At 39.1% G+C, this 288,358-nt stretch overlaps 7 protein-coding genes and 1 long non-coding RNA gene across 20 annotated transcripts in view; 5 read left to right on the top strand and 3 right to left on the bottom strand.

Annotated features, from left to right (window-relative positions):
* LOC148648848 (anterior gradient protein 3-like) overlaps positions 1 to 6,008 on the top strand; it is an 8,973-nt gene extending 2,965 nt beyond the window's left edge. Inside the window, exons 4-8 of the mRNA XM_088606868.1 lie at positions 409 to 461; positions 894 to 970; positions 2,937 to 3,000; positions 3,384 to 3,467; positions 5,159 to 6,008. Coding sequence (XP_088462994.1) covers positions 409 to 461; positions 894 to 970; positions 2,937 to 3,000; positions 3,384 to 3,467; positions 5,159 to 5,208 — 328 coding nt within the window. The 3' untranslated portion in view covers positions 5,209 to 6,008. The remainder of the gene's footprint in view (positions 1 to 408; positions 462 to 893; positions 971 to 2,936; positions 3,001 to 3,383; positions 3,468 to 5,158) is intronic.
* A 2,527-nt stretch (positions 6,009 to 8,535) lies between these two features.
* Positions 8,536 to 16,575, top strand: LOC148648849 (serine/threonine-protein kinase pim-3-like). 6 transcript variants are annotated; one of them, XM_088606869.1, is made up of 7 exons: positions 8,536 to 8,620; positions 10,541 to 11,152; positions 11,983 to 12,077; positions 13,000 to 13,050; positions 14,539 to 14,911; positions 15,948 to 16,124; positions 16,386 to 16,575. In XM_088606869.1, the coding sequence occupies exons 1-7, from the start codon at positions 8,575 to 8,577 to the stop codon at positions 16,487 to 16,489; spliced, it is 1,458 nt and encodes a 485-aa protein (XP_088462995.1). In that variant the 5' UTR covers positions 8,536 to 8,574; the 3' UTR covers positions 16,490 to 16,575. The 6 variants fall into 6 exon arrangements, with proteins under 6 accessions (XP_088462995.1, XP_088462998.1, XP_088463001.1 ...); XM_088606872.1 differs by having other exon boundaries at positions 15,948 to 16,045; XM_088606875.1 differs by having other exon boundaries at positions 15,948 to 16,017.
* A 6,921-nt stretch (positions 16,576 to 23,496) lies between these two features.
* On the top strand, positions 23,497 to 33,731 carry LOC148648850 (uncharacterized). Its single transcript, XM_088606876.1, has 5 exons — positions 23,497 to 23,690; positions 24,640 to 25,280; positions 26,551 to 26,626; positions 31,216 to 31,323; positions 32,748 to 33,731. Exons 1-5 carry the CDS (start codon positions 23,635 to 23,637, stop codon positions 33,259 to 33,261), a joined length of 1,395 nt encoding a protein of 464 aa, XP_088463002.1. The 5' UTR covers positions 23,497 to 23,634; the 3' UTR covers positions 33,262 to 33,731.
* A 2,210-nt stretch (positions 33,732 to 35,941) lies between these two features.
* Positions 35,942 to 44,595, bottom strand: bzw1a (basic leucine zipper and W2 domains 1a). Its single transcript, XM_088606877.1, has 12 exons — positions 44,440 to 44,595; positions 43,260 to 43,333; positions 42,984 to 43,160; positions 42,576 to 42,670; positions 42,087 to 42,152; positions 41,261 to 41,396; positions 39,541 to 39,650; positions 38,518 to 38,688; positions 38,149 to 38,295; positions 37,587 to 37,725; positions 37,214 to 37,336; positions 35,942 to 36,764 (listed from the first exon to the last, which is right to left on the bottom strand). Exons 2-12 carry the CDS (start codon positions 43,321 to 43,323, stop codon positions 36,733 to 36,735), a joined length of 1,260 nt encoding a protein of 419 aa, XP_088463003.1. The 5' UTR covers positions 43,324 to 43,333; positions 44,440 to 44,595; the 3' UTR covers positions 35,942 to 36,732.
* Positions 44,596 to 52,029: 7,434 nt separating this feature from the next.
* Positions 52,030 to 104,558, top strand: aox5 (aldehyde oxidase 5). 2 transcript variants are annotated; one of them, XM_088606880.1, is made up of 35 exons: positions 52,030 to 52,141; positions 54,989 to 55,046; positions 58,427 to 58,523; positions 60,572 to 60,680; positions 61,168 to 61,294; positions 62,772 to 62,833; positions 63,095 to 63,178; positions 64,530 to 64,610; positions 66,627 to 66,771; positions 70,625 to 70,717; positions 71,285 to 71,436; positions 73,123 to 73,216; positions 76,040 to 76,149; positions 76,585 to 76,769; positions 80,233 to 80,427; positions 82,025 to 82,118; positions 82,268 to 82,437; positions 84,025 to 84,151; positions 85,662 to 85,784; positions 86,423 to 86,519; positions 87,416 to 87,540; positions 89,092 to 89,225; positions 92,365 to 92,452; positions 92,538 to 92,624; positions 92,798 to 92,989; positions 93,566 to 93,793; positions 94,182 to 94,277; positions 96,871 to 96,999; positions 98,077 to 98,151; positions 98,715 to 98,767; positions 98,948 to 99,062; positions 99,177 to 99,242; positions 100,868 to 101,005; positions 101,680 to 101,847; positions 104,321 to 104,558. In XM_088606880.1, the coding sequence occupies exons 1-35, from the start codon at positions 52,091 to 52,093 to the stop codon at positions 104,369 to 104,371; spliced, it is 3,999 nt and encodes a 1,332-aa protein (XP_088463006.1). In that variant the 5' UTR covers positions 52,030 to 52,090; the 3' UTR covers positions 104,372 to 104,558. The 2 variants fall into 2 exon arrangements, with proteins under 2 accessions (XP_088463006.1, XP_088463005.1); XM_088606879.1 differs by having other exon boundaries at positions 80,233 to 80,395; positions 82,025 to 82,114; positions 100,868 to 101,056.
* Positions 104,559 to 107,612: 3,054 nt separating this feature from the next.
* LOC148648853 (ADP-ribosylhydrolase ARH1-like) lies at positions 107,613 to 112,469 on the top strand. Of its 6 annotated transcripts, none has more exons than XM_088606886.1 (5): positions 107,613 to 107,765; positions 109,004 to 109,135; positions 110,034 to 110,355; positions 110,861 to 111,221; positions 111,950 to 112,469. In XM_088606886.1, exons 2-5 carry the CDS (start codon positions 109,043 to 109,045, stop codon positions 112,353 to 112,355), a joined length of 1,182 nt encoding a protein of 393 aa, XP_088463012.1. In that variant the 5' UTR covers positions 107,613 to 107,765; positions 109,004 to 109,042; the 3' UTR covers positions 112,356 to 112,469. The 6 variants fall into 6 exon arrangements, with proteins under 6 accessions (XP_088463012.1, XP_088463010.1, XP_088463015.1 ...); XM_088606884.1 differs by having other exon boundaries at positions 107,615 to 107,765; positions 108,799 to 109,135; XM_088606889.1 differs by having other exon boundaries at positions 107,626 to 107,765; positions 108,990 to 109,135.
* A 1,241-nt stretch (positions 112,470 to 113,710) lies between these two features.
* Positions 113,711 to 177,989, bottom strand: aox6 (aldehyde oxidase 6). Of its 2 annotated transcripts, XM_088606883.1 has the most exons (36): positions 177,916 to 177,989; positions 177,006 to 177,076; positions 176,275 to 176,332; positions 174,222 to 174,318; positions 172,296 to 172,404; positions 170,798 to 170,924; positions 168,503 to 168,564; positions 167,497 to 167,574; positions 164,246 to 164,326; positions 163,264 to 163,408; positions 162,010 to 162,102; positions 158,072 to 158,223; positions 156,000 to 156,093; positions 154,619 to 154,728; positions 153,468 to 153,652; positions 152,166 to 152,328; positions 145,704 to 145,793; positions 145,032 to 145,201; positions 143,401 to 143,527; positions 143,028 to 143,150; positions 140,636 to 140,732; positions 140,281 to 140,405; positions 136,075 to 136,208; positions 131,948 to 132,035; positions 129,882 to 129,968; positions 129,057 to 129,248; positions 126,674 to 126,901; positions 125,852 to 125,947; positions 124,002 to 124,130; positions 122,426 to 122,500; positions 122,010 to 122,062; positions 121,033 to 121,147; positions 120,803 to 120,868; positions 119,013 to 119,201; positions 116,513 to 116,680; positions 113,711 to 115,086 (listed from the first exon to the last, which is right to left on the bottom strand). In XM_088606883.1, the coding sequence occupies exons 2-36, from the start codon at positions 177,060 to 177,062 to the stop codon at positions 115,039 to 115,041; spliced, it is 4,011 nt and encodes a 1,336-aa protein (XP_088463009.1). In that variant the 5' UTR covers positions 177,063 to 177,076; positions 177,916 to 177,989; the 3' UTR covers positions 113,711 to 115,038. The 2 variants fall into 2 exon arrangements, with proteins under 2 accessions (XP_088463009.1, XP_088463007.1); XM_088606881.1 differs by lacking the exon at positions 177,916 to 177,989 and having other exon boundaries at positions 177,006 to 177,316.
* A 74,591-nt stretch (positions 177,990 to 252,580) lies between these two features.
* Positions 252,581 to 254,495, bottom strand: LOC148648855 (uncharacterized). Its single transcript, XR_015926441.1, has 2 exons — positions 253,659 to 254,495; positions 252,581 to 253,220 (listed from the first exon to the last, which is right to left on the bottom strand). It is a non-coding gene; the product is annotated as an uncharacterized LOC148648855 (long non-coding RNA).
* Between the last annotated feature and the right edge of the window lie 33,863 nt (positions 254,496 to 288,358).

The raw sequence follows: 288,358 nt of genomic DNA on the forward strand, positions 1-288,358 counted from the left end.
CCATTATTTGAATCCTTACAGGAGAGTAATGTTGTTGGGAAGAGTTAAGAAATAGATCAATTGAGTAATGACTGAATACTGAAGTTTCTCTTTCCACACGTCCAGGGCGTACCCTGCCTTGCGCCTGTTGCTTGCCTGGATAGGCTCTGGCTCCTCTCTAACTCTGAATTGGAGGAGGTGGTTAGAAAATGGATAGAATGGATAATTCCACATTAAAGCCCAGTGCAATATAAATTATATGTAGTTTTACTTTGTAGAGTGGTAACTCATCAGTAATTACAAATTTGTAAAACAGCTTACAGTAGTACTGCACAGAAATCAACACTAAAAATACCCGTCTTTGAAACCTCAATCAAGGGCAGCTCTGTTTAGAAATGAACAACGTATCCTTTTCTTCACTTTAAACAGTCAAAAACCTCTTATGGTGATTCACCATTTAGAAGATTGCCCTGTGAGCAAAGGTAGGTTCATTTTATGAGAACCAGTATTGCATCCCACCCATAAAAGAGCTGATTTCAAGAGAAAGTCTCTTTTTTTCAAAATTAATTTTATTAAAATGCTTAGCCTCTTGAAAGAAGAAGATAAATATGATAAAGTATTTAAAGTGTCTCAATAATATAATGCCAAACATGTTTTCAACATACAGTAGACATGTTTATAGAAAGAGCATTTGAAACTCTTGCTTAACTCTTTCTGAAGTGCACATCCATATCATCAGAAAATTACAGGTTTTAGAACAGAAACATCTGTGCATTAATGCAAACAGAAAAACACTAATGTTTTTTTAACCATTGGTAAAACGTTATTTTTGGTTGTGTCCAAACTGTTCATTTTAAACCCCAATAGTGCCTAACTGTGTAATATATGTTCATACATTTTTTTTACTTACCCAGCTTTAAAAACAGTGTTTTCTGCCAATAAAGAAATCCAGAGAATGGCAAAGGAAAACTTTATCATGTTCAATCTGTTGGTAAGTCTGATATTTTTGCTTTAATTCCAATTTCTGTCATGTGGTCATTTATACAAAACGTAGATAAAACATTTGAGGACAAAACACTTGAGAATAGGAGGTACCTAAGGTACCTAATGTAGAGGACCCTATGCAGACGGTATAATCCAGAAGTAAGTGGAAATGGACACAGGGAGGAGACAATGAGGAGCTGGGCAGGATGACGAACAGGGGGGCATGACGACTGTGCACTGGTGCTTGGGGGGGGGGGGGGGGGGAGTGGCCATGGCAAACAAGTCCAGAGGAGTCCAGGGGGTAATCCAGGGAAAAGTCCAAAAGTCCAGAACCGGGTGATCCAAAAACTAGACAAGTGTCACGCCCTCTGCAGCCAGAGGGCGCTCCTTCTCTGTCCTGTCCCTAGTTTCCCGTCTGCTGTCCTTCCGGTCCCTCTCTTTCCCTTGGGCTTTATATTTCGGGGTCTTGCATTCTGTCCTCGCTCAGCATTGACGTTCGGATGTCCTGAGACCCGCCTAGCACCAGGGCGCCCCACGTCCGCTCCCTGAGGGCATAGGTTTCTATACGGCATTCCTGAACTCTTTGCACTGGGCCTTTTTCCCGTCTCACCGCTACGCATATGGGTCTTTTTCCGTTCTCCTGCTCCCCACGGTTAGTCCCTTTGGACGTCCGTGACAACAAGGCTTAAAACCGGAACGGGATCTAGTGCAGGAACGGGGAATAAAAACGGGTGAACGAGGCCTGGCGCTCCGAGCCCTGGACCCAGATGGTCAGGATGCAGTGGTGAAGCCTATGCCGTTGGGTCACTCCTGGACCCGCTGGTAGGCGGACATCCTGGTGTCCATCTTCCAATGCTGAGCCCAGAAGAGTGAGAGTGTCTGGCTTAAAATAGGAGGGGCGGGATAGGAGGCAGGTGCACATAATCAACTAAAATGTGAAAGATCCGGAGCGCCCTTAAGAGGAGAGATTACGATCGTGACATCTAAGGTAGGAAGTACATAAAACAGGTATTCCCCAACATTTTTGGAGTGCTAATAAATACCCAGCCAGCAGCTCAGGAAGTACTTTAAGAGCTGACATACAAAACTAATATATGGCTTGCAGGTGCCTGCCATTTTAAAATGTTACCAGACAGTTTTCCTAAGGTGGTAGTTGAAGAAGAAAAACAACCATTTTCACAATTTTTAAAACCTCACCTCTTAGTCCAATGGCTTTGCTGGGATAAAGATGCTGTCTTACTGATTTTTGATGAGCTTATTGCTGAGTATTTCTTGTGCTTAGAAACTGACAAGGTGCTGGGATATTCTGAACTCTCTTCTCTGAAATCCTTTAAAGTCTGAATTACTAGGTAAAGGGTTTCAGTTCCTCTGATCTAAGACAGAGGCAGCAGCAGCATTAACACCCCGGTGCCTGATCTTGTTTGATTTGAGAATCTAAGCAAGATTGTGCCTCTTCGGTACTGGGACCTCCATGGAAAACCATGTTGCACTTGGTGGTGTAGTGGTGTAGCAAGTGATCTCCATGAACCTTAATGTACAAATAAATACTCAAGTATGACCAGGAGCAGAACAGGAGCTGCACTTAAGTAGCAGATGAAGTGGGTTCCCTTCTACATTCAGTCTTTTGGGAGTAGTAAAGAGCTATATACAGTAAATGCAAATAGGCAGATTTTGTAGCTATTTTTTGTTAATTCTCCTAGCTTTTTTGCCCACATTTGATGAACACATTTGAAAGATGGAAATAAAGTAAATGTACCCTTACAAAAGAAGGCAATGTACTTTTTATGCTTTCATTTGATCAAATTGAGAGGGGTTGGATCCAGTCATATCGCATGTCAAAACAAAAAGCTTAAACGCTTTCCTGTGTGCTTGACTCACACGATGAGCAGCGACCTGCTGTCAAGCTTACATTTTTGACGTTCTGTTGCTCTAAAAAATGACATTTTCTTGTCTTCCTCCATTCACATCACCAGCATGAGACAGAAGACCCCAATCTTGCTCCTGACGGCTACTACGTGCCACGAATTATCTTTATCGGTAATGTTGTTTGGCCCCTTCTGGTGCATAGTTTTCACCACATCCTATACTGCGCAGCTATTATGCATAAGTGAATAGAGGATCAGATCTGAAAGAACACGCGATTATTCTGTATTGCTATGTTGTAAACCAGTTAAAGACATGTCATTGCCAGCAGCTACTGCTGCTCACTGCATTGTTGTGCATTTAATAAATAAACTTTGATTTATTAATTGGCAAATAAGGCACACATGTTTTTATATTAGTATGAAACACAACAAAAAGATCGATGCAGCACTGTCTATATGTAATTAGCATGCTGTATGAACACAAGACACTACCAGACTCTTACAACAGGATGTGACAACGCTGTTTAATTAATGTGCATCTCTCCAATTTTTTAGATCCATCTTTGACAGTTCGAACAGAAATCACTGGAAAAAGTAAGAAGTACAAGTATGCCTACTCACCTGAGGATATTCAAACCTGTAAGTACCATTTCCACCTTTAGAGGTTGTGATTATTCTCCAGGAATCTCCACCTGAGAAAACATAAAAAGAGAATTTGCGTGGCAATTCAAATTACCCTCATTCTGCGGGGTCAGTATAAGAGAGTAGCTCAAAAGTAAGAGCTTTAGACTACATACAGACTCAGAGAAAGTTGGGAAAGAGCTAGTGTTTTCAAACGGAGCGTACTGACGGCTTTGACCTCCAGGGAGGAAATGCTATGGAAACACATGGAGTGTGAAAAAGAAAAATGAGAGTTACAAATTTATGACAATGAAATTAATAGACTTGGTATGTCCCAAAGAATTGTGTGATTAGGCAGCCGAAAACCAAACAGGACTCAAGTGGATGCCAACATACAGGAACGTCAGGTCTTAACCAAACAGAACGCGTGCACAAAGCAAAAAGTATATGAACAAAGTAGAAAATGTTGGATTTGGTTTTGATTGTGCTTTTGATTTTAAGACAATCCTCCAGCAAACCCTTCACGCTATAGTTTTGAAAAGTTAAAACAAGATCATAATGGCTTATGTATCATAACGTAGCATAACAGGGAATTGTAGAATAGAGAACATTTAATTGAAGAAGTTCTTAATTTTTTATGATGAACTTGAAGAGAATTGGGAAAATTGCTCAATCTGTTGTGAATGTGTTCAATACAAAGCCCACACTATCTAGAAATGGTACTAGAATTGCTTACTGCGATGGCATGTTAAGGTATGTGAAAAGGTATAAGGTGTCTTGAGTCTTTGACCCATACTACTTGGAGGCCTCCTTTCTGAACTCATTTAATGGCAGAAATACAGACAAGGACCGATAACATTAGCCTGAAATATCTATATAAATATCTGAAAATCTTTACCAAGGATCACGAAAAACCTCCACATGCGCAAATACATCATCAGCACAAAGTGATAAACAGTGTTGAAGACGATTAATGGTGTAGCAATGCGGGGCTGGGTGAGAAGTGGTAAAAGTGGACACCTCGTCTGAGGGGGCGTAGGCACCGGTGTGAGGTTAGCGAGAACCGAAAGAAAACGAAACAAAATGGAAAAATGGACCGTTATGCAAAGTGGTACAATCTGCTTGTACAATATGGAGAAGAAGAGGCACATTACGGGAGGCATGACGCCCTTTGACAATGTGGTCTCATCATGGTGAACCTGCTTCTTCATATAGACCTGCAAGCAGCACACAAACAGGTACCCGAGCAGATCAACAAGATGACCTAATAGCTTGCACAAAGTGTAGCCATCTCAATCTTCAGCATACGAGAACTTCTGTCTGAAAAGAGCCTTCCACAAGAACAATTGACTGGAGCCAAAAATGCAATAATTCCCAAGAGGGATGCCTTTTATGTCAGGTGTTTCACACATGCTCAGGCCCGGAACCCCTTCCCTTTGGTCAGATAGACAGTCAGGTCAAGTATTCATCTGTAGTGTATAATTTTCTATAGAAAGTTTCCTTAGTTTCCATGTTTCTAAAACTGGAAACCTATGTAACATTTTCTTGAGTGGAACATCACAAAACAGAATATTTACAGTTGTTTGTTGGTTTTACACTGACATCTCTCAATTTTTCAGTGGACGTTTAATTGCCATGACATTTACCAGCAAGGAAGTGGCTTTTCGATAAAGTGGATGTACACTAATTTTCAATCTTTTTTTTTACAGTATATGACAACATGAAGAGGATGAGACTGTTACTCAACACTGAGCTCTAACAAGATGTCCCTGCAATCTTGGATATTCAAACATTCTGTGCTCTGAATAATTTAAAGGTGACAGTGGGCTGTAGGCCACAAATGTTTCATTTTGGACCATTTCCCATTCTTATTTATTTTTATTCACTTTCATTTAGATCCTTCATCAGGAATTCTCAGACATTACATAATCTTTCTGCTTAAAAGTGTTTACATATCGAAGAACCCTAAATTAATCTCTTAAACTACCGGCTCACAAAACGTGCTTCTGGGACTACCTGGGATAGTCTAACCCAAAGGTCTCAAGAAACAAAAGAAAAGCTTTTAGTCCAGTGATAGTAGAGATACTAATATACTGTATTCAGTCTGGTATAGTGCTATCCATAATTGGTGGTGTTGCCCTGCCCTGTAGATCTAGTATTTATAATCAGTAGCAGCATTACTTTCAATTTAATTTTATGTTGAAGTTTCAGGGGGCATATTTTTCTAAATGGGTCCCCCACTCTTAAATGGAGAACACCTTTTTTTACAACAAGTGTATTTTCCTGCTGTATGTTGGCCCTCCTGTATTGGTCTGAATTTAATTGTCTGTTATTTTTTTGTGCTAACTTACCTTAATATCCCACCAACTGTAATTACTAAATATGATGTATATAGGAAACATGCATTTTGAAAAAGAAACAAGAAAATTCATATTATAAATTATTGCCATAAAGTATTTCATCAGGGTGTGGATAGTACATTAATTTCAACTGCATAAAAGTAAAAAAAAAAAACAAATCTGTATGGTGTGATTAAATAAAAAGGATCTTGTATTGGAATTTTAGTATTCATTACAATATGGAACAAGAGTAAATGACCAAAAATGGGATTAAATGGGTTGAAATAAAAATATTTGTACAATTCTGTTTGATGTTAGACTGTTCGTTGTTGTACTGCCAGGGTGTTGCAAATTCCTTTTTTTTGTTGTGATGGAATCTACATTCCTGAATGCAAAGTTTGTGCTGAATGTCTCTGGGAGTTTTCCATAGGAGAAAGCCTCTTGGCTCAAAACCAGGCCATGATCTCAACTAAAATGGTCACTATTGAGTCAAACAAGTAACCAGGTGTGTAGTGTGAATATCAACATTTCCTGGACTACATAAGAGAGGTGAATCAAACTGTAAAGAAATGGAGGAGCAGAAAGAAATGTAAGTGTATAAATAAATAAGCAAAGTAGAGGTTCTGTTTGATAAGCTGTCTAGTTTCCATGAGGTAAAGACCTTTATATAAAACATACAAATTACCCAATGATGACAACCCTAGATGTCTGGATGGAGATAGGAATTATTATTCTTAACGAATATCTAAGATTGTATTTTGAGATTCATCAATATTTATACATTCAAACATTAGTACTAGTTATCTAAAGGATTTTTAAAAGTCCGCAGAAATGAGAAGGACACTTTGCCCAGCTAGATCTGTATCTTCATGTTAATCCTTGTTTTGACCAAAAGAAAACATTTTCAATCACTTTCTTAATGGGAATATATATTTTTTCCTTGCACGGCAGAACAAATTTGCATTAAAACGTTTCATTTATCTTTTGATCTGAAATCGAAAATTCATTAGTATACAGCAAATATGACATATTTCACTTCACTGTCTAAACACTTCTCACTCTGTCTGGTTTCCCTTCATTAGACAGTTTCCAGAGCGGCTATTTATTTTCTATAACCAGAATTGCACACAACATCGTAAATGAAGCTTTACTTATGGATTCTAAACAATCAATACCCCTGGATTTAAATATTTGTATTTGTCCTGGCAAAAGAGCAGTGGGAGCTTGGTGTATGTGTTTGGATTATTTTCATTTGTGCAATCTCTCAAATAAAAGCCAGGAGAACCAAATGGAAACCACATAAACTATATCTACAGTACTAACCTTTCCAGGCCACACCACTCCAGGATCTTCAGCTCCGAGTCTTTTTCCCTGGAATTGTAGCCCTGGATAAAACGTCTGCACATCATGTAAGGAAAAATAAAATTGTTTTGGGGCACTGATCTTAAATGCCAATACAAAGCCCTCGGAACATTTATACCTATAGTGAACAGCTAAGATAAGATCACTTTATTGGCCATATACAATTTCTTGCTTTAGGATCTTGTCTTTTGGCATATCCCAGCTTGCTCTCCATGAGACTCACAGGCACACAGACAGGGAGAGAGAAGCTTGGGGTCAGAGTGCAAGCCATTTATACAGTGACCCTGGAGCAGTTGGGGTTAAGGACCTTGCTGAGGGGCCCAATGGAGTAGGATTCCTCTGCTGGCCGTGGGATACAAACCAGCAACCTTCCAGCCACAGGAGCAGATCCTTAGCCACAGAGCCACCGCTCCGCTCAATCAGGTGAGTGCTTACCTCTGGAGCTGTGCTCAGCACAGCATCCAAACATTTTCATGATGAACGTGAAATGAATCTGTCAGACTAAAGTGAAACTCATCTGGAGAATGAATTTTTATGGTTTTGAAAGGCTCATAATATTTCTGTTGGTAGAATCCTTCTGTATGTAACAAGGTATTCTTTTTGAGGAAATCTTGGTAAATCTGTTGCCTTCTGACATGGAATTACAGTTTAAGAAAACATTACACAAAAACAGATTTTTTTTTAAAAAGAGGTGTTATTTGTAAATGCTACAATCTGTTATTACCTGTGTTCCAAGATTCTTCTGTTACACAGTCTCATTTTGGGTACATTAACATCAGAATATTACTGATAAGAGATTTAACTATACCAAACATGAATGCATGAGTATGTGGTGTTAGTCTCAAAGAATAAATCTGAAGTATTAATAATTATACCATTTATTAGCAAATGTGGAGTTCACATCACTAAAAAGTCAATTTCACCAGAGAAGCTAACTACAAAATTAACAGGCAGAACTACAAGGTTTCAAAAAGAAAAAATAAATCTGAAAATGCTAAAGTGATTCCTTAAAATATTTATGATATTTCCCTTTGATCAAAAGGAAACAAAAAAATATCTCAGAAAGTGCCAGACTTCAGGGTAATAGAGCAAGAATACTTTGCTTAACTGTTTGTCTGCTGTATACTGTAAAAGCAAATGTATTTGAAAGAATAGTTTTCAGTATTTGTATTATTTACTATTATCTCATTTGTTTTAGTGAGCAAAATGTATTTCTTACAATCTAAATCTTATGTAAGTTATGGCAACTACAGTCCCACAGTCAGACATACTGGTAGGTTAATAGCCCCACACAAGTGAGCCATTACATCATATCGTTGGGTTTGTGACATCATCAGTGTGGCGGCCATGATGTCAGAGCCTCAAAAGATGAAAAAAACTTCACCCTTTTCTTTACTTTATGAACACTGATATTTTTGGTGACTATGAATAATTGCAAGGACCACTTATTAGCATCAAATTCCCCTGAAGGTGAGAATTTCTTTGTTATTCCTAAACTAGAGTTAGAATATTATGATTCTTTGTGCTCTAGATCAATGAGGTTAACTCCTCTATGAATGGAGTTCAAGTCTCCTCATCCTACAGCCAGGGGGCTGCCCTTCAGGCAAGACGATTAAGCCAAAACTGAAATTATACTTAAATACTCAATACACATTCACTAAGCGTTAGATTCGAAAGTAGTCAGTACACCAGTAAACTGAACTCAGTTCTCCAAAGCACATGAAGTTTATCACTGCAATCAGTGCACTATGGACCAACAAGTTCTGCTGGATTACATACTGTAGATCATATTAAAAGAAAGAGAAAACATAATATATATAAGATGCCTGTCTTATTTAACAAGTGATATTATGTTCTTGCTTTCTTTCAAAAAGCACTTTTAAATTCAATAAATTTCACATAATTACATTATACAATTCTAATCCTAATGTTTGACATACAAGTAATTATGTGTATTTTGCTTGTGATATATAGTACTTTGCAAAAGTATTCAGTCACACAGTTTTCACATTTTGTTGCTTTAAGGCTTGCGGTCTTGATAGTAGTAACTTATTAGGTTGACAAAGAAACAAATAAGTAAAAGCAAAAGGAAGGATAGAAAAGTGGAAAAGTCATTGCACAAGCATTCAGACTCTTGATGTGGGTGTGCTCTGGCACATCTGAATTAACGTAGGTGCACAAAAACAATTAGTTGAGTAGCCGTTATCTGTGTGCAATAATAGTGGTTCAAATAATTTCAGAATAAATACACCTCTCTGTAAGGAAGTGAATATTCATACAAAAACTCAGGACCACAGAGCTTTCAAAACAAGTAAGGGATAAAGTTGTAGAAAGGCACAGATCCTTAGAAGGGTACAAAAACATTTCAAAGCCTTTTAATTTCTCTTTGAGCATGGTGAAGTTGATCATCAAGGAGCACAAGGCACACAGACACTGTGTAGATTTGTCTGTCTCTTAAAACCGAGCAGCCAGGCAGGGGGAAAACTGGTTAGACATGCAACTATGTGGCCAATGATTTTGAAATGAAATGGGAGAAAATGAGTCAACAATATTCCAGATGGCCTCTATGGTTGTCACGCCCTCTACATCTAGAGGGCGCTCCTTACTGTTCCTAGTTTTCCTGTGCTTTTCTTGTCCTTCCGGTGTGCCTTTGTGTGGGGCTATATATTTCCGGGTCACCCTTTGCTCCTGGCTCAGCATTGAGGGTTTGGATGTCTTGAGACCCGCCTAGTACCAGTACCTCATCCGTGGCCTGAGGGCATAGGTTTCTACATCATCCGACCCCCTGAGCCTGGGTTAACCCAGCAGCCATATCACTCTGCAACTCACAACTGGCAACCCACTGAAGCTAAGCAGGTGTGAGCCTGGTCAATACCTGGATGGGAGACCTCCTGGGAAAGCTAAGGATGCTGCTAGAAGAGGTGTTAGTGGGGCCAGCAGGGGGTGCTCACTCTGCGGTCTGTGTGGGTCTTAATGCCCCAGTATAGTGACGGGGACACTATTCTGTAAACAGGCGCCGTCCTTCAGATGAGACGTACAACCAAGGTCCTGACTCTCTGTGGTCATTAAAAGTCCCAGGGCATTTCTCTAAAAGAGTACTGGTGTAACCCCGGTGTCCTGGCCAAATTTCCCATTGACCCTTACCAATCATGGCCTCCTAATAATCCCCATCTATGAACTGGCTTCATTACTCTGCTCTCCTCCCCACTGATAGCTGATGTGTGGTGAGTGTTCTGGCGCACTATGGCTGCTGTTGCATCATCCAGGTGGGGCTTCACATTGGTGGTGGTGGAGGGGAGTTCCCATTACCTGTAAAGCGCTTTGAGTGGAGTGTCCAGAAAAGCGCTATATAAGTGTAAGGGATTATAAATTATTAATTATGGTTTTCAGAAGGAACCTCGGCCAGCACCTCCACAGTGTTGGGGAGTGATGGGATGGTCCATGAGGGAATAAGAAAGGAGGACAAAGGAGGGAAGAGGAAGAGGAAGAGAAGGTGCACCAGGAGCAACAATGTGAGAAGGCGAGGCAAAACAGGGAAAATCGATCCAACCAAGAGGGAGTCGGGCAGGGAGGGTGGAAGCCAGGGGGAAGAGGCGGAGGAAAGAAGCCAAAGAAGGAAAGCGAGATGGGGAGGGAGAGGCAAGCCAGAGAAGAGGTCCGTGAGTGAGAGCAGCGGAGTCAGGAGGAGTAGAGAGAGGGCGGCAGGGAAACCAAAAGCCAGGAGAAACAAACGGAGGAGATTTGACCCAATTTCTCACTCCGAATCGGAGACCTTTCCGGAAACTGAGGAAGCTCCGGCAAGTGGAGGGCAGGACCCATCATCTCCTCCCGTTAAAAGGAAAAGGAAAATGAGAGGAGCAGCAGCCCGTCGGTCAAGATCGACCTCAAAACACCCACTGGACACTGACTCACTGGACACTGACCCACTGGAGACCTCTGGTTGGTGTGAGGAACCAGAGATAGAGGGGGAGCAGACTACGGAGCTAAAGTCGCACTCTAAAGGTCTGAGATTTTCTGAATTTTCTGGTTTTTTTTTAACAAGGTGGTTAGAGAAACAAAGACTAGCGATCAGCTAGCTAGGCAGGGAGAAAATAAATCAAAGATTAAGTTCCAGGAATCAATCAATCAACCAACCAACCAACCAAATAACCAACCAATCAATTAATCAATCAGAAATATTGGGTCTTGATGATGTAATTGTTATAGACTGAGTGCAACACATAATGTTACTTGTTCTCAGAAATGCCTGATCCAGGCTGGGAGAGTTTTAAGTTATATATCATCTTATTTCAGGCAAAAACTCTCACAAGTTTGCTTCCTTATGATTCAATTGCTCTTCATATTTCAGAAGCATATTAGAAGATTTTAGTGCACAGGAAAAAAAAAAACATTGTAAAATATAAAAAAGTGATGTGTCTAAAGAAGCACGATTTTACTGGCTTACCAAAATAATTACGTGCAACCTGTTGTTTCCAAAGGACAATGAAACATGGTGGACAATGTCGTATGAAAGTGAGATTTAATCAAAGTGAGCAGACAGAGTGAGGGACTACCACTATTTGTTTAACTAAGGTCCTATTTTTCAAACAGGAACAGGTCTCACATTAGACAGAAAGACATAGTTATTTATAGTTTTATGTCAGTTCTATTCCCTTAGCCTTATATTTCACAAAGAGGATATTTTGGAAATTTAGATTTACATTTGTTAGGAGAAGCTAAAACCTTCAAACCATTTAAAATTTTGTTCAGTAACTACTGTACATTTTTCTTAAGAATGTTCATGGGACATGAGACATTTTCGTTTATACTCTGAGCAAACGTTTCTGTTTTAGAGGTGTTTCAAGAGCTTTACGAGAAAGGGGACTTAATAGGATACGGGGGATATGGTTGTGTCTATGCTGGAAACCGGAAAACTGATGGGATACCGGTAAGGATCCTCATTCTTCTCACGGTTCTGTTTAAAAAGTTTGTATTCAAGATTTTACTGTCGATTTAATCCATAAATGTGACAAAATGTGGCAAAATCTTGTTCTTGCTGCACCCCTGCTTGGCTTGAACTCAAGAAACCTACAGCTCCCTGACTTCTACAGTTCTCTTCCTTATGCTGCTCCCTCCTGCCTCCTCTTTCCTGTGTCTGCCTAGAGTCCCCGCCACCCTTTCTGTCTCTGATATGTTACTATGACTGTTAAAATATACACCAATATACATTGGCAAATCGTGGCCTCCTAATAATCCCCATCTATGAATTGGCTTCATCACTATGCTCTCCTCCCCACTGAGGTTCTGGTGCACTATGGCTGCTGTTGCATCATCCAGGTGGATGCTGCACATTGGTGGTGGTGGAGGGGAGTCCCCATTACCTGTAAAGTGCTTTGAGTGGAGTGTCCAGAAAAAGCGCTATATAAGTGTAAACAATTATTATTATTATCATCATCCTTCTGGACTCACTGCTTCTCTTTGCTACCTTTCTATTGGTGCATCCAGCTACCATCCTATTGGCTGCCTGCTTTTCCATTTGTTTTTCCTATAAAATACAGTAACTGCAAATTGCAGATGTTGCCAAAATACCATACTCTTTTATTGGTATAGTATATATAATCTCACAGTAGCTATAACGTCTTTTGGGTTATTTTCCTTTTATTTAAGTAATCCCATATTACTATAAGCTGACTAGGATAATGAATGTTCTGATTTAAAATTGTCATCATGAAGAATCAGGAAACAAAAAACTAAACTTACTGTTATTATATACCTGTTATTAAAGTGTTTTATGAAGAAAGCTAGCTTAATGTTGTTTTTTTGGTGCTTGTTTTTTTTTTCTTTCATAATGCCATTATGCCTTTGTCCAGGTAGCAGTTAAATGTGTCTATCGGAAAACAATAAAGAAGTGGGCAAATTTGGTGAGTATGTTTTGTGGTGTTCTTATAATATGTGGAGATGGTATGAAGCCAATGAAATGAGGGCTTAATGAAAATGTATTGTATAAATGTAATGCATAATGAAAAGATACTGCTGGACTTTCACATTTCCGTTCCATTCTAGTTTCACAAATGATAGCTTAATTAATCCATAGAACATCTACAGTATGCATGAGACAAGAAAGAACAGCACACAATTAAATATAGCTTTAATAACCTTACGTTTACAATTATTTCCAGATCCAGAATCGAAAATGCACACTGTTTAGCAAATCCTACTGTAGTCGCATAGTAATGAAACAAACTATAAGAACAGAACTTAGTTTAAAAAATAATAAAATATCTATGTTTTCCAATAGTTTATACGAAAAGAAAGTGCCTTCTATTTTTAATTCTTTATGATTAAATAAATCACAGAAAATGAGAGCACGAGTAAAGCATACGCTAAGAAAATGACAACACTTTGAAGAATACAATTGGCTAGTTCAGCCCAAGATACACTATAAGAGGTCTCCAGATGGTTGTTTCGAAGTGCCCAGTTTGTAGATCATTCTCCTACGTAGCCATATTACCCTGCAGCTCACAATTGGCAACCTACTGAAGCTCCTGGAAAAGACTAAGGTTGCTGCTGGAAGATGTGTTAGTGGGTTCAACAGGGGGCGCTCACCCTGCAGGTTGTGTGGGTCCTAATGCCCCAGTATAGTGACGGGGACACTATACTGTATAAAGGCGCCCTCCATGGGATGTGAGGTAAAACCCAGGTCCTGACTCTCTGTGGTCATTAAAAATCCCAGGGCATTTCTCGAAATGACTAGGGCCTGGCCAAATTTCTCATTGGCCCTTACCAATCATGGCCTCCTAATAATCCCCATCTATGAACTGGCTTCATCAATCTGTTCTCCTCCCCACTGATAGCTGGTGTGTAGTGAGTGTACTCGTGCACTGTGGCTGCTGTCGCATCATCCAGGTGGGGGCTTCACATTGGTGGTGGTGGAGGAGAGTCCCCATTACGTGTAAAGCCCTTTGAGTGGAGTGCCCAGAAAAGTGCTATATACATAAGAGGTGACTATAGATTGGTTTAGGGCTTTACTTCATTTACCAGGCCTTTGTATAACTACAGAGAAGTCATCAGACCAGCTTCAGGTCAATATTTTTGTCGCAATAGAAAGTTAATAACGATTGGTCCAGTACAAAGCATGGCGCTGACCGTCATTGGTCCATTACTAAGCAAAACATTGCTATATCTGCATTCACTTTTTTCCTTTGCATTGCTCACTTCGGTTAGAGTTCCTGTTTAAATCAACAGGCTTAATGATTTTTATGTGCTTGTTTGTTTAGTGTTTTTTTTTATGTGAATGGCCCTTTTTAATTAGCGTTTCCTTGCTGGCGATGAAGGGTGGCATATGTTATGGATTACTTGTGTGATGGCTCCTGGCCTGACGGGGCCTGCTGTCTTGTTCTCCACCTCAGCAGCAGGGCACCGTCCCCCTGGAGATTGTGCTCCATCAGCGGGTGTGTGCCCCCCCTGCCTGCGCCAGCGTGGTGATGCTGCTCGACTGGTTCAGGATGCCCGACCGCTTCCTGCTGGTCCTGGAGCGGCCCGAGCCCTGCCAGGACCTCTTCAACTTCCTGCAGGACGTGGGCGGTTTCCTGGAGGAGCCGCTGGCCCGGGACTTCCTGCGACAGGCCGTGGAGTCCCTGCAGCACTGCCTTTCCCGGGGGGTGGTCCATCGGGACCTCAAGCCCGAAAACCTCCTGGTGGAGGCCAGAACCCAGCGCCTGAAGCTCATCGACTTCGGCTCGGCAAGCCCTCTGCAGGACGGGCTGTATTCTGACCTGGCTGGTGAGGGGGGCAGGGAACACAAGAGCATCCTGGCAGCTCTATTGGGGAGTTTTGTATGGCAGGACTATCGGACACACGTGCGCTGTTTCTGTGACAGTCATTTCTAGACAGACATCTCTAAGATGTATGTTATGTAACTTGTTGCTGTTGTCGCTGTTCTGTGTTTTTGTTTTTGGTGTTTCCTTGATGTCTTTGTATCGGAGCATACAGGCAAATAAGCATTTCATTGCACTTGTATATATAACAATAAACTCCACTCTACTTTACTCTTCCAAAGCACATGATTATACTCACATACTATCCAGATTTGAAAACACTGTTTCACTCAGTTGCAATATTCTCACCTGATTGCTTTAGGATTGCCATTAGCGTAACATGTTGCAACACCAATAAAGCAGTATAACAAACCAAGCTTCATTATTCTGCTTTCAAAATTCCAGCACTGTGATCCTTTAGTACTGAGGCGTTTTTTTTCATCAGTATGAATTTTCAGTAATAAAAATCACTAGTAGCTGAGGAGCACAACCAAATATTGCTTATGCTGCAAGATAGCATGGCACTAATGTGCTCCCCTAGCTTGGCGAACACATTTAGCCATGCCCCTCGGACCACACCTATACCATCTACCTCATTATGATTTCTTATTAATGCACATCTCCAGTCATTGTTTACACGTCTGTATTGTTTACATTCAAACTGTTTACTTGTGTACTTGTACATTGTCACCTGTTTGTTTGTATATTGTCTTGATGCACTGTCTGCACTTTGTGTTTTTACACTTGTTTTAACCATTGAGAGACTTTCTGTAAGTAAGAATTCCATTGTACCAGTACATGTACCGGTCACATATGGCAATAAAGATCAAGTTCGACTTCAAGCTTACGAAAAAAATTGGTCACTCTAGATTATGACTTAGAAACAAAAGATATATAGGTACTGTATATCACCTTTTTTGGAATCAAAGTGTCTTTTTCACTGAATGAAAACTGCATTCAGTTCAAGGTAATTAAGTTTTTCTTGGCCTTTTCCTCTCTAGGTACTCTGCATTACTTTCCACCTGAAACAATCCTACGTGGAGAGTATCAGGCAATTCCTGCCACAGTCTGGTCGGTGGGAATTCTGCTCTTTCACATGGTATGGGGCGATGTGCCTTTCTCCGATGACAATGAAATTGTAAAAGGGACACTTCACTTCCCCAGAGATATCTCCAGAGGTGAGATGAGATACATTGTAAACATCGATGGATTTTCCGTCCAAATCTGCACGTTTAAATTGCGTTTATTACATATTTACAATATCTCCTCCGAATGTAAGAGAGAAAAACATACTATAATAAAAAACAAACAGAAGACATTCCTCCCTGAAATTCCACACAGTTCTTATTGAATGTTCTGTCACCTGGTTCATTCAGTAACATAGCATAGTCCACACTTCTCTGTAGACCTGAGTGTCCCCTTCATTTTCAACCTGACAGAATGCCGTAACCTGATTCGCCGCTGCTTGACTTCCTGCCCTAGCAACCGGCCTACGATGGAGGACATCCTGCTCCATCCCTGGATGAAGCAAATTGGAAAGTAACATTGGACAAGTCATACTCACGGCTTCCCTACACAGAATACTGTTTTGTTGGAGAATAAATACAAAAAACATGGTTTTAAGACTCATTTCATCTGGCTGAGTGTACTAGACCATTATTATTATATTTAGTATTGCAGTATATTGTGAAGGAAATTGGAGACTGGGATTAATTTAAAGCAGAGAAGTGCAGAGCCTTACATGGAGACATCAAAAACAAACTACAGATTTAAAGTGGGAAACATAAGGTTTGAAGAAGCTACTGTAATAACAGCCCAACTGCCGCTAGGTGCTATGAAAGGAACTGTCATCTGTAATTAGATAGACTGGGTGATAATTAATTAATGAGATTATTGATGGTGGTTAAGTCCACATTCTCACAGGGATGTAATTAATGGGAATGTTGTGGCTAATGCCAGCAGCCATATCACCCTGCAGCTCTCAACTGGCTATCTGCTAAAGCTCACCAGGTGTAAGCCTGGTCAGTACCTGGATGGGAGACCTCCTGGGAAGCTATGGTTACTGCTGGAAGTGGTGTAAGTGAGACCAGCGGGGGGTGCTCACCCTGCGGTCTGTATGGGTCCTAATGCCCTGGTATAGTGGCTTGGACACTATACTGTAGTGGGCTGAGATGTTAAACCAAGGTCCTAACTCTCAGTGGTCATTAAAGATCCCAGGACATTTCTCGATAAGAGTAGGGAGTTATCCCGGTGTCCAGGCCAAATTTCCCCCCTCAGCCTTTACCGTGGCCTCCAGATTGTCCCCATGTATGATTAGCTTGCACTTGCCCTTGTCCAAGGTGTACCTTAACTTGCGCTCATAGCTTGCCGGGTAGGCTCCGGCCTCCCGCAACTCTGTATATTATAAAGTAGTTTGGTAAATGACATGGCATGATATATTTTGGCTATAAAGGACTTTAAGGATGGTAGTTGCTGGTTGGGTGTTTGATAACTTACAGCAAGAGAGGCTGCTGAAGGGATGAGTTATAAAAATTGTTGCTATAAAGCCTTCCCCAGTGACCATTATTGTCCTTTGTGAGTTTTTATATGCATTATGGGGTCTGTCACAGAGTCAGCTCATTTACATCTTCTATACAACAGGAAGCAATAAAAAGCAAAGAGAATGTAGTTCACTTATACAGTTAAGTGTAATTTGTATTAAAGAATTCTGTAAAATTATTTAAAGAATTCTGTTAAATTAGGTTCTCTAATTTTGTCCCACAGTCCAAAAACATGCAGTTAGGTTAACTGGCTTCTAGGAAAATTGGCCCAGGTGAGAGTACAGTATATGTTCATGTCTGTGTATGCCCTCTAATTAACTTGAGTCCTATCCAGGGTGTTTCCTGCCTTGAGCCCATTGCTCTCTAGGATAAGCTCCAGCTCCCTGTGACCCTGAATTAGATAAAGTGGTTAGAAACTGGATGCATGGATTCTATTAGAAGAACATAGTACAGTAATAGAGATCATTTCGAATGTTTACAATTTTAGTCCTAATATAATAAAAACACTTTGGTTCAGTCCAGAAAAGAGCAACCAGATATATTTACTTATTTTAAGAAATACGGACTTAAGTGGAAAGTGCTTTTAAAACAATTTAAAGAGGTGACACCTCTGTACACAGAGGGTAATAATAATAATAATAATAATAATAATAATAATAAGATTAATAATAATTGCTTACACTTATATAGCGCTTTTCTGGACACTCCACTCAAAGCGCTTTACACGTAAAGGGGACTCCCCTCCACCACCACCAATGTGCAGCCCCCACCTGGATGATGCGACGGCAGCCATAGTGTGCCAGAATGCTCACCACACATCAGCTATCAGTGTAGAGGAGAGCAGAGTAAAGTAGTAGGGTAGTTGGAGTCTGTAATGATCTGTCCAACCACATTGTTGAAGGTGATACCTGACTTCTTTCAAAAAAATTGAATGAGCTCTTTTGGTGACATCCTAGAAACCTACCGTGACAGATGGTTTGGAGGGCCTCCTTTTTTCCACAACAATTCTTAGGTTATGATGAAAAACGATTGTAATGGCAACTAATGCTAAAACTGAACATGGCCTCTGAAGGCATAAGGACATTACGAGATTCATATCTGAAACATTTTTGCCATTCTTCATGGACCAAGAAAAAAGATCAGCAACCTCAGTTTCAAACAAAAATCAAATTACAGCTGTTATTCAACTCTTTCCACTAGGGGGAGCAATTTAACCTCAGACGTTCAATTTAACCTTTGAAGACGTTTAGGCAGGAACAGACTGGGACAATCTGCTGCTTAAAAACTGACATTTGTACATCAAGCAAGTTAAGACCAATATAAACCAATGAAATATAATACTGTATATTTCATTAAATATAAACCTGTTTTGATCTATCAAAATGGTACTGTATGATATGTTAAAGTTTGTATGGAAACAGCATTCTACCACTATAGATATATATTCTACCACTATAGATATTCTATATTCTACCACTATAAATATTGTTACAAATGGGGAGTTACGAAACTGGTGAAAATCAGGATTTGACTGAGCGGTTTAGTCAATCAGTGAAATAATTATTCATAACCCCCAACATGTACATGATTTCTAACAATATATCCGAGTGCCTGGTAGAACTAGAGGCATGCGAATTCTTTATTCTCTGGCACAGCTTTGTTGAGAGGAGTAATAATCCAGGCACACTTGGCTAAAGCAAATATTTATTACAGTAAACTACACAAGACACAAAACATACAACACACAAAGTTACATTAGATACAGTATTTACTGACACAGCGTTTTAGAGGCCTAACATTCTGGTCACCCAGAAAACCTCAGACTGCTACTAAGCACTAAAGTCTTAATGCCTACAGAGGCCACACAAATACAAAGCAACCTGCAGTTAAATTTCTCTCTCTGCACCCTGGATGGCACAAAATAAATGGGAGCCTATATCCCTATCCATAAAATGCACCCTAATCAGGAAAGATATTTCTAACTGAGGTATCTTTTACCCAGGAAACCCAAGTTCCCTAAAAAACAGAAAAGCACGCTCTCTCTTACAAGGTTAAAATAATAATAATAATACTTCCTTACACTTATATAGTGCTTTTCTGGACACTCCACTCAAAGCGCTTTACAGGTAATGGGGACTCTCTTCCACTACCACCACCAATGTGCAGCCCCACCTGGATTATGCGACGGAAGCCATAGTGCACCAGTACACTCACCACACACCAGCTATCAGTGTGGAGGAGAACAGAGTGATGAAGCCAGTTCATAGATGGGGATTAGGAGGAGGCCATGACTGGTAAAGGCCAATGGGAAATTTGGCCAGGACGCCGGGGTTACACCTTATATCCAGGGCTATTTCTTGACATTTATGCAGAAGACAGTGTCCTATGTTTTTTCAATGAATTTAATGTTTTAATTATGTCATCAATTTGTCTATTACTTTGACAAATTGAGAGAAATTCTGTAATTTGGTGTCTTTAGAATTCAAACAACTAAATACGCTGGCACTCACTCTTAGAATGGTATTTAGACAGTTGCTGCTTTATGACATCAGAACACTGTATTCACTGCTAGTAGATGAGTTTACTGAAATTTCAATGCATTTGCACTTGTGGAAAGTATTTTAGTTGCAGTACTGAAGAGATTAAGCAATTCATTCACCAATCTAGCAGAATCCACATGGCCGGGCGGAAGTGCAAATGTAATTAATTCAATTTGTGAAGGATAGCACAGCGGTCGAGTGGTTAGCATTAGTGTATCACAGCACTGGAATCCTGGATTCCATGCCTAGGGTACTGTCTGTGTGGAGTTTGTATGTTATCCCCATATTTGAGTGGGTTCACTCTCAGTGCTCTGGATTCCTCCCACAGGGACATACTGGCAGGTTAACTTCCTTCTGGGAAAACTGGCCCTTGTGAGAGTGTTTGCATGTCCTTGTCTGTGTGTGCCCTGTGATGGACTGGTGTCCTGTCCAGAGTGTACCCTGCCTTGTACCAGTTGTTTGCTGGGATAGACTCTGGCTCCCCCATGACCTTGACATGGATGAAGTGTGCCATTTGAAAATGGATGGATGATTTGGTGAAGAGTGTGCTCAACAAAGTCTATTATAACCAGATGACTGTCATGGGAGCTGGTTCTGATTCCCGTGAAGCGTGTTGTTAAAGACCCTATGCGTGACGGTATAATCCGGAAGAGTGTGGAGATGGACATCAGGGGAAGATACAGAAGGGTTAGGATGAGTTGACAGACAGGGGGCAGTGAGTGCAGTGATCCGGTGCATGGGAGGAAAATCGGAAGCAACCAAATTCAGGGAGGTCCAAAAGGGGTTGTCACGGCAGAGTCCATATTCCATAAACCGGGAGATCCATCTGGGACAAAGACAGTTAAAATCCCCGGGAAGCAGAACCAAGACCAGGAACACAGAAAACTAAAACCTAAACGGGACCAGGCTCTCCAAGCCCCGAACTCAGTAGGTCAGGGCGCCGGGGTGAAGGCCTATGCCCTCAGGCTACTCCAGGCCTGGTGACAGGCAGACCTTTCGGATGTCCTTTTTCTAATCCTGGGCCCGGAACAGTGGAGACGCTAGGCTTATAAAGCCAAAACACTCACAAGACACACTGGGAAATAATGGAACTGAACCAATAACAGAAATGGGTAGGAGCGTCCTCTAGAGGAGGAATGTGGAATGTAGCAATGACAAGGCCTGAGAGGAAAAGTTGTAGTGGGGCATGCCCAATAACAGCGAGTGGAAAATACATTACAGCAGTTGTAGGCTGGAATGTCTTTCCTTTACAACTGTGAAAATAGAGTGGATTTTTTCCACACATAACAAGGGGTCTATCCATAACAATTCCCACAAGCCCCAAGTCAATGAATTCTGTGATGACCAGTGCCATTTCATATTCAATATCCAGCAGTAACTCAAACATGCCAAGGTAAACATTAAGAGGAATGGCAAACATCTTCTGTACGTGGTGGTTCAGAAGTCTTTCCTTTTTGAAATGAGATGAATCGGCGATATAGGAATAAGTGGAGGCTAATTCCATGCTAAAAAACAGAAAGAAATGGAAAAAAAAGGTTTTGGCCGTTAAGCCTTCTTCAGGAGGGTAGAAAGAGATAGGGAAAGGAAATGTTTGTTCTGATACTGGTGAGGGTAGTGTTTTTCCCTGCAGATTCACAGGATATTATGTAACAAAATGGATGTCCAGAATCAGGGAGAAAAAGAAAATCACAGAATTCTTTACCGAACAAATGTATATTCCCAGAATATAAGAAATTAAGACAAGTAAGATTCACATACCTACCTAGTGTAACATCATTCCGATTCTGTACTCTATACTTTATTGCAAAAAATAGACATATTATATTAAGCTCCTTTACCATGACAAATAAATTATATAAAATATTTATCTATTGATCTTTATTACTATTGTTCTGTGTATTAACATGATCTTCACCTTTAGTCTAGAATTAGCAATAACAAACTTTATTATAATGATTGCTCCATAGGAACAGAATGGGGCTAAAAATGAAAGTGGAAAAATATTTCTAGTTATTTACAAGTGTACTTTTATCATTTGCATTACTATATTTTGCAATGAATGCCCATCTTTTAATAATTTCACAATTTTCTTTTTGCTGAGTACAACACTATTTTCTATCAATTCCTGATTGGCTTCTACAGTATATACAGTGCCTTGCAAAAGTATTCATACCCTTCCATTGGTATCCAATTTTGTTTAAAATACAAAATAATATATACATGTTATTTTAAATGTAATATTCTGTTCTAAAGCTGAATGCTCAAGTTAAAGGCTTCCAAGAGTAAGTCTCTATCAACTTTGGACACTGGCTTGATGTAATTTTTTTTTGCTCTTTCTTTTTGGTAGATTTGTTCACGCTCTATCAATTTGTTTGAGGACGGCTTATGGACAGCAGTTTTCAACTTTTTGTAGATTCTGAACAGGATTCAAGTCGGGACTTTGACTGGACCACTGAAGAACATTTTTTCGTCTTCTTAAGCCACTGCAGTGTGGCTCTGGGCATGTGGTTTTGATAGTTGCCCTGCCCCAATTTAAGTCTTTAGCAGACTGAAGTAGACTTTCTTCTAAGATTTGCCTGTACATCGTCCCATCCATTCCCCCCTCTTGACAAGCTACCCTGTCCCCGCTGACGAAAAGCATCACCATAACATGACTTTGTCACCGCCATGCTTGACACTGGGAATGGTATTAACGGGTGCATACAGAATAGTTGTAATGTTACACTTGTGAACATCTCTCCCTAGTTTCTTCCTTATCTGTGTGGTATGATGCCCCTCCTGTTTAATGTTGGTTCGGTTTTCCCTCCACCCTTCTCCTGATCTAAAAGGTTTCCTTCCTTGCTTTGAAAGCTCATAAGTGTTCTTACATGAAAATCAATCCCACAAGCACAGGCGTTGTATTCTGAAATTACCATAACCACCATTACTGTCAGAGGTAACACTGAAATAATTACGAGGGTTGTCAAGGTGATTTTGTACACAAAAGATCATTTATGTGTGCCACAGCAAGGGGACTGGATACTTAGGCAATCGTGACTTTTTACATTTTTTCGTGTTATCGGTTTTCTTTTTTTTTGTTGTCTTGAATTTGTGGAGCAGGTTGTGTATATAACAGCTATTGATTGCTACTTCAAATTGTGAACAAGCTTTAAAGCAAACAAAACACAAAAGCGTTTTGGACATCAATATTTATCGGAATATTTTAAGGTTTTACTGAAATACATTAAAACTAAAGGAATAATTTCTATGTCTATCATCGTGCCTTCACGAAATGAAATTCACATAAGCCCACGTACAGTATTTAAATGCCGCTACTACTTAGGAGAGCGCCTGCGCTCGCCTTTCTGCATCTGAAAGTCCCACCCCTCCTTGAGCGGAAATGCTGAAGAAAAAGGCACGGAATTAGATGGACCAGTGGACCAATCGGAGAATTAGTTGCCTCTTGATTGACGGCTGGTACAACGGCTGTGGCTCAATTCTCGCCCAAATCTCCGCTCTCACGATATCGAAGAGCTTTGATAAAAGCCGGGCTTTTCAGAAACGAAAACAACATCTTTGAAGAATGAAAAGTACTTAAATCATGTGAAACGGGCGACGGTGTCCTCAGCATGACATCTCACAGGCGGAAACGTTCGAGTATAGACGATGACGAATTTGAACAACTGTATGTACTTTTGATTCCTTTGTAGTTTTTTTTTATTAAACAAGCGGTTTTTTATTAAACCCACAGTAGCCAGTAAAGTAAGGCGCTACGCAGAAAAAAAAGGTTAAAAAGTGAAATTCCAGATATGGTACGACTGCGCTAAAACAATGCGATTTCGAAGCAGAGTCTATTCGCCTTGTGCATCTTTGCAACAATTCCAAGTTAGGAGTTTGTCCTATGAACGTCATACGATTTGCTGTATTTTGTAGGAGTCTCTTATCTAGCCAGTGACAATTTACAATAGGCTAGCTTTGTAGCTTTTTTTTCTATAGCAAATCGGTAAACCCTGTGATCCATGACGGCACTGAATCCGTGTCCGAACCGGGTGTCTTCAGGTCTGGTCAGGGTTGAGAGCTCAGTTCTGCACGCTATTCCCAGGCTACGGCGTGACGGAATAGTCGTGCTTTTGATCTATTTTGTTTGAAAAACAAAATAGACATTTGTGTCTAATATGGGGAAAGAATTTGAAAAATGGTAGTTTTGTGAGGATATGACGTTTACTGTACAATGTTGGCATTGTCTTTATCTTTTAGGGTTCGTGTGCCCTGTGCTCTGATAATGAAAGATAAAATCATAAGCTCGAGACACTTGCAAAAACTGCATACAATCTACATCAGGAATGAAGTGTGTATAATGCTGTGTGAATTATAAATTGTAAGCAGTTGATAATTCTGAGATTTAAAGGACACAATTAGTAACCACTGGGTATATGATATGGGTGAAAGTAGAAAATGTATGTGTGGATTTCCTAGATGTCCACCGTTTTGTGATTTATTAACATGGGGCTGCTCTAAGGCAAACGTAGTCCATAGTTAGGTGGGTGTCATTTTGCATAGCTGTCTTGGCACATTTAGAGCTACTGGGATCTTCTGTTTCGTAAGGTATTGTGAGTTTGATTTTGTTCCAGCAGGTATCAATCCATCTGTCAAAGTCAGACTGAAGACCACATCCCCACGCATCTCCTGACAAAGCAATCCAGTCCAATAAACGCAGGCAAGAAGCAGATCTTGGAGAAGGGTTATCCCTCTGGGCAGTCACTCAAAGCCACTCGCACGCTCCTGTGTAGTGACCGGTCGCCTGTGTGTTTGCAGAGGCCACAGTGGCAGGGTGGTGCCTCCTTGTGTTCCAGCAACAAGGAGGTAGAGGTGCCAAACGTCAACGAAACGCTGGCCAATAAGCGCCTGACCCCCCGTCCGCCGGACTGCGCAACCGACGCAGACGCCCTTCGCTTGCCAGATGGCCCGTTCTGTCCGACGAGAGACGGGGAGGCTGCCCGCAGCCCGTCGGAGGCCGAGGGCGAGCCTTCGCACGACGAAGTGAGCATCCTGGAGGACGACGACTTCGGGTTCCGGGCCGACGTGGTGCGCCTCCCGGAAGCGGGGGGGGGGAGCGAGGGCCACGACGATGACACCGCCGCCGCCGAGGATGGCTTGTCGTGGGCGTCCGGAGAGGAGTATGATGCCGCGAGACTCTGTGACGCCTGCGTGGCGCTCTTCCAGAAAATGCACTCCGCCAAGAAGACGAAGATGAAGAAGAAGAAGATTGACTATAGTAAGTTACATTTTGCTGCAGGGGAAGAGGCACGGTGACGAGAGTGCTCTGCTTTGCAAAGCAGTTATGATCGCAGTGAAGCGAGGTTCACATTGTAGCGCTCTCGGGTTCACGTGGGTTTGCGCCCTTGCCTCTGCCGCCTCAAGTCGGCCCCCCACCGTCGGGGACTCGAACCCGGGCCTTCGGCGTCACTCAACAGGGACCCAGCCAATTGAGCTAAAGGGAAATCTCCCATCAGCCTGACGACTGCGGTCCCTGCTATTCACAGGGAAGGGCGGTGACATCACCGCGCTGGTAAACCAGCTCTCACAACCTGCAATGGTGGCCGTATGCGTTACAGTATGTTCCACCCACATTCTCTGGAATTTGTTTTACCACTACATCCAAGATAATTCGTACTTTTTATAGTACAAAAATAACTTCCTGTCAAGTACACTTCCCCCGTTATCCAGGGGAAGGAATGTCTTGTATTAAATAGGCTTGATAACTGTGCAGTAGCATCATGGAGAACATCGGAGCAGACTGCAATTACTCTGTAACTGGTCACCTGGTTTTGTCATCATGCAGGGCATTGGCGCAGATGGTTCACTCATCATATTTGGATATTTTACTTTTTATTTTGAGAGTTGGCAGGGCTCTGGTTCTGGTGGAAGTTTCCTTGCAGTGGGGTGACAGTGAGGCACTCTTGTTGTGAAGTGGCCCCGCTGTCTGTAAAATCTGTTGGGTTTTATTTGATCATCCTGAAGGAGGCATCACTGGATAAGCTATATTTAAGGTCAGGAAGTCTTTGATAAGGCTTTTATATATTTATTTTTTTGTCGTCATTTTGCAACTTTTATGGCCACACATGTTTTGATCAGAGTAAACATGAAGACAGCCACTTCTGAGACTTTTATGCTAGATGGGGGTAGGGGAGGATAAATGAACTGTCAAAACCAAATCTACTGTAATATTCGCCTGAGAAAGTTGCTGGATTGTTAGATCAAGGGATTATCTTCAGTACAATTCACTGCCACTAGCTTTCAAAGTGAAACCATAATCCTATATTCATGACTGGACAAGCTGGTACAAGACAAAAACTGATGCAACAAGGTTATGATCAGATTTCCTGTGTGGACCTTTGACATGAGAGATTAACATCATATTAATGACATGGGATGCAAGGCAATCCCAAATTATCTTTAAAATACTATCTGAATATTCACTGTTGCGCTTCTGCATGTCTCTCTTTTGATGCAACATTTCTTTTTTTTTTAAAAACAACCTGCAGATCCCATGTCTTTGTCATGTGACCAGTGGATCCTGAAGAAAAGAAGGGTTTGTAGAACCAAACAAAGCAGCAGGGGGTAAGTGTTCTTACTGCAAATATGGACTTGATATTCGTCCCCTAATCAACAGCATTATTTGAATAGGAGTAGAATTCAGGGATGACATTGTTTTTGCTGTCTCAGACAAAAACGATGAAAAGATGCACATCAGTGACTACACAAATAAAAATACTAGCTCACAGTTCTGGTGTTATAATCCAGACTATGCAAATGACACCTGAAGAAGGCTCCATGGCCGAAACGTTGTGTTCTCTTTCTTCTTTTTTTCAGCATGGAATAAACCTATTACCTGTTCTTTTGCAGCCTACGCATGCTGACGCAGCGACCCACCTGAACTACTATGCAAATTCTTTTCTGCTCTATCATTAAATGACTGTCAGTGGGATTTTCCAAATGAAATGGCGCATGCTTGGCCACATACAGGCATGTCTGAGCGGGTGTGAATTGGCTAGTCTCTCCCTGATTTACTCTGTACCACCAATGAAGCAAAGTGGGGGGGTGCAGGTTCCTGACACCTGAGAGCCTACAGTGTTTCAATGAAAGAAACTGCTACTCCTGCTGACTCCTCTATAAGCACCCAAGTGTCGAATTTGGGTCCAGTGGGAGTGTTTGAATAGGTTCTAGTTCTTGGTTATGCGTGGTACTGGGGTACAAGTGATGAGATAAGCTGTTAAATTCCTGGCGATTAAAAACCGGGTCTGTGTAAAAACAGAACTGCGGCGATAGTGTAAAATGATTTCAGTATATTTTTTTGGTTGAGGTACTCTTAGCTAACAAAAAGCAGTATGGTTACCATCTACAAGGAGAAAGGAGACCCAATGGAGTGTAAAAACTATAGAGGAATAAAACTTCTGGAACATGGATTGAAAATCCTGGAAAAAATTCTGGACAAGAGACTCAGGAAGATAATCAGGATCCACAACTCACAATTTGGATTCTCAGCGGGGAAAAGCACAACAGATGCCATTTTTGTGATGAGACAGTTACAGGAGAAGACACTAGAGAAAGGGAAAAAGCTGTATGTGGCCTTTCTGGACTTGGAGAAGGCATATGACCGTGTGCCCAGAGAGGTGGTGTATTGGTGCTTGAGGAAGAAAGGAGTACCAGAAAGCATGGTGAAGTTAGTCCAAGCAACCTATAGAGATACAACTACAAAGATGATAACACAACAGGGAGAGACAAAAGAGTTTGAAATCACAGTTGGAGTACACCAAGGATCAGCACTAAGTCCTTTCCTTTTCATAAACATTATTGACACACTGACAGAGGAGGTAAGAACAGAAGTGCCTTGGGAACTCATCTTTGCTGATGATGTGGCACTGATGGCAGACTCAGAAGTAGAACTACAGGAGAAAGTGTTCAAATGGCAGAGGAGTCTGGAAAAGGGTGGACTGAAAATGAATGCAGAAAAATCTGAAATAATGGTAATGGAGAGAAGAGGAGATACTATGACCAATGTTGAGGAGACAAATGGAGGAAAACTGAAACAAGTTGATGACTTTAAATACCTTGGATCAAAACTGGTAAAGGGAGGAGAAACACTGGAGGCAGTAAAACAAAGAGTGAAAGCTGGATGGAACAAGTGGAGAGAAATAACTGGAATAATCTGTGACAGGAAAATTCCCAGAAAGTTAAAGTGCAAAATGTACAAGACTGTGATTAGACCTGTATTACTATATGGAGCTGAATGCTTGGCAGTTGGAAAGAGGGAAGAGAACTTGATGAGAAGAACTGAAATGAGGATGTTGAGATGGATTCTGCAGATTTCAATGAAGGATAAGATCAGAAATGAAGAAATCCGTAGACGATGTAGGGTGGTGGATGTGGTTGAGAAGATGCGAGAAGCGAGGTTACGGTGGTATGGACATATCATGAGGAGGGACGTTGAGGAAGTAACAAAGAGGGTAATGGAATTTGAGGTGGAAGGTAACAGAGGAAGAGGCAGGCCTAGAAAGAGATGGATAGATTGTGTGAGAAAAGATATGGAGGTATGTGAAGTGAGTGAGGAAGATGTGCTCGACAGAGACAAATGGAGAAGAGCAACCAAAGCAGCTGACCCCAGGACAGTCTGGGACTAAGGCTGTGAAAAAGAAGAAGAAGAAGACTCTTAGCTAATTCAAGGATAGCTGCACTCATAAAGTTCTTTGCAGTTTCTCTCGTGCTTTCTCTTCTGTGTTTTTGAAGTTGCTTTCACCTGAGTGCTGAAATTTTAGAAAGTTTCCCTTTAGGGATTCTGGGAGATGTTAGGCACCAAATGAAACGGAAGATGGGGGTTTCGTAGCTGGCATGTGCTGATATGAAATACCATCAGTACTGTGAAGGTGGGATACAGTGTGGCTCTCTTCTAGCCTGTTGACTCCACCCTCCTTGCATCCATCCATTTCTAATTGAATTATTGAATACAGGGGTTGCAAGGGAACTTGGGCCTATCCCGCCCAGCAAGGGACAGGTTCAAGATAGGATACACCCTGGATGGGTCGCTACACAAACGTTCTGGGGAAATTGCACCCAGGTCAGTTTCCCAGTATGTCTCTGGACTGTGGGAGAAAACTGGAGCAGTCAGAGAAAATCCATGTAGACACGCAGACTGCATACAGACAGCACCCCGGGAATTGAAATCAGTGCCCCAGTGCTGCCACGCAGCAATGCTAACCACTGTGCTACTTTAATGCCCCCCACCCTTCTTCAGAAGCTATATTATAGTGTTTATGGTATTTTTACTTTTTTTTTTTCCAGTGTGGTACTTTTGAGTAAGAGCCTTTTCCTGCATAGTACTTAAGTCTGTTTTCTATAATTACCGCCTTTGACTGCCAAGAAGGACAAAAAATTCAGATTGAAATGTTAGCCATTTCTATTGATATGTGTAAACTCTACTCACTCAGACGTGTTAGTCTAAAATAACATTGCGCACTCCGTATAAACGTTATGCTGAGGGTAAATACAAAGCAGCCAGATTGCCAGCCCATGACCAGTATTGACAGCTAACTTTCACACCTCATTCAGATTGGGCTGTCCGGCACTTCCTTATACTCTATTATGTGACTCGCACTTTACAGTTTCATTGTAATGAGATAACACTTGGGAAAAGAAGACAAAATATCCTTCTTTTCAAATAACTATAGTGTTTTTAAAAAAAGATTGTAAAGATTACAAATGAGGTGAGGCCTCGTAGCCTGTTTGGTAGCTAGTAGTTAACTTATCCAAGGATCACAATCATCCATTTCTTTATAGAAGCTAGGGACATAATTAGGCAGCTTGTTTCATACTCCCACAACCCTTTGGGTAAATAATCAAGAACAGGAGGTACTTCTTAGTGCACGCCTGTGTAGTTTCCACTTGTCCTTTGGTTCATGTTTCACTGTACATTCTGAAAGGTATGTTGTCAGAAATCAAGCAGATGTTATTTAGCGCAATTGTAACTGTTCATTTTCTTGTGTGTCATTTTTGACTTGTCATACCCTGGTGACAGGAATCATTTTTTGTCTTGACTTGGCACTTTTGGTCTCATTCTTCCATGGGTTTGTTTTTCGCAGTTTCAAAGTAGTAATATACTTACAGAATATTGTTGCAAAAATGATGAATATCGGAAAGTGACCAAGTGGTTTAGTCAATGGATAAATATTCATAACCCCCAAGTGATTTAGCTGAGCAGTTGGTATAATTTAAAGGCACGTAAAATCTTTCTCTGGTACAGTCTTGGTGAAAAGAGTAATAATTTAGGCACACTTGGTTAAACAAATATTAACAGTCACAATACAAACACTACACTGCACACAGCACACAAGTTACTATACTTACAGCATGTACAGACAAGGTGTTTCACAGGGCTAATCAGCCGCTCTCCCATGTGTTTGACTGTTAAATAATGCCTTAAGTGGTCAAAAAGCTATATCATCCTGCAACTCACAACTCGCAGCTCGCTGAAGCTCAGCAGGTGTGAGCCTGGCCAGTACCTGTATGGGAGACCTCCTGGGAAAGCTAAGATTGCTGCTGGAAGAGGTTTTATTGGGGCCAGTAGGGGGCGCTCAACCCGCGGTCTTTGTGGGTCCTAATACCCCAGTATAGTGACGGGGACACTATACTGGGGCATTAGAAAGGCGCTGTCTTTTGATGAGATGTAAAACTGACGTCCTGACTCTCCGTAGTCATGAAAAATCCCAGGGTGTTTCTCGTAAAGAGTAGGGGTGTTACCCCGGCATCCTGGCCAAATTTCCCCCCGGCCTTTAGCACTCATGGCCTCCTAATAATCCCCATCTCTGAATTGGCTTCATCACTCTGTTCTCCTCCCCAGTGATAGCTGGTGTATGGTGAGAGTACTGGTGCACTATGGCTGCCGTCGCATCATCCAGGTGGGGCTGAACATTGGTGCTGGTGAAGGGGAGTCCCCATTACCTGTAAAGCACTTTACATTGCTGTATGTACTATACATTTGTATCTTGTTTTAGTTATAAATGAAGTGGGTCCTGACTGACAGTGGGTGATTCTTATGGCATCTCAGTGGCAACATTTTTAGAATTGTCTCACTATGTAATTGGATGAAAGTACTGCAAATATATTTTTGTCACTTTTATTGGCATTGTAATCTAGCCTTTTCTTATTACTTTCAGAAAACTGTGGATTGCCATTAAAACTATTACAATGAATGCTAAGAACTGCGCATGTGAACCAAGAAAAACACCCAGTGCATGTTCCAGGCTTCATGTATTTTTACAAAGGTAGGTAAAAACATAAAACATTTCAAATGCAAAACCTTAATGGCATATGTATGAGAAAACTTACAGATGCCTAAAGATGCCTAAAGGGTGACTCCTAGGTTCCATTTCCAGTTGTTACAGTAATCGTAACTAATTTGGAAAAAATGGATAGGATTTGCCTTTCTATGTTAGAGTAAATGTTGTCTATCTTCATTAGTTGCATATGGCATGCATGAAATTCACTCCTCACATCAGTCACAAGATCCCATCGAACAAATATGCAGTGTCCTTCAACTAAGGTATTAAACATGGGATCCTTGTTATTGAGCATGAATGATTAACAAGCCTTTTGCACAGTTAATGCATTAGCATGTAAGCCTACATGACATGAGCTTAATGTCCTCCATTTTCAGTACCTACTTTAGAGGGTCACAGAAAAGCAGGGAAGCCTAACCCAAGGGGCACAGAGTTTAAGAAAGGACTACACTCTAAATGGGACGTTTGTCCTTTGCAGGTAGCAGACATGTTTATGGGGGCAATTAAGAGATGCTAATTATTTGTGACTGCATGACTTGGGATGGTGGGAGAAAATCAAGAAAGCCACAGCTGTGAGTTCCATATATAAGCCATTTTCAAACCCAGGACCTTGCAGTGTTACCCACTGAACCACATTGCTGCCTATTTAACAATATTTTTATTTGGTACCACTAATTTTGTTTTATACACCCAAAGGTTTTAGAATCATACATTATGAATCTGTATAGCTTTTTCACCTCAGTCCTTCAAGCAGCATGTTAGTGATAGTACAGAGTGCTGGTCAACTACTCAGAGGTCTAAATACTGTTGTAGCTATAGCCAAATGCAAAAATAAGATGTTTGTCAGAAATTACAGTTGTCTAATTAGAAGTGCTTACTTAGTACATTGTGCTATTGCTCAGAGATTGATTTTGGTGTCTGGGAAAAGAGGTGTCAAGTGAACACTTCTAGATGGATAACACTTTTTAAGAGTCTGGTTGATGCACCATTAACTGCTGCTGCAGTGAGTCAAAGTGAAACATTTAGAAGGGTTACATTTGTGTGAAAATACTACAGAAAACATATGCTAACACATTACTAACCCTACTGAACCTCATTAAAGCTTTACTTGGTTTATAAATGAGTGCAATGTTTAAAGGTCTTTGCTGTATTATAGTACTATTTTCTGCGGTTTGTTAGTTCTCCACTCCTGTGCTGTGGCAACCCACAGGGCCACTGCTCTGGAGACACCTCAGGAAGCCTTTGCTGTCCTTGAACCCACCGTATTTCTTCTGCCCTGACAAATTGACATAATTCAGGTTCAAACAAGGGATTTCAGAATTGCAAGACCCAGCCTGCGTGCTCCGCATTCAGTTCAATCTGGAGCCCAAATCCTTTTCTCCTCATTTAGACCCTTTTCTTTATTTCAGGAACTTATTAAAGTGCAAAAGTAAAGAGGCTCCTGTCCAGAACAGACATGGCAAAAAGAGGAGAGCTGAAGATTCAACCTTCAAACCACAAAAGAAAAATGGAAAGATGACCAAAACAGGCACAGGCAAAAAGAAAATGACGAAAAATGTTCTGGAAGGGAGCAGAATTATTTATAACGAGAGCATTCGGAAAGATAGGCCCTTTGTCCTGCAGAATAGCAATGAAGACCAAGACCCTAATTTTGATACCTTACTCGAAAAGACTGTTAGCCCAGGAGCCAGTGTGAAGACTGAACATAGCTGGACTAAGAGGCAGGACTGTTTCAGTGAAACACTGGGAAATAAGTCATGTAAGGTCAGTGGAAACAGTAGTATTCTTGACTTCCCTGACCCTTCGCGTCACTTCTCCTGGTTGCAGAAAGGTGGCTTTAAGTCAATGTTGGCCAAAATGGAAAACAGGCAGTCCACAGTGGTCAAAGAAAGTGATTCTTCTGCATCAGAAGGCATTTTTTAAGTACATGTTTGTAAACCATTTGTATTGAGAGGTAATGGTGGCTTTACGTCGTATATACATGTGTTATGTTTATTGTGCACGCACACTATATATGCAATATAGTAACTTGAGGCAGAACAAAATAATTCTAGGGCTCATCCTAACCTGTCTTGAGATACATGAACGAATTTTATAAGAATACTTTAGGCAATGTAAAGAAGTTCAGCTTATTGATCCGTTTAAAAACGAAGGGAACATTTTGTGTGAAATGCTCTTCTATTTTGGATTACCTAGAATTCAGGGGCTTCATTTATTTTTCCCGATTTAACATTTTATTTTGAGCAGAAGTGTTAAGTTTTCCTTTCTAACCAAAAATACTTTTGATTAATGCATTCTGAAGTTAAAATAAAAAATGGCAGGCTTCTAAAACCAGAGTTTGATGTATTTATACTGATACTTTTATGTTTAATTAAACTGCTCATGGAAACATTCTGGAAGGCTCGTGTATTTTACCGACATGATTGGGAGTGTACATCTCATTTAAATGTGATGACATTGAAATAGGATGTCAGACATCTTAAGTGAAACTTAAATTAGAATCTAATTCCTTGTACTTATAGAGAGCTTTTCTGGACACACCACTCAAAGCCCTTTACAGGTAATGGGGACTCCCCTCCTCCACCACCAATGTACTGCCCCACCTGGATGATATGTCGGCAGCCATAATGCACCAGTACACTCACCACACACCAGCTGTCAGTGGGGGGGGAGAACAGAGTGATGAAGCCAGTTCAGAGATGGGGATTATTAGGAGGCAATGATTGGTGAGGGCCATTGGGAAATTTGGCCAGGATGGCAGGGTAACACACCTACTCTTTATGACAGGAAAGTGCCCATTTACAGTATCATGTCCCCATCACTTTACTGGCACATTAGGACCCACACATTCTGCAGGGGTTTTGTGCAATGGACTCCGAGGACAGTAAAAAAAAATTAAAAAAAATCATGTCTGGGCGTGCGGTCAGTGGTGACCTGCCCAGATCAGTGCCCCCTAGTGCATGGTTTTATTTGCTATTTACCTATTAATGGTAATTTAATAGAATGCCTGAAATAATGCATACTATACAGCTGAAAAACAAATTAAAGCAGCCTTTGCATCCAAGCAGTATGAATACCTCATCTTTACATTTAAGTGACAATACCCAAAAAGGGTACCCATAAAGAACATTTTTAGTGCTGTTTTCCCACAGCAATAAACCGCTTGTTCTGTGTCTTGGAATCTCACGTGTTCTTTCTACCTCTCTTCCCGCTGTGCAGAGCTTCTACAGAACACTTCTGAAGTTATAAAATTCTCAGTGAAGTCACAAAGGACCATCTGTGTTTCATCAACTGCCACTGACATGGTTCACAATTTAAATGAAGGCGTAAAGTACAGTGGTTTTAAATTGACCCACCATTTACAGTCCCTTCCTGATTTTGCTACAATTTTGCAACAATTTTAAGTGCTACATTGTTCCCAATTGGCATAGTAGTTAGCATTACTGGGGTCCTGGGTTCACTCCTAGACCTGGGGTGCTGTGTGGAGTTTGTGTGAATTTCCTTCTGGTGCCTATTTTCTCCCTCAGTCCAAAACCAGACTGGAAATTTAATTGGCCCTGATTTGAGTGTGGGGCATTATTATGCTTATCCATCTGCCCTGCAACAGCCTGGCATCCCATCCAGGTTGTACTGCTGGGGTACGTTTCAGCTCTTCCCCCAACCCTGAATTACAAGAAGTGGTTTGAAAATGCATGGATGCATTATGCCTTCAAGATTAACATGTCTAACGCAATACAGGACATCTACTGGCACCTATTAAGACTGCCTATCAGTAACCAGTTTATTTTTATTAACTGCTTTTTCTATTGCACACATTTAGACTTCATCCAGGTTATCTTAAAGACTTGTGTGCAGTTTAGGCTTTTTAAAATAACTTACACATTGGTATCTCACATAAACCGTTGTAAGTGATGAGTTAGGGGTTAAAGCAAAACTTACTAAATCACATCTTAGTGCAGTTTTAGTCATAATTCCAATTCCTCAGGAAAAAAAAAAAACTTTCATTTTCTATAAATCTTTAAGAGGTGCTTTGAGGTTCACTCCCTATAAAATTTCATTAAACCAGGTTGGGAGCATACTTTTCATTCTATCCATTATCCATCTCTCCAGAGTCCTACAGAGAAACACCATTGATGTGCATTAGTTTTGTTTCAAAACTAAGACCCAGCTCGATAATACTTCTAATCATAAGTGAATGATTTTTTTTTTTAAGATCACAAAATTCATACTCTATATTTTTACCAATGAATGTTTTCCACAATTCTCAGGATACTGAATTACCCACTACCTGGAACCGCAACATGAATCAATCAGTTGCTTGAAAGAACTCGGCTCACAGACCACTCTGGCTATCAAACCCGTAGCACCACTCTTCTAGAGCTGTAGCCTAACAAGACATGCAAATTAAGTATTTCAAACCCCCAATAAACTAGCCTACCAATATCTATTTTACACAAAGTGCATAAGTAAAAAACAACCCACTAACTCAACTTCCATCCTTCAAGTAGTGTACCTGCCTCTTACCCAATGACAAATATCAAATGCTAGGTTGGCAATTAACAGTAGGGTCTAGCCCCACGATTAAAGATAAAACGCACACGCAGACCTTTAATTCATCTTTATTTTTTAAAAAAAGTCAATTTATATCAGGGTAAAGAAAAAGTAACCAATATTAAACCAAAGCTGGCACTGTATTTTACAGGAGATCCATATCAATTCAACTGTGGTACTTGCCAGGTACCGCCGCTTAATTCATTTTTTTGTACAATTTATTGAAAGTGAAAAGATTGAATGAAAAGTTGAATATAACCAAGATTCTTAAAAATCGTATGAAACATTCAGGGCTTCTTCCTTTGGCAAAAATAAAGACATCAAACAGGGCAAAAATCTGATTAAAGATAAAGAAGCATCTTCATACGTAAAAGACTATGCATCCATTTGTGGAGGTTGCTCTCATGTGCACCCTAGAAATGCCTTTTGATACCCAAATTTGTCCCAACTTCGTTTTAAAGCTGCACATGCTAGGGGGGACCCATTTAAGCTCAAGCTCAATGGAATGTCAGAACACATTAAATAAATCTGGATCTGGGTCAATTTTTCCTGATTCTCAACTGCAGCAGCTTACACTTCTGTCAATTTTACAGCGATTAGGGAAACGGATTCACAAAGATGCTAAATGAAGTGTAAACTTTATTTTGGATATAGAAAAAAAGGGAGTTAAAATGAACTGGTTGTTAAAGCCCTTCAATTACATCTAAACGTTACAGCTGAAAATTACAGGAGGTAGAATAGAAAAAAATAAAATAAGAACTAGAAAGACAAGCACTTCTGTAACAAAACATTCTACAGCTCCTGTTGCTACTTTATTTAAAACATGAGTCTTGGCTTGAGGTTTTAGTCACCTTCTTCCGTCTCCGACTCAGATTCTGGAAAAAAAAGAAAAAACATCGTGATCAATGCCCTCGAGACACTAATGTTCAGCTGTGCTAAGGAACTAGTCACCAAACCCCCCTGAAAGCAGACCACTGCCAGATTTTAGAGGTTTTGCGAGGAAATTCATTAGCCTTGGCTAATAAATGTTAGACTGTAACATTTGGTGGCATTTCAGATGTTCTCTGCAACTTAAATGCAAAATCAATCCAAAGTCGGTATCAATGTGACTTTTTGGTGTAGTAAATCAAACTTTCACTTTGTTCCTGATGACCTTAAGGCGTTTTCTAAGATCTGGGGGAGGATGGGGGTTGAATCTGCATTTGTTTTCAAAACTTTAGTTGAAAACCCTTCATCTGCCTGGTCAGTCCTACCCAACACACTGGTATATTCACCTGGACTCCAGCTGATCTTCATGGTAAGCAGCAATAACAAAAATGCATACCTTCCTCAGCGTTCTTGAGCCATTCAACGAACTTCTTCATCTGCTCCAGGAAAACGCTTTTTCCTTTAGCAACATGGGCATCCGTGTACCATTTCAGAATGGCTTCTTCGCTCAACACATCAGCTGCAAAAGGAAAAAAAGATGAAACCGCTCATCTTTACCTTAGCTGGCCCTAGCAAGGCAAGTTATGCAGAGGCTACAAAGACTTCTTTAAACCATTCTGGCACTTAGTCACCCAGGTTTCACCCTAGCAGAGAAACATCACCAAGAATAAAATGAGCCAATGGGAGGTCCAAGTATAGAAAGGCAGCAGTAACAGCCCCTCAGAACTGAAAATCTAAGCCTCTACAGTTTTTCATTAAACACGCAATACCTTTATAAAGAAGCACCACAATTTTCTGAAAGGCCTTCATGAAGTGAATGTTGTCATAACAGTACTCCTGAATCTTCAGCAGCAGTGTGAGCTCAGAGAGGCCTTGGGAGGTGAAGGCTTTGAGGAGAGGGCTGTATTGCTGAAACGAGAGGGGGAAGAAAAAACTGATACAGCAGGACCCCCACATTCAGATTCCACTGCCACAAGACATCAGCCCTCAAGCCTACATTTTCATTCTGCAGATACTGTATCCCATCAGTCTCCCCCTATTAAAATTAATGACTCTCCAGGCCAGGAAGTTAATCTTGCATACCTTCCAGAGGGTGTAGGGATACCAGCAGCAAATTGGCATGCACAAATGAACTGGAATTAAAATTCCAATGCCAAAGAAGAGCATTCAAGTTTGCGACCCATAATTCCTTCCCCGCAAAAGCAGCCATGTATCGGCAGTTGTAATAAAGCTATATCTGCACCTTGCAGCTAATGGGGTCATTTTGTCTAGAATCAGCAATAACGCGGCAACTTAAAAAGCAGGTCTCCCCAGCGTCCTGAAGACCATTACCTTCAAGTGTTTGATGGCTTGTTCAGTTACCAGCTCTTCCTTTTTGTTCCACTCCACAGAGCTCATCACACTTGTCCACACAATACCAATCATGGTCTGCTCCGAGATGTTGGTTTTCTTCATCTCCTCCCTGACATAAACAATAATCTAAAAATAATAATAAAAAAAGTTTACACATCACGACCCAAAAATACCATCTGTAAATTCCTCATCTGTTCTGAAACAGAACAGGAGGATAATGGCATAACTAAGCCAACTCTTTGCGATAACAGCCTGCAAAATAGTGCGCAAGTATTCTGGGACAAAAACTGAGGGGGTGGGGCTGAAGTTACATTACCATGCACTAGATTGTGAAAAGCTGCCACCTACATCTTTAAATGGATCACCACGCGACATCTGCTCCTGGAGCTCCTTCTGAAGCTCCTTTCGTGCCCCGATGGACTGCTGGTTGCGTGCAAAGTCCGACAGTTCCTTCAACCCTGCGTCGGTGAAGTACTTTGAGAAGTGCTCGCAGCTCCTCTTGTTGGCAGGAAACAACTCCTGTAACAGAAAGTTTATAAATGTCTAGGATTCCAACAGCTCAACTCCTCCATCATAAAGTGTCCCACAAAGTTCAAAGCCCATTATTACCATAGTCTGCTGAATAACATTATGTCCCTTGTTACAAAATAAAGCAGTTTTTATTACTAAAAGATCCCAACTCTGAAACTAAGAAAATTAAGGTACATGTGAATTAAACTGATCTTGGACTGCATTACACGACGAAGAAATTCGAATTGAAGACAGTTACTCGACACGAATGTAGCCTTTGTGGGATCCCCCTAAAAACAAAACTTATTGTAGTCTCAAGATAAACACGTTTCAAGATGTTACACTCGCAATCCCACAGGAAAGCTTTTGTTAACGAGACTGAATGTGTGCTTATGGAACAGTTCTGAGCAAACTGGGTCTTTAACTGTCATGCGGGTACAATAATGGAGCACCGTGCAATAACTAGAAAGCACACCTTGAAAATGGTTGACACTGATTCTATAAAAAGCTATGCCAGCACCCTTCCATACTTGTCTGTACAAAATGGTCTTACCCTGAATGGCAAAGTGCTGAGGTGGTCATCTCAAGGAGACAGTTCACAGAAAGCTCTAAGCCAGTCAGAAAATTAAAATGCTGACTACTGCTAGAAATACAAGTGTAATCTTGTCCATCTTGACACCTGATAATTGTTACCATGGTCATATTCATAATTTGTGGAGACATCCTCAAATGCCTTTATTTGTATTTGTAGATCATATCAGCATGGTATAGAAAGCTCAGTACCTTTTATCACAGTTCTGAAGATTATGAAATCACTACCGACTATATTCTTACCATCCTGAAGCTAGACTGATGACTTACCATGAGTCTGTTGTCCATACCAACTTTGCGCAGACTGCCTGCCACTGAATTAATGTCCTTCTCGTTGATCCACGATTTGAACAGTTTGACAGCAAATGCTGCAGACACGCCTGAAAAAAGCAAAACATTTGTGAGAAACTGCCATGTACTCCAGTAAGTCTGGGACTAAAGTCAGAGCTAGCCATTATAAATTAATACTTATTTACTAAAATTTCTTATAACATACAAAACTTCTCATCACAGTAAGTGAATCTTTTGGCCCACTTCATGTTTTTAATTAAAATACCACTACTGCAATTTACCATCATCTTTTCAACAGTTCTGCTTCCAAGATCACGTATTAACCTGCACATACAACACTATAAATCGGAGTGTAATTTAAACTTAAAGCCTCTGTAAAATCAAAAGGGTGGATCCAAGGGAACATGGAGATGCACATTGAAGCTATGAACTTATTAACCAACTAAATTAGCTTGTAGTTTGAACTGACACAGGACTGATCTAAAAATCTAAGGCAGGTCTACTCCTAGGAACTACTAAATAGGGGTATATCTACTGACCTGCTAAAATGGTCATTTAAAGCAGTAGTGCAACTCCAACCAGAAGCACAAGCAATAGGATGATATCAACTTAAAGTGCAGGTGCTTTATTCAGGAATCTCAGTAAAACAGATGCAACATGAAGAACACAGGCCCTATAAATACAAATTCCACATCGAAAGTGGAAAATCAAAAATCTCTCCCCACATTACACAAGACCTTGCGCATGTAAAAACCATAGACGCCCATAAAGAAATTTCAATTCCAGAATGGTTTACATTGGACAGGTAAAGAGCAATTAGTATAGCATGTTGCTCCTGTGGGTGAAGAATGCAAAGTAAAGGTAATGTAGTCTCCACCTGCATCCACTAAATCGCGGGATTAACTAGGCTTTCAAGCACCTGTGATCACCCCTCGTGCTTTTCACCGGAAATAGGAGTAACCTTTACTGCAAGATAAAGTTCATTGTAAGAGCACTTAGGCTTTTGTTTACAGAAAAGTTTCGGTTAATAAATGAATTCATTAGAAGGGCACAGATTTGTGTACTGTATATTTAAGATCACACTATATTAGATTTACTTAATTTCATTAAGCAGAATATAAGAGACCACATAACTGTACACATGTTGGTAAAGGGTAGCTTCTGACCTGCCTAACAATTCTTTTCCACAAGTAGGGGAGTGGGTGGAACGGGAAAAATCTTATCTTTTAATCTAAATTAAACTTCCAGGTTTTAATACACCTCCAAGGAAGTTGGGCGTTTTGTGCCCTTTTTTCTCCATTGTCATCTGGAACTCCATGTCTTCTGCTTTTAAGAGGCAGAAAAGATAACAGGGCTGGTATACCTAATTCAACGCTGAGCTAATACCATCACCATCCCGCTCGAGGATGGAGTTGAGGGAATCTTACACCTTTAGGAATTCAAGCTTGAAAGTTGAAGAAGCAAGTCCTGCTTCTGTCTGAATATCCAGTGTGGGGAAACGGGGTTCAGTTCGATCTCAGAAGTGGGTTTTCCCAGGTTTGTTAGGAAAACGTGCAACAAGAAGTAATTTAGCCTTTACAATAAGATTTCAATTAGTTCACACATTTGCTTGCATGGCAGCAATAAACCCTGCCAGGGCTTTTAAGTCTCCCAATTAAAAGTGCAGAAGAACACGCTATTTTGGCAGAAGGGACCTCACCTTCTTTGACAAGGTTCTCGTTGAAAAGACTGCTCAGAATGGAGGCGGACAAGTTTCCATTGCCCAGGAGGATACCCGTTATCATAGCCAGCTTGTTGCGCTCCGACTCGGTGAAACCCTTTAAAAACAGCAGCAGCTGCAGAGAAAAAACACGGGAGAACTTTTACAGAATGGCGTTCAAAGAACAGGTAACCTGATCTGCCGACACCAGTTACGCACGATCAGCAGATGGGAGTCAGATGCAGGAAGTGCAAGCAGGGGCTCAAGCCAAACCCATGTCCATTCTTAGGATTGTACAAATTCAGAGCTCAACTAAGCAAAACAGTGTCAGTTTTACCATGCACAGCTCTTCGTAGAACTGATTGAGGCAAAATAACCACTTTAGGTAGTGTTACCTTTCTGCAAAGTTAAAGAAATGATCCTTTGTATTAACATTATGATCTGGCACCTTCAGGGAAAAGACTTTCAAGGGCAAATTTTTTTACTGAGTGCCAATGACAGCTTCAATTTCAATATGTTCATAAACTCAAGAATCCAGCCTCCTGGACCATTTCAAAGACTAGCTGCGCTCTTTGTGTGCAATAAAAGGCATTAGCGACCTTTTTCTTTTGCTGCAGTCTCAACTGATCTGCTCACACAACAGGAACTTTACTTTAAAAAACAAAATCAGAACAAAAGCAGACCAAGTGCAACTCTGAAAGATCAGTCCTTATCTTACAAACCTTTTACTTGAACTAGACCATTGTCTCTACCTGTAAATAAAGTGTCCTCTACTACATGTAGAATACCTTAGGGATGGAAAGTATCAAGTCAAAGTAGGAATTACCTTCTTGATTTCCTCTTCAAACCCTTTCTCCAGGTACTTGTAACGCCGGATTAGTTTGTTAAAAACCTAGAAGAGAAAAGTTGAACTTGGTTATTTTAAAATCACCTCAGTAAGGATCTTGTATTCAAACCAAATACTGCAGTTAAGCCACCTTTGATGGCTTTTCATATGGGCTGGCTACTAAGCCCAAGACTTTCACTCTAAAAATCACAAGCTGGATTTTTTTTTTTTTAAGGTAAAGCTGGATTGTCTTCTACACCAAGCTAGCAATTAAGAGCCCACATTAACACAGGTAGTTGGCTGTATCAGCACACAAAAGAACAAGTGAAGGTTTATTCCATGCTAAAAAAAAGGAACGGTTTGTCTGTGGAGCCCTTTTCAGCTGTGAAGGTGCCTGAAGAAGGCTTCACAGCTGAAACATTGTGCCTTTTTCACATTAAAAGGAGTCCATGTGCTTTGTCCTCCAACCAGACCCAAAAGCTGGCTCACCTGAGCATAGGCCTGCATGGTCTCAAGGTCTTCCTGTGCCGTGAAGACACAGAACTCTGTGCGGGTCAGGTCATCGGACAGAGTACCACCTGGGGCTGCAACCCAATGAGAGAAATTCAGTGCCCTTTCTACGAAGAATACAATCCAACTTTAAGAAATGCAGGTGCTTCATTCCGGTTTATAAATTACAGCTTGAAAGATTCTAATAAAGCCCGACATTTTAAACAAACCAGTTTTACAGTTCTCTCGTAAAAGAGCAGACCAGCTGGCAATCAGAAACAGCCCTAAGAGCACATTCATTGCTATGCCTATTCATACAGATGGAGAGCAATCCAGGTTCATAAAATGAGAACCGTTATGGCCTTAGTATAACATTTCAACACAAAGGTTCAAATGTAAAAACCTTACCCAGCATTCCACCAGCCACCAGGATGTCAAAGAGTGTCTCTGCATAGCGACGATAGTCAAGTTTTGCACCAGAAGCATCAAGGAATTTAGCTACTGCTTCCAAATCGGTGCCAGTTTGATTCAGACCTTGAACAATACTTTCCTGAAACTGAGTAGGGTCAAACCTCTCCTTTTCATCTACGAAGACAAAAAAAAATGGGGGGGGGGGGGGGCAGATTAATAATGGAAATTACTGAAGGGATGTTTGTACAAACAGTAGAAAACACCACAACTCACCTCTTTTCCTAGTTTTAAAACGCTGGCCTGTTAGCGTTGGCTTTTGCTGCTTTTGATTATTCATAAAAGACACCCTGGGAAGGAAATAAAAACACAAAGAGGGGTTTATAGTTCACATCATAAGGTTCCTGGGTGTTAATACGTCACCACAAATAAAGACACGAGGTGTTGAGCTTAAACCTATATTTTATCCAAAAAGTTTAAAGCGAACTACGTTTCCCATCAAACTTTTCGCTTCCGGTCATGCTTCCACCCATTCTGGGGAAAAAAAAATCCCGGTCTAAGTGCCAGACTCTCCCGGTCTCCCTAATGCCCGGTACGCCTAACAATACAACTTGACTCCTCAATCCCCATCTCGGGTTTACCAAACTCGGGAACTAACGAGCCAAAAAAACCCTCCCCAACACATCCTTAATCCTAAAACCGGTCGCCCAGACATTTTCCCCATCATCCCGGCTGAGCAGGCTCAAGCGGAAGGCCGGCGATCGGCATTGTTTTCGACACATTGTCCTGATCCGCTCGCACCGGAGCTATTTTCTTCGGCGAGACAACAGTCAAGTCCCCCCCCAGATGAGATGCCGAGTCGCCCCCATCGCAGAAGCAACCGGCTTTCTCGTGGATCAAATCCTCCACCAGCTCTTTTTCGTCGATCACGGAGAATTAGCCCACGCACAACAAAAGAAACACGTCCACGCTGGATCCTTTCCTCTTTTCGGTATCAAGGGATTTAATGTTTAATGGGGGAAAACAAAAAAACACGAAAAGAAATGCCGATCCGACTTTTTTATGTTGATGTATTTCCCCGGTAAAGGCAATACCGTGATTACATTTTACGATAAACGAGGTAGAATTTGACACTAGGCCTAGGGATCTCCCACCCCCCAACAAAGGAGTTTATTTAAAAATACCGATGTAAAACGTCAACAAGTATTCCGGGCGAGTACGAAAACGAAGCGATCAACATAACATTATCGAAAAGGTCCTTTCGCCCAGGAGTCGGGTTACACGTTCAATATGAATTCCGCTGCCATAAATAAATTAGGCCGTGAAATCATCACATATCCCTACACAAACACGGGATAAAAATACGCGTCTTGAGCAGATAAAAGAGAACACCCGCTTCTACACCCTATCTTTAATAGTACGCCCTGTCATCCAAAGTTGGGTTGATTTAACTTACCGAAATTAATGCAGATCAAAAACAGTTAGAGAACCTGAAAAGACTGCGACACGATTCAAAAGCTCAACCCCAACAAAAAAAATCACCCAGAATAAATTAGACCTGTGTGCGGCGGCGCCAGCCTAATAACACTCGGACTGACGCACTCTGGCGGGGTTGTTCTCTTCTGTGGGAAATGAAAGCTTACAGAACTACATTCAATACACCTCCAAATAATTTATTGTTTCAATGTTAAAATTGTGTGTTTTAAATATTCTGTATTGTACATATTTCCCCAGAGAAATTATGCAACTTTATTATAAACTAAATAATTTATGACCTAGGGATCCCCCCTACTTTTGTCATACTTTCATTGCCCCCAGCGTCGTCTTTATTACGTCGAATACATTACATAACGTCAAGGGGGGTTACCAATCTGAATAATTTAAAGTCTCACCTAAAGATCGTGTTTGGGACTGCATAGAAACGCACAACATGGGTTACTTACTATTTATATTATATTCAACTTATATTTCCCATTTAAATGCATTTTTATCTGACATCGTTGCAATTCTTTTTACTTGGTACCCCCCGTTCCAACAAAAATGGGAATTGTCCACTTTTCTTGCTCCAACGCGTTCAAACCAGGCAGGGAACCGAATGACGAAGTGCTGTGGTTGTTGCCTGACGACTGACGAGCCTTGGGTGGAGTGTTGTTGTGCAGAAGTTCCATAGAATTTGTAAACTGGGAGTGACGCACGACGATTGCATAATAAGCGCACATAAATATCTACAACACCAAAACTGCACCCCGCAGTAAATCTGAACAATGGGGATTTTTTTAGCACGACAGAAGCGTTAGTAAACAATATACTGTAGCTGATAAGTGATTCACAAGGTTATTATCAAGAAACGTACAAGATTTCTTTATATCGGGATCACGGCCATTTTTGTTATACAGATGTGACACTTGCACAGATTATACTGATTAACTTCTGTTACCAACAGGCTGTCAACTGTCAAAGGTCATGGTCAGAAGCCTGTTTAGGCACTGTTGGAAGCAGTCCAAGCTGTACATTTGTGAGGCACGATTTACACCAGGTTGCTCGTGAACTTCTGGTCCAGTTACCTTGTAGAGCCTGGACAAATATGTGCCTGTTCACCAGTCTGTGCCCTAGGTGCTACATCCACATCCTCTCACCCCACAAGCGTTCAATGAGGCCCAAGTCAGGCAAGTAGGGTATCCACTGCACAACTGTCTCGGTGTTACTTGAGCAGCATGAGGATGTGGGCTGTCCTGCTGAAATGTTGTCATGTCAGGATGAGCTTTCAGGAACAGACTGCAAGTGAGATATCAGGATTAACAACAACAACAACAACAACAACAATAATAATAACAATCTTTATTTATAAAGCCATTACAAACTCAGTGACAATGTACATCATGATTAAAAAGTACAATAAAGAGTAAAAAAAATAAATAAACAAGAACAAACTTGTTGGTAAGTAGGCTATCAGACACAGGCTTTAGTAAAAAGGTATGAGTCTGAGGAGGGACTTTCCATAACACTGGAGCAACAACAGGAAAGGAATGAGATATAACCCTGGGTACAGTGCGCAAAGGAGCGGTCTCAGCTGAATGTAGCCTATGGGAGGAAATGTAAACACGGAGGAGGTCAAAGATGTATGAAGGAGCCAGATTATTTAAACCTTAAAAGTCAGTAATAGAAACTTGCACTGAATAAGTGACTTTTTAAGCAACCAATTTAGAGACTTAATTGTAAGAGTGACCAGAAGGGGACAATCATCCTGTGATATGTGTGAGTCCTAATGCCCCATTATAGTGATGGGGACACTATACTGTAAAAAGATGCTGTCTTTTGGATGAGAAGTAATACTGAGTAATAATAATTGCTTACACTTATATAGCGCTTTTCTGGACATTCCACTCAAAGCACTTTACAGGTAATGGGGATCCCCTCCACCACCAATGTGCAGTATCCACCTGGAGCCATAGTGCACCAGAACACTCACCACACATCAGCTATCAGCAACCTTAGTTTTTCCCAGGAGGTCACCCATCCAGGTACTGACCAGGCTCACACCTGCTTAGCTTCAGTGGGTTACCAGTTGTGAGTTGCAGGGTGATATGGCTGCTGGCTATATCATATGAGTAATTCCTGACTCTCTGTGGTCATTAAAAATCCCAGGGCGTTTCTCGAAAAGAGTAGGGGTGTTAACTCGGCATCCTGGCCAATTTTCCTCCTGGCCTTAACCAATCATGAGCTCCTAATAATTGGCTTCATCACTCTGTTGGTGATGTGGTGAGAATACTGGTGCACTGTGGCTGTCATTGCAGGTGGGGCAGCACATTGGTGGTGGTAGAGGGGAGTCCCCATTATCTGTAAAGCACTTTAAGTGGAGTGTCCAGAAAAGCACTGTATAAGTGTAAGCAATTATTATTGTCATAGGCTCACTGACAGGACAGTTTTATTGCCCTGTTCTTTGGAGCCACGGGCACGCTAGTCATTGAGCAGGTAAGGCTGGGAAGTCAGAGAGAGCAGAAATCTTCTGGGCCCAGAGGCGGGAAAAGAGAGCACCCTGGCTTTATAGAGGGAAAAGGTGGAAAAATATGAACCTGGGGTAAAAGAGTAGAAATCATGGGGACAGTCCAGTGCTGATTGGTGCAAATCGCTACAGTATCCACATTGTCTTGCAAAAATACTCATCCCCTTCCAGTGATGTCCCACATGACGTAAACATAGTTTAACGTGAATATTTCTAGTCAAAACTTGAAAACTGAACACATTTATGGATGAAAGAAGTTAAATGTTAGCAAAAACAGCAAAGAAATATCAAACGCTAAAATATGTTGAATGCATGAGTATGTACTCCCTTTAGTATGACAAATCTAAATTCAAATTCAAACCTAAACTCAAATAAAAATGACCTTGGCGAGTCACACAGTTAGTTGAATGGCCTCTCTCTGTGTGCAGTAATAGTTAGGATAAACTGGTCAGGATGCCACTGCCTCCCTGTGGCCACTGGCAGCTCTGAAACAGCTACAGAGTTCAGAGATGGCAAAGATGTGCTCTGGTCAACAATATTCTTGGTTGTTCCTCAAAGCTGAAGGAAGCCATTGCTGAACAAATCTCATCTCGCGTGTCACATGGAGGTTTCAACAAAGCATTCAAGTGATCTGGCAAAAGATTATGGGGTCAGATGAGACGAAACGTGAACTTTTGGTCTAAAGGCATAGTCTTGCGTTTGGTGCAGAACCAATGCAGGCCATCAGTACAGTCAAGCACAGCTGTGGCAGCATCATGCTATGGGGAAGCTTCTCCTCAGAAAGACCTAGAACATTGTGAAGAATGAGGGGAAAATGGAGGGAGCAGAAGTTTGGGCTAATCGTGCTTTCCAGTAATCAGGAAAATGTGTTCTAGTCTGCTGAAGATCTACAGTACAACTGGAACAAGCTTCACTTTTCAGAAAGACAACGACCCAAAGCAGGAGGCCAGAGCTACACTGGTGTGGCTTAACCAGAAGAATGTTTTTTTCCTTGAGTGAATCAAAGTCCTGACTTGAATCTTATAGAAAATCTGTGGCATAATTAAACATCACCAAGCAACATGACTTAAGAACTGGTTTGCATAGTTGGTAGAGACCAAAAATATCCTCCACTGTTATCGTTGCTTCCACCAACTATTGATTTAGGACGTGAATTACTTATGCAATCAATATTTTGTTTATTTTTTATTGTTCATTGCAGGTTTTGCGGACCTTTAACCTTTTTTCATCCTTAAAGACTGTGACCTGTGAATATTATTGTGACCTGTAACTTATTTTATCCAGCCACTGGAAAACTAATATCATAACCAAAGAAACGATGTTATATGGAATTCGTTTTTAATACTAGGTTGTTTCCAAACTCAAAGAATGTGCACTGCTGGAACAAATCCTAAGCAACAATGCAGATAATGATGATGTATCATGTTCATGAGTATGAGTATGTTTGGCCTCCAGTAATAAATGTTTAGATAAGTCTGTTTAAGAAAGAAATCCCTGGTATATCCTCAAATAAATGTCTTTAAAGCATCACACAGTAATACTGCATAATGTGTTTAGGTCTCATGATATCCCCAACAGCTAGTCGTAAAAAAAAGCAATTTTTGTTGCCTTTGTCCAGCTACTGAGTGTTGCTGCAATAATGTTATGGTTTGATGTGGTGATTTAACCAGTAATACACAGCATTTGTATTGAGTAAAATGGTTTATTCACTATACAGTAGGACTACCACAACAGCAGAAAGGCCTTTTAAATTATAAATGGGAGGATTTTACCAGTTGTATGAAAATCGTGAATGAAGGGTTTATAAAAAAACTTCTTTCTACTCTCGCGAGGGAAGCTTCACCACACAATTATCATTGCGAAACTCACTAAGTATCTTAGGTTTGGGTTTAGTGAATGCAAATCGTCCTGCTTGGCAAGAGTCTTTTTTCAAAAGAAAGACGACAGTTACACAGCTTCAGATTTTGTAAATGTTCTAACAATGAGATTACTTCTTATATAGAACAGAAAAATGTAACACATAACATAAGATTTACACTAGTAAACCAAAGCAAGGTATTAGTATACTGTATAACACAATGCTATACAGTATATATAGCCTATACTGTATATGTGCACAAATGTACAGTTATGTGTTAATTGTTAAACATGAGAACAAGAAATGTATGTTGAAAATAATTAGTGTGTTTAATTAATAAATAATAATGATAACTTAGTTCAACTACTGTAGGTAGCTGCGACAGCATGCGTAGGCTGCAAAGGAACAATTCAATACAACTTTATTTTGTCATTATACTTACAAGGATGCACAGTATAGTGAAAAGTACTACCAGATGGTAGGGGGACAAACAAGTTATGACTGGGGTGAGTGGGGTCAGACATAATTTTCGTGGCTTGTTTCAGACTCCTGGTGTTGTAGATTTCCTGGATGGATGGTAAGGCACTGCCGATGATGTGTTGGGCAGTTTTGACCACCTGCTGCAGGGCCTTACGGTCAGATGCGGTGCAGTTGCCGTACCAGACTGTGATGCAGCTGGTCAGTATGCTCTCTACCGCACATCTGTAGAGGGTGGTGAGGATCCGTGGATGCAGGCGTATTTTCTTCAGCCTTCTCAGGAAGTACAGCCGCTGTTGTGCCTTCTTGATGAGACTGGAGGTGTTGAGTGCCCATATGAGGTCCTTAGAGATGTGAACACCTAGGAATTTGAAGTTATTCACCATCTCCACCGCTTCCATCTTCGATGTAGACTGGGGTGTGGACTTTTCCTGAAGTCAACGATCAGCTCTTTGGTTTTGCTGATGTTGAGACATAGGTTGTTTTTCGTTTCTTCTCTTTTCATTTCTTCGTTTCGTTTCTTCTCAGACCCACACCCTGTGCAAGAGGAAAAGAAGAGAAACCAAGGGAAACAGTGGAAGACAAAACTATAGCCAGAGAGTATTAACTATGGACCTTGGAGGAGACAAGCAGGCACAAACTATTTTATCATTTGTTGTATAGTATTAATCTGTGCTAATTAAGGGTCTGCGCCAATTTAAAGAACGTTTTGCTCATTCTGGCTTGGACCTCTGTCCTCTCTTCCAAATACGAACAAGACAAATTAAACTAAAAAGGAACAAAGAGTTTACCAAAGAGTTAAATTTTAATTTTGCTCCCTACAAGTTCTCTTGCAATAGTATTAGCCAGAAGCCATATCATCCTGCAACTCACAACTGGCAACCCACTGAAGCTAAGTGGGTGTGACCCTGGTCAGTACCTGGATGGGAGGCCTCCTGGGAAAAACTAAGGTTGCTTCTGGAAGAGGTGTTAGTGGGGTGCTCACCCTGCAGTCCATGTGGGTCCTAATGCCCCAGTATAGTGACGGGGACACTATACTGTAAACAGGCGCTGTCCTTTGGATGAGACTCTCTAATGACTCTCTGTGGTCATTAAAAATCCCAGGGTGTTTCTCGAAAAGAGTAGGGGTGTTACCCCGGTGTCCTGGCCAAATTTCCCATTGGCCCTTACCAATCATGGCCTCCTAATAATCCCCCCTATGAACTGGCTACATTACTCTGCTCTCCTCCCCACTGATAGCTGATGTACGGTGAGCGTTCTGGTGGACTATGGCTGCCGTCGCATCATCCAGGTGGATGCTGCACATTGGTGGTGGTTGAGGGGAGTCCCCATTACCTGTAAAGTGCTTTGAGTGGAGTGTCCAGAAAAGTGCTATATAAGTGTAAACAATTATTATTATTATTATTATTATTATTATTAAGCAGGAGTGTGAACTCTTTTGAGATTTCGTCATTTGAAAACCTTATTTAAAATTTTGCATGGAAAAATGCACTGAAACCATCCATTTTGTGTAGGATGGCACATTACCATAGCAGTTACTGTAGCTCTGTTACGGTGATAACCGAGGCATTACATCTACATTGTCAATTGTTTGACAATTGTCTGAGTTTAGTAGTGAATGTGTGTGTGCAGGCCCTGTGATAGGCTGTGTGTTTGTGGTACATTGTCACAGGGTGTAGGGACGAGTCTGGTGCAGCATGCTAGAGGCTTTCTAATTGCTTGCAACCCTCTTGTTTTCAGCCTGGTGCCACTGGCTAGCCCCAATGGCAAACAGGAGAGCAGCCTTGAGCAGAAGTCAACCCTTGCCAGTACATACAGTAGCCTCTCCCTCACAAAGACTCCCGCCCTTGATTTTGAGTAAATGGTTATTGAAAATGAACGACTTTGTTCATTTTGTGTGTTGGGAACCTTGACAAATGGACTGACATTTTTAAAACAAGATTACTTTTAACGGTGTTGTGGAATATAGATAGCTACACAAAGAAAAATATCCTGTACCTTCAAACGAAAGAAAACATTCTTGCAATTTTGTGATCCATCCATCTATTTTCTAACTGCTTCTTTCAATTCAGGTTCACATGGCAGGATACATCCTGGTTGGGACACCAGTCTATTGCAGACCACACACACAGACACAGCCAATTAACCTGCCAGTAGGTTCTCAGACTGTAGAAGGTAGACAAAGCATCCAGAGGAAACCCACACAAACACAGAAAGGACATAGAAACTCCACACAGACAGCTCCCCAGATCTGGAATTGAACCTGGGGCCCCAGCACTGCAAACAGCAGTCCAAACTACTGTGCCACCAGGCCCCCCGATTTTGGAATCTTATGATGTATTTTCATGAATGAGTTATATGTCAACTGGGCTAACCTAAATTTCACTTGCCAATTTCTAATCACATTTTGCCAGCAGGGAACACATTCATAGTCTATACCTTTAACAATGCAAGATAAATATACTCAACATTTTGAGAAATTATTCTCAAAAACATTTATTTCAGATTTCACTGATGAAAGGAAAATTCCTTCAAAAGCCATTTCAAAGTATTTGAGTTCCGTGTAATGTCAGAAATGAATCATGTGTGACATAAAGTCACTGTGACAGCTATGTTCTTTTTTATGGCGGTAAACTGATTTTCACGATGTGATGTAGTATCTAATCATGTGACAATGTCTTATTTCAAGATCTGTTGCTGAACCTAAGTAGACTTCCAACAGAAGACCTCTAATCTGGATGGAACTTGGACACATTGATCTGTTTCAGAATGTCTTATTCACAAAGTCCCGAATTAATGTTTTATATCAATGGGAAAAAGGTAAGGTATTTCTGTTGTTGTATTTACTTGCATTTTTAGTATACTTTTTTAATATCTATGTTTGAATATGTTTTCAATCAACAATAGCATTTTTAAGAACATTCTTATAAATTGACAGAATTAATCTCCATAGTCATATGCAGGTTTCAAAGTTGCTCTATTTACCATACTATTATTGGGTGCTTATAGATGCAGCAGTATCTCCATGTAGTGACAATTTTGAGTCTTTTTTACATTTCATTAGTTGACTAGAGATAGACTGTATAACTAATAAGTGTCTGACTAGACTGTAGTGAATATCTGATGAACCATAGACAAAATGTAGATTGTGATTTATTAAACTGAACTTTATATAACTGAATAACAGAAATGGAAAAATAGACAGATGGCATAGTGTTGAATACACATCCAGAAAGAGTATGAGATGTGCAATACCCTAATTAGATCAAATCTAGATTTCTGATGGATGTTGGATTCACCACAATAAAAATATATCTTTGAAAGGACTTGTCTTAAAGAGAGAAATCACAGAACCTGAAAAAAAAATCTATATTCTGTGGAATGGCCTCTTAGTGAAGTTTGTTTTTGGCAAGCTGTTTTACATCACACAACGAGTGGTTCGGTATTGGAACAGTTTACCGTATGGATGTCCAGTCCTTGTTCTGGGGGATCTTGTGTATCTTCCGATCTCTCTGAAGCAGCAGCAGCACCTGCAGACCTGGGAGAAGCTGATAAATCAGTTCAGTTAAAACGGCACCCAGCCGGTTTAGTTTAAGAGCCAAGCTGGAACGAAAACCCGCAGACACACTGGTCCTCCAGCACTAGCATCAGACACCTGATATTTTACTGGATCATGACCTTGGAATCCAGTTGCTGTTCCCCTGGATTGAGAAGAGCCAGCTGAGGCAGGTCAAGCCACCTGGTGACGATGCCCCCAGGTGCCTCTCACTGGAGGTGTACCAGGCAAGGCACAGTCCACTGGGGAGAGTTGCTAGGACCAGACCTTGGACACAATGGGGGGATTATGTCTCTCGGTTGCCCTGGAGGTGCCCGTGAGCCCGCCAGGAGGGGTTACAGAAGATTTCTGGGGAAAGGGAAGTCTGGTCTGCCCTGCTCAGCCTATTCCCACTGAGTATGCAGTTAGAAATGGTTGTATTTAATTAGTTTTGAACCAAATACTGGGATAATTCAAGGTTGGGTGAAAAGCCCCTTTAAATACAGGACTTAAGGGTGTTCCGCAGGACCCAGCTATCTATTTTGATATTTGTTTGTTTTTTAACTGATTTTTATTGCAGTTCCAAAACAGAACAGAAATTGCCCAACTCCACTGTAGAACAGTACAGCACATAAAAAAAATGGAAAAAGCGGATTATTGCACATTTTCTTGCACTGGGTTCTGGTTCTGGGTTCGATTAGAGATTGGATTGTTTTACACAGCTGGCATCTTTTTTCAGAGTCATTAGACTCACACCATATCATAATCCAATTTTTCTTGCGTGAATGGAAACATTCAGCACATTCAGCTCACGCTTTTACTCCAGCAACCACAAATTCCATCACAAATTAATCTTAATCCACATCTCTCATGCCATTGTATCAGCTGACAGTCAGCTGGATCCAAAACTCCACAATCTGAGCTCACCAGGGATTTCTAGGTTATAAAAGTGACTTTGATGTGTTGCTGTATTACAGACCACAAGACCTATGATAACACTGAGCTGGTCACTGCGTCCTTCTAAACAGGAATTGAAATCTTTTAAAAAATGGATTAATTTCACAATCACTTATTTTTCTTTTTCTAAAGTCTATCAATAATCAATTTATCATTGATCAACCTCCCTTGGGATAAAACTAAAATGGCTCTGACCTTTTATTTTTCTAGTTCACAGACAAAATCTCAGAGAATCTCTCAGAGCCATTTGCAGCCATATAATTTTATTTTGATATTGTATTTTTTAGCTATTTTAATGTATTCCTTTTTGTAATAGAATCTGCAATAGGGCAGGGTTGTATTATTGTGAAAGGTATGCTGTTAACTTAGAACCATTTTCAAATTAATTGAACATTAAGCAGAAAATGTATCCTCTTATTATTCCAAAACCAGGCCCTGAAATGTACTGGTAAAATTAGTAAGACTCGTAAAAATGTGCATTGACGGATTTTCAAAGCCCACAAATAGTATTTAGTTAATTAAAAAAGAAACTCTCCTTTAAGATCACATCAGTAATATGAATGACTCAGCAAAGAGAGCTGTTTCTCAAAGAGACAGGTTTTTGGAAAAGCAAGTCAAATAGTCATTTTTAACAAATTTATTTTTTCACATTAGCAGTGGAGACATGCTCTCCTCTGAAATGAATTAACAACTGCTACCCACAATACTGCTTTACCCCCTTTAAGTTTTCTTTTTCTTTTACTGCATTGTAGTTTTGTTTGATTTCACATGGAAAGACATGATACTATAATCAGACTCTGGGAAATAAAATTCCTTTCTCAACAAAACCTTTTACACTCTGGAAAGTTTCTAAGATGACAGAGTAAAATGTGTTCCAACAGCCAGTATCTATAAAAGCATAAACAGTGGATTCTTTGTCTATTGTTTATATTCTGAGGATTTTTATGTGTGAGAAAGAATTTTTTAACAAAAGAAGGATGAAATTTGCTCGAAGGAATATGACGATGAAGCATCGCCATGACGATGATTTCACAGCAGGAAGTTGTATAAAATATCTTACTGTGAGTTTACGTTTCAAAATACCTTAATCTAAATCAGGAAAGTTAAGATTATGGAACATTCATATTGAAATTATTAAGCAGGCCTTTAAATATTTAATTAATTTGATTTTTCAGATTACAGAGAAGAATGTGGACCCTGAAGAGATGCTTTTAACGTACCTTAGGAAAAAAGGTATGGTGTCTTGGGTGTGAAAGGAAAAAATAAATATATAAAGTATGCCACAAAAATGATAAATGTGTCTTATCTTCCAAGCTCTGTGTCATAATTTGTTTTATTAATGGCAGCCTATAAGACTCCATTCAGCCAAGGTCACGTATTGCTGCATGGGGTTGGAGCAGTTTAGTAGATATGTCTTCAGACATAAAATTGATCGTTGTGAGTCTTGGGTTCAAGTCCCTGCTGCAGAAACTGAGTGAGGAACTTTAGCCCAGCAGTACAGTCCAGCTTTATAAATGAGGACCATCAGTTGTGATGGACAAACACAAGGATACAAGGATAAGCTCTGGTTCAAGGAGCTGCTGTGGCTCTGGAATAAACTTCACTGTATAAGTGACAGCATTTAAAAATGCAAAACAAACACCTAACTGAAAAAAACAAACTGTCACGTAGTGCTGTGAGGCTTGTAACAAGTACTGTTCAGAAACTTTGCTGTAATGTATAAGGTCAGTTGTAAAAAAATAGTATACAGTACAGTACTTGTCATTAATTATATAACTGCATACATCCCAATAATCACCAATTGGGTTGTTTTCTGTTTATTTTCTACAATTTTGTTGTTGAGCTAAGAGCCTTTAAAGTATTTGCCAGTTCCAAAACACACATTGAATTACTAAGTGCCACTGGAAATAAAAACTTTATAAGTTGCTTTTTTGCATTCTGAATTATATGCAGTTCATATATTGCATCAGTGGTTTTATGTGCTAAGTACATTGTTGACATAAGGGAAACTGTATGGAGCAGAAAACTGAGGGAAGATTATTAAGGATGCATTTTCACTTGTGCCTAAAACATAATATCACAGTACTAGAGGGACCATTTTCTCTTTTTCTAAGATTGATTTGCAATACAGTACATAACGAATGATGGTATAGCTCAATTAGTATTTAGTTTCTTTCTGTAATCTATACAGACAAACATTCCAGGATTTTAATAGTGAAGAGGGCATGTCCACAGTAATGTACAATTTACAAGAACTATACTGAACAAATACGCATGTACTTCACTATTCACTATAAAAATGTTTCAATGTTTGCGTCATTTGTTTTCAGCTAAGCCTTCTGTATATATCTGCCCCTTTCTTTCTGTACAATTCAAAAGGCTGCTGTGATGTAATGTACAGTGTCCTTAGCAACACTTCAATGATATATTTATTGGTTAGCTCAGCATCGCTAAAAAACTGAGAAATGACCTCAACCATGTACAATATTAGACATCTTAAACCTGTTTATGGACATGTTGTCATGGCAAATCTTCAATACAAAAGAATAAGCATCCGCATACCTCTATTTATGATGTTAGGTAATTGCAGCTTCAAAACATTTTAAGTACTTTAAGTAGAAACCATTTTAAGTACTTGAAAGTAAAGTCAAGAAAAGTAAAGAAATATTGAAAAACTGGTTCTTTGATGCAGTAGTAGTGACATTTTGAAAGCTGACAAGCTTTCATGTTTTGGGTCTATCTTGTTTATATTTATATTTGTCAATAATTTTTAAAAAGGGGGAACAGGACGAGGCATAAATTGTTTCATTTGTATCATCTGGAAGAACATCAATAGAGGGAACCATCATAAACTGATTTTAACTTACATTTAATTGTTACTACGTAAGTAATCTGTAAATGTGAATGAAGTGAATAGGGACTAAAGGTCTTTAAATTGAGTTATAGTCTAAAATATGTTTTATGTTAGAAGTCAAATTGTTTTGAAAATATGACTCATTGTTTTGGAAAAATGGGTGACCTGGTAATCTGTAATCCTGGGTTCAATTTCTGGGGTTCTATCTGTTTGGAGTTTGTATGTTCTCCTTGTGTCTGCAGGGGTTTTCTTCAGGTGCTCCGATTTCCTCCCACAGTCCAAAGACATACTGGCAGGTTAATTGGTTTCTGGGAAAAATGGCCCTGGTGTAAATCCCTGTGTCTGTGTTGAGCCGTGAGATGGACTAGTGTCCCATCCAGGCTGTTTCCTGTCTTGCACCCTTTGCTTGCCTGGATAGGGTTCAGAAATCCTCCAAATTTAAATTGGATGAAGTGGTTAGATGGCTTGGATTATCACTTAACGGTATACTGTAGCTGTGGGGTAAAATGGGTAGGAAAGATAAAATTTTTACTTAAAAAAGCCTTTTTTTTGCCTCATTATTTCTCCCATTGACATTTTTAACATTTTTGTTCTGTATACCCACGAATGGACAGATAATCTATTAAGTATTAATTGTATCTGACTTGAATGAATGAGTTAAAAATGACAATACAGATGCAGAGAATAAAAACAAAACACAAAACCTTTCTAAAAAAATAAGTTGTCACCTTAGCTTTAAAAGTGTCCAGCGTTCCTGATTTCTTTTGGGATGGTACTCTCAAAGCTTTGGAGATTAACACAAGGCTCTGTCTCACATAGAGTGTATGTAGACAGACAGTTGGAACAGAAAATAAACTAGAATTAGATGAGTGAAGGTCATGTAGAGGAGAGTAAACAGATAACATATCAATTAGATACTGAAGTGGTTCACCTTAGAGCCTTTAATACAGGGATTACATTGTGACGGAAATCTGACAGGACGACGACTTCAGAACATGAGTGATATTAACATTTGTCTCTCATTGTCCTAGCTGCCAAATTCTGAACTTCCTGTAACTTTCTTAGTGTAGTTTCACTGGCTCCTGCAAGCAGCATGTTTCAATAATCAATCCTTGAAAAAAACAGACACACGAACCACGGTTCCGCTACAACAGACACATACATCAGGGGATGTAGCCTTTATTTTATCCATGTAACCTTAAATAAGACTAGCTTACCTTAAAGATAATTTATGTATTTGTTTAGTGAGCTACTTGTTGCCTCAGCCCTTTATTCTGTATAATGTACTTTATTTCTATATTTATATCACATGCATTTTCATATCACAGCCAAAACACCATTAATCAGATGATCAGGCATTATCAGCAATAACCCAGCTAAGATTAGTAATACTCAGGGTTCTTGTGATGAAAAATAAAAGGTTAATAGTTGTTTAGCAGTAGCTCTATCTCTCTAGGAAAATTGATTAATGGATAATTTCACCGTGCCACTGGACTTAAGGATAGTTTCATTTTAGATCTTTTGGTTTCACAGGGTCAGGCTAGATGTGCGTCCTTTATATTGCAAAACTTCAAGAACTTATGTTCTTCCAAGTTTTTGATGAATGTTGCAAGTGCTTTTTGGGTTTGTGCTTACCTGACATTTTCAACAACCTTGAAGATGTTTATAGTGGGCATCCCACTGTCTTCCTAACGGCAATGGAGTATAAGGTACAAGTTAATTCTAATAGTTTCTTTCTGCTTTTGCTTTTGCTGTGCAGTACGTCTCACTGGGACCAAGTATGCCTGCGGCACTGGAGGTTGTGGAGCCTGCACTGTGATGATCTCCAGATATAACCCCTTCCAGGACCAAGTGCTGTATCCTCTCTCACAAACTGCAGCATCAGATACCCGAGCTTGTACACCATAAACAGGCGAGTGCAGCAAAGATTGTATATTGTCAGGAATAAATTATACAGTAATTTTCCACCGTATGAGCAATCACTACACACAAGTTCATTACTTCAGTTACTTTTATTTCATTTTTCATTTACATTCCTACTTGTTTTTTTTTTTAGATTTTCTAACTCTTATTTTTACGCTCTGTTAAAGCATTGCAGAGATTCCTCTTTTCTCACATCTTCTCGGATGAGGAATTTACCTTTTTTTGACAGTACATTTTAACTTTTTTTATAATAAAGCCTTGTGTTTGTTAAGTGCTTACAGTACTGGATGTTCCTTATGTTTATGCATTTGTTAATGACAATAACGGTGTAACTACTGTACCATAAATGAGCAGGAGTGTTATTGTTTTCCTGTGTATTGTTTATGCATCAGCTAATGACTTAAAGCACATTACTCAACTAATTTTTGGGGAATGTTATTGTTTTCTGTGCTGTATTGGGTGTTTGAGGGAACACTTTTGAGTTCTGAAATCAATTGGAGATTATACCATGGGAAGTAATGGGAATTTAATTTCTGTCACGAGCTTTTACTTAGGGAGGCATGGTGGTGCAGTATCTAGCTGCCTCGTGGTGTTGCAGTCCTGGGTTCAGTTCCTGGGGTGCTATTTGTGTGGAGTTTGTTTGTCTTCCTTGTGTTGGTGTGGGTTTCCTCCAGAGGCTCTGGCTTCCTCCCACAGTCCAAAGACATACCGGTAGGTTAATTGGTGTGATTGTGTGAGTGTCTGTGTCTCTGTGTGCCCTGTGATGGACTGGTGTCCCATCCAGGGGAGTGTCCCACCTTGTGCCTGTTGCTTCCCAGGTAAAGCTCTAGGCCACTGTGACCCTGAACTGTGTAAGCAGTTACTGAACTGAATATGATAAAGAGGTTAGAAAATGGGCTATGGAGTTTTCGCTTTAAGAGCACCTTTCAAAAAATGAATTAAGCTTATTAAATGAGGGATTACTGTATTTTGGCTAGAGAAATGGGTAATTTCTATAAGAGCCTTCAGGGAGAAGAGCATGAATACAGTGGCCTGTGTTATAAGAAACAGAGCTTTTCCTAGAGGACACAAAAATGTTACAAGGCCTTCCAGATTTTTCAATACAAACTTATAATTACATAATTATTCACTTAACTGGTTTAATCATTTTCCAGGGCCAAATGCAGATAACAATTTGGAAAGACCTAAAAAATTCTGTGGCAATAGGTCAAATACATAAATTTTTCCCTTGAAAATAGATATAAACCCATTTTGTGTGATAGTAGGAGGTTTGGCTGTGAGTTTAATCCCCATTGTTACTAGCTCTTGTAAACTTGAAATTTCTGTAAAGAATTTAGGTCTATTTGGCAGAGACAGTAGGATATTTTTTATTTTGTATCAAAGAGTATTTTTTCAACTTTATATTGAGAAAAGCTCTTGATGTGTTTCAAGAAGCATGGATCACAATATTTAAAATTTAGGCATTCAGTTACCTTAAAATTTCTGTCTAATAAGCACAAATGGAGTATCCAGCACTTGCTAAACAGTTGTCATAATGTACCATGAGTTGAGTTAGTTATGTATTGTAAACTTTACATAGTTTTAAAGAAGGATACCAGCATTCAAAATCTTGAATAATTTAAATAATCTAGTTCATTTTTATTTATTTTAATCATTTAAAAGTATGCTGTTATGACCTTTTCAAAGCTGAAGAACTTTGTTATTAGTTTTGTTACACCTGAAGCTTGTTTTTTTTCTATTGACCACATTGAAAATGAACTTTTTATTGTCAACTATTTGATAGTTAAGCATAAATGCTAGGATCAAGTTTATTAAATGGGATACTGGACAGTAGTTCAGTGGTATATTAATCAGCAAAATACACAGTAGGACTGACAAAAATGGATTCACTCCTGATTCTGTACTAATTCTTCTCAATGCATTTAGACAGCTTCCACCAAATGTTCCCTTTATTGTATCCATCCTTGACTATGCGTGCAAGCCACTTCTCAGTGAATGCCTGTCTTGTCCCTATCTGCTCTCTGCACGGAGCTGCCGTCACCACAGCGGAAGGTATTGGGAGCACCAAGACCAAGCTGCACCCAGTGCAGGTACAGTATGACACTCACCCCATCGGTTGAACCTCTTGTTCGGTAACCTGCGTGCTCTAGTAAAGGAAATGTGACTTTGAAACTTTCTCATTGCCAGACTAAATACTGATCTCTTAAAACCAACCACAAAACACAATAGGGCCTTGAGAACTTTGGTCCCCTTTAGCGTCTTTCTAGTGCCTTTCAGTCTAATAAAGTTTATTCTGATATACTGTATATTCACACCCAGGAAGCAGCTTGGTCTTTGTTCGGTTCTTGTTCTGTGTCCAAGAAACCAAATGAAAGAGGGTCATAGATGGTGATGTTCTTGGTTGAGGTAGGCTTATTTTCAAGTAGGAACAGGTAAAGGTTCATTCCATGCTGAAATGTAAAGAGACACAAGGTTTCAGCTGTGGAGCCCTCTTCAGCTGTGTTTTTTTTTTCTTCTTACTGCTTTGTTTGAAGTTATATCTCCACCGTTGTTCTGGATTGGGGTCTGTCTCTACAGGAGCGGATTGCGAAGGCCCACGGCTCTCAGTGTGGGTTCTGTACCCCCGGCATGGTGATGTCAATGTACACCCTGCTGAGGAACATTCCAGAACCCACCATGGAGGACATTCGGGAGGCTCTGACTGGTAAAGCTGTTTCTCACAGCCGACAGGAAGGGATGCCAGGAACAAGGACAGATGTGCTGATAATAGCAATCATTCACGACTCACCCACCCGGTTGCTTAGCTACCTTTTTAACCAGACACACGCATAATGTCCCTTTGAATTGAGAGCTTGACAAATGCTTCAAAACATCAAAGGATGTTCTGTGGCACAGCAGAAGGAAAAAGCATGTAGTTAGCATAATTTAATAACAGTAAGGTAGACTGCAGTATAGCACTAAAAGAAAAAAAGATTTATAGTACACGTAAAGCAAGGAAAGGTCTTGTGGTTTGTGATAATGTAACACATCCCAGCCGCTGTTCCACTCCAGGAAATGACTCAAGTCTTGTACAGGTCTATTTCCTGATTCTTCTCACTGCAATCATTGTTGGTGGTAGGCACTGTAGGTGGGGTGTAGGTGTTATTGTCTCACCACAATTGCAGGGATATGGAACAAAATCCCTGAATTTCTTCAGAAACCCTAATCACAATCATTGACATGAGAAGACAATCTGAGATAAGGAGCCAAACCATTTTTATGACTTTTAATGACACTACATTTTAGATAATATAAACAAAATATAGACTGATTAAATAAATATGTGGGCAATAATTAGTATCCAGTGCATTACAGGTATACTATAGTGCTGGTTTATGTGTTCATATTTTGAACTGAATGATTGATTAATTAATGTTCTCCTTTTTGAGAGTTGTATCTTATCATGGATCACTGAAAAATACCGCATATTTCTTTTGTTGAATTCGGGGAACGTTTAAGAGAAATTACTGTTTACATTTGACTTAAAAGCCATTCCCAAAATGTAGCTCTTTTGTAAATCATCTGCCAGAATAATTTTATATAGTGGTTTTAAAAGCAATCATCTCAAGTAATGCTGGACTGCAATCCATTTAGATTGTATGATTTATCATTGTAATGTGTGAGCCTTGTCTTGTGAGCCTGGATCTGGAATTTTAATAGGTTTTGAATCTTGCTTTGGTAATTGTTTCATGTGATACTATTGTATTTGTGTCCACTTGTAGTCAGTTCATTCATTGTTAGTCATTATGGTTACTTATTAACTAAAATCCTTACTCCTACTTCTATTATTAATAATATGATTTTTTCCCATTTTCACTCATAACTACATCTTTAAACCATCTGGTTCCAAATAGAAAAGTGTGACAAAATGGCTCATTGAGTGCAAGGAATAGAATATTGGTGGTGTCTTTATGGCGGTCAGGAGGTTTCAAAGAGAGGTATCTTCTCCAGCTAAAGGTGTTGTTTCATGTTTTCATATATCCTGACTACCATAACTTTAGTGTAGTAGCAACTAGTGCATCTCTTTTACATCAGGCATCCTTATCGCACCAGCATAATTGAGTTTTCTAGCTTGTAACACCTGAAGAAGGCTCCACAACCAAAATGTTGGCACTAGGATCTTCCTCTTCTCTTTCTTTTAGGGAACCTCTGTCGGTGTACCGGATACAGGCCCATAATAGATGGATTTAAAACCTTCTGTGGTGTGAGTATTGCCTGAAATAATTGGTAACACAAAACTGACCAATTATTTGATGAAGATGGCTACTTTTTGTGTTGTAAGCATTCAGATAGTGGCAAAGCACTGAGTCTGTAAATCTTCTGCAGTCTGATTATAGTTTAATCAGAAGGCAGGAACATTTAAAAAAAAATAATCTAATCAAATATAATAATCTAGTGTAATTTAAAACTACATTGCTGGATATGGAGCCCGTATAAATCTCATTTTAATTTTCTTTATCTTCAGGCATCAGGATGCTGCCAGGATGAAGAAAGCACTACAGACTGCTGTCTGGATCAGGGGCCAAACCTAAACCAGATGGACAGTGATGTAAGTCAGATAAGAACATAAGAGCATTCAGTAGAACACAAGAATGATAGTAAAGAGGGGCCTGCCATCTAGCTTTTTAAGTTTTTTAAGTCACTAATTAATCCATGGAACTCTTCCAGCTGTTTTCTCAAAAACCTAGGGTACCATCTTCAATAACATTCTATTTGCCTTTTGTATTGCTTGCCCAAAGAAACTAGAAGATAAAAATTATGTCCACATGTAAAAAATTATTGTAAGTAGCCTCTTCATTGCTTAGTAATTGCCATATTATATTTGTTATGTTATGTTTTTGCTACCTACAGTACATGCAACACCATATTCTTGTTTACATTAAATATAATTTGTCAGATGTTTGGCCCTTCTTGAATTTTTAGTTTTTTTTGCAGTTTTAATAGTGTATGTCCTGTTAGTGCATTAAAAAGAGTGAGAAAGTTCAATTTAGACTCAAACAGAGAAGTCATTATGCACAGACTCTGACTTACAGGTAGGTCAGATATTGGAGCTGACACTTTGAAGATTCAGTTATTTTCTGTTGTGTCTACGAAAGTCAAACGGTATTATTTCTTCGATGAGGTGAAATTCCAATTGAGAGCTCGGCAAAAAATGTCTCTTGTTACAGAGCAAGTCTTGAGCAGAATGCTGTTGACTTCGGTTGCCCTGCTTGCCAGTTACTTTCGGCTAACTTTGTTCCAGGTGGAGCTCACACAGCAGTTGTTGCAGTCATGTGATTAGTTACTTGTCAGGTTGCCATGGTTGGTGACAACTGGTTGTCCAGCACCTGTTACATCTGCATGGGTGGTGATTGGTCGTGATGTCATCAGGTGTAGTGGCCTCCCACAGATATTTTTAGCCTTGTCAGTGACTTTATGAGAGGTGAACTTCTGCCAGAGTTTGAGCGCAGATGTTTCTCACTCTTGGGGTTGTAGATTGAGGCATAGATACAGGGAGTTCATGAATGGAGGAGTCATAATGGACCCAATTTATGTTGCTGCCTCACAGCACTGGAGCCCTGGGTTCGACTGTGAACCTGGGATGCTATCTGTGTGGAGTTTGTATGTTCTCCTAGTGATCACGTGGAGTTCCTCCGGGTGCTCCAGTGTCCTCCCATGGTCCAAAGACATTCTGGTCGGTTCATTTGGCTTCTGGGAAACTTGGCAATGGTGTGAGTGCGTATGTGTGTCTGTGTGTGTCCTGCAATGGACAGGCATCCTGTCCAGGGGTGTAACCTGCCTTGTGCCCATCACTTGGTAGGGATGGACTCTGGCTACCCCACAACCTGAACTGGAAGAAGTGGTTATAAAACAGATGACATTTTAGAAACCCTAACACTTAAAGTGAATGTTTTTGACAGGTGTCCAATGAATTATTCAGAATGAATGATGTCTTACCTCTGGACCCTACCCAGGACCTCATCTTTCCTCCCGAGCTGATGGTAAACTGAATAACTCGCACTGTCCCCATGTTCCAAGAGTGGCATTATTATTTTTTGACAAACTGTCAAACATAACATGCATAAAGGTAGAGACATTTCAAACCTAATGTACACACAAGGTCACAAACATACCCATCCTGTTAGGTTAGAATTGTAACAGTTAGAATGTTTACAGAACAAGAACCACCCACTTTCTCTCGGGAAGACCCAGAAGACTTTATTTATTTGTCGTTGTTTGGCAACAGTTCTGTTGCTATGTCTTTATCCTCGTTGAACCATCAAACGTACAACATTTGTTTAATGTAGAGTGACTGAACATGTCACATCTTGCATGACAATGAAGTATTAAAAGAAATACATCTTATACACCAGAGAAACCAATTTAAATAACAAAAATGTACAAATCAGAGGAGGCCATTTTCTAATCTGTTAGGTTTTCAGCTGTCAGATAATTGATATTAGAAGCTTATCCAGATGTTTATTGTAAGAAGCCAGGGAATCAGCTCCAATTATCTACTTTTATTAGTTTTATTAGTTCTTTTATTTTTTTTATTAGTTCTAAAAACACATCAGAAGTACTTCATGTTTTACTGTTGATCCTGAAAGAGGTCATTTGGGTTGCCTTGGAGATTAGAGGACTTGATTGCCAATATCTTTAAGGATTTTGAGTGCTCAAATCAGGTCATCTTGTAACTTTAACATAGTAAAATTCTTGACTTTATATCTGCCATGATATAAAGTCATGGAAATGTGCCATTTTCTTCACAAGACCTCTTAATTTGATAGTTTTGGTGTCCCCGAAGGTATAAGACTTTGTTTTTGATGAGAAATATAGCGTCAATGACAGAAGAGGAACACAGAATTCAAATCTACAAGATTTTCAACAGTAATAAGGGCTTAAAAAGAATTGTATAAAAGAGAAAGAAAGCATACTTATACCAAACCACTATTTCCATCTTAATACAAATATGCTTTACAATGTCACTATAGAATACTGTAACGCATACGGCCTCCATTGCTTATGAGAGCCGGCTTACCAGCACGGTGACGTCACCGCCCTTCCCTGTGAATAGCGGGGACTGCAGCCGCCGGGCTGAAGGGAAATTTCCCTTTAGCTCAACTGGCTGGGTCCCTGTTGAATGATGCCAGAGGCCTGGGTTTGAGTCCCCAAGGGTGGGGGAATGACCTGAGGCAGCAGTGGCGAGGGTGCCCATGTGAACCCCGAAGCATTACAATACATTTCACTATAGTTGCATTGGAGCAATTTCAATAATAACAATTGCTTCTATGGATGAATAACAGAACAACCCAAATCTGAAAGGGAGACATGCTTACTCAGTGGTGGCTCTGTGGCTAAGGATCTGCACCTGTGATTGGAAGGTTGCTGGTTCAAATGCTGTGGCTGGCAGAGGAATCCTACTCTGTTGGGCCCCTGAGCAAGGCCCTTAACCCTAACTGCTCCAGGGGTGCTGTACAATGGCAGACCCTGCGCTCTGACCCCAAGCTTCTCTCCCTGTCTGTGTCTGTGTCTCCATGGAGAAAAAGCTGGGGTATGTGAAAAGATGAATTCCTAATGCAAGAAATTGTATAGGGCTAATAAAGAAACATTATCATTATCACATTATAAAAGAACTTTGCAGACTGTGGAGTGAACATAGAGCAAATGGGTTGAGGCCTGCCTTTTTCTCAAGGTGTCTCAATATTACAGAACTGAAGAAGCTTTTCTGAGTGAAAAAAAACAGATAAAAATGACATGCTTGCTCTCTGCCACATATGTAAAAGACAGTATGTAAAATAAATTTTACATGCAGTTATATCACAATGATTATCTTTCTTACAACTTACTTCCAGTTCCTAGTAGCTGTCTGAAGTGTATTGTCATGTATGTTAACAGATATGCCTTTGCAGTAGTTTTCTTTCTTGTGAAGAGATTTAGGTCAGAGGTTAGTGCTGGAACAATGGAATGAGTGGTTCATGGAGACATAAATTGCACATATACTTCTTTCTATCCAACAGCTAATGGCCAAAAAACAAGGTGCCCAGCCACTGTGTTTCCAAGGTAACAGAATTCGGTGGATTTCCCCAGTGGATCTTGCAGACCTTCTAGAGCTTAAATCCTTGTATCCTGATGCTCCTCTAGTGATTGGAAACACAACTGTTGGTGGGTGTAAAATGATTTGTACTCTGTTGTGTCTTCTGTTTATCTTTTACATATAGATAGAGCTAACGAACCAACCATGCTCTTTACGAAAACTACTGACAGCTAATGTATCTCCGGTCTATTCAAAATAGAGCTCCAGCTGACTGCACAGTCATTCAGTTACAGTATATAACCACCTCTGGAGTGGCGAAAACTGGGTTTGAACAGCATATTGAGTGATTGAGTGATTAGTTAACCATCATTAAGATGGGGGACCTTTTTATAAGCTGATTTAGGATCAACCATTGTACTTGTGCTCCAGTAGCTGTCCCTTCACACAGGGAGGTTTGATGCCAACCCACCATTTTATATTTTCAGCAATGATAGTTCACAAGGGTGGCATGGTGGCACAGTGGTTAACATTGCTACCTTGGAGGGCTTGGCCCCTGGGTATAAATTGGGTTCAGTTTGTACGTTCTCCCTGTGTTCACATGGGTTTCTTTCAGGTGACCTTTCAACGACCCTGAATTAGATGAAGCAGATCCAAATTGAATGGATAATTCACCAATATAATTCATGTACAATGGCCTGGTAGTAATATCATTCTAGTTATTTTATAACATATCAGCTAAAATGATGGCAGAGGTATGCACAGTGAAGATCTTGAACTGAAAGGTTAGTGTGTCACATACTGTAGTTGCCATTTTAGTTTGTCTCCCAGCCGTTGGTGCAATAGTTGTATTTGCGTTGGAGCCATTGCACCAGCAAAGTCTGAACTGTATTTTCACTGGGGTCTGAGGCAGTATTGACCGTAGCACAAATATAGAGCTGGAGCTAACCATGTCCTACAACTCAAGACTGGTTGCCCTGGATGGGAGACCTCCTGGGAAAGACTAAGATTGCTGCTGGAAGAGGTGTTAGTGGGACCAGTAGGAGGTGCTCACTCTGCAGTCTGTGTGAGTCCTGATGCCCCAGAATAGTGACGGGGACACCCTACTGGAAAAAGGTGTTGAAGTCCGAAGTCCTGGCTTTCTGTGGTCATTAATCAATCATGGTCTGCCGTCGCATCACCCAGGTGGGGGCTGCACATTGGTGGTGGAGGGGAGTCCCCATTACCTGTAAAGTAAAGTTAAGTGGAGTGTGGCTATATTCTTGTCTCTGTATAAATAAGCCGCTGCTGCTATGTCCAGAAACTTTCCCAGATTCAGCTTAAGTTTTAAATCTCAAAGAATATTTACTTTTGACAGCATACTCTGTCACCATTATAAGTTTTATGTTTTGGAATCCGAGGTCCTTACTTATCTTGTGCTGCTTACTGCTCTAGCAGAAAAATAATTTTAATCCTCAATTCGTATAAATCACGGTCACTCCTTTCCCAGCTTTTGAAATCTTGATTAAGTTCAAGTTTCATGGTGGTCAAGCTATTTGGTTTGTTTTGCAGAATTTTTATATCTGCTTTATATTACAAGAATGCCTTGTGTTTGTGAGGGAAATGCATTAAATCTTTCATATGGAATATATATAGAATGTTTTCCTTGGTTTATAAACTCAGTAGTCTTTGCACATTGCTGTCATTATCATTATAACAATAAACCCCCTATCACTAAAACATTACAAATGTTTGTAGACTATAAAAAGCTACATGTTTGAAACAAAAACAACCACAGAGATATTTTATCTGAGTCAGTAAGGTGATGTTGAATGTTCAAACATTATAGGGTGCGTTTTTTAAAATTACTGTACAGTACTAATAGTGCATTTTATTAGTGAACTTTGTACTACACTGTCTTGCAAAAGTAACCAGACTCTGGCACAGTTAATTTTCACGTTTTGTTGCTTTTAAGCTTGCAGTCATGACACTGAGGTAAAAATTCATGTTTATAATATACTGTACACAAGCTACTCCAAACATTCAAAACAAAAACTAAAAATAAAGAAGTAAAAAAATAATTTATATTAAAAGACAAATGAAAAAGTCTTGACTGCACAAGTACTCAAACCATTTGCTGTTGCAAATCTAAATTTAGTTTTTGCTCACAAAATTACCTTAAGAACCCACACAATCATTTTAGAGGCCTCTGACTGTGTGCCATAATAGTAATTTTCAGGATTTCAGAATTTTTCTTTGTGAGTCTTAGTCAGGTAGTGAATTTCCAGCAAGCACTTAACCATGTGAGATAAGGAAGTTTCAAAGCAAGGTAAAGATAAAAACGTTGAAAGTATCAAAGTCTCTGAATATCTCTGAGAACACAGTCTACTCAATCATTAAGAAATGGAAAATGCATCAGACCACCCAGACACTGCCTAAATTAGGCTGTCCTGATAAACTGAGCAACTGGGAAAGATGGAAACTGGTTAGCAATGCCATAACGAGGCCAATTTCAACTTTGAAAGAACTACACAAAGTTCAATGGCTAAGACAGGAGAAAATGTCCATTAGTCAACAATATCATATGCACTCCATAAAGCTGGGCTGTATGGCAGAGGGTCAAACCCATTTCAAATCCTGCATGGAGTGTACAAAACACCTGGCCAATGCCAGCCCTACTGTCAAGTGGTAACATAATGTTAAAGTAATAATAATAATTGCTTACACTTATATAGCCCTTTTCTGGACACTCCACTCAAAGCACATTACAGGTAATGAGGACTCCCCTCCACCATCACCAACGTGCAGCATCCACCTGGATGATACGACGGCAGCCGTAGTGCACCAGAACATGCACCACACACCAGCTATCAGTGGAGAGGAGAGCAGAGTAATGAAGCCACTTCATAGATGGGTATTATTAGGAGGCCATAATTGGTAATGATCAATGGGAAATTTGGCCAGGACACCGGGGTAACACCCCTACTCTTTCCAAGAAACACCCTGGGGACCACAGAGAGTCAGGACCTCGGTTTTACGTCTCATCCGAAGGACAGTGCCTGCTTACAGTATAGTGTCCCCGTCACTATACTGGGGCATTAGGACCCACATGGACCGCAGGGTGAGCACCCCCTGCTGGCCCCACTAACACCTCTTCCAGCAGCAACCTTAGTTTTTCCCAGGATGTCTCCAATTCAGGTACTGACCAGGCTCACACCTACTTAGTTTCAGTGGGTTGCCAGTTGTGAGTTGCAGAGTGATATGGCTGCTTTTCATCAGCATGGATCTCATGATTGAGGGGAATATAGATGGAGCAAAATGCAGGCAAGTTTTAGAAGAAATCCTGCCTCAGTCTCTTGAAGACATAAAACACAATTGAAAGTTAACCTTTCACCATGACTATGACTTAATGTGCAAGGACATAAGGTAGCTGAACTGGAGTGGCTTAAGAATAAAAAAGTGAATATCTTTTAATTCCATCAGCAACCCATGGAAAAACCTGAAAACTGTTGACTATAAGCAGTTTTCAATCAATTTGAGAGAGCCTGAAGAAATTTGCAAAGAACAGGCAAATATTGCACCAAGATGGTGTGCAAAGTTGACAAAATGTTGACAAAAAGAGCAGAGGCTTTAACTGCTGCAGAAGGTGCTAACATCCAATATTCATGCATCTGAATCCATTTGCGATCAATGTATTTAAGTTTTTTCTCTTCAGCTTTTGCTGACATTAACTGTAACTTACCCTTAGACATCCTCAGTTTGAGCAGGACTTTAATAAAATATTAAGCTTAAAAATGTGCATGCATCGATTTGTAATATCATGAAGCAGGACAGTATAGAGGCTGAATACTTTTGCAAAGCACCATATTTTGCCCTGTTTATTTCTAAGACTGCTATTATTTCTAAAAGACCATTTATTTCTAGAGGATTGATAAAAATGCACTGAAAGGACACACATGGGACATCTGGATTTTGTGAAAAGCCTGTATGTTTTATTTTCAACAGGGTTGAATGTGAAACTGAAAGGGGTTTTTCACCCTTTGATAATTGCTCCAGGCAGGATTGCAGAGCTCAATATGATAAAGGAGGGAAAATATGGTAAGTTCAAAACCGTTTTCTAAGACACAAAGGAGCTTGAACCTCAAAAGGAAAGTTCCAAAAAAATACATTTTTATACTACGAGGCACAAGAAACTAAGAGGCAAGCAATAGTATTTTTACTTTTCCCAAGAGTGGCTATGAGACCTTTAAACAAATATACTTATATAAGGAGCAGAATTTATAATGTAATATGCCCTTTCTATTGTACTTTATGCAATAATGGAAAAAATTCAAGAAGTACAGTAATGTATACCTGAAATTGGTTCCTCAACATTTGCTTGAGTCTTTACTGTTTCTTTCTGCATGAAAATCTCCCCAATTGCTTTATCGTAGGAAAATAAAATTCCTATTTCCTAGCAGTTTAATCCATTTTAGATTTTATGACCTGCAGCCAAATGCTGGATATCACAAGCTTAACATCTGGGTGATTGTGGATTGGGAACAATACAATATGATAATCTTACTACTCCCCTTGTGTTGCCCTGCAGTACAGTATGTACACAAAAAAGGGTGCAGGATATGTCAGCTATATTCAATAGTGTAACTCATGCTGTGTTTTTTAAAGGGCTAACATTCGGAGCTGCGTGCAGTCTCTCTGCCATGAAAGATGAGCTAAAGAGAGCGGTATCTGAATTGGCAGAAGAGAAGACGAAGGTCTTTCAGGCTCTATTACAGACACTCAGTTGTCTGGCTGGGAAACAGATACGCAATATGGCAGTAAGTTTCTCTGCAGTGTTCCCGTTCCTGGCTCTAATATTCTAAAATTAGCCATTGCCTTCAAAGTAGCTGTTTTTAGCAGCAGTCATTATTGAGAAATGTGGATTGAATCCAAAATTGAATAGTGTTACTTTTAAACTGGGCTCTTGATTTCAGTCTGGATACAGGCTCACAAAAGGCCTTAATAAAACTTCAGGCCCCCTAGTCTCTTAGCTTAATTAATCATTTGCATACAGTATATTTTCTTTGGATGTTTGAACACTTACATGTACATTATTATTACCTGCAATGGTCCCTCTTCACATTGTTTTTTAAACATTGCCTATAATTGTTGTGGGTCCATGTCGGCCACTGGTACAGTTGTCCTTCCAGTTTACTTTATCGTCTCCCCATATAATGCACCAGTTTAAGTATCTAGATTTTTTTAAGCCAGTCAGTGGGAATGACAAAGTAAATTAAGTAGCAACTAGAAAAATTTGGCAAGCAGAGTCAGAGAGAAAATGTTAACAGTGACACATATTGATCGACATCAACTCATGTTCTGTTTCTTCAGATGGTCTTGGATTACATAATAACTGCCAGTGCTGATTTACTAGTGCCAGATACTAAGGTTTTTCTTAAGTAACGTACTGTTTTTATCATTTGGTTTTGGTGTTTGAAGTTTACATGAAAATATCTGTTGGTCATTCAGGATTTCCTTATTTTAGTATTCAAATAATTGGTATTCAATATTTCAGTATTCCATAACAAACTGAACAGGTGAAGTAAATTTATATCAGTGCAGTATTGGCTCTATGGTTCCACATGCAGACGTCCTCAAAATAAGGGCAACGAGTATAAAATATCCTTGAAACAACTACTGTAGAGGTAAAGAGTTCTGTTCACCTTTGCTTTTTTATTTGTAAGAAAAGTTCTATTTTTTAGTTTTATTAAATTGTAAGGAAACTTCTAAGATCCTAAGATGGTTTTTGTTGTGGTTTATTATACAAATTCTTTTCTTTCTCCTTTAAACCGAGGGGGGTAAATCGTTTGTTACAATAGAGTTGCACTGTTGACAAAAACACAGTATTCATGAAGCAATCAGTCCCACAATTCTATAAGAAATAAGATATATTTAGATCCAAAGCATCATCATTAAATCTCAATATTTACAATTCTGGCATCCCAGACATGTTCTGTTTGGACTAAATATCAGTCTATGTTTTTTAGGTTTCAAATTCCAGGTGCAAATCTTCTGTTTGGACTAAATATTGGTCTATGTTCTCTAGGTGTCAACTTCCAGGTGCAAAACTAGAATTATTTGTGATGTTATTTAATAAAGAGCAAGAGTATGGTAGGACTCTTGATAGGAAGTGAATTACTGCTGTGTTTATTCTCCACCAGAAACACTTTGCAGTAAAAGTAATACACAAACCTCTTAAAATGTTCATCCACTTCTTAGTCATGGACTAAAAACCCTGTGCTGGTATACTGTATGTTAAGAAAGTGAGGTCATGCTTGTTAAAGTTTCTTCAAAATACCGATCCATAAAATAAAACAGATGTCTCCACTTGAAAACCAACTCTCATTATCCACATGTTGTTGTGAAATATTCATTGGTTACAAATTGGCCTCATGAAATAATAATGCTGTTAGTCTCATAGGTTCTTGATAGCTTTAAACCGTATTCTGTGTGCTCATTATCAGACCCTTGGGGGAAATATTCTGAGTGCCATCCCAAAGTACGACCTCAACAGTATCCTGGCAGCTGCAGACTGTACCCTCCTGGTTGTATCCAAAGGTAAGTTTCTGTCTGAGTTTAATCCAACTAACTATATATAATATATAAAAGTAATTAAAGGTAATTTACTGAAGTTCTCTCTGTTTATTTTTTTCTGCACTTGTTTACAGTCATTTAATGGTCTAAAGTACAATAGAGCAACTAATAAAATCTGAAGGCTTGTTCATTGTTGTAGCAAATTGTGTAATGGGAGAAGGTTTGGAGCTGTGATCATAGCATTTGCTCTGCACACATGAAACAGTATTATTCACTAATTCGTTAAATGTAAAACATATTGGTTCTAAAATTCCTGAGAACTCTTTATCCATGTTAGAAGTTGTTGGTTAGGATGTCGTAATACATTGATTGGTTTATGAAGAGGGTGGAAGGTGGCCCAGCAGTTAACATTGCTGCCTCACCACTCTTGGGCCCTGCGTTCAATTCTTGGGGTGCTGTCTGCGTGGAGTTGATGTGTTCTCCCCAGGTTTATGTGAGTGTCCTCCGGTAGGCTAATTGGCTTCTGTAAAGTTGGCCCTTGTCTGAGTGTGCGCATGTTTGGATCTGTGTGTTCCCTGTGATGGACAGGCACTGGTTGCTGGGATGGGCTCCGACTCCCCTGCAACCCTCTATTGGATCAGCAGTTTAGAAAATGGAAAAATGCAATTCAATAAGTAAGGGCAGCACTTATGTTTGCAGCGTTAGATCGCACCATTTACAAATAATTGGATTAAATGCCATTAGTATTTCTGTGTTCTGTGCTTAACATATTTTTTACAGAAGGGAAAAACAAAAGGCGCCTTGGACAAACTGATGGACTAACATGGAGTGATTCAGTTATAAATGCAGAATACGATTCAGTAAAGTTATCAATGCGGAATACTGAAAGTCAGTTTTTCATGTGGTGGATAGTACACTTGCAATGCTACTGTATTAGATACACATGGTTATTGTTATAATACTGAAATAGATCGCAAACCATAGTTCACAGTAGCAGTAGCTCTGCAGGAATGCAATAATCAAGTGGCAGACCACATGCCCTGTTTCCTAAACACATTTAAGGTTTTTTAATGAGTCTTAAATAGAGCCAGATCTTGAGAGCATGGTAGCTTTGAGGGAGACGGTTTCCTCTGAGTAATCCATATTCATTAAGTAATATGAAGATAAGGAAGCAATGGGAGGAAGTCATTTGGCCAGTCTTGCTTATCAGTCAGCTAAGTGAAATTAAAATTTCATCCAACTGTTTTTTAAAAGTGCCCAGAGTATAGGCTTCAACTACCTGATTGCAAAGCCTGTTGTTTCCTATTTGTAGACCCGAATGAATTCCCCTTTAGCTCCCAACTGTGATCCTGTATCTTTGTTTCACTAATAATTGTGAAGTGTTACTCTGGATTAATGCTATATATATCCCCTTTGGCTCTCTCTGAATCAAATATCCTGTTAAACCTCTGTATTCTAGACTTAAGAGATTTATTTAATTTAACCTGTCGCTGTATGATAATCACCCGAGACTCACAGATTCTCAGTAACCATTCTAGTTGCTTTTCTCTGAACTTTAAAGATAAACTGTATTTTCTCGTGGTCAGTGACCAGATCTTCTCAACAATCTAAAGATCAATGTTTTCGGATCTAATTAGTCCATTGTAAAACTGAAGCGTTACTGTCCTGGATTGACATTCCACACTTTTTGCTATAGAATTCCGCATTCCATTTGCTTTTTTCATTCCCCAGTTTGTGTTGATGATAACATAAAACAAATCTTCTCCCCCAAACGCATCCCTTTTGTGTGTAGTTTCCTGCCACTCCAAATCACCCATGTGACATGTATAATGTATATTGCTACTTCCAGTGTGGATCACTTTGTTTTTACACGCCTGCTGAATCCATGGTTTTGTTTCTCTCTTTTTAATTCCCATGACTCTATTTTCATTTATCACTCCTACTCTTTTAATACCATCTGAAAATTTAACTAGTTTGATAGCTATGACAGAATCAGAATCATTGACGTTGACCAGAAAGAGAAATGACCCCTGTACACCAGTTTACATCTGTCCAACTGGCTGTTGTGCCCCTTAACATGGAGCTTCATTTCCTGCTTTTTTGAACCAGTTCTTGTGGATACCTTATCTTGGATTACTCTGGCTCTTAATCTTGGAATCTCTTCTGAGGCACCTTATCATCAAGTGAATTACATTTTAAATGTATGACATTGTGTGCTTTAGTTTTATCTATAAGCCTTGCTGCTTGTTCAAAGAATTGTAGGAAGGTAATTAGACATGACCTTCCCTTCCTGCATTCATGCTGTGTGTCCCTTAAAATGTCATTGTTTTCCAAACGTTTTTGCTAATTTAGCTCTATCATTCCTTCCCAAAACCTTACATGTAACATATGTAAGAGCTACTGGTCTATAATTTCCTGGTTCAGTTCAATGTCCATTTTTATAAATTGGTATAACACCTACATTCTCCGATCTGGTCCTAATGTGAGCGAGCCTTAATCTGTTTCCTTGGGTATTGATGGGAAATTTGTGGCCGGTTGGTTAGCTGTTTTCTTAGCCACCTTAGCCCATGTAGGGCAGTCATATAAAAAATACCCAATGGTTATTCCATTATGTTATCTATTGAGCAATGGATAAATTTTACAGTGTCTTAATCTCGACACTCTTTGTTTAGAAGAAATGTCTCTTGCCCAGGATCACAATCTTCCTGAAACAGAAATGTAGTGTTCTGAACATCTCAGTCAGATCCTCCCCAAAAGTTCCTTTGTTCTGTGCTCATTTGTTCGCAACAGTCCTACATGATGCACCCTCTGACATCTCTTCTATGGACTTGACTTTGTTTCGTCTAGGTGGGTCACGAGAGATTCGGCTAAATGAAGAATTCTTCACAGGATTTGGGAAAACTACCCTCAAGCCAGATGAAGTTCTTCTTACAGTCCGTATACCTTACTCCAGACAGGTAAAGTATGACAACAAAGCCACTTATCCAGTTTCTAAATTGGTATTATTCAAAACTCCTTACTGGGATGAGAAAGAGCATGGATAGCTCAATGCAGTGACCAAGAATCACATTCCTGCAGATTGTAGAGGCATCAAACAATTACCAAGTACTTGGATCATGGAAGAAAATGTAAAATAAGATATATTTGAATAGTTCAGGTGGGTAGCTGCGTCAGCATGCGTAGGCTGCAAAGGAACAAGTAATAGGTTAATTCCATGCTGAAAAAAAGGAGAAAGAAAATACCTGAAGAAGGCTCCACGGCCGAAACGTTGTGTTTTCTTTCTTCTTTTTTTCAGCATGGAATAAACCTATTACTTGTATATTTGAATAGTGCCTTAATAGAGCTAAGAATCCAACACAGAGGAATGAACCCATGTCTGTGTTTTGATGCAGTGGGAGTTTGTATCCGCATTCCGCCAGGCCCAGCGCCGGGAGTTTGCCTTTTCCATTGTGAACTCGGGAATGAGAGTGGTTTTTGAAGAGGGCACCAATGTTGTGAAATCACTGAATATCTTCTACGGAGGAGTGGGCCCTACCTTGATTAGGGCCAGCTACACATGCCAGGAGCTGGCTGGAAGGTAATTTAGGAAATATCTCAAAGCCTTTCCTGGTTGTTTTTAACTTATCTTTTGCATTTCTGATGAGCTCCTCATTTAGGTCTGCCTTAACTGAACTCTCTTTGCAATATGTATTTTGTTTCAATGCATTTTGTTCTATAGAATAGAGCCATTGTTGTAGTACACACGTACAAATAGCAGAGTTTTCCTAGGAAGATTAAATGCTGTTGGCTCTTCTTGGATGGCATCTGGGTTTCTAGTCTGCTGAAAACAAATGTGATGAGTTGCTGAGCCATAAGGGGCTGTTCATGGGGCATTACACTATTAAGAGTGATCCGTGCGGTGGCTTTATTGGGAAACATGGATGTGAGTTTACTTTTATTGTGACTTCTCTGACTTTTTGTGATTTGAGAGTTCATGCGCTTCATGCTCTGAAGGAGAAGGTGTTCATCTACTGTAGTGAAGCAGTGTGCCAGCCAACTGCTACTGACCACTGTGTGCCCACCTGTGGCAGAAGGAGAAGAGCTATTGCTACAATCCCTGGGGATTGTATTTTGGGCTTCAAAGTGTGGCATTACGTGGGGGCGTGCCTAGTGTGGAGGCGGATCCCTAGTAGAAGGGCGCCTCGCCTTTGTAGTCACAGCTGTCCGGGCTTCTAGATGATGTGCCACAGCTGGCTGGGCAGGTCCTATAAAGGCACACTGGACACCGCCCGAAGGGAAAAGCAGGGACACCCCTGAAAGGGGGAAGTTTACACCGACAGTCCCGGAAGGGATCGCATCCGCCTAAGGTGTTCATTTTCTTTTACTTTTTTCGGCTGTCCTGTTGTGCAGTACCACCGTTGCCAGGTTGTTCCTCTTTCACATCGCCTGTCCCTTTGTGCAGTACCACCATGGCCAGGTTGTTCCTCTTTCACATCGCCTGTGTTACGCCACGCCCTCGGAGGACTGGGTGTTCCACCTCGCATTCCAGCACTGTTCTCAATTAGCCCCTGCCTATTGAATGCTGCTTCACAGTGTCCACTGTGCTCAGTATTAGGTTTTGTCCTTGCTAGGGCCACAGTACTCCGACTCTCGTTTAAGAATTACTTTTGGCTTCCTGACCCTGGTTTGTTCTCACTACAACTACGTCTCCTGGTTTTGGTTTTGGTACTTCAGTTCTCGTTCTGGTTTTGACTCTCGGCTTCCTCACGGCTTCTGGCTCCGCTTCTGGTTTTTGTACTTTTGCGCTGGCTTGTTTATCTTCGGCTTTCGGACCTCTGATTGATCTACTGACTACGCCTTTGGAGATCGCCCTGGTTTTCTGCATAGGGTCCTCACTACGTTTCCTAACAACCTGTCCCACTGTGAAGTACCACCGGGGCAGGCTGTTTTTTTCCACAAGTTTTATTTTATTTTTGGCCTTACGCATCCTGCTCTGCCAGACTGGACCCCGTTAAAAAGGGTCAGTCCAGTCTGGTCACTGCTGTGCTAGCGATTCTTTTTAGAGCCCGTTAAATGGGGTAAGCCCAGTCTGGAGGTCACGAGGCACAGCGGTACACTTTCTTTTTGCTTTATTTTTCACCTTTTTTGTATTATTTTTGGTCCCTGCTAACCTCATACTGGTGCTTCCGTCCCCTCACCCGGCTGCTTTGACTTTTTACCAGTGCTCCCACTCTGCACTGTCACAGCTGTATTTAGATTTTTGCCTTTTTTGTGTGATTCCTGACTTTCTGTTTTCTTGGGAATTCTTTGACTATTTTTAAATCTCATCTGAAAACTTTTTGTGCTTTGGCTTTTCGTCTGTGAGTGGTAGTGCTGTATTGTATGCGAATGCTTTCAAGTAATTAGGGTTTTGCGGTTTTATGTGATTCTTAACTTTCTATTTTTCTTTCACAATGATGCTACTGTAGGGGGTCTATTGTATGGTGAAAAGTTTGAGACTTTGATCATAGTAATACTTTCTTTTGTATGATGGGATTAATAAGATTTGCGCCCAGAAACTCTACGCACCTAAAGTAACATTATTAATACACTCTGTTGTATGAAAAAAAAATATTGTTATTGCTAGACTCACAACTGGCAACCCACTGAAGCTCAGCAGGTGTGAGCCTGGTCAGTACCTGGATGGGAGACCTCCTGGGAAAAACTAAGGTTGCTGCTGGAAGAGGTGCTAGTGGGGCCAGCAGGGGGCACTCCCCCTGTGGTCCATGTGGGTCCTAATGACCCAGTAGAGGGGACACTAAACTGTAAACAAGTGCCATCCTTCGAATGAGACGTTAAAAAAGTCCTGACTCTCTGTGGTCATTAAAAATCCCAGGATGTTTTTTGAAAAGAGTAGGGGTTGTAACCCCACTGTCCTGGCCAAATTTCCCATTGGGAGGCCCTTACCAATCATGGCCTCCTAATAATCCTCATCTATGAATTGGATTCATTACTCTGCTCTCCTCCCCACTGATAGCTGGTGTGTGGTGAGCGTTCTGGCACACTACGGCTGCTGTTGCATCATCCAGGTGGGGGCTGCACATTGGTGGTGGAGGGGAGTCCCCATAACCTGTAAAGCGCTTTGAGTGGAGTGTCCAGAAAAGTGCTATATAAGCGTAAGCAATTATTATTATTATTTCTATTAGATTTGCAATTGTTTGTAAAAGAATGAAGGAGAGAAACTTCTAAAGGCATAAAAGCCTCAGGATCCAAGGGGTTGCTGTTTATCCATAATTTTTGTTTTACTTGCCCTTGATGCTTACCTTCCCATTTATGCTTTAACAAACAAAACTGTAAATATGGAGATGACGAATTAAAAACACAGACCCTACCTTTGGGGAAAGCACAGATGTCATGCAAGAAGAGCCAACAGCAATTAGTGCAAACTTTAAGTCGTGCACTACAACAATGACTTTATTCTATAGAACTATCATTATTCTGTCCTAACATTCACTACGATAGCCTGGTTTGATATCCCGGATATACACAAAACACACACAATAAGAAGGATTGTGCAGGTTGCCAGCAAAATTATTGGTGCACAACAATTACAGCTTTGAGACATCTATGAGCAAACAGCGCGGACAGCCAATATAATCATTGACTGTCATGATCATCCCTTACAAAGTGAATCTGAGGTCCTTCCATTGGGGTGTTAATTTAGACTGCCTGGATTCAAGAGCAATAGAACTAAGTCATCTTTTATTCCCACAGCTTTTAACCTGCTCAATTTGGACATTTGACTGTATCATCACTATATCTATAGATTTATTTTCTTTCTCATTATACATCTGTTGAATGTATTCTGTCTTTTTTTATGTCTTCTGTCTGCAAAGCGAGTTTCCCATGTGGGACAATAAAGTAAGTGCAGTAAGTTGTTCTATTTGTGAAAAGCTTTATGGCATTAGCCAAAAATGATTTGTTCCTTTTGTGACCTGGTCCGGTGAGACACACAGTGACACATTTGACACGGTGTCCCCTCTCTGCTCCCTGGCTGAGCCTGTGGTCTTGTCTGCTGGTAGGCTCTGGGATGAGAAGACTCTCCAGGAGGCCTGTCGTCTGCTCGGGGAGGAGATCTCTCTCTCTCCCTCTGCTCCTGGGGGCAGGGTGGAGTTCAAGAAGACCCTGACTCTCAGCTTCTTCTTCAAGTTCTACATGCAAGTCTTACAGAAGCTGAAGGATAGGGTAATTTGTTTCAATTGCGTTTCACTGGTAGGGTGAGGTCCAGCATTGTGCATCTTTACCGTATTAAAGGAAAAAGAAGATTCGATGTGAGCACCACAGGGTTAGATGTGCACCATTTATCACTTACTTTCTTGTACAACTCAATGTGCTTTATTTCCTAATAATGTACATACTGTACTGTATAGGTAAATGTACTTTATTACCAGAGAACTACTGTAAATCCATCACCTACTGAAATTCTATTTGGCTTGGAGTGTCATTAATACAGTATATAGTGTTTATTAACACAGTTTTAATCCCGCTTTGTGTTTTTGTCTTCTCTGAAAGTTTCAGGTTAGAAATGGTATGTGGGCAGTCTGAATAAGCCACTTTTTTATATAATTGTATCAATATCTCATAAATCAGGTGGTTGCATGCAAGCTTTCACAGCATCGTATTGCATTTAAATAATCCATCCATGCACCTTCTGTACCATCACAAAATGTACAGTACATACTGTATACAGTGCCTTGCAAAAGTGTTCAGAACCTTGCGTAGGTTTCACATTTTGTTGCTTTTAAGCTTGGGGTCATGACACTTTGAAACAGCAATTAATATCCATTATATACACACACATGCAAAGCAAACTTTGAAAGCAGTAAGAGATTATTAATAGGAAATAAAGTAGAACTGTTTTTAAAAATTAAAACTGGGAGAATTAATTTTTTCCAAGGAATTATGGGAGAGTGGAACATGCTACTGAGCCATCTTGTTAAAGCCAAGTCAGGCTTCTTTCAAGAAACTGCTGGATGGCATCCATGAATCATTTACAGTAGTTACTAACTATCAAAGAGGTTAAATGACCCCAAAATGACCTTTTTTATGTTCTTAAAACATTACAGATTATGCAGACATGTGACAAATCAAATACAACCAAGTACATACAGTAGTGATACATGTAGGGTGATCAATCAGACGAATCACACAGGTGATCCTGAGCTACACTAGTTACACATTAGAGGGATGTACTGTAGGTGTTTATGTGGAATTTTCTATGTCCTCATAAAGACAGAATGCTTGTGCACATAAGTGTGGAGTTTAAATCAAGGGAACATAAAATCAAACTTGAGACCTTGCTAAGAACTTAATTAGAATATTAATTCAATTTTTGTCATCATACCTCCTCATACTGTACCTCAAGAAGGTATTACAGCTTTAGGCTAAATCTAAACATCCAAATGAGAAAGGAAGCACAAATGGCCTCTCCTTGCTTACAGGCTTTCTTGTGTTTTAAAGTTCATGTTTTTTCTTACAATCTCTGTGCTTGAAGCAGTAGAAAAGCTGATATCCAGCCATCAGCTTAGAGGATACACTTACATTCTGTGATAATTAATCAAATGGATGGATATTGGACCTTTTCTTTGTTTAAAAAATGTTAATTGTTCATCATGAATTGAAAAATACATTATTTAAAGAGTTGTAGAAGTATGCTTATGTGGAATAAATATCCCTCTCCAGGTACAGGAAGTGTATATTCTGGAAGATGTTGCTGTCTAATTTATAAGTAACAGTATGTAAATTCCTTCTTCTTGTTCTACAAGAACCCAATGCAATGTACTAGTTACTAAATCCACTTGGGTTTTTCTTCAGGATTTGTGTGTCGAAGATCTGCCTCCTGAATATCTTACCGCTCTCAAGTCTTTTAAGAATGAAGTGCCACAAGGACATCACTCATACCAGGTTTGTTTAAGAGAAGAATGTCTCAAAATATTTTCAGATGATAATTGTCACAAAAGGATACGATACAAAGAGTATGAAAATGAAGATGTGATACACCGTACACATGTATGAGAGCAGACCCTCTTCTTCATATGTTTTCTGATGTTGTACCAGGTAGTTAAAGCCACACAGCCTTTAGATGACCCCATTGGACGGCCCAGCATGCACCAGTCTTCCTTCAAACAGGCAACAGGGGAGGCAGTTTACTATGATGACATTCCCAGCATCACTGGGGAGCTCTTTCTCTTCATGGTGACGAGCACCAGACCTCATGCCAAGATAATGTAAGTGCTACCTTGTAAATCTCAAGATCCTAAACTTTCTATCTATTCTAATCTATTCATCCATTTCCTAACTGCTTTATCCATTACAAGGTAGCGGCACAGCTGAGACCTATACTAGCAAGCAACGGGCACAGGGCGGGATACACCCTGGATGGGAAGCTATTCCATTGCAAGGCACACAGAGCAAAAAACACACATACAACCAGAAGCCATTTAACCTACCAGCAATGCACGCCTTTGGACTGTTGTTAGAGAACGTAGTACCCAGCAAAAGCCCACATTAACATGGGGAGAATAAACAAACTCCGTGCAAATATTATATGCAGCTTAATCTACATTTCCTAAAACTGTTGAGGCAATACACTAGGGAAAGTAATCACATCAAGAGTGGAAGTGGGCACTGCAGCTATGTGCCTTGGTGTAGAAAGCTTTACGGTATATTTCTATGGTATAATTAGGATGGTGTGAATTAAGCATTAACGGAAATTACACTAGCGATCGTAGAATATATAAACCCACCACTCGTTTATCAGATCACAGCAAATATAAGACACTCAACCTAAAAAAGCTGTCATACACATAAAAGCAAGTTTGAGAAAGAGCAGGAAATGATTAATGTACGGACTATTATTTATGTTAAATAAAAGGGGTCAATTTAATTTCATGGAAGCTACTGTAATAAAAAAGGATAGGAGTAATCACTCCTTCTTGATGGAAACCACAATACAACACGTTTCATCTACATTTTTTATTTATCCTTTTGAGTTGCTTCACATCGTATTGCGTGTTTCCTGTGCGTGTGACCACTTCAGTTATTGTCAGTCCAGCTAACTCATCCCAAATTAACTGATTTCTGAATAAATGTGTTTCATAGCAATCAAGAGTTGTCTCTCAGGCTGTGATTCTGACTTCTCTCCACTACAGACTTCCAGCTAGAAACAATTTTTACTAGCACAGCTAAGAACGTTTGTAAAAGCAACTTAAGATTGAAACATTCAGGTGGTGAAAAATGCAATCATACCGAAACATAATTTGCAGTTCCATATCCTACTTATTGGGTAGCAGGGTGGTTAGCATTGCTGCCTTGCAGGGCTGGTATCCTGTGTTCAATTCCTGGGGTGCGATCTGCAAGGAGTATTCCCTTGTGTATGTGTGACTTTTCTCCAGGTGCTCTGGTTTCCTCCCACGGTCCAAAACATATTGATAATAGAGTAATTTTCTGGGAAAATTGGCTCTGGTGAGAATGTGTATGTGTCTCTGTCTAGAATGTGCCCTGTGATGGATTGGTGTCCCATCCAGGGTGCATTCCGCAATTGCTTGCCAGGATAGGCTCCGGCTCCCCCTCCATCCTGTATCGGATAAAGCAGTTAGAAAATGGATGGATGAATGGATATTCTACTTATTGATATTTGGTGGTGTTAATGGCAGAATTTCTTCTAACCATATATATGTACCCGACATTGTAGAACATTAAATTATGCATTGATTGTAACTAGGCAACTATTGAGCTGCTTTATTCACCCAGGGTGTTTGTGTGATTCTAAAGTGTGTTCCTATATTTCATTGGCCGGCGGTATCATGACTCAGATCCATTGATGCTTCAGAAGCGGTCAGTGTGCCAGGGGTGGTTACTTTCCTGTCAGCCAAAGATGTTCCAGGAGTCAACAGGAGGCTGTGGTTTAATGAAGTGGAGGAACTCTTTGCTGAGGAGGAGGTACTGCCTGCTCTACATACCAATGCACCGTGGGTTTAATGAGATCAAAGTTTCTCTTTGCTTGTCCAGGAGAGCCACAGACTGATGTGTTTAGTTTTTTGCCAAGTTTAATTTTGTAAACCATGATTGGCTCAAGTAGTTAGCCTAGGGCTTGGGACATGGGAGTGTGTGTTAAATCTGAATTGTTCAGTCATCTGGATGTGTTGGCTGTTGGATACTGTAAACTATCAACAGCTGGGCTGTGTTATAGTATTTCACAGTTGAAAGTCTTTAATGTGGCAGCAATGCTGAATAAGGTTTGTTACTGTATGTCATCATGCATCCAATTACCAACATGAATTAGAATGAAAGTTGCAGTCCTGTATTGTGCACCACCGAACCATCACATAGACCACTGAGGATCAGTCAGCTTATTTGCACTTCTTGGATAAACGGATTCTGTATAATTTGAAGTTACTTTTTTTCTTACCTGAACAAGACTAATGCTTGTTTTTGAATTTCCACATTAGCATTAGACTGACATTAAAATACTATAATTTTTTTAATGTTCTATGCCAAGTTTCAATACCCAGACTTTTGCTTAATTATAATAATAATTCCTTACACTTATATAGCGCTTTTCTGGGCTCTCCACTCAAAGCACTGGGGATCCCCTTCATCACCACCAATGTGCAGCCCCACCTGGATGATACAACCAGTCCCTGCACTGGATCCCGTTCCGGTTTTTAACCTCGTCTTGCCTTGTCTCGTTTGGATCACCCGGTTTTGTACTTTTGGACTTCGCCCCGGATTACCCCCTGGACTCCCTTGGATTTGTTCGCCATGGCCACGCCCCCACCCCCCGGGAACCAGATCACCATCATCACGCCCCCCTGTTTGTCAACCTGCCCTAATCCTCGTCTCCCCCCCCTTGTCCTTCTCCACTTACTTCCGGATTATACCGTGTGCATAGGGTCCTGAACTAAGCATCGTACCGTTATCACTGGGGAAGAGAACAGAGTGATGAAGCCAATGCAAAGATGGGGATTATTATTAGGAGGCCATTTTCTTGATTGGTAAAGGCCAGGGGGAAATTTCAGGATGCCAGGGTAACACCCCTACTGTTTTTGAGAAAGACCCTGGGATTTTTAATGACCACAGAAAGCCAGGACTTCAGTTTTATGTCTGATCCAAAGGATGGCACCTTTTTACAATATAGAGTTTTCATCACTATACTGGGGCATTAGGACCCACACAGACTGCAGGCTGAGCACCCCCTACTGGCCCCACTAACAAATTTTCCAGCAGCAACCTTAGATTTTCCCAGAAGGTCAATGCTGATAGCGTTATGAGTTACACATTTCCTCAAAACATCCACCATACATTCCCACGGAACCATACAAGGTTGTGTCCATGGGATTAAAGAATATCACAAACATTATTCCAGGATTCCAATAAAATCGATTTTTCCACAGTCTATATTTAAAGATAGATGTATATATGTTGATGCATGTTGATCCTATGCCTGTAGGTGACCTGTGTTGGGCAGATTATTGGAGCCATTGTAGCAGACACAAGAGACCAGGCCAAGAGAGCAGCAGAGAGAGTGAAAGTCACCTATGAGGATCTGAACCCTGTCTTCTTCACTATTGAGGTTCACATCCGTCACTTCTTCAGCTCCCACAGGACCTGAGCAAATGTGCTCCAATTATTTTTAAACTAACCGGATAGTATAAAGGTTCAGTGGAATTCAGCTGGAACTGAGCTGAGTTCAATCAAGAAAACAATTTATATATCTTATTTGACTGGTACAAAAAAAACAACTTAGAATGTTTGGTCAGTTTAATCTGCTGTTATTAAAACTCAATAAATGAAAACCTAAATATTTTTGCTGTTGTAAAAATAGGTAGTCAGCAAAATCAAAACCCACCTGACGTATAAGAAAAACAGAGTCCATATATTGAAACACAGAGTCTCTTTGATCCTGCTGAATGCTAAAGAAGCTGTTTTATATTTGTTATAAGGTGCTTGTGCAACTAAAATACCCAATAACCTGACTAATAATTGCCTGAATGTAACTTAATAAAGCACATCTTACAAGGTTTAGATTACAATTTTCAAATACTACTGTGGGTTTGTAGGATCAGAATGACCAATCCATTGCTAGTGCTGTTAAATAACTGTGTACATATGGGAGGTCTCCCTTGTTTATTCTGGTGAGGGACAAATCTGTCTGGATTGTTTTTTTCTCCGCCCTTCAAATACAAAATCTTCTTATTCTTGCTTGTTCAGGAAGCCATCCAACACCAGTCCTTCTTTAACCCTAAGAGGAAACTGGAAAGAGGAAATGTGGATGAAGCCTTTGAAAAAGTGGATTGTATTCTTGAAGGTAAAACATTGTAAAGCAAGCTATGAATTAACACTAGTGTGACAACCCATTGGGCATGTTGTGACAGAGCCTTTAAAGTAGGCAGGTTCAGGCCAACCAGACACACCAAACACACAGGTGTAAAGTTCAAACGACACTAGTGTTTTTTTTTTATTTTACAGTGCATGCAAAACAAAAGTCTAAGCCCCTCTTTGAACTTCTGACTATCTTCGTCTTCTCGCAGTCCCTAACTATCAAAGCTGAGCAGGTGAACTGCTTGCTGACTTCAGACAAACAATTTAAAGATCTCCCCTGAGACTCTTTGGTCTTTGGTTAATTCATCTCCCTTTGTTCAGTGGAGAATACAGGTACACAGCAGACAGCAGACATGATTCCAACAGAGATGCTCCTTCATGCTTTTTATAAGGTCACATGACCAATTGTTTTCAAGCAACTGGTCAGGTGACTGAGAGCGTTAGCCCATTCCTCCACAGGGGGAATTTAACACTATTATTTACATGGCTGTTATAACACTAAACACATAACTCAACAGGATGATTCATTAAGCACAAAAACATTTCTATTCTTTTTATTTTTTACCTTTCACTGTGGAATTAACTGCTACTTTTTCTTTTCCAGCTCTCTAATTTTATACTAATAATGGATTAAATGTTTGGATAAAAAACAATTCACCCTATCAAAGCCTTGGAAAGGTCAGTTATTGGTAGTTGAAACATGAGATGTGTACAAATTCTCTGGAATTGTCTGTCAGTGACAGGGTTGTTCCAAAGTCTACACATTGGTGGTCCAGAATGGGTTTTGTCATTAGCCAACCACAACAGGCCAAAAACATCAAGAGCTGAGTGGCTTTGACTCTGTCAGGACAAGCTGTAAACAAGTTTTTTTATCTTAAACAGGACAGATTTACATGGGTGGGCAGGAGCACTTTTATATGGAGACACAAGGTGTCATCGCTGTTCCAAAAGGGGAAGATGGTGAAATGGAACTTTTTGTGGCAACTCAACACGCCGCATACACCCAGGTAAGACACTTTTGCTTTAAACCTAGCTGTATTTTAACACATGTAGTATTATAAAAATGATAAAACTTAGGATATAAATACGAAATCTGAGTAGACCTTTAATTTATTTGGAGCTTTGAAACTTAGAACCTAAAGTGAAATTATTGTCTCATTCGAAACCCCCATGGTTTCCAGATTTGTCAGGCTTGTAATCTGTTGATATAATGCGGAAGAGAGCAAGAGTTTCTTACTGCAGAGAATGGCCAGAGTGCAGGAGTTAAAGTATTAGGCCAAGGAATATAATTCCATTATTGGAAAAGTACTTATTTCTGGTGAGGTTCTCTGCAACCCAGAGTCTATCCCAAAAGGATAGGGCACAGGCTGGGGCCACACACATAAGCAAACAGGCACATTTTGTTGACAAGATTAATCTAGCCAGCTGGCACGCACAGAGATTATCAATACAGCATTGGGGCCTTGCTTTAATTCCAGACTCGGGGTAGTGTCAGCGTGGAGTTCGCATGTTCTCCTCATCTTTATGTGAGTTTCCACTGGGTGCTCCGGTTCCCTCCTCACAGTCCAAAGACATACTGGTAGTTTAATTGACTTCCGGGAAGATTTGCCCTGGTGTGAGCGTGATGGACTGGCATCCCATCCAGGGTGTATCCTGCCTTGTGCCTGCTGCTTGCTGGATTAGGCTCCATCTCCCCCACAACCCTGTATTGGATAAAGCTTTTACAATATTGATGGATTTATCTAGCCAGCATGCTTACTATTAGATGAGAGGAAACCAGAGCTCCACCCAATTTATTTTTCAATTACTGTATTACTTTACCAGAGTTGTGACTGGAATGCTTTGAATTGTTCTCTGCTCCTCAGTGTTACAGTATTTGTTTTACAGCCTCTGCTGCAATTGGTGATTACAGTAAACCAGATAATCTTTACATTCTTATCTATGTCATGAATGGTAATGATTATAAAAGTGAATAGAGCTTTAGTTGCGTGATAATACCCACAGCCAGAGGAAGACTCTTTATCAGATGAGCAAATATGTATCATTTGGACCATGATAGTGCTGCAGGGTGGGTTTATTAAGCCCTTTTTGTTTTCAATCAATAGAGCATAACATTAGGCAATCAGAGATGTAATATGTTTGAACTGAAAGGAAAAAGAGGCCTGTTATATAAAGAAGACAACAGACTTGACTTGATTAGATTGGAAAAAGCAAGGAAACATGGAAACAGTTCTGAACATGGAAATGGCCATGCTTGATGTGAAGGAGGTACACAATAAGAGACATCTCAATAAAAGCAGCACAATTCTTTCTCTCTCAGCCACTTCCATTACACCGTCAGCATGAAAGATTGTCAGTTTTGTGTAAAAGTATTTCCCACAAAATCCCTTTTGGCAGAACAGCCTTTTACTGCAGGTTGCTAAGAAGACGCCCCCATGCGCATCACAGAAAGCAGAACATCACATACAATCAGATAACAATTTTTCTTCTTTGCCTCCTGAGATGTGGACAGATTAAATTCTATACTGTGCTGCTGTTTTTAATTTCTTTTTGCCCAGGAGGTGGTAGCACTCACTTTGGGCACTAATGCCAATAAGGTCACATGCCATGTGAAGAGGGTGGGTGGAGGTTTTGGTGGAAAGGTAATGAAGATTGCAGCTATTTCTGCAATAACAGCGACGGCAGCACACAAGTAAGTACATTTTGTTCACTGTTTACCTTTAGAAAATGCTTTCACCACCACAATTTAAATATTATAAGTACTGTACTGAATTGGATTTGTACACCAATAAAGCAATAAAGATTGCTGGACCAAAATGTTCTTGATTTGAAACATTCAGAGCAGTAACGTAAACTACAAAAGAAATTAAAGCATGAACTGAGCATGCTTTTATCTAATTAAAAGGGAACAGTAATGCTATTTGTACATTTCACATTTGTACATTACAAAGATTCAGCATTGATGAGTGCATTTCAAGCTGCAATAAAAGAGAATGTAAACTGTGACTTCACAAATCACCAATTTATATCACAAAATAGACTAAATTTCCAGGTATGCTCAGTGCCATGTTCTGTGATTCGGAATTTGGCATGAAAACTTCCTATGATGTGTTATTACATTGTAAACAAGCAGGTTTGCAAATACATCTCTTTCAATCCAATAGAATTAGTGTTCTCGACTTCAGACGGTTTAGCAGACAAATATTACTTGCTTGTTAACTCTGCATGCAGATCATGTTGGAACATTTCTGTGGTGAAATGTCTGCTGCACAACCCATACTTAGCCAGCAGCCATATCACCCTGCAACTCACAACTGGCAACCCACTGAAGCTAAGCAGGTCTGAGCCTGGTCAGTACCTGGATGGGAGACCTCCTGGGAAAAACTAAGGTTGCTGCTGGAAGAGGTGTTAGTGGGGCCAGCAGGGGGCGCTCACCCTGCAGTCCATGTGGGTCCTAATGCCCCAGTATAGTGATGGGGACACTATACTGTAAACAGGCGCCGTCCTTCGGATGAGACGTAAAACCGAGGTCCTGACTCTCTGTGGTCATTAGAAATCCCAGGGCGCTTCTCAAAAAGAGTAGTCCTGGTGTCCTGGCCAAATTTCCAATTGGCCCTTACCAATCATGACCTCCTAATAATCCCCCTCTATGAATTGGCTACATTACTCTGCTCTCCTCCCCACTGATAGCTGATGTGTGGTGAGTGTTCTGGCGCACTATGGCTGCCGTTGCATCATCCAGGTGGATGCTGCACATTGGTGGTAAAGCGCTTTGAGTGGAGTGTCCAGAAAAGCGCTATATAAGTGTAAGCAATTATTATTATTATTAATTACTTATTTGCTCATTCTGTAGATCGCATTACAATAGTCATTACGGTGACTAGTGAGTAGGAAGGTGCTGCATCACGTTGCAATTCATGGGAAGTCTAATGCAATTTTGCAACAGCATGCTGACCTACAGTACTTTCACAAAGTTCACGATTTTGTGGTTAATTCAAAATTTGTAAAATAATGTCAATAAATGTATTTTGTTACCGAGATTTAATAATATTAAACATTGGGACTGCAGTTCCCATTTAATGGCTCTAAGTATTAATGAACAAACCATTTCTGAATTTCCAAAAAACACAAATGGCAAATGCACGTTGTGTTTCTATAAGATGGCATCGGAAAATGACCAAATTAATTCATCCTGATACCACACAATTTGAATATCCCTTTGGCCCTGGTAAGTGTAAGAGAGACCAACCATCAGTGCTCTGAATTTTGAAATTCATTCTGCCGTTTGCTGTTTCTTTCGTGGTGACCTCACGTTTTAAAAAGGTCATCCTCAGAAAAGCAGAAATGATCTTTGTGTTGCTATACTTCTGTGTGTGGTTTAAACATCAATTGTGTGATTGTCTGTATCACAATTCTTAAGACCAAGATATAACATTCATACAATACTTGTCAAAGCAGCTGTTCTATAGCAGGTATCTGTGTATAAAACTGTAGTCGTATTTCTAATTTTATTTCAATTAAATGTTGCTCATCCAGAACTGCAGTTAATTACTCTCTTTGTGGAAATCATCCTGCACAGTAAGGCCTGGAGTGGAACATAATTTCAGTATATGTTGACATAGTTACAGTATGTGATGTACAATTATGAAATCTTGACACTGTCAACGTTGAGTTTTTTCAGGAGTCATAAGATTAGGTGATTTTCTTTCTGTAGTGGAAGAAAACAACGGAAGTGATTTTTCAGTGAGTGGATGGAAACACGATCTTTACTGTTTGGTCTCTGTGACAACACATCACTGTCAGCAGGTTCTTATGTTCTCATCACGTTGCTGCTAAAGGCACCAACTGAGTTATAAAAGCAGACCTCTCCGTTCACTGGGCCAGCCTGCCCCCTGGTGGAACTGGAGAGCTGTGTTGATATCTACTCAGGCAGCCTCAGGTTTTGATAAAAGTGTTTTTGGACATGTGTCTAATTTAATTTGTGCTCCAGTATGGTAATGAAGCACTCAGAGTGAAAAATATCAGACCTTTTTTGTATTCAACAACCAGAAGGCACCATTCCCAGCCTGAGGCATATTTGGGTGTTTTTTAATTGTATGAATGACATTCAATAAAATTATCTGTGATTAAAAACGAGCATATAGTCCTGGGACCAGTACTGGACCTGGGGTGCTCTGTGTGTGGGGTTTGTACAGTACATCCTCCCACAATTCAGCTACATGCTGGTAGGTTAATTGCCTCCTGAGAAAACTGGCCCTGGTGTGAGTGTGATGGATTGGTGTCCTATTCAGGGTGCTTCTTGCCTTGTGCCCGTTGCATGATGGGATAGGCTCTGACTCCCCGGCAACCATGTTTTAGGTAAAGTGGTTAGAAAATGGATGGATCCTTTTTTTTTATCCCACCCTGAATAGTTGGGCTCCCCTATTCCTTTTTGTCCTATTTCCTTTCCTTTGCTATATTTTTTATGTATTTGTTTGTACTGTAAACCTAATCTGTCCTAGGTTATTGTGTTGGAATTGTGTGATTTGTACAATATGTTTTCGTTTGTATTCTGTTGACTTAATGTTCTTTGTGCCGTTTCAATGCATGTTTTGTGTATTGCATAAGAAGGAAAAAAAGGAAAAAAAAGGAAATGGGTAGATGCGGTTTTTGAAATCCAATGACATGATTTTTAAAGTATGCTGTGCCTACTGTGTGAATACCATTTTCAGTACTGTAAGTCGCATTACTTCAACGATTGATTAGGGGCACCACAAAACTCGAGGTTGCAGATAATACAGATACTTTCTTATGAAAAGATTATGACTGGGGTGTTTCTGTCTTTCCTGAAGGACAGGCCGTTCGGTGCGCTGTGTGCTGGACAGAGGGGACGATATGCTGATCACTAGTGGAAGACACCCCTTTCTGGGTAAATACAAGGTAATTTCCAAAGCATAGACTTTACTACACATTTATGCCATTCTTACAGTCCTCGGTTATTCATTCACATGTTGTCTTGCCATAGGTGGGATTCATGAATGATGGAACCATACTTGCAGCAGACATTACCTACTACAGCAATGGAGGAAGCACTTTGGATGAATCTTCCTTTGTATGTCCACATTACAATTTACTATGCAATAGTACAAGTACATGGCATTACTGTGAGGTTCTGTGATTGGTATGTGAGTAAAGGAAAGATATTTAAAAATCAGGTTCTTATATTATAGAATTGCTTTGATGAAAATGGATCCCTGTGATTATTCTTGTTGTTTTTGGGGTTAGATTATGGAAAAAGCCCTGCTGCACATGGACAATGGTTACAAAATCCCTAACCTGAGAGGAAGGGGCCTGGTCTGTAAAACGTATCTCCCGTCGTACACTGCCTTCAGGGGGTTTGGAGGGCCTCAGGGTCTGACGATCATTGAGAGTGTGCTACATGAAGTGGCAGCCAAATGTGGCCTTCCTGCTGAGAAGGTGAGAGAAATATACTGTATATTTCAGCATCTCTTGAGGAATGGTTGTGCTATTTTGAGAACTAAAGTTAATCTTGTCAACCAGTTTATGGCTGTTAAGGAATGTAGAAAATGACACCATATAGTATATCAGTGCATTAGTCAGCATACTAATACTAACACTAAGCAGTGCATACTGTAGCTGTGTCACTTAGCCATTCAAGTTTTACTCCAGAGATGACATCTCTACCAATTCATAACAGATTCAATTAGCAAACTGCTCATTGGTGTTTCATATAATGCTAGGCCACATCAATACAACATTTTTGACCATTTACAAAAATGTGCATAAACTTTAAGTGTTGATTAGTTAAGATTAACACATTCTTCTCACAATTTTGGGTTTTAGCAAACTCATTTGGGTTTGTGAGGTAGAAAAGGGAAGCACACTCATCCCGAAGGACACACTAAGGCCAGTGTTAAAGATAAGTGAAGAGAATTAGAATTGAGAAAAAATGTTCCAATCATGAAATATCTCTGAAATATGAGAGGACGTAACTATTCCTATGACCACAGAACTTCAATACTGTGTCTCTAGGTGAGGGATATAAACATGTACAAGGAACCGTCTTACACTCACCACAAGCAGCTGTTCGACCCTCATAACATGGTGCGCTGTTGGGAGGAGTGTCTGAAGAAGTCGGCCTATCACAACAGGAGGCTGGCCATCGAGGAGTTCAATGCCCAAAACCGCTGGAAGAAGAGAGGCATCTCCGCAGTGCCACTGAAATTTGGCATTGGCTTTTCCAAAGGCTTCTACAACCAGGTGCAGCAGCTCTTTCTCAGTTGGTTTCTAAAACAAACGAACCCATTTTGTAGTGGACTAACTACTCAAATTTCAAAGTCAAGTGTGGTTTGACAAAAAATCTGCATTGCTTCCTTGTTAATAGTTCAGAACTTTATTCTTCATTGAAAAGGTATTTTCCATGCAATGCACCCCTTACTAATTAAAAAAAAAACAACTCTAAAAATTTCTAAGAATATTTCAAAGTCCCTTCAATTCTCAATGCAACTATATTATTGCGATTAGTGTAAATTATATGGAGCAACTAATTTACAGTACTACAGTTGCTGAAAATGAACATACAAGTATGTAATCCATTCGTCACTACAGAAATGCTTACTTATTGAAGACAGTTTCTTTCTTTCCTTAGGGAGCTGCCCTTATTCATATCTATAAGGATGGTTCAGTACTGGTCACTCATGGTGGCACAGAGATGGGCCAGGGTATCAACACCAAGATGATCCAGGTGGGATGAGGTGTCATTGCATCTTCTCAAATGTTATGTGGACGACAAGTCTCAATAGTCATTAGAAAATTCAGAATCTTTCTGATTTTTGATAATAGTTTATAGTTCAAAATCACTCAAAACTGTTAAAAAAGGAGCAGCATGAATCACGAGCACTGTTTATAAAGGATATTAGAAAGTACAAGAGAGAGAGATGGACAGGAATATTGCAATGGAGGCTAAAGTAAATAATGAAACATTCTTTCAGTACTACAACAAAGGATCCAGTAAAACGTATTCAGGACAACAAAGGGAAATCTTTAGATAAGGAAGTGGCTGATGTACATAAATGAAAAATTGAATTCAGGTATTTACTCTGAAGAAGACAGCATTACGCCTCAGGCAGTGGAGGGACAAAGCTCTGTATTAAATAGCAGTAGCACAGAAGAGGCAAAAGTGTTTCAAGTTGTAGAAGCACTCAAGTTTAATATATCCCCAGGGCCCGATGGTATCTTACTAATTGTCCCCAAGGAAACAAGAGATATTATTCAGAAGCCATTGACGCAACTCTTCCAACAGTTTCTCAAGAGAGGGGCCCATGGGATAGTGCCCATCCACAAGAATGATGACAAAACTGACCCAAGTAGTTATATACCGATAAATTTGACTACTGTTTCTGCATCTGGTTTAAAAAATAATCTAAACTGTTATATTTATGGTGCAATTAGAAGTGGTAATTAAGAGCCCAGATGGAACAAAAACTATGAGACACAATGATACGCCAGGGTGGTGAACCACTGTACTGGTGAATACTGTATTTAACATGGTTTTAGACATGTAGGTCTTGCCTGATCAAGAGAGCAATAGGATCTTCTTCAGTACAGTGTGTGCTCCACTTACCAGAGAAAGTTAAACTTACCATGCACTTTGGAACTGTGAGTTTTGAGCATCTTTTGGAAGAGTTTTGAAAGTGTCTTAGAGGGAAGGACTTGTGAATGGTAAGCAGCCTAGGCATCCAACGTAATGGTCAGAAACTGTAAGAACACTAAAACTAGTTGTTGACACTAGTCAAGAGCTCGAAAAAGATTGGTGTTTTGTTTGTTTTGTGGTATTTTTTTCAATTTTAAAAAACTGTAAAGAACACTATTTTGAATTTTATGGCTGCATAGGTGTGTCTGTTGCCCTGGACTTGCATTACATTATGACATATTATAAAATTACAATAATAAGAAGAATCATCGTCATCATATAGCGCATTTCCAGACACTCCCGTTGAACACCAATAATGTGTAGCACCCATCTGGAAGATATGACATCGGCCAAAGTGCACCAGAACACTCACCACACATCAGCCATCAGTGGGGAGGAGAACAGAGTGATGAAGCCAATTCATAGACTGGAAATATTAGGAGGCCATGATTGGTAAAGGCCAGGAAAAATTTGGCCAGGACACTGGGGTAACACATCTACTGTTTTTGGGAAGCACCCGGGAATTATTCATGACTACTGAGTCACGACCTCGGTTTTACTTACTCACAATATAGTATAGTGGCCCCATCAGTATACTGGGGAATTAGGACCACACAGACCCCAGGGTGAGAACCCCCTACTGGCACCACTAACACTACTTCCAGCAACAACCTCAGTTTTTCCCAGGAGCTCTCCCATCCAGGTACTGACCAGGCTCACACCTGCTAAGCTTCAGTGGGTTGCTAGTGGTGAGTTGCAGGGTGTTATGGCTGCTGATTATTTTTTTAATTTATTTCTGGATTCTAATTTACAGTATTTTCTAAAATGTACTATTGTAAATAGCTCCTTTAACAGTGATATATGCTGTATGTATATAATTGTGTAGTGATGTAAAAACATTTGCTAAAAGGTGTGAAATTAGTTGCTTGGCCAAATGGGAGAGCGTTTCTGGGGAACAGCAAAGAAAACATACGCAACATGTATCCCCCATGGTGCTCCAAATCCAAGAAGTTTTTACAAAAAGTTTTATTGTCTGAGTACATCTCTGGTCACCTCTGTTATTCCCATGAATGGGTATTCAGAGTGACCATTGCATTCAGTATGTATTAGAAGTATACACAATATGGCACAATGGCTATTTCTGATAATGTTACCCCTAACTTTCAGTTATTTGTTCTCAGTATTAAATTTTACTCGAGCCAGGCCAGGTCCGGATTCTACAAGTCAAAATACACAAGCAGCTCATAAAAATTTCTAGACAATAATTACAGAATAGGAAAATTGGTATTGTGGCATTTAAAGGTATTAGTTGTGTGGTAAACTGATCTAAAATATCTTGAGTCTGTGAATATTAAGTATTGTATTAGGATGCATGTGAAAAAGCGATGAACCATCATGAACTACCAAATAATTTAGATGGGACGAATGGCCTCCTCTCATTTCAAATTGTTCTAAGTTTCTTCTTATGTTTTAATGCCCTGTGGAATGTCAATAGCTTTTTAAAAAAGCTTTCACCATGCTTAAGTATGAAGGTTTATGGGTGAGACATCGGCCAGTTCCACCTAAGCAGGAGTAAGGCACGGTGAAGGGCATTTGCTGGAAGACTTTGGTATTTTAATATAAATTCTGTACTGGTCTTTTGCAGGTTGCCAGCCATGTCCTGAAGATCCCCGTGTCTTTAATTCACATCAGTGAGACATGCACAGGAAATGTGCCCAATGCTGCCCCATCTGCAGCATCCTTTGGCACAGACGCAGTTGGCATGGCTGTGAAGGTTGTGGATATGCAAATATACCCTCCACATTCACCCATCTCTCACAGTAACTGTGAACATACTGTACAGAGAAGGTTTAATCTGATCTTCAATACAAAGCAGAGCAAATTCTGGAGTCAAAGCTCTAAGAGCACACAACTGATAAGACAAAAATAAAGAGGAGATGCAAATGGATGAAATAATTGAAGGCAAACTTAATCATCTTTAACAACATGTACAGTAGTTAGAATATCCAGTTAGGCATGATTAGAAATTAAGGCAGAGAGCACATAACCACATATTATCATGTCAAACAGGGAAGTTAGCATAATTCAATAAAAAATATTATTTTCGACGACAGTGTCCACAAAAACAAAAGCTTCAAATAATAAGTTAAAATCTGAAGTACGCATATTTAAAAATGTGTTCAAGTTGTTTTTGTGAACTATGATGTTTCGCCTAAAGCGGTGTTTCTGAATGGCTTTTAACATTCAGGAAATTATCAAATATTTATGTGATCACGTGATAGCACAATTGCCATACTGCATAATACCTATATCGCTACATGCGGAATTACAGTTTTAAGCAGTAGGACTGACTGCACGTGTGACTGTTAATAACGGATCCATTATTGCTTTAATCTCGAAATCCCACAAAAGTGGTCCTCATGCTTATGATGATTCTGTTCATATTTGCTAAAAATTGCAAGATTTCATTATGACCCAGTCGAAAGCAAATCCCTTCGAATTCTGCACTACTGGATGTTGACACGACCATTAAATCGGAAGTGCCGGTCAAGTTTACAGTAGCTTCTAGATGCGTTCAGTGCACAACATAACAAGTTGTACATATACTGAAGTAATCGTTGCTATCTCGTAATTATTATTTTTTTCCCTTGGTGGCAGCAATGCGCTTCCGTAGTAAAGACAAAATATACAAGCAGTACATGAAAAATCACGGGAAATAATGACTAAATTGGAAAAACTTGTGGCTTTAAAGGTATTGGTAGTGTGGCAAACCGATCAACTGCTAAATTAAAATATTAGTCCTAATAGAATATTAATATTAATAATAATATTAATATTAATTATCAATTAGGATGGCTGTGAAAAACTGATGAACCGTCTTGAGCCAATCATGAGAGAGCACCCCAAATACACCTGGGCAGAGTGGGTAAGGATTTACGATACTCACCCGACAATCAGAGTAACTCTTAACAGTCCTTTTCGGAGAAATAGCTGTTTATCTTTTCACAAACTGTCGTAATTGTACATTTCTTCAAACAAAAGTTCTCTCTTATCTGGTTTGAAAACATTTAGTCTGAAAGCATTTAAATCTGAAGCAATTTTATTTCCTCAAAAATCAAATTAGCCTAGATTTCCAGTGCAACATGTTAGCAATAACGATGGATTTGAAAATGTCTAGGTTAATAATATTAATCATATAACTAATATTTATTTGATCAATTATGGAAGTATCATCATAACAAGAGTGATGGTGTTATAAATTGCAGTCTTACTAAAAACGGTAGTAGATGCACTGTATAGCAGCTGTGCTACTTAAAAACATACAGTGTATATATATATAATTTATATGCATACTTATAAATCACTCAACACAGAGCAGTGTGGCAGTATAAACACATAATTATATAACAAGCAATAGTGCAAGACATAACATTTGATTTTTTTAAGATGGGCTGTTAAATCTAATATTCGTGTTAATCCGTTTAACAGATAAAAGAGGCTTACTGTCAGAAAGTGAGCTTATCTGCAACAGGCTTCTTCATGTAAGTTTTCTTCACCTTGTTTTACCTGAGGGTACATTTGTCTTCTGTAGTAAGACCAGTTACCAACAAGGGAAAATTAAGATGGAGCAACTTAATTGCTCTCCTTTACAGTAAAGCATTTAAAGTTTTATGTGATCAATGTGATTAAGATTGAGCCCTAAACAACTATTTTCACCACAGGGGCCCCCACACAAGTGTCGACTGGGAAAAGAGTGAGGGACAGGCCTACTATTACTTCACCTTTGGAGCCTGCTGCTCAGAAGTAGAAATTGACTGCCTAACTGGAGATCATAAGGTGCCTCTCTGTTTAAAGGGCTTGAAATCAGAGAAAGTGCAATTTACTTTTTCCTCATGTCTCTTGTCATTTCCACTGTCTTTTAACTGTTAACACTTATTTTCTGAATTGCAGAATGTAAGAACGGATATCGTGATGGATGTTGGCCAAAGCCTCAACCCAGCTCTTGACATCGGGCAGGTATACATGTACTGTATGCTTTCACAACTGCTTCTGTGTGGCAGATGAAAAGATTGCCCAATAATGCAGCCAAACACAATCATCTTTGTACATTCTAAGTAATAATACAGTACATCAATGTCAATAACTGCTTATCAATTCAGGGTCATGATGGACCGGAGCCTGTCCTGGGAAGCATTGGGCACCTAGCAGGAGACACCCTGGACAGGATACCGAGATACACACACAGGGCATGCATAGACACAGACACTCACACACTCACACCAGGGCCAATTTTACAGAAGCCAATTAAAATACTAGTAGTTTGGACTGAGGAAAATGGAGCACCCAGACGAAAAGTACACTTGCAGCCAGCAGCCATATCACCCTGCAATTCACAACTGGCAACCCACTGAAGCTAAGCAGGTGTGAGCCTGGTCAGTACCTGGTCAGTACCTGAATGGGAGACCTCCTGGGAAAAACTAAGGTTGCTGCTGGAAGAGGTGTTAGTGGGGCCAGCAGGGGGTGCTCACCCTGCGGTCCATGTGGGTCCTAATGCCCCAGTATAGTGACGGGGACACTATACTGTAAACAGGTGCCGTCCTTCGGATGAGACGTAAAACTGAGGTCCTGACTCTCTGTGGTCATTAAAAATCCCAGGGCGCTTCTCGAAAAGTGTAGGAGTGTAACTCCGGCGTCCTGACCAAATTTCCCATTGGCCTTTATCAATCATGGCCTCCTAACAATCCCCCTCTATGAATTGGCTTCATTACTCTGCTCTCCTCCCCACTGATAGCTGATGTGTAGTGAGTGTTCTGGCGCACTATGGCTGCCGTTGCATCATCCAGGTGGATGCTGCACATTGGTGGTGGTGGAGGGGAGTCCCCATTACCTGTAAAGCGCTTTGAGTGGAGTGTCCAGAAAAGCGCTATATAAGTGTAAGCAATTATTATTATTATTATAAAGAACAGAATTGTTGTTTTTGCTAGCATTGTGAAATGCAGCATAATTTGTAGCTGGATGTTGTATGAGACAAGGATTAACAATATGCAGATTAGGTGAATATATTCCTGTCATAATTCTAATCAGTATATTATTAACATATATGTACTCATAATATATATACAGTATATGAGTATATGTACAGTATGTGTATAAACTATGACAGGAACAAGTAAAGGTTTATTTCATGCTGAAAAAAGAAGAAAAGAAACACAATGTTTCAGCTGTGGGGCCTTCTTCGGGTGTGAAGAAGAGTATGAAGAACACCTGAAGAAGGCTCCACAGCCGAAAACATTGTGTTTCTTTTCTCCTCTTTCCAGTATGTTATAAACCTGTACTTGTTCCTTTGCAGCCTACGCATGCTGACGCAGCTCCCTACTTGAACTAAACCATGACAAGGCTGGTACTGCCTTGAAATGTGAGGATCCTGGGAAGGAAACTGATTAACTGACATGAGTCCTGTGTCATGTTTATGAATCAGTCTATCCTGGGACATCAAACTCCCTCCTGGCAGGACCTAATTTAGGGCTGGGTAGCATCAGTGACAGAATGTCAATGAGGTGGTCAGTAAGGATTATTAATATAATTAGTTATACATGATCATAATAGCATAGAGAAATATAAAACGTTATTTTGTTTTTCAGATTGAAGGGGGTTTTGTTCAGGGGCTTGGACTGTACACCATTGAGGAGCTGAAGTTCTCTCCAGAGGGAGTTCTTCTGACAAGAGGCCCATCAGATTATAAAATTCCTGTGCTCTGTGATATCCCACCCCATCTTAATGTCTCTCTCCTGGCAAATTCAATCAACCCACATGCAATCTACTTCTCAAAGGCAAGTTGATTCTACATTTGACTTTTTCTCACATACAGTACTTCCATAAGTTAAGAGAATCTGTGGCAAAGCCACATAGACGTGCACTGTACAGTTGAGTTCAGCTGAGCAGTCTGGATTAGAGCTATCTGATTTCATATTTAAACTGAATAGTGAAACCAAATAAGACCATATAATAAAACTCATTTTGCTAATACAATTGTAAATGTGTTTTACTGTGACGTAATCGCTGAAAGATTGAATGCTTGAGAGCTTTAGATTCTGTGAAATGAATGTAGTGCAAGTACAAAATAGTACAGGTAATAAGGAAAACCTGATTTTGCAAACAAAGATCCTAGATATGAAATGTAGGATATTCATTAAAATATGACAGCCTTTGGAGCCTATAGTATATTGCAACTAGAAGGATGAGTGGGATTCAATCTGATCGGCTTTTTTCATGAAGATGTTCCTTAGAGGGAGGGTGGAGCACATTCTTTATGACCTTTTGTATTCAGAGGTAAGACATATATTTCAAGACATGAAATACCTGTGTTCTATGCTACATGTTAAAAACAGGGGTTTTATTTCAAGTGCCTTGTTTAGTTCTTAAATGAGATGGAACTTGTGCTTCTCTATTGCAGGGCATTGGTGAGCCAACTGTATTTTTTGGGTGCACCATCTTTTTTGCCATCAAAGAGGCGATTGCTGCAGCAAGGAAAGACAGTGGGCTGAGTGGTAACTTTCCCCTGAACTCTCCAGCCACGCCAGAGAAGATCTGCTTGACCTGTGTGGATCAGTTCACACAAATGGTATGGCTTTCTGATTAAAAGTACAGTATTTTTCTTATTTAAGACTCGAGAGTGTTCCAAACAGATCACCAGTAAGTAACATTGTTCAAAGAATCCCGAATGCAGTGATACATACTCCTGATCCTGGAAATCCAGTGTTCCAAATATTTGTTTTACATAACCTACAAAATTTGACAATGATTGATTCGGTAAAGTCAGTAGGAGTTTAGATGCAATAAAAACCAGATCAAGTGGGTTAGATCTGTTGTGCTAAAAACTATACCAGAGTGTCCTGGTGCATGGGTGATCAAATGAATATGAAATGATTTTGCATACAACCAGAACAAACAGGTCCTCTGGTACCTAAAACAGGCTCACCAATGCTAAAGTATCAAAGAGGCTTTTTTGATGTTAGTAACACATTCAAGGTGAACTGGCACAGAAGGTGTAAAAGTACTCCTGATTCTTTGTGGTATCTTATCTTATGAAGAGTGATTCATTGACTTATGATAATGAACGATTTATCCATGATTTTCTAATTCTTAATAAAGACGTTTTCTGCAATTTGCACTATCCCCATAGGTCTAATTCAATTAATGAAAGGCGTTTGTAATCAGGGCCGGATTTTGGTGTTAGTAGGCCCTAGGCACTTTCACGCCGAAATGTGCAAAAAGAGGGGTAAACGCCAATCGAATTACATCGATTGACATGATGCACTTTAAACTGTTCTAATGCTAAACCACGTGATCGATGGAGCAAGTCGAGCGACCATCACTTCGATACTTCTAGTTTCTAGAACAGCCGCTAGATAGCATATGATTATTGACTTGGAGCATCTAGAGTCGATCACAAGCATCGCGAGCAGCTTGTTTCTCGTTAGTCACTAGTGTTTCCCTCCTTCGTAGGCCCTTAAAATTTCATAAGCCCTAGGCACTGTGCCTACAGTGCTTAATGGGAAATCTGCAACTGTTTATAATATCATATTTATAAATAAAAAATATTTTGTCAAATTTTTTTACAGTTCCTTGCAAAAGTATTCAGTGCACAGTTCTTATTTTGTTTCTGGACAGCCTGCAGTCATGACACTTTGAAATTGCATTTAATATTGTTATATACACAACATACTCCACCCATTTAAAGCAGAAAAAAGATCTTAGATAATATGAAAGAAAAATTGAAACTTCATGACTGCATAAGTATTCATACTCTTTTCTGTTGCCAGTCTAAATTAATTTATGCACGGAGAATTAACAAAACAAGATACAGTATTAATTGAGGAGCCTCTTTTTTGTGCATTAACTGTGGTTCAAAATAAATACACCTGTCTCTTTATTCAGAATGCAACTTTTAAGCTTAAGATTCGAACATGAAGATCAAGGACATCTAAAAAAACACAGGAACAAAGCTGTATAAAGGCACAGATCGGGAAAGAGTACAAAAACATTTTAAAGACCCTTCATGTTTCTTTAATCATGGTGAAGTTGATCATGAAAAAGTGAAACGCACACAGACATGCGAAGATCAGTTACTCCAAAATGAGCAGCTGGGCAAGGATGAGACGGATGAAGGATGCCCATATGAGTCCAATGTTGACCTTGAAAGCATTACAAAGTTCAGTAGCTGAGATAGGAGAAAATGTCCTTGGATCAACAATATCCCACTCACTCCACAAAGGGGAACTGTATGGATTTGAAATAGTAGCTAAGTGAAACAGCAAAGTTGTGACAAAAGGTTTTGTTGTCAGATGAGACCATAAAACTGTCACTTTGTGATTCAAAGTACCAAGGAATTTATCTGACACAAACCTAGCTCAGTCAAAACCATTCATACAGTCAGCCATGGTAGTGTCGGAATGATGTTATAATTCTGCTTCTCATTAGCAGGGAGTAGGAAGCTTGTCAAAGATGAACATAGATAGAGCAATTTACTGGAAAATCTTGAAGACCTAAAACTAAAATGATCAAAAGCACATGCCAAAAGCTACACTGAAGTAAAAGAAAATAAAAGTCCTGTGTAAAATACAGTTGTAAATGAGTGAAACAAAAACTTGACAACTGCTGTTCTTAAGCAGGCTTAAGATCTTGAGCTAATCTGCCAAGAAGAATGGGAAAAATTGCTACAAGCTTGTGCTGGGTAAAACAATGCACCAAGCTTGTGTTGTGTTGTTTTACTCAAAAAACATCACAACTGTAATAGCTGCCATAGGTGCTTCCACCAAATATTCATTTGGACTCCAAGGGCCCAATGCTTATGCAATCAAGATATTTCGGGTAGGGGGTTCATTGTTTTTCATATTTTAGTTTAGTTTTGCTGACATACCTTACAGTATCTTGGTCTTAGTAGTCTTCAGTTTGAAAAAATCAGGTTTTAAATACAATGTTATAAGCTATCAGTATCAAAGATGCACTTATATGAAGTTTTATGTGCACATTGAGTGACTGAATATCCTGCAAGCTGAGAATTAAGGGCTGCCATTTTTGTCTTGCTTTTTCAGGTACCTGCTGCTGAGCCTGGAACTTTCATTCCATGGGCTATTGATGTGTAAAGAGAGTACACAGATCCCAAGTGTCTTACATGTATCAGTGTATGTTTTAAAATACAGTTTCTTTGCATTTTATACTTCTCCTATCAAACTCGTGAAAATGTTAAATTTTCTTTCTTGTCTTCTGTTGTTATCTAATGCTTGACTGTTTTCTCTTATCCAATACTAACAATAAAAAAAGTTCAACAAAGACCTTTCAATTCCATGCATGTTTTTTTGTCTTGTTTTTCATTTTATTTCTCTCTGTGGCATAACACATATGGTTATATGTTGCTAACAGTGGTGAAAATAGAACTACAACTTTGAGTGGCACTATTTTGTCTGCACCGAAGACAAATTTCTTTCATATTACCCTTTCAGAATGTACTTTCAAAGTTAACATTGACAGTGAAGTACTGTAGGGACAAAAGGTGGAAATTGTGAGATTTTCATTTTTGTTTTTAAATAATGGAGTCATCTGTGTCACAACAACATGTGACACAGACTTATTGTGGACGGTCTAAAGGGAGAACTGCCATCCATTGTAGAAACAAACAGAGGCAGAGATCACAGAGATGACGATAACAGAAGAGGATACAATTGATTCCCCTTTGTGTTTCCCACACAGTAGACAATACAATTTATCACGATAATATGTCATGTCATGTCATTTGCCAAACCGCTTTATACCATACGGCGCGATAATATGTGCAGTTGAAATAGTTTTTGGAATAAAATAAATAAAATTAATCCTATGTTTGTCATAAAAATGACATGCCTACAAGCAGCCTTTTATTATAACAGTTAAAGAGTGATGTTATAGTGTGTAAGAAAGTCCTCCTACCCTCTGCAATATTAAGGAGCAGATCTTTCAGTATTATGATGCACCTCTATCACCATGATGTTTCTTTCACAGTTCTATGATGATAATAAGATACTGTGCACTGAGTTGCAAATGATTTTGTTATATGTGAAAATCAGAACAGATGAATGGCCTATCCATGATCATATTAATGTTGCATTAATTATATTATAAGTATTTATAATATAATGATATATGCCCATAAATGTGTTCATAGAACACAGCATGTTGCAGCTTTCCAATATCATTAATATTTCACACCCGGTTGGAGTCTGTCCTTTATTTTCTCTGTGATTATGAAGTCTATGTTCATTGTACGTGTCAGCTGCATTGCAGATCTTTTTCTTGTATAGCAATGGTGAACAGTACCAAAAAACATTTTATAGATCATTTCACACCTCAGTGGATATTTCACCAGCTCATGTGATTAATTAGCGCTATGTTCTTGGTGTTTCCGTGTTTTCGGTCTTTGCCTTATTGTCTACAGGGTTTTCAGTTTATGTTTTCACCAGTTGCCATGGTAAGAAGATAGTGTAAGAAATTGAAACAGATTAATAAGCAACATACTTACAATAACACAGCATCCTCTTGTTTAATAAATTACAAATGTTAGATGAAACACCTCACATATTGTATATAACAGCTAGCTTCACAACAATGTAATTATTCTATTTTATTAGTAGGCATTAGGGTGGTGTGGTGGCACAGTGATTAGCAGTGCTTGGGGCCTAAGGTTCAATTCCTCGGGTGCTATCTGTATCGAGTTTGTACAGTATGTTCTCCTTGTTTTCATGTGGATTTCCGCTGGGTTCTGTGGTTTCCTCCCAAAAGCACGGAGGTTATGGACCTTGTGTCTGTGTGTCCTTCATGGTGTATCCAACCTTGCACAAGATAGGCTCCATCTCCCCCATGACCCTAAATTGGATGAAGCCATTAGAAAATGAATGTATCAGTAGGCATTTTTTTCTGTTTATCGATATCTTTGTCCTGATTGTGTATCACAACATTTAAGCGTTAAACACTGATGATTACTGCTGACACTCTTAAATGATGTACAGTACATGTTTTAAATATATTGTAACGCTTACGGCCGACAAGCACTGTGTGTAAGAGCCGGCGTACCAGAGCAGGTGACGTCACCGCCCTTCCCTGTGATAGCAGGACCACAGCTACTGGGTTGTGGAAAGATTTCTCTTTAGCTCACGGGGCTAGGTCGCTGCAGAGAGACGTGGAAGTCCCGGGTTCGAGCCTCCAGTCGGGATGGGGCCGACCAGATGCGGCAAGGGCGCCCGCCTGAGCCCCCGTTGCGTTACAATATTTTATATACAGTAGCTTACCTGTTTACATGAAATGCCATTTTTTATTACTACTTACTATTTACTAATTTACTATTGTATTCCATACAATTTCTGACAACAAATTTGCCACAGCATGGAATTCACACATATATTAATTTTCTCGCAGGCGTTTCACCTGCCTTACTTAAGAGGCGGCAGCACAGTATATCTAAGTACTATAGAAAACACTTAGTTTTTGTCAGCCACTGTTTTAATTCCGTGTCATTTCCAGCACAGTACATCTTGAGAAGCCACGCAGCTGTGCAGATTTTAAAACTATGGATGTGTGACCTGGTGACGATCTTTTCCCGGCTGCATTCACACAGACGTAAAAATGTGGTCGTGTGCGCAGACTCTGCCCCAAACCAAACTGGTCCTAGTACATACTGTAGCATCTAAACTGATATAATGGAGACAGTGCATGTGTTGTCCTTTAAATCTACAGAACCTGCTTTTTAACAGCCCAAAAGCTCTTTCAGATAACTCTCGCTAAAAAAAAGCCAGTTAAACTTCTGTTGTCAGTCATGGAACGCAGTCACGAACAACTGTGTGGCTGGATAGGCTGTAGATCACCAACGATAATGCAGATCTTCAAGTAGAAACGACCGAGTATTTTCCCGTTATAATCTGGCCACCTCTGTTATTCAAAACACACAAGCGTCATGTCAGATTTTCAAAATCCACGGGCTTTGTCAAAACTAAGAATAAAACATTGCACGTTTGGGGGAACTAAGTTTTTCTATAGCATGTTTTCTCGGCTCAGCATAGTGCTCCACACCACCGTGATATATAGAGGGAATATAACATTCTTAGTGTTTATTTCTCACGTACTGGAAATGGCATTATATTGTACATTAAAATCAATGTTTAATGTTACATTATAAGACCACTTTTCGGCTTACGATTTTGTTTTATTTACAATCTTTTTATACCTTTATGAAATAGGCTACTTTAACTATATTTTTTGTATACAAATACAGTTTATATTTTGAAGTTCGTGAAATACAGAGTCATTTCAACTGCATCCACTTGTTCAAGGACCACCGAGACCTGTCGCACCTGTTTGGTTCTGCTCTGGCCGTGACATCAGGCGCAGACTTTCCAGGAAGTGTCGTAAACTCGGAGTTTGCTAGATTTTGTGCGTTTAGTTACTGTGCTGCGGGTGCTGTTTTTTGAGCTCTTCAAGAAAGGGAAGAAAACTGATCTGTTTTTTTTAGTGGTGAGTACGACTATCGTTTTGAGGTATTTCAGAATTTTGACAAATTTCAATATATGGGTATCGAGCGATAAATACGAAAAAGGTTGACTTTTGAACAACATATCCTCCGTCCCATATTCAGACGGAGAGCAAATGTGTTCATTAAAACTGAAACGGTTCGTTTCATTACGTTATACTGAAGGTCTCAAACAGAAATATCATCTTGTGAATTTGGGAATATTTAAGCTTTTTATTAGCTGTATTAGTCCAGTTATTTTGAGGTTAGGGTACTGTAACGGAAAGAAACAGTTTCTGGCACGGGTTGGCAGGACATTTATTAAAGTTACACACATAGGGACAGGGGAGATACACCATCGCATCTACGCAGACACAAAAGGGAAGAGGGCGTCTCCAGCCCTGTATACGGGCGGTTATTATATAAGATCACTTTATTGGCCATATGCAATTTCTTGGATGGGGTCAGAGCGCAGGGTCAGCTATTAGGCAGTAGGATTTCTCTGCCGGCCGCTGGATTTGAACCGGTAACCTTCCAGCCACACAGGCACAGATCCTTAGCCACAGAGCCACCGCACCTTTGTGGAAGATTTATGTAAGACAATACGATTTGGTATTCTTTCTTAAATTTAATGAAAGTGAAACTGAGCAGTGAGATGTTATTTAAGAAATAGAACTGAAAAAACGAATGCTGTGTCATGGCCGAGTGTTCTTGGTCGATCTGCTTGTCATCGTGTGTCCATCCCTAATTTTAAAAAAAGGGGATTTCAGAAAACATAGTTAACGTGGCATTTTTAAGATTTTGAAATTTTTATTTTTTATGATTCACATTTTTTTTAAATCCAGTTATGCATGCCGATATTATTATTTATTATTTAATTGATGCCTTTAAAACACGCCTGTAGTCCTTTCTCATATTATCTGGAGATATTGTTGTGACAAAAATGAATTAAATGCTTTGAGATCAATACTACTTATATAACCAGAACTGCAAGCACAGATTCTGTTCTAATTTAATCTAATTTTGTATACCTTCCAGGTGAAAGAAGAGTTTAAATCAGCAGTTCACTTTCTTCCTGACAAAATTACATTCTTCCAGCACCATTTAATTGGATAAAAAAAAGAGATACATTAAGAGAATATTGAGAGAACTCTCTCTGTTCTGCATGTTTCAGAAAATAGTACTGAGTGTTTTCTGCATCTTGGTTTTGACTGCCTTGATCATCACAGTCTCTTTATTTAAGAATTTACAAGACACGTCGTCAAACCGACAGCTGGATGGGATGTGTTCTAAGGAGATACCGGATAGTTTTAATCCCAGTGTGAGTGGAGTGGACAGTTGCAGACTCCAGATGCCCTTCAAGGAGTCTGACAAGGTACAGTAGGTCATGTGAAAGAATCAAAGGTATCTTGCAGGTAGTCCAGACACAAACTTTCTCCTTCATTCATTCTTGGTGAAGCTGGGTCAGGCAGCTCATTCCCAGTGACACTGAGGAGGTCCCAAACCTGTGTTGAGTTTCCAAGCGCATATAGAAGTCAGCTAAAATATATGGAATATATCGCATAGTCTAGAAGTCACAGTTGGTTGTACATACAGTATATTCGTAGTGTTTTGAATGGATTTTCTGAGCAGACACCCTTATCCAGGCCAAATACAACTTATCCAAAATTTACATTAAGTGTAAGTACATAGGAAGCAAATTCTTAAACATTAATGGTGCACAAAAACTAATAATGAAATGCAAAACCAATTAGAAGTATATACTGTGAGTAGTAACATCCTTAATCATTAAATGTGTTGGGAGAAAAAATCCTTTGAGAATCATTTCCTAATTGTCATCTCTTATCTAATTACTGGGAGTTGCCAATACAGCTGCCAGGATACAGTTTATCTTAAATTCAGATTCAATTGCAGGAAGGGTAATTTGTTCCACTAGTTCATTGATGACAGGCAGCATCATTTAAGAAAGATAAGATCACTTTATGAGCCATATACAATTTCTTGCATTAGGAATTTGTCTTTTCGCATACCCCAGCTTGCTCTCCATGAGACACAGACAGGGAGTTAAACACGATGAAGCTGAAGAGGCCAAAATGAGGTATGCAAAGTGTGCATGAAATAAAATCTAAAAAGTCAAACGAGATGGTTGATAAGTGTAGGTAAGATCAAATGTCTTGGAGAAATAGCTATAATGTCCAGTGTAGTGCTTACAGCCTTCTATTGCTCGGTCTTTAAGACATTATTTGAAACACCTCTCATTTTCTGCTTGCCAGGTGTCTAATCCCTCAGTGACATTAGAGGAGAGATATGTGGCTGCCATGGTACTCAGTGGAGCTGGAGATGCTCTGGGCTACAATAATGGGAACTGGGAATTCTCCCGGAGTGGAGAAGCGATTCATACGGAGCTGACTAAAATGGGAGGCCTTAAAAACATTGATGTGAAAGATTTTAGAGTGAGTGATGATACAGTCATGCACCTTGCCACAGCAGAGGCCTTGGTTCAAGTGGGGAAGAAGCCACAGCTGCCAGATCTATATCATGTCCTTGCCCAGAAATACATAGATTGCTTGGATGACATGGATGGAAGAGCCCCTGGTAATTCAACTAAGATTTTATACTAATATTTAACAGATTTCTTTTGTGTAATACTCTGTTGATTAATATTTACTGTGCTAACTAACAATTACAGGAAAAGTGCCTGTTCAGAAGAATGACCCAGGTAGTGGTGCACCATGCACCCAGGGCAGCATTAAAACACCTCTCCAATATACCTCTTCATATCATGACTTGAAAAGTGATACATTTTTTTGATTCAGTCCCGGGTGTCACGCCAAAAGATCAGACTGAAAAAAGAATGAACACTGCATTGATTAAGGACTTTCACAACATCAGTTTTTTATGCAATGTTGGAATCTTTGGTAAACTTGCAACTGAAGGGAGAGCATGAAATATTGTGGTTTGAATAGGTTGTTTTTAAAAAAAGATATAGTTTGAGCTGATAGTATAGAGAAGCTGGATGCAGAACGTTAAAGCCAGTATAGGACTATGACATAAATCACCTTTTATTGAAGAGTGACGGTCTACTGTCTCCTTATTGTAGGTGTAACATGTATTGAGACCATTCAGTTTTTGAAGCCACATGTCAAGGATGGATGGAAAATCCCATTTAACCCCAAAGGAGGTGGCTGTGGTGCGGCCATGAGGGCTATGTGCATTGGGCTGCGGTTCCCCCACCCTTCCCAGGAGGAGCAGCTGGTGGCAGTAAGCGTGGAGAGTGGGCGGATGAGCCATCACCACCCCACGGGCTACCTAGGTTCCCTGGCTACAGCCCTCTTCACCTCTTACGCTGTCCAAGGCAAGCCCCTCGAGCAGTGGGGCCGGGGACTCCTCGACACATTGGAGAATGCCAAGAGCTACGTCCGTCAGTCAGGCCACTACACTGAAGATAACCTACGGGCCTGGTGAGTGCCTTACACCAGTTCAAATTGATTTTTTGTGGGGCTTAACCAGTAATTACAAAGTTATTTCATACTGTATGACAATTTCCAGCCTTGAAACAGCTGTCAAACCAAGATACTCCAGTAGAGGCAAACAAATGTAGAAACCAAGAGATTTGAGCCTGAAGTGTCCGTTCGTCAAGCCAAACTTGATTATATACATACAAGGAGCATCGTATTTGAGGCTTATTGTTGTATTACTCATAGAGGATATGGCTCTACACATCTTATATATACTTTTCTCTACACCCTAACCCTCCTGTCTGTGAAGTAGCTTTCTGAAGAAACTCCAGGACTCAGAAAGCACTTAAAACTTTTAAGTTTGTAAACATTCCCCATCAGGGAGTTCAGCGTGAAGGTTAAAGTTTAGCATGTGGATTCAACAGGAGGCAATATATTTCACGTTTCTGTTGTACATGGTTTAACTTCTAAGTACAGTACATGATTTTATCACAGTCGGTAACTATGTGCTTCATGGAGAATTTCAGTTAAGTTTATCATTAGAAAAAATGAATTGTTACATTATTATTTGAATAAACAGTGGTGTTACATTTTTATAAATCCTTAAAGGAAAGAAGAAAGTTGCATAACAAAGAACAAATTATGCCACTTATACATTTTCAGGTGTAACCCACAGTGTCAAAGAGAAGAAATATTTTAAGTCATCTTATGCCTATGTTATTGTGTTGCAGGGATTATTTTGAAAACCAATGGAAAGCCTATCTGAACAAAAGAGGAATATTGGATGGAAAAAGTAAGGCCAGGTTTCCAGAGGTATATGGTGTCAAAGAGAGAGATAATTTCTATAAATCCCTGAGCTACAGTGGCTGGGCAGGCAGCAGTGGTCATGATGCACCAATGATAGCATATGATGGTCTTCTCCGAGCTGGCGACTCCTGGACGTCACTCGCTGACCATGCTTTCTTTCATGGCGGAGACAGCGATTCCACTGCCGTCATTGCTGCAGCCTGCTGGGGTGCCATGTATGGTTTCCAGGGGGTCCCTAAATGCAATTATGGAAATCTGGAATATAGGAAGAGACTGGAACAGCTTGGGAAACAGCTATATAAACTCAGTCAGACTGAGAAACCAGTGTAACTGGTTATATGAATAAATATATAGTGAATATAGAAAATATCTTTCGCGAAATGTGTAGTTTTTTAAGAATATATAAATGTATTATATATATATAATAAAACTCTCAAAGTACAATGGTGAACTGGGAATAATTATTTAAGTATACTTTAATTAAAAAAATATAAAATGCTTTACTTAAATGAAATGCAGCACCTACCTATGCATAAATAGTCCTTATGCACCAGCAGCCCTAATACATTGCCAATCAAGTAGAGAACTAAGAAATTGTTTCACCAGTTATATTAAAGGGAACTTTAGGTAGGCCAGAGCGCAGCTTGGAGTAGAATTCAGTCAGAATGTTAGGGTTATCAGCCCTTTAAATAATCCTTATGGTACTTTTAACCCTTATGCACAGTGTCATTAATCACATAATCAGTCCACTTGTATAACGCAGAGTTCAGGGGGAACAAGACCCTGGAGACACCTGATCACCCAGAAACTGAGCTCGAGCCCCTCTCTGTTCTCAGTCACCAACCAAATCCAGCCTTCTATGGCTCTGATATCCAATGAGATCAGACCAGGAGGTGGTAATGATGCTATTACAGGGAGACTGATAACTGCCTTGATTATATAGCTGTTTGAAAAGAACTATTAACTGCATAGAACAAGTAAAAGTTTATTCCATTCTGAAAAAAGAAGAAAGGAAACAACGTTTCAGCTGTGATGTTTCCTTCTCTTTTCAGCATGGAATACACCTTTACTTGTTCCTCTGCAGCCTACGCATGCTGACATAGCCCCCTACTTGAACTACTTCAGCCCATGAACTGCATGTCAATCACTGGTTTCTTTAAAACATATTTGCACCATACAAGGAAATATTTAGTCAGTGCATTTGGAATATTATCCTGGTAGCCAGGATCACAAACATTTAAAGTAGTACGTTATACTGTATGCCCTACACATTGGACTTAAAGAAGTGTTCTGCTCTTAAGCCAAATTGCCGCATCTTAAAAGCCTAGCCAGATAGAGGGGCTGGCCTGGGGAGCTGACCCTGAGGGAATATCGGGTTTCTACTGCAAGTGGTGTTGCTAAATCTGTAGGTGCCGCTCTCTATCAGAAACCCCAAACTTGTGTCCTAATGTGGTGATGGAAGCTTAACTTACAGTTAAGTTACGGTTCACAAAACACCTGCTTTCTTTATGAAACTAGCCCCAGTTACTACTCATGCATTATGATCATCAAGAATCAAAAGACCTCCTTTTTGAAGGATCGTGACCAACTAAGGTAATATTTTATCAGCCTGCTATGGCGGCTGTATTACTATATCGAAAAGGAATAAGGCCATATGTTATAGAAATAAAGTAGCCTCATGAGGATGGATTTTAATGTTATAATTTTATTTTACGCACTTAATTTATCCACAATGACTTACAGATAAGTGACATTTGTTGGCCAAAAAATGGAAACACACATATAAACCCAATAATTTTTGGGGTGTCATCCCAATACAGCCTGTACGCCCAGTGACATACTGTAGTCTGGTCTCAACAGGAATTGATATGTGTGGCCATTCTTCCACAAGAGAGTCAGTCAGCTCACATCTGGCTGATGGAGGTGGAAAATTGTGTCTCGTGTGTCATTCCAGAATATGCCCTAAATGCTCCATTTGGTCCAGATCTGATCAGCAGATCTGATTCAGAGGGCCAAATAAGTCTCTCCCTTGAATCACTTTAGGCACTGCTGCTCGTGAAACATCAGCAAGGTGATCTGTCTTGGTCACTGAAGATCCAACCAAACATGCCCCAGCAATCACCCTTCTTTCAAAGTCATTGAAGTCTCTTCTTGCTGTCATACTAAACATAATAAGGCATTTTTGTATATGCTTTCAGTATACTTGGTGTCACTCATTTACCCAGATGTTACCATTTTTTGTCCAATACCTGTACATTCAGAAAATTCCTGAACTATAAGTAATGCAAGAGGTACAGTACACATTGTAAAGTGGTATAACAAAAATTGTGGAATTCACCTTCATATGTTAAGCTAACTAGCTGACAAATATGGTGAGATTCTATACAGCCTAAACAAAATGAAGGCTCAATATAAATTTGTACAAAATTATTGTCAACTGATGACGTGAGACATGTTAGATGTATGTCGACATGCGAAGCATTGGCGTGCTTGATTATACTGCTGCATTTTGGTCATGAAACCAAACACAGACTATCACCTCATCAGATTTCACAAAATAAGCAGCACATATGACCTAAGAACATCCCCCTGGAAGGTATAGATAGCAGCCATAAGTGATGTCTCAACCTCATTGAGTGATGACAGAACTTCAGGTCTGGTAAAATGTTTTTTCTGTAAATGTACTGCATTTGTACCATGACATCAATATGACCCATTGCAGTGGAAAAGACTCAATGAATTGAAGAAGCAAGAAAAAGTACAGCAGTGACATTTCAGATTTGAAGGTAAAATAAGCACCAGTAGACAAGACCTAAATGCACTATTGAACAAAGCAATCATCAGCTTGTTTTTTCATAATAAATTGAACAATTTAGCACGTAAAATGAATAATTAATACTAATGACAGTGTGTGTGAAATTACAGTGTCCTAAATAAAATAATTTTAAGGTATATCTAAAAAAATCAGTGGTGGTACAAATAAACAAGTAAAAATCACGATTGATTTCTGATTTCACACGTTGATAGCCCATGGCTGGGAGCCAGGCTTGGTGGCTGGAATCTGCAAAACAAAATCGCAGAGCATTTAAATATTTTTTACTGTATTACATGCACCACCTTTAACCACATTATTTTTATAATGATTCAGAATCTGTACGAACACCAGAGCTAGCATGGTTCTGAAAACATGGCATACATCAACCTGTGCTGCTTTACTGTTTTAAGCAATGTGCCTGTCACCTCTCGATCCTTGCTTGTATTTATGCAGTAGTTTGCTCTCAAAGCTGCAGTGTGCCAGGTGCCATTAAAGTAACAACCGGTGCTTCTGTTGCTTTATCAGTTGAAGAAAGCTGTTTTTCCAGCAGGGCTGATTATATCACATAGAAGGAAACCTTAGGGAGAGACAGCTGCACACATTCAAGCTAAAATCGACTATAATAAGATACGATTTTTCTGTCCCCCGAGGGAAATATTTTATGGACACCCAGCACTCCTGTACATTTAAATGGAATGCAAACAAAAAAAAAGAATAAAACATTGCACATCATTCTATTCCAAAAAATAAGAAAAACATTGGACATCACTCTATTGCACATGTACAGTATAACACATAACAACAAGTAACATTTATAACACCTCACAAAAACATATTGCACTCCAGTGGGTTGTAAGAGTCAAAATTGTGTTTATTCTTGACCTTTGCGTTCACAGCTTTAATGGATAGTGGAACAAAGGAATGTTTGTATCTGTAAATTTGGGAACCCTAACAGGTTTGCCAGCAGGAAGAAGTTGATATTCAGAGTGGATGTGGGAAGGATCTGGTATAATTTTCCCTGCCCGTTTGATTATGGATTTTTCAAAGACTGTCTGCAGGGAAGGGTGCTGTTTTACTCCCATGACCTTCAAAGCTGTCTGGGTGAGGCGGGTAATTTGCAATTTTTAAATGAACTGGTAGCTTACCAAACCTCACTGTAATACCATATCTGATAATGCTCTCGATTACAGCACGGTAAAAGAGTTGCATAACTTCATGTAAAACCCCAAACACTCTTCAGTCTTCACAGGAAATATAAGCACTGCTGAACTTTGGAGCAAACACTCTCAACATGAGTAGTCCAGCACAGGTTACTGTCTTTGTGTACACCTAAGTACTGATATGAATCGACCTGAGTGATAAATTCACTGTGGATTACTACATGTGAGTGATCACCAATGCAGGTATGCTGAAACATTACAAAATCCTAAGAAAAAGTATAGGTGGAGTATATGGTAAAGTATAAATTTAACATGTAGGAATGGTTATATGCCTGATACTTGCCAGAATAGGCTCCGGCTTCCTACGATCCTGAATTGAAAGAAACCGTTAGAAAATGGTTAGATGGAATGGCTACCTAATCCCCACAACATACAGTAGAATTTATAATATTTTACTATTTGCCACCAGGGATTGACGTATAGTCTGAAGCAGCTCGGGAATGAACCCTCACCATCTGAATGAAGCAGTCGGAGCAGGCATGGCAGATCTTCTCCGCAGTGGCGGGGCTATCAAGTCTGAAGGGTCCTTTGAGGTCCCTCTCCTTTCTGGCAGCTGACACAGCATCCTTAATGGCAAAGAACACTGAACTTCCTAGAAACAAGACTGGCTCACCAATGCCCTGCAGGAAACAGACCATAGGTTAACATCTACTTAATAACATGCTTCAGTAGACAATATGACTCAAACTTTTAAAAACCAAAGATAGATTTTTAGCCAAAGAAGGCCCATTATTAGCCAATAAACCAGTAGTTTCACACACAATGAGATACAATGAAAACAATGACCGAAATAAAGTATTCATCATCTCTCCAGGGAAGTACAGTACGACCAAAAGGGATATACAGTGGATATCAAAAGTCTACACACCCTTATTGAAATTTCACCATGTAAAGGCTGAAATCAAGACAAATCATGTCAGACCTTTGTTCACCTGAAAGTTTTTTATTTTTAATTATTCTTCCTAAACATGATCCATTTGTTTTTCACTTAAATATTGTTGGTTATAGGATCTTATTAAAGGTGGAAAAAAGGTCTGACATGATTTGTCTTGATTTCAGCCTTCACATCAACAAAAGGTGAAATTTCAATAAGGGTGTGTAGACTTTTGATATCCACTGTATATTCACTTGTAACTGCAACAACGTAACTTAAGAGGAACTGGCAATAGGACATTTTAGTAGCCGGTGCTGACATTTTAATTGAATAGACATGTCATAGGTAAATGTCACATGTCATAGGTAAATTAATAATAATAATAATAATTGCTTACACTTATATAGCGCTTTTCTGGACACTCCACTCAAAGCATTTTATGGGTAATGGGGACTCCCCTCCACCACCACCAATGTGCAGCATCCACCTGGATGATGCAACGGCAGCCATAGTGCGCCAAAACGGGGAGGAGAGCAGAGTAATATAGCCAATTCATAGATGGGGGTTATTAGGAGGCCATGATTGGTAAGGGCCAATGGGAAATTTGGCCAGGACGCCGGGGTTACACCCCTACTCTTTTCAAGAAACACCCTGGGATTTTTAATGACCACAGAGAGTCAGGACCTCAGTTTTACATCTCATCCGAAGGACGGCGCCTGTTTACAGTATAGTGTCCCCGTCACTGTACTGGGGAATTAGGACCCACATGGACCGCAGGGTGAGCACCCCCTGCTGGCCCCACTAACACCTCTTCCAGCAGCAACCTTAGTTTTTCCCAAGAGGTCTCCTATCCAGGTACTGACCAGGCTCACACCTGCTTAGCTTCAGTGGGTTGCCAGTTGTGAGTTGCAGGGTGATATGGCTACTGGCATAAATACATTTTATGCTGATTAATAATTGTTGTCAACAGGAGAACTAAAGTGAAAGTCAGATATTAGCAACATTACACAATACAAACTATACAGCTGCAACACATATTTTGTACCAGGTTGCAGATATAGTCTTATGGGATTTTTTCCCATTCCTCTCAAACTTGGGGAAAGCATATCATCCAACTCTTCACACAAAACGTCAATGGAGCTCGGCTTTACATGACGTAACTTTGAAATTCTCGTCTCACAAGAAAGGGGTTGAAAAAAGAGCACATGCGGATGTGTTGTTCTGCTCGAATATTGTTAGGATGAACCCACAATGTGAGATCCCAGGATTTGATCAATGCAATTCCACAAACGTTGCCATGAAGTAGAGTTCTGTAGTGACTAGACACTCCTGGCCAGACCATCACAATCAATCTTAGCACCTGTGCTTGCTAATGTAACAGGTGATTTAGTGTTTATGCAATCAATATCCAAAGTCCAGCACTATATTTTTCTCTAGATATACTGCATGCATAGAATGTTTCTTCTGATGCTCAGTACAGATAATTTAACTTTTGTGTGTGGCAAACATAAAAAGCAAACATCCATTTTGTTTGTCCTTCTAAATGGAGGAAATGGTCGTTGAGTTTTCATGAATCACCATTGCCTTTTTAATCCTCTCTTGTACCTACAGTACACCAGATCAATGCTGGACACACTGTAGACGTGTATGAGGCCTTGTGAAGGAATCTACATTTCCAGCTGGAGGGTTCAGTTGGGGTGAGCCATTCCAGTGCTTGAAAAGAATCAGGTGTAGTCACTCAGCAAAGCTGAGATTGACAGGCCTTAGTCGAGTACACCTGTTGACCAATGCTGATGAGAGGAAGACGGTTGGAACAGGAGCAGTGCTGGACGGATCTTTGTGTAGAGGAGACAGAGAAGGGAGTAAGACAATTATAGTTAAATTGTTATTGTTCTTTAGGAGTTTGGAATTAGTTCAACCTCGTATAGTTATGGATAACGTTTCTAAGTATAGACAGGTCTCTGGTGGGAGTCAGGTTTTTTTGGGGGTTTAGTGAAAAGAATTACTGAGAATTTTGTAAAAAAACCTGAAACAAACCAACAGTTTATTGATCGGCCTTCTGACAGGCGTATACTTACTTTGGATGAATAAATAGCATGTGGGTTTTGCGAACCGGCCAGCAGATACACGTTGAATGTTAAGGGAACATCACAGACAGCTGGTATTTTATATTGTGCAGGACCACGTGTGTACAGAACCCCTGAGGGAGAGAACTTCAGCTCCTCCATGGTGTAAAGCCCAAGACCTTGAATGAAAGCCCCCTCAATCTGAAAGACAGAATGCAATCACTTGCAGCCAATGACACACCAATTGAATTTATCCATATACTGGATATGGTGTGGTGTGCTAGATATATTGTGGTTTAGTTATTTCCAAGGAATATTAAACCTTTAAATTATTCTAGAAAATTAAATGAGTGAATATGTGCTACATCAGACCAAGGAGTAATGGATTTTTCCAGTGTTTTAAGCTAAAATATTTTTGCAGTGTTTAGACCTTAATATTTAAGAAAGGGGGCAAAGTATAATGAACTGGAAGATGGGCTTTTTAGTCTTATACTCCTAATTGCAGGGTGCTGCAACTACACAGTGGGTTAAAAGAGAAAACTGCACAGTGGGTTATATGGGTTTTGGCAAAGGGAGAACCAGGAAATCCATCCCTTATCCCAAGTGTGCCAGTTTGTTTGGATGAATGCCATTTCAATAATGAATCCAAGAAAAAATGAAAACCACAACAGGATGAAATACCTTCACAGTATGCATTTGATTGCATGTTCCTCTGAGGCAATAACTGCATGAAGCCTGTGACCCACTGCAGTCTTTGATGACATACTATTTCTTTTGCGATTTGTTGCCAAACCTTTGATGCAGCAGCTTTGAGATGCCTATTCTTGGGGTGTTGTGACATCAATTTTTTTTCTGTAGTGTATAAAATACATGCTCAGCTTTACTTATATCTGGAGATTGACTTGTCAAGTCTTACGATTTTCCACTTTTGCCTCCTGATGTACACCTTGGTTGCATTGGCCATATGTTTTATAATAATAATAATAATAATAATAATAATAATAATAATAATAATAATAATAGCTTACACTTATATAGCGCTTTTCTGGACACTCCACTCAAAGCGCTTTACAGGTAATGGGGACTCCCCTCCACCACCACCAAAGTGCAGCCCCACCTGGATGATGCGATGGCAGCCATAGTGCGCCAGAACGCTCACCACACACCAGCTATCAGTGGGGAGGAGAGCAGAGTAATGAAGCCAATTCATAGATGGGAATTATTAGGAGGCCATGATTGGTAAGGGCCAATGGGAAATTTGGCCAGGACGCCGGGGTTACACCTCTACTCTTTTCGAGAAATGCCCTGGAATTTTTAATGACCACAGAGAGTCAGGACCTCGGTTTTCCGTCTCATCCGAAGGACAGCGCCTGTTTACAGTATAGTGTCCCCGTTGCTATACTGGGGCATTAGGACTCACATAGACTGCAGAGTGAGCGCCCCCTGCTGGCCCCACTAACACCTCTTCCAGCAGCAACCTTAGTTTTTCCCAGGAGGTCTCCCATCCAGGTACTGACCAGGCTCATTTATGTCTTTGCCACACTGCCTGGTAAAGAGCCACTTAATACGTATGGAGACATTTGCTTCTACTGTATATAAACAAACACGTTTCTGTTTTCTGTCACCATTAGATACATCATCATCAAATATGAGTGAGACTATTCCAAGCCATGACATTAAGTCCACCATTCTTCACTTTGTGCAGGCATAATTTATTTTTAATCTACAATAATACATGTAAAACAATAGAAGATGTAAACATGCATTCTGTCTTCTCCCATTCTCCATACAATACTCCTCACCTGGCCAATATCAACAGAGGGATTTATGCTTCTTCCAGTGTCCATCACAATATCTGCCCTGATATTCTGTTCAAAAATAGAAATAGTCATGTAAAGGTTCTTCATGGGTCTTGAATCAAACAATGCAGGTCATTGTAGACAGGAGCATTTTAAGCTTTTTAATTTAGCTGCAAATTTGATCTATTATAAACATTTGCAGGCCACCAGCTAGGAAAAGGTTTGAGAATTACCTTGTGGTCTCCAGTCAGACAGTCAATCTCAACCTCTGAGCAGCTGACTCCATATGTGAAATAGGCATATGGTCTTCCTTCCTGCTTCTCCCAGTCCATGTACAGGTCATGGCCCCTAAGCACAATACACATTTAATATTATACACCAACTGAAGGAAGGTTTCACCTATATAAAGCCTGTAGATACTGATAAAACTTCAATCTGGTTGATTCTTTTGTGTTTTTAGGTGATATGTGTCCAAATCATACAAACTTGAGATTTTCAAATTTTCTTGATTCGCCAAGCGTCCCTACCATCTTGAAATGATTTTTTAAAATGTACAGAGCCACTGTACTGTGAAATGATTGAGCTCTTGGCTCCCTGTGAGATGGAATTTAAAGCCTCTTCTTATTCCTGGTTAGAGTTGTAATACACCCTTGAAAATAAGACTTTTATTTTAAAGTCTGTGTTAAAACAAGACCTTAAAATAAATGGCTTGCTGAAAGTCATCAAGGATAGTTCTACAGACTAGATTCACCTAAAGAGACATTGATCATGTACTGTAGTGTCTATCCATTCATCATGCCCCACAACTACAACAGTCTTCCCTTCACATTTCACATGAAACTAATACATATTAACAAATGTTTAGCTTAAAAAATAATTCTAATACATTTTACATGAATAATCGTAACTGTTTTTATTTAGGAGTTAAACCCGAAGGTTGAGATTAGATCCGGAATGTTCTCCACCAATTTTACATTCATTCTTATGGGAAATTAATATTTTTTTATGCACTGTTTTTCAACAACTGCCACATCAACTGAAACTGAAGGTACCCACCCTGCATTTTCAATTGACCAAAGTTATTAAGTATGCTCATTTGCGTCAGGAGACTGAAGTCTCTTTTGCTGAATACAACTAGACAATATTAAAAGTCTTGAAAAAAATTACAGAATTGAAGCTTTCACAGTTTTACACAAATGATAAATGATACCTGTAAAACCCTGTAGAGGAAAGGCTGATTTTCTGAAAGTATGCAGTTTTAATCTAAAAAAGGGAAAAAAGGGAAGATCATAGATTATAAAGACTGTATAGACTGCTAACTAATGCATAATAGAGGCTTGAAAACATATTTTTTACTGAACTAAACTGCTTTATGCCACTGAAGATTGGTATAAAATAAAGTTCAAGAGCTCAAGACGTCAGAGAACTGGAATATGCAAACACATACTGTATAAACAAAGTGGCTTACATTTTTACATGCAGTATAAATGATTTTTCATCTAAATCTATGGTCTTTGGATGAATCAAGATAACTTTATCTTTATAATATCAATAATGAACAAATGTGGTTTAGTATTAGTATTACCACATGCATGCATGAGTATTGAACTGTGATATTTAATCTACCCAGTCTTGCCAAGTGCCTTTGGGGTTGTCATGTATGATGGGCTCCAGCCTTTGTAACAGGGTTTGGCAAGCATCCTAGAAAAACATACAGCAAATATATTCCATTAGTTTATATAATTCTATTTTAAAACAGGTTGACAAAACACCTCTGGTCACAAAAATCTGAAACCTTATGATGTAAAGAGAATAAAACATCCAGGTACAGTCTATAACAACTGTTGCTGCTGGAAGAGGTGTTAGTGGGTCCAGTAGGGAGTGTTCATCCTGTGGTCTTTGTGGGTCCTAATATCCCAGTATAGTAATGGGGACAGTATACTACAAAAATGTGTTATCCTTTGGATGAGATGCACTGTAATAATGAAGTCCTGATTCTCTGTGGTCATTAAAAAACCCACAGCATTTCTTGAAAGAGTAGGGGTGCAACCCCGATGTCCTGGCCACATTCTCCCCCTGGCCTTTACCAATCGTGGCCTCCTAATAATCCTCAATTGGTGTCAGTACCCTGTTCTCCTCCCTTACTGATAGCTGATGTGTGATGGGACTCCCCTCCACCACCACCAATGTGTAGTCCCTACCTGGTTCAGCCATAGTTCACCAGTACACTCACCACACATCAGCTATCAGTGGGGAGGAGAACAGAATGATGAAGCCAATTCAGAGATGGGCATTATTTGGAGGCCATGATAGGTAAAGGCCAATGGGAAATTTGACCAGGATGCCTGTTTTACACCCCTACTCTTTTTGAGAAACACCCTGGGATTTTTAATGACCACAGAAAGTCAAGACCTCGGTTTTACGTCTCATCCAAAGGACGGAGCTTTTTTACAGTATAGTGTCCCCATCACTATACTGGGGCATTAGGACCCACACAGACCACAGGGTGATTAGGGTTTTTACATTTAGTTTTACATACCAAACAAATACGCTAAAAATAATAAATAAGCTAACAATGTACAAAATAATATTTTTCCAAAAGAAATATGTACCACCATACACCACCACTTGCAACAGCTGGAAAGATACCCCATGACCCTCTGGTTAGCAAAACTGACGTCATTCGAACTGTACAAATATCCAAATATGCTATTGCTGGATGAATTGAATGCATTCTATTTCTATACATATTTGTCAGGCCATCATTAAACAAATGACATTTGCTCTACAAAAGGTTCTGCAATGCATCTGTGCACACAAAAATACATGCCAAGATCAAAAGGAATATAGTCAGACCTGAATATAATATCAACTTGAAAAAAAGGCAATCAAAGAATGCACAGAGATTTATATTCCATTCATGCTGAAACTATTCTGTGGAGTGTTAATAGAGCTTCTGCACAACCACCTATGTGATGCACCAGACCAGTCAATCACAAATGCAGGTTCCTGTGACTGCACCATTATGCAATTACTGGTGTGCTGCGTTTGTAAATCAGAGCATATGAGCATTTTAATCCTGCAGTTCTCTGTACTACATAACCTATGCAGTCTTTTGTTGTAACTCCCCCCTTGCTCTTTGTAAGGTTCAATGAAATAACCTTATCAGACCTGACATTCCCAGAGACATCCCAGATCTCACCTTCACAGCCATTCCATTGGCATCTGTGCCAAACGATGCAGCAGAAGGGCAGGTGTTGGGCACGGTGTTGGTGCTGGTCTCACTGATGTGAATGAATGAAGCTGGGATTCTCAGCTCTCGGCTTGCCACCTTTGGAACAAGACAGTCTTATGTTGTACCAAATTATTAAAGATTTCAAGAAACTAGAAGATGAACATTCACAATAAGCAGGTTCTCTGGTCTAAAACCTCTAAGAGAGGTTAAATAGGTTGATGAGGTTAAATAACAATGTACCAGGGGAAAAGCTAGAGCTTATCCTCAAGGTAACAAGCCATTTATGTAACCCACTAAATGAAAAGGTCTGTGTCTGTTTCACAATATTCTTCCCACCATTTACTAGGGAAGAACTAAGTTCTCTGCGAAAATACTGTAAAATAAAATATTTGTATGTTATCAAAACAATATTTACACATTATAGGGTAATCCAGATAAAAAATGGGGAAAGAAGAAAGACATTTCTCTTCTCTGGCTCCTCTTTTCTAGTTTTCTGTTTTTCAATACAGACAGCATATACAGTGCTGGGGTTCTGGGTTCAAGTTCAGATCTGGGCTACCATCTGTGTGGAGTTAGTATGTTCTCCCTGGGTTTGTGTGGCTTTCCTCCAGGTGCCACGGTTTCCTCTCACAGTCCAAAAACATACTGGAAGGTTAATCGGGTCCTGGGAAAATTGTGTGATTGTGTGCGTATTTGTGTTTGTATCTGTGTGTCTGCCTGTCTGCCCTGTGATCCAGGTGTTCCCTGTCATGTGTGTCACGATCATAAACCCCTCCTCTTAAGTACGCTCCTGCCCTTCCTTGTTTTATACTCATCTCCCGCACCTGCCTCCGGTTCCAGCCCCTCGTGCTATATAAGCCAGACGTCCATGCCTATCAGGGCTCAGCTTTGGAAGATGGAAGCCTGGAATCCCGTCTACCCGCGAGCCCAGGAGCGACTCGATGGCATAGACATCACAAATGCCATCTGGGTCCGGGATCAGGGAGCGTCTGGTCCCATTACCCCCTTTTTATTCCCCTGACCCTCCGCCGGATCCCGCTCCGACTTTTAACTCTGTTTGTCTGTCAGGGTGGATTACCCGGTCTTGGACATTTGCTACACTCTCGGATTTTCCTCGGATTCCCTCGGACTGTTCGCCTCGGCCACACCTCCCCCGAACACCAGCGCACCTCGGACACGTAGCTTATACACTGGTTTCCTACTACAGTCCAAAGACATACTGGTAGGTTAACTGGGACAATCAGTTTTGGTGGGTGTGTGAGTGTGTGTGTGTAAATGCCCTGTAATGCACTGGCTTCCCATCCAGAGTTATCCTGCCTTGAGCCCATTGCTTGCTTGGTATTGTACTTTATAAAGCAGTTAGAAAAAGGGATGCATGGATGGTATATCTTTATTTTTCAAAGAAAGTCTACTTATTAGAGAGCTTCAGAATGCACGAACCATAATCTTTAGAAAACAGTATGGGGAATTGTGTTACCTGTAGTCAAGAATTACAGTAATCTTTGAATGTTTCAGAAGACAAAAACCAAATATTGCATTTCCGAAGTCTGTGATTCAGATAACAGTATGCTACATTTTAAAAATGATAATGCCATCACACAATACAGCAATTCAGAAGCAAATCAAATCAGGAGAACACCCCATGAAGTGAAGAATTAAAAACTTTACTCTTAGAATCTTGTACCTCATACATCAAGACAGCCCCTAGAAATGTAAAGGCAAGAACGGTTGAATTTTTGTTTTGCTCACCGAGAACCACATAATTGCTTTAATTTGTGGGTGGCACAGTTCACCCCATTATATGACACACAAGTTACCTGTTGCATCTTGGTGTGGATGCCCTGACCCATCTCAGTTCCTCCATGACTCACCAGCACAGACCCATCTTTATAAATATGGACCAGGGCAGCCGCCTTAGTGCAAGAAACAACCAGTGAGTATACATACATCAGGACATCCAATATCCGAGTTGCAAGTTAACAAATACAGCAGATACTACAGTAAAATAATGTAGCATGACGAAAATAAATGTCTCCCAAATCAAATGAAGAACTCTACTGGACATCCCTCCTGTGTCACTAATAAACCAATAAATTATACTGGCATGTTTTTTTAGCAATAACCAACATTTTCTGCCTAGATTTGCTCAGGATGCAAAATACTTTAATACTGTTTCTATAGGCAGCCCTCCACATGAATTTAAGGATATTGCCATTATATACTGGTTTTACATTGGTTCTCAAAGTCCTACTATTTTACATGGTCTAAGGTGCATTTTTACTGTATCACTTTTCTAAAACATTTAAGCAGGTTCAATGATGCTTTTGAGTAATTTCTGAAAATTCTGCAAGATTGCTTAAGATCATAAGGTCTTACAGATACAAGCAAAATGATTGCCTTCACTAATTTTAATGGGGGTAATGTCTTAAGGTCCATAGATATGTGTGGAGAAAATGAAAGGCATATTCTAACAGAATATGAACTGCCGCATGTTTTTCCTTTTGCATGTACAGTATATACTGTACAGTACTTTACTTGACAATGATGTGCTCCAATACATCAAACTGAGGACAGGCACGAGAAAACGTGAAAAACCACAATGCGATTTTTTAAAAGACAGAAAATTCTAAAATCTCTACCTGGTTCAGGAAGCTTTCAGCAAATGCGATACCATACTTAATGGGAACGACGGCGATTCCTCTTTTTTTCCAGCGGTTTTGTTTGTTGAACTTGTTGATGGCAATTCGCCTGTTGCTGAAAGCAGATTTTTCCAGGCATTCATCCCAGCACCTCCACAGATTGTGAGGATCAAACGCTAGCTTGTAGTGAGTGCAGGATGTGCCCCTGTACATATTTATCTCACGAATCTAGGGAGGCAAAAACATTTTCGGTAACTTCCTAACTTAGCTGCTCACAAGATTGTGTCAGGATACACAATCAAGGCTGGGCAATGTTAGTTTACTAAAATATCTTTTGCAAATTATTATATCTATAGGTGCCTACAGATGTGTCTCTAAGAATCTAGATAAAGTGTGTGACTGATGTTTGCCGAGATTCAGTCCAGATTGAGTGATCAAAGCAATGTTAAAGTTTACCTTGGTTTACCTTTGTCAATTAAGTTCTGGCCAAACGATTAAGTGTCAAACAACAGTCCTAACACAGATTCATTAGTTTTTAACACAGATTTGTTTTGATCTCTATCTGCACAGTTTTGAAATATACTTCCAATGATACTACATCATGAGAACTATAACCTAACGGTTCTGTCTTGCCTTGAAAAACAGTAGCATAGCTGTCATCGCCCATGTCTAACATTTCCATTTTCAGCTGCTGATGCCTCTGAGGGTATCTCAAGCTCAAATGCTTCATTATATAAAACAGCAATATTATTGATATTTGAGTGTTTTCTCAAGTCTAACTCAGATTCCGAGCTCTATGAAGCTCTACACTTTGGGCAATGTTAGCCATCTCAGCTAGACATAAAGTTGATGACTCAAGGTCTCAGATGCATAGCTTACTTGCAGAGTTCCTAAAAAGAGTTTCCAACAATCACACTGCTCTCTTTTCATGTGAATGACACTAAATGGGCCAGCAGCTATGTCACCCTGCAACTCACATCTCACATCTGGCAACTCACTGAAGCTAAGCAGTTGTGAGCCTGGTGAGTACCTGGCCGAGAGACCTCCTGGGAAAAACTTAAGGTTGCTGCTGGAAGAGGTGTTAACGGGGCCAGCAAGGGGCGCTAGTCCTAATGCCCTAGTATAGTGACGGAGACGCTATAATGTAAAAAGGTGCCGTCCTTCGGATGAGACGTTAAATCCAGGTTCTGACTCTCTGAGGTCATTAAAAATCCCAGGGCATTTCTCGAAGAGAGTAGGGGTGTTACCCAGGCCAAATTTCCCATTGGTCTTTGCCAATCATGGCCTCCTAATAATCTCCATCTATGAATTGGCTTCATCACTCTGTTCTCCTCCAAACTGATAGCTGGTGTGTGTTGAGTGTACTGGTGCACTATGGCTGCCGTCACCACCTCCAGGTGGAGGCTGCACATTGGTGGTGGTGGAGGCGAGTCCCCATTACCTGTAAAGCCCTTTGAGTGGACTGTCCAGAAAAGCACTATATATAATAATTATTATTATTAAATGATAATGTCGTAATTTATGGCTGAATTTCATTATTTGTGTGAAGCTGCTGCTTGGGTATCCTAGGTCTTAATGTCTGTTTCCAGGTCTTCTGGTGAAGCAAACACATTTGGTGATATGAGGTTAAGTGTCAAAGTAATGATACACAATCTGGAATGAATTCTTCACTGTGTTGGTGTTGGTATCTTTAGATGTGTACCTTATTGAATGTGGATATGCCTGTTCTCCCCTAATCTGTTAAAGAAAAGCTGATGAATGTGTTTGTCTTTTCCAGGCTTTATTTTTGTAATAAGAGATTCTATTGGATGTGTCTAAACGTATGTACAGTATGTGTCTTTTGCGCTCTTTGGACATTTCATTCTGTTCTGTTGTCTGAGGCTCTGGAATGATCCCAGGCTGTAGTAATCATGCAAGTCAGTCAGCAATTTTAAATATTGTCTGAAATCCTACTGTTATATACAAGCTATTAGTTCTGCTTAATGTATTAAGGTGCGTATTCTTGCATTTTTTTTATTGTGAAAGCCTGAAGATGTGTCGGAGGCATTATAAACAATGAATATTATCTTCCTCATTAATATTTCATGGTGCTGTCACGATCATCATCCCTCCTCTAGAGGGCGCTCCGACCCTTTTGTATTTTATTTTCCTTATTACGTTCACCTGCCCCTTGTTCCCCATTTATTATTTAAACCTCGTGGCTCTGAAGCTCAGGGCTCTGCATTGGAAGACGGACGCCCGGAGGCCTGCCTAGCATCAAGTTGCCCCACGACTTGCACAGCACAGTTTTTTCCAAACACCTACCGATATACTGTATACAGTACCAGTTCTCAGTCACAAGTAGAACATCTATCTGAAAAGTGAGCCTGAGACATTTACCTACCTTCTCAGCTGAGCAGCCTACTCTGACAGCCACATCATTGATCCAGCTCTCGGTGACCAGCATGCTTTGTGGCACCCCAAAGCCCCTGAAGGCAGTATTGGAAGGAAGGTTGGTGCGGCAGGCTGTGGACATCCCTCTCAGGTTAGGGATGTTGTAGGAATTGTCCATGTGTAGAAGTATTTTTTCAATAACCTTGAATCACAAAAATTAGAGGCCTCATTTTAATACACAACTTCAACAGTGCCATGAGGAAAACTGTACTGGCTGTGGAGGACCTGACTGAAACGTTCACTTTAAATATTGAAACAAGGTTTTACTGCATAAGAACAATAGCACTTTTTATTAATAATATAAAGTTTTAGAAAAAGCTCTGAATGACAACTGAAAGTATTGCTCCTTTTGTCATGCTTTAGTTTTCTCAGTTAGATTTTGAATTTATTGAAATGTGCAGCTTATTTGAAGATTTAATCCGTTGTTTTTCTAATTTCACACCCTTGTAGCACGTTTTTACATCACTACACAATTATATACATACAGCATATATCACTGTTAAAGGAGCTATTTACAATAGTAAATTTTGGACAATACTGTATATGAGAATCCAGAAAAAAATAAACGAATTGGCAGAATTAATCAGAGTATTGAGCAGTTTATTGCACCGGAAAAATCAAATAAATCTAACAACTTTGCCGATCTCTGTCTAAGCATTTAAGCCAGAAGTGCCAACCCTGGCAAGTATTTACAAACAACCAGATGATTGTATGAATCAAAAACACAGCTCTATGGAACCTTAAAAAAAGGAATAGTACAAAAATACTAACATACCAAAATGGACTCATCCCCTGTATTACCAGCATTGGTGTAATAATGAACGTCTGCTGCAATTATCTGCCCATTGTTCATGAAGCCGACCTACAGGCAAACACAATCAATCAATCCTTGAACACAGAATAAAATCAGCCTACAGATTAGAGCCAGAACTGCAAAAGGATATTCTGATACTGATCTATACTGTGAGAGAAATATAAATCTCAGCTGGGGCCACAGCCAAGTTTTATGATCAGTTTCTCTGCAATGTCAAAACACTGGTGAACTGAGGTAACTAAAGGATGAGAAAGGATGGCTGGAAATCATCATGGTTTTTCTTTCCTTAAGAAGAAAAAAGCTCAACTGGCATTTCTAATGGTTCTCTGTTAAACAGTGATCCGATTATTGCTACATCTCACAAATAGAAATGAAGGACTTTGGCATTACTGTATGTTTCACTGCAATAATGTATTTGTGTTCCCATGTGGTGTCTGCGATTAGAACAACGTTTGTATCTGTTATCTGTGCTTCTCTGTTTTGCTCTCTGATAAAGTTTCCTTTTGCTATTTTGCTTTACTTACTCCCTTTTAATTAGTATTCAGTAAATCATCCTCTGGCAGGGATGTACACTGACTGGTTCTGAATATTAAGAGGGAACAATTATGAACATTCCTACTGTATACGTAATATTGCTCTAAGCCCTTCAGTCCCTCAGTTCTCCTTTTTTCAACTGCCATCTTGAAAATGTTCAATTGGTCTGGAGATTGAGATGGCCAGTTGGGGACCTTTACTTTGTGTCATTCCTGCATCGATTTGGATGTATGCTTTGGATCATTGTCATATTTGAATGTCCATTTTTAGCCAAGCCTGAGCCTCTTGGCAGAAAGAACTAGGGCTCTGGTCAAAATGTCACAGTACATGTTCTTAAATTCTGTACCATCACATGGGCTCCAGGACACATAGATGTGAAACAACCGCAAAACAAACTGTAACAGATCCCCCGTGATATTTAACATTTTCTTAACATGAGCTTCATCTTTTTTTACACTAAACATCCATAAAATCCATAAAAACTTTTTTTATGTGATTTTTATGGTTTTTATGTGATTAAATGGAAATTGTGCTTTTGGGGCATGTTTATCAGTGTTGATAAACATGCCCCAAAAGCACAATTTCCATTTAATCCGACCACACAACATTGTTTCAAATGTCATTCAAATGATGGTTTGGCAACTTTGATGCACCTCTTTTTGTGCTTCACCCTCAGCAGAAGCTGCTTCCTTGCAATCCAGCTATGAATCCCACGATCATGAATGGTATTGTTCAATGCTTTGTATCGTGGAGATGCCAGTGTGCATTAGTGATCTCCAACTGTTGCCTTGGGTTGCCTCCCTAACCACTTGTTTCCAGCTCATGGTGGCAAGATACAGTTGCTTCCTATTCCTGTAGGGCTGCCACTAGCGGCTTGAAATTTCGTAATAATTTCACTACAATTGATTTAGCATTTGTGGATTTTTTTACAGCCATTCACCCAAGTTCTAGAAGTTCTGGAGGTCAATGACCACTTGCCTGCAGTCTTCAAAGAGCTCTCTGACCTACTGAATGTTTTTTGTGTATTACCTCCTCTTCCACCTTGGGGAAACAGAAACCCTTCAGAGGCCTTTACATAGTTCCAGAGGCTTCCACTGCACTTCCAAAAAGCTGAACGTAATTGTTGCTTTGTTTTTGTTTAATTATATTCAAAGGAGTCCTTAGAGGTGCAAATAAGTGCGACCCTCTTGTTTTCTGGAATTCAATTAATTATTTATGTCAAAAATGATTTTGCTCTGTGCTATGATGATTACAGGTGACAGAATTAGAAGTTGTAATTGAGACATTATCCAATATGTAACTCATTCTGATATATTCTGTTTTTTGTTCCTACTTTATCGGGTTATGAATAAATCTGGAGGGCACTCTTTATTCCTGCTAACTTACCATAACATACAGTAATCACAAGGCACTTATCACCCAACACTGATAGTGTGATCCATGTGGATTTTACAACCCATTTATCATTCTCACATGAAAAGCCTCCCTCTAACCTTGTATTTTGCCAGGACTGGATGGCGACCCCCTGTTATCAGCATGTCTTCTCCTCGCTCCAGCACACAACGCACAGCTCGATCTGTCCTGAGAGGCAGTGAATAACTTCAAACAGCACAGTCAAACATAATACAAAGCCTGTGAAAAATGCCATTGATTAACACGTTATAAAAGGTAACAGCAGCTTCCATGTAATTGGATAGCTACAGCAACATCAGATAGAGCTAAGGACTTGTGCATCTAGTTAACCACATTAGGTTTATATAGGTCTCGCTGGTGTAATTGTGGCTAAATTAAAGAGCAGTTAAATCCTAGATCAATGGGGTGACAATCCAGTTGTGCTGATATCAGGACAATGATATGTGAATAATAACACACCTGAAGAAGGCTCCACGGCCGAAATGTTGTGTTTTCTCTCTTCTTTTTTTCAGCATGGAATAAACCTATTACTTGTTCTAATAATAATAATAATAATTGCTTACACTTATATAGTGTTTGGCCTCCTTATAATCCCCATCTATGAACTGGCTTCATTACTCTGCTCTCCTCCCCACTGATAGCTGATGTGTGGTGAGCGTTCTGGTGCACTATGGCTGCCGTTGCATCATCCAGGTGGGGGCTACACACTGGTGGTGGTGGAGAGTCCTTATTACCTGTAAAGCGCTTTGAGTGGAGTGTCCAGAAAAGCGCTATATAAGTGTAAGCACTTATTATTATAAATGTGCTAATATGCACAACAGAGCAAATTTTCCCCGAAGCCAGTTTACCTACCAATATATGTATGAACTGTGGAAGGAAACCGGAGAACATGGAGGAACCCTGTGCGAACACAGGGAGAACATACAAACTCCATGCTGATAGCACACCAGGAATTGAACCCAGGACCCCAGTGCTACAAGACAGCAATGCTAACCTCTTTGTCACCCAAACCTAAATGATCTCTCAGAGAATTATTGTCCTCCAGCACAATGTGAGACAGGAGATAATTTATCTTTCACAGGGATTGCAGTGTTGTCCTCTTTTGGTGTTTTTTACAACACTTGTAATTTATGCAATAATGTAGCACCCTCTCCCGGTGTTGAGGATGAAGCGCACCGAGTTGCTGAGGGTACCGCAAAGCAGGCTGGGAGTTGTAGCCAGGGGGAAATCCGGGGTCCAGCAACTGACCCTGCTTATGTAAATAGACCTCTTAGCTAAAGTGTTCTCTGTACCTTAGTGTCTCACAATTTAAGTGTGTAGAGTCTGTTAAAGAGTTACCACCCTAAACCTGTGTATTGTTCCGTTTATCCCCTAATATGTGTGTAAATGCCTTAGTGGTACTTGTAAAAAAGAAAAGGAAGGTGCCTGTGTGCCTTTGCCGTCTCCTAGTGTCCTTTCCTAAATGGACCCGTAGTTATTACAATAACAACTGAATATTCCACATTCAAGTGAAAGATCACAAAAAGCCTTTCAATTTATCGTGCACAGATGTATACAAATTTTAACTTTGATGACACATATTTTCATCCTGTAAATAATTAAAAGAATCAAAACACTACACAACTACACACATCTGAAATTAAGATTATGCAGATACCTGTATATGGGATCTTAAAGCTGCAAGAGCAGCACGGGTAGAATCTTAAAAGCCAAATTCTACGCCGCTGAGGTATTTCCCCTAGATGGGGTGTGCCATATGGTACTGATTCAGATCAAGGGACATGCTTTACAGGAAAAGTAATAAAGGAAGCAATGGGGCTTCCAGGGGTGAAACAAAAGTATTACCCACAGAGTTCTGTTGTTGCAGAATGAACTGGACACTTACTACTCAGCTGAGCAAAGCAGTGCATCAGACTGGCAAAGAGTGGCATACAGTATAAAGCTACCTGCCATCCTTTGGAGTATTAGGGTGACTTCTAGCAGGACAACTGGACTGACAAGACATGAGTTAGAGTTAATAATCTCCAGGTGCTAATGAAAAGCGTTCTGCGAACCAGCAGGCTAAAGAGTGTCAGAATCAGACAGACAAAACAAGTGCAGATTCTAACCAAGTCATTTGGAGTACCTAGGTAGCAGGTTGTGTATCTGTAAAGAAACCAGTGAAAGGGATATTAGAATCTAGATGGGTGGAACCCCTACCAGGTGCTACTGATCACTGATCATTTTGCGTGTATTTCAGATTCAAAATAGAAGAAAATGGGGGCCTAGGTGGAGACATTGGTCTCAGGTGCGCCCAGTCCTGCAGAACAACACTGGTAAAGCTCAGGAGGACTTGGAGGAAGAGTAGGGCCCAGGAAAGAAGTGTTGATGTCAGCAGACAGGGACTAACTTGCTGCCTGTTCCTCTTTGTGTTTCAGGAACTTATGATTGAATATGAAGGAGTGCTGCTTTCCAAATCTGCTTTCAGAAGAGGGTAGGAAAAGAAACCAAATGTTCTTGCAAAAATACACATGTAGGGTGAAGGCAATGTTCCTGATCTGTGTTACCCTGAGGGAGACAGGATGAAGGAGCTTCATAGCATCATGGAAACCCCCTTGGTGCATCTGAACAACACTGGAACCCCTCCCTGTGTAAGTACACCTGTATCTCTTTCCAAATTTAATTTGTTACCAGAAACCCATATAAATAGCGAAAATCTGTAAAATGAAAAACCTGTTTCCATTATTTCTTATGGAGAAAAATAATGCATTCCAGACCCCAAAAATGTCACCGCTACTTTTACATTTTTGTGTAAAAAATGAGAAATGAGAAAAGAAACAAGAATAACTATCATTAATACTGTGGTTTGTGTTTTTAGTAATAATAACGGGAATAATATAATACCCAATCAGACGTAATTAATCATTCCTAAGTAATGTACAGCACAGTAACCACTTCATTTGATGTTTGTGTAATTACACACACTCACAATTTTCATTTTCTTAACACCTTTAGGCTACATGATAAAGTCTACACCACAGATTTTCTTAACCAAAAGGTACACAAAAATCTGGTGGTGGTTGAGGGGAGTCCCCATTACCTGTAAAGTGCTTTGAGTGGAGTGTCCAGAAAAGTGTAAGCAATTATTATTATTATTATTATTATTAAAAGTGAACAGCTCACGAAGTGAGATGCGGTGAACCTATCACACATCTCTCCTGCCATTCTGTAGGCTCTGTGCTAGCTCTCACTCAGACTAGATAGTGGGATGTAATGCGTACACTCAATATGAAATTGGTCATATGACACCTTCCTCGTCACTCTCTACACTTCTTCGCAGTTTCAAAGTTGACTTCTGTTATTCGAAATATTGGTAACAATTCACATGCTTCGTACTATTTAATTTTCATAAAAAGAATACTTGTAACAAGAGGTATGGGCATAATAGATAATAAGTGCTTCTCCCTCAGCACAGAGAAGTTGAATAGTGAAGAAGCCAAGATCAGTGGCTAATTAAACTGCTGTCATCCTATATTATTTTTCCCATCAGGGTGATTCGACACCATCAGCGTGATTCGAATGCTAGCATGCCACCTGGAGGAGAAAAATTGGAGGTTTCTGGGATGTTATATGGACAGGCTTGACATTATAAGGGTTTATATCCCAGAAGGTATCGAGATATACAGAATTGCACCTTCGGAAAGTCTATGTATAAAAATGAGGGGACAAATACGTCCATCGAGGTTACCCCACATGATAAACAAACTGGATTAGGAGAACACATACTGTATGTTATTGTAACACAATTAACAAAAATATTGAAATGCCCATTCAACCACACAGTCACATTGAAGGATGAACTGATTTCCGTCTCTCTTTTGGGAAACAGGAATGCAGGGAACACATAATCAAGAAAAATATTCAGACCCACAAAATAAGCTAGGATACCAGGAGGTGAGATGTTATAAGGTTGAATTAAACAAGTATAATAAGTGAAAGTGATGTCACATATAAATTATTCAAATACACTGCAGATCCTCTGATTGTATGATCTAAACACTAGAGCTACCTGAGGTTACTAATGGAAAAGGCGTTCCTGAACCGTCAAACGTTCTGTGATGGTAATAAATTGGTTTAATTTGCTTTGGGAGCCTTAATCTTCGCGTGGCAGGATGAAAACCACAAGCCCCAACCCTCTCTAATTGTTTTGGCTCCAGTTTTCACTTACTTCCAAGCAGCTACAGCAGTGATGGATGCCATAACCGACGTTCGCGTTACCTTCCCGCCAAAAGCACCACCGAGCCTTTTCACATGACAGGAGACCCGGTTTGATGGGATTCCTAGTGTTTCAGCTACTGCTTCCTAAAAAGGAATGTAAGATCTAAGATAAGATAAGATGATTTATTGTCCCCTGGGGGGAAATTTTATTTGGACACACAGCACTCCTGTGCATCTAAATAGAATGCAAACCAAAAAAAAAGGAAGAAAAGAAAAACATTACACAATATTCCATCAAAAAAATAAGAAAAACATTGCACATCACTCTATTGCACATGTACAGTACAACACATAACGGCATGTAGCATTTATAACACCTCACAAAAACATATTGCACTCAAGTGGGTTGTAAGAGTCAAAATTGTGTTTATCCTTGACATTTGCGTTGACAGCTTTTAAAAGAAAGCGGAACAAAGGAATGTTTGTATCCGTTTGACTTACATTTGGGAACCCTAAAACGTTTGCCAGCAGGAAGAAGTTGATATTCAGAGTTGAGGTTGTGGGAAGGATCTGATATCATTTTTCCTGCCTGTTTGATTATGGATTTTTCAAAGATTGTCTGCAGGGAGGGGTGCTGTTTCACTCCCATGACCTTCAAAGCTGTCTGGATGAGGCACGTAATTTGTGATTTTAAATGAATTAATAGGTTACCAAACCACACTGTAATACCATTTCTGACAATGCTTTCGATTACAGCATGGTAAAAGAGTAGCATTACTTCCTGTAGAACCCCAAACACTCTTAGTCTTTGCAGGAAATATAAGCGCTGCTGAACCTTGGAGCAAACACTCTCAACATGAGTAGACCAGCAGAGGTTACTGTCTATGTGTACACCTAAGTACTTATATGAATCAATCTGAGTGATAGGTTCATTGTGGATTACTACATGTGAGTGATCACCAACTGCTCTGCTTCTTTTTTAACATTCAGAATTAGGCTATTGTGGTCACACCATTGCAAAGACCTTTGGATTTCTGACATGTATACAGACTTGTATACCTCTATGCATTAAGCCAAGACCAGCTGTATCATCTGAAAATTTGAAAATGAAGTTGCTTTGACTAATGCTTGTACAATCATTTGTATAAAGTGTGAAACTTGAGAGCTCACACAGTCCTGAGGGGCACCTGTGCTAATAGATCGTGACTCAGAAAGAGTTTTGTTGACACTGACATACTGTGTGCGATTTGTTAAAAATGAATGGTACCATCTTATAATGTTATGGCTAACTGACATTTGCTTCAACTTGCTTATCAATAGATGGGGCTGCAGCGTATTAAATGCAGAGCTGAAGTCCACAAACAGCATCTGAGCATAGGCATTAGGGTCCTCTAGGTGTTTTACAACAAGATGCATAATGCTGTTAATTGCATCATCGGTGCCCCGCCTGTGTTTATATGCAAACTGATATGGACCCAGTACAGTGTTCACTTCTGAGCACAGCATGAATACCATAATCCTATGTATGGTCCTGGCCAAATAAATTAATAGTACAAAATACAGGCAACTGAGAATGGTACTGTATATGATGATATGTTTCATACAAGAAACACAATGTGGAGACATATTTGTCACACTGAATAAAAAAAAAGTAAATTAATTAAAAAGTGAAATGTTTAAATTTAAGAATACTTTGATCACAAAAGCCGTGTTTAGAAGTTTGACTGAGAATTCTGAGCAGTTGCGAGCTTTCTTACTTTAGGGTATGTTTACAGAAAAGAACAGAAAACTTGATAAGCCAAGGGAAAGCTGTTGCGATCATAATGATCATAATGCAATCGCAACAGAACATGCACCAAGCAAGAATCGAGCCCATAAGCCAAGAACTGTGAAGTACCACTACCCCTGTCCAGACATTTTCAAAATCAACGCTTTCTAAACTAACTCACTAGTGCAGAGTAGCCTACGCAAAACAAAGCACAGCATGGATACAGCTGGTCCCTTCGTAACCAAACAAAAACATTAAGGCCCATGCATGAGTGTTCATACAGTAGCTGCTGTGCCTGTAATAGAGTTTGTGTAGACCAGGCCCTGATGGCAATGGTGTATCTTGTACTCATGTCTGGATGACGTACTGTATGAATGGAAACCAACAGGCGCCCTTACCACATTGTACATTATGAAGTCTGATTATAGAACTATATTGTTCATTAACTTTAAAAAAGTGCAAAGGTTTTTAGGTTTTGTTGTGTTTGATGAGTTTATTTTATATTTCTTTTACACTTTTATTTGGTGGGACCATGACCCACTGGACTCTAACAACAACTTTCCAAATATAAGTATATTTACATACATACTGTAACATTTATAGGATTTTCATTTTCTTGCCTCTTATGTTTTCTGTTTTTTTTTTTACTTTATATTTCCTCTTATTATGCCTAAATATTGTTACAGCCTAAGCTAGATGACAATGGAGGTCTCTCTAGGAATCTAGACATAATGGGTAACACCTAACTAGTGTCAATATTTCCACTTCATAGAGCTTCAAACCAAGGGATGCTTACTTAGTCGTGCAGGGTGTGAGACACACTGATCAAAAGAATCTTCTGGTTTACAAAATTAAATTCCTGGGTAATAGTCCAGAAAGAAACCATATAAGAGCAGATCAAGATAGGGGCGAAAAGAAGATTGAAAACAAAGGTCAGACCAGTGCGAGATAAAGACGAGAGAAACAGGTGGAACCTGAATCTGGTGTCAGGCTAGAGTCCTTCTTCATGATCATCTGATAAAACCCAACTGGACTTAGGTATCTGAATCTTGCAAGGAGAGTTTGCTATTCTATAGCTTTTAGGGAACTTGGGAGTTTCCAAGTGAAGAATCCCTTGGTTTAAAACTGCCTCTCTTGCTTCATGGATGCGTTTTAGAAAAATGATATAGCCTCCCATTTATTTTGTGGCATTAAATAGAGAGAGATTTAATTGTAGGTTGTATTCTATTTAGTTTAAAAGGCAGCTTCTCTCTTCTTTGGCCTGTGTAGACATTATTTAAGAGTCAAATACTTGGTAGCAGCCTGAGGTTTTCTGGGTGGTCTAGACATAGTTCTCTAAAAATCTTATCAGTAAAAGTGTAAACACAGTAACTTGTGGATGTATGTAATGAAATTACTCTTTTCACCAAAGCTGTGCCAGATAACAATGAATTCACATGCCTCTAACTTATACTGTACCTCTAACATATACCAACCGCTTGGGTATATTCTTGGCAGAATTCTTCACAAGTTGGGGGTTATGATAATTTATTTGATTTATTCCCTAATCTACTTGTTCATTTTCTCCATTTTCTAATCCTCCATTTGTAACAGTATTCTGAAATAACCTTCTGTTGCCTTGACCTTTTCCTGCTATAATATCAGTGCTATAATATGCACTGAATTATCAAGTGCATGTTAGGCCTCTAGCCAGCAGTTGTTTGTCAAACTATACGTTTGCTATGTGTTTATATAGTTTATACAGTATATGTTTATATGTTCACTCCTTTTTTGCAGGAAGGACTCACGGTATAGGCTTCATAGTGTAATTTTTCTATAAGGAACACCAGAAGCTTCTCTCTGGTATAGACTCCATAACTCTGGAGAGTTATGGAGCCTGTTATCCTTCCTGGCTTTATGAATGAAAGGTAGAATGATTTTATTTTAAGAGCATTGAGTAGTATCAAATTGTATCAACAGTGTAGTTTATACACAGAAGTTTCTGTATAGTCTGACTTGAATTTCAGTCCTATTTTTGGACTTGAATTGCACTAAAAAGAAATAAAAAGTACATATTAATAACCCCACATACCATAAATGTCTTTAATAGGTAATAATGTTCACTCTCAGTTGTGTTAGTTCAGGTCAGAAACATACTGGGTGTGACAGAATGTATGTTTCTAACATCATTATGAAACTACCCCATCTACATTGGGATAAATATGAAGCAGATCACAAACTTCCCAAGTGATGACTACATACTGAGTCATGTTACTCACTAAATGGTAAATGTATATTTTAATGTATATATATATTATTATATATAAATTGTATTTATAATAAATATATATTAATTAACATATATACTTAAAAAATCTGAAGTAACACAAGTTGGAGTTTTCTGCACCGTCATTCGAATCTAGGAAAGACAGAAGTATGCTTTCCTCCCCAAACACCAGACTCTGTTACCTGAGTGTAAGATGGGTGTTGTGTGGCTATGAAGACTTTAAATTCTTTGTCTTCTTGAACAGGAATGACAAGCATGCTCTGTGTTTCCATGTAGAAATGCTCCTGTCCACCAATCTGTATTTCCCCTGGCAAACAAAATGAAAGGATGAGACACTAGAATAAATGGAAGATTATATAGCACCATAGTGGTAAACAAATGTAGCAAATGTACTGTATGACACAGCATGCTACAGATTACACAATAGCAACCGGATTGGAATTCATAACTTGAAACTTTAAATGTCCAGGTAAATGCAGAAATGCATTGAAAATGATTCAATTCAAAATACATTTTCTGTGGCAGATACACACTTACCTTCAAGGATTTGGTCAGCCTTCTCAAATGCCTCTTCCACATTTCCCTTTTCTATTCTTCTCTGAGGCTTAAAGAAAGATTGCTTCTCAATGGCTTCCTAACATTCCGAAAATAAGAATGAAAATGTTTAATACAAAGCCAAAATCAAAACAACAAGCAGGATACTCAACACTGCGTCATAAAACCTTAAATATTAAGCCCAAGCAATTTGCTCGCTGGTATTACAGCTGTGTGCCCTATGATTTCTTTATTGCACTGTGGAGCTCAGTTTTTAATGATTAAGAACTCCAAAAATGTCCAACATCTGGAAGAGGAGCAATCAACTTCCTCTAAAGTCTTGTCGAGCGATGGTCCTCACAATAAACTTCAACACACTCTAACCTTCCAAAATACCGGCTACTCTGTATTTGATAGATGTTGTAAGTGGTTTACTTCGTAAGTTATAAAAAACAAAAGTGACAGTAATTATATGTGGAGAGCCTATATATTCACCATATATCTGAAAGTTAACTAATTTATTCATGATTATTAACATACATTTATGAATTTGATAAGTAAATCATTTTTGTGCTATGAACGGTTGTTTCTCTTTATTTTATGTGCTGCAACGGAGATACAGAATTTAATCTACAAACGAGCTGCAAAATATAATTTCCAGTAACCTAGAATTGGGTGATGGAGATCCCTCCTACTGATTGCTTTGGGATACTTTGGGATTAAAACTATTAAACTAATCAAATTATTAATTATGAAACAAATTGTTGATATTAACATTTTAAATATATTATATATTTAATATTTGATTAAATATTAATCATATGATTGATATTAAATGATTACGTATTATGCACTATATATTAAATTCTGACATGCACGTAAATGTTTTCTAGGCCAATTTATATTGCAGAGAAACAATCTCTGCATTTTCCATTCAGGTAATTTTCTTATGTATCTTATATATCATATAGATACAGTATATTCTAAATCAATGATAGCAGTAAATGTGCAAATGCTAAGTGCAGTATTTCCGAATTTGCTGCACTTGCACATTTTTTATTAGCCAAATGTTGAACAGTGACGATCAAAACGTAAAGAGGGGAGAGATAACCCAGACTTCACACAGAGATTGTAGAATTCAGGCAACAACAAACTATGTTTGACTCTGGCTGTGACTACATTAGCTGACGGAATGAATTTGTGATATTCTCTGACAGCTTCATGTTGGAACATGCATTCATGCTGGTGCATAAAATTCTTTGGTATGAACTGTTACATCCATCTGTTTACTTTCTCATACATTTATCCATCACATGTTTCTGCAGGGGAGCTGGAAAAAAACTAGCAAGCATTTGGCACAAAGGGAAATACACCCTGTACTGGGATGCCAGTCAATCGCAGGGCACAAACAGACACAAACACTGAGACACTCACACCAGGGCCACTTTTCCCAGAGGCCAATCAATTAACCTCCCAGTATGTCATTGGACTGTGGGAGGAAACCGGTCCACCCAGCAGGAATTTAAATAAACATGGAGGGTGAATACAAACTCCACAAAGATAGCACCCCAGGAACTGAAACCAGGGCTGCAGTACTGTGAGGCAGCAGCGCTAACTACTGCACCATCGTGCTGCCCAGCTGTTACTGTAACGGAAGCGTTCTTTCCGGACCCTATGTAGACTACACAATCCGGGGATGAGTGAGGAAAACCCAGGGAAAAAAGCATGCGGGAGTCGGGAATGAAAACAGGGGGTGTGTCCATGGTGCGCTGGTGATCGGGGAGGTGTGGCCGAGGCAAACAATCCAGAAATAAGTCCAAGGGGGAATCCGGGAGGAGGCAAAAGTCTAAAGCCGGGCGGTCCATCCAAGACAAACAGGGTTAAAAACAGGAACTGGGTCGGGACCGGCACAGGAACGGGAACAGGAACTAAAAACTTGATAGGACCAGGCACTTCCAGGACCCATACTCGCCTGGTACGGGAACCAATGCAGAGCCCGGAACAGAGTAAGCGTCTGGCTTTTAAGGAGAACTGAAAAGGGGGCTGGAACAGGGAGCAGGTGCGGGAGATGAGTAAAAAACAAGGAAGGGCTCGAGCATCCTTAAGAGGAGGGGTTTACGAACGTGACATTTACATTATATTATAAATATATGTATCGTCTTTGTATAGACATTTATGGAAACACAAGAGGTCGACTGTAGTACAAAAAGGCCCTTGAGAAAGACAGTATGTATTACTTTATGGAAGGGCTTGTTGATTGAATAAACTCATCTAAAAACTTCACTGAGCTGTGCTGTACCTCCCTACAAGATCATCTAAAATACTGTATGTTTTCTGTTCATGAACAGCTTTTTTTGATTGTGTCACCGAATTCCCAGGCACCAGCTGCAGGCACCTGAATGGTGAAGATCAATGGCTGCAGGTCTTCGTAGGTGATCTTGATGGCCGCTGCCCCCCTTTTAGCATGTGGCTTCGTATCTGCCACCACGGCGCATACCAGTTGACCCACACAGGACACCTGCGCTCCACAGAGACAAACGAGACAGAGACTGTGTTATCAAAACACAGACAAGCATGGCAGATACTGCAGCACCCAGATCTGTAAATGAAAACGAGGCAGTTGTAACACTGTAAGGATCCTACAGGTTCCAGACAGCAAGAATGGTGCCTTCTGCTGTGTCTCTTTACCTTGCAAAAGAGTGGTCTAGCATCAGACACCTACGATAAAGCAAATAGTTCGGCAGAATTATAAGTCTCTCTGCCCGTACCTCATTCTCAGCCAGTAATTCCTCATCAATATTGGTGAAGGTCCTGAATTTTTTTCCAGGGATATCTTTTGCAGTTATCACATCCACAACTCCTGGTACTTTAAGAGCTTCACTTGTATCAATGCCGCTGCAGGGAGAAACACCAGATGATAACTAGCATTTCTTCTCCTATATCATCTCCTACAGGACTAAGGAAACAAAGGGCTGAAGTGCAGGGCTAGCCAGCAACTCTCCAGTACTGTATGTTTTTCTGGATATTACAGCAATATAGAACTATATGTTGTATATCCCTACTAATATTATACTGTAGCATACTGTATGTATTTTCACCAAAAGTTTATGATAGCAAAATAACTTAAAAGGTAATATTTTATACTTATAAAATCTATCTTTATTAGTATTGAAATATACAATGATATTTACATGGCTGTAGCCCACTCAACTCATTAAATTGCAAGGTGTTGGTAAGCTTTTTTACACAAAGAGTTGTAGAAGGCTGGAACATGGAATCCAGCCTTACATTTGAATAAAATGTCCTGGTTTTTCTCAAGAGTGGTCTGGATGAACTCAGTTCAATTAGCTAGTAAAACAAATTAAAATACTTCTTCATGTTCCTACAGCCAACAACATCTGCCTGGTTACAATGTGATTCAATGCCCCAAGTGTCAGCCAAATCTGCACTATTCTTTGAAAATAAAATAAAAAGCAAGATGACATTTTATTGCTAAAAAGGACTTTGCATAGCGATTATCACTACATAAGACAGTACACCCATGTAAACTGTTGAATGGACTGACTTATAACTGAGTGATCATCAGTCATTAGCATACGTAATAACAAGATTAACCATGGTGGATCTGTAATGGCCTGATGTTGAACATTTTCTTAGTGCTAACTGCTTGTGCTTTCCTCTGCCATTCCAGCAACATTCCTCTTTAACACAAAGTAACCATCTAATACTAAATCTGACTTCTTCACATATCTTACTTAACTGGTCGTAGTTTCTTTCCTTTAATTACTCTATACTCTCTTTGCTAAACATTATGAAATGGAAGCCACATGTCTCCACAACATTTTTCTACATTAGTTACTATATATAAATACCTGAAAATAATTTTAAAAAGCATGTGATCAATGCAAATTAAGTTTCAGAAATCCCTTTGAAACCTTGTTCTTAATTTGCTTCTTTAATACGCCTTTTTATATTTATCACTAGCGCTTTGCTACAGTACATCTTTGTTAACTGTTTGAAATACAGAAAGAAATAGACAAGACTGAATGTTGTCCCATGTGACACCAGACATGTTATAAATATAGATCTATTCAACACTCTACCCAGCACCAACACTGGGTTACTGAAGAGAAGAAGTCTACAGACTCTGTAGGACCATAGTATGTTTGGATTAAATCTATCAAAGCAAGCTTTTATTGGCTTAACCAGCCTAAAGGTTTCATTATTTGGACTAATTTATCAAGTCTCTTCAGGTTAGTATTCGATTTACATTAAGTGTACCTGATTAACGGGATGTTTATGCATGGTAGTAAATACCAACGACCCTAAATCTTGTACATAAACTTCCTACATGTTAAAGAACAGTTGAAGAATTTTATTTGAAAAAAAATCTGCGTACATCAGCTTTGCATGAGGCCTTGTGCTAGTCACCAAGAGTAGAAACAGCTCGCCTTCTGTCTTCGGAATGTCATCGCAGTAAACAGCTTCTCCTGTCGCCTGGCTGATCGCTGACCGGTGCATTATGGGATGCCCCACAGGATCCCAGCATGGTTGATCATGAGCCACCACCTTGAAATTGAAAGGAATATGCTATTACAAGGAAAAGAGCAATAAAACAATTAATTAATCACACTCATCTTGCAACACACGATAGGCAGTACCAAATATGTCTCAGAGCAGAAAAATTCAGTACATAAGAGGCACTGCAGCTAAGCATACAAATGTATGTATGAAACAAAATCACCATTATATGAAAGGGTTGATTCCCTTTCCCTTTTATTGAAAATTCCTTATGGGCTTTTTCAATAATACCTGAGCAAATGTTAGTAATTTCATCATGCCAAATATTGAACCATAGCACTTTCACTTGAGAAACTGTGAAAAATGTAAATTCTAAAAAAACAGAAAAAAAACAGTATTACAAGAATAAGGTATTCAGAATTGACCTTTCCCCTTAACATTGTTGTTGCTAACATCCTCCTACACTTATTTCCCTATTTACACATGAAACTAGGAATAAAACATCTTTATTGTTTTACAGGTGTAACAGTATTTCAGGTGGGATACAAACCTGAAACTCCTGAACACTGCGTTCCCTTTTTTGAGGGAAGAACCGTATTGCACTGGCAAATTCTCCAGGAACATCCTCAAGGGTTACATTCTACAGGAAACAGGGATCAGATTGCAAAAAGAGCAAAATTGAATAACTGTACTGAAAACAAAAAACAGCTAAGAATTGAAGAAAGATGTGAAGACGGGGGTTTGAATTTAATCCTTTCTGTAGGGGGTTTAGACTTCTAAGTCACAAGCTGGGGTTTATGGCAGGAAAGGGGGTTAACTGATAAGGATTGCAGATGCAAGCTAGGAACCCCCCTGGGTGTAATGTTAAACTAGGAACCCCCCTGGGTGTAATGTTAAACTGACCATTTGCCCAGAACATCGTAAACTGGCCAAATACCATGAACCCCCCTCTTTACCATCAGACCGAGTGACGTCAGAAACGGAGAAGAAAACACTATATAACCCAAAAGTTTGTAACAGTACGTTGAACAATACTTCGGTTTTGTTGTTTCTTGCGAGAAACAAGACTTCGGCTTTATTGTTCCTTGCATGCAATAAACTCATCTGTTTCACTTCATCTCGGGATCAAGAACCTTATTTCTTCTGTTACAACAAATTTGGCGTAGTCGGCAGGATGCTCCAGAAGGCGCAGAACTTCCCATCGGCAGGAGAGACGGTCAGCGCGCACATAACTAAGAGGTAAGGACTCCTCTTTTATTTAAAAGTCCCGACTCTCTCTGACCGATTGGGAAATCTCTGCTCCCTGCGAGAATCGCCCGAGATGACGGAGTAAACGTGAGTTTCTGAATTCCTCTGGCCCGGGGAAGGCACCGGTGTATGTAATGGGTTGTTTGCTGTAAGCCCAGAATTTGGTCTGGCAGGGGTTCCGCGGTATTGTGTACAGGCGTTCGAAGCTGGTGTATGCCTTAATTGCGCGTGGAGTTTTGAACGGGTTTTGGACCCTTACCGTGAAGTCAGGACTGGTGTGGGTCTTAATTGCACCCGGAGTTCTGAAGCTCAGAACTGGTTTGGGTCTTAATTGCACCCGGAGTTCTGAGGCTCTGAATCGGTGTGGGCCTTAATTGCGCCCGGGGTTCTAGAGCAAGTGGTGCATTAAATGCACGTAGTTCAGGACTGGTGTGGGTCTTAGTTGCACCCGGAGTTCTGAAGGTCAGAACTGGTGTGGGTCTTAATTGCACCCGGAGTTCTGTGGCTCGGGATCGGTGTGGGCCTTAATTGCGCCCGGGGTTCTGGAGCTGAGTGGTGCATTAAATGCACGTATAATCCAGGATTGGTGTGGGCTTTAATTACGCCCGGGGTCCTGAGATTAGCTACGCCTTGATCGTGCACAGATTGGCGTGGCGTGGTTTTTTTTTGTTTTAAAGGAAGCAGGAGTGGAGGAGATATATGTATGTATGTTTTTGGTGTTTTCCTTGTTTGTGAAATACATATACACACGCGCGACACTGGCATGGGCGCACCTCATAGTGGGGAGCGGGGCATTAAGTGGCAGGATTTGGGGGACCCGAGAATCGCCCTGATTGAGCTCAGTGCGTAAGTCCACCCCGGGGCAAAAGCAGCGATGCTGGCGTTCTGGGGATGGTGAATTACTGATCAAGAAAGGGGGTTTTCGAGGTCTCGTTTCTTACCTGTGAACAGTGCGGTGTAAGTCCTCTCTAAAGTCTCGGAGAGGCATTTAGATCCTGAGGTAACAGACGCCCTTGGCTGAATGAGTGCAGGAATGCACAGGTTTTTCAAGTGAAAGCATCCCCCTACTGAATGAGCTGTTACCTCACACACGACAAAAGTAAATCTTAAAGAGACCGAACATGTGCGCTAACTGATGGTTTGAGAAAGTGGTGGAAGGGTCCGTTTAAATATCGGAAAAGTGTAAGTTGACGGAAAAGAAGGAGAAAAATATGGAAAAAGCTGAGTTTGTCAGAGGGAATTTGGGGCGAAGACGCCTGTAAAGAAAGCATATATGAGTATTGATTGGCAAAAGCACAAGCATGTAGCTCCCACCCTGGTGCACGGCCGGCACCAGTGGTGGCAGATACATGACGAAAAAGAAAGAAATTGGGATGTGACTTAAAAGTGTGTTTACGGGGAAAATAAAACCCGGAAGAAGATATACTTTACTCGCTACGAAAGAGTATAGGAAAAAAAAAGCTAAAAGAGGCAGTACAGGAGAATGAGAAACGAATTAGGAATTAACTCCTGGTCACGCTGCACTGGTTAATGTGCTGCAGCCACCGACTAAGTTATATCCTGCTCTCCCACAGGGGAACAAACAGGCAGGAAACGAAAATAATCGGGATCAATTCCCTCAGTGGCCATATGGAGAAGGGGGGTCTGATTGGGATAACACTTGGTATGAGTGTGATAAAGACGGATCAGGGTCTCCCCTGTTAGAGGGAGGGTGCCCGCAGATCTGTACTCTCACTCGAAGTGGGAAAGGACTTGATGTAGCAGGGGCTGGCGCCGTTGATGACAGCGCCACTCTAACACTGTCTCGCACCCCTTCGAGGGGGTCTGCAATCGCACCTACCTTCCCTGATTTCCCCCATACGATCAAATCCAAAACCGTAAGATATTGACCGGTGGGCTAAAGTACCGCACCCGAAATTAGAAATGCAGCGAACCTGGAGTGCGCTTCAGGAATTAAAAGGATTCATGTAGAAGTAAAACAAGAATACAGCACATTGTATTACGAAGAGAAAAATATATTCTCGATGTGTATGTGTGTTTTATGAATTTGTGTGCCGGCATGTATGTGTGTAACTGTGAGTTTTGGTATACTAAATGACGGTGTGAGTGTGTTTAGCCAGCGGGACTGGCTAGGGACGTAACTAAAGAGACTTGACGAAAATCAACTTAAGGAGATTGGAAAATATAAGAGCGTCTGAAACGTATAAGTACAGTACAGGTGGACGTAAAAGTAGTTAAACAGTTTTTGTATTTTTATACAATTAGTTGCAATAATGGAAACAATTTGGTTTTATTCGAATGTCTCGAAACCAGACATGCTGAAACGCTGTAGGTTTAGAATCGAGACTGGGGAGAATAACGTCTTGTGAGAAAATCTGTTTACCTAACGATTAGATCCTGTAAATCCCTTGTAGCCTCCCTAAGTCTGTCCCAGTCCAGTGGTTAAAAATGTACTGTTAATGGAGTGATGGTTTCTCTGTTAGGGGATACTGGAGCACTACTGTCATGCTTGTTTCACTCCTCTGTTCAACAGTGTACTATAGAGCAATGTATAGGGGAAGATGGCAGGAGGCCACAGGAGTATTGGGACAGCAAGTTTTACTTGCCGAGTACCAGATTTTAATGGGTGGTTTTATTCCAGATCTATTGGGTTGGAATATTATGCATTACAAAGAATGACTATGCAGAACAGGGTATCACGTGGCTTCAACTGGCTGTGATCACTCAGTATGTTGATGGTATTCTGAGTGCTTCCCCTGACAAGGAAACCCACAAGTCTGAGTTGCTTCAGCTTTAGAGTGTCTAATAGAAGCAGTTATGATAAGGCCCTTTTGTGTCTAGCATTGTGAAATTTTAACAGGGCCTGGGTGCAATGTTTTTTACAGGGTGAGCACAACTCTTAACAGATCTGCTTAAGGGGGGAGTGCAGTACAAGGACAAGATTGCCTTGGTTCCCGCAGCAAAAGCCACCTGTAATAATTTGAAACAAGTTCTCTTACAGGTGCTGAGACTGGGGTTTCCTCAGATGGATCAACCATTCCTTTGTATTATTGCAAGTAGCTGACAGAGGCCACCCAAGGAGCCCGCGAGCAGGTCCTGGAGGCGTGGGGACCACCACCTGAAGGAGGGCACAACCTCATCCCAGGAGAGTGGGTGTGGATCAGGAAATTTCCTTCACAGGTTCTCCAGCCCAGGTGGGATGGACCCCACCAGATCCTGTTGACAACCGAGTCTGCGGTTCGAGTGGAAGGAAAAGATCGCTGGATCCACGCGCCACACTGCCGACGAGCCTCATCCCCATTTACAGACTCAGAATGAAATAATTTCTGTTTATAACAATAATTGTTGCTGTAGGACTATGTTCCGCAGGAATTAATGATCATCTCTCCCACAAAGGAGAACATGGAATTAATTCCTTTTTAGGCCTCTCCTATCTGACAGCTAAGAAAACCAACCAAAGTGCCTGCTGGGTGTGTGCCGCATTACCCAAATATGTACAGGGAGGACTTCCTATGGGAGCCATTACTTGGCGTCGCGAGGAAGTCATAGGCATGATCATTTGGAGGGATAATTTAGGAGATTTTAATATGACAAACTATGGGGGTTGCCATAACACGACTTTAACCTGCAAAACATTACATATCTACAGGAGCGAGGCTTAGAGCCCACGAGTTTCACAGGCTCTTATGCTCCTAAATATAACAGAAGCCATACACCACCATACCTGACTCTCAATAAGGAACGTGAGGGGAAACGTATGTTTTCAGCACACTAATTGGTGCAACCTTACCATCGCTGCAAATATATCCACCTCTACCTTCCAAATTCCAGGATGGGATCGGCACACCCCACAATTCGGTATAAGCTTCTTATTTTCAGAAGCATGGGGAGCGCCAAACGGAACATCTTTCATTTGTGGAAAACGAGCCTACCCATGGTTGCCAGCCCAGTGGTCTGGCTCATGTTATTTAGGATATGTGGTTCCTCATATCCATGTTCAAATCCACAGCCCCTTCGGACCTAACCACAGACCACAAAGAAAATTGGCTGATTGGGAATATTATTTAGGTATAATATTTCCACAAGCCGGCATGAACTTTCTGAGTCGAGAGTTAATTCAAATGGCCTCGACTTTAGAAGAATTAGCAAAGTCTACCTCATCTAGTCTGAAGGCTGTTAATGATGAGATGGTAGCCCTCAGAACAGTGGCCATGCAGGCCCGACTAGCTTTAGATTATGTACTGGCGGCCCAAGGAGGAACTTGTGCAGTAATTGGCACTGAATGCTGCACATATATTCCTGATAATTCTGAGCACATCTCAGATCTGGCCCAACACATTTACAATGAGGGACAGAAATATCAGGACTATTATACTGAAAATTGGGGAATTGGGCCTTGGGTAAAGTCTGTGTTTGGGGCCTGGGGTGGAACCTTTTTATAGTGTTTATCTGTAGGAGTAGTATTGTTTATATGTATAATTGTAATCATCACATTCACAAAAACATGTATCACATCTTGCTATAACCGTGGAACGTACAATGACATGGCAATACATACCTGTTCGCCAAGAAAGGAAAGATCTGCCCTGACATTGTATGTATAAAAATAGGCTACACTGACGTATGCCATATTTTATAAGGGGGGAATGAAGAAAGATGTGAAGACGGGGGTTTGAATTTAATCCTTTCTGTAGGGGGTTTAGACTTCTAAGTCACAAGCTGGGGTTTATGGCAGGAAAGGGGGTTAACTGATAAGGATTGCAGATGCAAGCTAGGAACCCCCCTGGGTGTAATGTTAAACTAGGAACCCCCCTGGGTGTAATGTTAAACTGACCATTTGCCCAGAACATCGTAAACTGGCCAAATACCATGAACCCCCCTCTTTACCATCAGACCGAGTGACGTCAGAAACGGAGAAGAAAACACTATATAACCCAAAAGTTTGTAACAGTACGTTGAACAATACTTCGGTTTTGTTGTTTCTTGCGAGAAACAAGACTTCGGCTTTATTGTTCCTTGCATGCAATAAACTCATCTGTTTCACTTCATCTCGGGATCAAGAACCTTATTTCTTCTGTTACAACAGAATGAACACAAGTATTAGTAGGATCCCTCACGTTATGTACAATACATCTACTTTAGCTTAAAATTACTTTTTTTCTCTGGTATGATCTAAAAAAAAGCTAAGGCTACTAACTAATTCACTGTAAGGTTGGGCACTTTATTCACAACAAAATCAACAACCTGTATCTCTAATTTATTAAGTATCTGTAATTTATTTTTAGTTCTCTGAACAGTTCTTTGAATGTCATGACAATTGACAATTGACACAGGGTGCGGTGGCACTGTGGTTGGAAGGTTGCTGGTTCGTATCTTGTGGCCAGCAGAGGAATCCTACTCCATTGAGCCCCTGAGCAAGGCCCTTAACCTCAACTGCTCCAGGGGTGCCGTATAAATGGCTGACCCTGCGCTCTGACCCCAAGCTTCTCTCCCTGTCTGTGTGTCTCATGGAGAGCAAGTTTGGGTATGTGAAAAGACAAATTCCAAAAACAAGAAATTGTATATGGCCAATAAAGTGATCTTATCTTTTATCGACAGTATCTTACAATTCTTTAACTATTCTCAGGTCCCCTGAAAAGCTAAATATATTTTACCTCACATCGTTGTCCAAATAACAGAAGAAAATGGATTCTGGAACTTCTGAATTACAACCTAATGTGCACTTGGAGGCTTGGAGAATTATGCAGTTTAAAAGACTGCTTACCATCTCTCCGAGTTTCTCCAACATTTCCAGGTAAAATTTGAAAAGGAAGCTGAGTGTCAGAGCTCTTCTGAACTCCACCATACCTCCTGGTGCAGAAGGTGGAAGCTCTATTTCATCCAGAAGAAGCCTGTAGGCTTCGCTAATGGTTTTTTCATTCCAGGGTCTAGATGGGTAATGAAAAAGAGAAAATGAAAAGTAGTTTATGTGTTGTGAGCCGTAATGCAAGTTCTTGTATGGTTGATTTTTGTACTATAGAACTGGGCGAACCCGTCTTATTTTCTTAGAGCTCAAAAGTGTCAAACTTGTGTTATTGTTAATGTACCAAAATGAAAAAGCAGAATCTTTGAAATCCTCAAAGGCACTGACTTATAAGATTACTTCAGGATCAGGACTAATGGTGAAACAGAGAGCTGAGGAAGTGGAAACTAAGGCACATGTCCTTTTAGAATTGATAACAGGAAAAACACCTTTACACAAAGGGATTGTGGGGATCTAGAACAAACTGCCCAGCCACGTTGCTGATTTCGTGGTGTCCATCGAGAAACAGATGGATAAGAGCTTTGAGCTACTAGCCACTAAATGAAAAAGATCAGCTAAACGCCCTTCTCTCATTGCCAAGAGTTGTTATGCTATTGCTTGTTTTATACACGTACTGTAAGAGGATACATATCAATTCTGAAAACATTTAGCTAACGTTATGAGAAATCACTGATTCCAATGCGGCTCAAATACTGTAGCTCACAGCAACTTGGATTGGGGTTTACAGTACTTCGGCTGGTTACAGGAAGATCAATATCACAAAAACCATAGCTGGCCTATGAGCATGTTTATGCTTAGACTATAAATAACTATTAAAAAGGGTGTCACGGTGACACAATGCTTAGCATTGCTGTCCTGCAGTGCTGAGGCCCTGGGTTCATTGCAATATCTTGGTGGGGTTAGCATGTTCTCCCCAAGTTCATGTGGGTTTCCAATGGGTGTTCCCAGTCCAAAGACATACTTGTTGGCTAACTGGCTTCTGGGGAAATGGGCCTTGGTGTGAGTGTGTGTGTCTGTGCTTGTGTCTGTGTATGCCCTGCGACGGCGTGTGTCCTGTCCAGGGTGTATCCTTTTTTGAGCTTGGTGATTGTTGGGATAGGCTCCGGCTCCCCCACGACCCTGAACCGAATGAAGCATTTAGAAAATGGATAAACGCTATAAATCTCTTTTAATGGCCCTGTGCAACATTTAAAGCTTCACACAACAGTGGGAAAAGTTCTGTAGGTTAATAGGGAACATATCTGAAATGGAACTTCCCCCTACCTTCCAATGATTTCCTGACAGGTTTTCTTGGCTTTGACAGTACAGGGGCCAACGCCTCCATAGAAAATGCTCAGGTCTTCTACAACAGCTGTTCCCTCTTTAAACTGGACTCTCATCCCAGAGTTGACGGAACAGAAGGCATTTTCCTGCCGTGGGGCCTGGCGGAAAACTCTAACAAACTCGCCCTGAAAAACACAGTGGAGCATAACGGGTATCTCACAGTACCATCTTTCACATTTCATTTCAAAGAGAACAGTAAATGCTTCTGGCAATTGGCAATTAAATTATAAATAATTGTACTAACAGACGTTAATTAAAGCAAGTACTTTTTTAATGTTTGAAGAAATGAAAGGTCTAAGAAATTGATCTCAGCAAGACAGAAATCATGGCTTCGAAAAAAACATGTCCCCGAGACATGCTAATCGATTCGGATAAATTAAATGAAACTGGATTCGTTATTCCTTACAAAATAAATAGCTTCCCCTCCAAGTTCTGCCTTGCTCTTAGGGAGGGTTTCTGCTCAGCAATAATTTTTAGCAAAACTGGTTATTGACAATATTTAATAATTTATACCAGGTTTTGCTGTGTTTCACCTGACAACTTTATAGGAATCGTTCAAGCATTTTTGCAATGTCCAATATGGTGGACAAACCTTGTGAACAATAACCTTATCATGGAGTAACATGGTTCACAAAGATTTGTGAACATAAGCTTATATCTTTATGAAAACTGACAGAAATATCATTTATTTATCAATGAGAATCAATATCATTACTTATGTGAGATAAATTAAACAATGTCAAATTTTGAATGAAAGCTTTTCTGGACTCTTTCTGGCCTTCTCAAAATGAACTCTTCATTCCATTGTATCCACCTGAATATTTCCATCACATGCAGCTTTTTAAATTGAATTAGTACAGTATAACTGCAGTACGACCCCTTATAACATTAGCCACTGAAATGTGAAACAGAGAAAACATTATAGCACTCTACTCACATGATTGAGCAAAATGATTGTAAAAATAGTACAATATTGAGCAAAATATTTTAATGATTAAGCAAAATATTTTTCAGCAGTATAAAAAGGGAAAAGCATCTTTAGAATTCAAAACTTGCAAATACTGGTAGTTAAGAACTGAAATCATACTTACCCTTTTAGAAAAGGGTATGAAAACAGAAACTAATATTTCATCTGGGGTTAGCGCCGTTTTTCCAAATCCAACAAAGAAATCTTCATTTAATATAATGTTCTCTTTGCCTCCTATTAGAAAAACATGATAAAAATTGAAAATAAAACATTGTATAGTACTTCACTGGAATGATCACCCTTCACAAAATATAAGACTCAAATCATACAGCAGGACCATTAAAACACCCACTGCCAAACAAAACAAAAACTAGCACTGAGATTAAAATCTGAAACTTTGAAAAGAGGTTCAACATTTTGCAAAACATGCATGGCTTTAAATGTGTTGTAAAATAAAGCAAATATTTCAAGAGAAATCTTAAGATTAGAATTTATTGTGTTCTATTCTTTCTCGGTCTATATACATTCATCTTTGACACGATGATAGTAAAACAATTGGAACCATTTTATTTATGAGAAATCAATGTATTTAAATTAATAAAGCTGTGTGCTATAATATATAAGAACATTAATTCTACATGTAAGCTCTTAAATCCGATAAAGTAGCTCCACAAGTATACAGTAAGTTGTATTCTATCTGAGCAAAATGACAGGAAACAGTAAATGTATCTTTATAATAATTACAATAATTGCTTACACTTATATAGCACTTTTCTGGACACTACACTCAAAACGCTTAACAGGTAATGGGGACTCCCCTCCACCACCACCAATGTGCAGCCCCACCTGGATGATGTGACGACAGCCATAGTGCACCAGAATGCTCACCACACATCAGCTATCAGTGGGGAGGAGAGCAGAGTAATGAAGCCAATTCATAGATGGGGATTATTAGGAGGCCATGATTGGTAAGGGCCAATGGGAAATTTGGCCAGGACACCGGTTACACCCCTTCTCTTTTCGGGAAACACCCTGGGAGTTTTTTAATGACCACAGAGAGTCAGGCCCTCGGTTTTACGTCTCATCCAAAGGACAGCGCCTGTTTACAGTATAGTGTCCCCGTCACTATACTGGGGCATCAGGACCCACATTGACCGCAGGGTGAGCGCCCCCTGCTGGCCCCACTAACACCTCTTCCAGCAGCAACCTTAGTTTTTCCCACTCAGGCTCACACCTGCTGAGCTTCAGCCAGTTGTGAGTTGCAGAGTGACATGGCTGCTGGCTATGAAAGAGTTTACGGGATAGCGGCACATTCGCTCATGTTATGTTGCGGATGCTGAGTCAGTGACACTATTCAAGAAGAACCCTGATGGGTATTCTAAAGCAGACCTTTGAAGATCTGAACACTGCCGATGAGCAACAGGAGCCAAGTTGCTTCATTTCATCTACAACCTTTTATTATGCCATCCTTCTTAGAAAATAAAAGCAGTCTCATTCTTACTCACCCTGTGACACAACACTGAGTGTACAATTTGCAGCCGCAAGAACAGGATTGAGGTCCGAGTTTGGATGGGCACTGACAATATTGGCCCCTAGAGACTAATGCAAAACAAATATTAGGGAAGGGAAGCTGGGTGGAGGGGTTTGGACTTACCCAATAACTACTGCATTTACATATACATTTCATGTACAGTATACAGTATTAGTCTGTGTAATTACTATTTATTAGCTAGCTCTGAATTATTTCTTGTGAATTACTCCCGTAGCAAAGTGAGCCTTAGATGTGCCTAGTGTCCTGCTAAGCCCTCATGGTCACATATATAATATCTATAATTTATCATTATGAAATTAATATGACTGAAAATTACGACAAAATATACATTTTATTTTGGGGGTAATTCCAAGCATACATTGAATCCCATTACACCACAAACATACTGTAACAGACCCTGAACAAGGGCTATCTGCATACACACACAAAGAATGAAGGCCACAAATGAAGTATTTGAGAACATTTTCCAAGCCACTTCCGAGTTCTTGGGGTGTTCTGGCTTCAGTTTGTTCTTCAATATGTAACATACAGTATGTTCTGTTGGATTTAAGACAGGAGATTGACTCGGCCAGCCTACAATTTTCCACTTGTTTCTCCTGATGAGTTCCCTGGTTTTATTCTCTGTGTGCTTTTGGTTATTGTCCTGCTGCATCATCAGCAATCATTTTCCTGCTGCCGATATTTGATATATCATCAATATATGATATTGGGCCCAACATGCCCAAGCTACAACATTACCTACAACATGCTTCACAGATGAGGTGATGTTCTTTGGAAAATCTGCAGTACGTTTCTTATCTCCACACTTTAACCTTCACATTCATTAACTTTTGACATTAACATTTTGGTCAAAGTTTACCTCATTATCTGTAAAACCTATATTGTTCCTGGGCAGCTCATTCCCTGATATAGGTCCCCACTTTAGCCTAGTTATATTTATATCATTTTTTTACACTTATTTTAAAAAATGTTCAGTATTTATATATATTTTGGAGGGTTGTGTATACCTTCGGATCATGATTTCCCTTGCTCGCTTTTAAAATAACAATACTGTTCCAATCAGTTCCTATTTTTTTTCTGCAGGCTGCACAACCAATTTTCTCTAACAGCCACAATGTGTGTAAGAATAAATTACATTAATAAATTTGCAAAAGCTTTGTTTCTGGTTTAATATTATTCTTCTTGATATGGGGCAGTTGAGACAGTTTTCAATACAGATTAGTACCCTAGCAGATGATTTTCGAGGAACAAAATACATGGTAATTATTATTACCTGAATTATTTTTTTACAGGTAACTTTGATGTTATACACTATAAAATGTGATCAGGGGCACAGTCTCCAGTTTTACAGTTGTGAGTGACAAAGGATTTTCTCTGCCACGATTAACATTTTAAAATGATGTTTTGTTTCAGAATCTGTGATTTCAGGTGAGAGAAGTATAATTAATGCATTGATATACAAGTTAGGAAGTGGGCAAATAGTTACACTTTAAACTGTGCTAAAAATGTGTTTGCACTACTTACCATCCGAGAGCTAGCTAAATAGCATTTCGTTATACCATATACAGTACGTGTGTATGAGTATAATGACAATAAACTTGGACTTATCTTGACTTCCTGTTAAATGGATTGAAATCAAGGAGAGCTGCATAATTCCTTCCGGGGTGTTTGCTTTTTTTATTTTGAATTAGGAGTGTTTTCTTATTGTTTAATGGTTCACATTCAAACAGGAATTCAGAAGCTCTTTTTACTACTATTCTTTCCCAGCAGTCATCACAGGGCATTTAGTAATCCTGTATTAGTCATGGCTGCAATATCACCTGCCCTCAGTGAAAGATGATGGTATTACACATTTCACCACATTGATTACGCATGACACTAGCTTAGTGGTAACAGGAGAAAAAAAAGTCTAGGCAATTTGGTGTCCTTTTACCAGATTCTAATTGTGGAAATTTCCTGTCCTTTAATTAACGTGCCCCATAGTTGTAAAAAATAAAATCTGACATCAGACCAAGAGCAACTTACCGCAACATTGCGGATCTGCTGCCCACCAACGTTCTTCATTTGTTTTAAAAGAGCTCTGAATATCTCTGTCTCTTCCTCTGGCAGACTGGAAACCAGCTCTTCCAGCAGTTTTATCACAGTGGAAAGGCTACAACCAGCTCCAATAGACACTCCTGAAAAAAAATATTGGACTTTTTGGAACTTCTGATGAAACTCTCAAACATGAAAATACTGTATACACTCTTAGGGCATTGTATGTAAATTATAATGAAAAAGATAAAGTATATGTGTTGTATTTCATGTTCATAGGTGGAGAGAATTCTTTGCAATCATTCCCAGAAACCCTTTATCATAATTTGCAAAAAGAACAACATTGTTTCCATTATTTCTTATGGGTAAAAATTACGATCCCTCCTGGACCCCAAAAATGTCACCTACTTTTACTATTTTCACCCGAAAATGACAAAAGAAACAATAATAACTAACATTTATGCTGCGGTTTGTGGTTTTAGTAAAAAAATATACTTCTTACCTAGTTAGACAACATTAATCATACCAAAGTACAGTACTGTACTGTGCACTAAGCATTTCATTTGCTTCTTGTGTAATTACACACTCACAATTTTCATTTTCTTTACAAGACGAAATCATTGAAGAATAAATGATAAAGACATTTACCATTTACCAAAGTCTATACCACAAATATTCACAAGAAAAGTAAGAGCGATCTCCTAATAGCTTCTGATTCTGGTTCTCTGTCCATACTCATCCTTCTTGATCTCAGTGCTGCCTTTGACACTGTTGACCATAGCATCTTACTTTCTCATCTCGAGACTGTGTTTGGAGTCTCTGACACTGCCCTCAAATGGTTTACATCTTACCTCACTGATCGCTGTCACTTTGTCTCTCTCAATGGGTACAGGTCTGAAATTGGTCTTGTCAAGTCTGGTGTCCCCCAGGGCTCAATACTGGGCCCCTTGCTCTTCAGCATTTACATGTTCCCACTTGGTCAGCTTTTAAGATCACATGGCCTCAGCTTTCATTTTTACGCTGACGATACTCAAATATACATCCATGCCAAACCCGACACTGATGTGGCTGTCTCTATTCTATCTAATTGCATCTCTGACATCAAAATTTGGATGACTCAAAACTTCCTTCATCTTAACTGTGACAAGACTGAAGTAATGCATATTGGTACCCCCCATCAACTTCGTAAAGCCAGTCCTGTAACCCTGTCTGTAGATGGCTCTGTACTTAAGCTTCAATCAAAATTGAAAAACCTTGGGGTTATATTTGATTCTGGCTTAACATTCGACCCACATGTACAGCATACTGTCAAAACATCTTTTTTTCACCTTAGAAATATCGCAAGACTACGCCCTATGCTATCATTAACTGTGGCTGAAAAGCTGATCAACATATTTGTATTCTCTCGAATTGACTACTGCTATGCTCTACTCCCTGGGGTATCTAAATCTACTCTGAACAAGCTGTATGTCCAAAATTCAGCAGCCAGAATCCTGACCAGGCCTAGTGCAAATGTTCACATTACTCCTATCCTGGAGTCCTTGCACTGGCTTCTGGTCAAATTCCGCATAGACTTTAAAATCCTCATGCTCACCTGTAAGGCTTTACATGGCTTGGCACCTCAATACCTGTCTGAACTTTTATCGCCCTACTCCCCACCTCGCAACCTCCACTCTTCAAATTCTGCCCTCCTTACTGTCCCCCAAGCCTGTCTACATTGTATGGGCGACAGGGCCTTCTCCTGCTATGCCCCCAAGCTCTGGAACTCTTTGCCCAAGGATATTAGAGAGTCACCTTCTCTAAACTCCTTCAAATCTAGACTCAAAACCTTCTTCAGAAAAGCCTTTACTTAACTGGTTCCATTCTTCACCCCTCTGCTCTTCTTAATACCACCTCCCACGGTCTCCTCTATTGTTATTGTTGTATTGTTGTAATTATTATTGTGTCCTATCTTGTGAAATCTTCTTATTTATTGTTGTAGTCTTCTTATTTATTGTTATTGTCATCCTGTAAAGTGCTTTGTGAAGCCACCTTTAAAGGCGCTATATAAAATAACGTTTATTATTATTATTATTATTATTATTATTATTATTATTATTATTATTATTATTATTATTAAGAGAGGCACAATAGCAAACAACACATGAAGGAAGAGGCAGTGAACTGTATCACACTCCGTGCACAAGTGTGCAGGCTCTCACTCATACAAGTTACTATAGTGGAATGTGATGCAAACACTCAATATGAAAAGAGTTGTACAATGCCTTCCTCCTCACTCTCTACATTTCTTTGTGTCGTTTGTTTGTAGTTTTGAAGGCTTTTGTTATTCCAAATATGGGTAACAATTCACATGCTTCATAGTACTGGATTTTCATTAAAAAAAACATTTGTAAAAAAAGGTACAGGTGTAATTTTTTTTTTTTGCACAAAACAATTCTTGCAGTCAGTATAATTTCCAGAGATACCATAACTTTGTCAGTGGTCCCAAAGTTCAGTTAGATCTGTGTAGGTACAGTGACTATCAAAAGCATTCACTGATTTGGACTTCTCTACATTTTATTGTATTACAATATGGAATCATAATGTATTTAACTGGTTTTTGTTCTTGTTATTATTGTTATTGATTGACAGAAAACACTTTTTAATGTAAAAGTGTAAAAAAATTCAGATCCTCCTAAATTTATTATACATATAAAATGGAAAAAAACTGATTGTATAAGTATTCACCCCTCTTTGAGAAATTTTTTGGTAGAGGCACGTTTTGCAGAAGCTACAGCCATAAGTCTTCTTTAATAAGTTTACAAAAGCTTTGTACATTTGGACACTGCAATGTTAGCCCATTCAAAAATTGCTCAAACTTTCTCAGGTTGGAACAGCAATTTTCAACTCCTGCCACAGATTCTTGATGGGTTTGACAGGGCCGCTCCAGAACACCGGCTATTTTTCTTTTTAAACCTCTCCAGCGTGACTTTGGCTGTATGTTTTGGGTCACGAATCTTCTCCCAAGTCACACGTGTCTTGCAGATTGCAGCAGGTTTTCCTCCAGAAGTTCTCAGTACTTTGCTGCATCCATTTTTCCTCCAGGCCCTGATGCAGTGAAGCATTCCCATAGCAAGATATTCCCACCACCATTCTTCACAGTAGGGATATTGTTCTCTAAATGACAAATATGGTGCTATCCATTTAGGCCAATTTTGGTCTCATTAGACCATACAATTTTCTTCCATGTGGTCTCATAGTCTCCCACTTGCCTTCTGGAATAGTGTAGTTGAGATTTGATGTGAGTTGTTTGCCACTCTCCCATGAAGCACAAATTTGTGAGGCACCCAGGCCTCTGTTGTGCTATATTTTCTAGATTTCTTAATTATTGACTTTACTGTGCTTTGGGGATATGTAAGGTCTTGGAAATTTTCTTATACCATTCCCCTGATTGGTGCTTTTCAATAACACTATCCTAGATGTACTTTGTAAGTTTCTTTGTTTTCATGATGTTTTGCTAGGAGCCGCACTAATCAACTATGGAACCAAGAGACAGGTATATTTATCCTGAACCCATGTGAAACACCCTAAATGCATACAGGTGGACTCATTCAGCATATTTATGTGATTTAAAAAACATTTGGTTGCACCAGGGCCTATTTAGGTGTGTCATAGTAAAAGGGAGTGAATCCTTATGCTCTTATTTTCTGTTTTATATTTATAATTAATTTAGGAAGATCTGTAGAATTTTGTTTTCATTTTGATATTATAGAGCGTTTTGTGTTGATCAATGGCAAAGAAATTCCATTTAAATACATTATGATTCAATATTATAACACAGTAAAATGTGAAAAGGCCCAAGGGGGATGAATATTTTTTATAGCCATTGCCCAGAGGTAGTTTTGCAAAGAGAGTTAGAGAACTTGTAGATCTTGAAATTGAACACTTACCCTCTGTTGTTTTCATGACATTATATAGCTCTGAAATTCTGGTGGGAGAGATGATCACAGGGTGTAGTATACCTTTAAATTTTATTTCAGGTCCTTTAAAGACAACATAAAACATTACCAAGGTTAATCCTGCAATTATGTAACATTTACTGCAGCCCTACCATTACCATGGTGCGGGACTTGTTAATGAATAACTACAGTACAGATTATCATTGAAGTGACAGGGAAATGGAAGGCAAAGTTTGTACAATTGACCCACTATTCACTGAAATGTCCAAGTTTTCCAAATTAATACTCAACAAAATTAATACTTTCAGAAATTTGAAAAGAATGAGTGGATTTACTCAAAACAGGCCCCCTTAATAAATAAGCAATCACACATGTACAGTACAATGAAACAGACATAACTGTATTCAAAATAAAAAATAAAAGAAATAACATGGGGAAATAAAATATATGCATTTCTTTGCAGATGGAAATTATTGAATTAGTTACAGTTATAGGCATACAGAGAAAATAAGCAGGTTAAATAGCTCTGTAAGCACTGCTTAGTATTCATATCAAGTTGTCTCACAACATGCTTTTATATCACATTTTAAACACAGATTTAACTTTCAGCTTATACACACATACTGTACGAAACAGATACACATATGCATGAAAAGCCAGATAAGAAAAACTGCTGTTCTATCTTCACTTTGAACTCTGCTCCTTTGGATATCCATATGCTCTCAGATAAACTGCATCAATGAAATCAGATAACCAGGAGGCCTTGAGGGTTTTAAAAGAATAACTGAACCTTTAATACAAGATTATTTTACAAGTAATTATCATTTTGTCTCTAGTTAAACTGTGAAAATACTAAACATTTTTCATGTTTTTTAAAATTTCTAAAAGGGAAGGAAAGAGCATTTTGACTTAAAAATAAATGAATCATAAAAACTGTATAGAATTTTCATCACACTAACTTTACTACAGTTCCTGTTTGGAAAAAAAAATGTAAATGTAAGTGTTGAAGTAATATATTGTTCACTATGTGTAGTCTCCATTTTCCCTGTCTTCGTATTCAAGAAACCTTCTAACAAGCTTCTCTTTCTAAAATACTGGCATATACATTTACAAAGAACAATTCACACAGAATAAAACCCTGTAGCCCAATAACATATGAAGTACCAATGGAACGAACATATGACAAAACGATTTTAAGATGTTAATGTGAATACATTCCAAAAACAAATTAGCATTAGGGCTTACCAATGTTAGTGTTTCCTATTACGAGAGGAGCATTAGGGTAACTGGACTTGAGCTGGATAAGCTCTTCCAAGGACACAGGGGAGATCCAAGTTATCCTCTCTCCACGGAAAGTGAGGCTTTTTCGTTCTTGCTTTTCAGCCATTATCTAGAAAGACAATATTATGGATAGAGCCTTAAAGACAGTACTACAGACCTCTTTCATTTAGAATTTCAGAAGAAAGAAGAAAGATGGAATCCTAAACAATATTTAGTTTTACAAAGCCAATAAGAGAATGACTGAGGGAAACTAAATATCTGCAAAGAATCTGGAATTAAACTGACTTTGTAAATTAAATAATAAAAACTTCCTATGAATCTTGTCTTCTAAGTCACATTACAAAGTCTTTAAAAATGAATGAAAGTCTGCACATATGCATATACAGTATGGCAGTAAATAGCATCAAAGCATACTTTCCTACGAAAAGCTTGAGATTTGTATTAATTCAATTCTAAATACATGTTCCCAGTGAAGTGTACCTGTGCTGACACAGATTAAACAAAGAAACAGCTACAACAAAAACTTTCCAACCTTCCAACAACATTCAAAATTAATTTAATCAAGATTTCTAAGTATTATTAACCCTGACCAGGTTAAGAAACACATCATTATTTACATCTGTGGCTGTCTAAGTGCTATACCCCCAAGTACAAATTACAGAGTAAACAATAGAAACAGCTATGGGTTTTTTCGCTTGTTTCAACAGTTAGTTACTTCATTAAGTTCATTAAAGCTAATTCACACTACACTTCAATCATAGTAGAAAAGGACATAAAAGAAACTAAAATAAATGTAAAATGAATGTAGTAAATATAATAATGCCAAGTCAGATCTACAAAACTAAACAACAAACATATTAATAAAATCACTGATTTATATAATGATCAACCTCATGTCTCGACAGAGAAGTCTTAAAAACACTACATTAGATCAAGTCTGACTTACAATGAGTTCTGGAGGAAATATAAGTTCCTGTGTTGGATCCAAAGGTATAAGATCATCTTTGTTGAATAGCTCTGAGAAGACCTTTGAAAGACACAGGGTAGGTTTAAAATATTAAACTTGCAAATATATAATTAAAGAACTACTTGGGTGATTGTATATGATTGTTGATGATTATAAATCCTCTGTACTGTGTGGGAGTTGACACTCTGAGGGAACTATACAGCTGAGGTGTTACTAGGAAGCTTCTATACAAGGCATACATTTTGGATTATGTGTTTACCAAGAGAGGTCACTGAGCCAAAATAGTTACCGACAGCCCAATTGTTGACTGCAGGTGTCAGTAGGGGTATTCAAACTCCAAATGATAAATAAAAACCTTCTGGGGGGAATCAGCCTGTAAAGATATAGGTATTCTGAAGCAAAGACAGACAAAAGAAACAGCAACTCTGTATTTTCTGTTTGTGTTTGACTGTGGTTTTTACAGTCCTGCCCTGGAGAAGACAAGAGAAAAGCCATCTCAAAGTGTAGACAGGGCTCCAAGAAGGAATTAGGTTTTGTTTCGGGGTTTCATTTTAAATAATATACTCTTCTGAAAAACATAGACATAAATGAGTTGAAACAATGGTTCTGTTATAGTAAAGATGGATTCTTTACTATCATGACCATCTGAGACAAATCCTTTGTGTCTCCAGCTTCACATTTTCTTTAATTCTTGATTTAATTGTACAGTTTTTATCTCTGTATGATATACTATATATCTAGTTTGAAAGTACACCTTTCCTGGTCTCTTATGAATTCCAGCCTTCACAGCATATATTGTCCTGTTGGCCTCAGAAATAAACAATTACAAAAATACCCAAAATAATTAACGTGGTATGTGGAAGTATTTGGCTTGTCACCCCAAAACACCTGTTTATGAATCCTGGTCAATGCATAGCCCCCACATAGGGACAATCTTTTTCCAATTATAGAATTTAATTGGAAACTGTTCCAACTTTCATTGATTTCACAATGTAAATTACAGTATGTTAAATATTAAATTAATATTAAAAGAGAAAGTTGGGCTGTTTAACAAAACAAAATAACTCAGCAGGATATATAAAGAAATTGTATTTTATTATAGCTTGTTGTGAATGTGATTCGATTTTTTCAGGTTTACATCCACACTAAAATAATCAATATGTGATGCAGATTTCTGCAACAAATAATCAGGAAAATAAATTTCCTCAATTTCCCATTGGGATCAATAAAGTCTTATCTATACTATCTAAAATATTTTAGTTATGATTTTGATTAGGAAAAATACATTTCACACACACTGTACTGTAGTGGCTTTAAAAACCTGCACTATTGTTTCAGCATATCTGTGGATATGACTTAATGTGATTTGTGTGTGGCACATCAGGAATTGTAGTCTTTGTTCATCTATTTGATTCATGTGGCCAACATTTTAAAACTACAGTTCACACACTGTGAAGCAAATATGTTCCATTAAAGACCATACCATCTCATAAGGATAATACATTTGGACCACCTTTAATCACACAAATAATATGCTGAAGAAGATTAATGTGTTTGCTGCTTTTGTATAGAGATATAAAGATTTAGATTTTTCACACATACTGTACCTAGTGGCTTTAAAACCCTACACTATTGTTTCAGCATAACTGTGGATATTACTTTACGTAGTTTGTTTTAAAACAAAATATAAAACATTAAAATTTTAAAAAATAAGTTATTAATACTACTATAATTCACACCTGCATATGAGATCACAGTTTCTGTTTTCATTATACTGAGGGTGTGAAGATTCAGTGAGCACAGGGTTGCTATTTAATTTATAGCATAATCACTGTAAGTGACCACATTAAATACTGTACTTTGATGCAGAAAATGCTTATGAAGAAGGTGTAATACTTTGTGTACTTTATTTTATTTTTAGCTGCTACTCCCAGCCATATACAGTATGTTTAATATACTTTTATTCATACATACATCATACATTAGTATCGTTTATGATGTTGAGAGAGGTTATGCTTCTACCAAAAGTTAACTTTAGTAACAAAATTCTATATTAAGATAAGATCACTTTATTAGCCATACACAATTTCTTGCATTAGGAACTTGTCTTTTCATATACCCCAGTTTGCTCTCCATGAGACACACAGACAGGGAAGGAAGCTTGGGGTCAGAGTGCAGAGTCAGCCATTATACAGCACCCCTGGAGCAGCTGGGGTTAACGGCCTTGCTCAGGAGCCCACTGAAGTAGGATTCCTCTGCCAGCCATGGGATTTGAACCAGCAACCTTCAAACCACAGGTGCAGATCCTTAGCCACACAGCCTCTGCTCCACCCAGAGCACTGGCTAAAAGCCAGCAGCCATATCACCCTGCAACTCACAACTGGCAACCCACTGAAGCTAAGCAGGTGTGAGCCTGGTCAGTACCTGGATGGGAGACCTCCTGGGAAAAACTAAGGTTGCTGCTGGAAGAGGTGTTAGTGGGGCCAGCAGGGGGCGCTCACCCTGTGGTCCACGTGGGTCCTAATGCCCCAGTATAGTGATGGGGACACTATACTGTAAACAGGTGCCGTCCTTCGGATGAGACGTAAAACCGAGGTCCTGACTCTCTGTGGTCATTAAAAATCCCAGGGCGTTTCTCGAAAAGAGTAGGGGTGTAACCCCGGCGTCCTGGCCAAATTTCCCATTGGCCTTAACCAATCATGGCCTCCTAATAATCCCCATCTATGAATTGGCTTCATTACTCTCTGCTCTCCTCCCCACTAATAGCTGATGTGTGGTGAGCGTTCTGGCGCACTATGGCTGCCGTCGCATCATCCAGGTGGATGCTGCACATTGGTGGTGGTGGAGGGGAGACCCCATTACCTGTAAAGCGCTTTGAGTGGAGTGTCCAGAAAAGTGCTATATAAGTGTAAGCAATTATTATTATTATTATTATTAATATTCCTTAACACTTAATATTCCATATTAAATGTATTTAAAGGTGAAAAACAGTAGATAACCAGATTAAATGATGCTGGAACATGGTAAAAAACACTAAATTTAAATACTGTGTGGTTAGATTACAGCCTCCACCTACAACACTGGTAATATTTAAACATTTAAAACTGAAAAGGCAGGCAGCTGGGATCACAGCTCAGTTAATGGAGAGACTGAGTGAAATAAAAAAATGTTAAGTTTTTTGGGCACAGGGGATGAAGTAGGAAGGTGCACAGAGGTAAATTTGTACTCACATTTTCTTTGTCTTGACCCAACAATTCTTCATTTAAGCAACAATCCCCATTGCTGTTTGTTTGGCAACAGTTGGATGCCTCAAGAAAAAGAAATACATTTTTTATTTGAGCAATACCACCATTATACAAGTAGGCACACACATTAAAAAAAATAAAAAGAGGAAAGTCAATTGAATGAAGGTGATCTTCATAAGAAATAAAAAAAAACTAAAAACTAAAAAGTGTGTAAAACCTGAAAAAGGACCTTAAACAAATCCATGATCATCAGTTTAGGGCTTATAGAATTACCAGTACAGATAACAATTCTCTCAAAGCATCCATACAGAAAAGTTTTATGGACATTGACCTTCAGATTCCTAAAACAAATTGTACAAAATTTCTAAATCTGAACTATAATCTAAAAATTTTTTTTTCACAAAATTATCCCTTGTATTTGACAACAAAAATCATTAAAAAATAATTAGAGTTTACTTAAGCCATGTAGTGATGTAGTACTATCTTACAGTGACAATGTACTTGGTTTGATTATGACCTTAAACATCTGTTTCCAAGGAAACATGCTTTAGAGATATCCCATCACTCTACTGACAAGGCCTAGACTTTCTTAGCTTATAAGATCAGACCAAAAATATGCTCAAATTAAAAATACAAAAAATAAACAGCATTATAGACATATACCCAATATTCTAGAACATGAAGAGCAATAATCTACACTGTAGCTATAGCAGTGTCATATCGTTTTCTCAGTTTTTTCCTTAAATCAGACCAAGTTATAGTTGGCATTAAGGGATGTGTGGTTTTCCTGACATGAAACCAAACTGTCAATACTTATCACAATTATTTTTTATAAAATGCTACCATAGAAAAATGTATATATATATACAATATCTCAGCTTAAAACCATTTCGTATAATTTTTACTCTGCCAATGGAAAGAAATGCTTAAGGTACAAAACTTTAACACAATATGACATAGGAATATAGAATAGCTCTGCTTCTTATCTTACCCCACAAAATGTCTTATATCCATCTAAGATAGGTCGGTATCCAGTACAACGGCACAGATTACCTGAGAAGACACAGGAATCCTGTTAGTTAAGGCCTAATCACACGGCAATGAGGAGGAATATTAAAATAATGTATTTTGAAACTTTTCAAAATTTAATTAAATACATTTTGCATTTAGCATTTGGCATTTTTGTTGCTACTTGACAAATTTATATAGTTTCCTTTTATGTTGCCATGTAACTGACAAACCACACACATCAGATTAATGAAGATGGTAGTTGTCTTCTTACGATGTCAACAGCTTTTTTCAGATTCTCAATTATTTCCTTTGGGAGTTTATTTAACCTCCAAACAGCTTTTATGATTGCACATCTGGGTTAAACTTTCTTTTATCCCATTTATCTGTGGTGGCGATCACACACTGAGTTCTTGCATGAAACTCTTCATTGGCACTGTGATAATGTTCTATGAAGCGTAAGAACTGGTAGGAGAGGAGGTGGTATTTCCAACGGTTTACAGTCTCTTCCCTCTACAAGTTCAACTCAGGACATACTAGAGGGACTACATCTCAAGGGCTGGGAACATTTGGGAATCTCGCTGGAGGAGCTGGAATGTGTTGTGAAGACGAACTGACAATGTCCCAATCTGCAGCTGTGACCACTACCTGGACCAAAAGACTGCAAAAAAAGTGACATGCCTGAATGATTACCGCCCAGTAGCATTAACATCTGTGGTGATGAAATGCCTGGAGAAGCTGGTGTTGTCACACATCAACTCCTCCATCACAGAGTCCCTGGACCCCCTGCAGTTCGCCTACCAGAACAACAGATCAGTGGATGATGCTGTCTCCCTGGCTCTGCATACAGCCTTGGAACACCTGGACACTAAGAACTCGTATGTGAGAGTGCTGTTTGTGGACTACAGTTCAGCATTTAATTCCATCATACCCTGTCAACTGGTGACAAAGCTCAGGGGATTAGGTCTGTGCAACTCTGTCTGCAACTGGCTGCTGGACTTTCTTATCGAGAGACCACAGGTGGTGCGGATAGGCAATAAAACATCAACACCACTCACCCTGAGCACTGGAACCCCACAAGGCTGCTGTCTGAGTCCAAGGTTGTACTCCCTATTTACTCACGACTGCACAGCAAGACACAGCAATAACCGCATCATCAAGTTTGCCGATGACACCACTATAATAGGACTGATCAGTGATGATGACGAGTCCACTTACAGGGATGAAGTTGTACAGCTGCTTAGGTGGTGTCATAGCAATAACCTGGACTTGAACATAAAGAAAACGAAAGAGCTAATAGTGGACTTTCGGAGACACAGGCCACACACTCACAGCCCACTCAGTATTGATGGAACGGAAGTGGAAACAGTCACCAGCTTTAGGTTTTTGGGAATTCACATCTCTAAAGATCTAACCTGGACTGTGAACACTGACTCTATCATGAAGAAGGCTCAGCAGCGCCTTTATTTCTTGAGGTGCCTCAAGCGATGGGGGATGCCAATACATGTGTTGGTGAACTTCTACCGCTGCACTATCGAGAGCATCCTCACCAACGGGATCACCGTGTGGTATGGCAACACCTCTTCGCGAGAAAGAAAGGCACTGCAGAGAATGGTCAATATGGCCCAGAAGATCATCGGCTGCGGTCTCACCGAGATTAAACAGCTCTATGAGGACCGCTGCCGTGGTAGAATTCTGGCCATCACAGAGGACAGTCACCACCCAGGGCATGAGCTCTTCACCCCACTGCCCTCAGGCAAGAGATATAAGAGCATACGGACACTTACCACTAGATTCTTCAATAGCTTCTATCCACAAGCAGTGAGACTGGCGAACACATTTAGCCATCCCCCTCGGACCACATCTACACCATCACCATCTACCTCATTGTAATTTATTAATTGTACGTCTCCAGTCATTGTTTACACGTCTGTATTGTTTACATTCAAACTGTCTGCATGTTTACTTGCACATTGTCTATTGTTTGTTTGTACATTGTCTTGATGCACTGTTTGCACTTTGTTTTGTTTTTTACACTTGTTTTATAATCGAGAGACTTTCTGTAAGTAAGAATTCCATTGTACCAGTACCGGTTACATATGGCAATAAAGTTCAAGTTCAAGTTCAAGTTCAAGTTCAAATAAATAGACAGATGCCATTATTTGTTTTAAATTTATGTTTATGATACTGCACATTCAGTAATCCTTTTAATATATGTCAGCAGAGTTTAAGTCCTTAAAGTTGAAAGCCCAGCCTCCCACCCTAAGATCAGATATACCTCCGAGGGCCTCCTGAATGTCCTCCATGGTGGGTTCTGGAATGTTCCTCAGCAGGGTGTACATTGACATTACCATCCCGGGGGTACAGAACCCACACTGAGAGCCGTGGGCCTTCGCAATCCGCTCCTAATCAAAGAAAAAAAAATAAACATCCCACCCTCAGATACACATTATACTGTACTGTCTCTTAACCATAACATTAAGCCTTATGGTTTAATGTTTGGTAGGGCTATGAGCAGTATCTGCTATGATGACCAAATGTGACTTATCCCAAGCTGGTTTCCAGGCACTCTCCAAAAGATTCCCTAGTACCCAAGTAACACAGATGAGATGCAGATGAGCTGCTATGCTATGGAGTCCTTAAATAAAACCACTGTATCTTTTCCATTTTACATTATGAGATGTGTCATATATAAGGACTTGCAGAAATATAATCTGGTTAACAGCAAGACTACAGTAGTTATTTAATGCACAGACAGAAATGCATTAAAATCCCTCACTGCGGGTTTGGGCTGTTGGGCACTACACACTACACTGGTAACAAATGTGCTTGGTTAGATGTAGAACTTGTACACAGTTGTCTCCTGACTGATTAACTGTAATACCAATCTGTGATACACATGTCTAGAAATGTCATCTGCTAGGTGTTTGCCCGTGCTTGAAATACTCTCTTTGCTGTTTATATAGCTTTTTCTATTCCTCCTATTCTTGTAATAACTGCAAACAACACAAGTGTACCAACTACAACAGAATCTATATCACTGATATAAATTAGTTTGGTACCCTTACTATTTGAGCATTCACCATTTATCTTTACTTTGTTTCCAATTTAAATTGTTTTTCTTGTGTTTAATTTAATCTTTTATTTCACCAGATCATTAATTTCAGAGCATTCATAAAGTCAGCCTACAAAGTACTCATTTATACAGAAGGGCTAATAAAGTACTACAGCAATCTTGATGAAGTACTCGGAAGATCACATGACCTCACTTCAGAGGTCCAGGGTCCTGACAGTTTCTCGACACTGTAGAAGTCCGGACCTTTTGTTACCTACAGTGCCCTCCAGAATTATTGGCACTCTTGATAAAGATGAGCAAAAAAGACTAGGAAAAAAATGTCTTTGTTGTTTATCAGCTTGATCTTACACTGAAAATAAGAGAGAAATCCAACCTTTCAGTGAGGTAAAATTATTCAAAGAAAACAAAATCCTTATAAAAAAAATAAACAACAAAGATATCTTTTCACAGCCTTATTTTGCTCATCTTTATCAAAGATGTCAATCATTCTGGAGGGCACTATATGTAACACTCTACACTTGTGTGCATCTAAAATGGCTGGAAGCACATCACTACATGTGTTAGTTTTTTTCAAGGAATAACCAGGTCTTGTTCAGATCAATCAAATACCAAATCAGGCTAGATGGGCGGAATGCCTCTTTGCATTTGTAACTATGTGTATGTTCAGAGAATAGTTATCTTCACTATCAGCTCCTTTTACCTGCACTGGATGGATTCTGGTCTTTGTACTTCCAATCCCTTCCACTGTAGTAACAGCAGCCTCGGTCAGCAAACAGATGGGAAGTAAACAGGCGTTGGCAGAAAAATTACTTTCAAAGTTAAGGGGACTCGGTCAAATTTAATTTAACATGCTACTACTGCAGTAAGTAGTAACGTATATTAATAAACAAACCAAAATAATCAACAGGCTTTCATCTTACATATACTGTTAGAATTGAAAAAACGCTTCAAATACAACCTTAAAATAACTTATACTGAAGACTGAATGTTTTTCTTTTTCTGGAGACACTTTCTTAAACAGCCCTGCCATGATAAAATGAGCTAACATAATAGGTACACAACACACCAAAACACCAAATTAAGAACAGATATACACTTATCAGTTGTGCTGTGGATGTGAAACCACTGTGCACATGTATTTTGATATACCAATGTTGGTACAAAACTGCACAGTGATCTATTAACCCTTGATACAAGGGAATTAAGCAGACACCTCTGACTGGCAGGGACCAGTACTGCCATGGGCACCTTAGCTAGGTAGAACTTTCTGCCTACATAGAAATGGGTTTCTTATTTACCTCATGTGAATTCCATAAAATATCAGCCGACTGAAATACTAATATATGAAATACTAATTTTTACTGCAAGCAAGCATCTCATATATATATAAAGATCCATCTTTACAAAGACCTTTCTGTAGGTCACTGCCGTTCTTGTTTAGCATTAATAAACACCCTTTCACTATGTTTCAGCTGTGGACCCTTCTTCGGGTGGCCTAAAGAAGGCTCCACAGCCAAAACATTTTGTTTCTCTTTTTCTCTTTTCAGCATGGAATAAACCTTTACTTGTTCCTTTGCAGCCTACACATGCAGATGCAGCTACCTACAGTACATTAACCCTTTTATTATAATAATAATAATTGCTTACACTTATATAGCGCTTTTCTGGACACTCCACTCAAAGCGCTTTACAGGTAATGGGGACTCCCCTCCACCACCACCAATGTGCAGCATCCACCTGGATGATGCGACGGCAGCCATAGTGCGCCAGAACGCTCACCACACATCAGCTATCAGTGGGGAGGAGAGCAGAGTAATGAAGCCAATTCATAGATGGGGATAATTAGGAGGCCATGATTGGTAAAGGCCAATGATAATTTGGCCAGGACGCCGGGGCTACACCCCTACTCTTTTCGAGAAACACCCTGGGATTTTTAACAACCACAGAGAGTCAGGACCTTCGTTTTACATCTCATCCGAAGGACGGCGCCTGTTTGCAGTATAGTGTCCCTGTCAGTATATTGAGGCATTAGGACCCACATGGAATGCAGGGTGATCACCCCCTGCTGGCCCCACTAACACCTCTTCCAGCAGCAACCTTAGTTTTTCCCAGGAGGTCTCTCATCCAGGTACTGACCAGGCTCACACTTGCTTAGCTTCAGTGGGGTGTCAGTTGTGAGTTGCAGGGTGATATAGCTGCAAGCAAGCATCACAAATATATATATATATCTCATATATATTTTACTACGATTTGTTTTCTACATTAATTTTGATGTGACAAAAAGGCAAAACTTTAATTTTCAAATTTTGTTTCATCTCCTACATGCCATCTGGAATAACATCATGTGGCCTTTTCTCAGGAGTGACTTCTATATAGCTGCTTCCCCACTGAAGCTAAATCTATGTAGTGCTGCAGAGGTTGTGCAGCCTGTTATGCTCATTTGGCTACTGATATTTATTTTACAAAGTTGCCTTTTTGGATCTTACAAAACTGCTTTTTAAGGAATCCAAAAACTAGCAGAATCTCCTCATATTTGTCCAGCATTTCAGTACAGGAAATTGCATAATATTCAAGACAATATAAACTTTTTGGTGTAAGCCTTAAGCGTTTTTCACAGAAAGGATACAGAATGCTTTTGGTCTGAGGCTGGTATTTTGAGACCATGACAGTGCAGGCACCACAGCCCCCTCCACCACAGGCGTACTTTGTCCCAGTCAGCCTCACTGGAGAGACAGAGGAGTCAAGGAAACACTTTCCTAGGCGTTTCATAAGTAATTTAAAATGTCACACAGAGACAGCAATGTTGCAAGAAAACAGAACAGTCCTACAGAGTAACTAAAGAGTCAAATTCCAATTCAAGTTCTTTCTTTCCAATATACTTCAAATTCCTCACTGTAATTTAATTGGCTTGTAATTCTTTAGGTCTCAGCCATGTCTTGAACATAATGAAATGCCATTACAAGCAAAAATGAAATAAGGCACAAAGTTTTTTCAAATATTCTTCCTCTAACTTTCAGTACAGTAGCAATTATAACAGCGAACAACAAGCAAGATGAGATTCCCTGCCTTTACATTAATTTTCAATGTGTGCATTATTTTTAGTATGTCGTTCAAAATGACATATTAGTCAATCCTGACAAAAGAATTAAAAATGAATTCTGAAAAAATCTTAATTTCGCCATCATCAAAAGCATTATATTTAGTCTGCTCCCATGAAAAAATATACTGTACATGGTATTTCTAATCTAATTTAAACTACTTGTGACCTGAACTAAACCTTGTTAATACTCCAAACAAGGCTGACTTCTTCAGTGTGTAAAGGGTTTTTTTACTCCAGAGAAATGTCTTGGAAACATGAGTTTAGTAGATTATTTGTTAACTTTTCTGAGTATTACATTACATACAGTAACTTTCATAACTTTCCCAATTTAAGTCTTGGGATTTACAAATTACTATCAAGTGGTGTCGTCCTGAAAGCTTCAATATCTACAGTGAATCACTCCTCACTTGCATAACTCACTGGAGTTATCCTAATACCAAGAAACAACAAAAAAAGCAGAAGCATTACTCATTACTTCTGGACAAAAAGCAAGTCGGTACACATACAGTACAATTGTTTGCAAATACAGTACAAACGATCTACAAAGAGGCACAGCGTTTTATATTCTTTATACTACTGTAACACCAGCTGCTTGTGCTATTTCATTAGACTCTGTAGACAGAGTGGTTGAAGATTAGGTTTAGGCTGAATGTAAATCTGAGGAATGTGAGTGCTTTAATTTGAAGATCTGCATACAAGTATGACTATATCCTTGTTGTTCCTTCCCACACTGTTCCCACGTGTCTGACCTTTGCCTGTGTGTGTGAGTGGAGGGTACCCCTGGTTAAGATGAGAGACAAATTATACAAGCAGTGTTCACCCGATGGACTTAGTGTATTCCAGTTTTGAGACTTGCTAGCCACTTGGTAGTACCACTATAGTTTTTACGTAGAACAGTATAAGAGAAAATATATTTGTTAGTCTGTTCATGAGTAGAAATTCCCTTTTGACAATACCGTATGTAGCTTGCATTTATATAGAGTATGTTGTGACTTGTTCAATGGAAAGTAGAAAAAAAAACTAATTCTAACATCAAAGGCACCAAACATCTAGAGATATTCCTAAATAGAAAAAAATAAAAATTTAATATTGAAGTGGGACATGTATATGTCTCACTTATCCAGCATCACAGTATCACCACTTAAGCACATTGTGAGAGGTGTTGATGGGGTCTGTTAATTTAGCCTCAAACAAAAGTAACACTAAGATGTCATAAAGCTGACTTGCTTTAGCAGCTTAACGCTACACAATAAAAGACAGGAACAACACCCACAGACAGGATAAACCAGACCAATGTCTGCTGCATATCAAAGGGTAGAACCTAGAGCAAGACAGAGTAGGACAAGAAATAATTACATATCAAAGAACAGGACAAACAAACTTTCTTCTGACTGTATATAAGAGCTGGGAAACCCTTGTGGTTTGTCAGTTCTGTGGGGCAGACCCGGCGCGCGTTGTTGGACTTATTGAGCTCAATAAAACTGAATCTGCACCAGACTGTCCTGCTCCTCTGATGAAGAATATCAAAGGAAACAAACATCTAGAGATATTCCTTAACCTGTTACATAAAGAAGGATACATTTTTCCCGGATGTAGGACAGTAGAGTTGTTTCTGGATCTGCATTCTTTTCCACTACCTGTCAAGTTAAGAAATTAATTTATTACTCACAGGTGTAGATGATAGCTTTCTGCATTGCTTATACACCTACAACGTAAAGAAAATGCAATATACAGTATACTGAGCATCAAAATAAACATATTATTCTATTTATCCATGTCTGTGTTTAGCATACAAATTTTAAATATTGATACAGTACAGTATGTTTTGGGATTATTTTGATTTATTGATTATATGATTGTATATTTTATAGTATACACCCCTAAAGGTAAAAAACAAACAAACAGTAAAGACTATATAAAATAACGTATTTTAAACCCATTAAGCTTAATCAAACAGCAATACAACAATTATATCCAGTATATCACTTAGATTGTCATTAAGTAGAAGGCTATAGTTAACAGCGCTAATGTAGGCTATCCTTACATTTTATCATTTAAAATGATAGCTCACGATAAAAACAGAAAAGTGAACCAGTTGCACATTGCCCTGTACTTGCAAAATGTTTTTAAAGTTTATTCTGTATTCGACGTTCACTGTTCTACACTACACCACAGAATAAGTACAGTACATAATCTGCGCTCCTGCATCTTGCAATTATTTTTCTAACTTTGTTTTAAAATATTTTTATACTAGAGTTTTATCCATGCTTTTCAGTTAGTAACAGAATAAAATGCAAAGCAAAACGTTACCTTTTTTCCATTCACAAAGAATACCAGGTTTTCGGATCTGTCTTTCGCCGCCATCATAACAGACCGTCACACTTGACGCGAAAAAAAATGTTTTGCTCGAAATGTTTTTATGCAGCAGTACTGAAATTCTATTCTACTGCGAGAGGGAGTGTTGTCACAACGTAAACTCAGCCAAAGTAATCTGACACTTAATGTCGTTCGTACTAAACTAGATAAGTGGACTTGGACTGATATTATCTATACTGGCCTTTTTGAAAATTGAAGCTTTAATTTCCTTGCAGTGCATTTTAAATCGAACATTGCATTACGTCTGCGTGATTTCACTTTTCTGTTTAGCTACTGTGTAAGTGAACGCTTTTGTACAGACAAAACGCCGCTGTTTTCAACATGACCTCCTTTGATGAAATGTACTTTTGGTTATGTGAATATGGTTGCTATGTTTTTTTTTTTATTTTCCAACATCAGCTGCACAGGAATGTTAGGATAGAAAGAGGAAAAGGATTGTTTTAAACATTAGCAAAACATAGCAGCACATCAGACTTGATGTACTTTAGCACATTTAAATAGACAATATAAACCTTCACTTGTGAGTGCTGTAATTAATCAATGTATATGGATACTAATCCGCCGTTCACTAGACAGAGCAGGATATTAAAACTACGTAAACTGACAGACTTCCTTTGTAAGTTCAGCATTACACTTCTTACTGTGCAGGAAAGTTAATCACCAATTTTCATCTCAAGTAAACTTGTAAAGCTGAACTCACAAATTAACAGTTTATTTTAACCGCATTTTTATAATCAAAGTTAAAGGATGAGAACATGGGAGTCATGTTCCACCCAGTAGTAGCTGCAACGATTGTTTCATTAACATTAATTTATGAGGCTCAGTTTGCTCCTTCAGCACTCACCCGACTCCCTTTCTGAAAACAGCATATTCTCGAAGCGAACACAGGGGAAAAAATCATGCAAACTCCATATACTGTTTAATTCCACACGGCACTGGAGTCTATTAAGTTTTAAAAATATGATTGAATTATTTTTAAACACTGTACTCCAAAAATCCTTTAACAAGGTTTGCAACAAATACAATATGGATGCTTTTAAAGTTTTTGCACAATGTTGTATTCATTATTGCAATTTGTGCGTTTATTAAATTGCACAATTTAAATTCATTAAATAAAACAGAGCTAGCCCTATCCTAGCATGGGTTCAGAAGAACAGAGGCAGAATCTTGTCTCAGAATTGCTCAGCATTTATCAACCTTTATTAAAGCCGGAGTTGCCTTACAGCGCCACCTCGTGGCGGTGTACATCAGCAGCAGGGCCAACTCCTCCACCCCATACTCGCGTTCATGTCCCTTTCCATTCTACGGTTCCTGAAGCTGGTGCAGAGGTGAGTACTCACTCCCAGACACCACACTTTAAGTACAGTATAACAGAATTTAACGGCAAGAAGAAGTAATTGACTTGAACACAGGATAAAAAACGTCAGACTACTGACAACCTGTGATCCCATCATGCCTGTGTAAGCAAATAAGTCCACAATAAACCCAGTCTAATAATAATAGTTAACACTTATATAGTGCTTTTCTGGACACTACACTTAAAGTGCTTTACACAGATAATGGGGACTCCCCCCCACCCCCACCAATGTGCAGCCCTACCTGGATGATGCAACGGTAGCCATAGTGCGCCAGTTCTCTTACCACACACCAGCTATCAGTGGGGAGGAGAACAGAGTGATGAACGCAGTTCATAGATGGGGATTATTAGGAGGCCGTGATTGGTAAAGTGCAATGGGAAATTTGGCCAGGATGCCAGGATAACAGTCCTACCCTTTTTGAAAATTGCGCTGGGATTTTTAATGACCATAGAGAGTCAGGACCTCAGTCTTACCTCGCATCTGAAGGAGCAGTGCCTTTTTTACAGTATAGTGTCCCAGTCACTATACTGGGGCATTAGGACCCACAAAGGCTGCAGGATGAGAGCCTCTTACTTCCCCACTAACACCTCTTCCAGCAGCAGCTTTAGTTTTTCCCAGGAGCTCTCCTATCCAGGTACTAACCAGGCTCGCACTTGCTGAGCTGCAGTGAGCTTCAGGGTGATATGGGTGCTGGCTACACTTTTATCTCCTGCCTCGACAACAGGATAAAAGATAGACCAGTGTACTGTATCTGCAGGTGATATAGCGAACTCTGCAGATAGATCCTGGCCAGTGGATGGTAGGAGGGAACTGTGGATGAGAATGTTGTAAAAATGATATGGTTCATGGCAGGTAGGAAATGATAGGTTTGGGAAAGATGGTCTTGGAAAGAGGTTCAAGTTGAAGGTTCACCTTTTAAATTAGAGAGGTCTTCTGTTATGAACATGGGAACAGAAAGGTTATTGGGGTGGAAATAACCCAGTGAAAAGCAGTTCTGGATTCTATAATTCCTCATTCCAATTGTTGTGTCAAGGGCTGTTTTTGGCTCTGTATTTTGTAATACATACTGTACAGTAGAAGTGTTTCGCCATAGGTAGATGGGTGGGCTTGTATCCAAAAATGGAAATGAGGTGGAGAACAGTGAATTTGAGAACATGAGGCAGAAACTGTCTGTGCCAACTGTTTGAGCAGGTGCTGACACCAAGAGTCATTAATGTAATGATTGTAGGGGACGGAGCTAAAGCCAGTTTGAAACGAAGAAGAGGCATTCTTGTACTCAGCCAACAAAGATATTCCCAGAGTTTGCACGGAGGATGTTCAGCAAGAAGACGATCAGCTTCAGGACATAATTCTTCATTGTTCCCTTGTTTCACCACCCCCCCAGTTTCAAGGACATCTTAATCACTTTTTTGCTGTTACTCTCATGTGCCTTTTTTCATGATTCTTCCATTCCCTCCCACATAGTCTACTTATTTTCCCTGTCTCCTCTTCATTTATCTTCTCTCTTTGGTATGATAATTAGTGTGAATCACATGCCGATATTGTTTGTAACACTCAAAACAGAAAGGAAATACAGTGAAAGAATGATCACCGCCAAAAGAAGGATAAGAGGTGAGAACCATAAATTATGAGAGGAAAAAAAACAATCTCCTACTGTAAATTAACATTGAGATCTGGTGCCATTCAAAAAACGTTCTAATGGGCCCCATTCATGCTTATATTAATTATTTTTTCCCTGTAGACTATGTGATATCTTTTCAAATGTAATCTGTGATAGAGCACATCGAAGCATGTGTTTAATTCATGCTTTGTGAGAGGGTCCTGTACAATCCATTTTTGCAAGATTATTTTTAAAAGAAATTATACATACTGTAGGGTCAGAAAAGCATTTTTTATCTTGAATTGGTACTCTAACCTTTGAAAGATCACCTTGGATACAAGTAATAAGAGTACGTAAAACAGAAATATTTTACAGTAAGTGTATGAGTGTTTCTTGACCTTTGATAGTGGTCCAGATAGTCCCCCTGTAAATACAGTAGTGATCCTATGTGAAAATTACATTTTGCACACATTCCTGACTTCATCTTTTCTAGTTTCTTGGGAGTATAATAAAGTCTATTTAAAAATGTATATTGTAACAGTTTATTGTGTATGGCTCTAAATGGATAACTGGCATTGTATAATCTGACCCCATGCAGAGATCAGCTGTCCCAAAAGACACACAACTGTCAAAATACCTGTCTGACATTGCATTAAGGAAGTTATTAAAAGTCACTAAGAGAAGAAGTTTCAGACAGTAAGCTATTAAGTTGTGCATAGTTATAGAATGCTTGGGAGAATTCGGAGAAGAGAAAGTTATTCATTTACAGTATTTTCTCTATTCATTTGCAGGTTTTGACTTCACACCTCTCTTTCAGTTGCCCCAGAACTGTTGATACACTTTCTCCCCTGCTCCCCGCCTCCTCTCAACTACCCTCTCTTTTGTTCTCTCATCCTTATGTATGAAGTAGCCTCTACAGCCAAAAGTTGGGTTTCTTTTCTTTGCCTTTCAGCATGGAATAAACTTTTAACTGTTCATACTGTATGTCACAGTTTACTAACACCTCATACTGGCCAGTTGATTTGTTTTGAATGTATAGTTAATCTTGGCAATCTAAATAATGGTTGATTTAAAAGACAATGAGGCATCAAAGGATAAAAGTCTATTTCAGCCTTTAGTATTGGGAATGAAGAGCCAATAGGTTTTTAAATATGTGATTTTGGACATAACATGCTATAGTCAAAGGTTTCTAGCAAAGTGCCCAACTCTAGTTTTGTACTCTGTTCAGTCATGCCTCAGACCTTTTTTGTTGCTGAATTAAAACATTTCTTTACCTGGGCTGAGCCAAAGGCTAAGTAATAACTACAGTATAAAAATTGGGTAGATACAACCCACCTACATGCTTATTTTTCTTTCCAAATTTCCAAAGTGTAATTATTTTATGCAAGTTCACAAACCATTTCTTATGGATCTTTATCAATATTCTTTATATAGAGTTTACTTTTGGAAGAATCATCATCTCAACTAGATTAAAGAGGAACTCCAATGCCATTTTTGTATTTCAGGGTTAGAAAGAATCAGCATTGATGATGTGTATTTCAAACCACAATGAAAGGAAAATGTACACAGTAACATGTAAAACCTCCATTTCACAAAATAGATTAAATTTCCTTGTATGCACAGTACCATAATCTACAATTCAGAATGAGGCAACCAAACTTCCGGTGAGGTGAAACAGCCCTATGACATTCTAAACAAGCAGGCTTGTGAATATCTCTTTTAATCCATTTGAAATATTGCTATCGAATTTGTGACAATTTTGCAGACAAAATGTTATCTTTGCGTGCAGATCACTTTGTAACAATTCTGCATTGAAATGTCTGCAGCACAACCTGTACTTATTCGCTAATACATCTCATTACATTAGTCATTACAGTGACTAGTGAGCAGGAAGGGCTGCTTCATGTTGCAATTTGCTTGAACTCTCACTCTCGCCCATGGCGAGACCAGGAGGTTTCTGACAACATTGTGACTTACAGTCACAGTTATGTTTGATGCAGTATTTGTAAAGTTTTGCAATGCCATTAATTTATTTGTTTTGTTATCGAGATTTAATAACCAGTCTATGAAACTGCGACTGCAGTTCCCCTTTAATTCTGCCACACAAAGAGATAGGTGAGTGTCTTCATCTATTGAAGATTTTTAAAATAAATCTCCTATGTGTGCATCTCCAGAAGCTTATAGGCAAGATTTTATTCAAAACCCTAAGTACTCTATCTCTGTGGTATCTTGTATTGGATATGCTAGCTTTTAGTTCATTAGTAAAAGAAATAAAATCTCAGACTTGCAACAGTTAACCTTCTAAACTTACCAAAACTTTCAATAACATCTACAGTACTTCAACAGAAAATGATTTGTGATAGTAGATAGGTTGGTTAAAAGTAGTTTGACACAATCATGCCTCTGTACAGGCTGAGAAGTACAGCTATTAGTCAATATAGATGCTTGTGGCTGGTGATATAATATTTCAGTCCATTTAATGAAATTAGGGTCATAACCAAACAATATTAACACATTAAAAAGATAGTTCCATTCAATTCTGTCAAAAGCCTTCTCAGCATTCACTGTGCATACAGTATACAGTATAGTAGCTGAAGATATTTCACAAAGACTGTCATGATGTATCAAGTTAAATAGCTTTCTTGTGTTCTCTGAAGAATATCTATTTTTCATAAACCTTGTTTGATCCTGATGTATAATTTTTGGTAGAAATTTATCTAACTGGTTAACTAAGTACAGTATCTTAGCTAAAATCTTGTTATCCAGTTTCATTCAGCCAGCAGCCATATCACCCTACAACTCACAACTGGCAACCCACTGAAGCTAAGCAGGTGTGAGCCTGGTCAGTACCTGGATGGGTGACCTCCTGGGAAAAACTAAGGTTGCTGCAGGAAGAGGTGTTAGTGGGGCCAGCAGGGGGTGCTCACCCTGCAGTCCACGTGGGTCCTAATGCCCCAGCATAGTGATGGGGACACTATACTGTAAACGGGTGCCGTCCTTCGGATGAGATGTAAAACCGAGGTCCTGACTCTCTGTGGTCGTTAAAAATCCCAGGGCGTTTCTCGAAAAGAGTAGGCGTCCTGGCCAAATTTCCCATTGGCCCTTACCAATCATGGCCTCCTAATAATACCCCTCTATGAATTGGCTACATTACTCTGCTCTCCTCCCCACTGATAGCTGATGTGTGGTGAGCGTTCTGGTGCACTATGGCTGCCGTCACATCATCCAGGTGGATGCTGCACATTGGTGGTGGTGGAGGGGAGTCCCCATTACCTGTAAAGCGCTTTGAGTGGAGTGTCCAGAAAAGCACTATATAAGTGTAAGCAATTATTATTATACTTGTAGACACACCAAATGATATTGAAGTAGACCACATGACCACATGTCACTAAATGTGTGAAGTAAAATTAGAATAGAATAAGTACAGGCTGAAAAAAAAGTGTACACATTGGGTCCAGTTGATTTATTATGAGAAAAGGAGGCAATAGCTTCTTAGACCTCCGATAAGGTGAGAGCTGGCTCAAGACTGTTCCTTCCATCTGTAGAACTGTGTCAGCTGGAGAGGGCTTAATATAATTCAATGTGCAAGACAGAAAAAAATTGACAAAAGCTGAATTTTTTCCTCTCTGATCTTGAGTAATTGACCCATTTGTTTTCTTGAAACTACTAATAGTATGGCATATTTTTAAAACGTGTCTTTCTAACATTTTATCCCCTCTTGTCAGCAGTTGGGTTCTGCAAATTCTGTATTTACTCTTAAAAACTTAAAAAATTGTAACTGTAAAGTGTGAGGTTATTCCTGTCCTGCTCATTTAATTTTTCTGATGATTTTTCTCCCTTTGCTTTTCTGAAAGCTGGCTATTCTGATCAGCTCCCCCTTTAAGCAACACTGAAGTGATTTTACGGATATTATTATTATTATTAGGTCAGAACAGAATTTCATTTAATTCCCATATACAATTGGATAAACATCCAGTTTTTAATATCATGTTCTTGAAGTAATTAATTATTGATTTTTCCATCTTCCTAATGGTGTTGATATGTCTAGTAGCAAAAACAGTAACAGCAGAGGGCTGTGATCAGAAATAATTCTAGGATGAATAATTTTACATTTAGTGTGTTGTAAAATAACTTGAGCAAATGCAGAAGTAGAAATCTGTTCTTGAAAATTACTTGTGTCTGTTAAAATAAAAGGTACCGTATAATCTTTTTCTGTTGGGTGAAGGATTCTCCATGCATTTGATAAATTACAGTATGCATGTTAGAGCTGCTTTAGAGGGCTGGGTCAATTGTTTTCCAGTTACATCAGTACAGAGGTTCATTACTACATTAGAAATCTCCTAGGATAATGCAAGTATTCGCAAACCTTATCAATTTGTCTTTAACTTTGTAAAAAATGTTGGGTCATCTGAATTATAACCATACATATTAACAAAGGTCACTGACTTAGAATTCCATTCCAAAGTTGATGAATTTACCCTCTTGATCAACAGTTTTGCTTTCTAGCATAAAAGGCACAGATTTATGAAGGTATACCAACACTGCCCCTTTTAGATGAATATCCAGATCTACCAGGCCTGTCCAGCCCAGTCTCTACAAATATGATGTACATCCTCAGATTTCAGTAGAGTTGCCTGTAAGAATGCCACTTGTGCTTTTAATCTCTTCAAAATCTTATGGTGTTTTTTTTTCATTGGCCTTTAACATTCCAAATCACAATATTAATGCATCTATCCATTTAAGAAAAAATACAGTTTATAACTCTTCATTGATGAAGGGGAATGAGAATGCAGATAAACCTTCTTTCAGTTGTTGGACCCTGAGAAAGAGGACAGTATGCAGAAGTGTTAGCCTAGAAAGTGACTAGACACCACAGCAATATTTAGATCCTTTTGGTACATTAGACCAGTACCCTAAAAATAGCAAAGTAATTGGAGGTCTCTATAGGTGAGGTTTCCTGGGAGTGGAAAAGAGTGTGGGAGTGTGGTTATTGCATTGGATAGCGAAGTAGTCCACTGGAGCAAAATAGCCTATTGGGGGAATCCAACAGCTGTGTTTGGAGTTGATTTTGTTAATATTGTCGATTACCAGGCTCCTGGCTCTTGTTGTTCTCCTTAGAGATGTGTGCCATATATAAGATGAACCCTTTTATAAAAATGGGGATGGGGGTGGTAAGGCTGTGTTCTCCAGTGGTGCCTGCACTCTCTCCTTCTGCACCTGTGACTCCTTTCCTCTCCTCGTGGCTCCAGTTTCCCTTCAAAGGTTCTAATGCAGAAATCTGACACTCCCCACCTAGTCTATGAGGAGGTCAGTGACTGGTTCAGTGACTGTTCACTGCTTTTCTTTCAGGTAGTACTTCATCAAGGTCCCTGTTGCTCCGTCATCTCTGTTAGGGCCTCGCTCCATCAGCTTTGCTTTGGAATAGCTTTGTTCAGTCTTCTCTAACAGTACCCTCAAGGCCCTTCCCATATTAAGGTCTGGAACAGACTTTTCTTGTTCTGTTTCTGAGTAACTGTACACTTTACTTACCTCCTGACTGCCTCTGCACCTGTGGCTAATTATTGTGATAATTATTGCTCACTTAAGGCCTCATTCTTGCATGAAATGCCACAGCCTTACCTAAGCAGACGACTCCTCAGGGGGATGTTGTTGCCCTCTTGTGGTCCCTACTCGAGTCCCTACTCGAGCCAACTTTCTTCTGCAAGTGCAACTGCATGATACTGACCAGCACTCGTGGTTAAAAGCACAGAACAAGTATACATCAACTACAGAGAGCCATGATCTCCGACATTTGATAATTGCAATCCAGGTTTTTCATCAGGCATTAGCTTTAAATAATAAAGGGTTAAATTAATAAATAAGGAGTGCTTATCTTCTTAATTTACCTTAGATGTTCACCCTTAAGGTATAAGATGTCATAATAAAATGTCCTAAACGGTTTAAAGATATTTACAAATTTGTAGGACTCTGTATCTTCATGACTACTCATTGTTGTAAGTACTTAATACTTGGTGTAATCTTTGATCTGATTATTGCATTTAAAACTTGATTTTGCAATTTCAAGAAGATGTCTTTTTTCCAGTGTTGTAACAATGCTCATATCTATTCATTCAAGTCCGATGTGGAGACACCAATACATGCAATTATTTCCTAAGTTGCATTGTTAGAATGCAGTACTTTCTGGCTCATTCAAACATTCTTTACAAGAGGTTATAGGGGGGACCTGTGACAGTGTGTGAGCTGAAAGAACAACAGGCAGAGGCAGAGGCACACTGAACAGTAAAACAAAGACGAGAATTTCAGCTGTGGAATTTTCCCACACATGTGAAAAAGCCTCCGTAGCTTTTCTTCCCTTTTTTTCTATATTTCATTCTTCTCTTTCTTCTGAGACCGGGGTGTTTGTGCTCCCTGAGGCTGCATGTTTTTTTTCCAGGTAGTCTTTTTTTTCCCTATAGTACAAAAGACATATTGCGTGTTCCTTACTGGACTGGTGTATCCAGGGTGCATCCACATTGTCTGCCTGGTTAGACTCTGCTTCATTGTGGCCCTGCATAAGACTGAACAGTCTTTGCAATTAGATAGATGTATAGCAACAAAATAACCCTCACTGCATACTGAATGGCAAAACTGCCAGAGACAAATCAAATCAAATCAAATCAAAGTTTAATTATCAAATGCACAACAATACAGCGTGCAGCAGTAGTTGCTGGCAATGAAATTTCTTTTTCTGCGAGCTCACAAAAACACAAAAATCACAAAATTGAGGTTATATTTTTTAAATTGAATAAAACTCAATTTGAGTAGAGCTGTTATGTGTCCATGGTGTATGCAATATATACATGTAGTGCAGTTATGCTGAATATAGTGAGAATTGTGTGTCCATGTAGCCATTACAGGTGATTTGCTAAGGAGCTACAGGTTGGCTATTTAGCAGTCTTATTGCCTGGAGGTAGAAGCTGTTCCGTAGTCTGTTGGACTTGGACTGAATGCTTTGGTACCATTTACCAGACGGTAGGAGGGAAAACAGTTTGTGACTGGGATGACTGGGGTCCTTGAGAATGGACCTGGCCTTCTTCAGACATCTAGCTGAGTAGATCTCCTGGATGCTTGGTAGCTCACAGCTGGTGATAAGCGGCGTTGACTTCACCACCCTCTGCAATACTTTGTGATCCCGTGCGGAGCAGCTCCCATACCAGGCAGTGATGCAACCAGTCAGGATGCTCTCAATAGTGCACCTGTAGAAGTTGGCCTGGATATGTGATGGCATGCCGAACTTCTTTAGCCTGCGGAGAAAGAACAGGCGCTGACGTGCTGTCTTGACCACAGTGTTGGTGTGGTGGGTCCAGGTTAAATCCTCTAAGATGTTAACTCCCAGGAACTTAAAGCTGCTGACCCTCTCCACTGCAGTCCCATTGATGTGAATAGGTGTGTGGTCTCCACCCTGATGTTTCCTATAGTCCACAATCATCTCCTTAGTCTTACTGATGTTCAGAGAGAGGTTGTTCTCCTGGCACCATACTGCCAGGGTTTCAACCTCCTCCCTGTATGCAGACTCCTCACCATCTGTGATCAGGCCAATGACTGTTGTATCGTCCGCAAACTTGATGATGGAGTTTGAGTTATGCATGGTGACACAGTCATGGGTAAATAAGGAGTAGAGGACAGGACTAAGCACACAGCCTTGGGGGGCTCCAGTGTTTAGTCAGGGTAGAGGATATGTTGGTGCCCACCTTCACCACCTGCGGACGTTCTGTCAAGAAGTCCAGGATCCAATTACAGAGGGAGGTGTTCAGTCCCAGGTCCTGGAGCTTGATGACGAGCTTTGAGGGCACTATACATAATACTATGGTATTGAATGCTGAGCTGTAATCAACAAACAGCATTCTCACATATGTTCCTTTCTTATCCAGGTGTGAGAGGGCAGTATCGAGGGCAGTGGCAATAGCATCTTCTGTTGACCTGTTAGGCACTACATCTAGACTAATATAGTCATAGTATCATCCAGTTGAGTCTGGGTGCCACCAGTTTTGCAGAAGGTGTGGTAGCTACACAACAAATACACCTGCATTTCATTTTATATCTATGCAAGATTAAAACAATGTCTGCTGCATGTTGTATACCGTCTTAGTGTGCTGAAAAGAAAATGCTGCAGAGATAACTGAGAAAACACATCGTGTTTAAATATCAAGTATCAATTAATGTTGTGGTGATGCCTGAATTTTAACCATTGAAATGGTCTACTTGTATAAAAAAGACAGTACACATGCTCCGTTAGATTAATTATGTTGTACAAACAGGAGTGTGACGATATTCTTCTGTTGTTAAAGTCAAGGCTATCTTGTACAGAACAATATTACAGTATTGCATATTGTATATATTGCAAGTTATTAATGTGATAGGCAATTTTGTTCACAACTTGATTATCACATTTTAATGCAATGTTATCTCATACAAAAGCAAAACATATTTTGTTCTTGGTAGAGCGAATATAGTTTCCATACAGTATGTTTACCAGTTACAGTTGATTCTAGGCAGCTGAAGTCACTGCATCTCAAGAAGGTACCTCTGTGCAAATTTAATTCACACAAGAGTTAGTGTTGGATCATTTTGTATATTAAATAATCCAAATATGTCTTTGTGTGATAAATGTAATCTCGTTATGTAAATCTTTTATTAAGACTTTAATGAAAATCAAATTACATTTTTGGTCTAATTTAACGAAACCACAGACGAACCTAGGGGGTTCACAAACATTTTCTCTGCACTGTACAGCTACCCATTGTGTTGTACTGTCAGCTGGACATGGCTTAGGATGATCATATCAGATACCACTTTTAATGAAATTAGCAAAGCCGTGATCTCTACTTGAAATTTGAGCACCTTGTAGGCAGCAGGATCTGCTGTGTAAACCTATTGTATATGTACAACAGCTTGTTGGTATGCAGTGATCAGCAGTTCCAGTATAGTGCTTCTGAAGTTTGTGAAGTCTGCACTGTTCAGTTAGGCAATGCAGGTACTGCTGTCTCTTTGAAAAGGTCAAAGTGAATCATGACAGTTGATACGTGATAGTAGATAGGTTGATTAAAAGTTGTAACACTGTTCTACCTATATAGCTCCTAATAGAGAAAGCATGATAAAAGCCTCTTATAGTTAAAAACAGTCACTCTTTTTACTGAGTCAAACATGTGGCCTGTGGGCTGTAGAATGCCTTCATTATTTTAACACCTTTTGTCGACAGGATGTTAAAGATAAGGAGGATGATCAAGAAAAAAAAATCACTAAGATCAATCAAGAAGCTGCTACAAAGCCTCAGATGTATCAAATATTCATACAGTATCTTAGGTAAAAAAGTGCACCAATGACACAATTTAAACTCAAAAGCTGATATTGATCTTTCTTTGGTTCTTCATTACCTGTCTCCATAACTCCCTAAAATGAATGTTTATTGATTGACAGGATTTTATTAAATTAAATCTGGATTACCCTGTGTATTTAAAGTCTTCAACAGCAGGTGGCACAACTGGTTCATTTAACTTATCCTTAACTAGGGATAGGGGAGAGTGTTTAGGTTCCACTCAGATAAAACTCCAATTAAGTAAGTATAAATAATGCACAAATAATCATGATAATATTTCATTTATAAAAATATAAGTGTTTTAAGGCTTTAGTTAAAGAGGTCAGTGACAATAAGAAAACAGAAATAGCTGCCATTGTTCAAATTGAACAAAATATTCCTCATAAAAACAACCTTTCATTTTGTCATGCATTCAAAAGTTAATCCATTTGCATTTTGAAAATTGTTTAGTTTATTTTGTTGCAGATTTTATCTGATACACATACAAAATAAGAAGACACTACTGCATATTATAATATAAAGTAACACATGTTTCTATTGTTTATACAGAATTGTTTCCCACAATACCTCAGCTTAAATACAAGATAAATAAAAGTATAATGGAATAAAGGCGTGGACAGGATTTCATGACATGGAGATACACAGTCTTGGTTTAAAAGCTCTAGGTGCTGTTATGGTCTCCAAAGGCTATTTCAGAGATTTCTCCTAAAGCGTTTAGGCTTGTACTGTATTAGCATTATGACACAACCAAATAGCACAGTGTCTTATCAGAAATTATCAAGATTCAGCCATCCAGTTTCTAACTACTTCTTTCAAAACAGGGCTGGGAGGAGCCAGAGCCAATCCAGCCAAGCAACGGGTACAAGGTGGGGTACACCCTGGATGGGGCGCCATGTACATGTCCACACCAGGGTAAAATTTCCCAGAATCCATTAGTCTGCCATTAAAAACTTCTATCTTTTTGAACTTCAGAGGAGACCTGAGCACCCAAATGAACATACAAACTCCATGCAGACAGCACCCCAGGAATTGAACCCAGAGCCCCAGCATAGGAAGGCAACAATGCTAACCACAGCCCCACTGGCCTCTTTTAGTACATCACAGTGTTTTAGTGATATAAGCCTAAAATAGATTTGCTCCAGTTTCCACTAACAAACAGGTATACAGGTTTTAGGCTGCTTATTCAATCATGAGGTTTGGGTTTGCTGAAGTTTTAGAACTGCTGATGCTCAAAGGTATTGAAAAGGAGTAAAAAGAGGGGGGAAAAGCATTAAGAATGAGGAGGAGGAGAATTCTAAATAGGCTTCAAGCGGAAATCTTACAAAAGAAGGCCAATCCATGAAAAAGAGTCAAACTAAATATCAAAGCCTGAATTTGAGTCCTTCATAACACTGTTTTATCTCTGTGAGGCACAGACTGACAGCTGGTAAATAATGATAATTCTCTCTACACGAGACCTTAAGACTGTGTCCTTAGGCTCTTTATTGAAGAGCTAGTTCCACGTGGGGGAAAGGAAGGAAAAGGGGGAATTAGTACATGTGAACTGTGCTGGTGTGTGTAAAGGGGACCTCCGAGAGGAGCACATCATCTTGTCTTGTGATAGCTGCAGTGGGGGGGGGCAGTACGGCTATCATCACACAGTATGTGGGACACTGCTCTTAACTGGCTCAGCTACAAAAGAGCAGGAGAGAGAAAATCACACAGTTCTGGGAGCCAGGCAAGTTCACTAAAAGTTCGGCAGCCTTTCTAAATGAGAGGGAGAGAGCTGGAAAGATAAGCTGCAAGCTTCTTATTTTCAGATTACCCTCTTCCATCTGAATCCTTTCGACTTGTGTATTCAACATTCATGCTTCTTTAACCGCTCCCCTATAACATGTAAAAACGTTTCAAGTTAGGACAAGTTCTCAGTTTACAGACATCTCCCTACTGAAGGGGGGAAGGATTTGAAATTTGATGCATTTTCAGGGTGGGCACAAGTAGCTGTTATCAAGGTGCTTTATCAGAGCATATCACTAGAAGGCATTGTTTTCACCAGAAACCTGTTTTCTAAAAAAGGTTTAGTTTTCATTGGTGTCATATATCACGGTATCCTACTAATTGAGATTGAATCATGTTTTCTTTGTCGCTTTTGACTGCAAATTGCAAATATCTTTCCTGCATATAGACAATCCACATTCCAAGAAACAGGTAATGCCACCTAGGAAAAACATAATTATCTTTTGCAAAACAAAAACTCAAGTCACTGATTTTCCCTGTCAGTGTGTAAGATGTGTTTTTGTAAGATATTATATTTCTTCCTTTTATGTTTGAATAACAAATACCAGAATAACCTACAGTACATGAAGACCCATAACATTTGGAGAAATAACCAGGTTGCATGTTGACTAAAGAAAGGAGCAACCAGATATTCTGTGCCATTACATTTGACATCAGTCTTCTACAGTTTGCACGTTTGACAAGCTAATTTTGAAGTGGTATAGCACTTTAGATAGCTTACAAATGGCATTACTCTCATTCTCATAGAGAAAAGATCAAGGGAAAACATACTGTAGCTCATGTGTGTTTGATGCTGGTTTTATTTATCCATGAACACAAAAATACATTTCATTTTTGAGAAAAGCATATAATTTACCTTCAGGCCATAACTATGGGACTTCAGGTCAGGTTCCCAGCTTTTAAACGAAAGTGTGATTACTCCATGGAATGCCTGAGGGAACAAAACAAAAGTAAATCTCTCAGTTAACTGGAGAAGGGAGGATTTCTCCATGCCTGGACAAACTTGAATCTGCAGTGACTGAAGAGGCCCCATCTAGGCCTTGACAATGGCAACAACTTCATTAATTGTTTTTTTAACTTATTTCCTCTTTTAAAATTCGATATCTCAGATATTTCCCATGTATATTCTTTAAAGTGCAAATCCACATTGCAAAATGTAGCATTGGAAAATCTCCTTGTGCCAGATTGATCTCCCAAAAAGTGATTGAAAATCTCAATATCATTGAATGCTAAATAAAATATTGATTTGTTTTGCCATGCATTTGTCTAATCATCTAATATTGGTTCTCTTATTAATTACAGGAATGAGGGTTGCTAAGACAAAACAAGGATGGAAAAAAAGAGGATATAACAATGTTAGTATCCCCACTTCATGTTGTGGGTGCCACTGATAATTTGTTTCTTCTACTCAAGCATCAACATCAGGCAATACGCATTTAGCAATTATATTTGGATTTGCAGCATATTCATAGTATACAGTATATGTAGTATTATTACACAAGCAGCACTTTCAGAAGTCCATTTTATGCAGCCAGCTCTTGATGTTCCCTGATAAAAGTAATTCAAATTGCCATATTAATTCCATTATCCTTTTGTTACAAAATTACAGTCCATCTTTAATACAGCACCCCCTTTTAGAGTCTCAGTATAGACTAAGAGAACAGTTTATCCTGATAAAACATCTCTTCTTCAAAAGCTAGGCAAAATATCTGAAATTACATAATCTTTTAAATTGTCATTTTAGGGGTTGGAGTAATTATGTCTTTTTCTTAGTACTTTACAAGTTATTTTGATAGTCAAAATAAACTCAGTTCACAGGGTTTATGGGCTTATCTTAGTTTGTGAATCTAGTTAGTTGATTTAGAACACATTCGTTTATTGAGATAACAATTTAAAGGAATGAGTGTATACTGTCCAAGTGGTTTGGTTTCCATTTCCTTTACTGGCACTATGTGTCATTAAATGTGTCACAAGGTAAGATATTTCAAACTGTTACAATCCGGAAGCATTTTTTGTTGTAAAGTGGTAGTACCGTATTTAAACACAAAGTAAATAAATAACTATTTTCAAAGAATGATTGTGGGTATTTTATGTTTTTCTGTTTCATACCTACAGTAGTGTCAAACGTGGCATGTTATGAGCTTTTCCTGATGCTTGCATGCAAAGCTTTAACAATGATCAGTTTCATTTTTTTCCCCCAAAACATCATTTTAATATTTGTATTACTCTTAAGGTCTTGCTACAAAAAAGGAGGAATGCAAAAATACAAAATGAAATATACATAAGATAACAGAATCATACATTTCTTATCACATAAATAATTATTCAGTAACTCAGCAGAAACATAAACGATTAATTAAACAACATTTTATGTACTCTGTTGAAAACAATTCTGCTAAAGATATTCTTCAGTCTGGTACACAAATATTTTCACTTCTACACCCTAAGCTTGCAAAAACGCCTTAGAATCAGTGAAATGCAAAGCATGAATTAAGACTAAAAGTGCTGCCACATGACACAAGCTGTGATTTTATTTCCTGGCCTTCCAAATGTGACCAGAGGCTGGCAAGCAAGAGCGTGCATGTAGCCATCAATTAACAGCACCTAGACTGCATCGAAGCTCCAGGGTGTGGATTTCTTCTTTCACTTGCTTAAAACAGATGGCTGTGGTACTTGTCACTTTTTTGAGTTCAGAATAGCAAGTCGTGGCTTGTGCACTGCCTGGATTGTTTGGCAAATAAGGGGCATCCTGTTGGTTTTGATAATTGGAATATCCTTCCCCCTCAGGCCTATTTGGCAGGCTAAACAAAATAAATAAAATATGTCCTTAGCAAGTAAAATAGATTTACAGAGCTTCCTAAAATAAACCTGAAGATATTAAAATAGTTCTTTTTCAGAAAAAGAGGTTTACCTCTAAATGATAGTTAGATACTTAATGGATCCCATGAGGGAAATTGCAGTGCAACAGCAGCTTAGCACAGTCAACACAGCACAGTGTAAATAACACTACCGTCAGTACAGTCAGTGAGAAGTGCACTAAAAACAAAAGTTGCCCACAGTACAGAATATACAAAAAACAGAACAGTACACAAAAAGTTGTGTTGCGCATTATAAATCTTAAAATATATAGCAGAAGTATCTAGCATATGTTGCACAAAAAACAGTTGTAAACTAAATAATCTGGAAGTGTATGGAAAAATAAAAAGTTAGTATATTAGTTTTATTACAGTGGTCCCTTGCCCCATTCCTTATCACACCACAGTCTTTTGTAATTGTCTGCCATAATAAAAATGTGCATGAATTTGTTCTGCTCAATTATTGTGAGCTACCAATGTAATCTTCAAACTTATTCCTTAGTAAGTTTTTATTAACTAGAGTGATTTCTTGGTAAGCTTTTCTTCTAGGACAGTAGTATGTCCTAGAAGACATTCTAGGACACGTCTGGTAGTATGCTGCTAAACAGTTTAATTTTAAAGAAAGAATACATGTAAAGTAGTAGGTGACTACTGTCATGATCGCAAACCCCTCCTCTTAAGGGCACTCCAGCCCTTCCTTGTTTGCTTTATTCCCCGCACCTGTTCCTTGTTCCAGACCCTTTTGAGTTCCCCCTTAAAAGCCAGATGCTGATGCTAATCAGGGCTCTGCATTGGTTCCTGCATCATGCGAGCCCGGGACCTGGATGCGTCTGGCTCCGTTATGGTTTTAAGTTTCTGTTTCTGTTCCTGTTCCTGTTCCCCCTGCCAGTCCTGACCCGGCTCTGGTTTTTAATCTTCAGTCTCGGATGGAACGCCTGGCCTTGGACTTATGCTCTGTTTTTGGATTTCTCTTTGGACTCATCCCTGGATTGTTTGCCTCGCTTACACCTCCCCCGACCACCAGCACTCCTTTGACACGCCCCCCTGTTTTTATTCCCGTATCCTGCATGTCTTTTTCCCCAGTGTTTCCTCACTCAACCCCGGATCGTGTCCTCTGCATAGGGTCCGGAATGAACTGTTCCTGACAACTACGTTCTACAGACCAATTATCTTATAAGAATGACACTAGAGAATAAATACACAAAGCTTTCAGGTCAGTATCCTGTTGAATGACTCAGGCCTGCCCTACAAACAAGCTTAACATGTTCTGTAATGTTATTGCTTTACATTAACAGTATATTTGTGATTAAAATAAAAAACTGAAAGAATGGGACAGACTAACTTGCAAAAATTAAACAGTTGAATGGAAGAGCTTGTGCAAATAGTTATAAACTAGAGGGAGAAGTTAAATTAATGAAACGCAAATGAGTAGTGGCATATGAACTCTTCTTATTCTCATGCCCAGTTCTTAGTTTGCACGTTTTTAGTTTGAGGATTCCACACTACAGGAAACCAGAATTTCCTCAAATGAATAAGTCAGCAAGCTCCTTTGAGCCAGAACTATGGGATTTCAGGTCAGGTCTCCAGCTTTTAAACAAACATGAGATTACTCCCTGGAATGCCCAAGGGAAAATAAACAAAAGTAAATCTCCAGTCAACTCGAGTCCATTACTGGAAAAACTTGAATCTGCAGTGATCGAAGGGGGCTTCATCTTGGCCTTGACAATGTTAACAGCTTCATGAATTGTTTTTTTAAAAAAGCATTTCCTGTTTTCAAATTCTATCAAATGTTTCCCGTATATATACAGTACTTTACAGTTCAAATCCTCATTCCAAAATATAACACTGGAAAATCCAGTGCCAGATTGTGCCAGATTGATCTTCAAAAATTGATTGAAAATCTCAGTATCACTGAATACTAAATTAAATATTGATTAATTTTGCCATGCATTTGTCTAATTATGTAATGTCAGTTCTCTTCTGAATTACAGGAATCAGAGCTGCTAAGATGAAAAAAGGATGGTAAAAATCCTTTTTTTCCACTAGGCTGAGTGGTGGCACTGTGGCTAAGGCTCTGTGCCCATTGCTGGAAGGTTACTGGTATACAAGTATCCAAGTATACACTTGTATACACCGTATACAAGTATACAGTGGTTCAAATAATAATAATAATAATAATAATAATTGCTTACACTTATATAGCGCTTTTCTGGACACTCCACTCAAAGCACTTTACAGGTAATGGGGACTCCCCTCCACCACCAATGTGCAGCATCCACCTGGATGATGCGACGGCAGCCATAGTGTGCCAGAACACTCACCACACATCAGCTATCAGTGGGGAGGAGAGCAGAGTAATGTAGCCAATTCAATGAGGAGGATTATTAGGAGGCCATAATTGGTAAGGACCAATGGGAAATTTGGCCAGGACGCCGGGGTTACACCCCTACTCTTTTCGAGAAACGCCTTGGGATTTTTAATGACCACAGAGAGTCAGGACCTCGGTTTTACATCTCATCCGAAGGACGGCGCCTGTTTACAGTATAGTGTCCCCATCACTATACTGGGGCATTAGGACCCACATGGACCACAGGGTAAGCGCCCCCTGCGGGCCCCACTAACACCTCTTCCAGCAGCAACCTTAGTTTTTCCCAGGAGGTCTCCCACCCAGGTACTGACCAGGCTCATACCTGCTTAGCTTCAGTGGGTTGCCAGTTGTGAGTTGCAGGGTGATATGGCTGCTGGCGACGGAATCCTACTCAATTGAGCCCCTGAGCAAGGCCTTTAAGCCCAACTGCTCCAGGGGTGCTGTATAAATGGCTGATTCTGCACTATGATCCCAAGCTTTTGTCTCCCCGCCTGTGTTTCTTATGGAGAGATAGCTGGGGTATGCGAAAAGACCAATTCCTAATGCAAGAAATTGTATAAAAGAGGGTATAACAATGTTAGTATCCCCAGTTCATTCTACACTACAGGAAATCAGAACTCCCTAAAATGAACATGTCAGAAGCTCCTTTACGATAATTTTTGAGATTGCTTAACCAAAAGGTGCACAAGTTTTGAGGAAGAGGAGATGGGAATAATGTTCCTACTTCTCTGTTTTTTTCTGTCTTGTCTTTTCCTTCCTTTCTTTCTGTATTTACAGAGTTAACCAATGTTTACCTACCTAGAGGGTGTCAAATTATATGATTAGGAATCACAGGGGGTGACTAATTACACGATTCCCAAACGACTTTTCATCACGGATCCAAACCTCGTATTGCGCCGCGACATACCAGGAGGCCTACTCATTTTGGCAGCCAATCAACGTGGAGCACACCGGAATAAGGAGAGGAGCACTGCATGAAAGTAAACAAACAACATGGAGAACAAGCACATAAACATCTTGAAAAATGTAACACAGGCTTTGTTTTCCACAAATAAACATCTTCAAAAATATAATTCTTCTTTATAAATATAGAACAAATTAACAAAAATAAAACAATAAAAAATATAAGTATTTAAAACAAATATGCCCACTCAATGCCCACCCCTATGATTTGCGACTCGCTACTGTTAGCACTATCTTATAATATTATAAAACTATACCATAGACTGTTGACTATAGCAGACTTTCATACTATTTGAATGATAATAATGATCCTTTGGAAGCTTCATTCTTTTAATTCCTAAGGAAGCTCTGATCTTTTAATGTCTGTAGTAAAATGCTGTCTATGTTTTTATCAGAGTGTGGTGGCTAGTGTGGTCTTTTATGCATCTAAGAAAGACTCTGTCTGACTTAAAAGAGTTATTAAGAAGGTGGGCTCCAGACTGGAGTCTGTGAAGGACATAGTACAATAGCGGATCCTGAGGATGGCTTTATAGTAAGAAATGTGTGGCACTCTCTCCATGGTGTGATTTTGGATCAAAAAAGCATCTTCCCTGTCATTTTTTTTTTGCTCCTGAATGCACCACAGAGAGGTTTAGGAGATCCCTTTTACTTGCGGTCATCCATGCACTGAATAAGTATAAGCAATTTATAAGTAAAGCATTTAAAGTCTTCTTATCTTGATCTTTAACTACTGTTTTTACTGTTCTTGAGCACTGCATGGTGTGATCTAAATTGTGGAAATATACTGAGTTATATGTCTGTTGTGGAATAATTGTCATGTCTGTGTAGTGTAAAGTTTTATGTTTTTTACTGTATGTCTATGAGCTGTATAAGCAACTGTGTTTCCTATTTATTATCCACTACACCTACCAAAACTGTCCAAAAAACAACCAGGTGGGATTTCAGACTTTTCAAATCTTTGAATGCATTACCAAAAAATCTTTATCTGTGAGACTGATGCACACCAAATGTCTTGTTTGCAGGCTGTACAGATTATGTTTGTTTATGATACTGGCAAAACATCATCTGTACAGCCTGCAAACAAGACTTTTGGTGTACATCAGGATGAACTGAGGCAGACTGATTCTTGTATAATTGAGAAAATACCCACTTGGCCTTGATAAACAGCGTGGTCTACCATTGTCCATTGCGTTGAGTTGCAGGGGAAATTCGTATGGAGTAAAATTGTTTTCATTTTCACAAATGGATTTAAAACTTTGGTGGAAAAAGTCTGTGCAAGTTCAAAATAAAGCTTTTTGTATTAAAGCAAAATTAATTACATGTATTTATAAATATAGTCACCTCCAGATTCTTGTCAGTTATGACAAAATTGTTAGGGCCCTAGAAAGGCAGGAGTGATGTGCTGGTACTGCTGGCGCCTGTGGTATAAGCCAACAGACTTTCCTCATATGGATGTAGAGGAGTTAGGAGACTGAGGGACATGTCAGCAGGACCTTTGTACTAGCTGAGGCCCTCATGAGACTGGTAAAGGTAGCAGGTAGCAGGACCTAGATGGACTAGTAAAGGTAGCAGCACCTGGCTTCTCACAGTTGCCAAGACAATGGCACTAAGACACCAATGTCATGCATTGAGGTGGTACTCCATACAAATGGAAATGCTGAAAATTTACAGGAGGTTTAATCAGAGAGTGGGGGTAGTTCCTACCTTGGCCTTTCCAGTAATACTACGGAGAGAGTGGGTGAGGTTTCTGACCCAGATGGAAGAAAATGTTTGTGCAGGATGGATGGCAACTGCCCACTGGAAAAACCCTGGAGGAACTAGGAAGTCTGCTGGTGGCTGCAGGGAAAGACAATGATGAACCTCAGGTGAAGGTACCTCCTGCGGAAGATTCAGTTAAGGAGCCAGGGAACGTCAGTAGTTCTGCTCAAAGAAGACTGAAAGGATAAGAAGGTGAAAACAGTGTAACAAAGTGACAGGGTTCTCCCTAGAACCTGAAAAAGACCTTGCCCTGGAACAATCCAGAGATTAAACAATGAGCAGACTGTATGAGAATTTCACTTCACTTCACTTTCACTTCACTTCACTTGTGAAATTTCATTTCACACCTCTCTGCACCCATTCTGACTTCACACCTCTTGATTGGCCTCTCTTTCTGTCCCCTGCTCCCGCCTCTCACTCCTCCTCCCTCTCAACCTTTGTTCTCCCGCTACTTTACCTTTGCCTACTGCCCTGTCTCTCTCACACCTGAAGAAGGCTCCACGGCCGAAACGTTGTGTTCTCTTTCTTCTTTTTTTCAGCATGGAATAAACCTATTACTTGTTCCTTTGCAGCCTACGCATGCTGACGCAGCTACCCACCTGAACTACTACCGACTGTATGAGAAGACAGCAATGGAAGATGGACGGACAGCTTACACCCTGGGAGCTCAAAGCTACCCCCAATTCTATCTGAAATACAACCTGCTGCACCAATAACTCAATCTTGGTTGAATATTTGCTGATTCCTAGGAGTTGCTGGTTACTGATCTTTTCCACAGTCCACTTATTAATGATGGCAGGACATTTAGGCAGAGATGGTACTCTAGACAGAAGTGGGACAAGTTTGACTGGTTTGGGATTAAGGTAGAAGTGGAAAGATGGTGCTCCACCTCACCAATATGAGAAGCACCAGCAGAAGGGCTGTGCCATGAGCCCTAATCATACCATTTCCTTTGATGGAGACCCCATTGTGGTGTATTGGTAAGGACATGATTGAGGTGCAATTAGGAGGAGGGGGACAATGCACCTGGGGTACCTCTGGATGTGTGTCTGGCAAAAGGCTGGTTGACACTGCTGCCTGTGCCAGATCATGTCAAAAAAGGAATGGATATACTGTAAGAGGATGATTTTTACATATATTCCTGTTCTTTTAAATTGGTATTACTGTCCAAGCAACACAAACTAGTTTTTATTAACTAGTTTAGGGTAGTAAATTGTTAATATATTATTTTCCAATTTCTAATTTATATAGTTTATTTTATTTTGAATTAAGTATATGGTTAACATAACTAACAATTTAGATTACTTAGCAGTATACTGTTACCTGCTTATGGAATGTTGTTGCCTTCTAGTAGATATTGTTACTGCTGTTGTAAACCAATCCTTTTTTGTGTGTGACCAGTTGACCACAATTGTCTAGTATTGGAGTATTGTTTGAATTAAAATTGTTTTTATTTTATAGTAAGAATAATCAATAAAATTCATTTAAATTCTTTATGAATTTTCTTAGTTTTTATCTATTGTACAGTGCAAAGAAATGAACACAATTTTCACTAACATTAACCTCTTGGTGATCCGGTTTCCTTTTACAGTCCAAAGACATACTGGTAGATTAAAGTGCTTCTGGGAAAATTGGCCCTGGTGTGAGTGTGTGTGTATTTGTGTCTGTGTGTGTGCCCTGTGATAGACTAGCTCCCTGTCCAAGGTGGATCATACCTTGCGTCCATTATTTGCTGAGATAAATTCTGGTTCCCTCACAACCACTGTTCTGGATAAAGCAGTTACAAAAGGGATATTCCATTTTGCTGACACAAGTTACACTACATTATTTTAGTGATCAAATTGAATTTGGATAGCGGTGGTTGCAGGAACGCAATTAGCTTGCTAGGGTTTCAGAAAGCCTCTCAGTCCACTGTGCAATAACCATTAAGTTTCATTATCACAAGTGGTGATTGCTTGTAACATCATCAAGTGTAGTGGGGCATACCCACATGACATGTTTGTCATTGCTGGGTCACTCTGTCCATGTCAGTAGATTTATGGCAGGTGACCTCCAGCTGAGGTCTGAGTCCAGATATGCCAGCCTCTTGGAGCTGTGGACTGTGAAGCAGGTACTTAACTGGAGGTGTCATGATGGATCTGATGTATGGTGGCCTGGGATTGGAGGCTATTGAAGAGCCTACATCCTGCTTATCAGAGCCCCATGTCACCAACAGTCCTAAAAAGCTGACTCAGAATAGTTAAGTAGTTCCATGGTATTTTCACTTCAAGCATAAGAGAAAGATTATTATTATTATATATTCTGTAAGAGGACCAGGGGAAGGGTCATTTATAACCGGTATTTCCGTAACGAAACGCTGGATTTTTTTTTTATTATGAAAATACAAGACCAATCATGGACCAAAATCATTATACAGAAAACAAGCAGAAACAATCAATGTACATTCGAAACAGGAAGTAAAAAAATTAAACCCTTCCACTTATCCCTTGCTGCGTGGAATGTCTATCGTAAAATGTCTCTTTTAATCCTCAGTTTCAATTCATTACAAACTCTCCAATATACTTCCTGATCTCTTCTTTTTACATCGTCCTTAGTTTGGGCGCATCGGGCAGACCATAGAAAGTGTTTAACAATACTGATCAGCAACCATAACACCCAATCTACCATTGCTCTTTGTTCCGTATCCTTCCAAGCCAAAAAAACTTTCTCAGAGGTTAACACACACTTTGGTTGTACACTCAATAAGAGTTGTTGACAGCGACCCCAAATACGTTTTGCTGTTTTACAGTCCCAGAACACGTTGTAATGTTTCAGTGGTATTACAACCCTTGTATGGACAGTGTTTGGTTCTGGTGAGTTTATGCTTATGCATCACCTCCCTGACAGGTAGGAGATTCCACACTACTAACCAGTTCAGGTCTTTATAACAGCCGTCCAGATCTTTTGGCTGAACCCTGAGCCAATGTTCTTTCTTCTTTCCAATTACAGCACTATCAGATCTTACATTAACCAGGTTGTAAAGGGCTTTTTGCTGAACACATACTGCCTCGTTTTTCCCTTCTGGGTGTTTTTTCAACCATTTCCCAGCATGCTCATAGTGCCAAGGTATCATTTCTGCTTTAGGGCCTGAGTTGTTTATCGGCCTCAATTGTGGCATAATCCAGTTGAACTGAAACGCTGGATATACTAGATATAGACCTAGGCAAGGTGGCCGCCAAGGATAACCAGCTGACCCGCTGTTGGAAAAGATCTATGCGGCGAAACAATGAGACACAGGTGAGCTGTGTCAGGAAACGGAATATAAATGCCCCAGAAGCAGTGAGCCGGCGCGGAAGCCGATAAGGTGAAAGCGTTTTGGAGGAAGGAGAGATTTAGGAGTGTACTGAAAGGAATTTAAGAATAATGGACTATGGATACGGTTTTGATTAAGATTACGGATTACGGTTTGGAGACGGCGCAGAGTAGTGGGGACATATGGATTTGGGAACTTGGAACGTTTAAGGATACTGGCAACAGATTGCGGAACGGATTTGGAGAGACATACGGATGAAGAACACAGAAGATCAGTGTGGTGTGAGTTAAATCTCTTTTGCACCTATTTTCCACCAGTGACACCACAATTCTTTCTGAACAAACTTGGCTACGTGGGTCCTAATGCCCCAGTATAGTGACGGGGACACTATACTGTAAAAAGGGGCCATCCTTGAAAGAGATGTAAAACCGATGTCCTAACTCACTGTGGTCATTAAAAATCCCAGGGTGTTTCTTGAAAAGAGTAGGGGTGTTACTTCAGCATCCTGGCCAAATTTCCCGTTGGCTTTTACCAGTCATGGCCTCCTTATAATCCCCATCTATGAATTTGATTCGTCACTCTGTTCTCCTCCCCACTCATAGCTGATGTATGGGGAACGTACTGGATTACTATGGCTGCCATTGCATCATCCAGGTGTGGCTACACATTGATGGTGGTGGAGGGGAGTCCCCATTACCTGCAAAGCGCTTTGAGTGGAGTGTCCAGAAAAGCTCTATAGAAGTGTAAGCAATTAATTATTATTATTATTAACACTCAATTATAAGCATGGTCATAGGCATCCCTGTTGAATACCACAAAAAACTGGAAAAAGAGTGCTAAAACTGCCATTGTGTTTCAGTACATTAAAAAGCAGTATTACTATAAAGAAGCTGAACAAAAAAGCTTTAAGCACATTAAAATATTTTTCTTAATTCTATCAACCACTTTATCAAAAAATAATACCTGCTGAGAAATAAAAAATAGTCTGTAAGCTTCTAAAAGATCTTGGATCAAAGTAGTTAACAAAAACTGACCTGTTGGACATGTTCCAGCACAATAGTATTAATCACCATACTTAAGCTTTTAATGAAATTTTGTAATCCGAACACAAAAGACTGTCAGGGTGTCTGTTCTTTATATTACACAAGTCTCTTTTAATGGGGTTATTGCTGTTGCACACAATGCTTCAATTTTCTCTTGTATTCTTGTCAAGGGCAAATACTTTGTACTGTAGGTGTATTAATGTGAGCAATATTATGAAATCTAGACTATACAAGTGCTCCTTGTGCTTGTGCAGCCAAAAGATCAACAAGTCTCCTATTTTTTCATTATCAAGCCTTCAGACAGCTTATGCCTACAATTATGTTACAATTATTCAGGTTTGGTACTGACTTTTTATTAAAGTGCCATTAAGAAAAGTCAAATCTCCAAATTCAAAACAACCAGTCTTTGGTCTTAGAAACCATCCATCCATCCATCCATCTTCACTCCGCTTTTCCTGGTGAGGGTCACAGTTGCAGCAAGTTGAGTAGATCAGCCTAGACTTCCCTGTCCCCGGCAACAGATTCCAGCTCCTCCTGGAGGATCCCCAAGTGCTCCCAAGCCAGCCGAGAGATATAATCCCTCCAGCGTGTCCTGGGTCTGCCACGGGGTCTTCAGGCTCTAGCGGAAGTCGACCGGGGGGCATCCTAATCAGATGCCCAAACCACCTCAACTGGCTCCTCTCAATCTGTAGAAGCAGTGGCTCTACCCTGAGGCTCTCTAGGATTGCCGAGCTCCTCACCCTGTCACGGAGAGTCAGTCCAGCGGCCCTGCAGAGAAACCTCATTTCTGCCACTTGTATCCGCGATCTCATTACCCACAGCTCATGACCATAGGTGAGGACAAGGACGTAGATCGACTGGTAAACCTTGAGCTTTGTCTTCAAATTCAGCTCCCGCTTCACCACCACAGACTGGTACAGTGCCCGCAAAGCAGCTGACGCTGCCAAGATCTCACGCTCCCCTCTTCCATCACTTGTGAACAAGATCCCAAGATACCTAAATTCCTCCACTAAGGGCAGATGTTCCCCCCTCACCTGGAGAGAACAATCCATTCTTTTCCAGGAAAGAATCATGACCTCATTCTTGAAGGTGCTGATTCTCATCCCAGGTGCTTCACAATCGGCAGCAAATTGTGCACACCGAAGGTCACAGTCAAATGATGCCAAAAGGACAACATCATCTGCAAATAGCAGAGATGCCACCCTTATTCCCCCCAACCGGACACCCTCACATCCTCTGCTGCGCTTTGATATCCTGTCCACAAACACCACAAACAGGAGTGGTGACAAGATGCAGCCCTGACGGAGTCCGACTCCCATAGTGAATGAATTCGAATTAATGCCAAGAATTCCCCCCCATGGATCGTCACCTTGTCGTGGTGGTGCGACTTGTATATCTCAGGGATGCACAGAGCTACTGTATGTCGTCTCCTAGTAGTGTCTCCCTTGGCGAACAGGTCTGAGTTGAGAGGTCAGACACAGAATGTTCCAAAAAGGACCCTCATGACAGGATAAACTAAGATCGAATGTACCCTGCCCAGGACAGGGTTACCGGGACCTACCGCTGGAACCAGGCCTGGGGGGGGTGTTCGTCAGCGAGTGCCGGGTGGCAGGGCAGCCCACATAACCCAGCTGGGCTCAGCCCAAAAAGGCTGTGTGGGGCCGTCTTGTGGGCTCACCACCTGCAAAACAAAGGGTGAGGGGTCGGGTGCGATGCCAGCCTAGTGGCAAGCATAAGTGTAAAGGACCTAGACGGACTAGACCCTGGCAATGGAGACTGGCTGGTCTTAGAAACCAGTGGGTAAAATATCAGACTGAGTAAAAAGGTTTAAAGAAGAGTGATTAAAGCTTTTTTATGTATCTAGCTTGCATGAAAATGGGGATTCACATAGCTCTGCCATTAGCCCAAGTATACAGTTATAAAATGGATGTTATAAAAACGTGTCTAAAACCTCAGCCAGTTCCCTTACTGCATCCAGCCCATTTCTGTTAAACAGATGTACAATTAAATTAAGTTCCTAATACTATAGAACTATTTTTTAAAGACATACTTATCTGTGCAGTGGATGTAACTTCAATGCAAGTGGATGTAACTTCAATGCAAGAGTCACAATTTTATTTACAGTAAGGTTTAAACTGGATTTTATTACTTGAACCTAAAATGCTTTAAATAAAGTTAGAGCAAGTGGAGACTGGTGCAGACTGGTTTCATTAAGCAATCCTGCCTGATTGGCACCATCTCTGTGCATCTCCTGAAGGATTTTTTTTTAACAAACAGCAACAGGCTTTTTTCTATCCCCTCTACCACTTACACTATCCACTATGATAGAGTGCATGGCAAAATGTTGTGACAGATAAAATCAGACAAATAAATGTATGAATAAACAAGTAAACCTAAAAAGAGGAGATTTTTTAATGGACTTATTCATTGTGTCTGCATAACCACAAGCCTTACTAAGCCAGCACTTGAAATGAATCATTTCCTCTTTTCAAAGTCCTAAAGCTTCTGAATTCTACATGACCTGCCTAAGAGAATCTCAAACCAAAACCACATCATGAAAGTGATTACTCACACTAATCTCCCTTCTGCCCTTCACCAACTCAAAAGAGCTGTTGGAAACTCTGAGCCTGCTTGGTGCCTGAGGGATCATAATGAATCTGCATCTTTGGCACTCCTCACTATCACTATCATGTACAGTACACTGCTCTCCTCCACCAAACTCTCATTACTGAGTCTTAGAGGATCAAGCACTATCTGCAATCAAAATTCATTTCACAGAACTATCAATGAGATGAGCTTTACTCTTTCTCTTCCCCTCAGATAACTTAAAAATAATTATTTCCTTACCAATACTCATTCCATAGCTTCTTTACGCTCAGATGCCTACCTTTTTCACTGACCTGTATAAAGTTATCTTCCTAACTAGTCTCCACCTGTTCCCTATCTGTTCTTACTTCATTCACTGCCTATGGCTCTACAACACTCCCTATAGTCCTTCCATCTCAGACATTTCCTTTACATTTTCTCTCATATGACTAGCTTCTGGGTCTTCCACGTTACCTGCAGCAGTATTGCTGGTTGCTTTATTCGAGCTCTTTACAATTAGTTAATAATAATTCCTTACAGTTATACAGCGCTTTTCTGGACACTCCACTCAAAGCACTTTACAGGTAATGGGGATTCCAGCACCATTGATGTGTAGTGACGGCAGCCATAGTGCACTAAGATCGATAAAGGTCAATGGAAAATTTGGCCAGGATGCCAGCCTATTCTTAGTAGTAGTAACAGCCCTACTCTTTTCGAGAAACCCTTGGGATTTTTTATGACCACAGAGAGTCAGTACCTCGGTTTTATGTCTCATCCGAATGATTGTGCCTTTTGTACAGTACAGTGTCCCCATCACTATACTGGCCCCACTAACACCACTTCCAGCAGCAACCTTAGTTTTTTCCAGGAGGTCTCACATCCAGGTACTGACCAGGCTCACACCTCCTTAGCTTCAGTGGGTTGCCAGTTGTGAGTTGCAGAGTGATATGGCCGCTGACAAACTGACAACATTCACTTACTGTGCTTTGCAGGCAGGTTAAAGGCATAAAACACAACATATTTAACATTACACAAACCACAAACAGAAACCTATTTCTATTGCATTTGACTCTGAGTGGTCTAAATTGATGCCCAGATGCTCCCAGATCCCATGTGGGCATGGTGCTCCTGATGCTCTGGGAGTACCATTGATTACTAATCCCTCAAGAATAACTTCAATCACTAATTCTTCCAAAAACCCTTTCATGTGTTTGTTAATCCAGGACAGTAATGTTATAATTTCTGCTCCTACAATTTATTCCAATTTAGTGACACTTAACTCAACTCTTGAACAACAATTGAAAATAAAATGATGTTGGTCTCTTGACACCCCGTTTGACACAAAAAGCTGACAGAAGTCAGATTAAAAAAACCTCAATCAGTAAACAGCCATAAAAACACATAACATGAAAAAATAAATAAATAAAAAAATTTCACCCACACTCCCATCTCCTACCTTTGAACACATACTTCTGATAAGTATCAATGGAATATAATAAGAGTTGCAAACAAGAGTGGTCTGTTTCAACTGTCATGTTCATTGGGTTGCTAGGAGCTAATTGACCCCAGAAGAACACTCACCTTAACAATATACAGTACGCCTTTGTTTTCAGACCTCACTTAATTGTTTTTAGTGAAAGAATCATCCTTACTTTATAGTTCAAGTAGGTAGCTGCAACAGCATGAGTAGCCTGCAAAGGAACAAGTAAAGGTTTATTCCACGCTGAAAAGAGAAGAAAATAAACACAACGTTTCAGCTGTGGAGCCTTCTTCGGGTGTGTCCGAAGTCCTTACTTTGTGTTTATTTTCTGTTAAACACGTTACATTTTAAATAAAAGTTATTCAATTTATTATATAAGCCATAACACTTTCACCATCTCAAAGTTTCCCACTTTCAACTCTGAGACACTTCACTCTTTACTGTCTGTTTGCCGTTTTAATACTGAAACAAGATCTGCTAGAATATGAAGCAGTCTCTCCATTATTGAAAAAAGAAAGGACATACAACTATAAGGAATTTGTGATGAGGGAAAATTGGAGAGGGGGAAAGCCATGCCTTCTGGAATTTTCCTGAATCTTTCCACTAAAAATTACATAAAATTTTAAAATGTCTAAGGTAAAGACCACTTATAATTTAAGTCTTAAGTGCATAGGGAGCAACCAAACTTTCTTCAAGTGGACACTAAGATTCAGGAGTGTCAGGATTAAATCTAAGAGACACTTTTCACAAAAAAAAAGATTAGAATAAAATGAAAATTGTAAGAGCTACTGTATGCTCATCAGATATTTCTCCAAAGTGGAGAATTTCATATACAGTCATTTCCCTTTCCATTTGATTTTAGAAGTTTTACTATGCAGTTACTGTACCTTGACAGGCAAAGTAGATGAATCATATACCTAAGAATTTCAGTTTAGGATAAAGGCACACCCAGCACAGTTTTATCTGTAGAAGAAAGACAAGAGAAATAGTCTCAAATCTAGGAAATGGTTGAATTGACTGCAATTAAAATAATAATTTCATCTAGAGCTTTGCATGAGAATTTAGATACCATGACAAGAAACAAGAACATTTGGTTAAAAATGTTTATTTCCAATGAAATATAACAGGATAAGAAAACAAAACAAGATATTGAGTATGTTCAAGAACAGCCAACGTGGTTTCGAATTCAGTAATTTAATTAGGATAACAATTAAGGAGTGGCTAGATGAATACTGCAGAAGTAACTTCAAACTGGTACAAACAATTGCTGATGCCGAAAGAAGAAAATGATATCAGGGTGGTATGTAGGATATCACAAAAGATGCTGGAATTCAGATTCACTGGTGGCTGCCATAACAGCAGTAGGAGCCTATGAAAAAGTTGCTGTTGATAATGCTGTTGCTTACATCACTGTGATCCAAGCTGAACACCATTGCGTAGTGTCTCGTAAATATGGCTTAGAATTCTAACAGTAACTGTCAGGAAACAAACAAATTTGTTCAGGCAAGAATAAAATTCACATTTAATTAACATATACTGTACAGTAGGTCCAGACGTCCAGTTTACCCACCAGGAACTGGTGTAGCTATTGGCTGCATACAGGCAGACAGTCATCTTAATGTCAGTCAGGGCAAGAATGATAAGATAAGATATAACTTTATATAGTTATGATATGATATATGATATATGATATATAGTTAAGATATAACTTTATTGGCCATCCAAAAGGGTGGAAATTTGTCTTTGGCATCACCATCACAAAATTAAGTAAAACAGATAACACTCAAAATACATACACATTAAAAACATACAGTAGTCCTAGACATGCAACAATACAGTACATACTGTATACACACATCTCACTCTGCCGATATTACACCACCATTATACAAAATCTGATAGCTTCATTCAGGAAACAATCAATTACCTGTGTTTAATATACTGATTTTAAAGGGGACATTTTGTTGTACACATTTTTCTTGGCATTCTAAATGCCTCTCTAAAGGTAGCATTTGAAAATGGTAATGGAGAAGTTACATAGGAGGGGTCATCAACAATAAGACGAGCTTTACTTTGAACTGCAATATTATATGGTTTTTAAGCCATATCTGTGGTTGACCAGTTACTGACCAGCCTTCTTGAAAATGTATTTAGTATTCTCTGCAAATGTTAAATGTTTAAATGTTCAAATGTTTTAACGATGGGTTTAGTATGACAGACAATACCGTAGCCCTGTAGTGGGAGATCCAGCAAGCACAGAAGGTTAACACTACTGTTAAAAAATTCGAAGCAGGAAAAATCAGCATCAATAATTGTGTGACGGTGTTTGGTAAGGTTTCAGGCTACAGTATATGGGCTCTATTAGTAACCAGAACTAGGCTTATTCTCAGTAGAAGACTTCTTTGGCATATGTGGAATATGTCATCTTCATACTTCTTCTTCTTCTTTTTCACAGCCTTAGTCCCAGACTGTCCTGGGGTCAGCTGCTTTGGTTGCTCTTCTCCACTTGTCTCTGTCGAGCACATCTTCCTCACTCACTTCACATACCTCCATATCTTTTCTCACACAATCTATCCATCTCTTTCTAGGCCTGCCTCTTCCTCTGTTACCTTCCACCTCAAATTCCATTACCGTCTTTGTTACTTCCTCAACGTCCCTCCTCATGATATGTCCATACCACCGTAACCTCGCCTCTCGCATCTTCTCAACCACATCCACCACCCTACATCGTCTACGGATTTCTTCATTTCTGATCTTATCCTTCATTGAAATCTGCAGAATCCATCTCAACATCCTCATTTCAGTTCTTCTCATCAAGTTCTCTTCCCTTTTTCCAACTGCCATCTTCATACAGATTATTTTTATCATCACCTCATCTGTCACACCTATCTGTATAAAACCCTCTACTTATATTTAAAATGATACATTTTAAAATCCTCTATTTATATTTAAAAGTATTAACTGTGCATACATGACTTTATCAATCTTAATTAAGAATGAAACATATTTGTTAGTAGACAACCTGACAAGGAATCTGAATATTATTTTTATCTATTTTTGTCTCCTAGTTTATGTCGATTGTAAGCAGGCATGAAACTTGCCTAGTGATGTTAGGAAATGAGACAGACCCCATTTCCATCTTTTTCGTAGAAATCAGAAGGGTCCTTAAAGAAAGAATAGTTTTTCAGGATTTCAATTAAAGAAAAGAAAAGGGAATTTACTGATTTATTAAACACAAAATTTAATCCTCAGAGTTTGTGGTTTGCATGTTTTGTTGAAAACACATACTTTAGGTTGGATTCACACTGGAAGTGAGTGGTATGAATGATGGAAAGTGAACAGATGAGCAGGCCAAGGGAGCTCCATTGCTAGGCTGTCTCCTTTGTGTCCAGCAGTCTACAGTCAGCAGTGACAAACATCATGTACACAACGTACAGTATGGAACAGGGAAGATTAAGGAAGGCAAGAAAAAAAGAGGGCTTGAACCTTCACATGTGTGGAATGTGCTGGTACTATAGATTAAGTATGATATTATTGGTAAGTATTTATACAGGAGCAGCTGTTTCTCTGAGTAATCTGTGTTGGTTTGAGCTGTGGGTTTGTGTCTCAGTCGGAGTTGGAGAGAAAGAAACTGCAGGCATTTACACTAGTGAGTCTGCAAGAGTAAGATCTGAGCCAGCTGTGTTCAGATGTCTCTCTATAAACAGGGAATAAACACAAGTCTATGTGACTAGTCATGCAGATGGGCTAGTTTTAAGATTAGCAATTGGACCAAGAAAAAAGGTCCTGAACTGCCAAGTTACCTGTGTAGGGAGACCTACAACAGTATTATATACCGATTTAGAGCAATGGCTTTAGGTAGAGCAATGTTTGAAGCCAGTATTCCCACTATTGGTTTTCTATGCATGCAGCAGCACCTTTTATGTTTTTAGGATGAAAATTGTTTTAAAAAATATCACTATAATAATAAACATATCTGCAAGTGGTGATATTTCACCTTCAACAACAGTCAAAGGTCAAGAATAAAAATGTTTATTAGTTGAATACATATGGTTTGTGTAATGGATGCGTTACTTTATATCCATGCATTTTCTTTGATATAAAAGGAGTTCTAAGATTTTGCATATGACCTTTAGAAAAGAACAGAGTTCATAGGTAAGGTCACCTTTTGCTATAGCACATAATGGATTTTCCATTTCACCAGTGGAGGTCAAAGGTCTTATACAGCTGTTAAATCTTGTGTCCTGTAAAGGTGTGGACTATAATTCCCATAGACTACTATTCCTTTATTATTATTCAAGAACCTGCAACTTTTTACTACAGATATTAATCTCAATGATATGCATATTAAGCATTTCTGGAATTTGATTGGCTGGTAGCAGCCATGTAGCAACTAATGCTGAACAGTCTTCAGTGAATCAGTCATAATAATAATAATTATTATAATAATAATAATATAATTAATAATTGCTTACACTTATATAGAGCTTTTCTGGACACTCCACTCAAAGCGCTTTACAGGTAATGGGGACTCCCTTCCACCACCACCAATGTGCAGCATCCACCTGGATGATGGGACAGCAGCCATAGGTCAGCAGCCATAGTGCGCCAGAATGCTCACCACACATCAGCTATCAGTGGGGAGGAGAGCAATAATGAAGTTATAGAGGGGGATTGTTAGGAGGCCATGATTGATAAAGGCCGATGGGGAAATTTGGCCAGGATGCCGGGGTACACCCCTACTCTTTTCAAGAAACACCCTGGGATTTTTAATGACCACAGAGAGTCAGGACCTCGGTTTTACATCTCATCCGAAGGACGGTGCCTGTTTACAGTATAGTGTCCCCGTCACTACACTGGGGCATTAGGACCCACATGAGCCGCAGGGTGAGCGCCCCCCGCTGGCCCCACTAACACCTCTTCCAGCAGCAACCTTAGTTTTTCCCAGGAGGTCTCCCATCCAGGTACTGACCAGGCTCACACCTGCTGAAACAGAACCTGAAGGTATATTTCAAAGTGCTGAAATACAGTTCAGGATCAATTATTTACTTCCTCGCTGCTGACTCATTAGATCGAAGTGGACGAACACCGGGGATGATCTGACTACTTACATAAACAAAAGTGGATGGATTGAATCCTCTCTATTTTAGGAACTGAATTCTTAACATTTTAATTTGGAAATCAGACAGATTTGCTTGCTGATTGTAGTAATGCCTGGACTTCTCTGTGATATCTATGTGTGGTTGAGAAAAGAAAAAGAAAATGCATCCTTGAAATACATTTTGTCTTTCCAAGATATAATGGCAGTAATAAAATATTTTATATTAGGCCATTATGAAACAACATTTCCCAAGTATAACATGAATACAAGGTTACAAAGTTATCTTCCTATATAGGGGTTTCTATCGCAAAGCAAGTTGAGGAAATCCAAGCTGACTCCGGCAAACCCAAATTTAACATCTTGTCCATTGGTGGCACTGAAGGAGAAGGCACAGTGCCTGCTATGACATTAAAAGTAAGACCAATCCCACAATTAAAATTTGGCTGTGAATATTTAACAGTTTAATCCTATCCATTGCCCTATATGGCAGTGAAGTGTGGGGTCCATTACACTAAATGGGACAAACACTGAAATGAAACCTTGTACACAGAGTTTTGGAAAATCTGCAGAGAAAATCTCCTTACAATGCAGTGCAAAAATAAGAGTGCAGGACCGAATTAGGCTAATACCCATTACTAACTAGCATACAGAAAAGAGCAGTCAAATCTTGGTTATACCTGAGAAACAGTGACCAGAATTCCAACCACCACAAGGCCCTGCTGAGCCAAGAGCTGTGCCCGGAGAAGAGCCCCCTCAGCCAGCTGGTTCTGAAGCTCACTGACACCCAGGACAGCAGATAACATGAATCTAAATTAACCAAATCACAGCACAAACAAATAACACTACCTTACCCTCTATGACATACACAAGCACAACAGAAACTGGAATGCTACAGAATCCTGAACAGACCACAGTCTGGCCATAGAAACTTGGTGACACAGGCAGACCTGACTGTCCAAAGAGGAGAAGCTGTCCTCCCACTGCTAGCATAGAGAAACAGAGACAGGGATGCACTTTATACTGCACTGTGATAAATATTCTGGGATTAGACAAACATTCTTCCCCAAAATAACAAATTCAATCCCAGAATTCCCACACTTGCCAGACCAGTTCACAGTGCAATGGGGAATGCTTAAATAAGATAAGATCAGGGGGCCGTGCGGTGGCTCTGTGGCTAAGGATCCATGCCTGTGGCTGGAAGGTTGCTGGTTTGTATCCCGTGGCCAGCAGAGGAATCCTACTCTGCCCCCGAGCAAGGCCCTTAACCCTAACTGCACCGGGGGCGCTGTATAAATGGCTGACCCTGTGTTCTGACCCCAAGCTTCCCTCCCTGTCTGTGTGTCTCATGGAGAGTGAGTTGGGGTATGTGAAAAGACAAATTCCTAATACACAAAATTGTATATGGCCAATAAAATGATCTTATCACTTAACAGTAGAACTGTGCAAATATGTGTTCAGATATTAAGATGTGTCCTAAGATACTGTTAGAAAGATACCACATAAAGTGCTATGTGAAGGGAAAACAGATTGCTGTAAATAAATGGGATATTACATATGATAACTGTCTTGTCTTGTCTGATGATGCACTGATTCTGGAAGATGAATAGAACCTGTGGCACTGAAGTAAGGGGTGTAGCACTGTTTATAATTGCTAGGTGTCATAGTCATACACAAACCAAGAATAATTATTGTTTTCAGGGGTCACCTTACCATGACATAAAGAGATCCTAACTTCTGTTGTGAATGGGTTTCTTTCATTACACCCTGCAGAAGCACTTCTAATGTAATAAAGTCTTGTAACTGGCATTAATTGTAAGTGTTAAGCACTTTATGTGGTATCATTCTAACAGTCTCTTAGGACACATCTTAATACCTTAATATCTGAAAAACCTTAATATTTGAACAAATATTTGCATAGTTCTACTGTAAACATGTATAAGGAAAACACCTACATGTAAAACTAATAGCATTAAAACAGAGATTTACAGTACAATGTTCCCTTGAACATTTTTGTGCAATGATTACTTTGCCCTGGATATACAGTACGGTTCAAATACTGCTTTTAAAAAAACTCAACAGTTTTTCAGATTCAAAATGTGAATCAAACAATCATCATGCAAATCATCCTGTGGCTGTGCTTTCCACCAGTCACCCAGTAATATATAAATCTATATATATATATGATATGTACAATTTAGAAGTCTGCAGTTGTAAGCCAATAGTCCAGTTTAACATTTTTGTTGCTGTGGTTGCATGTTCCTGGAGAAAATTAGTACCCAGACATCTCTTAAAAGTTCAATAAATGTTTCATTGCCTGCCATGTATAATTTATAGTTCTGTATGTGAAATAGATGGGCACATTGAAATATGCAGACATCTATAATATATACTCCCATAAAGAGTGCTGATGCTATAAGCAAATCCTGATACAGTATTGACTGAAATGGAGCTAGTAAAGTCCAACGTTAAATTAGAGTGAATCTTAAAAGCATACTGACATTGACAAAACCAGACACTGTACTTATTCTAACAAGACACATGCCCAGGTTAGAATGTAGTGTGCTGTCAACTTTTGTATAATGAGTTATAATTATTATGTTTTTACTTTCTGGCGCTTAAGCTTGCAGTCATGACGCTTTGAAGAAGCAATTAATTTTTGCTACATGCAAAAGTTAGGATTATATGAGTATTTAAACTTTTGACTGTGGCAAAACTGAATTAATTTTATGTAAACAAAATTACTTTAATGAGATGCATAATTAGACCTTAATGCATTGCACAATCAGCTGTGCAGCTACTGTCCGTAGGCAGTAATAATGATTCATGTAATTTGAAATAAATACATCTGTCTCTGTAAGGTCCGTCATCAGTTAGTGAATATCAAGAAAAGACTCTACTGCGAAATTAAGAAATATTCACAAAGACAAAAATAAGGTACAAAATTGTTCAGACACCGAATATCTCTTTGGGCACATTGAAGTTGATCATTAAGAAGTGGATGATGTATCATCCTACTGTATGCAAACACTGCCAAGATCAGTCTATCCCTCCAAACTAAGCAGGCATGCAAGGGATGTTTAGGGATGACACTGGGAGGCCAACGGTAACTTTGAAAAGGTTTTAGAGGTCAGTGGTTGTGTAACTTTATGACACTGATACTGTATGTGTCACAAGTTACATTATAGCTGTGTCAAGTATCCTGGAACAGTGAACTGCAGAGGAAAGAAAGAGAAGACTAGAGAAGCATCTGGACTCCTTCAACAGTCTCTAAGACCACAATCTGACCAGGTCTGAGCACTGGAAGACTACCTGACTCTAAGCCAGTGGTTCTCAGTCTTTGAAACATAATGCCCCCCTTTCAGTTAACACAGAACCACAGCCCCCCTACCCCTTGGGGAATGGGTTAATACTTTTATTTAAACATTTTCTTTAAAAAATATTTAATTTCAGTGGCTACTTGTGAACTTAATCTTATGTCATTTAAAAATATTTTTTACTTTAAAAAACAGTGAAATGACTGAAGGTAGTATTATTCAATTTCATATTTGAACTTCACTTTATTTAATTTAAGGGTTTTCCTCAGACATCACGTGAGCTCTGGTGATGCATACTTGCTGCAGCTTTTGAAATCCTCGGCTCTGTGGAAGCAAGTTACTTTCAATGTCAAGTCTGCTGTGGTGCTTATTTTTGATAATCAAAATTGCAGAAAATCCAGCCTCACACAGACAGACGGACGAAAATGGGACGAGATTGCGCAGACTGCTTGCCTGTCCTTGGGCTACTGAGCTACTCAGTTTTAACTGATGGATGATGTTTTTGGCATTTGGATGATGTGTTTGTGTCGAATTTTGTTCATGTTGGGTTTTCTTTCATCACCATATTGAATTATGGGGAAAAAATACTGAATAGTGTGCCAAGTGAAATGATAGTGAATTTGCAGGTTATTAGCAAATGCAAGTCAGTGACTAAAACACTGAATATCAGGAGAAGCTTGATTAGAAAAGCAAGTCTTACATTTCTACCTATTAATTGCTGTAAAAAATGTTGCCTTATCATATGAAAAATTAGGTATGTATTTTGAATTAGCCCCCCTTCAGAGCCTTATATGTCCCCCCAATGGGGACATACAAGTTGAGAACCCCAGCTCTAGTACTTAAGAAAGGAAATACTGATTTTCTATTTGTGGAATCCTTGGGCAAATAAATATATCCATTATTTAGTGATGCCATGACTGGAAAAGGGAAATAGGTTTCTATTTATCGGTTTAAGATTTATTTATTCTAGGGAGAGAAATAGTCCTGGACAGGAGCCTTATTTAATTTCAGAAAGCGTTCTTTGTTTTCTCTGATTGCTAAATTTGTGTGTTGTATTGTAAATAATTGTTTGTTCATTCTGTCTAAGACTGTCGCCGGGTTATTACTGCATTACCGAACTTTGCCTGAAAACATTTTCCATGATGCATCTATATTTCCTGAGCTGTTATTAATATTCATGTTTATCATGTGCTTTCATTGCAAGTTGGTGTCAGGAATTGATATAACTGATTGTAAACCCCTTATTTTATAATTATTAATACCCTCTTATTTGCAACAACACTTTGTATCATTAGTGTTAGGACTTATTAACTTTAATTAACACAATTATAAAACTCAGTTTGTGGTTGCATACTTCATAACTGCATTCAGTTTGTAACCTATGGGGCTCATCAAAGACTTTGTGTAAAATTTGAGATGGTTTGCTGCAGCCACTTTGAGCTTGTGCCCACACCTGGGAGCTTCTTTCTTCAGTGTATTTTAAAGCTGGAAACAGACTTTATCAGTTTTCCATTTTTTTCTCCTGATGAACTTGATTGCATTGACCATGTTTTGGCTCAGGTATGGTGCCTGGTGGAGTGCCTTCCATGATGTACAGAAGTGTTTTCTTCTACTTAAGCTGAGACATTTTTTGTAATGCTCAGAATCTGTTCTGCTGCAGCCACCACACTTCATATATCATCGATAAAGGTTGATGACAGGTTCAAGAGGTAGTCACGCATGCACAGGCTGTGACATTTCCCCCACCAAGCTTCCAGATTTGCTCTGAAGTACAAAGATGAGCCAGAAGGGTTTTGAAACAGACGTTTATAGACAGATAATACCAAGGTAATCCTTTACTAAAGCGAAGGACAATTTAAAGGCTGAAAACCAAACTGCAGATGCTTCCAAGAACGCACCTTCATCTGTGAAGTATGTTCTGGCCTTGAAGTATGTTCTGGCCTGAGGGTCCAATAGACTAATCTGATTCTATTTCTCTTTGGTCCCATAGACAGTACTAGTTGTGCTGGGAACAACCCCCCACCCCCCATATTAAATTCCAATGAAAAAAAAATGATGTAACCCTAACCTGTATATCTTTGTGAGGTAGGGGGATACCAAAGTGCCATGCACTAACTCACATGAACAAAAACCACATGAAAAAAATCCAGGTTTAGATTAGATTCAAACTGAACTAAATAAAAAGCATGGTCTGTCTTTTATTGCTTACAAAGTGGGGGTACAGTACATGTATCCCAGTTTAAAAGGATTCTAAGCATTTGAAAATAACTAAGGTTTGAAAATAACTAACGTTATATATGTAATGATAAATTTAAGTAGTGCTCTGTAAAATAACTTTGTCTGGATTTATTGATTGGCTTGATAATAAACCAAAAGAGGGAGAAATTCTGGATTCAGAAAATAAGCATTCAAGATCTGCAGTGGTCTTGCTATGGATGCTGAGGAAGTGCAGGGGGCTCACAAAATCAGAGTGAATAAATTATACCAAAACTATATTTGTGTTTATCCGAACTGTTTTAAAGAGACTGTCTTTCCCTCTTTGATTTCCTTTCCAGCTGTGATGATTGGACAGTATGTGTATTAATTCTAGACAAGACCATAATGTTTTATTTAGTTCAGGTTTTATTTTTTTATTTATTCAGTTCAAAATGGGTCAGTACTACTACTGGTACTAAGATCTTGCTTTTATATAGTGCTTTTTCTCCCAAAGGATCTCAACATGCTTTACATATTGGAAGATACCAACTTTATCTTCCTATCTGACTGGGTGGTGTGTGACAGGGATTATGGGCCAGAAGCCATTCTACACAGCAAACGGTGCCAGGCAGAGGTGCTGCTTGCGACGTGGTGAGAGAGATTTCTAATGCGAACCTCTAGTAGTGGGCTCTCTGAAGACCAGCTAGTTAGTTCTGGCTTACTAGCAGAGTTTGTGCACAGGAGAAAAGTGACTGCGGGTCCCAGCAGGTCAGTAAGAAGACCGGTTCGTTCCTGACGAAGCGCTAGTTCTGAATAGTGATTTGCTGTCCACAGTTCCGACCTGTTCACGAGGCTTGTTGCTGATGCTAACCTCAGGTGGATCCTTTGGTTACACGCTGGCAACCTCCGTCCTCGACTCTTAGAACAAAGGAAAGTCCTGTACTCGGACACACTGGCCGTTACGTGGTGGTCCTGGCTGAGTCCGAATGTCCAGGAGGAGCCCTGAGGCTGAATGTCCAGCAGGTGCGCTGCAAGAATATCCTGCGCTTGGGAACTGTATTCCCTTGGGAACTGTTCTACCCTTCGGAACGGCTCTGCGCTTGGTAACTGTGCTACAGGCTCTCTGTGTTGCCTGCTTTTCCTGGAGGAAATGCAGGTCGTTCATTGGTTGAAAGTTTCATGAGTGGAATGGACTAAACTTTACTTTCCAAAGCAACAGAGCTCCTCCACTCCTAGGCTACCCAGAGATATAATATTTCCAGTGTGTCCTGGATCTGTACCAGGGTCTCTCCCCAGTTGGCCGTGTCACGGCCCACTATCTAGAGTCTCTGGTATCTGCTCCTTTGGACTGAGAAGAGCCAGTTGAAGCAACTCAGGCACCTGGTGAAGATGTCCTCCAGCTGTTACCAGCCTGTTACCACTGAGAGTTACCTCACCAAGAGTAAGAGGTTAGACAATGACATGAGATGAATATCACTGAAATTGGTAACAGTTCATTACTTTTACAATCTATACTACTTCCATCATGTAAACACAGTTGAGATAGGATACAAACAAAACTAAAACAGCCCAAAACTCAATTATACTTTGTGAAGAGAAATAATCATTAACACAGTTATCAGGCTCAAACCAGCCAGATCTTTTCCTCTTGGTCTCCCAAAGCTGGTGAACTGAAATTCTTGAAGCAAAAGAGCTTGTCTCAGAGAAAAATAAAAAAACAAATATAGAAATGTGTGTGCTCTCAGGTCTTGCATAAGGAAATGTATCCTCCCATCTCTGCTTCTGCCTCTCTTCTCACAATCATCTTTTTACATCTTTACTTTGGAATCATACATTGTTGCTGAGACACTTGTCAATTATCACAGGTGTTATGCATAAGGTGTATGGAGGTGCAGTCAAGGGGGATTACAGTTCTGAATCAAAGAGACAAAAAAACAAAGAAAGGAAGAAATGACAGTACTTCATGACATTAAATTGTAATCTTCATAAAGTCATAACCTTATATTTGTCTGTTATACATGGATTTAATTAAGGAAACCCTGGAGTGAAATTGTGCCAGGACATTTGGGTAACACCTCTAACTAACCTACAGAAGTACATTCCTTATCCATACAGTACACACATTAATTCTCAATAAAAAGTGTTGTACTGCCACTGTTTCTCCAACTCATTAGAACTTACCTTTCCAGGGGTGTGGAGAAACTAAAAGGATCTTAAGAATCATGATTTGTGGAAAAAGAATTTATAATCCTTGCTCTTTTCTTCCTTGTGGTTCAGGAGTCAGTTTCAAAAAGGTGCGTAGCAAATAGGTCTTGCAATGTAGGTCTAGTACAGCTGAAAAAACAATCAATGAACATTTCTAGACCTACTGAACTATAAATTTGTGGTAATGATAATCAGTTATCCAAATACAAACCAAGTAGTTAGGCAGCGTGCATAGCAGTTCAGGCCATAGCATTTTGCAGATGTGACAATGTAGGATGATGTTTATGAAACCACACATTTTTGCAGAGATAATGTTCATAAAGGCACAAGCATTTTTTGTGATTGGAACGGAATAAAGCAAACATAAGATATGTGATTTACTTACTGTAAACTCTCACTGATGTCATTCATTCATTGGCTATCCCTCACAAACAAGTGACTTTCTTCCATGAGCCAGAAAGTGACTGATTAGGCCAGTATAGGATCTACACACTCTCTGAAAGGTTGCATAGGTGTTGTCACAGGAGATACAGTATTAAGTGGCATATAGAACTATGGAATCTGGTCATGACAAACTCTCTTCAATGCTCTTGCTTTGTGTTTTGGAATGTTTGGCTTCAAAATGCTGGGCTTAGGATGCTTTCTCCATCTGGTTTGGTTGAAAACCTTTATCTCCCAGGCCTGTTTACTGATGTTGCATTTTCAAGTTTACTTTTACCATATCTTTGAACTTCTCTGGTGCAATATCCTTGGCTAAAATGGGAAAAGAGAACCATCTGTGGGAGTTCGGAGTGTGAAATCCAGAAAACATAAACACAGACACTGATGGTGGTTGGTCATAGCATTAATGCTTGATGGGCGAGAACCCAGATATTGGTTATTTTGTCCTTCTGCTTTATTTGTAAAATCTTCTGTAAATAGCATTGGTCGTATGACCCCAGTCCTTTTAAGTGTCGCTTGAATGTTGGCCATGTTTCCGTATTTTAGCTGGGATACTGATTTAGCATAGAGTCATAATCCCATAGCTGGTAATCTTGTTACTGACAGTTAAGTGTAAATCCTATTCTCTTAATTCTCTTTTAATCCTCAGTAAATATCATGTCTACATCTGTTAAATCACAGTGTAGCATCATCACTATACTGAAGTTAGATGACTGAAGTCAATGTAGTTTTAGGTTTGGACATTGTTGTTCATTTGTTTAGGGCCACTGAAGCAGGGAGCTTGTCTGTGATCAAATGGCACTCGGATATATTGAGGCTGGTGTTTCAATACATTTCTCACTAGTATTGATTCCAGTCCAGACTTCAAAGAACTCTGTAATGGATCCATTAGCGAGGATTAGTTAATGCTTAGCATCATGAAGCAGGCAAGGGAAACCTTTTGGAGCACATGTATGCTTTACTCTGGGTGATCTTTGATGATAGTGTCTAAGGTGGTATTGAAATATACAGTCCCATTATCTGTTTCCTTATAAGATGTATTTTTGATGGAATGGTATTTTTTGTAATATCCTCAGTTTTCACAGACCTAGTTCCTCTTTCCCAAGAACTGATGTAACCCTGTACCAGTGCATACATATAAATTTGGCCAGGATGCCGGGGTAACACCTCTACTCTTTTGAGAAACACCTTGGTATTTTAAATGACCACAGAGAGTCAGGACTTCTGTTTTACATCTCATGCAAAAGACAGCACCTTTTTACAGTAGAGTGTCCCCATCACTATACTGGGGCATTAGGACCCACTCATGCCACAGGGTGAGCGCCCGCTACTGTCCACTCTAATCAGCAGCAACCTTAGCTTTTCCTCCCATCCAAGAACTGACCAGGCTCACACCTGCTTAGCTTAAATGGGATGTCAGTTGTGAGTTACAAAGTGATATGATATGGCTGCTAATTTAAATTTACAAACATATTTTTCTTTCAACTGATCAAAAAAAAATGACTTTAAGGAAATTATTATACCTGCATTCTGAACATACAGTATACATCTACAATTGAAGTAAATGGAGAAGGCAGATCAAATGTGCATTAACTGAAAAGCCTAATAATTGAAATAATAGGGTTTATTAGGGTTTGTCATGAATTACTTAAACAAAACACTGAGAATTATATAAAGATTATGGTTAATAAATCTTTAGGTTTTTTAGACTTTGAGACCTTCTGAAACTAAGCGTGCCATGTAAGTCTAAGTTCAATATTTAAACAGAAAAGCTATCAGAACAAAGCTCAAAGTCTATAACTTTCCAATTCAATATAATTCAGTGCCCAGAGATGTTTTTTGCACTACTTAGAGCTGCTGTTTTTCAGGTCATGGATGACTTAGTAAAACGACAGGCAGACCCCTTTATCCTTTGGTGATTTTATTTTCAGAAAGACTTCGTTTTTCTGTTGGTTTCCAAAGCAAAAACAGACACATTTTATTTCACGGACTTGCACCTTAAATTATTATTTTTCTTAGTTAATAAAAATACTGTTATATTTTCAGTATTACCTGAATAAAAGATGAACTCTCACATTGTGAAATGTTATATTTCAACACATACCGAGAGTCATAAAAAAATCATATTGGAACCCATAGCATTTGCTGTGTTTTGAATGCCTTGCTGTAATAGCAGTAAAAACAGTTTTAAAACTTTTATTCCTAGTAAGATATGCCTTCTGTAATGGTCACCATCAAGAGACTTCAGAGTGGAGTACTGCCTTTTTACTTTAACAGCTAATTAGTTCAGTTTTTTTTTTATTTACTTGAGCTGTCCCTTATTTACTTTCTAACACTTAGGATAGAATACACTGGATAGTTCATCCAGTCATTTACAGAAAGTTGCTTATTCCTGGAGAGAGTCATGGGAGCAAAGAGCCTATCATGGAAGCACAGGCCCACAAGGTGTAATAATAATAATAATAATAATAATAATAATAATAATAATAATTGCTTACTAAATATTGCTTTGGCGGAACAGTGGCTCTGTGGCAAAGGATCTGCGCCTGTGGCTGGAAGGTTGCCGCTTCAAATCCCACAGCCAGCAGAGGACTTCTACTCCGGTGGGCTCCTGAGCAAGGCCCTTAACCCCAACTGCTCCAGGGGTGCTGTACAATGGCTGACCCTGTCCTCTGACCCCAGGCTCTCTCCCTGTCTGTGTGTCTCATGGAGAGCAAGCTGGGGTATGCGAAAAGATAATTTCCTAATGCAAGAAATTGTAAAGGGTTAATAAAGTGATGTTATTATGATTATTATTACACTTATAAAGTGCTTTTCTGAAGACTCCACTCAATGCGCTTTACAGGTAATGGGGACTCCCCTTCACCATCACCAATGTGCAGCCCCACCTGGATGATGCAACAGCAGCCATAGTGCGCCAGAACGCTCACCACACACCAGTTATCAGTGGGGAGGAGAGCAGAGTAATGAAGCCAATTCATAGATGGAGATTATTAAGAGGCCATGATTGGTAAAGACCAATGGGAAATTTGGCCAGAACACCAGGATTACACCCCTACTTGCTTTGAGAAACACCCTGGGGTTTTTAATGACCACAGAGAGTCAGGACCTCGGTTTTACATCTCATGCCTGTTTACAGTACAGTGTCCCCGTCACTATACTTGGGCATTAGGACCCACATGGACAGCAGGGTGAGCACCCCCTGCTGGCTCCACTAACACCTCTACCAGCAGCAACCTTAGTTTTTCCCAGGAGGTCTCCCATCCAGGTACTGACCAGGCTCACACCTGTTTAGCTTCAGTGGGTTGCCAGTTGTGAGTTGCAGAGTGATATGGCTGCTGGAATGATGCCCCAGGCAAGATCACAGTCCATTATACGGCACTCGCACACACAGGTGGGGACAATTTAGAGTTGCAGGTTATCCTAGTGTGACAGAGTGATTGTTATTTTTTCTTTCTTTTACTGAATGTGAAATACTCCAATATTTCCCTCTACCCTTCTGGTATGTTTAAGAGTGTGTATGTGATACGAATGAAGTGTGAATGATACTTACCTTTTTGATTTTTCCCCTAAAATCACTGCAGTATTTTCCCCGTTGGGGTATTGTATTGTGTTGATCAAGATGACCACCAGCCACCTTTCCTGTTTGTAGTATCACACAAATGATCTTAAAGGGAAAGGTTACTGGTGAGCCATCTATAAATAACCGATGTAAGGTTAGTTGTTTTGTTTAAGTGAATATTTCACAGTTGCATGACTGTGTTAAAATGTATTAGTTTTTTTTTTGGATGGTTAGATACTTTATTTTGGTCAAACTGCCCATCTCTGTTAAGAAAATGTGAGCGAGTCCCTTTAAGAGGATGGTCCTTAGAAGAGGAGGGGCTATAAAAGGGACTGGGAGAGCTCAGTATGGGGAGGATGCCTTGGAGGAAAGGTGTGGAGAGTACTCCTGTGAGTGGGGTTTTTTTTTTGTTATCCCTATTTTGATGGCAATTGTTTTGTTTGCAATTGAAGACTGCTGTGGGGGAGTTTCTTTTCTTTTGAGCTAAACCTGGTCACTCGGCCGGTGACACCTAGCCATGTCTATGGGGAGATGGAACAAACTAGAACACCAGGAGAAAAAACAAGCAAACGTGAGAAGAACTGAACCCAGGATCCACGAGCTGTGAGGCAGCAAAGCTAAAGTATGCTGCTCAGATTGGAGAGTTATGATAGGAAACTACTCTGCTCTCACCAATATATCACAGTCTAAATTACACTCCATTTCATACAACTCATTAGGATAGGTAACTGGTGAGGTATTGTGTAACTATTACTCCGAGGTTCAAAGTAATGGTTGTGGATTGATGACATCAACCACAACTAAAATGAAGGGCACCTTCAGGTAATTTCCTCCTCCAGAGATAATTAACTGGACTGTGCTGTACATCAACATCTGTTAGAATGTGCATAAAACAACGAGGAGACCAATTTAGGATTTTGTTCAGGTAAAAAAAAACATGCACCATATTGTTGCCCCCAAAAATGCCACAATTAAACAGTGCACTATTAGTTAAATAATACTACTAAAAATAATACATATATTTGTTGAAAGAGAATTATTTGCTAAAATTAAGGGATTCTTGTGACTTATAGTACATTGACAAAGCAAAACTCTTAAAGTGAGTTTATCAGAAATATATGTACTTGATTATACAGTTTTTTATTTTGAAGTACCTCCTCAATTCTCTTTTATTAGCTAAGCACTATTATTTTTTTTATTAATTCATTTGACTGATGGTTTTATCTAAAGTGAAGATAATTTTTGATCTTTACATTTTTTTTAGCTGATCATTTTACTGGACCAAAAGGAGTGAAGTACCTTGCTCAAGAGTACTACAGCAGCGTCTTGCAGGGTTTTAAACCCATAACTTTCTAGTACTGAGTCCAGAACCTTATCAGTCCTCCACACTACTGCCAACATACTGGGCTTGTGTCTGGACATACTGTGCATATTCTTGACAGTTATGCAAACGATGTTTGGAGATTACAGATCTTATTTAAATTGCACAGTCTAGAAATACAGTTCTCTTATGCCAATAACTTTAGCTTTTATATTGGGTATGCTTTACATCAGCAGAGAGTGCTTAAAAGACTTTACCCAGCTTTTTCTGGTGACTGTGGAGCTGAATTTCAACCAAAAAAAACATTACCCTTTCTTCCCACCATGAAACTCATTGTGACGTACTGCAACAAGGTCAAAAGATAAAGCACTTCAGTATGTGTGCATAACTGCTGTGTGTCAGCGTGTGTCAGAGGGCTGTATCTTTTGTGTATGCGACTCTCTTAGAAAATTCATATTTATTGATGACTGCATGGAGCTACACACTTAGCACCCCTGTAGAGCACATTACAATCTCAGAGGGCCTCAGGAAATGATTTCAGTTCCACTAATGCAATGTGCTGTACGTACTGCACAATTCTGTTGGGAGAATGATAACCATAATAGAAATCTACTTTTTGCTAACATTAATAACTTCTAAGTAGATATTTTAAGGCAAAGATCGGGCATCCTCATCTTATATTAATCAGGATATAAAACAAACAATAAATCTAGGGGCATTGCTTCCTGAATGATTCTACTAAAATACAGAAATGCTGTGTAGAATGTTGCACAAGAGATCACAGCCATATTAAGTGTCATATTAAGTATCTAATATCTAATAGCTTTATGTTAATTAACACACCCATCTATGAGGCTGGTATTTGTAGCAAGGATATGTTGCAGGCAGATCTGACAATTTATCTTGGTTTGGAATTGCTTATTTCAATGTGGCATAATTCTGTAGGTACACTATTCATCTTCTTCTGTGTTGAGCTTTTGAAATTAAGATATTACTTATAATGTGTAAGTAAGAAACTGGAGAATTCATAAACCTTTTTCTATGACTCTAAGGATCAATGTAAAGACTTTTCAAAGTGTTACAGCTGAACTGCTGGGGAATAACTTTAGAAAATATTGTTTGTCATCTCTCAAAATTAAAAGTAATGATTTCTTAAATCACAGCAGAAGTTATTGGCTGAATGGACTATGAAGCTGTGGTCAAATTATATGGCACATCTTATGAAAAGGCTGGTTTTGAAAACATGAGGTGTTTACACAAATTACACCCATTTATTGAAGGGTAAACATTAAATATTTCTGAGTGTGTTCAATAGGATTTTGCATCTCCATTTTTAGTTTTTTTTTATCACTGAGCACTATGATGGACTTGTTTGTATTGTGTATATTTTTATTATCTGCAAAAAAAGGAAGAGAACCATTTTTATAAAGCAAATGCTTGGGATATCCCATTGTGACTGCCATCTCACAGTAAATTGCTCAAGATGTCAAAATTTTTAAATGGGTCTGTAAGAGGTACTATTTTCATAAATTGTCATAAATAACTCACAGGCACTTAACATTTCAAGAGCTTGGTTTTTATAGAAAATTGGGACATTTTCATGGAAATGTATAGATCATCTTTAGTTCAGGTGAGGGTACATCAATTTACTAACTCTCACCCATCCCTCAAATATGCAGTTAACATATCTTCCACCACTCTTCCATTTCTAGACAAAAATGTATCTGTTAACCATCCACGACTCTCATCCTTGGTCTATTACAAACCCACAGATTCGCACAGCTATCTCCTGTACAGCTCTTTTTATCCTACTCACACCAAAAACTCTCTCCCCTTCTCACAGTTCCTCAGGCTACGTTGACTGTACAGTGACAATGTGGATTTCCAAAACCAAGCTCTCAAAATGTATACCCCAAAAAGAGGATATCAATAGGGCCCTCACCTGGGCCAAAAACAGCCCTCGGATCATCAACTCGACCAGGAACTTCTGGTCTCACAACTGCATTCCTTTGGTGCTTCCCTACCATTCTATATTCCCAGGACCATTATTAACAACTACTCCATTTTACAGAGCGATCCCTCCATCGGTACCCTTTTTTCTGGCCGCCCAATCATCTCTTACCGCCGACCAACCCAATCTAAGCAAACTTCTGGTTCACAGCTCTGTTGACCGAACTTGGCAATCATCTCCACCAGGCACTTTCCCCTGCAACAGAACTCGCCGCATCACCTGCAAATACATATCTAACAACACGCTCATTCAGGGCCCCTCAGATCAATTCCAGATCACCCAGACGACATCCTGTACCTCCAGCAACCTCATTTACTGTATCTCCTGCAAAAAATGCCCTGCTATCTATGTTGGGGAAACTGGAGGCTGTGAAGATTAAAGATTTCACCTCAGATGGCCATGGTCACATTGATCTCTTTGTCTCTGTTTCTCAACTCCCATAGCAGAATAATAACAGAAACTAAACTGTTTCTGTTTCTGAAACTAGGTTCACAACATCCCCCTTCTCTCTATGACAGACTTTTCATGTAATCTTCTCTATTGTCATGCAGGTTTTGACTTCACACCTTTCTTCACCCTTCTACTCTTCGCATGTCCTTAATGGCCTCCCTGCCTCTCTGCCCCTCCTGCCTCCTCCCCTCTCCCAGTTTTTGTTCTTCTGTGTTATTTAATCTTTGCTGTCTGCCCTGTCTTTCTCACACCTGAAGAAGGCTTCACAACCAAAACAATGTGTTTTCTTTCTTCTCTTTTCAGCATGGAAAAAACCTATTACTTGTTCCTTTGTAGATCATCTATAGGTTATTTTTTTAATAAGGGAGTCTGCAGATGATTCTTCATTTTTTTCTTTATTATCCAGAATGGATATAGCCCTAATGGAAACATTAAGTACACAATAAGAAAATGCAATTCAGAATTATCAAAAAAAATTCAATTCATGATTGAAATAGCAGGCTGTCTGGTGGTTCTCAAAGGAATACAGCTCTATTAAAAAAACAAGTGCAGTGTTCATTCATTCTTGTGGGAGTGGATGACATAGTTATCAAAAGACTTTCTACTGTACTAATGGAATAGTCCTTCATTAACATGTGAATATAATGTGAATATACAGTACCAACAAGAAAAATCTACTAAAAATCTATTAATTCACACAGTGACCTTGGAAGAACTTATGTTCATTCTTCTATTCATGAGGACTAGAGAAGACAAATAAACTGGTCCATCTTATACTTATGAACTCTATATTGGATGTAAAAAAGGGGTGTATTACAAACATCCCAAAGGAGCTGTGAAAGATCCTGATCAGCATTTCAGCAAGTAAATATATAGGCACAATTTAACAGGCACAACATCTGTTGCTGTTGAAAAAGATTTTGTGTGTCAATTCTGGACACTAATTTAAATTAGATAAGTACAGTCTGACTCTCTCTCTCATCCTAGCGTTAATCCCGCATCAGCAGGGTCTGCTTGTCGGCATGCCCGTCTCCATTTGGTGGTTTGAATCAAATCTTTGAGCTGACGTTGCCATTAAATGCGACCAAGAATACTCCAACCGGCGCGTCGCTCCGCCTGCCATCGGAGGGGGGGGGGGGGGAGGGAGATGAGTACATTCTGACTGACAAGATAAAAGACAGAGCTGAGATTTATATGAAATGTTTCTTGAATAGATGGAATAGCAATAGAAGTAGTTTGCAAATGGCAAGCTATCTTCACAGTTCTGTGTCTGCAAAAAAAAAATCCAGAGAGAAGTTTTAGAGTTCTGGTTCCTACTGTAGGGTTTTCGGGTTAAATGATGACATTGGTTGAGCATGGTAAGAATAAGATTAAATGTATGCCATAGTTATGTTTAAAAGATTTTCATGTAGTTTGTATGCCCCCTTTTTTTAGTAAAAGACAAGACCTTTTGGAAAATCTGTTGTCAGGAGTTTCATTAGTAAATCTGTAAGTAAATGAGTAAATCATTAGTAAATGTTTCATTAGTAAAATTAAAATCATTAGATTGAAAAAAAAGTTTTAAAGAAAAACATCAGATGTTCCCATTACGAATATCCATTACGAGAACACAACTAGATCCATGTGATATACTTTGTCTGAACACAAGAATGAACTTGCGCCCACTCACAAACAATGTAGTCAGCTCATAAGCTCTATAATATTGGGCTAAGCAAAAGGTTTGTGCTGTCCCTGTCCCAAATCAACAATTTCTGATCAGGACATATATACCCTTTGCATTTTGTAAGTGTAATACAGTTATCTAAGACAAGAATTTAGATTTACCTAACAGGGATTTGATAAGCCATGACAGGTTATGTAAGTGGAACTAAAATGTTTTAATCACTTCCTTCAAAAGAGTTCAAAGCAAGGTTTCTAAGTGAATGACTGAAGGAAGGGATAATAACTTAGGTCAGCCACTGACAGTCTTCTCATTACAAGACTGACTCCATATGGCACTGAGATACACAAACCACTAATGGCTACTGTACATCACCCTCATTCAAGCTATTTAAAGGTATTCAGTATATCATGAACTGTAATTTTTTTTACTGCATTGTCACTTTTTGAGACTTAAAGTTTCGTCTTCAAGGAATTTTTTGTGAAATTGAACTTATTGATGTACCTCACGTACAGTATGCATTTGAGATAAAGAAAACAGGATCCTAATCCAGACACTTTCGTGCTAAAAAGTAACATTGTACTCTGGACACGTTTGTGCCATTTTATGCATGAATATTTAAGACTTTGTGTAAATTAAAAAATAAATACAAATGATTGTAATTGACAACTCATGTACAAAAAGACTTATAAATTGCCTAATTTATAGTGAGAGTTCATAATAGTGGTAAAGAAGACGAACTAGACTTCTCTGAAAAAGAAGTCTGAAAAGTCTACTTTTTTACATATTTGTTTTACTAGGGGCCCATCTTTCATGGGTGGTTAAACTGCCAACAGGTTTAAAATGGAGACACACATGGGACAAGTGGCACATTGGCACACTGTAATTGATTGTTAAAGAAATTATTTGAGAAGGAACAGTGTCATTTAGAAATGGTAAAACAAGGTTTTTACTGAATCAGATATTTCACCATACACTCACTAGGAGCTGTTTTTGAATTCTAGTTCTATATGAATCTGTTCATATTTTGAAGCCTGATGCTCAATGTCTGAAATGGACATCGGAAGAGGAGATTTGACTACCTACCTACGTAAATTTGTCTTTATAAAAGATATCAAGGGACCTTTAATATCTTAGGCTTTAGTATCTCTGTGGAAAACTGACAGAACCTGCTTCCTTGGACTGGAAACCGTAGGTTTCGAAAAGATTTTCTGGCTTCACTGATGGCGGAAATAAAACTCAAAGTAAAATACATTTTAATTATGTTTCTTTCTTTCTTAGGAAAGAAACATATAAACTAAACCCACAGTATTCATTTAGGTAGGAATCTAATTTACTAAAACTTAATCTAAAACTAAATTCTAAAATCTAAATTCAGTGCTGTAAAGTCAAATTAATGCAGACAAATCTGTATGTAGTCTTATTTTCTAAAATATCTTCAGGATTAAACACGTTTAATTAATCAATGCTTTCTGCACATAGCACATTTATTAGATTAATTCAATGAATTAATTAGGTTTGTTTTGTTTTTTATAGAATCTAAATTATTTGTAAATTAAACAAAAAAAGAGGAATGTCTTTTCCAGTTTTTTATTCTTTAATTTCTATAAAAACCTATTGTCTTTTTATTCTTTTATGAAAACATTTTCAGTATAGACAGTATATATACCGTAATCAAAGCAAGATTTTTTAAATGGTTCTGCTTTCTTTATGAGATCAGAGCTACTTAATATTCATTTATCCCATTATCAGTTGATAGTTGATATCTATCATGACTAAAAGGATCCTCATTGGACACTTGAATTTGGCATCTACAGCATATACAGTAGGTCACAATATATAATTATCCTTTTCAGCCACAGTATAATTTAAATGTACGGTAAAAAGTGTGAAGCAGAGACCAGGGATATAGTTGTTTCCTAATGTATTAAGTTGTGATTTTGCTCTCTAAATGGACAGCTTCACTGTGAACAGCTTTCAATATATTACAAATCTGCTTGTAACATCACTGCAAACATCAGGTTAAAAAAATATATTTACCAGATTGATTACAGGTAAAGAATAATTTCACATTTGACTAAAGAGGATAAAATCCTTCATATTTCTGTGGAACCTGTGGTTATCATATTTTAAAATGATTCAACATTCAATTACCAGAGAACATCCATCAGGCTGATTCTTTTAACTTACATTACCTCCGGGGCTTGCTTCATACACCACATTTATTTACTAATGTCTTCTGACAAAGTAAATTCCCAAAAAGCTGAACAGAGCAGACAATGTTAAACAACATTCTGGGTTATCATGGCAACCTCTTGTTGATTGAACCAAATCTTGATTTGGCTTTGTAAGCTATTATTTTGCACATTGTGTTTTGCAGTTTTCACAAAGGCATTGTGCCAAATCTGATTATGTGATGTACTGTACACACAACATGTCTCACAGCAATTCTAAACACACTATCACAATGGTGATAAAGACAGATGTTAGTTAAGCTCTCTTGTCATGGTAATCTGGGAGAAATATTTCAGAACCAGCCCAGACTATGTCAATGTGTAAATTATGACAGAAATAACAATGAACTAATGAATGATATATCAATATCTTTCTAGAATGCATTCTAGATTGAGTGCAAATTGAACAGAAAGTCAGTGGTACCTGAATAGCCTCTAAAACTAATAACAATTACTACAATAAGCAGGAGTCAACATAATACAGAAAACTGCATGCTAAAAACAGTATTCTTCCAAAATGAACGGTGTGATAAAAATGAACTATATATTGTATGCAATCAAACAAACAACCACAGCTACTGTCTTGACACTTCTGCTCTGAGCATTAAATGGGTTTAGAAGGTTAACAACACAAAAAGGATTTTGGATTTTAAAGATTTGCTTTACAATTATTAACAGTATATTGTCAAAATGCCTCATACAGTTTATACAAACTTCTTCCAGGATCCCTGCAATGATTTGGCAGATGATACTGAGTGATGCAATGTAGTTTAAAAGATCAGATACAATTTTAGATTGTATACTATAATTACCGGTACCTCATTGACATTTTTTTAATTTGGCCCTTGTGATTCACATGTATTCCTTAACAGAAATGGGGGTGGTGGTGAAGGAGTGGGGGCAAAGAGGAGAATGGGGCAAAAAAAAAAACTCAATAGCCAAAGGCTACAAAGCAGATTTATGTCTGAAAGGATAATTACAGTGAGACCAATTTGATAAGTGATCCTGACAGGAAAGACAGCAGGTGTGCTCCACTATCAGTTATTTTCAATTATTATTCCCAACTTTAGAACAAAAACAGCCTCAAGAAATTTTAATCAGAGTTTATTTTTATCACATGGTGGTCAGATGCATAAACAGATGTTTAATTCTAACCTTGCCGCTGTGCTTCTTGAATTCAAAGCTGTAGTTGCCTTGATCTGTTTGAATATGCATCAACTGTATATGTACAATGGTGACTATGATGGATTGAACAGCTCAGCAATTACATACTGTATAAACTAAAATATTAACTAAACTAAACACTTATAATTATTACATATCTCAAATTACAAAACTACTATACTGTACATACCTCAGAGTATATTTTGGTTGCAGACATACTCTATCAATGTACACCAGTTTGATGAGGATAGCTTTTTATTTGCATATGTGGATATACCAACTGCTATTACAATTGTACTTAGTGTACCAGGAATACACTAAAATATCTGCAACTTTTATCTTCTGCTGGAATGCTACAGTATATGACAGCTAGATCATGAGAAAGGCTGATCAAAATCTACTTTTCAATCAGAATTTCCTCAGGTCCAGTACATTTTACCCTCCTAACCCATTCTGGATTTCTTGTTTATGCTGGCATCACGCTACATGACTTCCGAAGTACACGGCTCTTAACAGCCCCTATGACTCTCTGCGACTCGCTACAAGAAAATCAAACTGGTTTGATTTTCTCGTAACAAGTCGCAAGTTGGAGGGGTGAGCAGTGAGCCAGATGTGTACTTGTGAGATAAAATTACCCATCATATTACAAGTTATAGCACAATACTAATTTGTTTACGATATGTGTTTTAAAGGTGTTTTATATTTTTAACTGTTTTATTTTTGTAAAATTTGTTTTATATTTATAAAAATGAATTATATTTTTGAAGATGTTTATTTGTGGAAAACAATGTCTGTGTTACATTTTTCAAGATGTTTACATGCTTGTTCTCCATGTAGTATGTTTATTTTCGTGTGGTGCTCCTCTTCTTGTTCCGGTGTGCTTCATGTTGATTGGCTGCCAAAATGAGGCAAGGTTGTGGTACTATCAAGGTGCAATATGAGATTTGGAACCGTGATGAAAACTCATGAGGGAATTGTGTAATTAGCCACCCCCTGCAATTCCTAGTGTGAAATCGTGAAGCCGGCTTTAGAGAGAAAAGTATCACCTATCGTACATGTCAACATTCAAAAGGTACAAAAAGTATAAAAGGCTAATGATTTGTGTTCTGCGTATGGTGCGACTAAAAATACAGTACCTCACACCAGTACCTGATCATGCCATGAACAAGGAAAAGTAACTAAAAATGATCCCAAAATCCCAAAGTACTTTAACAGGATAAATCTCCACTGTATTATAAAAGGAATAATACAAGACAGGGCATGTGCTGTTTGGGACAGCGTCACGCCTAGGGTGGTTGGGCACAAAGCCATGAGGTGAATGTATCCAACATCCTAGAATTTATTCTGTGCAATACACACCCTGAAGAACATTATTCCTATTTTGTTTTTCAGAAAAATGAAATAAATGATAGGTTCTGTGTGTTTAAAAAAGATTTACAGAAAGTTGGACAATATCTAGGGCGACACAGTGGTGCAGTGCTCAGCGTTGCTGCCTTGTAGCACTGGGGCACTGGTTTAATTCCCCGACTGCTATCTGCATGGAGTTTGCATTTTCTCCCTGTGTTTATGTGTATTTCCTCCCAGAAAAAAAGTGTTTGCATCCCATCACTGGTATCCCATTTGTATATCCTACCTTGGACCCGTTGCTTGCTGGGATAGACTCCGGCTCTCCCTTGACCCTGTGAGTATTGAATAAAGAGGACAGGAAATGGAAGGAAAATACCTAATTGCTGTCACACTTCATTCTGCATGTTTGTGTTTTAGACTGGCTGGAATACCATGATAAACATTTTTTATCCACTGCATAGTAAAATTAATTTTGCTCTACATTTTCTTCAGATTTTTTTTCAGAAAAGAATACAATCCAATTATGATGCTCCTCTCTGCATTTTTTAAATAATTTCTTAATGTTTTATTTTTTAATATGACCAGAAAAACATTTACAGAAAATGTAATGCAACAAAAAAGGTAAATGTTCAATCATACAAAATGTAATAATTATAGTTTTGCTGGAGTTTCAAAATGTAGGCATTTGGAGAGCGTGTTCCGGACTTTGAGTGACATAGATTGGGACGTAGAACCCAAATAAAATATTGCTTGTCAACGAAAAAGCAGTTTTCAAAAGAAAAGTAATATTGTGAGTAAGTTATACCCTGCATGTGGGCATTCTCTTTCTCTTGGGGTAAAAATAAAATATCAATCTGAGACTGTTTCTATATTTCTTGTGGGATAAGTTGGCTTATTAGTGAGTTACTTTGGGTCTGCCTACTGTATGTTGATAGGTATGAAACTTAATTATTTCCTTTTTGGTCCTCTTTTGAAGCTTACACATTTCCTCACCAGACTTACACACACAAAATAACTTTCTGACGACACTTGGAAGCAGCTTTGCTGAGTAGGGATGAGGGGCAGCCACTTCTGTTAGAATAATGTATTATTCCTTTCATAGGTCTGTCCCATTATAAAGGAATTACAGGGTGAAACAGCTGCCTCATCATAAGCACCAAAACAGCTAAGCCATCAAACACTAATTACATCTCCTTAAATGGATAATTAGAGAGCAATGCCACAAGTATATACTTTTTTATTTTTAAAATGTCTATACACAGATTAACAAAGCTCACTATTTCTGAAGTGCTTCTTATGTGCTAAACTGGCTATTGTGTGTCGAGATACACTAAGAAGGCAAAATCGTGTCACATTCCAGCTTCCATCACAATACTGAAATACGGGGGGATCAATTTTTATCATTGGGTTTTCATAATATTGCCTGCTTGGCCTGGGAAAGTGGAAGACTAAAACCAAAGAAATATCTAGAACAAACTACTATGAAGCTTCATTTCTACAATAGTGGCTTTTGCACTTACAGTCTAGAGATTGGTCAGTTCAAATTTGGGGTCCATCATTACATGATTTAGAGCAGTGGTGCCCATGGGACTGCATACAACAGGCCATACGTTGTCAGCATTAAATGGGTCCAAAGTCTCAAAGGTCCTTCTCTGCTCACTATGCTACAACAACCCCTGTGATTGACAGACCATCTGAGATCTTGAAGTATTGTCAATGAGAGCCACATCAGGTTCTTCATCTGACACTTCAGTTCTGCTTTGTACTGCATGGGACTGAAGTAGAAGATGCTGATGGCTTGGTAGTGTTTCTTATCTCAAGCACTCCCCTGGTAGTATGAAATTTGTAGAAGTAAATTGAGCTAATTAGCAACTGGTAATTCTAATGAAAAAGAAAGGTTATAGGATTGGCAGCACAGTGGTAAGCATTGTTGCCTCACAGCGCTCGTACTCTGGGCTTAATTTCTGGGGTGCTGTCTGCATGGAGTTTGTATGTTCTCCCCATGTTTGTGTGGGTTTTCTCCAAGTACTCCTGCTTTAATCCACAGCTCAAAGACGTGCAGTACTGGTAAGTTATTTGGCTTCTGGGAAAATTGGTCCTGGTGTGAGTCTGTGCATATCTGTTTCCATGTGTGCCCTGCAATGGACTGGCATCCCAACCAGTCTGAATCCCGTTTACTGCCAGCTGCCTACCAGGGTAGGCTCTGGCTCTCCCACAGCCCTCTATTGGATAAAGCAGTTAGAAAATGGATGGATGGATGGAACTTTTGAAACAAAACAAAACAGGACCTCAATTTTTGAAAACTGTTGTCTGTATTTTTTACACACGCAAAAATACAAAAACAAAATAATTTTACTCCCATGCTCCAAAATCCCCTCAGCTCTGAGTTTCACAAGATGAAGGCAGACACCTACAACACAAGCACTGTGTAAGTATAAATAATATTGAACAAAGTCCAAGGACTCCAGTGAAGAGAATGTGGAAGCTCCCAATACAGCAGCACCAGCACAATTCTAGCTTCAGGGAGACTGACTGACCAGATAAAATAATGCCACTGTGATAACAATTCACATACAGTAATTACTAAGAAATTTACTTTAGGAATCAAGAGATTACAATTAGAGTATTCACAGAGTGTTAACAAACCTCTTTCAAAAGTCGCTCATGTCCATCCACAAAATGGATGATAACACAAATCCAAATAGTTTTAGACTTATTTTTTTCAAATGTAAAATTATAGAAGTAATTAGAAGTGAACTGGAGGATCATCTGTACGGTAAATGATTCTCGGGGATAGTCAAAATGAATTTATAAAAGGTATGTGTTGCATACCTAACTAACAGATCTCTGAACAGTCAACAGCAGTATTGGACATATTGTACTGTATACAGAGCAGACTATATGGTGTATTCGGTTTTCAGTATAATAACCATACAATATATTTTATTTAAAGGTGGCTTCTTAAGGTGCTTTACAGAATTACAACAACAACAAATAAAAAGAATACACAAGATAAAACACAATTACAATACACAGAGGAGACCGTGGATGGCAATACTAAGTATAGTAGGGGCAGGGGGGTAAAGAATGGAACCATTCAAGGAAAGGCTCTTCTAAAGAAGAAGTTTTTGAGTCTGGATTTGAAGGAAGTTAGAGAAGGTGACTCTGATATCCTTGGGGAGAGAGTTCCAGAGCTTGGGGGCATAACAGGAAAAGGCCCTGTCCCCCATAGAGTGTAGATGGTCTTGGGGGACAGTTAGGAGACCAGAAATAGAAAAGTGAAGGTTGCGAGGTGGGGAGTAGGACAATACTTTAAACATGTACTGAGGTGCCAAGCCATGCAGAGCCTTATAGGTGAGCATTAGGATTTTAAAGTCCACACAGAATGTGACAGGAAGGCAGTGCAAGGACTCCAGGATGGGAGTAATGTGATCACCTGCACTAGACCTGGTCAGGATTCTGGCTGCTGAATTTTCAACATGCTGCAGTTTGTTCAATGTAGATTTAGATACCCCAGCGAGTAGAGCATTACAGTAAGGGAACAAGTAAACGTTTCAGCCGTGGAGCCTTCTTCAGCTGGAGCCTTCTTCAGGCATTACAGTAATCAATTCGGGAGAACACAAATGTGTTGATCAGCTTTTCAGCCACAGTTACTGATAACATATGGTGTAGTCTAAGGTTATTTCTGAGGTGAAAAATTGATGGTTTGACAATATGTTGCACATGTGGTCCATACAATGTTAATTCTTAAAGATAATGAGTACAGGTAAAAGGTGAGTGTTCAAATTAGAGTTAGGCGATTAGTGGTATACCACAGGGATATGTATTAAGACCACTGCTCCATTTCTTTTAGATTTTGACATACAATATCTTCCCAAGAATTCAGACCCTTCCTATGGTGTCACATTTTGTGAAATTACAAAATGTTCCTACACATTTTTAAACTTAATATTTTACTCAAAAGATGAATACTAAAACTGAAGATTTCTAAGATACATTACAGTAAAAGTCATATCAAACTTAGAAAGAATTGAATTGAGCTGACTGGGTAATAATTCGGACCTATGAACTCAACATTTTGTGGAAGTAAATTTGGCAGCAATTACAACCACAAGGCATTTTTAGCAGCCAGAATCCTGACCAGGTCTAGTGTAAGTGATCACATTACTCCTATCCCGGAGTCCTTGCACTGGCTTCCTGTCAGGTTTTGTGTTGACTTCAAAATCCTCATGCTCACCTATAAGGCTCTGCTAAGTACCTATCTGAGCTATTATCATCCTACTCCCCACCTTGCAAACTTCGCTCTCCTAATTCTGGTCTCCCCACTGTCCCTCAAGTCCGTCTACACTCTATGGGTGACAAGACCTTTTCCACTTATGCCCCAAAGCTCTGGAACTCTCTCACTTGGGATATCAGAGTCACTTTCCCTAAGCTCTTTCAAATCTAGACTCTTAACCCTCTTTTTTAGAAGGGCTTTTTCTTAACTGGTGCTGTTACAGTATATATCCCTTTGCTCCTACCGTATTCAATATCCTTATCTGGTATGTCCTGTCATCGTGTATTTTCATTATGTATATACTGTGTATTTTTTCCTTTTTTTTGCTGCCATTTTGTAAAGTGCTTTGAGAAGCCGCCTTTAAAGACACTATTTAAAATAAAGATTATTATTATAAGTCTTTACCAACTTGCATACTGACTAGGTGCGATTTTAGCCCATTCTTCATGACAGATTTGCTCAAGCTCTCTCACATTGCTTGCTAATGTATAGCAGTTTCCAAGTCTTGTCACAACTTAACAATAGGATTAAAGAATGAGCTACTCAATGCCATCCACTTTCTTAGTCTTCAGACCAGTGGTGCTTTGGATCATGGTCCTATTGAAAAGTAAATTTCCACCCACATTATACGACAAAGTGGTAAGTTTATGGAGTCATATTATCAATGTTTATTTAGTTTATTGGAATAATCGTTATAATAATTGCTTATACTTATATAGCGCTTTTCTGGACACTCCACTCAAAGCGCTTTACAGGTAATGGGGACTCCCCTCCACCACCACCAATGTGCAGCATCCACCTGGATGATGCGACGGCAGCCATAGTGTGCCAGAACGCTCACCACACATCAGCTATCAGTGGGGAGGAGAGCAGAATAATGAAGTTATAGAGGGGGATTGTTAGGAGGCCATGATTGATAAAGGCCGATGGGGAAATTTGGCCAGGATGCCGGGGTACACCCCTACTCTTTTCAAGAAACACCCTGGGATTTTTAATGACCACAGAGAGTCAGGACCTCGGTTTTACATCTCATCCGAAGGACGGTGCCTGTTAACAGTATAGTGTCCCCGTCACTACACTGGGGCATTAGGACCCACATGAGCCGCAGGGTGAGCGCCCCCTGCTGGCCCCACTAACACCTCTTCCAGCAGCAACCTTAGTTTTTCCCAGGAGGTCTCCCATCCAGGTACTGACCAGGCTCACACCTGCTGAGCTTTAGTGGGTTGCCAGTTGTGAGTTGCAGGGTGATATGGCTGCTGGTGGTCATAGAGGGCTAAAGCAATCATTTGCCTTATTGTTATATAAAGTCTGGAAAATCCACAAGGGGTAAATGCAGACAGTGTAACTTACATCATTAAATTAAGCCCACAGAAACAGAACCTGAAGGTATATTTCAAAGTGCTGAAATACAGTTCAGGATCAATTATTTACTTCCTCGCTGCTGACTCATTAGATCGAAGTGGACGAACACCGGGGATGATCTGACTACTTACATAAACAAAAGTGGATGGATTGAATCCTCTCTATTTTAGGAACTGAATTCTTAATATTTTAATTTGGAAATCAGACAGATTGTCACGATATTAGTTCCCCCTCCTTAAGGGTGCTCCAGCCCTATCACTCTAGACTTTATTCCATGCACCTGCGCCCTATTCCCTGCCCACCTTAAAAGCCAGGCGCTGACGCTCTTCCGGGCTCTGCATCTGATTTCCATATCGTGCGAGTCCGGGACCAGGAAGCGCCTGGTCCCGTTAAGGTTTTAACCTCCGTTCCCGTTCCTGTTCCCCGTCCGCCGGTTCCGACCCGGCCTTCGTGGTTTTTAATTCTTTCCTCTGATGGATCTCCTGGTTTTGGACTTTCTCGTGTGTTTTTGGATACTCTATGGATTACTCTCGGATTGTTCGCCTCGGCCACACCTCCCCCGTGCACCAGCGCACCTTGGACACGCCCCCCTGTCTTCAGCCCTGTTTTCCTGCATGACGTTTCCCCAGTGTTCCCCCACTTCGTCGGATTGTGTCGTCCGCATAGGGTCCGGAAAGAACTGTTCGTTACACAGATTTGCTTGCTGATTGTAGTAATGCCTGGACTTCTCTGTGATATCTATGTGTGGTTGAGAAAAGAAAAAGAAAATGCATCCTTGAAATACATTTTGTCTTTCCAAGATATAATGGCAGTAATAAAATATTTTATATTAGGCCATATTGAAACAACATTTCCCAAGTATAACATGAATACATGGTTCAGTGGGGGGGAGAGCAGAGTAATGAAGCCAATTCATAGTTGTGTGGAATGCCACACAACACAAAATAGTAATGTTCATTATCAATGCATTATTTACAAAATGCAGAAACACCAACATTGTATGTTTTACACAAATTATATTAGAAAATCTATGATTTTCCACCACAAATTAACTACTTCCAATAATTGTGATTATTGTTGGTTTATAGAAATTGTATACACAAATTACCCTATCTCAGATGCAAAATAAAATTAGTTCAAATATAAATAACTGTTTTAAATAATGCAGATTGCAATAGTTTGTATTGAGACAAATTGTACATCTAGTGTTCTGAATTTAAATCAATAACTGTATTTGAGCTTGTTCACAGTAATGTATTGAGATCAAATTGGTAAGGTGTTAATGAGGGGATCAAATGTCACCCCTAACTTCTTTAATTGTTTATTGAAATTCACGCAAAGTGCCATCCACAGATAGGGTTACTGCATTGGCATTTTATAGTTGATGAGAGCATGACCTTTGCATGACCTTTGCATGCTGAAACAAGTTTTCCTGTACTATACAGTATGTCCACATAACCTTCAGTCCAAAGAAGCTTTCCAGTCTCTGCTTAGGAGAAGCATTCTCATTGTATGATGCTGCCACCACCATGCTTGACTGTAGGTATGGTGTAGTTTGGGCAATGCTCTTTGTTGATTTTGCCTGAGATGTAACACTTTACAATTACTGAAGTCTCTAGCTCTGTAGCTCTTTCAAAGTTGTCTTTGTTCACATGTGAAATGATTTAGCAGTTTCCTTCTTGCCCTGCTGCTTACCTTTGAAGGTTGACCTGATCAACGCAGTGTCTTGGTAGTATGATGTACCTTTCATTTCTTGATAATTCTTAGACTATGCTCACAGGGTTATTCAGAGAATTCAACATTTTTTGTGACCTTCTCCCTATTTTAAAAGTAAGGAAAAGTAAGATAGTGTTAGGGAGTGCTGTGCACTTGAGACTGATACAGTAACATCACCATAGGTGTCTGCTTCATGAGTGGAGTATTCAGATTCAAACAAAGGCACAAATTAAATTTCAATTTATGGCTGTGACCCACAGCTGCAACATGGGCCAAAGTTATTCAGCCTACATGCTACAGTATATGATTGACACTCCTGTTTTAAATGTTGCCAGAAACAGATAGCAGTGATGCTGCACAATACAGTATGTGTCTATGTGCAGCATAATAACTGCACTTATGGCCTAAATCATATAGAAATCATCCTTTGCACAGATTTACTTGAAAGAGATATGAATGTAGACAACTCTTATTCTAGCAATACTCCAATATCCTCAAAGTGCAACTTTTCACCATACAGAAATTCTTAAAATATTAAAGAAGACACATGGAGCTGAAGGGGATAGTAATTCTGTAAACAGAAACAACATACAGAAAGAAAAACTGAAAATAGCAGAGGTATGCTGATGACAGAATCTGGATTAAAAGCATTTTATAAAAAAGAACTCCTACTGTACAATGGGGAGCATATTTCAAGCCAGTCAATGGCTGAATTTGGGAATTAAGAAAAAATTGGAAGGCTAGCACAACAAAGTCTGTAATTAAAAAAAAGAGGATTAAGGAAGGCTTTCTGAAACTGCTAAGGACTCAGACATCTCTTTGGTTTTCTTTTTCTCACAAGCCCAAAAATGGCAATTCCCTACTGGTGCTCTGACTAGCAACCTGAAATGATCAAAAGAATTTTCCTAGCACACAGACTTTATTCTCTGTCTGACAGAGCTCTTTAGAAATTGTGCAAGAACAAGCAACGAAGAATAAGTAGGTCCCAGTCAGCATGTCTCTGTGGAGGCCCTCAAGTATGACATTCTTAAGCTTAGTGGAAGGCTTAAACAAACCTCCTGGATGTGCTGAATTGCTTCTTGATTTCTCACTAGCTCCCCTGTAATACACGAGCAACGTTTCTTACTATGTGTCATAAAAATATGAAAAATAGGAAAAAGCTCTCAGGATTTCTTAGCCATGAAAAATATTACTGCAGTTTACTTTTAGTTCTCCACACTGACACTTCATTGGATTAGCTATTACATTTGAAAAGCACTGTAAGGCTGAAGTGAAGCTGAAAATATTTGCTTATTATTTTTAAATTGCTTTAATAACTCATAGCACAGAAAAATTGGTTTTAGAGTAGGTTGAAATGAAATATACAATACCAATAAATATATTTTTGGTACAGTATTATATTATGAATTCAGCTATCTTTTTTGCACTGTTTCTAATGCTCGAAGTCTCCAAAGTTTTTTTTTTCACTTGAAAGCTCTGAAACTTCGAAAAGAGGCTCCCAAGAAAAGATTTCAGGTCAGGGTATTATAATGGTCATATTTATTTAAAACATTAGCAGCCTGTCAGTTAGTATAATCTCTGAACCATTTGATACATAACCCTTAGGGTTTTAATATTTCAAAGGGTCTTGAAAGCTCTCCAAGACTTACCTACTAACTTAGCAATGGGTCCAGACTGGAGGGTAATGTTTTGTACATTTTTAATCAAAGTGGTAAGTTTTTATATTATATTAAATATTATAAATGTTTATTTAGTTGATTGGAATGCCACACAACACAAAATAGTAATGTTCATTATCAATGCAGAAACACCAACATTGTATGTTTTACACAAATTATATTAGAAAATCTATGATTTTCCACCACAAATGAACTATTTCAAATAATTATGATTATTGTTGGCTTATAGAAATTATATACACAAATTACCCTACCTCACAAGCAAAATAAAATTAGTTCAAATATAAATAACTGTATTAAATACTGCAGATTGCAATAGTTTGTATTGAGCTTGTTCACAGTAATGTATTGAGATCAAATTGGTAAGGTGTTAATGAGAGGGTCAAATGTCACCCCTAACTTCTTTAATTTTTGATTGAAATTCAAGCAAAGTGCCATCCACAGATAGGGTTACTGCATTGGCATTTTATAGGTGATGGGAGGTGCCGAGTAGCATGACCTCAGTCTTGTCGCAATTTATATGAATGAAGTTTTGAGTCATCCAGGTTTTTAAATCAGAAATGTAATTAAAGAGTGCAGAAATAGCTACTTCACTGTCTTGTTTAGTATGGACAGATTTGAGTGTTATCAGCAGAGAGATGATAAATCAGACCATGTGATTTTAATATCTGAACATGTAAATGCTGAATAACAGGGGATCCAGTACTGAGCCTTGGGGAACACCAGACTTAAACCCAACTTCAGAACAAAACCCCCTAATGTTGGTGTTTTTTACTTACCCTCTCCTTGTTGATGATCAGTAATATTTAGAGCAATGTCAGAAACTCAGTAAAATGTTATGATTAACAGTGTCAAAAGTAACACTTAAGTCTAGGAGAATTACCTGATATGGAATCAGCTACCATGAGAAAATGTTGTAAGTAACTTTTTACAAGGGCAGTTTCTGTGTTGTATAATTGTCTGAAACCAGATTGTAGGGCATCAAAGAGGTTATTTGCAATGAGTTGATTGTTGAATTGTGTTGTAACAGCATGTTCCAAAATCTTCACACAAAAAAAGCAAGTTAAAGGAAAAAAAGTATATAGGTTATCCAGAGCCAAGTTCAGTTTTTTAGGCACAGGTGTAACTGAAGCCATTTAAAGGCGGTTGGTGCCAGTGGTACCACTCCAGTTCTCATGGACTAATTCATTATGTTGAGGATGGCAGGGCAGAATGATGGAAAATTGGATTGAAATGAAATAATGATTTCTTATACTTATATAGCGCTTTTGTGAACACGCTTTACAGGCAATGGGGAATCCCCTCCACCACCACCAATGTGCAGCCCCACCTCGGTGATGCAACGGCATCCGCAGTGCGCCAGTACGCTCCCCACACACCAGCCGTCAGTGGGGAGGAGAACAAAGTGATGAAGCCAATTCATAGATGGAAATTATTAGGAGGCCATGAGTGGTAAGGGCCAATGGGAAATTTGGAAAGGAAACTGAAGTAACACCTCTACTCTTTTTGAGAAACACCCTGGGATTTTTAATGACCACAGAGAGTTAGGACCTCGATTTTATGTCTCATCTGAAGGATGGCACCTTTTTTATGGCATTGTGTCCCCATCACTATATTGGGGCATTAGGACCCACACAAACTGCTGGGTGAGTGCTCACTACTGGCCCCACTTCTTCCAGCAGCAACTTTATTTTTTTCCAGGAGGTCTCTCATCCATGTATTCACCAGGCTCACACCTGCTTAGCTTCAGGTGGCTGCCATTTGTGAGTTGCAGGGTGATATGGCTGCTGGCAAGAACAGGAGGAATGGCATCTTGTAGAGAAGAGTGGGTTTCATACACAATACCAATTTACCATGACGTTCACTGTCAAATTGAGAGAAACAAGAAAGTGAACAATCAGCAGTAACAGGCATCCAGGAAGGTGTAGTAGTGATGAGCAAGCAAGAATGCTATGCCAGGTTGTAAAAAACTCTAAAAAACTGTCGCAGGTGCCGGTTCAGGCTCCCGTGAAGTGTGTAGTTTAGAACCCTATGCAGAAGTAACTGGAAAAGGACAACTCGGAAAACACGATGAGGATCAGGACAGGATGACAGACAGGGGGGCGTGACGCAGGCGAACAAGTCCAAACAGTCCAAAAAGGGAAACTGGGGCACAGTCCAGGGTCCAGGTGGCAGGAGAACCATACAAGACAGACAAGGTCAAAATCCGGAACGGGATCCGGAACAGGGAGTTAAAAACAGGATAGCGAAGCCAGATGTTCCGAGCCCCGGACTCAGATGGTCAGGACGCCAGGGTATGAGACCAGTCCTTAGGCTAACCGCGAGCCTGGGGAATAGGCAAGCCTTGTGACGTCCATCTTCTAATGCTGAGTGAGCCAGGAATAGCGGGAGCGCCTGGCTTAAATAATAACAGGCAAAACAGGGGGCAGGTGCACATAATAAGCTAAAATACAAAAGGGTCGGAGCCCCCTTAGGAGGTATGACGATTGTGACAAAAACTGTTGCCATGCCATGCTTCTACTTACTTACACAGCTCTCAGAGGTCAGGCACCTGTCTATCTAATGGTACTTATTAATGTTTACGATCCAAGTTGCCTGCTTAGATCACAGAATGCAGGTCTTCTTCATGCAGCATTCCACGCATTAATAAAATAACAGTTGAAGGTAAAGCCTTTAGTTACAGGGCCCCAAGCTTATGGAACAGTCTCCCACCCCATATTTGGGATGCCGAGTCAGTCTCAGTATTCAAATCCAGACTGAAGACCTACAGTATTACTTCAGCCTAGCCTACTCACACCTTACATTATAGCCTGCTGCAACCATGGCTGCTGGTGCTGCTGTACATGCCATTGTGTGTCTCTATGTTGGCCCACCAGGTAGATACATCTGTTCTGACCAAACTATACTATTCTCCTCCCAAAGTCCAGATGGCGCCCGGGCTGGGCACCGTCTGAGTTGGATGCTGCATCACTGCCACAGATCCAAGAGTGACATCGTGGATATAGCTATTGTTTAGGAGGAATTTACTGGTCTACAGAAATTTGCATGGAGTACTAACACATAGAAGACATTATGGATGGATGGATTAATACCCTCATTCATATATTTCCTTTTTTAAATTTTTTTTAACATTTTTATATAATGTTAGCATTTGACCATTGACCTTGGACTAATAGAGGTTTTTATTCTCCTTACTAAGGAGTTTTTGGTTCCTCTTCTCCGTTGTCTTCTGGTCTTCTGTTCTGTAGTGACAAAATGTATCGTCAATTGCATTGTTAAGCGCCTTGGGGCAACCTTGTTGTGAAAGGCTTAATATAAAAATAAACTGAATTGAATTGGATGTTTAGATGAGGCAGGTAATGTACCGGGGCTGTTAGGCTTTAGTAATCAATTGATGGTGGAGAACAGGTACTGTGTCTAGGATTGTTGTGGATATTCACCAAAAATATGGGAGAAGTAGCTGGATCTAGCAGAATCCATTGCATCTATGTATTCAATCAAGTTATCTTTCCAAGACTGTAGACGTACCATGCATAAATAATTAAGTCTTTATAACAGCTCCTATGGATATGGCACCTATGAACCTCAGAGTACCACCCTCAGACTAGCATGTTGGTAGAGCACTCTGGTAAAAAAAAAAATTAAAAAGCATCCACATGGGCTATTGGATATAGCAGGGGAAATATAGGAAAATCAATCTATGCCATATCAAACTGATTAAACATTTTGAGGGAACGAAAAACAAAATGCAAAAGATTATGCTATTATGAAAGAGCATAAGGGGCAAATAGAAAAAGAAGGCTCAAATGTATTATTGCAGTACAGAGCTCAGTCAATTTCAGATTGAAAACTGGGTTTTGAATTAGTACTTATGGTGACAAGACATTTTTAGCCACATAAAGAGACCCTAATGAGCATATTGAGGGATCTGTCAATTACAAACTTCAGAAGCCTGGTAGATGCTAATTTGAACAAGTGCACCATGTGAACCTTTTAAAGAGCAGTCTGAAATGGAGTGATTAGCCATTAAGTAGGCATTAGCACTCTTTAAATTCTACATTCTACAGTAGGTACAGTAGCACTTTCACACTAGTTACACACCATGCTACTTTTAATTGGATATAGTGCATAATAAATGATAAAATTGTTAAAGTGACATAATTTCTAAGTTTACAGCCATTCTGTTTCCAGGTTGAACCAGGATGGGACTGTAATAAGATTCCCAAATTTAACATGTTCAACACTGCCTTGGTAAATGTTCCTTTAGCATTGGAATTTTAGGGTGTTTCGGTACAGTACCTGGTTGATCTTCTCCCCAATTTTAAAGTTCTCTGCTGCATATCATTCCCTGAGGTCTGAATATGTACTATTAGTCTGAGAAGAAGTCATGGAAGGTCAGTATCTCTCCCCCTGCACCCTATATTTCTTACCACCTTGGGAGAAAACGGTTGAACATGCAGAAAACTACAGATCCCAGGATTCCATGTGATGATAGTCTGCTGGTATTGGAAGCAATCATGTGGCATTTCAGCAGAATGCATAAACCAACAGCACAGATACAGTACACAGGTACAGTAAGTGTAGACGCCTTAGGTGAGAGAGAAAAGGAAACTTTTCCTACTTTGTAAGCTGCAAAAATAAAGGAGAAAAATGGCAGCTACAGATCCCTGTTTTCAAAATGTCATAGTAAAAATTCTACTGATTTTCTTAGATGGAACCAGTTGGAAATGACAAACTTATTGATAATCTGGGGAAAAAAACAAGTGACAGAGAAACACATCACATCTGCAGTACTGATTATTTAACTTGTATGTTTTCCATCTGTCAGAGAAAAACTGTTACCAAGAAAGAAAATAAACTAGAGAACAAACTCTCTTTAATAATATTTTACTTTTGGCTCTACTGCAAATAAAAGGTTGTGGTAGATGGCAAACATTTCTGGAGGATTTATGTGAAACATTCAATTTATTAAAATAATGTTAATGCATTTGAAACTGATAGTAAACAAACTCAAAGCACTACACTCATAATTCTGGCTGCATACATGATACACAAAAAAAGCAAAAGAAAGTGGTGGGAAAAACACAGCGCACTGACTTTCTGAACCCAAGAGTAACACTAAATTGTGCATTAAAAGTTTCAGTGAAAAGGTCTTTAAGTGAGTTTTGAAAATGTCATCAGTCACAGAGTATCTAATGGATTTTGACATGTTGGGAAATGAATTTAACCGACATAGTGCTACACCAAGGAAGTCTCAATTGCTCATTGTGTGGATTCTGGTCTAGCATGGAGGTCCAAATTAGCAGACCTAAGATTAATAAATCCTCAGGATAATCTAGATTTGAACTGTACATTACTCTATATGTTACCAGGAGAATTTTAAAATCCACTTTAAATTTCAGTGGGATCCAATTAAATTTACTGAAGACTGGAGCTATAGTATTTGCTGATGCAGAGTACAGTCATCACATGAGACTTCAAATTCTGAATAGATTAAACAAACCTATTCAGTATCTTAATTCTGTATGTAAGGGTTTAAGCAATCCAGTATACAGTAAATTAAATATATGTATGAATATTTCAGCTTCACACAAGCTGAAATATTACTCTGGTCTCTTCCAAGCAATGTTATGCAGGTGAATAAAAGATCCTTTGTGACATTCCTAACATATATTTCCATTCAACACAAAGAGTCAGAAGAAACACTAAGATTTCCAGCTTTCATCAAACTTTTGATTTTAGAACTGAAGTCATCAACATTGTTAATCTGACCTTGGAACCCTTAGAGCACAATCTCACTCTTGTCTTACTTTAGATTAAGTAAAGAAAGTTTCCAGATTTCACTATCAGACAGAGACTTGTAATGTGCAGAAACCGCAGCTGTAGTATCTGACTTTATCTTCAAATGGTGACCAAAAGTAAATATGTAAATACTAAATGCTAAAGGCCATGTAGTGATTTAAACTTATTTCATAATTAGGCTGCAAATAGATCTTGGTCCTTTTCCCACAAAGCCCTTATATTTATATTACATCATGCTTTCATGAATCATGTCTAGAGTCTGAAGCCCTCTGCTCTTTATTTTTTTAAATAATAATGGAAAGAAAGAAATAGAAACCAATATCTGTTTCCCTCATTTAAAATATCCTGAGTTGACTAAAGCACTCCCAAAACTGAATATTGTTTTTCCTTCACTATTGCAATTTCTCTTAGAAGCCCTTCAAACCAGGTCTCTTGTTAATCATCATCAGTAGGAACATCATCGGCAGCTACCTTTGTCAGTCAATGGCAAAATTTAATGGCTCCTTTTTAAGTTTAATTTGAGATTGTTTTCAATTTTCCTTGTGTATCTTTCTCCCAAAAATATTTTTAGAAAAAGATCTTCCATGAGGCCACCTTCTTGGTCAGTTCTCATATTTTGATTTCCACTGCCTTGATGTGCTCCAATTCTGACATTGATGTCTCCCGTGATGGTTTTTTTTATACAGTGATTCCCATTTTGAGCCAGACTCTACTTTAACTTATATATATATAAAGAAACGGGTGAAGGTTTATTCCATGCTGAAATTCCATGAGCACAGGTATGGTGTGTGCCTGTGGGCTGTGGAGCCTTCTTGACACCTGAAAAAGGCTCCATAGGCAAAACTGTCTCTTTTCTTTTCATTTCAACATGGAATAATCCTTTATCCATTCCTTTGTGCCTACATGTCAATGCCAATGCAGCTACCTATTTGAACTTCATTCATGTTTTTAAGCCTTCTAACATCTTTGTCAGAAAATTGCTTGCTTCTATAACATAGTTGGTTGATCTGTGATTTAGAACATCGATTCCAAGATTTGCTGTCTATCTAAAGTACATTTTAGCATATCGTTCTTTATGCTCTTGTGAATAGTGAAACCAATATCTACCTTTTATCATTTAATACTAGAATATTTATCTCCAGCAAGCCTATTCCTTACAATCTTGTTCGGTTTTTGTCATCATTTTTTGTGTGATTTGACCCCTACTACTTTTTAAAATACGATTTAAAGGTAAATTCTTAACGTCATATATAATTTAGTCCTCTGCTAGCCTGTCGATAGTGTTTAACTCAAAAAGAGAAAAACATCTTCATTGTTCAAATTGAAAAGTAAATTTCAAATTAATCATACTTAAGAATCATCTCAGATTTTTTAGTTCATTTCTGGATTGAAAAGCTCAGTGATGTCTCTCATTCTTTGAAGATGTCTCTTATTCCTTGAAAAGATGGCAGGGGGCATCCATTTAAAACCTCTCTCACTATGGTTAAACAGAAGACATGGACTTTCCCAAATTTGATATAAATTCTACTAAGCTTTTCTATACTGCAGCTTTTGATCAGCAGTAGAAATCTTCCAAAACCAAAAGCACAATATTTTTTTGTTAGGAAGTACTCACTCTGAAAGCACATAATGTATAGTTTAAAATTAGTATGTAGTGTATATCGTATGTGTTCTGTTACTTGTAAATTTGCACTCTTACCTTTATTTTGTTCAGCTACAGACCATTTTTTTTTACAGTTCAGAATTTCCATTTTTTTAAATCCTACATTTCTATTTAGGGAATACATCTGAGAGGGTAACAGTGACTTTGAAAGAAGTTCAATGGTTGAGATGAGAGAAATTGTGCCTTAGTAAACAATATCCCAGTCTTTCCACAAAGATATTCTGTATGAAAACTCACCACCTATCCTGTATGGAGTTTGCAACAAAGTATTTAAGTAATACTACAAACATATGACAAAAGGTTTGTGTTCAGACAAGACAAGGCAAAGTTGTAGCTTGCTGATCTTAATGAAAAGAGTTACATTGGACTCAAATCCAACATACAGTAGTACTGTACATAACACAATCAACACCATCCCTGCTGTCAAGGTGATGGTGACAGCATAATGTTACAGTAGTTACACTAGTTGTGTTTCTCATCAGCAGGGACTGAGAAGCATGCGAGACTGATGGGGACAGAGATAGAGCACAGTACTGGGAAATTCTATTGATAAACCTGCTTCAGATCTGAAACTGCAACACAAATTCCTCTTTCAGAAAGGCAATGACATAAGGCCCAAAGCCAAAGCTATACTGGAGTAAGAATAGGTGATCTTAAGTGGTCCAGCCTAAGTAGTGACTTGAACCCTATTGAGAATATGTGAAGAGAACAGAAAACTAAACTCTTTGAGAACTTTCTTTTCCATCCAGACATATGTTCAGATAATTTGCACACAGTAGAGAGTACCTGGCTTTGAGCATTATCATAAAGGAGCTTGCTGTCTTATTTACTTTCAGATTCTAATTTCCTATGTTGTGGAATTCTCAGGCTAAATGCCTGTTTTAGTGACAGATGACACGTTAAAATATGGAAATTAGTTTCCATGTTCAATTTCCTTAAGAGAGGGAGATTTGGGCCTGGGTAGGATCCATTTTTATTAGAATCAGGTTTCCTTTCTTTGGCCTGTCAGTTCTGCAATAAATACACACGAGAGGTGTGCAAAAAGTGTCAAAACACACTTTTTTACAGCCTAAACACAGTTAATTGCCTCTAGCACTGCCAGTAGTCAATGCAATAGTAATCATAAGGGATTTTTTATGCTTTGTTTTATTTTTTGGAAGGCAGGACCTAGGTTTTGTTTTGTTGTGTCTTCGGATTATAGGGACAGAATTCTTAGATTTTTCTGAGAATAAGTAGGACGCTGAAAATCACTGATTATACAGTACATATCTTTCTGCTGAGTTGGTTGTATACACTGTAGTTATTTTTTTAGTATAATAAATAAGTTCTTAAGTTTGGGCCTGACTATTATTCCCTCATCAGAAGTAATGAGCAAAATAGCACTTGGTTATTTCCCATGTTGTATTTTTGCTACAATATCTATAATTAGAATTTGCCAGTGATTGATTAAAATCACACAGCACATGGGTGAGATATCACAGGAAGATGTTCTACGCCATTAATAATTTCTAAATGACTGAAACGATCTAATTAACCCATTTAATAATTAACTAATTTAATACAAAAAGACAAAACTTTAATGTTTATTTTATTGTGCTTACAGACATTCTTACCAGCATTTTCCGTTATAAAATTGAGAAAGATTCAATGTGTATTGTTAGTTTGTGTGGCTTGCAGGATAATATTTAGCCTGTTCATCCTGGACAATCCACAATGGTGTATAGAATGGTCTCCAGTCTGATCCACTGCACTGTTCACATCATGAAGAATGCAACAAAGAGAAGTCCGGAGAGGTACATGATGATGAAGGTCAAGCACATGGCTCTAACAATCAGCACCAATACACTAACCTCCTGTCTCTGGCCATTCTCCTGCCAGCACTGGACATCTCTGGAGATGTGGTGCTGTTTAAAGCGTTTGTGCAGGGGAACACCTGTAGAGCCGAGTGTGAGACATATCTGGTGGCTCCCAACTCCCTCCTCTGCTTCTTCCTCAAAAAGAATATCTTCCGTGGGTTGTAAAGGTTTCCAGAAAGGGCACTCCTGAGGAATGCAAATGTCTGAGGAAGCCCACAGACCTGATGGTTGTGGGCCAGAGAGAAACTCAAGCAGCACAGAAGAATGGCCTGGATCTTCCTTGGATCCTGGTCTTGACTGGGCTAATACAATCTGGCAGAAACTCCTCTTCATTCCTTTGTGGATTTTCCACAGCCTTGAAGGTTAGATGTGTGATCAGGGGAATGTCACTGTTATAGAACAAAATATGCTTTGACTGCATGGTCATAATATGACCTACTACAGCATTAGACATGTCTGGGGATGCATGATAAAGTAAGATGAGGCATGCTAGAACTAGCACTCTCATTTATTGAGGCTTAAAGCATTGACATGGTCACTTAACTATACAGTACCTAGTAAAAACATCAGTATGTTGAGTACCTTGAGGTCAGGCTCCTGAGGGGCAAAGCATAAAATATTCATGAGGACATTACAAAATCTGTGTTTTAACTAGGCAAATTTCTTTTTTTTTCAGGTTTGAGATGACTTTAAAAGATAGTGTAGGAAATTTGCTTCCTAGGACTTGTAATAATGTGACTCATGGAGCTGTTTGTAAAATAAAATTAAAACAAATACAATGGAAAACACTTACTGGTGGAGACAGAGATGGGGGAGAGTCTGGAGCAGATCAGAAACCGTCATGAAGAAGCTTCTCAGCAGGCTCCTGATATAAGATTCCAGACTCAAGGACACTGCTCTCTGGAAGAGCCGCTCCACCTGTCCTCCGTTCTTCTCTAGGACTACGCTGGTAATCTCAATGATCAGCTGGATAAATGTGGTCACCAGGAGCATACTCACCTTTTTCGGGACACAACTGAGACTGATCACACAATGCATCATGAGATTTTTTATTCTAATGATTCCATAGGTCCAGGCAGTGGAGACGATTGAAGGTAGAGCTGAGAAGGCTGTAATAAGATCAGGGTGGAAATATTTTCTAACCAAAAAAACAGAGCATTCACTGTAAAGACTTTTCAACAGATGCGCAGCTTCAGTGACAAAAGCACCTTGGGTTGTAATTACTGTGGCTGCACAGTCCAATAGAGCTCCCCATACAGATAACACAGGAAACAATATCCAAGTTCTCAGCGAGTTCCAGCAGTAGAAAAAGATGAGGGTAAGGGTGTTTTGATGTATGATTCCTTTCATCGAGGTCAGGAACAGGTGGGAAGAATAAGGTTCTCCGAGACCCCACTGACTGGTTTTCCACATTTCCTGAAGCATCTGTGGATTGCTCCTGCATGTTTTCATTCAAAGGAACTTGTATGACCATCTCATACTTACAACATAACCCAAATGCTAGGACCTGCTTTTTGGGAGAATCCAAAATACTGGTGTGTTTCAAGACATTACAAAACATTAAATAAAACTCTTAGCTCTTTCTTTTCCTTGCCATTCATCATGGATCTGTACTGGTCTTTTTAAATATATGATTGGTCATTGAAATGCAGTGATGATAATTTCAATCAGCTATCCAGAGCAACTCATTCTATGACAAGACTCATTATGATGTCACAATCCTTGTGACCACCTTGTATTGCCAAAGGTGATTTATATAGTCTACATACAAAATGGCAGCAAGAAAAGTACTGTTTAATACAGTTTCTTCTTATTGTCTGATACTTTACTTTTCCTCATCATTTGTAGGCATAATGGAATTCTCTTATAATGGATAAAATAGTCAATCTGTGATGACAGAGGTCAAAATCTGTAGCATTTTTAACCCAATTACTGGAATTATTTTTATCATGTAAAAAGTTAACAAACAAGTTTACTTTTTTAGTTAACTGAATAATACTTCAGATCTTGAATGATTAAGCATATTATTTTAAATTCAGTTACCCCCCCCAAAAAAGAAAGAAGTTGTTGTACTGCAAAAATCAATATGAAGGATAAGATGAGCTATACGCACATTTTCTCTACTAATGGTTTTTTATTCAATGCTCCCAAAGTTTCAGCATACAAATGTCCTGATCAGGCTTTTGTATACCAAAATGTTAATAAATGTTATTGGCATGAAAGAGTGCCAGTAACCTTGTTTTGTGCAAGAATTAAGCCATTTTACTACTTTTACTATTTTAATATCAACCAACCATGTACGGTATCCATCCAATTTCTGACTATTTATCCTATTAAGAGTCAAGACACTTAAATAATATCTGAAATACTGTATACATGTGCTGTTAGAATACTACAATGTACATAAATTAATTGCTTTTATTTGGTTACTGTCATGTTTTTAATATTGGACTCCCTCCTCTGGCCGTTTTCCACCAGTTGATTATTTAATTAACCAATGCACTAATCAAGCTCCCAAGGCACTCTCTATACCCAGTAAACATAGGTCTAACCTCACCCAAGGAAAAAATCAGGCGCTCCAGTCTCTCCGCAACAGGGATGATATCGTCATCAAACCAGCGGACAAAGGAGGTGCTGTTGTGGTGTGGCGTAAGGATCTATATATCTTTGAAGCCTATAGACAACTAACTGACACTTCTGCTTACCTCCCTCTCCAACAGGACCCTACCACTGACTGCCAAAAGGAAGTGGTATCCACCATTTCCCTTCTTATCAGTAGTAACGAGCTCCCCCAGGAGGCGAACCGGCTCATCATGGAACATCCACAGGTATCTCAATTTTACCTCCTCCCCAAAATCCACAAACCGGACACCCCTGGACGCCCCATCGTATCAGCATGTAACTGTCCAACTACTTACATCTCAGCCTTTCTCGACAGCCTCATGAGACCGCTGGTTGAAGATCTTCCCTCATACATCAAAGACACCAACCACGCGCTCCAACTTTTCAATGATTTCCAATTTCAGGGTACCGAATGCCACATTTTTACCATGGACATCACATCTCTGTACACCGTCATTCCCCATAATGACGGCCTTACAGCACTCAAGCACACGCTGGACAAACGCACAGTGCTTGATCCACCCACCCACACCCTGGTACGCCTTGCAGAATTGGTCCTCACACTGAACGCATTCTCTTTCAATAATCTTTTTTACCAACAGGTCAGTGGAGTTGCCATGGGCACCAGAATGGGACCCAGCTATGCCAACATTTTTGTCGGCTGGGTAGAAGAACGCTTCTTCGCCTCCTACACTGGCTATGTCCCTGACCTCTACAAACGATATATTGATGACTGCGTCGGTGCCGCCACATGCTCCAACGATCAGCTCGAGTTCTTCCTGCACCATTTCACCAACTTCCACCCGTCTCTCAAATATACAGTTCACATATCTTCCACCACTCTTCCGTTTCTAGACATCCACTTGTCTATCAACTACCCCCGACTGTCCACTTCAGTTTATTACAAACCCACGGATTCACACAGCTACCTCCTGTACAGCTCATTTCACCCCAACCACACTAAAAACTCTCTTCCTTTTTCACAGTTCCTTAGGTTACGACGACTATGCAGCGACGACATCGACTTCGAGAACCAAGCCCTCGAAATGTACTCATTTTTTATCAACAGAGGATATCCCAACAGTGTGATTGACAGGGCCCTTGCCCGAGCCAAAAACACCCCCCGGACCATCAACCCGATCAGGAACTCCCGCCGTAACAACCACATTCCCTTGGTGCTTCCTTACCACCCTAACACACTTCCTATCCCCAGGACCATTAACCAGAACTTTTCCATCCTACAGGATGATCCCTCCATTGGGGCCCTCTTTTCTGATCGCCCTATCATCTCATATCGCCGACCACCTAATCTGCGTAACCTCCTTGTTCACAGCTCCCTTGACCGCCCTCAACAACCATCCACACCAGGCACTTTCCCTTGCAACAGAGCTCGCTGTATCACCTGCAAGTACACAGCCACCACCACACTCATTCAAGGCCCCTCAGGACAATTCCGGATCACCCAGACAGCATCTTGTACCTCCAGCAACCTTATTTACTGTATCTCTTGCAGTAAATGCCCAGCCATCTACATTGGAGAAACAGGAAGGAGACTCGGAGACCGCTTCAGAGAACAGGTCAGGGCTGTGAAGATTAAAGATCTCTCCAAGCCCATTGTTTCTCATTTCACCTCTGACGGCCACGACCACACTAATCTCTCCGTCTGTGTTCTCAAAGACGGTTTTCCGAACTCATACATCAGAAAGACCACCGAAACTAAAATTATTCTGCAGTTAGGATCACACATTCTCCCTTCCCTTAACGACAGATTACTGTTCTTTTAAATTTTCTCCATTCATTGGAAGTTTCATTTCAGACCTCTCTGCACCCATTCTGACTTCACACCTCTTGATTGGCCTCTCTTTCTGTCCCCTGCTCCCGCCTCTCACTCCTCCTCCCTCCCAACCTTTGTTCTCCCGCTACTTTACCTTTGCCTACTGCCCTGTCTCTCTCACACCTGAAGAAGGCTCCACGGCCGAAACGTTGTGTTCTCTTTCTTCTTTTTTCAGCATGGAATAAACCTATTACATGTTTTTAATATTGCTTCGATTTCCAATGCTCTATAGTTTCATGATTTCTGCTATCTCAGTGAATGCATAATAATATAATATTTTTTAAACAGTCTTTTAAAACCCTATAAATATTTATTCTAGATACAAGCCCATCCCTACAATTATGTGCTGTTTGAAAGACTAAAACCAATTGTACAAAGTCATTTACACCAATTATTTTAACTAGTCCTCACAGTAAATAATTCGTATTTAGGTTTGTGGAGCAAACACCACATGTATTGTTTGTTTTCTTTGGCTGAACGCTTTAAGGATATTACTTGCTTTTCTGCTGTCTTTCCTTGCAGTAGGGTGATGTGAGCTGTTCAAGATGAACATGACATGAAAAGGAGACTTTTCACACAGAGTAAAGGTAGGCAACCCCTTATATGACATAAATGGAAGCTGTGAACAAAATGACCCCGATATGTATGGCAAAAAAAAGCACATCCACAGCTTTTTTGGATATGAAATCTAGGTCAGGAAAGAAAAGTTAGCAGGAGCCAGTGTGTATAAGCTTGTTAAATAAAGCAAGAACAGAGCTGCCCTGAGGATTCAATCATTCTAATCCCAGATGTGGGAGCTTACTTTTGATATACAAAAACCAGAAGTGTTGCTGGAGTGTAAGATTTTTGTTTTACATTTACAGCTTCTGCGTCACAATTCTGTGCACATTGGGTATAATGTCTACAAAACAAAACCACTCAGAAGCAAAATCACAGACCTATTTTTATGATCATTTTTGTAACCGTATAAAAAAAAAACATACAGTAGCTTGTTTTTGATCATTGTAAAGGGTGGCCTATATTGTAACAAAAAAAACCAATAACCAACACAAACCCTGAGCATTTTATCAATGTCCTTCTACCAATGTAGGTTCAATTTATGCAAGACCTGAATTTTGCTCTATTACATTTTCTGCTCCAGTTACTTTTTTCCCCACAGGGAACAAAGATCCCTAGCAACTAGGAGATGGTGAGTAGAAGTGGCTGGGAATTAGACTCTAATTACTTAGCGGTGTGAGGAATTCCAGTTGTTTTGTCTTTTTTGTGGAGCTGACTCCACATTTATCAAGTGTTAAAGGACAAAAGAACAAGACAATGTTTGATGCCTATTCAGTTATTTCTGTTGCCATTCCAGTTGATCATCATCACATCACTTTCAATAACAACTTATCCATTGCAGGGTCACGGTAGCCTGGAGCCTATCCCAGCAAGCACTGGGTGCAAGGCAGGATACATCCTGGATGGGGACACTAACGCATCGCAGGATACACACACACACAAACACACACGGTTACTCCAGGGCCATAGCCAATCAGCATACTGTATCTCTGGACTATGGTAGGAAACCAGAGCTCCCAGAAGAAACCCATGTACAGTAGATAGTAATTCAAACACACGTAATTCAAACCAGTGCTCTAGTAATGCGAAGCATCAATGCTAACCACCGTTCTGTTCTTTAGGAGAACATATGCAGTCTAAATTGCTTTTTTAACCTGTGAAGAAAATTGTGAGTTTAAAAGTCAGAAAACATTCCCCTGAGCATTTGCATTCAGGAATTTGCACAGTGACCAAAGTATTAAGAGCTCTCTTCATGTACAGTAGAACAGTTATGATGCAATGTTGAAGGGAATATCCAACAGTGGAGTCAAAGTGCCAGATGTGAGAAATGTTAAAATATTTCTATGTAAGTTTCAGTCTGAAAGATGAGAAGGGCTATTGCATTCCACTTTCAAGACATTACTCTGTGGATCTCAGAAAATGTATCAAACGATCTTCCTATATTGTAGGAGCACATGCTTGATGTGACGATTCAGCCTGGGTTTACTGCCACATGTGAAACATATCAGAAACATACTGAGGAAAACTGCTGTAAACTCCAGGAAATTGGATGTGTTTACTGATGGTTTAATTAAACTTTTCAAGTTTTTTTTTTAGGTTAACATTATTTTATTGTGAACACAATCTGAAAATGAAACCTGAAAAAAATAAATTTGAACAAGTATTTTTCATAATTCTGATTAGTAATTTTTCTATCATCACCCTGTCATTGTTTTCACAAGTAGCAGAGCTTATTATCTGATGCCTCACATTTACAGTGTAGACTACAGGAAGCCTGGCTTTATTTTTTTATTCTTCACGAATACATATTTATAATTTAAATTTATGCCTTGGGCAATTTCAATAACTCAGTATGCTGACCTTAAAAGATTGCATTAAAAAGGGATGGCTGTGCACTTTCTTTGAATCGAGAACTGTACATGTTTAAAACAGGAAGTGTAAGAAGGGACACTAACTCTTTTAGCAGTTTGTTTTAAGACTTTTAAGTCATTTACAAACTTGCAATATAAATGTAAACAACCTTCAAAGGTCTTTTCTCCCACCAGATTATTTAACATCCAGTCTACCCAACAATTTAAAGCTGAGAGTTTGTTTGCTAAACCAGCTTCCAGTCTATGAAAAAAGAAATCAAGTCAATTCCAGCTGCATTCTCCCACACACATGGGAGGTTTCATTTAACATACTGACTGCCTGTCCGTATACTTAAACATTCCCTAAGCCCACAAAGTCTCCCTACTGTATCCATCACCCCTTTTGCAAGCCAAACAGAGCTTTGATCATTTCCAGTCAAAGTTCTCCAGATGCTCTACTTGACTAACTCCAGGCACAGCTGTATACCAGTAGACTTAATTCCAGAAGGCATGGGGATAGGCTAAGATGTTAGAGTCAGTGCTTCCGAGATGCAGTGAATCAGACCATTTAAAAAGGGGGGGAAGGGAGTGCAGAAAGAAGATTAACACACTGAGCCATATAATTGTGAAGCTGTGAAAAATGAAAATACAAAGACCAAAGACTGTGCAAATTTAAAATACCAATCAAAAAGACCAGGGACAACACAGAGAACAAGGAGAGCTCAAAATGAAATAAATATAAAATACACAGGAAACAGAAATGTTTAATTATAAATAGTGCCTAACTAATAACAGTATCAAGTATGCTAAAGAAAACATTCTGTTTTGGGCGGATTATAAAACCAAATTATCACCAAAACTTAAAATCTTAACATCATGTGGTCTCTATATACAGTATGGATTTTCAGTTCAGACAGGGATACGACCACTAGAAAGAAATCTTTGGTACAGTATTTCTTTGAGTAGGTAAAAGGGGATAATATAGAGTAATCTTTAAGCCTTGGGCTTGTAACTGACAGGTTATGGGTTCAAGTCTGCACTACAGACACTGACTTGACCAAGGTATTTCATCTTAGTTTCTCCAGCTGTATGAGTTGGAACCAGGGCTGCTAGACATGGCCTTTTCCTTTGTCTAGTAGAAACCAAATAGATTAAAATCAATGCTAACAGTACTTGGTGTAGCTGTCTTGAGAGATGCATTTTAAATTATATTATTGAAAAGGTGTTTGATTTGGGTTAATCAAATTAGGCCACTTAAGTCAGTAAGGATGTGAGTGGAAGAAAAGCTAAACTGAAACTGCTATGTGAGTTTGTTAAGGAAGTTGTATTTTATGGGGCAAATTTGGCAATTCCAAGTATATAGAATTAATATTTAATTTCAGGAGCTTCCTTTAGAACAAGTATTATTTGGATCAGCAATACACAACACACAAAACAAGTAGATGTTGGCTGCACACATTTGCAGTATGTTTTTAGCTATTTCTGACAGCAGCACAATGATATTTGGGAGGCAAAATTCCTGGCTGATGTGTAAGCCTTTGATTACCAGTTAGCATTAGTTTAAATATGACTTCCCTAGATCTGCCATTAGGTGCCTTTCACAATATAGATGACAAGTACATGTACATCATAAAAAGCACCCTATAATTAAGCAGTGACTGATTCAGTGACTAAGTTTACAGGAGATTGAATTTACAGAAAGACAGTCTTCCAGTGAAGCCCTTAGGATCACTTTTTCTTGCAGCATTTCATCTTCCTCCTAAGTCAGTAATACAAATGTGCTATAGTGACAAAAAACAGAATTAAAGATAAGCAGTATCACACAGTATTACTTTTTATAGATTGTGCCGGGCTTGTGTTCCAATTTCTGTAAGTCAAAATATCTGTCAAATGGCAGGTCCATGCATTATGCAACATACATTTCCATGCATTCTTTAACCAGTTATTGTAATTTTTACATTTGTTCCTCACAGACAGGGATGTAACACTGTAAATATGAGGCTAAGTACATTAATACTTAACACATTACCATCTGTCTATCTAAGATTTGAGAATCCCACAAGCTACAGATCAAATCCTGCTGCAATGCCTTTTTTACTGTAGCAGAGAGTCGTAATGACCTTTTATACACACTAAAGACACTTTTATAAGAGAGCTATAATATGGGAAAGAGCATCAGGATCTGATTTATTCATGTTTTGTTTGGGATTTCAACTCAAAATTGCTTTTTTCCTAAAGGCAAATTAAGTTTAATAGATTTTCTAAAATCACCATACGATGTTACTGTCCTGAATAATACCTTTAGTCAGTATACAGTACATATTTAAAAAGTGTTCACCATTCAAAATGTTGAACTTAAGTTGACATTGTATTACTAGAGTTTGCTATTTGTAAAAAGTATCTGTATTTGACTTGTGAAATGTTTAGGTTCTTAATTAAGGCACTTTTTTTAAAAGAAATGTATGCCTTGTAGATGAAAAGCCCCCAAACACCAAGGTTGATGGATTTAAAGCAAAATGCTTTTCAGAGAGCACTCGACTTTGAAGATCTTGCTGATAGCTTGAATTTATGAGCTGAGGATACATTTCGAGACAGAAATGGATTTTATGTCGTAATTCATCAAATCCAGAAACCATAAGAAAAAGAGAAACAACAGTAATCTGAGCATTGACGTTACCCTCCCTAAGCTCCATTTATCCTAGAAATGGCTTGACTCCAATGCATGAAAATTACTGCCATGTACCGAACAGAACTGTATATGAAGGATATTTACTATTACCCAATTCATAATACATTTTATCAAATAAAAGAGATAAAGCAATATGCCCATTAAATTTATTTATGTATAGCTGTGAATCTATGTGAATTTTAAATTTCTAAGCAAGGGGCTCAGTTTTAATTTTGTCATTAGCAGCCATATCACCCTGCAACTCACAACTGGCAACCCAGTGAAGCTAAGCAGGTGTGAGCCTGGTCAGTACCTGGATGGGAGACCTCCTGGGAAAAGCTAAGGTTGCTGCTGGAAGAGGTGTTAGTGGGGCCAGCAGGGGGTGCTCACCCTGTGGCTCATGTGGGTCCTAATGCCCCAGTATGGTGTTTCTTGAAAAGAAACCCCTACTTGAAAAGAGTAGGGGTGTATCCCTGGTGTCCTGGCCAAATTTCCCATCTGCCTTTATCAATCATGGCCTCCTAACAATCCCCCTCTGTGGAGGGGAGTCCCCATTACCTGTAAAGTGCTTTGAGTGGAGTGTCCAGCTTTGTAAAAGCGCTATATAAGTGTAAGCAATTATTATTATTACAATGAACATGGAGACACCGCCAAACTGATTGTCTTCCTTAAGCTGCTTTTCCATTTCTGGTTCACTGCGGCAAAAACAAAATGCAGAAATAAGAAACCCAAAACTCATCAATAAGAAACAACTGTTTTTGGGAGAGCCTTTGTCTTTAGGGAATACTGATGAAAATGAAAGCAAATTAGCTGCAAAAATAGAACACAAGGAACTTAAATAGACATGCAAAAATGCATGATTAAACGCACAAGAAACTGAAATGGTAAGTCAGAATTCCTCTGCCTATTTAAACAAGATGGGCAGAATGGGCTGTCCCATATTTTTAGATTGTGTATACACACGAGTTTAATCCTGGCCTTGGGCTCCTCTCTGTGATGCGTGTTCTTTTGTTTGCATTGACTTATCGACATGTGCTCCACCTCTCAGAAACATGCAGACAAGGTTTGATTGTCTATCTCATAGTACAGCTTTTTTTCCTGGCCCTGTAATAGACTAATGAACCATCAAGAGGGAAAGCAGGTGTGCAGCCTAAGCATATACAGGAGAACATTAGAATGGTTTAACGATTGTTAGGTCTTTATATTGAAATAAATGAATACATAAAAGCTAAAAGTGTTTTTGAGTTCTCATGCAGTTCTATTTTAAACCAATTAATCAATAAAATACCTTTTACTACTTAGATCATTTAAAATTTGAACACAATTCAATAAACTACTTATGCAAGTACATGTGAGTACATGCAAACTAAATACAGTATAATATACATGTACGTATTAAAGCTTTTTTAGCAGAAACCATCAATAACTGTTTAAATTCTTAATAAAAAGAAACAGTAAATAAAACAGTGCACAATGCACAGACAGCAAATTACAAAAATTCCACTTCAGCTCTTTATATATTCTTTTTTATTTTCAGTTGTAAAAATTGTAAAATACAAAATGCAAATGTAAAAAATCAGAATAACTAATTGATAATTGGTACTGTAAAGGGAGATTTAATGTACAAGGACTTGCATTTCTCTGTGTTGCTGCAAACTAATCAATTCTGTAGACATAAAATTAACCAAGTTAGAGAAGCACTGTTTGCAAGTTGTGTGGAAGTTCAGTGTAGTTCACGATTCCTTTTTGAAAAGTTAGCACAGATGAAATAAGAACACAAGCACACTTACATTCGCAAAGGGCCTCATAATCTAATTTGATTGTGTTCCTGTTTTGGTAAAACCTTAAACCCAGTTAGTCCTAAGCAATTTGAGAAAATCTTTCTCGCCACAACTACTTTCTGCTTTCACTTGATTTAACTTCAAAGAACTAGTATCAGGGTAGAGAAAAAATAACTGAACATCACATTGTCTTATTCTGCTTGTTAAAGTAATGCATCTGTATTTTTTCTTTACATTGCTCACAGCTAAGAAAGGGTTTAAAAATCTTTAAACGCCATCACAATTCCTTTCCAGAGCTCAGTTATTCTTGTGTGCTCTCAAAGCTCTTTCTGCATCTGCATATGCTGAACAAAAGGGGAATAAGGACTTTTCTGTGATATTAGAAGCACCGATGCAATTACAATTTTATGTCTTTTGAATCAGGAAGATGAATAGCTTTTTATTTTTTCAGCTCTATCTATGAGACCCTTATACTGAATGCAATTCTATGAGAATGCATTGTATGTTATTCTCAGCAAGTACTTTTAAAATACCAGAAACAAACGTAAACATCCAGTTACAGGGTTGAGTTAAAAATGATTTTTTTCACACTGGAATATTTGTGCATATTTTTACATTGGAATATCTTGGATACACAAACGATAACAAGGATTTTCATTTGGATATCTCTCCTTTCTTCAGCCAGTCAGAACAGCAGGCTCTGAACTCATTGAAATGCAGAGCAGTGTCCATAGCACAAGACTCTCCAGGCATTCCTTCATAGTCACCTCTGCAGTGAGAGCTTCTGTAATTGACTATGTCATAAAACTGATTGGATGGCATTCTAATGTGCTAGATTTGTATGCCCATGATTTGCTGGACTTAACATTTAACCACAGAAAGAAGGGAATTACAAAACATTGAGAGTAGACAAGCCAACCCTTCATCAAAGCTGGTTTTATTTCAGGGAATATAAATTAAGGAATTAAAAATACCTCTCAATTAAAAAAAACAGAACAGACAATAATACATGGCAAATACACCAAAAAAATGAGACAATGTTTTTTTTTACTAAAGCTGGGAAGTTAAAATGTGTTTTAGCTGTAAGTCATCAGTGGGGCAGGAGGAGGTAGGAATGAGTGGGGGTGACTGCACAGTGGCACGCAAACATTCTTTCCAAGAATTACATTTTCAGAAAGAGGATAATGTATTTGATAGACCTGTCATGGTTCCTCATATAGAAAGCTACTAAAAATAAACTGATTTCTTCTTTTGCCTAATCTTAACTGCTCAGACAAGCAACAGCAATGTAAACAATTCTTCTAAAATTCCAGTGCTAAAAAATATTTTGAGAAAAATGATTGTTGTCTCCCAAAGTCGTGATTTACAGTACAAGAGAGAGGACAGTAAAACAAGAACAGTAGTCTTTCAAGGACTATAAACAGAGTGCTGATATGCACCTTTTATTTCAGATAGTCATCCTGCAGCAAAAGATCAAAGATTAGGAAAGGTTAATGACAAACTCTTTGTAGACAATTCTACAAATCATTTGGAGTGCCTTTAAATGTAAATCTGAAAAGGGTTAAAAGAAAAATGTGTAGTTTAAGGAGTTCAAATGTTACAAAGATTTTCTTGCTAAAACTATTTTTCAAACATTACAGTCATAATGGTGACTAATTGCACATCAGTAGCTTGAAAGGTGTTGTAACAAGTTTGAAGAAAAGACTGTTCAGAGATCAAAAACACAAAGCAGGGGCCAATGGCCTATGATCAAAGGACAAAGTAGCATTCTGTTGCTTAGAAAACGTATCTTGCAAGTGTGCACTAGTTTGATATTTATTAAAATTTACTAGATTTATAGCTTGCACTAGCAAGTTCATAGGAAATAACACACCCTTGGCCTAAATCACTCGTGTACTATTTAAATACACAAAGCATACACATTTTTATCCTTCCAGTCATGTTTTAGAAAGCAAATCTACCCCAGTTAAATCAAAGACATCTGAAGAATGAATTCTGCGTTTTAGGTAAATATTTTTTGTTGAGCAAAAGGCTGTACACTATATTTTCTAATGACATAATACTGCGCTGTCTAATTCAGCACATTGTGCCGCACACACCTCAAGACACTGCAGCATGCTGGACTTTTAAAAAAATATTCTGTTGTGGGACTACATTACTTTGTAAAACCGCCAGGTGGAGCAGTGGTATGTAGATGCATTTGAGACTCCAGAAAATGCCCTGGTTTCGAATCTCAGTCAGTTCTGAGCCCTTTGAGACAATCTATTCTCAATTATAGAATTTAAGTTGCATACTGGAATAATCTGTGACAGAAAAATTCCCAGAAAGTTAAAGTGCAAAATGTACAAGACTGTGATTAGACCTGTATTACTATATGGAGCTGAATGCTTGGCAGTTGGAAAGAGGGAAGAGAACTTGATGAGAAGAACTGAAATGAGGATGTTGAGATGGATTCTGCAGATTTCAATGAAGGATAAGATCAGAAATGAAGAAATCCGTAGACGATGTAGGGTGGTGGATGTGGTTGAGAAGATGCGAGAAGCGAGGTTACGGTGGTATGGACATATCATGAGGAGGGACGTTGAGGAAGTAACAAAGAGGGTAATGGAATTTGAGGTGGAAGGTAACAGAGGAAGAGGCAGGCCTAGAAAGAGATGGATAGATTGTGTGAGAAAAGATATGGAGGTATGTGAAGTGAGTGAGGAAGATGTGCTCGACAGAGACAAATGGAGAAGAGCAACCAAAGCAGCTGACCCCAGGACAGTCTGGGACTAAGGCTGTGAAAAAGAAGAAGAAGAAGAAGAAGAAGTTGCATACTGTTTAGACATTTATTAATTTTAAACTGTGTATTACAGTATCTTAAATTACTTTAAAATGGGCTATTTTACAAAAACAAAATTACTCAGTTGGATATATAATAATAGTTTATTATTAAACTCTAGATTCTTTTGATTGAGATATGCTTCTTTTAGGTTTCCATCCGCATTGAATTAATCAATATTTTCTCTTAATGCAAATTTCAGCAACGATTAAGCAAGAAACAATTTAACTTGGATTTTTATTATAAAAAATGTATTTTACACTGTACTGCACGGGCTGCAGTCAACTATATAGTCACTGCAGTTTTAGCTAAAAAACTTTAAAGTCACTATGTGTAATGTATTTCTCCAATTAAAATCATAAATAAAATAATTCTATTAGTTTTAGATATCACACTATTGAAATATTCACTTTACATTCATGACCTCATGGAGGAATTGGGGACATATCACATGTTAAATTGAGTAAGGAAGGCAATAACTTTAGCTCCCACCCCCTAGACTGATAAAGGTCATACAAATTCAATCAAAAGGGTACAGTGTTGCAGAGTTCAGTGGATTTATAAATTAATGAGTGGGAATTAACTGCAGTAGCTCCTGTGTTGATATTAATGGTTTTATAATAAATTGAATTCCAAAAAAATTAAGTACAGAACGTTTTCTTTTTCTGTTTCAGCTAAGCGAGCCAAATAGAAAGACAAATCAGTCAGGGTCTTGGAGTTTAATAAGGGTCAAAAACATTCGTTATGCAGAATGAATGTTTAAGTTTAGATTGGATATCACAATAGGTGTTGGAACTGTTGAATTTTTATAATCTTCTTGACAGGAAGGTTGAACAGAAGAAGTAAATGCATTCTTGTGTTAATAGAAACTCATCTGCTAACACAACCGCTTGTAAGGTCAAGGTAACTTTCTGCTCAATTAAATCAGTTACAATACAGAGGCAGAAGGATTTTAAATTCTACGAGCAAAATTAGCTTTTTAGGTTTGTTCAAATCAGCTACGTTGCAAGCAGTATAGAATTTCTCAAAAGGTACTCCTTTGTCTCATGCTAACTCAACAAAGGCTTAATTTTTTTATGATTTCGAAACCTTGGACGATATGCCTCAGGGACTAATTCATAGTATAATAAAAACAAAACACCCGCTAGGTCTGGTCTCCTGATGTTCCACACACAAATCCCATGAAGTCAGATCCACAGATACTGTATATGGAAACAGTAGCGGACATGTTAATGGACATGCAGTGAGATCACATACCATGTATATATACCATATATACAATATGATACTGTAAGGATTTAAAGCAACTACAGTACAATATGAGTGAAATGTATTTTTATAATCAAAATTTACAGTTGAATTGTTTCCTAATTACTTGTTGCTGAAATTTGCATTAAGACAAAATATAGATTTTCTCAATGCAGATGTAATAATTACTTACACTTATATAGTGCTTTTTTAGACACTCCACTCAAAGCGCTTTACAGGTAATGGGGACTTCCCTCAACCACCACCAATGTGCAGCATCCACCTGGACGATGGGACGGCAGCCATAGTGCGCCAGAACTCTCACCACACATCAGCTATCAGTGGGGAGGAGAGCAGAGTAATGAAGCCAATTCATAGAAGGGGATTATTAGGAGGCCATGATTGGTAAGGGCCAATGGAAAATTTGGCCAGGACGCCGGGGTTACACCCCTACTCTTTTCGAGACACGCCCTGGGATTTTTAATGACTACAGGGAGTCAGGACCTTGGTTTTTACGTCTCATCTGAAGGACAGCGCCTGTTTACAGTATAGTGTCCCCGTCGCTATACTGGGGCATTAGGACCCACATAGACTGCAGGGTGATTGCCCTCTGTTGGCCCCACTAACACCTCTTCCAGCAGCAACCTTAGTTTTTCCCAGGTCTCCCATCCAGTTACTGACCAGGCTCACACCTGCTCAGCTTCCCTATACCATGCAACATATTATCCTCAAAGACTGGTTACATCAGTTTAATGAATATAACTCAATAACTCAATTAAGCGAGAAATTTCCATTTTAATTAGCAAAAATGTACCTCTGATTCATAAACCATCAATTGCGGACCCTGAGGGATGCTTCATCAACAACAGCCGCTTGTCTATTTCAAGCACTTATGCTTGGTACAAATAATATTGACTCTGCATTTTCTATAGAAATTTATATATATCCAAACAGACTCCAAATACAGCCAACATATTGTAACGCATACAGCGGACATTGCAGGTTGTTCGAGCCGGCTTACCAATGTGGTGACCTCACCGCCCTTCCCTGTGAATAGCAGGGACCGCAGTCACCGGGCTGACGGGAGATTTCTCTTTAGCTCAACTGGCTGGGTCCCTGTTGAGTTACATTGGAGGCCCAGGTTTGAGTCCCCATCGGTGGGGGGGCTGACCTAAGGCGGCAGCGGCGAGAGCGCATACCCACGTGAACCCGAGAGCACTATACTCTTTCCTGGAATGGGTGAATTATCAGAACTCGCTAAGGAAAAAGCAGACAGATACAGAACAGATTTTGAATTTAAGCAGACAATTAACCAAATGTACAATAACTCTCTCTTTTTCTTTCTTTTCTTCCTCTCCTTCTTTCACTCTCAAATCTTTATTTTATTCACAAATTCTCTCACACAAACACCCAAATTTATCACATACGTTCAGTCTGTTAGCTTGTACTGTAAGTACATTTGTCTCTAAAAAAATAAATAACAAATAAATACAAAAATATCTGAAGCACTCATTTCAGTACTACTGCAATTTGTCTTGCATAGTGACTACAAAAATAAGAAAACTGCATGTCTACTGCACCAGTACATTTTACAGTATAAAATATTATAATAACCATAAAATGTAAATAAACCATAGTTTATTCTGACTTCTAAATTATTTATGTACTCAATAAGACACTCTAAAATCAGATGGGTATCTATGCACAGGGGAAAGATGTGTAGGGCTAAAGTATATTTCAACAGGGAACTCACCACAGTTCAATTTTGGTGTTATTAGAAAAGCCCTGGACAAAAAGATAAGAATGAGAAAAGACAACATACTCATTCTTAAATCCTGCAACCACTTACAGTGACATTATATTTTGTATACAGATGTGTACAGATTTAAAAAATTTCAGATTTAAAACTTCAATTTAAAAACTTGAATGATGAAAATGCTTTTATGGGAGAAAGAAAGTAAATGCCAGCAAAAACTGGAACATTTTGATGCAATATGTGCACAAAATTACTCACCAAAGTACTGTACAACATTTAAAGTTACACAATTAGCTACATTTCTTTGTGCAGTAATAGTGATTGTGGAATAAATGTATCCTTCTCTCTATGTTTCCATCAGTGAGGCAGAGAATTGCAAAATGATTGCCATGAACACCAAAAATATCAGAGAGAAAGTTTTAGAAAAGGTATAAACCAGATTAAAGGTAACTTTCAAGGTAGTGGTTTCCAATTTTAATAAGTGGAAGATGAATCTACTAGACTGGCGCTGATCAGAACAGGCTGCCCCTCAAAATAGAACAGCTGGAGGAAATGTGCTAGGGATGCCACACTGAGGCCAACAGCAACTTTGAAAGAGTTCCAGAGCTTAGATGGGAGAAAATATTAATGAGTCACCAACATCCTGATTACTCCACAACATTGGCCTGTATGGAAGAGGGGGAAAATCCATCTCAGATCCAGTATGAATTTTGCAGCAATGCATTTGTAAGTGATGTTCTAAACATGTGAATGGTTTAAAGGTCATGAAAGACAACACTGGAACATTGTCTAAATTCAAAGTGCAAAGCAAAGCTTCACTCTTCAATACCACCCATTCTGTCAAGTACAGTGGTAACAACAGTATGTTATGATGCAGCTTCTCGTCAGCATGGACTGAAAAATGTATGATTCAGGGGAAATTTAGAGAACAAAAGTTTTGAAAACCAGCTTCAGTCTACCGAAGACCTAAAACTGAGATGGGAATTCAGTTTTCAGTAAGATAATGATCCACAGTACAGGCCAAAAGCTGCACTGGAGTGCCTTAAGAATAAGAAAAGGAACGTCCTTGAGTGGCCCAGGCAATGTCCTGACTTCAGGCCTGTGGAGAATTTCTGGCAAAACCTTAACAATTCTGTCCATCAACTATTCACAAGTAATTTGAGGTACACCAAGTTACAAACATTAAAAATGTATATAACATTGAATCATTTGTAAGACATTTGTAATTCAACAAAATGTGACATTATTATTTCATCAAAAGAATGAAAAAGCAAGAAAGGCCAACTGCATTAACCTCAGAAAGTTAACTAGGAATAAATGAACTATGGTTAGGGGAGGATTAACAGGGACAGGTCTAAAATGAATTTCTACACATTTTTGTCAAGAAAGGCAGGATAGAAGGGGTTGTAGTATGGGACAATAAATAAATATTAACTTCCGAGCTAGAGAACTATAGCCAGAGGGAACAGGCAGTTCAGGTTTTAAATGGGTGTAGCCACATCCCCACTCATCACTGGAGTGAACAACATGATAACCTTTACACTGCCCACTCACAGCCCATGACTGTCAGTTTTCCAGTTACACAAATTTAAATTGTGGCATTTTTTCTATCCTTTGTCTGGACTGGCTCTGTGGCTAAGGATCTGTGCTTGTGACCTGGAAGGTTGCCAGCTCAAATCCCACAGCTGGCAGAGGAATCCTACTCTGTTGGGCCCCTGAGCGAGGCCCTTAACCCCAGCTGCTCCAGGGGTGCTGTATAAATGGCTGACCCTGTGCTCTGACCCCAAGCTTCTCTCCCTGTCTGTGTGTCTGTATCTCATGGAGAGCAAGCTGGGGTATGTGAAAAAATGAATTCCTAATGCAAGAAATTGTTTAGGGCTAATAAAGCAACATTATTATCTAAGCTGTTTACCAGTTTTTCAAAACAGTCTCTGCCTGAAATTTCCCCGAGAAAAAAAAATCTAAAAAATCACATGTTCCTTTCTTCCTCAGTCTCCCTCTTCCTTTCTTCTGTTGGCAGAAGATCTTCCTTCTGTCCTTCAGAGAGTATACCGAGCAAGCCATTCCCCTTGGCTTCCTGCAGAATGTTATCTAGACAAGGTTGCTATCTTGTCTGAACCAAGCATGGATCATATCTTCCATGATCACAATGGGGTCAAAAGATCCCAACCACTCAAATCTACTCTGGAATCTGCAATCTGATAACATTTTAAGCTTACCCCTTTAGGGTAAATATAATTAACCTTTTCTCTTTTCCCCAGTTTAACCCAACCTGTAACCTAAGAATAACAATAATCAATTTAATTTTAACCTTAACTACAACCACATTTGCTTCTCAGTTACTGATTCAGTTACTGAGTAGTAGAAACCTACTCGACTGAATGTGTTTGGCCAGGAGCACTAACCCAAACTCTACCTTAGTCCTCTCAGTGACTAACAGAAAACCTTTCCACTCAACCTAGTGGCAGCTGGCACAGCATCCGCCTAATAGTTACTATTCCTTACTAACCATAACTACAAATTCTTACTAACCATTGTTTGGAGCTGACCTATCTTTGCACTAAGCTTTGGCTGGAACTAACCTAATGGGAAGAGCTAACCTGTACTCCTCCACTCCTGGTCTTCCCTTTACATACAGGAGCCCACCTGCTAATCAAATATTGTGACTAAGATAGGGATAACCCCTCAGAAAAAAATAAGTTTTCCTGTCTCATGTATGACTGCAAGCAATTAAAAAGGGTGCTGGGCCCCTTACTACCTTGCTGCATGTTATTTTGATCTTCCAGAAACACCAGTGCATTCATAGACCAGACAAGACAATTATCAGTTGTAATATCCCATTTATTACAGTGTATTATTCACATGCTCCCCCCCCCCCACCTTGATTTCTCTGAGTCCAATGTCAGAGGGAAGGAGGATACTGCCAGAGCCTCCCTCAGTTGATCCCTGCAGAGTCCCTGGTGTCAGCGTCCTTTCCTGGGACTGATTGCCATGATCTGTCCCACAAATCTTCAGTTTACCTAAGGTTCTGTCCTGAATGGGGCTTTTTATACCTTCTTGACAAAAGGCTCTTGACTCTTTCCCCCCTTTTAGTGCTTTTAGTGCTTTTTCGGGAAGTGGCTGTTCAAACATAGCCAAGTGTGCTGATGCATTGATCTATCTCAGTGGTTCTCAAACTATGGTACGCGTACCACTCGTGGTATGTGGAGCGCCGCCAGGCGATACACCATATGACCCTGGAACTTTGTTGTGTGTACTGAAAAATCGGGACGGGTTTTCATATTTTCTATTTTAATACGTGGCAAATACGCAGCCTACGTACTACGACAGCACGCGCTAATACTTGAGTGGACACAAGAGCTACTATGTAATTCTATACCATAGTATAGGAATGCATGCTACGAATGTAAGTGACCATTTGTATTTAAAAAAACTTATCTCCAGCAAATAGGGAGGTAGGAGAATGTGCGTGATTTTGGAACAATGCCAATGTTGTGAACACAGGAATGCATAGAAATGCATGCTACGAACGCTGGTAATCTTGTGAACACAAGAAAGCGTGATAGATAACGGAAAAATATTTAAGAACTGTTTTAGGTTAATTTGCGAAAAATACACAGAGCGTCTCTGTGTTTTGCTCCCATGCGCATGAAATAACTTCTTTTAACTTCCGAAACAGATTCCTGAAACGGAAACAGGGAAAAATGCAAGCTTGTGGATTGCTAAAGCAGGTAAGCTACACTATTTTTGAAGAACCTTATTTACCATTGGCAAAAGAGCTGACACGTATTATGTGTAGAGAAAAAGCTGCTAAACAGCTCGGCCTGCTGCCCCCCTCCCCCTGAAAGACACAGTCATTCCTAGAATTATTGAAATGAAGGATTATATCAAAAGAACACTGATAGAGCGCGTTAAGATGAGCAGATGTTTTTCACTGCAATTAGATGAGTCTGTATTCGATTTGGCCAATTTGCTCATTTACGTTAGATACGAGTCTGAGGGTACGTCCCACGAGGACTTTCTGTTCTGTAAGCCGCTACCAACAAGAACTACAAGAGAGCACATATTTCAGCTTCTGAATGAATTTATTGAAGAGAATGGCATCGACTGGATAAAATGTGTCAGAGATTTTACAGACAGTGCTAGAGCAATGACAAGCCGACACAGCGGTGTAGTTGCACGAATTAGAGAGGTCGCTCCAAAAATGAATGGACGTATTGCAACATTTGCAAGACCTTTGCCGTCAAGAAAATGCCTGACGATTTAAAATCTGTTAGACTCTGTTGTGAATTGTCTCAAGGCTCGAAAAATGAATTCACATCTGCTTTGCTAGACTAAACAGGCTTACCCCTCTCGCTGAAATGGTGGTTTATTTTGTTTATTTTTAATTGTTGTTGTTCCTGTTTTTATTCTGTAAAGTGCTTTGAGAAGCCACCTTTTAAGGCGCTATATCAAATAAAGTTTATTATTATAATATTTATTATATGTGTATGTGAGTGTGTGCGCGCACCCGCTCTCATGTTGGTCATTGAGAATTTCTGGGGTCCTATGAAAAGATTACTTGTAGGTGGTACTTGGATGCTTTGGCTTGATCAGGTGGTCCAAAAAGTTTGAGAACCACTGTTCTATCTCATCCTGTTCTCAGGCCTACCTCCTGATTACAGGCCCACTCAAATCCATTTGGCAACCCCATACATTACCAGCTGAATGGTGTGGTAATTTTCCAGCATCTGTGTTGAGAGGGCCTTTTATCAGGGCAGAAATTCAAAGAATACGGCAAAAGACTGAATCAACACCAAGGTGTCACTGGTGCATCTCTGCAATCAATATCCATACAGTGCATGAGACCAGGTGCCCATCACCCATTCTTTCCACTCTCAAATGATCTCTGGGTGCTGTTTCAACCTTAACCCATCTAACCGTCCATAAACAACAAGCAGCTGTTTACCTTCTACTGGAATCTCTACTGATGTTAAAACGGTCGCACTACAGATGTTATTTGTGGGTGTTCTCTTCATGTGTGTTCTTGGTATGGTGTATGGTCTTGGTCTCTCTCTCAAAGAGACCACTAATGAGTGACAGCTGCAGCAGGCTTTTGTTTTACTCCCACATGCAAATGCACTGTGCTGCTCCATGTACATATGTGTGCACTTAACCTGTATGCACAAGTTTGTCCCAGTCTCTTTACAATAACTATTAAACCTTATTGGTTCTCTAGATACCTGCTGATCTGTAACAAGGGATAAATCAGAAAATACATATTCTAAAGACTTACCATTAGGTGTTTGCATAACACAAACATGAATGCAAGTATCTTACTTTTAAAGAGATAAAGATATGTAGCAAAAGAGATGTCATATTGTGAGGAGAGTTCAACTTTCCACACATAAAGTGGTGGTATTATGGTACATACGGTACAAGCTGAAATTGATATTGTTGAAATGTTTAACTATTGCTTTTTAACACCAACTGGGAAGATCCTTTCATTGATCTAGTCCTTTTAAACAACCCATATATAGCCCAGTATACTCATCCATCTTCATCTAATACTGTGCCACAGGGGAGCCGAAGCCTATCCTATCAAGCAAAGACTGCAGGATACACCCTGGATGGGATGCCAGTCCATCACGGGGTATAAACAGACAACAACATGCACACAATCACACCAGTGTCAATCTTCCCAGAAGCCAACTAACCTACAAGAATGTTTTTGAATTTAACCTGCTAGTATGTTTTTAGACTGTGGTAGGAAACCAGACCACCTGGAGAAAACCCATTCAAACATGTGGAGAACATAACTCCATGCAGCTAGCACCACAAGAATTTAACCCAGGGCCCCAGTGCTGCATGGCAAAAATGCTCGCTACTGTTCCACAATCCTGCCCACAACCAAGATATAATCAACTACTGTGGATGTGTGATGACAACTGAGAAAATCTTATCAAATTGTCATATTCTGTATACTTTAAATCTCTGAAATGTCATTAGAAAATTAGGGTTTATAATTCTGAAGTGGATACAGACTCAATAACAGCAGAATTGTTATGCTTCAAAAATATAATGTTAAAGGCTTAAAACAAATTCCCTAAAACAAGTTTAGGAAAATACGACCTACTGTAGATCAGAAGTCAGCAGATTAGAGAGATTACGTGAAATACAGTGGAAAAAATGATAGTCAAAACACAAAGGAGATTCAAAAGCCAGGTGATACTGAAAACATTAAGGATGCCGAAAACAATAAGGATGCCAAGACTACATCTCTAAGGACCTCACATGGGCACTCAATACCTCCAGTCTCATCAAGAAGGCACCACAGCGGCTGTACTTCCTGAGAAGGCTGAAAATATGCCTGAATCTACGGATCCACAGCAACTTCTACAGATATATGGTGGAGAGCATACTGACCAGGGGTGAGTTTCCCGAAAACAATTAATCTTAGAGACTAACGACCAACTTTACGATGTACATACATAAGGTACGTGCTACTTTTTTTCGTGCGTTTCCCAAAACCCCTCTTAATCGGTCATTTAACGAGCGAGTATAAAGTACTTCTTTGTTAACCCCTCCCCTGAAGTCGCTTAGCAAAAAGCATTACAAGTCGATTGAAAAAATACATACAATACAGCGCTGCACCTACACTAACATACACATATATATATATAACATATATCTCAGTCTCCGTCCCACTATATACAGTCTAGTAGTCCCCAGGTGCTGTTCTCAGCCCATATTCCGTGCGCATGGCTAAAGAGCCCTGCGTGGCGTTACATTATAAATACATGTTAGGCCCAATGATTTAACTTAAATAATGCATTACTGAATTTCATCCTGAAAATAATATCTAGTCAAGTATAAAACACAGCATTTTTTTTAAGTGTCTTGTAACGGATTGGGGTTCTCTGAGCATGTGCTCTCGCAGCTCCCAAACAAATACAAGTAGAGGAGAAAGTACAGATAAAAGAAAGAAAACATAAAAAGAACAAAAAACAATTAACTGGCAGTGGTAATGAGGTAAATATTTATGTAACCAAGTTATATTTTTACATATATCAAATGTTTTCCTTGCTTTGGCATTTTTCACGTTCTTTATGGAATTTAAATACAATTTAAACACCACCTCAAAAGTACTAAAAGGGGGAGGTATTATTAAAACATTTGACTTATGAATATGACATTTACCCAAGATTACTAATAAATTCATTACTGTATAAATAAATGTTCTTTTTTCAAATTTCCTCTTACATAGTACAACAAAATATCAAAATCCTTAATATAAAATCTTAGTATTCTATATTTCCAGAGAATTTCCATGATGTGAACTGAATGTGCTCTGTCTGGTGATCTCTGTCGCTAAGGTTGGCGCAAGAGGTAGCCAGTTTAAGAAGCACTAAGTGATTAATGAGTGGGTCGGGAAGCATGTAGATCACGAAGGATTTAACGTGCTACTTTAGTTACGATGGGTTTTGGGAAACACTCGTAAATTAACGATAGATCTTAAGATCAAGTTTACGATGTTCTTAGCGCTACGATGCTTTCGGGAAACTCACCCCAGCTGCATCACAGTCTGGTACGGCAACTGCACTGCATCCGACTGTAAGGCACTGCAGCAGGTGGTCAAAATTGCCCAACACATCGGCAGTGCTTTACCATCTATCCAGGAAATCTACAACACCAGGAGTTTGTATTGTAAAGGAGTTTACAATACGCTACTTGGACATTGTTTAGAATATTGTATTACTATACTACAAACACACAAAAAAAAAATTCTTTGAAAGAAGTGACAGAACAGCAACAAAAATTATTACTAGTCTCAGAGATTGCCAGATATGACCAGTTAAGAGAATGAATTCTCTTCAGATCTAGAACAAAAGACATTTAGAGGATATTTCATCCAGTTATCTAAAATCTTAAGGGGTATAGTAAGGGTCAGCCTAGGGGAATGTTTTACACTCAGCAGTGAAACAACACTGTCACAGTGTTGCCATTAGGGAATTAATTTAGGACCGAAGAATAAGAAATTATTGCCCATGTCAGACCATTCTTAGACATATCCTATTGCCAATAATAACTGATGAGGTTTTCTTTTTTTATGTGAAGGCTGTTTAAAGAATATAGCTCAAATGTCAACACAAGTTTTACTGTGGGACTAAGGTGAACCATGCATTTCACACACAACATCAACATCAACACAACACAACACATCAACAACACAACATCATCTGCTTTTGTATAGTCAGGCTGCTGGTGCACAATGGCTCCTAGAAATAAACTAAATCTTTTGGGGATTCTCTTAAAATGAAAAGCTTCATACAAATGAAAGAAATTATTATTCCTTTTGAAGTTAGAGATAGGACCAGCAATGTAAGGAGCTGCTGCTGCAATGACCAAACTGTTACTTTGCTCCTAATTTATCTCCACTTGCACCCGGGTTTGAATTCTGGATATTATTAACAGTGTGCCAGTTAACAGCTTTCAATAACAGCAAGGTGATAAAGCTGCTCATAGAAGAAGTGTAAAAGGGAGAAGATGAATGATGCCTCAGGAAAACCCCACGGGGAATACAATTCTTGTGTACACTTGGTTGACATACAAATAGATGCAGAGTGTCAGCTGAGACCCAATTTTTATTTTTTAGTTTACCAAGTAAGTGAATTGAACGTACATTTATATTAAATAATTTACATCAATGTTACTTGAAACCAATTTCTATAGGAGGGCATTTTATAGAGCAATGTTCAACAGCAGTCTCCATGCAGGATTTCAACCCACAGCCCTTTAGTCTGGACTCCAGTGACCTAATGATTATGCAATGCAGCTGGTTATTTTTTTGCTTTTGTTTCCTAGAAGTCACCTGAACTGTTGAAAAATGTCACTGTGTTCAACCTGTAATAGATTCTAGTTATGTTCTTTAGCTAATAATGCAAAACTAGCCATTTAATAATATAATATGAGGATTAAGAATATCAGCAAAGGAAGAATTCCCTTTTATTCTTGTTCCAAAATATTTTGTTTGTTCAACATGTCAGATGCTTATTTTGTGCAGGACTTTTTTTTCCCCACAGAATGGACACATGGCTTTTTAAGCAACCTGTTGGAATCACTGAATGAACTCTACGGGAAACGTAACTAAATCCAGAGCTCCAAATTAAATAGGATGATTGCAGAACGCCAGCGGTAAAGAGGATTTTATGGGAAGAAAAAAAAACGACTAAGAGCTTGGATGTTTTTATAAAGGAATCAGTCTGTACACCAGATGTCTATGCAATGTTATCAGCAAATCTCATATTGAGTTCTGAGCTGTTAGCTTGTTTTGTTCCCCATGCCTTTGGTTTAATACAGGATCAGTCATTCATTGAAACTGAGGAAAACTAAAGGTCCCATAAATCAAAAGGATAGAGTAATCCAGTCCAGATGCTGTCAAATTCTTTTTCATGTGATTCTTGTTTTAGTTAAAATAACATATTTTTGAATAGATGTTCGCACAGATCCTTAATTAATTTGTTTCAGCAATAGTAACTCAGAGTAGTAATTCTATTACAAGCAGGTCTGGGACAGATATTGTGGTGATGGTTTAGAACAAGGAAAAAGTAATCCATTCCCTGTGACAAGATTGCATAAGGTACAGCTTGGAAAAAAAAAAAACAGACAAGAAGATCAAAAAGGAAAAAGGCAACAGCAAAAGAGGGCTCAACACTTGTGGTTAATGTTTCCATTTTAAATTTTTAGTATGATCAAAAGATTGTATTAAGAAAAGGTTTGAAACAACTGATCCCTTCCCTACTAAAAAATACTTTTTGTTTAATTTATATAATTTTTACACTGAAATCTGATACATATTTAACTTGAAATTAAGAAAATATTTTTAAAATAGTATGAACTTTATGCCACCAAGTGTTCTTTAGTAGATGCTGCTTGACATTTGGTAAAATAGAAAATTTATTTCCAGCTGTCTTCTCATCCTGAAATCAGTTCTTATTTGAGTGTATAGGAACAATTACAAATTAACGAAGGTTCTGGACACTTGTGAGGGTTTGGTGCAGTGAACTATTGTGAACAGCCAGATTTGGAAATAACCAAGTTCACCCCCATACTGCCATGCAACAATGAGGTGGATAAGGCTGTGAGTCTATCAAGTGAAGTATGGAAAACAAAGCAGCATCATAATTTTTGTGAAAGCTAAAATGAAGTCACAGAAGGAAATGACAAAATCACACACTACGCTGTGAAACATAGGAAACTATTTACAGATGGGGAATACGTAAAAGAATAATTTGTTAGTTGTTTGGATGTTTTGTTTAATGGTTTGCCCAACAAAGACACAGTCATCAGTAGAATTAAGGACTTACCCATGTCTGCTAGATCACTAGAGAGATGCACAAGTGAAATGACCGAAAATGTTAACAAACAACACAGGTTGGCATTAAAATATGTAAAAGTATTTAGTGATGCGCTTGATGGGTGTCTGGATGTAAATGACTTACCATGATTAAAAATTCTTGTGAGATATAGCCAAGACATGTATTAATCATTCTGAGGAAAGAGGAATTGACATCAAGAAAATATTTTCTGTGATGACTGATGGTTCCACTACTTTGGAAGAAAAACAGAAGGGATCATTGCGGATCACATTGGCCACGCCACAATACATTTTCATTGTATTATTCATCAGGAAAACAAAATTTCAAATTAGGAGCTTAATGATGTGTTGGCTACAGTGGCAAAAATGGTGAAATTTCTTGATGCATGAACAGGCTGCTCCAGGAGATGGACAGTTCATACAAGGACATTATGCTTCAAAGCAATGTTCAATGGCTAAGCCATGGAAATCTTGTGGCATTTGTGGACTGTCTAATGCAATCACGATTTTAAAAGGTGTGCAATGCAAACTAGGTTGCAAAACTAATGTTTCTAACTGACAAAGCCTTACATACTGTATAAATGAACTCAACCTCTGAGTATGCAGATCAAACTGTTATGTCTTTTCAAAATGTGGAAGACATGTTTTTGGAATATTGACACTTCAACTTTCTGCTCTTTACAACATCTGAAAGAACTTAAAAAACATTGCACAATCCATGTTGCTGAGTTTGGAAGATACATGTGTAGCGGCGAGGCTTATTAATAAGACAGAATTAAGTGTTGCTGGGCTTTCCCAAATGAGGCCTCATATCTCTGTTCATCTCTGTGGTGCAGCCACAGAGAAACTATTCATGCAGGCTGATTTAAGGTTTCCTTTGATAAGGGACAGCTCCCAAAGGGGGATGCACTTAGCTAAGCCTGGCTATCATGATCAATGGTCATCCATTGGCGCCTATCTGTCTAGGGAGTGCCAGATGGACATCTGGACTGCATTCCTAAGTGTCAGGAGTAAGTGACTCATATCTCACCTTGATCAACCAATCAGGGACTGGTAGGGCCGAGTAACCCACGTGGGACTCTGATGCCCATGGAACTTTCAGCCAATCAACGAGCTGAAGTTCCTCCAGGTAAAAACAGGCAACACAGAGAGCCTGTGAGATTCAGTAGAGGATTCAGTGGAGAATTCTTGGACTTTTCTAAAGGGAATTTAAAAGAGAATTCCAGGGCAGGACGGCCCAGGAGCAGAAGGCTCCCAAGGGCAGGACATTCTCGCAGCGCGCCTCCTGACCATCCTGAGACTCAGCCCGGACAACCACGGAACGGCCAGTGTGTCCGAGTGCCAGAACTTTCCTTTGTTCTAAGAGTCTAGAGCGGAGGTTGCCAGAGAGTAACCAGAGGATCCACCCGAGGTTAGCACCAGCAGCAAGCCTCGTGAACAGGTTGGAACTGTGGACAGCTGAATCACTATTCAGAACTAGCTCGTCATCAGGAACGAACCGGTCCTCTTCCTGACTTGCTGGGACCCACAGTCATCTTTTCTCCTGTGCACAAACTTTGCTAGTTAAAGCCAACACTAACTAGCCGGTCAGTGAGCATTTGCAGCGCACCGTCGCAAACCGCACAGCACAGCCTGGCACCTAGCCAGAGAGCGCGGATTGGACAACAACAAGCCTGCAACTGTTTCTTTGTGCCCGCAGGAGATCTGAATCCCCAAAGATTGGATGAGTATTCAACTTCACTGCATTACAGCTCGAGAATTCAATTGTTATCCCAACCAGTTGATATCAATTTAATTCCTAAGAGTTATGTACTTGTTTTGAGTATCTAATGTAGAAGTTATAACCAAGTTCATTTACGAAACGGTCTAAATGAATGATATACTGAATGTATGTCCTCTTGATATATGTAACTCTTTGTAACTAACTGAATATATACCTTTTGTATTCTGATAGCCCTCTCGATAAGATCTGTTAGTTTTACATGCATATTCTATGTATTAATAAATGTATCCTCGTGTATTAGTACCTGTGTGTGTGCGTTGTTTGAGTTATGTCGCATGGTTGGATTCTAAAGCCATCAAAAGAATCAATTTTGTGATTTACTGCTACAATTAATAATTGTCCCAGTAAATGCCCAAACCCTACAGAACTGGTGCCTTCAGAGAGCACACTACACATGTGAGTAAGGGCGCCAGAATTTTCTATCATATTTCAGTATTTCCAACATTTTGGCCCTATGTTTTCCTTTCTGCTTAAACCTGAAGGTTTAGATACCAGCAATATGAATTTGTCAGTATTTCGGTGGATGGGTGCTGAGGATTAGGCACTGCAGCTAATTGAGTTACAGTGCTCAGACCTGTGGAGATCAAAGTACAGGATCAGCACACACTTGAGGCTACTGAAAGTGATCACAGCATCTTCATCATGACCTGTTGGAAGTTGCTACCAGCGAAATTGGACTGTTTGAAGAAACATTTACTGCTTTCAGTATTTAGATTAATATACCTCTGTGGTATTTTCACACACGTAGTTACTTCTTCATCTCTGCCATTGCTGGTTAACAACTGAAGTCGCAGAGGGTTTTCTGCTACTTAAAGCATCATGTTACAATCCTGAGATTGGAGAACTGAACAAGAAAAGCAAGGGGTAAAGGATCAAACTACATGGTAATATGATTTTTTATTAAAAATGAAAGTAGGGCTATTATTGACATTACAAAAGTATAAATAGCATGCAAATCCTTAAAGACAAGTGCATGAGCTTACTCCTGGTGCACCTGTTCTGAAAGGTTGCCAGCCCCTGCTGTATATTATAGCTGTGAGATTTTGAAACAAATAGGTTACCCGTCATCTGATTCACAACTATAACCTGATTGTACACCTAAATTTGGGTACAAGAGTTCGGGTTTTGGGGGTAGGTAAAATAATTGTTTAAAGGTGTTTGCAAAATTACCTAAACTATCTGAAAATATTTAAAAATACAAATTCTCCAAGTAGACATAATAGGCAATATGTCACTGAAACATTTGTTGATTTTATTAAACGTGCAAAAATCTGTACATTACAGATTACAGCTCTTTTTTCTGCATAGCATGCAAGGTTTGGAAATTGCTAGAATAGATGTGTAATTTACAATGGATATATCTATTTTGTATATAAATATTCCACATGATTTATGCTAATTACCAGTGAGTCATTTTTTAGCTACTCAGAACATGAATTGTGGGAATACTCCTAACTTTCTCCTGGGAAAAGTAGCAGCTGTAGTTCTTGAACATATATTTTTTGTTGAAATAAAAATATTGTTTTTCAAATTTAGGTCACTGCTATGGGTTTAAAAATGGCACCAAATAACCTAATGGTAAAATTTGAATTTACAATAATGCAGTAAGTAGCCCATTTATATTGTCCCGCAAAAATGGATTAATGCTATTTTTCATTTGATTTGGCATGGGATTAGTATTGAGGGGCATTGTTGCCATCAAGGGAAAAACAAAAGTGGTATCTCATAATGACTAGATACTAGATTATCTTGTAATTATGTGATACAGTACTAATGATCATACAGTATGAGAGCGTGAACAACTTATTACATCGTTGAATGACAGCACCTAGTAGCTACTGTACCATTGGAACTTTAGCATTAGCATTTAGTACTGATACTACTAGCATTAGCTCAGATGGAACTTTGTGTTTAGTATTTGTGATGATGTCTAATTCTGCAGAATACGCATATACAGTATTTACATTCTACTGGAGATAATTCTTAATGAAATGTAAAATGTTTTTACCTAATGTGAACACAATAATTATAATCTTGAGGACACTCACATGTGTACTTATACAAGAAAGAGTGTACCATGCATGATAATGATAATATAGGTATTGTGCTTTCGTTCAATTGTCACATAAAGTACAGGATAATGTATTATCTTGTAATATTTCTCAAAATATTGTTTTCTTTGATGCAACAATGTGCTTCCATAAAATACTGATGCATCAGTAGATTCTTTTTACCAGTATATCAGTTGTAGCTTACCAACAATTACCTTTAGTCTAAATTGAAGACAGACATGTACAGTACAGTATATCCTCTTTAGACATAATGTTTTGAAACCTGGCACAGTGTTACTTTGCTTTATAACGAAGAAAATAATAGAAACAATATATTAAATGCACCAGGTTTTCATAAACCTTCTGTGAAATGAAATTTACCTTTCACCCAACTTTAAAAGATTAGAGGAATTCATAAAGTCAGATGATAATGTAAAACAGTTGTGTGATATATTTTGGGAAAAATGGGCAAAGGGATGTAAAAATACAATAGTTACAAAAGATAACAATAAATTAAATTCTCTAACAAAAAAGACATTAAACATCCAAAACAAATCTTCCAAAAAGAATTTGATAAAATTTAACTTGTTTCCAACTGAAATGTGTAATTTCTCATTAACCCTTTATTTGCATGCTAAGGGTCCAGATTCCACCGAGCAAATTCCCTTAAAATAAATGCAAAAAGTCATATAATGTCCAATGCCAAATTCTTTATCAAATCTCATTCCTGTAAGATATCAATGGAAACACTAGATGTACTGTATTAGTCTAGTATGTATTACTAGATGTTCACATCACCAATAATGATCACCAGCTTGTAATCAGAAAGAAATTCACTAATTTATTTTTATCTGGTGAGATGTTTAATCTAATACTGTAGGTTAATATTACTACTAAAACATAGATTTGAAGATTTGCAGTGTGTACTTGCATATTTTGCCCCTAAATGGTGTCTTTCAAAATTTGTTGAGATGTGATATTAATCTTAATTTGAATGTTTCAATTGATTTTATCTTCAAGTGAAGTATTTTCATTTGTTGTTTGATCTTTATGGATTATTCTGCACAGTGCATTTATAATAATAATAACAATAATAATAATAATATGACGGCACATAACTTGAACTTAGTGTTTAGTTATTCCAGGTGAAAATAAAGAAATCGATTAGAGGTTTTCATTCTTAGGGATGACCCACCACTGAAGTGTAGCCCCCACCTGGCAGATGTTTAGCTGACTTTATGTGCTGGCATCCAGACTACACAGCAGATCAGGAGAAGAGTGAAATGAGTAAAATGTAGCCGAGACACTTTAAAGTTAAAATACCCACTCTGCCATGGCATCTTTAATGACAAAGTAGTCAGAACCTCAGTTTATTGTCTTATCTAAAAGATGGCACAGTGTGATCACCATAGTGGTTCAGAATTCTGGTCCAGAAGGAAGAGCTCTGCCTACCTGTCCACCAGCGCCAAATACAGCAACAGCCTGGATTTCCTTATATGATTCTCATCACAGTACTGATGAGGTTCCCTCTTTCTTTGCTTCTGAGACCTGACAAAATTGGGTAACAAGCCAGCAATGCTGCTGTTGTCTGACTCGTACTACTGGAACAAGCCAATCTGCTCAAAATTTCAACAATGAGGTATTTATCTAGATCATAGACTGTTGTGTTTTCATTGTGCATCTATATAGTTTCGTTCTTCACATTTGCAGCCTACAAACTCTGGGATAGTGTTTTAAAGAGGATAGTGGCCAAAGCAAAAAAACAAATATTAGCAGATATCAACAAGCAGAAGCTATCACAGTATCAATACATGGTGGAATCACCTTTCTGAACTAGGAGGGATCAATGAGGGAAGGAGGCTAGTGACTACTGGCCTCAAAGTAGGGGAGACATTGGTAATCACTGGACATTTTCAATCATCAGCCAGTGTAATTCATTTTGTGCATGTTTGTGAAGTGAGGATTACTATTTTAGGGCAATCCCAGACACTTCCCATTTTGATGGTCAGCCCTGAACACTGAACCAAATGGTTTTTAAAATAGTTATACACTGTACCACTGAACGACTAACAGGTAGACAGGGCTAAGATAAGTGAAAATGGAAGAAAATGAAGGTGTTGAGGGAAAGGAATTAACAAATTGCTAATCATTTAAAATATTTATTTTATTTTTAAAGGGATCACTAGGCTAATTTTAAGGACTACATGTGGATAAAAACGGGAGGATATAAAATGCAATTAGTTTGCATAGAACTTGGCGTGTTAAAGAGATTTGTGTCATTTGTTCTATTTTCCGTTTATAAAAACAAAGAACATAATTCTCCTTGTCTTGTGTTTTTCAGCAAATGAAGTTCTATACTCTTAGCCTCTACAAAATATTCCAAATAAACTCTGTAGGTATTCTAAAATACAAAGGATACAAAGGATACTACCAAATGGCAAATGTAATCTGAAACTATTGCCAATGGGAGTACCAGGCAGTAAAACAAAATTACTTTTTCTAAACGGCTGCAGAGGGAATATGCCAGAGCCTTCCGCTCAATGGAGCAATGACTGTGGTGGAGGATATGGCCACAATCGTGAATCTTCAACACAGGAGTCCAAGATGAATTTGCTATACATTTCTTTGTGTTTTATTAGCCAATTTATTAGAACAGTCAGTTTGCCAGGTAGGCAATTCTCACGGTCCATTTCAATGAGGTATTACTTCTCTACCCTCTGTGTTGAAATTTGACAAGATAATAAAATCTTTGAACCAGCACTGCATAATTAAAAAAGATAAGTACTGTAACTGCTATCACATCAGTAATTGGAATTCTACTTTCTCCTGCTATTTAAGTCAACAGTAGGCCTTTTAAAGATATCAGAAAACTGTCAACACACATTTATTGGTTATCACATCAAGTCCTCTCCTAAGAATTAGGATTTGTTTTCTCATTCTTAAATGTAAAGTATTTTATAAACTTAATTTAACAGCCACTTTAAAATAAAAAGATACATATACTGATAGGTTGTTCACTCTTTTGTAGAGAAAAAGAAAAATGTTAGTGGTTGGTCTCTATATATGTATACAGTATGTGTCACTTGTCTTGTTAGTGTAATGCATGCCAGAGGAGGTTTTACAAAATACAAACTGCATGGGTGCTAATAAATGCTTCTGTTTTCTGGAATTCAATTGTGACAAATATGAATTTGCTCTGTGCATAATACAGCATAACATTTTTAGAATTTAATATTTTCTATTATATGATTCTCCTCTTGAACCCAGTAGCCCAGGGGAACTGTTTTACATCTGGGCTGTCATTACCCAGCTGTAACCATAAGCATAAAGTGAAAATACCCTGGGCTCTGCAGGGATGGATGGATTTCAAGGCTGGTAGAGGTTTCCATTTTTACAGTTGAGCAACAACTCTGGCTAGGAAACACTAGCAATACTATCAATGAACCAGGTTTTACTTTTTTCCCCCCACTGTATTTGTAATTAGTATTTTTTAATGTGGACTAGTAATATGAAGAGGAATCGATGCCCTGAGAGTGTCCATTTCAAAAGGTGCATGTATACTGTCTTTGTTTCTCATGCGCTATTACAAGGTAGGAGAGGTGAACCAAGCTGAATAACAAGAGCCAATCCCTAACTGGAAAAAAAAAGCTTTGTAAATTAAGGAGCATTTGAAAATTAGATGTCAAGTGGGATTGCTATTAATTTTGAGAACTGAACAAGCATTGTGCAAAACTGTACTTAGAGCCAAATTGCAAATGAATGTGGAAAGCTCCAACTCCTCTTTATTGCCTCTCTTCACTGAATATGCAAATGCTTACACAGGATTTCTGTCAGCACTGCTTGCATAATCATCTCTCTTATTTATCAGGAAGCTAGAGCCTGAGCCTCACAGAGGCTTTTGTCCGCTCTATAACTTATTCATTGAAGTCATTTGAAAAAATATCTTTGCTAGACATTAAAAGAGAAAAAAAAATCATAAATTGAAATAGCTAATGAGAAATTAAGTAAGCCCTATTTTGTTGTCAGTTATTTACCTCTGAAGATAAGAAGATGGTTATACGTACAAATCCTGGTACATGATCAAAAGGAAATTTCTTTATTTCTCTATAAGAAGAAATAGTCACAATGCTGTTAAAAAAAAAAACTTGACTATTGCTTCCTCTT

This window comes from Lepisosteus platostomus, chromosome 14 (genome assembly GCF_059453375.1).
Source record: "Lepisosteus platostomus isolate fLepPlt1 chromosome 14, fLepPlt1.hap1, whole genome shotgun sequence".
Classification (NCBI taxonomy): domain Eukaryota; kingdom Metazoa; phylum Chordata; class Actinopteri; order Semionotiformes; family Lepisosteidae; genus Lepisosteus; species Lepisosteus platostomus.

Excerpts from the sequence above, each read along its gene's own strand:
- aox5 (XM_088606879.1), top strand. The coding sequence starts at position 52,091 with ATGTCTTATTCACAAAGTCCCGAATTAATGTTTTATATCAATGGGAAA. Across the intron at positions 76,150-76,584 it reads GTATACCTTACTCCAGACAG|TGGGAGTTTGTATCCGCATT; the intron begins GTAAAGTATGAC and ends GTTTTGATGCAG. Across the intron at positions 99,243-100,867 it reads CAGCTCTTGACATCGGGCAG|ATTGAAGGGGGTTTTGTTCA; the intron begins GTATACATGTAC and ends TTTGTTTTTCAG.
- aox6 (XM_088606883.1), bottom strand. The coding sequence starts at position 177,062 with ATGATGGCGGCGAAAGACAGATCCGAAAACCTGGTATTCTTTGTGAAT. Across the intron at positions 164,327-167,496 it reads TGGGTCAAGACAAAGAAAAT|GTCTTCTCAGAGCTATTCAA; the intron begins GTGAGTACAAAT and ends TGTCTTTCAAAG. Across the intron at positions 153,653-154,618 it reads TCATACCCTTTTCTAAAAGG|GGCGAGTTTGTTAGAGTTTT; the intron begins GTAAGTATGATT and ends TGTGTTTTTCAG.
- LOC148648853 (XM_088606884.1), top strand. The coding sequence starts at position 108,926 with ATGTTTCAGAAAATAGTACTGAGTGTTTTCTGCATCTTGGTTTTGACT. Across the intron at positions 109,136-110,033 it reads CCTTCAAGGAGTCTGACAAG|GTGTCTAATCCCTCAGTGAC; the intron begins GTACAGTAGGTC and ends TCTGCTTGCCAG. Across the intron at positions 110,356-110,860 it reads CATGGATGGAAGAGCCCCTG|GTGTAACATGTATTGAGACC; the intron begins GTAATTCAACTA and ends TCCTTATTGTAG.
- LOC148648849 (XM_088606869.1), top strand. The coding sequence starts at position 8,575 with ATGAATAATTGCAAGGACCACTTATTAGCATCAAATTCCCCTGAAG. Across the intron at positions 11,153-11,982 it reads GCTAAAGTCGCACTCTAAAG|AGGTGTTTCAAGAGCTTTAC; the intron begins GTCTGAGATTTT and ends TTTCTGTTTTAG. Across the intron at positions 16,125-16,385 it reads CCCCAGAGATATCTCCAGAG|AATGCCGTAACCTGATTCGC; the intron begins GTGAGATGAGAT and ends TCAACCTGACAG.
- LOC148648850 (XM_088606876.1), top strand. The coding sequence starts at position 23,635 with ATGACATCTCACAGGCGGAAACGTTCGAGTATAGACGATGACGAATTT. Across the intron at positions 26,627-31,215 it reads ACCAAACAAAGCAGCAGGGG|AAAACTGTGGATTGCCATTA; the intron begins GTAAGTGTTCTT and ends TATTACTTTCAG. Across the intron at positions 31,324-32,747 it reads CTTCATGTATTTTTACAAAG|GAACTTATTAAAGTGCAAAA; the intron begins GTAGGTAAAAAC and ends TCTTTATTTCAG.
- bzw1a (XM_088606877.1), bottom strand. The coding sequence starts at position 43,323 with ATGAATAATCAAAAGCAGCAAAAGCCAACGCTAACAGGCCAGCGTTTT. Across the intron at positions 42,153-42,575 it reads CCATGCAGGCCTATGCTCAG|GTTTTTAACAAACTAATCCG; the intron begins GTGAGCCAGCTT and ends TTTCTCTTCTAG. Across the intron at positions 37,337-37,586 it reads TGTGGTGCTTCTTTATAAAG|CTGATGTGTTGAGCGAAGAA; the intron begins GTATTGCGTGTT and ends TTCCTTTTGCAG.